The sequence below is a fragment of the Chaetodon auriga genome, chromosome 6 (assembly GCF_051107435.1).
Source record: "Chaetodon auriga isolate fChaAug3 chromosome 6, fChaAug3.hap1, whole genome shotgun sequence".
In the NCBI taxonomy this organism is placed as follows: domain Eukaryota; kingdom Metazoa; phylum Chordata; class Actinopteri; order Chaetodontiformes; family Chaetodontidae; genus Chaetodon; species Chaetodon auriga.
The window spans coordinates 24,668,266-24,956,623 of NC_135079.1; the positions used below are offsets into that span (position 1 = coordinate 24,668,266).

At 41.5% G+C, this 288,358-nt stretch overlaps 3 protein-coding genes and 1 pseudogene across 5 annotated transcripts; 2 read left to right on the forward strand and 2 right to left on the reverse strand.

The window, feature by feature from the left end:
* Positions 1 to 2,365: 2,365 nt before the first annotated feature.
* Positions 2,366 to 166,329, reverse strand: tspan9a (tetraspanin 9a). Of its 3 annotated transcripts, XM_076732896.1 has the most exons (10): positions 166,020 to 166,329; positions 145,031 to 145,087; positions 117,720 to 117,785; positions 69,350 to 69,429; positions 23,680 to 23,871; positions 20,727 to 20,801; positions 13,484 to 13,585; positions 13,034 to 13,165; positions 10,807 to 10,890; positions 2,366 to 8,088 (listed from the first exon to the last, which is right to left on the reverse strand). In XM_076732896.1, the coding sequence occupies exons 4-10, from the start codon at positions 69,410 to 69,412 to the stop codon at positions 8,017 to 8,019; spliced, it is 720 nt and encodes a 239-aa protein (XP_076589011.1). In that variant the 5' UTR covers positions 69,413 to 69,429; positions 117,720 to 117,785; positions 145,031 to 145,087; positions 166,020 to 166,329; the 3' UTR covers positions 2,366 to 8,016. The 3 variants fall into 3 exon arrangements, with proteins under 3 accessions (XP_076589011.1, XP_076589012.1, XP_076589010.1); XM_076732897.1 differs by lacking the exon at positions 145,031 to 145,087 and having other exon boundaries at positions 166,020 to 166,314; XM_076732895.1 differs by lacking the exons at positions 117,720 to 117,785; positions 145,031 to 145,087; positions 166,020 to 166,329 and having other exon boundaries at positions 69,350 to 70,482.
* Positions 166,330 to 197,752: 31,423 nt separating this feature from the next.
* On the forward strand, positions 197,753 to 198,153 carry LOC143322497 (ferritin, middle subunit pseudogene; annotated as a pseudogene).
* A 32,282-nt stretch (positions 198,154 to 230,435) lies between these two features.
* On the forward strand, positions 230,436 to 256,826 carry LOC143322018 (protein arginine N-methyltransferase 8). The gene is made up of 10 exons (XM_076732857.1): positions 230,436 to 231,445; positions 235,236 to 235,481; positions 237,280 to 237,435; positions 243,334 to 243,397; positions 244,363 to 244,505; positions 245,494 to 245,581; positions 246,823 to 246,938; positions 251,227 to 251,377; positions 254,096 to 254,217; positions 254,771 to 256,826. Exons 1-10 carry the CDS (start codon positions 231,377 to 231,379, stop codon positions 254,852 to 254,854), a joined length of 1,239 nt encoding a protein of 412 aa, XP_076588972.1. The 5' UTR covers positions 230,436 to 231,376; the 3' UTR covers positions 254,855 to 256,826.
* Positions 256,824 to 268,470, reverse strand: cracr2aa (calcium release activated channel regulator 2Aa). Its single transcript, XM_076732856.1, has 17 exons — positions 268,181 to 268,470; positions 266,482 to 266,593; positions 266,211 to 266,400; positions 264,895 to 265,041; positions 264,409 to 264,499; positions 264,193 to 264,288; positions 263,030 to 263,217; positions 262,670 to 262,741; positions 261,932 to 261,977; positions 261,756 to 261,835; positions 261,233 to 261,584; positions 260,784 to 260,916; positions 260,093 to 260,174; positions 259,623 to 259,737; positions 259,193 to 259,294; positions 258,741 to 258,817; positions 256,824 to 258,186 (listed from the first exon to the last, which is right to left on the reverse strand). Exons 1-17 carry the CDS (start codon positions 268,388 to 268,390, stop codon positions 258,099 to 258,101), a joined length of 2,181 nt encoding a protein of 726 aa, XP_076588971.1. The 5' UTR covers positions 268,391 to 268,470; the 3' UTR covers positions 256,824 to 258,098.
* Positions 268,471 to 288,358: the final 19,888 nt, after the last annotated feature.

A 288,358-nucleotide genomic window follows, 5' to 3' on the forward strand; every position in this document is an offset into this window, starting at 1 on the left:
GGTGGATTTTTATTACCTTTGGACAGAGCCAGATTAACAGTTCCCTTCATTTCCACTTTCAATACTAAAATAAGGTCGACTGCTAGCTGTAGCTTCATATTTATCATGCGGACATGAAAGTGGTGTCTCAACATCAAACTCCAGGCAAGGGAGCAAATAAGTGCATTTTCCAAACCATTCCTTTAAAAACCCCTCAGCATTTCCCTTAATCCAAAGTAATCTGAATAGATTCTCCTTTGAATTTTTTATATAAGTATTGTAAAACTTAGGTCCAGTGTACTTCAGACAGGACATTCAAACAGGTCTTTTAAAAATACTTCCCATTTTTCATTCAGACACACTAATTTTCCCCTCCACCCACTCGACCCTCAGGCTCCCCAATGCTTAACAAACATCAGTCAGAAAAATAAATAACAAAAATGACAAACAAAATGTCTTAACAAACGAATTTTCGTAGAGTTCAATGTTGAAATCCTGCTCCCATGCCAGTTTTGTTTTATTCCATGAGGGTGGACTGATATCCAGAATCATAGTGTAACTTTTGGAAATACTACCCTTTGTGTAGGGGTCCAGGGCAAATACTAAATGGGGGCGGGTAAATGGGGAAATGGAAGATGTTTATTATTATTATTATTAGTAGTAGTAGTATTACTAGTAGTAGTATTGGTATTTATTATTTATTGCAGTGTTTCAAATGATAGAAATATACCTTAAAGGAATAGAAAATCAGGGCATTCATATACCAAATTTGGAATGCTGTGTGGATTTGGGGTGGCAGGAAATAGTGACTGGTTGTGGAGAGGAGAAAAGATGCCTGCCTAGATGAGGCAAAAATGTTTTCTAAACTGAAACCAGATGCTCAAGAAATGTTTTACAGGGTTTAGGATTTGGGGGTGTGGGCCACACATATGGAGGAGCTCGTTATTTAAATTGGGGAAATTGCTGGGTTGCTGTTCAGTTCCATACTTGCCCAAAGTGGGCCCTGACTTTTTTTCCAAAGTGGAGATCCAATATATTAATTTACTTATGTTTGCTGCCAAGTAGTAAACAGTCAAACTGAGCAAACCCAGACCCCCTGCTATAAAAAAGCTAATTAGGTTATCTAGTTCTTTGAACATAGACTTGGATTGGAAAATAGGAATTATTAGAAGAAAGTACAGGAAACTGAGAAAGACTGCCATCTTATATTTCCTCTCCCTGCCAGTGGAACAAAGAGCAATGACCATCATGGTAAGCCTTCTTTTGTGCATTCTAACAAAGCTTTTAAGTTGTGGCCATAGAGATCTTTATATGAATAAATGGGGGAAATACTATAATCTACAGTTGTTGCCTAATGTTTAATGGGGAAACGTGTACTCTTTGAAACATTCACTTTATAGCCTGCCTCAACAACAAACAGAGATTCTACAGGATTTGATACATATAACAAAAGGTCATCTGCATATAGCAGCACCTTGTGTGTTTTGCCATTCCTGGTCCCTCCAATGACCTTCTCTTCTTCTCTTAAGGCTATAGCTTAAGGTTTTTTTTTAGCCATGTAGTAGAGGAACAGAGGAAGGCAGCAGCCCTGTCTTGTTTCACTACGATGTAGTGAGAACAAACTCTTCAGTAACAGACTCTGTGCACACTGAGGCCACTGGCAATGAATAAATTATACAAAGCCAAGAGTTAAATGCTGAGCCGAAAGCAACTTTTTCAAGGACAGTGAATAGATATTTCTACTGCATCCCATCAGATGCCTTCTCTGCATCTAGGGAGACAATGACCTCGGGTTGTTGGGTAGAGTGGAAGGAATAAATGTTATAAAATGATTGCCTACCTGGTTTAGCCTGGTTGCTCTGGCTCAATTATATCGGGAATCACTGTTTGAGGGTAGAACATTTGTGAGAATTTTATAGTTACAGCAAAGACTTATTGGCTAGTAGGAGCCAGTTGTGGGGATTGCTTTTTGAGCAAAACCATTATGGCGGCTTGAGTCATAGCAGGGAGTAACTAGCTAAAGTTTTAATGAAGAACAAATACTACAAATGCCATAATGCCACAGTAAGCCTGACTCAGTCATGCTGTATTCGCATGTGAAGTGATGTCAAAACAGCATGAAAAGGGCCGAAAAGCCTCCGCAGGTAAAAAGATACAAGTTAACTGAGGCAAACAAGACAGAATGAGAAGAGATTTCAGCAGAGACAACTTGCATTTCAGCTCCACTGCAGATTAACAAGCTGAATAATGGCATGTGTGAATAAACTAAACAGTCTCAACAAAAAGAAATACTTCCCAATTCAGGTTAATGAAATGAGTTCTGCTGAGGATGAGGGCGAAAACATGCAAAATGCTGTAATAACAATTAGGAAAAAAGTATCCGCAGTTGATTCTGTTCATTTTATTTCAGTACATGTTACTCATACAAAATAAGCTGTACAAAGGCTAAAATAGGTCATATTTTTGCATAGAAGGAACAGTGATGTAAAACAAAAAGCCAGGATGGAATGGCACAATAAACTCCACTCACTATCACACATGGGCCTGATAACAATTTGGTTAAAAAGGGATAAAGCTCCATACAAAAATACTCTGCTGCTCACTCCATGCTGTACAAACTTGAGACAAATTGGTGGTGGTTCCCACTTTCATCATCTCCCTTTTATTCTTAAGAAAACCCCCTCTGCTCGACTGGCTGACTACCATTGGCTCATCTCTGTCTTTAGGACAACAGTCCCTCAGGTTTTGTTAGTTTTTAAAAAAGAGGCCATTTTAAGGCAGCAATGCCACTCTCTTTCGTTCAATACACCATGGGATTTGCTGTGACACTGCTTCACTTTGCTCTTCATGCCAAGTCCTGTCTTCCACTCCCCCCCCAAAAATTCAGCATCACACACTCTTTAAATGTTGCATCCATAATTGTCAGTGACATAAAAAGGGAATACATCAGGAGCATCGAGTCATTGAACATGAAAGGCAATGAGCGTACGGTATCATGGGATTTTGTGACACTCTTTCCTTTATTTAAAAAATAGCTGATTTAGAGAATAAAGAGAAGGTAGTGCACCACCTAGTATAGATATTCAGAGTGCTTTCACATGTAGCAGAAACTCCACAGGACAAGGCTGGCAGGTATCAGATAGTGCCACCCAGCAGAACACAACATCAAACACGCCATTTCTAGAGCAAACATTTCCACTGCTCAGATATTCAACTTTAGCACGGGGGAAGGATTAGGAGGAGATTAGAGAACTAGTATGTCAAAGGTGGCAAATAAAAAACAAAGACAACAACAACAACGAATAAACAAACCAAAAAAAAAAAAAAATCTATGTCTCAAAGTTCATCACAGCAGACAAATCTAATTACTGCATGTGCGTCCTTCCTTTACCATCTCTGTGACTTACTGGGAGTGCTTTTGTGGAAATATTTTATTCTCCTTCCAAAAAAAAAAAAAAAAAAGAAAAAAAAAGGGAGAATGTGTCTTCTACAAGATGAAAATGTAGTCAAATAAAATAAGAAAGCCATACGGACAAAAACACAAATTTACATCAAATTTACACTGCTCCTGTAGCAAAGATGAGAAAATGGGTAACATGGAAGATAATATCTGAAGCTGAGCACAACAGAGCATGGGGTTGTTAGGCAAGTCAGAATTAGAAAATGGCAGTTAAACTGTCAATGTAAATGTGATTACAAGTGGCAGAGGTAAAGTATAACAGTGAGTTACACCAGTTGTAAAAATGACCATATTTACATCTGGGGCTGACGGACAGGGCTGATATACTGTGATGGCATGAGCTCTGTGTTGTGCAGTGTCATCTAATAGATCATGCTCTACAAATACATAATGGGCCTTACACTGGCAGTTTTAAAAGACATACTGCAGATTATACCAGCACGTCCTAATTTTAATCAAACTAGGTCCTAATACAGAGAAGCATGATGACAAGCGTGCAGTATGTCTTTGTGGGCTTCACCCGATGCTATATGACAAATTTTCTCCCTATCAATTCTGACTTAATTGCTTTAACTGCCTGTAGCAATGTTAAGACAGAAAGGCATTTTTGCACCTTGTAGAGGAACATTGCAAAGACTAATCCTCTAAGAAACAAATGCTTAACATCATGTTCTCACAATGAGTGACATTGAGCTCAGTAATGAATGGAAAAAAAAAAAAAGCCAGTAAAAACAGCCTACAACAAGAACAGTATATTGTATAAAAACAAACATTAAAACAGTGACAACCAATGTACAAAAATAACATTGTTAAACAGCTTTTGTTAAAATGGCATTCATCCCTGCATTCTAAAAATATGAAGGAACATTTTCTCAGACGAAACCGGGAAAACTAGGTGACAGTGGCAGAGCTGAGAGGGAGTGCACATGGCGCAGAAAATGTCAGAATGTCGGCATCGTCAGATCAGTTGGCGGCAAAGCCTTCGAGTCTGGAGGCTGGGTCTCTGAAATATGACGTCAGATTTGGAGACAGAGACCGGATTTGTTTTATTTCCGCTCTTCTCCGTTCTCACATTTTCTGTGACATCTGCATTTAAACACTTTCCCACCCCACGCAAGATGAAGCAGCACATCAAAATGTTTATCTTGAGTTTCTTCTGAACTTTTTGCCTGGAGTAAGGTTACAATGCAGAGAGCGCTTACAAGCACGTCTCCTATAACTCCTGCCAGGTACAGAATATACCTCACAGCTGCTTTGAGGCGTCCAAAGAGCACAGCTGTATTTCTTCAGTGTCAGTGCTGCCAGCTACTGTATATATAGCGCCGGGTGTCTTCAGAGTGAAGCAGTAAATAAGGGATGTGGGGAGAGTTTGTGCAGGCAGCCAAGCAGAGGAGATGTGACCACTCGTGCCTACGCTGTACATCAGCAGCTGTCATGTTCCCCCCGTGGACACAACAAGAAGAGTTCAAGCATATGGGGGGCAGGCAGTGAATCACAGCCAGCAGGGTCGCTGCACATAACAGCCCAAATCTGTTGCTTCCTGATGCACGAACCCCCCTCGTCTTAAAACTGCCTCTCTCAGATTAAGTCATTATGAAACCAATGATTAAAAAAAAAAAAAAAGTTAAGAATGACTTCAGGTGATGCTGTGAGGCAAACAGGCTGCCGACTGGAAGAATGTCTAATGAGTGAATCTTGGTGCTGGGTCATTTTTGTTTCCCATGCTGTGTCATTTGTTAGCCCACGTAGCAGCAATGCACAGTGTCTGAGTTCCAAGGCTTCATCCATAGCCACAAATTCTCCTGTCAACGTTTACCTTGGATACAATGCAGCCACTTCTGGTCCCAACGATTTCTCTACTCCCAACAGCAGCAAACAAATGACCACCTGTCTTCTGTTGAAGGATAATTACAGTTCATGGTCTTATTTTTGTATTTGGCCATCATCCCCATTAGTAACAGTACTGGAAGTTCTTTGCTGAGATCTGGGAATGTGGTAACATTTCGAAAAAACACATAGCCTGGTTCTAGACCTCTTGAACTGCTGCCCACATCTCAGACTTCTTCACCACTTGTCACAAAAGAAATATGTCTGGTCTTGTACAAAGAAACAAGCCAATCAAAGCAATGGGGGATGTCTTCTTGTGTCAGAACCACAAAAAAAGTGTCTGAAATCTATATTTGCTATATAGTGTGCTATTTTTACTGTCCCACATTTTCAGTATCCAAATGCTGAGCGTGAAATTTCCCACAACATCGCATCGGCATATTTCTTTAACCATTGTGACAGACGGCAAAAGCTCTTCACAGGTGCATTTGTGGTGACTACAAAGGACATTGTCACCTACCACAACCATACAGACAACAGCTAACATGTCGTAATGATTACGAATTGAAATGACTCAACCCAGCAAGTGATTAGCAGCCCAAGGAGCCGTCAAGGTAAAATTACTACTTAAACTGTCTGCTGAAAACATCCATCACAGTCTACAGGCTGACTTTCAGGTTCAACTCTGACCTGTTGTACTTGCTATAGATGTAAAGACAGTTTTCTTGCCTAATGAGGGAATATCACTGACAAAAAGTGAATAATGTGGGAGCTACTGTGGTTCAACAGGTTTACAATCGTTTTGATCGCTTGTTTCTTGCCCCTTTGTAGCCGTGTTCTCAGACCTCAGCATTTGGTGAGTTCAGTGTTATCACACCCATGACAACCAGTCACAACCAAATGATGGCTGAAGCTAAAATGATCATTAAACAATAAGTCCTTTACACCACCGCCTCTCACCGACTCACAGGCATTTTGAAGCCCAGAGCAGACACACTGGAGGGCATTTTCTTTAAGTCACCACAGCAGATGTAAAGTATTTTCAGTCTTAAGGAGGCAGCTTGGTGCTCTGGCCTCCTGCAGTGAATCAGTGGTAAACAACCATGTCCTACAGGGCATGTTGCCATACCTATCTGTCTCAGCTTTGATCTGCCTACTCTCCCACCGCCCCCTCCTCTGTGGCTGCAAGAAAAGGAAGCTTAGCTAAAATGGGTGAAGTTGCAAACCTGAGGTGCCACCTCGTAATGAACAGGAATGTCAGCAGAGGTATTGTATGTACGTATGGAGCACAAAGCTCATTGCTTTCTGACATGGGAGAAGAAAATTGGGGGGTGAAAAAAAAGAAAAATGGAGACAGGGGAGCTGACAGCTAGAGAGAGAAAGAATGAGGAGGGCAGAGCAAATGGATGAGATCTCAAGAAAACAGAAAAGTAAGTCTCTGGCCGTCTCCATCAACACAACTGATGGCAGCAGGGAGGCAACATGTCTGCTCTGATTTTGCCCCTCGTGCCCTCGCTTCTCTGCGTTTCTGTGTGCTGTTTTCTTCCTCTGCAGCTTGGACAAAGGATAAAACCCACCCTCAAAGCTGCACACACAGACACACACACACACACACACAATTCAGTCTGTATTCTCAAAGGGGGAACTTCATCACCCAGATCTCTTCACTTGACAGTCCTTGTGGAGCCCTAATAAACAGCCATTTTACACCATTTGTATTGTCTCACAGGGAATGGAAATACTGCTGCTGTGTGGCAAAGTGTGTGTGTGTGTGTGTGTGTGTGTGTGCCTGTGTGTGTTCACAGGCAGATTTATGCATTACAATTTATTATTCAGAGGATGCTGCAGAATTTGGTAGAAAATAAATCCACTGATGATTCCTCGGTCTCACATGACGTTCCTCCATCATGCTCACTTTACCCAAATCTCATAGCTGAATGAAAAAAATATGAATCATGGATTACATTAAACAGCACCCTAACGTATTTGTGCACCTCTGCAGCGACGTCACATCAAATCCCCCCACCCACCAACCCACACACACACACACACACACACACACACACACACACACACACACACACACACACACAGAGTGCACTGATCTGTTCAACACTTAGTTTCCACAGGAGCATCTGTGACACACTTACAGAAATCCAAGACAAAATGAAGATGTTTGACATTTCAACGACAAAGGTAAATCAGTAAAGTAGAAAACTAGCATGCCATGTTGGAACTTTTTACATTTACAAGTGAAAAGGGGCCTTGACTTGAAACAAACAAACAAACAAACGAAAAAACTCCACATCTGGTGGAGGTACTATGAGTCTCATGTGTTCTCTTTACCTCAGAGTGGGGTGTGTGGGCATTAGTAAAGTCTTCATTGTCTCAAAGTTCATCCTTCCTTTCAGCAAATTGTTAGTCCAAGCAGAAAAATACAGTGAAATAAAATAAAAATGTACTCAAGAGGAGTGACAACCAATGGGATTCTCTTCCTTGCCAAAAGTAGGTGTCCCTTCTCCTCCAGTTGTGTTACTCTTTGGCAAAATGAATGGTGAAAGGAGAGAGCAGAACAGAGTGGGGACACAGCTGGAATCTGTACAGAAGGCATGGGAAGGAGGGGTGGGGGGCTGGGGGCAAAGGATGCTCTAAAAAGGTTGTAGGGGCTGGGGTGGGGGAGCAGGGGCGAATCAGAGAGTCTTATCCCATCAGGCAGTGGGGCTCCTCTCAATGGGTGCCTCCCCCCAAAGCTAAGCATCGTACTTCTTCCCCGTTCTGTGGATGTGGTGGAACAGAGTCATGGAGAACGCCATGCCCAGGAGCTGCGGAGGAAACGAGAACGAGATAGTGAGTTTGTGTCTACATGTATAGAGTATATGTCTGTTTATGTATGATATATGTGCGTCTCTGTGCTGTGCTGTTTTTGATGTTGCTGCCTCAGGCTGCTTTGTGGTTTTTGGATGCACAATAAATCCTGTGCTGAAGCACAAGCACATTTTCATTCACTCTCTCAGAGGGCCTTCAAACGCAAGCTCTGGAATCTTTGTGATGGAAAAAATGTACAGCATGCACAAGCATTAAGTCAATGAAGTAAATTGAGATGCCACTGAATCAAAGTAGCCAGCTATCTCTTTGAAGTTTCCATTACCCCTGATACTTCTACATCAAACACAGTCACAGGGCTGATCCTAAAACCGTTATCTGGCAAAGTTTGGATGGCAGAGAAACTGCAAAGTACTGTACGGTGCATAGTCTTCCCTAAAAAGGCAACATGGACTTCCTACAAACAGCCTTCACTAGGGATTCCTACAGGATGTGATTAGCTTGGGAAAGCTGCTGATTCTCTTCCTTTAGTTTCAAAACCTAATTCGTAGGGCTGCTGTAGAGAAAATGCTACTTTAAGCCGCTGTCAATCAAAATGCAAAGTGCCATTTGAGGTAAACATCCAGCTAAGAGGGAGTTAGGACCAATGATAAACCGCCTTAGTGTTTAAAAAACAGCTAAATTTACGTGTCTCAAATTGTGCCCACATATGTCTGACAATTCGGAAATCATTGTGAGTGAAGTTATACATACAGACTTTTGCCAAAGTCTGCCTTATATGCTGCCGTTCTAAATCATTCATAAGTCAGTTCTCTGTGCCTCTGGCCATTATGTAACATTGCAGAGTTGAGGGGCATCAAGTTTTCATGATTCTCATAGCTGTCATGTCCTCCACCTTGCTGTCGAGCTTGCTAATCTGACAGCTCCAGGCCTGTTTCTTGACTCTTCCACCTCTCACCTGAATCAGAGTGAGGAGAGTGTGTGTATGAAGAAATCATTAAAATCAATGTCAGCCGAGTCGGTGTTGTGGGGTTTCACTTGAAGCGAAGAATTTATCAGTCTCCAAACAGGGCAGATATTTGTCACTGTTCTGCATGTGCATAGTGTGTGTGTGTGTGTGTGTGTGTGTTTGGAGAAGAATGAACACACAGGGAAAAGATAGTGTCAGACAGAGGGAAGAAGTCGGGCGGTTAGTATAAATGCATGGGGCCATATAAGAAGAGTGTGATCTTGTCATGAATACAGAGTGATCTGAAGCTGGCCAATACATAAGGCCGACTTTCCCTCGGTGAGGCTGTGGACTTGCATTAAAGCTCAAGCACCATCTTCCCCTAAGGACATTAGAAATGTGCAGAATCTCAACAGGGAGATTTCATGGTGAGACCACCTTGCTCTGAGTGAACATGGACTCATGGATTAGCGAACTGAAGACGGCAGGGGAAATGAGGCAAAGGAAAAATGTTGAAAGCTTGAAAAGTGAAAAGGAAGAAGAAGCAGAGTGCAGCCGGTGACTCGCTGGAGAGGAGATGTTAAATGTCCACCTGTTTTTTCATGCACATTTTCAAGCTGAGCATTAAAAAAAAACAGTGGCACATTGAGGAAAGGTGGCAAAAATGTTTTTTATGCTTGGCTGAGGTGGAAAAGCTGATTTATCGATAAAAAAAAATGTGACAAAGTGCAATGGAGACAGACAGAGTGAACTGAATCATGACATACACGAAGCATATGACTTCAGCGGCACTCAAGCAGACAAACTGTGTTGGACTGATAAGGAAGCTGTAAGGTTCCTCAAATTAACAAGTGAAACATTGATTTCTATCATGTTTCTTGCTTGGTTTTCACTGCTTGGTTTGACAGTATCTTATTGTGCCTGATTCTTCTTCTGCATTTTCTTTTGCAGATTTTCTAGAAAGTCGGCTGAAATTCGGGTTGGTGGGATGGTTGAAGTTGAGCTGAGTGACATAGGCATGACAACTACAGGCTGCAGGGACAGCAGGTGGAAGGAACACAGCTGTCTCTTAATTTGTACGTGCTAGAGTAGGAGTTGAAGTCCAGTGAAGCTGTCTGGACTAAGTTAACACAAATGGAAAAGCACTCCAGCAGTCAAATTTGTGCAAATGCAAGGCAAAAATACAGTTTGCTTTGTTCAGTCTGAAGACACTATCAGGACACAACCTCCGTGCACGTGGAACAACTGCTGCAAAGACAGTGAGACACTCACTGTGCAAAGAGGGATAGATGCAAGGCAGAGTTTAGGACAAAAAGAGAAGTGATGTCTTAGGAGGAATATCAATCACCTCTCCCTCCAGTGCCTTTAATCTGCAACTCTACACCTGCTCTTCTGAATTCAGTATCTGCACTCTCCTATCTTCTGATGGCTCTTTATACACGACTACAGCCTGCTTGGCATGAAGCCAGGTGGCTGTGATTCTCCCTGACAGGATCAGGGTGCAGAAGACAGTGCCTTCAATATTTCAAGAAATGTGGGTGCCCAGAGCACCCAGTGAGCACAGGCCTCATAACTTTCTCAGTAGAAGATGGTGGCACAGAGGCCCGTGGATGTACATGGTTGGTTTTTTAAACTTGTTGCAAGACAGGCGGACACAAACAAATGCACTGAGATACAAAGCAAAAGATGAAAAGGGAGGGAAAATGAATGGGAGGGAAGCAAAAAAAAAAAGGAGAAGGAAAGAACAATTTATCACTCAGGCTCCTACCTGCACTACCAAGATCACCATGCCTATGGTTCCCAGCAGGGGCTTGTTGTCATCCAGCCATTCCTCCACTTTCTCGAAGCAACCCTAAAATGGAACAAAAGCATGTGAAGATGCCACTAAAGCAGGCCCTGTACAGCATGCGAGAGCATTTGATGCAGCCCATGAGGCAATTCATGAACACAAAAAAAGCAATATTTTTTTTTTCAGCAATAAAAGAAAATAACATATAATAGAAGAGGGATACATTTTTGTAGCAGTCCTTTAAGGCAACACACAAAGAGCGACTGATATCACACCAAAGCATCATGGTTAGCAAAACCTAAGAGGGTGTGGAATGTTGCTTATTCCGAGAGAAATGGACAACATCTTTTTTTTTTTTTTGAAGTAAAAGGCAAGCCCGTGTGTCTAAGTTAGTTTGTGGGTATGCGCTCACAGTAATGAAAAAGGCCGATGTTTGAGTGTCTTTACAGCCACAAACAAATGAAGTGTGGATGTCCAGCAAGCAGCTTTCACAGGATCACACTCTGACAGACACACAGGAGAGCCTTGTTGCTGCTGTGGAGCTGATAGCAGCAGACAAAGTAAAACTGAGTGTCTGTTTGTTTGGAATAATTCATAGAGATGGAGGAAAACCTGTCGTGGAAACGTGGAAAGCAACAACCTGGTACTGAGAGCAGCTCATTCAAAACTGACTCTTGCTCCACTCAAGGCTGACATGTGCATAACAACCTTCTCAGGTGCTCCCCAATCACTAGTGAGTGTGTGCCATCCCTATGAGAAATTTCTGCGGGCACCTCTGAGTATGGCCCTCGAAGGACGTTCTGACAATTGAAATGGCCCTTGATAGGAAAAGGTACTCCACCCCTGCACTAGAGAAATGTCCATTTCTAGCGTGGCAGGGGAATCGTGTCTCCATCCAGTGCACACTGTTCCAGAAAAAAAATGCATCTCTTCCATGAGGTATACCCTTGGATGAATGAACTACCAGGAGAGGTGTTAAAATAAATGAATTATCAATGAGCGATGACTTTTATATGCAGACTTATCGGCCATATGGACAGATGTTTCCACTCAAATGTATTCCAACTTGGGTTCATTTAGAGTTCACTCACAGGCAGAGAGACGGGGTGAAGGACTTAATGGTGGTTTCAGATGCAAAGTGGTGTCCCTTGTTGAGCGCGAGTGCTGAGGCAGCATGTAAGACTTCTGTCACTATACAGTGTGTGGTCATCTCCTCTAGGCAGGATTACACGCAAGTTTTTAGTGCTGTGCTTTCCCAGCGGACCAGCTCAATGTCTGCCTATTCTCATTTTGGCAATTATATTACAGTTTTTAATCCCCTACTTTGGACCTGCTAACAAACCACATGCCAGGCCAATAGCAGATTATACTTGTAATGGGGGGAGATTGGTGAACATTGTGCTGCAAGGTTTTTGAGAAAAGCGCTGTTGTCTCATGCATAATGGAAATAAATCCAGCGTGATCAGAATTCAGCGTTAAGAGTGTGAAAACTGTAACGCAACTTTAAAATACACACACAGAGGAGGGTAAAATCAACTACTGAACAGATGGACCAAAGATACATAACATTTCTGATGTTTATGTCCCCTGTGAATCCTGTACATCAGTCATCCTGAATCCTAATAATTCTCTTTTAAAATCACATATATTCAAACACAACAAGCTGATATGAAATGACAAGACGTGGACGATCCCACTAGTGTTGTATCCATGGGCAGATTTTGAGACAGTGGGCATGAACATGTTGAAAGAAGCAAGAGGAGAATAAAAAAAGCACAAAAAACGACGAGTCTTTGTAGTTGTTTTGCATCGTTTCATATCTCTTTGTGGACATTTTCCTATCACTCTTTAGTGGTTTGAATCTCTTTGTAATCCTTTTATTTGTCTATGCAATACTTTTGTGTCTCTTTGTGGTCACTTTGCATCTCCTTGTATTGGTTTTGCATCTCTTGAGTGGTTTGTTTCTCTTTATCATACTTTTGTGTCTCTTTGTGGTTTTTTACTATTGTGTCTCATTGTGGTTGTTTTGCGTCTTTTTGTGGTCATTTTTCATCCCTTTGTGCTTGTTCTGAGCCTCTTTGTAGCTCTTTAATTGACTTTCCAACAACAAATGTTAATCATCACATCAAACAGAAGCTTTGGCTCAGTAATCCTCCCATGGTTATTTCATATGGTGGATTTACAACAAAAAAACATGTGAACTCACCCTGTTCCAGAACATGTTGGTGGAGTTACGGCCACAGTTCTGGTAGTGCTCCTGGCAGCAGCGGTCAGGAACGACCTTCTCCTTCAGCGCCTCATGCCAATCGGTGTATGCTATCACTCCGCAGCACTTCCACTGTGAACGCCACACACATCAGATACAAGAGTTAGTTCATGCTTGTCACTCCAGAGAGACCTCAAACTAACTTTAATGTAAAAGTATTGTAATTAGTCCCTTTGCTATACAGGACTGCCATAATGGAATAAAGTGTACTTCAACAGCCACTTTTGACTTTTAATGTTGCATTAATGCCACAGCTACAAGCCAGGAAATACATTAGCTGGAATATTTCAGTTAAACTTTGCATTTATGTGGCACTTCTAGTGTTGTGAGTGAATGTTCAAGTTAATGTTTCTGATATTTGATGTAATGCGTGGAGCGAGATCGCCCTACCTCTGCCTGGATGATGTTCCAGGCATTTCGCAGGCCTATGTTGTTTTCTGAGTTGTAGAGAGCCAGCCCATCCTTCAGATCCTGCTTGGCATTCTCACTCACCTGGAGATAAAGAGACAACACCAGCCTTGGTTACAGACCTTGGTTTACAGGGGTTGGTTCAGCAAGAACTGTCAATTGAGTTATAGCATTAGTTATGTGAGTTCTTTAGGCTGCATTCACATTATTGTGCTCTTGATGAAAATAGTGCACAGACATGTGAAGGTGAGTAACAATTAGAATGACAAGCTACAGGTAACCCTTTCTCTTGCCATCTAAAAATAACTCTGCTACAGTGACTTTTGCATGATGACTGCAGATCTTCTGCAGATGACACACATCATGTGTCCCTTTGCTCCTCACACACAGCTTCAACATGCCCTTGAGCAGAGCTAGCAAATCATTTTCCTCTTGACTGAACTCCAACAATGTGCTCAGGGTTGTGCCATGTCTGATGGAGATTAATATCTCAATGGATGGGTTAATGAAATACAAAATCAGAGCTTTAGTTCTCCTGCAGTTTGCTTTGCCTGTGGGGATCTGCTAACTGCCAGGACAGATTGAGAGGCGCTTCAGATAAGGGGTAATTATTACTGGAAAAATGACACGCACTGCCAGGGCCATGCTGTACATCTTCACAGGCAATACAAGTTATATCACAACAGAGGGAAGGAAGGCACTCCCTTTAATAGTTAGAGCTTAAGGCTTCAGACTGTGCCTGAACAAAAAAAAAAAAAAAAAAAAAATCTGCATAGAATAAGAGAAGGGGCATCAGGTCTGTATCTGCCTGACACAACAAGCTCAGGACTGTGTTCAGCTAGATGCTGTTTGGCTCAATAAGTCCCTCACTTCAAGACATAATAGAAGGAAGAAAACTGGAGCAGCCAGGTAAATCATGTCAGCCCGCTTTACAAAAGAGATAAAAATTTAATGTCACTTGACATTGAGCACTGAACTGTATATGAGAGACAGACCAAAGCCTCCTTTGATCATACAGAAAACTAGATTAAGCTTTCAATTAAGTGGTTCAGCAGTTTATTGGTGGGAAGAAAAACCCCCTCAAACCCTTGTTTTCTGAGCTGCGAGGCATGAGAAAACTATTTGCTGAATTAAACATAGAGTGAAACACATTTTTTCCTGATTAATTAAAGTTTCCCTGGCAATAAAATGCTTTAGTAATTATTAATTATGCAAAACCCATTTAAAACATTCTCAAAAAAAAAAACCTTTGAAATAAGATTAGTATCATTTCAAATCACATTCTTCTTTTTCGCTCTGTAACTTCGCTGATGCAGAGGAGCGAATGTGTGTATTGCACCCCGGGCTGCGGGCCCAACCATATTTGTCCTTGTGCAAGAAAATGAGATGAAGAGCAGCATCATCAATCTCTGCCTCGTACTTTGTTTCTATCCTCTATCTTTTCCTCTCCATCCAGGCTATGTGTGATGCTGCTTGCTCATTACTGACTCCTCGCACTAACACAGTCACTAGAGAGTAGAAGGGGGCCCCCTACTACAATAAAATCATCTTCTGAGTCTCCAATAAGTCTCTGCACATCTCCCATTTCATGTGCGGAAGTCTTTGTTACAGCCTGAAATGAAACTTAATGATCCAGATTTAACACTAACGAGAGGCAGACAAATGACTGCAGAACAAACAGGGATTTGATCACACAACACTCTGCCCCATTTTCTCCTCGCAAAGGAGCAGATACCAATACATCTTTGTTGCATTAGCCTATTTTTTTCTGATAAGGAAATCTAACTTCACGACTGAAGCTTATGTTGCTGGTACTGGAAATTGTTCATAAATAAAAGTCCAACGTTATTCTTTGGGGCATCTAACTCCTAGTAAGTCTTCTCTGAATGTTGCCACAGGCCATCACTGCAGTACTTCAAGTGCGGCATATTGACGAAACCCTGAGACGCCGCTCATACTTCTCATTAGATAGATAAGCTTGTGGTTTCCTCTGGGCTGACGGAGTCCATGCTCAGCGATATAGGACAGCACATTTATCTCAGAAATTTTAAGGGTTCAGCTCAGCCAGCCAGGTGAACACACAAGAGTGACAGGAAGGGAGAAAACAGAGGGAGACGTGAAGATTTTCCAGTTGACAGAGTGGAGGAAGGAACAGGCTTTTTATCCAAATCGTCGTGGGTTTTCTGTCACTGTGCACAAAAGCAGAGAAAAGAGTGGCTGTCGGATCAACATCGGGCACTTGAGGCGCTGTAATGATCAGGAATAATGCAATTCATCTGACCAGTGCTGAAACGACCAAATGTCAAAATATTAAAGCCACTCTTTATTTACTTTTCTCTTTTCTGTTTTCAACTTCACCAGTGTCTCACAAGCGTATTTCTTTGGTTTTATCTGATTCCACACAGACACTTTAATTGTTTCAGTGCAAGGACTCCCCACTGTCAAAGTCGGGCCCCAGATTTGGTGACATGTAACACTCTGGGGACCAGGTACACAGGGACTTGTCACTGTGCAGACAGTGAACCACACTGCTAACTCATTACCAGAGTACACAGCCATGACCGAGCTGTCTGCTCCAGTTTTCAAAAATGTGAAAGATCTTTCCGTTGCTGTTTCAATGTTGAATATGAGCCACAAATCCAATTTTCCCATTCAGACAGCAAAGGTCACATCATGTGCCACGCAGATGACAAAGTGTACTGTAGTGTTGATTCCCTTGTATTTCTTTCTCATTAGTTTTACCTCTGAGGACAAGTGCCTAACAACTGCTGTCTCAGAGGCAGTTTAAATTCCTCGCAAAACACAAGAAAGCATTGCTTATTGCTTTATTTACAGTAGGTGGTGTGATGGGTGTATAGAAGAGCAATTAGTGCATTGGTGTTGGAGTTTTATTCACAGCTGCTATTCATCACTTTGAGCGATTATAATCTTCAAACGATGCTACAGCGTTTAATTCCAAATGAATCACAGTCTCTGTAGTACAATTTCACTAAAATCAAACAAATAAATAAATAAAACCCACAGTCTATGCAGGAGGTTTACTAAACATATTACCACTCTGAGAACGAAGCCAACTAAATGAAAAAAACAACCCATCTGTGAAGGAAGACAAATGATACATACAGGATGTAAAAATGTAGCTGCACGCTGGCAGGAGAACAGAGCTCGGAGCGACATGGGAGCCTGCCATGCGTAACAGAAGGAGAACCGAGACACCGGTCAAAGCGAATGTTAACCTCTCACTGAAAGATCGCTTAACTCAAGCCTGTATCATTTCCTTTCTTGGCCACTTTGGGCAGCCGACACAGGCAGTGATCAAAGCACCAACATGCTATCACCATTTAGGTTCAAAAGATAACGTGTTAGCAAGCAGTTGCCTGTTACATCCAGCAGATGAAGAACAACATCATCATTCATGTGGAGTCCTGTTTCTGTCCATGTGGACTCATAAGACCAATATTTCTCTCTGTTTAGGCCCGCTTTGGTCTCCACCAGCTTTGGAGAGAGATATCTGGCTATTTCGCTGCTAAATGCTCCACTGATTCCCATGATGTTTCTTGAGAAATCACACGGAAAGCACATGTTTTGGGAAGAACGTTTCTGGTCTATTTGTACCATGGCTGCAGATTTGCCTTGACAACAACGTGGTTCCATTTAGGTCACGTTATTTTGGTCATGGCTGAGGTCAGTTTTTATGATAAGTGGAAAGCTTAAGGTGCTATACTTTTGAGAATTATAGTTTGCCATTTTCCATTAAAGAACCCTTCAGAATGATGCCAATGGTAAAACTGGAGATGTACACCTATCCTGAGGGTCTTCTCTATAAAGGAGAGAACTCCAAATGGACCAAATCTCCACTTTGCAGGATGATTCTTCAAACTTGTATTCCCTGTTTTACTCAGCTCCTCTCCCGCCTCTCATCTCGTCTTCAGTCTTTAAACAGGACTCGTTCTATATGAGGTCTTAAACGGCTACACAATTCAGAACAGGTTTTCACATATTTTACTCTTCTTCAAGTGAAAGACAGGAAGTCTTGTTCTGTACTGTCAGATCACAGAGTCTCTGTTGGCTTATCTCCAGTTGGCTGTTCAAAAGTATTGAACGAGTGTTACCTCATAACCAAACACTGAAGTGACAGTCACACATATTCCATCATTAGCTGTACACACAAGAACAAATTCATGTCAGCCCAGAGTATCTTCCTTATTACATTCACATGAAAGTACCTGTTTCAACAGCGTTCAGCACTCTTAATTATGTTTCACAATCATTCCTGGCCACATGTATACTGTCAGGGCACTCTGGCTCCTAAGAACAGAAACTAGCAGTATTTTTCGGACAAGTGTGTTAGCTAACTGCCCAGAAAGTGTAATGAATGATGAGGGGAGAAACAGCATTACAGCCAAGGGTCCCCAACAGCACATCATTAAACAGGATACTTAATTCCCTAGTTTATTCTGCGAGCCTGTGCTAGGTAGCCTGAGGCCAGGCCACTCAGCGGAGTGAGGGGAAGACCCCTTCTACCTCTCTGTAATTGGTCTGGAAAAACGAAAGCATGGCCGGGGATTGAACAGAATTATGCCTGCAAACAAATGCAACCCATGACTGGAGGTGTCTGCTGGTAGCTGGGTTGTTAATAATATGAATCAGGGATGTCTTACCTGGCCTTTGAACTAGTCTTTCATGTGACAAACTTTCCTCTTCCACGGCATCAGTGCCTCTCTCCAGACTCTCAACTTTACAGAGACACTCACCTCACTTTTGTCACGTCTGTCCTCTTTTCATCATCACTTTAGACTATTTTTACATACTGCTCCCTCTCTCCTCTAACAACTTCCCTCTCAAAGACATTCACCCTTTCCCTAACATATATTCTCATCTATCATATCTTTCTTAGACTTCTCACCTCCCCTTTTCTCTCACCTGTGTCCACCTGTTTTCCCTCCACTAGCCCCCACCCCCCAACACCACACACACACACATGCTTTGGTGCTTTCCTTCTCTGCTTGTCAGGTTCTGCTTCCTCACTCGGAGCTAATAAACCTTCACTGGTGTTCGGCTCGGCGTGTTGGGTTGACAGAGGCACAATGAGGTCACAGCGTTAAAGACGGATGGCTGTAATCTGGTTTGTGGCCCGGCCATCTGCTGTAGTCAGCTGGTTGCTAACTGCAGGGCCAGCCTTTATTATACTATGGCCTCTACATGGCATTTAATCAGAGAGCTCAGAGATCTTAATGCCATTGGGCTGTGGAGGGAAAAAGGGGGTACCTAACCTCCACATATATAAGCCATACCTGGAGGCAAGTCTGCTGGGGTGAGGAAGAAGAGAGAGAGAGAAACTCTCCATAAGGATGAAAGAGCAGTACCTCTTAAGAAGGATTAAATTGTAGATGCAGAAGTAAGGGGAAGACAGGGTGACTAAATGAAAGTAGTGAGAAGATGTACTCCTCCAGCAAAACCAGATACTATGCGTTCGTTTCTTCCCCACATCTCGTTGAGAGCTTGTCACCCTGAAGGATCACAGTCCGCAGAGCCATCACTCATGACTTAAAGATGGCCTATTTGAAAGACTAAAATATCTGTTTTGCAAGCCTCTGTCAATACACATTTAAAAGCTGCCAACTACTGTATGTCTTCCAGACTTGTTAATAAATGCCTTGTGATTAGAAGATCAAATAGGAGAAGTGAATTAGTGATTCCTCTGATCACAGCCTGTAGCAGAGGATGAGGAGAGCCTGACATAGCATACGAGATTTCACTGAAGAGAAGCAGGCCAAGAGGAGAGGAGGGAGAAAACAGAGCAGCATCTTAAGACCTTCAGTGATGGACACCGACTGTCCTTCATCCAAACCTGACATTATTTAACTTTCATTTATTTAAAATGCCATCTGAGTAATAGCATTACACAATTTCCTCATTCGAAGGCAGTGTGAAAAGGCCATCTCCAATAACATATAATTTGCTGTGATGGCCTTGCTTTCCAATGACATTTGAAGACCAATAAAGGGAAATATATTTGGTAGCAATCAGCATGATCATGGTTTCATATCCCATTAGGTCTAAGGCAGGATAAACACACCGTAATTTGGCAAGATGGGAGAAACATAAAATATGGCTACTATTCACTGGAACTTGTGTGAATGAGACCGTTCTCCCGACTAATGCCCTATCCCTCACTAATGCAGACTCATTTGATTTCACATTTAAGAAATCCTCAGCCCTACTTGGATATATTTTCCTTCCTTCACAGGTGATGGGAAGGCACTGCTGTGTAGTCAAGAGGCTCTCTATTAAAATTCCACGGGAGGGATCAGAGCTTGGAGCTTTTTTTTTTTTTTTTTCCTTTTTTTTCCCCCAAAGTTAAGCCGGTAATATTTTGGAGATAAGGCAGCAGACATATTTACTCCTGACAGGGTGTGCCTCCGAGACCTGATCCAAATCTGTGAATGGATTGGCTGCTAAATGAATTCCTTTATCTGCCTGAGAGACTAAGTTTGAGCAATAACCTCAGAACAAAGAGGGAGAATTAGCTGGCGTCCGGAGGGCCAGGCGACATAGAGACTTTGAATATATAAATAGATGGATCTATCAACAACATGTCCTTGAAAACGGATAAAAGTCTTCATTGCTTGTCCTGCACGAGACATTTATAATCTTCAGCATGAAGCATTTGTGGGTGATTTAATTAAACATGAAGAAAAATCTAGTTTGTTTGTGGATGTCAATAACCTCCATAGAATCATCTGTTGTCATCACATAGACACACCTGACTTGAGGCCATGCAGGGGTCATGGGAAATGTGCTTGGGAGCAACTACAGGAAGCCAACTGGTGGGCACTGGGCTGCATTTCATGGCCTAACCTTTGACTGCTGGGTTGATGGCAGAATGAAGACATTCAACATCCTGCCTGAGACACACCCAAATATAAAAAGAGCCAACAGACACGACTGAAACATAAATGTGTTTATCACACTGACACTTTTTACTGCTTTGTACAGCTGTGCATGGACCTCTGTGTGTGTGTGTGTGTGTGTGTGTGTGTGGCGTACAAGACTTGAGCTTGCCAAGGCTCAAACTGTAATGTATGACTCACAGCCTTGGAACTGTGTGCACACACTACGGATAAGATGTGGCGAAGTGTTGGGAGAAAACACCCCAGACTTAACTGGAGCAACAACAGAAATTTGCTTTAAAATTCAGACATAACAAAGAAAATGAACTTACCTTATCTGAGTACACGAAGAACAGGATGAGTAATATCAGCTCTGCCAGGAGAATAATCAGCAGGACAATGAAGAACTGTCAGAGAGAGGTGGGAGAGCCTTGTCTTAACAATTGCTTTGGCAGTATTGTAAATCTACCCTGTCATACGGGTAAAAACATATTGAATATAAATCTGAGAGAGTAGACCTCTGTTGCAGTCATTTGTGCCTCTGAGGAAAAAGAGCTATTACATGACTGTAGATTACATACATGACAGTTTTTATACTTTTTATAATAAGCTCTGCATCTGTGATTTGCAGTGCTTTTGATTAATACTCTGCCCTCAAATGAAATGTGTGGGTGTGTGGCTCCTTCTGTATCTGTGCATGGCAACATGATCAGTCGCTCTAGGTAAAAGGAATAGTTTGACATTTTGTGAAAATGTGCTAATGTTGCTCTCTTGCTGATAGTTAACGAGAAAAAACTCAGGTAAATATGAAACTACAGCTAGCAGCTGAGCCTAGCATTGAGACTTGAAAAAGGGAAACAGCTAGTCAGATTCTGTCTGAATGAAAAACAACACAATCCACCTACAACACCTCGAAAGCTCACTGATTGAAACATTATATCTTGTTTGTTTAATTGTGGACAAAGGAAATGTTGTGGTTTTAGGGGTGGGTCAACCTCAGTGGCTGCAGGAAGTCACTTCACCCATCCAAGAAATAATCAAACACTAAACTAAACAAGACATGACGTGCTGGCTAATGAGCTTTTGAGGTCCTGATGGGCAGAATTTTTTGCCTTTGGACTGAGGCGGGCTAGCTGTTTCCGCCTGTTTCCAGTTTCTGTGCGAAACTAAGCTAACTGGCTGCCGGCAGTGGCTTCATATTCAGCATCAGACATGAACGGGGTATTGATTTTCTCCCAGCGAGATAGCAAATGAGAATATTTTGCTAAATGTTGAGTTATTCCATTAAGGTTGCAGCACATGATCTCTGTGTGTGAGCAGAGTACACAGCAACCCAGATTTCTCAATAATAAAATAAAAAGCAACACGCACTCAAAAACACGCGAATGGGATAAGGAGAGACAGAAAAGGAAAGATGAAGGAGGAGGTGGGAATGACAAAGGGAGGAAAAAAGGAGAATCCATGGGATGGGGTTGTTGTGAAAAGAGGGGAGGAAGGTTTAATACCTCCCTAGATTAATTTCCAACACAGCCTTGCATCTAATCTACCATTCTCCTTTCTCTATTTGACTCAGCCTAATATTTACCAAGCTTTTGCACAGCATGGGAACAGGCACGCGAACCTAGATTTTAGAAAGCCCCATTAATTCCAAACTCATTTGGGAGGAAGGGGGTAGGCTATTATTTGTGTCAAGGCCCAAATGAAAAAGTTCAGAGCGCTCGTTGTTGCCTGGGCACCTGAGCTGCTGGTTTCGTGTCTCACTGTTGTGCCTTCACAGTCGGTTTGTCACATTTTCCTGGTGCTGGAAGTTAAACGAACACCTTCTGTACACTAAATTGGTGGTGCGCTGATGGCTTTGTGTGAGAATGTGTGTGTACTAACTCACATACATGCACAGCTTTGTGGGCGTATGTTCTCATTTGCTAGCAGTTCACACTTTCAAGGTTTTAAAGCGTTGACATCTCAGATGGATATTTCAGTGTTTTCTCTCCCACTTTGTTTTTATCGTTTTTTTTTATTTATCTCGGTAAACAATTTTTGGAAGCAAAAAAAAGAGAGACTGATTACTGCAAAGGATGTCTAGTCTTTGAATATTTCTAATCCAGAGAGAATTGTCCGCAGAGTAACTTCAGAGATAACATGTCGAGGTAGACGCTCAGATCTGTTTGCTCAGGGAGATCTAAACCCACTCTGATGTTTCCCCCCACCCCTGGGTGCACTGAGCTGGACAGACAGACCAAGAAAAAAACAACAACACCTAGCAGACACCTCTGCACTAACAGAATAATCGTGGCCAAATATGAAGCGCTGCTTCACACGGAAGCGGCGAGAGACTTAATGAGAAACGTCAGAACTTGTAGATTTTTCATCAAGTCGGTCTTTTTTCTCATTCCAGCTGTCTTCCTCACCTCCTTCACCTCCCCCTCCCTGCTCTCCGCTCTCGTCTTCTCTCTGCTTCACAGTTGTTAGGCAGGTGAAGGAAGCCATGTCAAACACTGAGGATTTGGTGGGGCTTTTGACTGATGCAAGAGCTTCAAGGGATTGAGCTGTTTGTGATGTTAAGTACCCAGAGCCCCAACTCCACTTCTCATTTAAAGTTTCTATACATGAAAGTTTTTTTTTTTGCCGCTCTGATCGACGCAAACCTCATTCCACTGGGTGAGCTTTTATAATTAACTTGCGCCTAAGATAAAACACTTGTACAACTTTGGGCAAACAGTCAAGACAGAGGAGTCTTTGTAATGAATAATAGAACATTCTCAACTATCGAGGACAAAAATATCCTTTAGTGTGCCATGTACATACAGTAGCTCAACCATGATGGTGACACAAAAGGTCTCTGACTGACAGCTCTGTCTCTGGATTGTGACCAAAGCCATGGAAATGACATGAACGCGTTGGTGTTAATTTGCAGAAAGGGAGAATCCCACTGCTCAGCTCTTATTTTCCTTTGTGAACCCCTGAGGTCTAATACAATGCAGACTGAGCTCCTCCTGTCAGTCGTCTACCTCCACCGACGTTCCGGCTGGAAGATAAATACAAATATGCTGCTGGGTTGTTGCTGGCCTGTGACTAGTGTGCGTAGGTGTATAAACATATGTTGAGAGGCTGTCTCCACAAGACAGTTCTGTCAATATTTGCATGGGTGATGTGGGGGAATGTTAGGAGGAAAAATGTCCAATGGAGGAGAGAAGGAGTAAGAGAGGAGTTGCTCAGACAGTTGTCTACATACTTGCATGCCCTATTCATAGTGACACATTGTATAGGTATTAAAACTTAACTCACACTCAGAAGCAGGCACTTGTTCTCCTTGATGGCACCCAGGCAACCAAGAAAGCCCGTTACCATGACGATGGCGCCGATGGCGATGACCATGTTGGCGGCTGACAGTGAGGGGAATGAGGGAGAGAAGGTGGCAAAGCTGCCCTGAGACACAGACAGCCAGATGCCCACGCCGAGCAGCCCACAGCCACATAGCTGCAATGTAAAAGGTGAGAGAGATGACAAGGTGAGAAAACAAACAGCAAATAAAGTCACTGCCTGTGAAGGGCTGCTACAGAAATGATCAACAACCAAATGCATTCTCCCCTGGCAGGTATTGCTCATAATGGCAGACCCTCTGAACAAGATATAGTAATCTACGGAGTAAGGTTAGCTCTAAATGAACACAAATCCCAGTGCACGCAGCCCCATGCAACAGGCTCAATTTCCCTCTGGCAGCCCGGGGAATAGCCCGCATACTCATCCATCACCAAACACTGACAAGAGAGTTTACCCCAATTATGACTATAATAAGCCAATAACAGCTCTGCTAGAGATTAGAGCAAAAATTGGACTTGGGCCGCGCTGGTTTTGCACATTTGAGCTGATTACGTTAAATCCAGAACAAACAGAGATGTAATTACTGCCATCTCCTAAAATGAAAACTTCCCAGCTTTCCAAAACTACCTGCAGTAGACCTGAACTTCACCTAGAGGGAGCAATTTCCTAATTCCTCTCTGCTACCCTGCAAGGCCCCCGTGGATGTGTGTGTGAGGTCTGCAATGTGAGTCTGTTAATGCAAGAAACAGTTTATGGGGGGCTGTGATTGGTTAAGTGGAGTCTCCCACCTGCTGATGTGTTGGTCCATCTATCAGAGCCATAAGAGTCATGCAACATGCTCCACACTCGCTGAAATATAGGCTAGGACATAAGTGGTGACATATTCGCCTACACCTAATAGAATGAAATACCCAAGGCAATCTTGCCTGAATAAAAAAAAAAAAATCGCAAATGAGGTAAAAAATGGAGAGGCACCATGGTAAATCATCACACAGGCGCCCTTTCTACCCCTCTATTCACATTACTCCCCTCCTCCTTTCTCATCTTCACACCGTTGCTCTGGAACACTTTAATGCCTGTCAGCAACAAACCCGCTGTGCATGCAAACAAACACACACTGAGCCACACATTCATATAAACAGTATACACACAGTCATCATCAGGTAGGAATAACAGATAAATCAAATGTTTCCTTTTTCTCTCTCAGAATAAAGAAACGCACCACACACAGCGCTAATTGTCTTGATCTGACAAAGTTTAACTGACAAATAGCACAACTGATAATAAACCTTCAAATGTGCTGCAGCACTTGCACAACAAACCAAACACTGTGTGACTTCAGTTTGATTAATGGCACAAGTCTGCTGATCAGCTATGCCGCACCGCAGGCAGACACACATTACAAGTCCACCAAACTCAAAAGTAGCTCTCTGAGATGTTAGGTGATGATGGGTAAGAGAAACTTTGGGGTTTCAAATGCAAGCCTGATGAGGTGGTGAGAGATGCCTCAGGTCTAATGAGTCCTACAGGATCTGTAGATACATAAACTGAGTTCAAGCAACCCTCTCTCTAGTGTCCTTATTAACCTGTGGCCTTTGAGGTTTAACCCTGTGGAGGCTCAAGTCCAACAATAAGAGTACTACAGCGTGGATGAATGATACAAGTGCTCTCCTGACGACCATGAAATGACCGGATGCAATTAAAAATGAGGACACTGAGAGAAAAAAAAGCATGCCTGTATCTCAGTGACAAATAAAATCCATGTTTGAGAGTGTTAAAATGCCAGCACTGCCTCCGGTGTGATTGTGTGAAAGATTGGAGTCACTGGGTGTTGCTTCAAGGTCGAAGGTGTCGGGGAGGAGTCTGCCTGGCAGACTCAGTGGAGGACACTTGTTTAGTGGATGACAGTGAAGTCGCGCCGGATTTCTCAGCCAGAATGAATGCGATGCAGCTGTGCTTGAAAGTCTTTCAATCATCTATCGTCTAAATAATTCAGAGGCGAGGTATTTGCTGGGAGGCACCCGGCAGCCCTCTGTGCTCCCCCGATTAAAGCAGAATCTTAAAGAATGAAACATCAATTGAAAATGCTGCTTAAGGTCATGTCCCTATGCAGAGTGGATAATACACAAAATCACAGCTGACACTCTTCAGAAGGCCAGATTAGATAGAGCGTGAGGAAGGGTTCGAGGCAGCAGGAGGGGAATAGTAAGTGTAAGGCGCAAGAGAGATGGAGTGGATTTACAGCGAGTGAGGGGAGCACCGAGGACATTAAGAGTCCAGGTGGGGAGGGATACAGTGCCTTGACTTAATTGTGTTTAATGCCCAGTGAAGGGAGCTTGTCCAAGTGTGTCGCTCTCTTAAGTGACTGTGAAACCACCCAGCCCCCTGCTCAATCTGTCTGATCTGAGCCTACCAGGAGCATGGTCTAATCTCTGGCCCACTTCTACTACCACTACTACTACTACAATAACAACACGCTGTTGTCAGGCCCCTGTGTCAGTGCCTCAGGAAATACCTCCCGTATAAGCTCTGATCTCTTCGGTTATCTGACCTTAATGTGTGCGTCTAAGCTTGACCTCGAGCCTCTCTGCTGAGCTCCTTATCTACTTTTAATTGTTGGATGGTCATGTTGTGATATCCCATCAGAGGGGGAAGGATTAAGGAATTCCCAATGCTGGAGAGGCTTGTAAACAGTCACGGAGAAGGATCACTATTCAGGCAGTCATTATTATTACATCAATCAAAATGGTAGATGCTGCAGGGTTATGATTAATGTTTGGGTTGGAGGAATAAACTGTCCTATTACCATATGTTCTAGGGACATGGAAATACTAAAAAAACAGTTTATGCAATTATGTTTCAACTCACTTGTGGTCTGAATGATGTGATGTAAATCAATACATCAGCTGATGCAATGACTTTTCTGATCAAAGACCAGCGCTTGTGCTTTATGCAGTATACAGTTTGCTATTCACTTAATACAACTGTGCAACAGTACTACTAACCTCACCACTGTTTACACAAAATTATTTGTTGTTGGGGTCCCTATCTGTGCAAGTTGACCCAATTATCTGTGCAGATAGCCCAGAGCATGCTATTATGCAGCTTTCACAATTCATGTGTGCAACTTTTCAAGGCCTGGACACATCATTAAACAACTGGGGGTGATGTGTGGCAGCTTGCCAGGTCTACTACTATTTCAGTTTTAACAAGCTTCAGTGAGGGACTGAATCTTTTAGCACTCTATGTATTTCTGTTTTAGTTACTGGGAAACACTATCGAAACAAGCTGGCAGTTCTGTTGATGTTCTGTTTTGTCTCACTGACGTTCACATGCTTCCTTCCTGTTTATCACTGTGATGGTTACGTTCATACTTGAGGCTGACAACACAGCTTCCAGTTGTGATAACAAAATAATCTTTGTAGTCTGGAATATAAAACCCACTGCTGTTAAAACTCAATTGAGTTCAGAAAGTTAACAGCGCTTTGGCAGAAGGGAGGGATACTGGGTGGGTGTAATCGTTGTTGACACAGAGTCACTGAAAAAAAAAAAATAGATCAATGAAAAGGAGTGAGAGTGGGCCGAGAGAATATGTGACCTTTCATATGTGGTTGGCAGTATTTTGAGAGCACCTCCATGGCAAGACAGAATTGAGTCCACTGTCTAAATGTCAAGGAAGAAGTGATACAGGGAGCCCGGCAAAGCAGAGAAACATTAACTTTCTGCTGGAGGAAGCTGGAGGACACGAGAAGTGACTGGATGAATGGGGCCCTACTGTTTGTGGCTCTGTAACAAGCTCAGGATAAAAATAATTGCAATAACACTGTGTGAAGCAACTGTGAGGACATTTTCCAAAGGGGAAAGAGAGGTGAAGGAGGTCAACCATTAGATGTGTGAAAGAGCGACAGAAAGCATAAAAGCCAGAAAGACTGGACGCACACATAAGATGTGTGAAAGAGAGAGAGACATTGAGTTTAGAGGAAGAGAAGAAAATGGAGGCTGACCCTTTATCCAAGTGGCTGGCTCAGAGAATTATCAGTCTCTGCAGTAACTGGTGCAGTGACACGGAGCCACCCGACACAGGGCCCCGCTTCAATCTCCCCTCGAGGAAGGTCTGAGAGTGGAGTGGACAGTGTGTGTTTGTGTGTGTGGAAGTTGGAGGAGGTTGACCTTTTCACACTCCGAGCGCTCAGAGAGGTCACACGTTGTCGTAAAGAATGACAGCTTTTGTCAAATTACCGCTGCTCTCATCGCACAGTCTCAATACTCCTGTGAATGAGTTTGTAAAGTCTGAGTGAGTGACGTGTGTGTGTGTGGCTGCGAGCGCACTGAGAGTGTGTGTTGACGCCTCGTACTTCCAGCTGAGAGTAAATAATTGGTCTTTTACACAGAAATAATAATCATCCACATTGAAAACTAACCTTTTGTTAAAGTAATTAGAAAGCACTTCCACCATTAGAGCACAATAAACTTTCGAATTGGGGAAATGCCAACCTGACTGCACCGCTTGAGGATGGGGCCACTTTATCACTTCACGATCCCCTCTGCCCTTTACTGCAACTCCATATTTCTTTTATTGGGGGAAAAAAACTTTCTCTTTTCTTCTGCTTTGGCTGTCATTGATTTTGCACTGAAAAGAAGACAGAGGATATTCACCTCAGATAAAAGACGATTTCTCATTTCTCGCCATGAGATCCCTCAAGCCCGTGATTCATTTTACCATATACGCACTAAATGGCCTGCCAACTTTGAGAGGGAAACAGAATCACAGAACAACACACATTATAAAGCAACTATAAACATCAAACAGGAGTGAAAGAAAAAGCCTTAAAGTAAAGACAGGCTATTTGTATTTTCTACCCGGCAAATGGAAAAGGTCTTCTTTGAGGCATGCTGGGAGAGAAAAAGGAGTCATTTTATGAGTAGACTCTCCAGAGAGAGTGTTTGTGTGTGCCTGTCAGAAAAGGTTATTTTTTGAGCATTTACCCCTGATAAGTAAGTACTTTTACTGTATTTATCCTCCATGGTGGCCACACAGAAGCAAACAAAATAAAAGCTCAGGTGATGCAGACGAACAGTATATTATTTTCCACGTTGATTTATTCTGTGGCTCACCTATGCAAGCCTTAAAACTTTTGTTTTTGCTTCACTTATCATTATTAGGCAAAAGTTTGCTGAAAAAGAAACAAGGTAATTTGACCTTCCTCTCATTAAAGCGCCGTCTCAGAGCGCAGCTGATAAGTTGTATCCGACATTAAAAGTAATTACTCAGTGACATTATACATGTCAGTAGCAGCAACCGCACTTTGACTTGCCATTAAGAGCTCTTTGTTCTTTCTTTTGAAACATTTCTATGGTGGAGAAATACCTTCAAATTTCTACAAACATTTTGGTACTTTTTATTTGATTGAGGCACAACCTACAAACCTCTCAGAAGCACTTTTCAAGCCTACAAGATATTAAAACACAGGTTTGCACTGGAGTATTCCTTTTGACCATTTTCTCAAGTTAAACCAAATTATCCAGATGGATAAGACACCTGGGGCGAGTGGAGCTGCTTCAAAAAATGCATTTAAGAATGAAAACAGACCTGTCAAGTTGGACATCTCAGAGTGAAGCAGAAGCTGTTACACAAAGAAGTGAATCCCTAACCCCTCCATTGTGAGGCCCATGTGTTTCCCTTTACACAATATTTATCCCCAATGATGTTAGACAAGCTAAGCTGTAGGCTGCATACAGCTTTCCAGCAAAACTCACCACCCCTCTCTCCCCAGGCTTCCTAGGAGCATCCTAGTCATTCCCTTGTGAATAGTGCACAGCCGATGTGAGTTGTATAACAAGTAAATTATTCACAGGGTCTGGGACGGCAGCTGAGGGAAACAGTGCTTTCAGGCTCAGAATAAACACTGCATGAATTCAAAGGGGCCGGGACAGATGTGGAGCGTAAGATTAAAAAGCTATATCTGCCTGGTTAAAATTTCATTCACCCAGAGGAGTCCTGGCAGATTCACACAAAGTGAGAGATTAGCCTGAAAATCACACTGACTGACAGACTGACTGATAACACAGCACACCGCTTTCTACGAACACTTTAATTTGGGGACAGTTGTGCTTTTATGGGGTCAAGTACACATTGTCTACACGTCTCATTTGACTTTCAGCACCATGAACACATGACACAGGCAAAAATATTTGTCCTTTCACTTCTGTGCTGATATGTTTCCATAGAGGTGGAGGAGTTCCCAACCATCCATCACATGCTTGGCCAAGCATCTAGAATGGTGCAATTCTGTGGTGGTTCTGGTTGGATGCCTTAGCTGGGCACTTTGAAGAGGGAACCTACATTACCCTGTTCAGGGGTCTTCAGTGCTGCACCTATCAATGATGCAGGGCTTACCATGTCTCCCTTTCTCTCGTTCTCTCGTTCTCTCTCTCCCGAGAAGAGTTGAAAGGCCCATTCACTGCAAAGTGACTCTAAATCAATCGCGCCAGGAAGGATTAAAGACAGACAAGCCTTTCTCTGCCTGTCCGCAGCTATCCCTGCTGTCTTCGCTGACACATCCGCACTCTTTCACACCTGACAACAGCCTCTACCCTTAGAGGACATGACACGAAAAGAAAGAAAGCCAGGACAATGGCAGAGGAAATGCTATTAGACATCCCTGACTAATTCTCCTGTTAGATCTGTACCATCCCAACAAGACTCTTCAATCAGTCTAAGAACCCACCGGCACTTCAATTATGCATTAAGAACAAGTAGGACAGCACCAGGAAAGGGAAAGTCATCCCATGATTGGAGGCAGACAGCAAGGACGCTCCGCTTGCCAGTCAGTTGTAGAGACTGAGAGCGTGGATGGAGACTAGGAGAGATGCAAAGAGAAATGGGGCCTGTAAGCCAAGCGTGGCGCACAAAGCACATAACCAAAGACCAAAGCCCTGGTCCAAATACAGACAAACACTGTCACAGGAGAGCAAAGCTCCTTTACGCTTTCATGCCGGGGATGCAGGGTGGCTGCAGGGATGGCAGCTGCCCTGTCTTACCTCTATCTCTTCCTTGTCAAAACCAGTACTTAGAAACGCAGTGTGCTCAGTCCTTTAAGGAGATGAAGGACCATAAAAATCCCAGTGATGTTCTAATGAGGACAATGAGATATAAATACATAAACGGAGCTGATAACAGAGGGAGACGTTCCTCCACAAGGCACTAATTAAATGTGAATATTGCCGCTTGCTGTTGACATCAAAGGTGCTTATGAAGACATCTTACGAGGCATCTGAGTACAATAAAAAAATCAACGTGTTATGAAAATAAATATCTATTTACGTGAAGGCAGTGTCTTTTTACGAGTGCCTCTTTTCCTCCACATAAACTGCCTGGCCTGTAGAGGCACACAAACATTTGCCTCATATAAATATCCCACACTGGTCTGCCAGTGCAGCCATGCTGAAAATCCTCAGAGGCGGGCAGACGGTTGGACGGTCTCCCATTGAGTTTCACTAGTTGAAGAGCTTAATGAGTATGCTGGCTCAGCAGAGGTAGAGCATGGCCAGAGACTTGTATATCAGGCAGGTTGGACACTCGACCAGTTCCCTGCATAGTACCTGGAGCAGAGTACCAAAGGGCCATGCCAGGGAAATCCCTAATGCACTATATGGAAGCTATAGTGTGCTGTAAGTAAAAGAGAAAGCCAGAGTGCCACCCTCAGCACATTTCTCTGCTTCTGGTCACCCCTCACAGTATCAAAATGAGCCCAAGCTCAATGTCACTGTGGGGGTAACAGCTATAGACTTATATGGGGGCATCTGCTGCGTTGTCCATATGCTTAATACACCCACATCTCTGCACTTGTGTGACCATTTGAGAGGATGACAAACAAAATAATAACCTCCACTAACAACAACACCAGCAACATCGTTTATTTTTCGAGTAGGCATAGGGACTTTGTGGAATGCAGTGAGGTGACCTTGGCTGACGATGTCTGAGTTTGCCAGAGCAGGAAAATATTACAACTCTACAAACGTTACAGCTCTACTGCAAGTGTTTGACAACTGTCATCTTAAAGTCACGTGAAAAGCAGCCTTTTCTCCATGGAAATAAGCGAAGGCATCAGAAGCATTGTTCTGGTTTTATCTTCAGGGTCAGTCTGTCTGACCTTGTGCAAAAACAGACAGGCTGCTGGGTTGACTGTGAGCTGTCAAGGGAGAAAGGTGATACTAAGTGTGCATGTGTTAGTGTGCCTGTGTGAGTGTGTCTGTGTGTGCATGCAGATGTGTGTGTGTAGGATGGTTTATTATCTCATTTTACTTGGAAAAAGCACGGAGTGGGCGCGTGGCCTTGCTGCAAGGCCTTTCCGAGCACTGAACAGCCCACCAAGATCTGACCTGCTGCTGCACTTGGAACACAACATCCATTAGAGACACTGGAACAAGCACACTGCCTAACATTTTACCACAATGTGATGAAGGCTTATCCACACTCCTAATGAACAGGAAGGATTTCATTTGCCAAAGGGTGTGGTGGCTGGAACCCAAAACAAATATGAGGGGGTGAAGTGAAGCCATGCAAAAACACACTGTGTCTATTCACTATTTGCGCTTTCAGATGGTTTGCAGAGGGGTGGAACAAATCTTTAACAAATGCATAAGAGTAAAATTGTGAACATCTAAGCGTATGTTTATTCCTGGAGCAGCGGCACTGTGAATGGAAACACTCCTGTTATGCAATACAAGACATTATGCATCCCTGGAGGGACACAGGAAAGATGAAGACGCAAAATATGCATCACATCAGCTTAAGTGAAAACCAGAGCACCAGGCGGATGCCTAGCGCGAATGGAGGATATTCAGATTGAAAGACATATAATCAATAGTCACTCTGCAGGCCATGCCACAGGGCACATGACCAGTTTCCCACACTTACTGTATAAATTGCTTTTCAGAACACTTTTCTCTTCATATTGTAAATCATTCCCCACATCGTTACGGAAAATAAGAGACGAAACAGTAGAGGTAAAGGTTTGCTAATTATACACCTTCCTATGACATGCTAAAGCAGGCTGATGGTGTGCAAGTGAAGCTTTAATTAATGGCCCTGCTCTTATTTGTCCCTCTGGTGCTTCTTGTCGTGCTGCAAGAAACAAATCATCTCCTTATTTCTGCCCAAGCATGTCGCAACACATCCTATAATTCATGGCACAATTCATGCTGAATTACAACAGAAAAATGCCCTGGCAATATTCGCAGACCTGTTGGAATGTGGGAATTCTACAGAAGACAGCATCTCCCTCATTTTTTCCCCTGTCTTTGAGTCACGAGTTTGCAGCGGCACAAATCCTGGAAAATTGACCCTGTTCTGTGACGATGTGCCACATCTGACTTCATTATGGAGATAATAAACTTAGAGTGTGAGAGAACACGGAGTGAAAACAAGACCTTACATTAACCAATACAGAGAGTCACTCTGTATTCATGGAGGTGCAGTGTGTCTGTGGGCGCCGCTTGAATGTTGATGACGCTCCGTCTGCATCTGCTCCTCATCCGGAGGGGAACGGGGGGAAGTGATTCTATTCCACCTTTGGCATGACAGCCACAGCACCTGAGTCTTGTCTAAAAGCCAAAACGCTCTGCTCATCCGTCATTATGAAAACCTACTCTTGATTTAAACAAGACTGAGAGGTAAAAAGGAAAAAAAGCTATTGATGCAGGATAAAGCTTTCACAGCTATAGCATTAACAAAAAAGCCATTTGTGAAATACTTAAGCTTAAACCACAATAAAATGTAGAAGGGAAAAAAAAATGAAACTTTAAACTCAAATTAGATCCTACTGCCATATGGTGAAGCATCCATCACCATTCCCTGTGGTTGCTGCAGGAGCTATCTCCCTTTACACCTCTCCTCTCTCTCAGAATCCTATTGCTCCTCCTTATAAATTCGAAAACAGCACACGTGGGATGACGCAGTGTGAATTAGGAGGTACTGTGTGCATCTGGGGCTCAGTGATGATATGAAACTTTTCATGATGGGCTCCCTGAAGGAATGACCTTCAGTCAGCGCTGAGAGGAGTAAAGTCTTTCTGACGCTTCCCACTCAGCACACACACCACTTCGTCCACACCCATGCCACAAGTTTAAGACCTGAGCACAACATGACAGCCCCCCACCCCCCAAACACACGCTGCTAATAAATGTCTTTGCTTTTGAGCTGATGTAAAGGTCAGATTTTAGTGACAGTGCGGTGGCACAGAAAAGCTTCCTCGAGTGGCTCTGCACATGTTTCTCTCCTCTCCTCACCTATTCACCCCTAAACGGCTCATCGGAGGTGCCTTTACAGTTGACATGCTAATTAGCGCGGAAAAGAAATGGACTGTGTAACTACTCTTTTCTGGTCAGGCAACCCGTGAATCCCCATCAGCCCCCCATCTCAATGCACTGGACCGCACATAGAGACACATCACTAAATAATAGAAGGGCATCAATCCCTGCATTAATGTTGTGCTAAAATCATAGCTGTAATATTCACTGTAACCCACCTCGGGCTGTAAGAGGAGACGAGGAGGAGAGAGAGAGAGAGAAATCATGGGCAGGGAGATTAAATGAGACTTCATTCAGGCTGTAATGTTGCTTGGAGGATGCTGTAATGTGACTCCATCTGTGACCTCCGCTGGACAGTCTTCAACCCAAATCAACTCCCCTCCCTGCCCTATGCAAACGCTGAGTCAGAACATAAAAGACACTATGTGATGTAAGCATCAATAAAATAAGGCTAAACAGCATAACTGCTCATTAGAAACAACAGAGTGCTCTTGTTTTGGGGGGACAGGGTAACTAGCGTAGATGACAGAGTGAAAAGGAGCATATGGATCAATGTGTGCTCGGAGAACAGTATTAGAATAAATCAATAGTTATTAAATCTGCATTTAGGTCTGTCAGAAGACACGCTGTACTCAATGAACTTCCCTTGAGCTTGTCATAGTAACCCTTCACACATCATATACTGTATAATGTGTCCCCTATGAGCGTGTGAGAGATAAGGAGCCTGTGTCATGCTGGAGCAATCTGAGAACTCTCAGTCAGCTGGTGGAGAGTAGGGTGGGGTTTCAGTTGTTTCAGTTGGTGCTTTAATCTACACCCCCTTCAGTATGTGCAACTACAGTAAAGCCGTGCACTGCACCACAAATGTGCATATTTTCACTCATCTGTGAATGGCTCCAAAACGCCCTGTAGGGACAGGTAATATGTGCATGAAAAGTGCCACAGTCATTCATTTTAATGACAGCTTACATCCTCCTCTTTTATAGTCGGAGTCTTAATTTATTATTTTTTAGCTGTTGTTCTGTACGTTTTTGACATTGCCTTGAATTTTTCCATTTTGTGCTTAGTCTCTAAGATTCTGCAGCTGTCCACGGTCATTACTACCTATGCTGCATAAAAGAAAACTCAAACAAAAAACAAACAAACAAACAAACAAACAAACAAACACATAACAATGCGTGCTCTGCGTTATCACTGTCCTTGAACCACCCTGATAGATTAGACAAAGCCACACAGTGCCTGAGTGAGTTACTGAAGTATATAGTGTGTAGCTGTTCAGAAGAAAAACTGTAAATGACTAGAGAGGGAGACAGTGCCACATACCAAAATGGTGAGGTCAGGGCTTGCCATCAGGCATGGAGCCTTCTTTTGGCTCTTGAAAAATCATGAACTCAAGCACTGCAGTGTGTGCAGAGCATATATTTAAAAACAAGGTGCATAATATACTCGACTGAATAATTCACATTACACAGTTGAATGGCAAAAGGCCACGTGTGTGCCCATGTGCTGATTGCATGTGTGTTTATTTCACTTTCCAGTTGCCACTGCTGACCTCCAGTCATAACTTATAGAATTCTACTAATTGCAGGGGAGGCCAGTCTGTCATCAGACGCAGTTTCAAAGACAACGTTAACAGGGGGATTAGTTTCAACGTAATATTATGTGAGCTTGGCCTCAAGTCACACTTGGGTTAGGGGAGTGACAGATCCACTTTTAAGGAAAACTATTTGAAATCAACGCAGCCAAAAGGGTCAAAGCAGGGACACAGAAGTGGGGCAGAGCCTTTTCAATATCAGCCTCATCAAATCTGGAAGAATTTCAATAATGTCAAACAGCTGGTATCCTCATTTTGTCAGCCAAATTTCCTTTTTTCAGTATTTACTGGGGGGGATATGAGATTAGATATGAGGTAAGATGAGATGATTTTGTTTACTGAGCCTAGGAATGTTGTGATGAAGTATTTTGGAGGGAGGGTGAGCGGCTCTCATGTGGCTAAACTCTTGCTGGCAGGCAGAGGATGTCAAAGAGGAGGACAACCCTCTGCTGCATCCCCAGCAAAAAACAAACAAACAACATGATTACAGAGTAACACGTCCACATACAAATCCTTTACAAATGCTCGTCACTACTGTATCTTCAGCATTTCCCAGTCCCTGCCTGTGTGTGAGGGAGAAACAGTTCAACACCAACGAAACAACAAAGCGAGTATAAATTTGGAAGTTCTATCGGTGAGTCTTTTCTTTGGATTATTGATGCAATCTTTTCACAGGGCTGCTGAACAGAAAAGCTTCATGTACGGTGCCTATAACTACTGCATTTCTCATGCTCTCTCAACCTCCACCCCCTTCACTCTCTGGTGTCAAGCCAGTAGCGTTGGTATGCAGGGGGTGAGGGTTCATGTAGGAGAATCGCAGGAGAGGTCACACTTAACTGTTACCTCACATGCAGGAGCTTGGCAGCTAATCTAAGATCAATTTACTGTTTATTCTCTGCTATTTGTGTATGTGTGTGTGTCTGAATGCGTAAAAATTCCTTCCAGCCCTTCCTGCTTCCTAGAATAGAGAGATGTATGTGACTATCAGAGTGTGTTACATACCTCTCTGGTTACTTTTGTTAACAGTGTCCTCGTGGGAACACGGTGGCCCCCAGCTGATTTAGAGACCTGCCAAGCCTGCCTGAGGTCCAGGTCAGTCAGGGGTCTAAGCTAGGTCAGGTCCCCGGAAGGGAAATGACACCAGTAAGCAAAAACCTTCTGTATTGTTTCCTGTTGAGCCTGTTCTTCTTTTGCAGTGACACCCAGTCATTTAAATGCAAAGTGAGCGAAGAGGAGGAGAAGCTGCAGGCTGTAGGTTTTATGTGGGAGTTGACAGCTGACGGGTTCATCATTTGTTGAGAGTCCCCTCAGAATAGCAGTTATAAATAAATACCTGGAGTACAGCTTGTGAGTTTGGAGGAGTTGAGAAACTGTTATTTTGTCTTCACAACCAAAAACGGGATGCTGACCTAAGTTATTATACCCCAGCAGCCAAAGAGGTTAGGTAGACTTGCGACAGGAACGCAGTGCTCACGAGGGCGTTTCAGGGACAGGTTGACCGGTGAACTACTGGCTTGTCCTCCTTGATTTTCAGTTATTTTCAAACATTTAATCCATCTCAGCCAAGGCAAGGACACAACCATATGGGAATGAAAAGAGACATAAGTAATGATCAAAGGAAGACTGTTTTATTTGCCTTTCAGTTTGGTTACTGGTATTTTGTGGAAACTACATAGTAGAACAAATCAGATGTGGTCATTTTCACAGATGTCAATTAGGCAACCAATCCTGCATTAAAAAGAAATGGCAACCTCAATATTGAATGCATTGAAAATGAGGTTGATAGTGTGAGCAGCAGAGACGTGTCTAGGAGCTGACAGGGTGGGGAGGCTGAGCCCAGACCTTTTTTTTTTTTTTTTTGCGTGCTCCCTCTTCATTTAGTTTTAGAACACTGTAAGACTACTGCAAATATCACATTGCTCTGGACAAAATGGCCACTTGCAGGGCAGCTAAGAAATCTTACACGTACGGCATTAGTGCTTTACTTTTTATATATATAAATATATATTTTTATTTAAATGACATAATGTTTGGCACCAGCAGTCTGGTGACAGTAGATAAAATTTGATGACAACCTAGAAATTATCATATACAACTGTTTTGCAACAGTAAATGTATTTTGAGGGCAAACATAAAGCACCAAAATATGTTTCCTATTAACATAATGAGGAAATGCTGTTCAGTCATTGACACTGAATGTATCAGTAAAATGTCCACTGACAATGTATTTCATTTTTGTTTCCCATCAAAATAGACATTACACTATTCACTCATAGTGATGACAGCATTATTCAACTTTTTATGGTTCTGTTCAGGCATTCGCAGCACTTGGTTAGGCTTAGGGAAAGCTCATGGTCTGTTTTTAATACAAAAAAGTCAGCAGGGATTTTTTTTTTTATTAAACCCTGATCTTTCCCTAACCTTAACCAGCGTGCTTTTGTTGCCTTAACCTGACGACAGACAGGAGTCTGGATGTGAACCCTGGATTCTGCTGTCAGTCTTGCGCTTGTGTGTCCACCATTCATCCCGATCACCGCCGTGCGACTCCAGTGTGGTAAATAAATGCAGTGTTTCATTTAATTAAAGAAACGGTGTCTCTGAATGAAAGCCAGGAAGTGATCACTGTCACCACGGCATAATTGTGAAAACAATTTAGTGATATACAATGGTAATTTCTGGGAGACAGGGTTGTGCTATCTGAGCCCGACACCTTAGCACACTGTGCATCCATAATTAAAGAGGGCTGCAGAGGGACAGACTCAGCTTGTAAACAAGAATACGCCATCCTGCCCCACCCACGGCCTCCATCTCCACACACAGTTCAGCAGCAAGGGTTGGGTTGGTTGGGAAGTTAATAAGTTACAATTCATGGTGATTTTTGTTTTTTTTTTCCTCTGTCAGAAAGATTCTGGGCTAGTCAAAAACATTCCTGGCCAAAGACCCAGAAGTCCGATGGTGATGATGCCGATGCTGAAGAGAGTTGGTGTTCAGTCACAGACCAACACATTTCAAAATTTTCTTAAATTCTTAATAAAACAATACAATAAAAATGTAATATATAAAGTAACTTTTATTGAAGGTGTCCTCAAGTGTGTCCTCAAAAGTTTCGTTGTATGAATACTCGTGAAGGGGAAAATGCTGGATTTTGGAGGGAGGTTAGCTTTCCACAAGTAGCTGTTTTTACATTTGACAACTTTTTGCATTGATTACAGTTACACAGTAATAACGCAAGTGAAAAGAAACCAACGGAAATGGATGAAATCAGGAAATGGTACAGATGATCAAAGTCATCATTTTGGCAGCCATCTTAAATCTGAAGAGCGAGGAAAGGAAATTAACAATCGAGCTAAGCCGTGGTCGTCTGTCCAGTGTAGTTGGCCATTTGCAAGTGTTTCTACGGGAGGACTTGAATTGCCACTCATCACACAAAGCATTAGATCTTCATGACAGGTCAGTAACACCACGAATCCCTTTGGTCCATATAATGCAGTGAGGTCAGGTGAAGTCCAACCAGCCGCTGAGCTGATTGAGGTGGTTATATATAGATAGCACTGGCAAGCTAACTCAAACAGGGGACCGGGCTGGGGCTCTGTCACAAGGCCTGCGGTGATTTAGTGCAAGATCTTTATTCTAAAATCAGCCAATGGTGTAATGGAGCCACCCTTTTCCATGACACAAACCAGAACAATATTTCCCTTGTGGGTTAAGGAGATGAGGTAAATCAATTCAAATAAATGGAGGATGGTGAGAAATTAACTGTGGGTGCACTAGAGGAGGGCAGCACAGAGTTTAAGAAGCAGATCTCAAAGCTGGGCAGTATGGGGCATGGTGAGGGAGGTCAACCATTTACCTCTGTGACTCCATGAAGGAAACATGCCTGTGGGATTGAGGGTACATGATGTAAATAGCCCAGTATTTTGGAAGATGTTAATGTGAGTGGGGCTATGCAGTGTATGTGAGCAGAGGGTTTCAGTGGACAGGGGTTGTGTGACCATCTTTTCAATGTCAGTGAATATCACTCACACTGAAACAGCAAGGTAACATTCTGGATTTGAAAAGATTCTTGTTCTTTTGAGAATTCTTTTAAGTTATGAAATCAAAATTTATTAGCTGAACAGTTGGCAGTGTGGCCATAAATGACAATCACAAGATGATGGTAAATGATATAACGCAGTGTAACAAAACCACCAGTGGAAACAAATTTAGTCAGCAAACTAGCTTAACTATGTCCGTGACAGAGCAACATATCTCTGAAGTTAGCTAGAATTAGCTAAGGGTCAGACAAAACAGAGACCAGCTGTGGCAACAAAATTGAAACAAGGGTATTTTATTTTTAAGAATTCGACTTTTCAGCTCTGTGTTCACACATAACACAGGGCAAATTTTTAAGGCGATTGCATATGATTGAATAACAAAATGCCCGCCTGGAGCGACACAAATTGACGCAAAGACCCGACACGCTTCCCTCGAGCATGTTCCCTAACCTGATGTGCCAGATGGTTTGTTACACAGAACCATCTGTTTGTTACCATTTGTTACACAGAACCATCTGGGAAGTCATCCTTGGAAAAAAGCAGGCACTTTCAAAAAATACTTGGCAGTTGATTGAATGAACCATCTGTCTATCATCGTCTATGACAGACTAACGTCAACCAATCAGATCAATGAACCATATGATGTAGTAGGACTCTTGCCAACTCCAGTCAGGAGAAGAGCAAAACATCTTGTCCATGGAGAAAAGAAATACTGTCTGGTTCTGATATAACCAATGCTATAGCAGCATGTAAGCTAACCTCCTTAGAAGCCGCCATTGTTCAAAACAGTTGTGTCTCTCGCAGTTGTAACACCTAAACAAGTTAGATCCTCGTATGATGCTGAGTGGTTCTATAGAACTGTGGTTTGGCTACAGACGCATAACGTGAAGTCTGCTAAGATGGATTCACTGCTTGCGTGATCTCGTGATCTTGCTAATCCCTTTGGCTTCCGAGGTAACATCTTCCTCCATTTTGGCCCAATCTGTTGTCACTGTACAATACAACCAGCATTATGTTCTTTCGGGTCCAGTCCTAGACTGGGTCTGCTTTTGGGGAGAACTGATCAAATATTTTTCAGATATTTTCCACAAAGATTTAGACTCCAATCCCTTCACAGTTACATTGGAAATATTAAATTAACAGCTCTACAGAGTCACACTTCTATCATGACTACTTATTTTGTCAAATTGGAAGTTGGCCATTCTGCCATATTACTGCCAGCGGGTATGGACTTTAATATAACCTTAAACTAGAAAAAATAAAAATAACCACTAGACATAGGCCTGTACATTAAAAAAAGAGAAAATCTAACCATTTTTAAAAATACTGTCAGAGACAATAATTAATATCTTCTTATGTTGTGTTACATTAGTTCTTTTTTTTTTTTAATTATTTACATTATGTTGCATTGTTTATTTAATCACTTTATGTAATCTTTCCTTCTCTTTCATGTCCTGCTTTATATATGTATGTCACAATGTATGTTTTGTATGTGCTTATATTAAAGTGTCCTGAGACTTAAACTGTGAACTGCTTGGAAAACATGTAAAAAAAAAAAAGTGTTAAAAAATGTTTTCCTCAAGCAAAAATAAGTCATGGTAATCCCAGAGCTTTTCAAATTTGCTTCATAAATGTACAAAATATGAGAGGACAAAGGAGAGAGACTGGAGGGATATAACAGAAAGAACTGGAGTATCTGGCTGAGCAGAAACCTTCACTTTAATTTAAAGCTAGAATTTTTGCTAGCTAGCAAAATTGAGCAGTGGATGTAGAAGAAGTAGGAAAAAGGAATTGACACAAACGAGTGGACACACTTCAGTCTGACAGACTATGGGTCACAGTATGGGTCTCTCTTTTTTTTTTTTTTTTTGACATTTTGATAGAAAATGCATTTTTCAGCATAGACAGAAATAAGTGCTGGGTATATTTTTCCTTGCATTTTAGCTCCATCTCATTCTTTTATGCCAGTTTACATCTGACGAGGATTCTTTGTTTCTTTCTGATTGATGGGCTCCCTTGTAATAAAAATGGAAAGACATTCATTAGGCTTGATCTTCAGACTCTGGACACACACTCTCATCACTTATGAGTAAGTGCGGAAAAGAAATGACATTCATGCACGGCTCATGAAAATGAAAGGAGAAACAGAGGGGAAACAGCAGTGTACAACCTACGAAGACTTTAGACTCTAATTTTCTTTCTGCCCTCCAAATGAAGCAAAAATCAGTGTGGGATGAAATGACAACATTCATCTCTAACTCTAATTATTAAGTCCATTACACACCACACGCTGGACCACAATGGCCACAAACACACATGCCTACACACAATCCTTTAAGTGGGCAAAATGAATAAATGAATAACTAACTATCCAATCAATCATTAAATTAATAATATAATGAAGGTGTTTGAGTGCATCTGTGTAGTGTATACTGTACACAAGGACTGGCAGAGCCACAGAGAAGGTGGAGCAGAGGTGTATCTCTCTAAATGTCAGGGACGATTAATTAACTTACGATACATCTGTCATCCATGCTGCTCATAGTTAGCTTAGTAAACAGACTTTCAGTGGTAATCCCTGTTAGCTGAGCACAAATAGGAGGGATTGAGGAAATGAAGACCTTTATGGCAGCACGCCAAAAGATTAAATGTGACTTGCGAGTTAAGACAGACTGACTGAATGGACTTCTTTAGAGTTTAATGACACTGATAGCCACTAAATAAAAGCAGAAAGTTTACAATAGATGATCATTCTTGTGAGTATAACTGGCCAGGCAACATGCAGAAAAGGCGAAAAGCAAACAAAAAAACCAACCCTGGCCAAAACTTTTGTGTTCCTTTTATCTGAGGTTTGGAGCAGGCTGGTCAGTATGCAGGCTTTATGTCCACATGCTCCTCAGATTCTCCTCGACTGTGACGGCTGGACTGGAGTGCAAATGAGGGCATTACTGTACATGACCAAGCTGTTGAAAACCTTGCCTGAATATCTACTTTTATATGTCAGTCGACTGGGAGGGCAAAGGGAAGCCTTTCATGAGTGAAGGTTTCACATGTGGCGGAAGGCCTCTAGTCTGAATGAATAAAAATGAGAAAGAGAGTGAAGTTTCAGTGAGGAGGAGGAAAGCTCAATGGATTTGTTTTGAAAAGTAAAGCCCGTCTTCCATTTGTTTGAAGGCCAGAGAGCACATTTTTGTAATCCTGGCTTTTCTGTTGGTTTCTCACGATCACAAAATGTGCATTTCCTGAAAAGAGACAGCTAATTTCCTAGTAACGCCTAGATCAAAGCTAAATTTTCCCATGGTCAAAATATCATAAATAAAATGACCTTTTCCCCTGTCCTCTCTGGTCTTTGGTACTTTTCCAAAATTCAAAATGTCACAGATATTGGCAGGCAACCTGGTATGATGAAAGGCCTTCTGTGTTATCTTTTCCACCCAAACACCAAATCAGCTCGGCTCTCTCCATCGAAACATGCACACGTTTAATTTTTGGCGTCACAGAGCAAAAGCATATACCACAAGCCTAGATCTATAGACCAAACAAGCAAAAATGTGTTTGCAGAATCGAGCCTTTAGGGGTAGTCTCTGTCAGTCTGTATGTCTGTCCTTTGATTTTCTCGACCACCATCCACATGACCGACTTCACACTTGGCGGGTGTATTGCTGAGAACCCAAGGAGGTGCAGTGTTGAGTGTGAGCTCTTGAGACCTGCAGGACGTATTTATAAGTCGTGTGTTACTGCTGCTAGAAATGCACACTGTGTATGTATTGAGAGGTGACTCCTGTCAACTCTTACACCTCTGAATAGCACGCTGGGCTCAGCTCGCTCTCCGTCGCTCAGTACAATACATTCAAGAACAGATGAAGAAAGAGAGATTGGACATGTTGTCTCATAGCAAAGCCTTGTAAGTTTGCCATTTTATACTGCTAAACTCAAACACATTTGTTTCTGGAAATAGCCTTGTCACAAATAGATAAATAGCTTGGTCCAAAATAGATAAAAAGTCCGGTGTCACTAATGACTATATCATGGCAGGTGCATTGCGCAGGACCCAAGGTCCCGAGCTGTGTCCATTGTGAAGTAGTTTAGATGAGTGGTTCTCCAGAAAGCTGCAAGCAGCAATACCAGAGGCCAGGCAATCAGCCCGTTCTGAATAGGTGCAGCACTAGTCAAAGCCACAGTGACAATGAGAATTTTCCAAGACTGCAAAGAAAAGTGATTTTCTGCTGCATTTTTCAGAGTAAAAACGTAAAGTGAAAACTGGATCAGAGAGGCTGCAGTGGAAACGGCTGATTTTATCTCTTTGAAAGTATGAAGAAATAATGCTTAATTAAGTTGAGTGGCTCCTCACTACTTTCCCCAGCAGTCTCACCCTTGCCTTCCTTTCTCCCAAGTCACAGAATCACTCCTCCAAAGGCAATAATCACTTCATTTTGCAGTGCTCTCCATTATGATCCTCCTTGAAAGGTTAAGCCGCATCCCCTGTGTCACCTCACGAGAGCAGCTGTAATGATGGAGCAGACCTTACAAATTATCTGACTGTCTCTGTGCTCTTCCTGTGACCAATCCCATGTAATCTAGCATGAACTCAACACGGCCAGGAAGGCTTTTAAATCAGCACCCCGCTGACTGAGAGGGAAAGAGACCGAAAGACAGACAAAACGAAAGAGGTGGAGACGAGAGAGAGAGAGAGAGAGAGAGGTGTTGAAATGAAATTGTAAGAATATCAGATGGTGATTAGTCAAGCATTCCTATCTCTGTGTGTCCCTGATGTTTCGAATGATGTCAGAGAGAATTCTCATTAAATCAGACCAATATGGGATTGTCTGTTTGTTTATTCACCAAGAACACAACAAGATGAAAAATGAAAAGCAAATACTGCCTTCAAAGGTTTTTTACTACCAGCTAATTCCATTGGCTTCACTGAGCGCCTGTGTTTCTGTCAGAAAAACACAGTTTTTATACCTGTGAAAACGCGAGCAGCTACTTAAACATTTGCTAACACAATCAATAACATATTTAAAAGAAACACCAAATGATCAACATCTGTGGCATACCAGATGTTGCTGAATAATTCAAAGCATGCACAGTATACTTTAGCCATTCTGGCGCTGACTTCAGAGCAGTTTAATTTAATTGCTTCAGAGTGAACAAAGAAAAATGAATATTAATTATGGCAGTATTATTACTGGGATTTTAAAAAAAATGAAACCATATTAAATTTAGCACACAGGAATTCAATGGGCCACAAAGCAACAAATGTTACAAAGACATAAAGAGCGGATCTGTGTGCAAAACACACGCATTGGATCTTATTCCCGCTGTGCTGCCAGCTGAATGGACTGTGATGTTTTGTCAGCGTGTGCAGAATTTAACCCCCAGACACATGCTCTTTTCAGCTCTATTAAAACAAAGATTTCCAAAGGCACTATCATTCAGTTAGCCTAGCAAAAGCGTGTTAACCTGACAGCCTGCCTGAGCAGAAACAGTGACACACAGGAGGCAGAATGAAGAGAAGATGATAAATGGCTGTTTTTGCTGCTTTTATGAGATCTTTTTAACTGCAGCCCGTCTCCACTCTATATATAAAATTAAGGGAAACTAATTCCCAAATGTGTGTGTTCCCAATGAAACCGGTTCCATCTGTGAAAGCTATAAAATCTCCATCACAAGAAAGAGGCTTCAAATCTGCTTTTGTGTGGTGCATGTGCTGAGGGCAGAGGACAGAGATTACACAGTGAGAAGTAGTTAACATGTGCAATTACTGTGGAGTCTGAGCACTATCGTGGCGTTTTGTTGTGTGTGTGGACGACGAAGCTTAATGAGGCTTCTTGGGCAAACCAGGCAGGAGGTCACTGCTTGGACTCAACAGAAAGTCCTGCTCAGAGAAGCTAATTTTGTGTGTGTCACAGCATGTTGTCCAGGTGAGGGGAGAGCACGTGGACAACATGTACTTTCATAAGAGCACCATTAGAAACTGTAAACAATATCAAGTTTCTGAAATGAGTTAGAAGCACTAGAAGTTGAAATTTCTTTATGTGAATGTTTAGCAGGTTACTGCCCCCCCCCCCCCCCCAATTAACACTACTGTGTGATGCAGAGTCTTCGTTCTTCGTTTCATTGGACGGATGCTAACAATACGACAGCTGATCTGAATGAAGGAGCAGACTCTCATTACCCTTTGGAAATGGGTTAATTGCCCCGGCCTTTGCTATAGTGTCAAATGCTGCAAGTGGAGCTGTATTCTCTGGCCGATTACCATGCACCAAGAGCCGGTCAGAATCAGGCCTTTGAAAAGCAATTAGCGTGTTAAAATATGCAGATGACCTTAAGGAAATGTAGCTGACAGTCAAAACGCTGATCCTGTGTCAGAGTTGGTTTGTTTTGGAGGTGGGATTCTTGCTCTGAAGTCAGAGAGGCAGCCCCTTTGTACTGCAGGTAAACTGGCTTTTTGCCTAGCGGCGGACGTCAGGCGGCAGCGACAGGCGACAGGTCCTCCCAGTGCGGGGCCGGATCTATCAGAAGAAACGGGAGCCCTCATGATTGACGAGCTGCTCCACTTCATCCATCAGGCCTGGCACACGGAGGCCTGACACTGCCATATCCCTCCCATGTGGCCTGGACTGCTACAACCCTGAGCTATATTTGCTAGCTGACATTAATGCCTTGCTCTTCCCCGACTCCCTAAGCCTCCCCGCCCCCCCCGTCTCTCTCTTCTTCCATGACGCTGCAAATCTATGGCTACCCTATCCAGTGCTGCTTTATTACAGCAGCTTCTACATTACAGCATCAGATCGCTTCCCAAATTCTTGGAAGTAAGAGCAGTTTAATGCATAACGGCTATGGCTCTCCTCACTTCCACTGCCTCCAGATGGTTCACACATCACACATATACAGCACATTTGCAAAGTGACAGGTACACACAAGAATATGTTGACTATATAGGCAAGGAGCTGAGGCTGGTGATGTAATTCTTGAGTCTACACCATCATTTGACTTCCCGTCATAAAATAATTACAAGCACAAAGCTGACATTATGCAAAGAATATAAACAGTCCTTGCTTTTCAAATCTTCTATTACTTGTGATGCTCTTTAATGGAGATCCTGTAATTTTTATCCAAAGGTAATTAACTCTGACACAGAGAAAGCAGCCACTGGGATTTTTGAGGGATATTAATGAAAAACTGAAAATGCTAAAATGAGAGACAGGCAGAGGGGAGAGATGCCCATAATGCTGGAGTCACGGCAGTGTTTTATGGGAGTCGTTATTCGTCTGATAAGAGCGGCCTGGCCTGTTTACTTCCCCGTCCTGTCTTCATCTTCATTAGAGTGTACTTGGCTGTTGATCCATGCTGTAATTTTAATTAAAAACCCTTAAGTAAGCAAGGCAGAGAGCAGCACGGCTGGTGAATGAGTCCCCCCTCCCGCTTTTTTTTCAAGACTGGGGAGTCTAGAGATGCAAAAAGCAGCCTCTTCACAGTCGGGGGTCATGAATAACAGTAAAAAAAAAAAAAAAAGAAAAAAAAGCTGCTCTACATTCAGGTCAGGACTGAAAAAAGCTGCAGTGTGCGCAGCTCACCTTGAACCTGCAATTAACATCACAAGGTCTAAGGCAACTGTGATCAAACAGCTATCTCAGTCAAACATTCACTACCAATTCACACTTTACCACAGCATACTTTAGCATATGTAGATGTGCAGCAGCTACAGCCGGGCTCACAAAAATTACAGAAAATCATACACTATAAATTCAAACATGGCTGCAGAGTACACTGTGTTATGAAGTAGACTGAGCACGGAGCTACGAGGTCTTAAGTGATGTTTTATGGATTGACATTAAGAACCACACAGCTGTAAAAACCAGCTTAGGCATGCTCACACTTCTTAGATTTTGTGAAAGCTCCTGCTAAGTGCAACATGAGGGACATTCAGCCAAGCAACAGGAAAAAGGTCCACTCCGGGGACCCTTGCATAATTCTCGTGCATAATTTCCCTGTTAAAATCCTCCTGCATCATCTTAATGTAGTGTAATTAATGAGGACAACTTTGCCCTGGCTAATTGAAAATCTGCAGAGTCAGTCTCCCAATGGAAGTAGAGAGAGAAAGGGGGGTGGGGGGGTGGCAGAGGAGAGAGAGCTTTTAACGTATCTCTATCCTTAAATGAACTCAGCTAAAAAGCCCCTGCAGTATATACGGAAAGCTCCTTCTGTATTCGTCACCACCTGAACAATACATTCTCTCAGGGTTTTTCCAAATCCAATTTGAGATGGCATCTCCTGCCTCGGGCTGGGTGTAGCTCACACACTGACTGAAAAGGGGGAGCAATTATGATTCCGTGAGGCAAGATGAAGGGCTGGATAAAAATAAAGACTCTTAGTTTAGAGACACCACATGGGATAAATTCAACCTTGTGACTTGTGTCAAGAAAACTCCTCAGATGGCCACGTCGGTTTCTCTGTTCTAATCTTACACAGTCTCCTACACTCGGCTGTGTTCCCTTTCTTTCCATTCATCTTCCCAATGGACAGTTGAGCTGACAATGTGACTGATGAATAATAAATAACTGTCAATACTTCTTGAGAGACAGATGAAACAAGTAGGCCGAGGAAAATCTGTTTGAATAGAGCAAAAATTACCGCTCCTCCATCTCGATGTGCAAACACAAAGTCTGCTTTAGAATTTGGCTAGCAATATCACGAACACACTCTAAAACCAATAATGCATTTCTCTGCTTTATTCATTCTACTTGACGAGGCCAACTTCACTTCTTTGGCATATGTTCAGACTGAAGCATTTTGCTTCAAATATGTTATGAGGAGAAGGTTGATAAATGCATCTTAGGATCAAATAATGGATTCATTTCACAGACAAGCACAAGCTAGAACAAGCACACCCTGAAAATTTTGCAAAATGCTATAAAAGAAAATTCAATTCAGGGTGACAAGAACACTGAAATGCATTGCTACTATCACACTGTCCATTACCCGAATGCCTCATCATTTCCTCCTGACTTATATAGTCATTACAGGAGTGAAACACTCCATTTGGCATTGTTGTGCACACTTAATTTTCTTCTTGATTGAGACTGCCTATTTGTGATTTCAAACCTCAGCACGGCACACCAGGGACAGAGGGAATGCTGAGGAAAATGCATAAAAAAATAAGATTGCAAACCACAGCCAGCCAAGCCTCTAGGGTCGGGCACACACTTCAGCTTGCAGTTAATTAACAGTATGTTGAAATGATTTTGGTTAGTCTTTTCAGTCTCTTTGTGGGAAGAAACTTTCTGGCTATGAATAAAACATGCAGTGTACCTTATAATGATTATATGAGGACTGACTGAGGGCGAGTGGTGTTGGGGGAGGCAGCTCTCTTTTCTCTTCTGCCTCTGTGCTGCAGATGCATGCACATTAGGATTCCACCGGATAACTGCAGCTCCAGTCTGCCTGTGTGCCAAACGCTGAGCAGACAGTGTGGCCTGATGAAGAATCACCTGCTTATACCTAACAGTCCCTACAATGTCCGGATCCACCACATTCAGCTGTTAGGCGCTGGTGAATGATAAGGCACTGAAGGCAATAACTGCTTTCTACTACATCTCCTCTCTCTGCTGCTATTAGACAAGCTGGACTTCAAAACAAGACAAAATTACATCTAAATTGGTATCTTTGGGCTGTTTTCTGGTGCACAGCCTCGCAATGTTTTTGTGCTTCTAATATCTCTTTACCATGGTGGGCTGAGAGGTGTTGTGATTCCGATGCCAGGGAGAAGATTCAGTGTCACACAGTTGATCTGTGAGTCTGCCGACTGGACTGAGGCTAAAGATGATACAGACTGATGTAGTGGTCATGAAAGAAAGACAGAAAGGATGAAAGAAGGTAAGAAATTGTCTCAACACACAAATAATTGGTTAGATATGGAGATGCAGGGCTTGGGAGCTTTCCTCATCATTACTGTGGTGCTTTGGCTTTTGCTGTAATGAGATTCCCTGTAATAAGTATCAAATCAGATCCTCTGGGACACAACAATGTGAATTAGATGGTTGGAATAGCCACAGAGGATGAAAATGGAAATATACAGCTGACGAATCAACAGGTGGCCAGCACCCCGTTGTGCATTTGTTAGACCTGATTAAAATGAAAACACACAAACACCCCCCAAGTCTAGTGCTGCTAATCTGTACATTGGAGCCAGCAACCCTGCTCAGCTCTATTTTCATACTGGGCCATTACTGTCAAGTAGGCATTTATAAGCACATGTACACTCACACACATAGAAGAATCTGTGTCAACATGTCAAGATCCTCTTTCTCTCTATGGCATCCTGATCACAGCTGTATAGTGTAGATAATTGGGTTGTAATTAGATGGGAACACACAATAGGGAGGTCATGAAGAGCTGAAGTTGGCATTTCACAGCTGGAAACACTGTAGCTGTTCTGCATGATTGCCCATCAAGGATAGTCGCACTAAACACACCAAAAATATATACAGATGTATGCATGCATGCATGCACACACATGCAGATAAATAGATCCTTCTGTTGGCGGGCGCTTTGACACATCACTGCGTTTGGTTTCCACATCCTGCCCTGAGGGAGATGGCGCCTTGCCAAGCTGCTAACTTCTGAAATATTAAGGCTAAAACCCATTGTATGTTGCTAATTCAAGAAAGTGCTGAAAAGGGACTGAAAGGGAAGGGGAGAATTTTGCTCCCACATTTTTTCATGCTCAAAGTTCTTCCCTTTTCATCTGTGCACAGAAATGACAACATACATCATTACTGAAATTAAACTAAAGTAAACAAAACGGCTCTATCAGCATCCCAACTCTGATTGTGGTGCCTTGTCAGAAAGGGGAAAAAAAGACGAGTGTGCATCAGTAAACATGACTGCACACACACTTACATCTTCTCAGATGCATGAAGTCATATTGTAAGTGTCAGGGAATGGCTATGGCTGGTAAACAGACTGTAGGCTCGAGTGTAGGCTCCAGATGTCAGGCTCTTTCATTTAAATGATGTGATACAGTGAGGCCCTGCAGGCGGTTAACCCGGCTCCCTGATTGCTGTGTAATCGAAAATGTCTGAAATATAAACATTTCCTTGTTCTGCCAGTCTCATCTTGAAATGAATACATCATCATTAATAACCTTTACTGTTCCTGTAAAAAAAAAAAAGGCCAGTCCATGAAAATGGTAAATGAAACCAAAGGTGTGAGAAATATCCATTTACCAGGACTCTTCTCGCAGATCTCACCTGCACCATCTGTGTCCTCCCTTCTCCACTGTCTGCATGCGTATCAATAATTAATGATCGTGCCTCTGCCCCTGCTTAGTTATATTCCACTGCAGGATAACTACCACTATAGGAAAGTGATGCCTGCCTGGAGTGCTCTGCTTTTGTTTTGAAACTTTGTGTGCATCATAATATTTCATTATACTTATTCTGGCCAGAGCGTTGAAGTTACATCCCTGTTTTGTTTATTCACAAGGGTATATAAAAGGTGATTTATATTCCTGACAATGATAAGGTAAAGCCTCTTAGCAGCCCCTGCTCTCACTGAGATATAACCAGAGGCTGGATGTAGAGAACATCCCTTATAGTGCAAAAATGTTGGCTGCCGAGGAAACTTGGAGATCTGTGAAGCTCCACTCTCGAGAAGAATGATCAATACACTCCCATCTTACTATTTTCTCTCTGAAGCTCAGGGAAATCACTATCCACTACACCGACATAGAGGAGGTGTGAAGCAAAGGCGGATAGCAGTGGGCGGTGAAGGTGGTCAATTCAATTATCCCTCTGTCAGAGCACATTTTCTATTCTAGACAGGCTGCAAACTCCCCCGAAAAAGGAATGCCAAACACTTTGGAATGCTCTAAATAGTTCTCAACTGAATCTCAATTACATATCATCTTTATCAAAACCCATTTCTATGTGAATGTAGTCGAGGATAAAACTATTTTTGATATAGTTTGAATTAAATTGGTGTCAAAATCCAAATTTCAAGGGCTGTAAAATATCAACAATGCTAATTCCTCTGGAAGGTTAACAGGATGCCTGGTTGCAGACACCATCTTTTGAATGTATGCCTCCACTCTTTTTTGTGTGTGCGTCTGAGTCACTGAATGACATGGAGGGCTGTGCTGTGTGATAACAGCAAATGCTGTGAAGCGGGTATGGCATGTTAGCTAAAACCACAAGATGAAAGAAAGAAGTTTGGGTCGCTGACATGAGCCAGACTCTGTGTCTCTGTTAGGAAATGTCAGGGGCACATGAAATCCTAGACACAGGCAGACTTTAGGGGTTGGTTATCATATCAAATACAAATAAATCCACATCCATTTCTAATTGGATCAAGCCCTGCATGAACTTTAAAGTTGAAAATGTCTATTCATTGACTCACTCACCTCCCAAAATCCATCTGAAGTGAAATATTTCTAAATGCTTCTCACAGCAAATATTGATATCTTCTATTAATTTAGGTTAATTAATCAAAAAACACATAATTAATTATCAGCTTTGGAATAACTTGACAATTAAACTCATTTGCAACTGCATTTGTCAACTTTGACCAGCTAAATATTTACTGAATATCAAAAATATGGCAGTAAATGAAACAAGACAAGTGAGGTACGAATAGATGTTTAAAGAGAATTTAAATCATTTAGGACAAGTCTTTAATATTTCTGTCACATGGGAATAACACATCCATGAGGGTGTGTCTGTTATGATGAGAGGTATAAATCAACATGCAAGACGAACACATGTTCTGGCCTATGGCGAAAGTGTAGATGGTGGTATCTCAAATTAATATGTTTTTTTTCCACTGTATGCAATGGCTCAGCTCAAATCTGACTAACGAATGGGGGTGGAAAAAGTCACGCAGAGGTAACGATACTAATAATTATAACCGATATGATGCTGATGTTTGTCGACGTTCAAGCAGACGCTAATCCAGACCAGGTTCTCTGTACTCCATCACTACGAGGTCAGCAGTGTTTAACCAATAATGTGGCGCATATCAGAGAGAAACACAGAGATATACAACGCAGAGGGATGACTGGTGATACATGCGACTGAGAAGAAGGCCACTGTAAACATTATTTCCCATTGGCTGCTCACGGAGCTCTTTTGCGTTCCCTCCACATTTATATTGTAAACACCAGTCTCTTCTCCATTCTACTCCTCCCTCCACTCTCTCCATACAGGGACAGCTCATCATCCAGCGCAGGATTCTTTGCTACAGTAGCTATCAGTTCTGGCTACATCTCATATTCCATTCAGACACAGAGTAAACCCAGGCTTCGTGTGGCCTGCGTAAACAACATCTGACATTTCTGGCTCAGTCTTCAATCAAAAGCAGAAGGATTTCACAAGGCACAAGGAGTTTTTGATGAAGTGTGATTTAAAATCTTAGAAACATTTTGTTTAGATTGTAACTGGTTGTGGTTCTCCATGCATGCAGATGATGATTTTCATAATGGATTCCATGGAACTGCTGTCTTATTTTGCATGTATGTATATTAAGTTTTTCCTTGATTTTTAATTTCATTCTCATTAATAATACTGATTAATATACAAATCATTGCAGCCACGGTTGCAGCTCTGAGGGCTCGTACGCATGGACAGTGGTGCAATGAGCTTTAGCATGCTATCACATTCATAATGACAATGCTGATAAATTGATGTTTAGCAGGTATGATGTTCCCCATTCACCATCTTCGTTTAGTGTGTTAGCATGCTAACATTTGCTAATTAGCAGTACTCAGAAAGTACAGCTGAAGCTGAAGGGAATAAATGTCATAAATGACAGATTCCATTTTGACTTGGTGGTGGCAATAAATGAATTATAATTGATCCTGAGAGGGACAAGAATGTGTGCACCTAATGTCAATCCATTCAGCAGTTGCAGAGATATTTCACACTGGACCATTCAAAAAGTAAACAGGATTTCCAAAAATAGTCCTCATGCTGATTAGAATATGCAGCCTCTCATGGTTTAATGCAATAATCTCCACTGTGATTTTTTTTGCTTGATCAATTATGCAACTCCAATTTACTGATTTTGGAGATGAATGATGAGGAAGTTAAAAAAAATACACAGTTGACACAAAATGCATGGATACAATTTGCATTTAGATAGACGGTCTTAGTTCAAACATCTCTCTTAAACACGTCATGGCTATTTGAATATTACATTTATACAGTATAAGATGAGCTTCAACATCAGAAAAAAAGGGCTCGTTTTTGCCTTCACTCAGTTTGTAGGCTATACAACACTTCAGTGTGTGTTTGTGTGTATATACAGTACATAAGCATGTGAGTTGGTGTTTGTCTCCTTGGTGGAATGTAGCCTGGTCCTGAATTTTTCCATACCTATCTCGAGTCAAGTAGAGCCAGATCTGAAAACAAGGTACAGTCTGATCTCTCACCCACATAACATTGTTAAAAGACATACAACAAAGCAATCGCACTGCAAACAAAGATACGCTGAGGAAGAACTGTGGTGACTTGAGAGGAAGTGTTGATCCAGAGACTGCAGAGCTAACAACAAGAGGAAGGCGGACAAAGGCAGCACAAGCCACAGCACTAACAAATATTTTGTTTTGCTTAGTCTTTGGTCATGGAGCAGCATGTCTACTGAGCAGAGAACGTAAATTTAAAAGTCCAAGAACAAAGCAGAGGTTCCCCGATGGCCAAGAACGTAAAAAGATCCCATCTGCAGCCACAGGCAGCAGTTAATCGAGAGAACAAATCTCTCAGCAAACCATTCTCTTTGCTCTACACAAAACGAAATTCTCCACCTAAAATTGTTTATTTGACTGCCCTGACCTCTCTGGCTCTTCAATTCCAGAGCAGGCTGCGGTGGGGAAAAGTGTGCAGAGACGTGGATAATATCAGAAGATTTGAAACTACTGCTGAGTCTTGTCCTGCTCCAGCACGTGGCCACAGGAGCTGATAACCTATGCTGCTGCACACAGGGCGGCACGGAATATATCAGCTTGCTCTTCATGCTATTAATACTCAACCACCATCCTGCACTCCAGCAGACTATGACAGATTAAGAAATGGTCTACGTTGAGACATGGCAACAAAGCGGCTTTCACAAGCTTTAAAATCTTCAGAAAAGGTTAACATTTACTAGAAACCATAGTGTAACGGTGGTGATTAGTACAAATGTTCTCATTATAAGATGACATTTTAAGAGAGTTTTTGCCTCTAGAGTTCCTTTTTGCTCGATGATCAGAATGAAAAAGGTTTGGGCAAAAATGCAAAACTCTGCCTAATGGCTGGAAAATGGTTGGATGGGACTGGCAGAGTAAAATTACATTAAGATAGTGTGAAATCTTTGGAAAGTGCTCACACGTTGAAGGTGCACAGTTCGTCTTAATTATACTTGGAGTTGTTAGTTGCTGAGACCCAATTTTATCTGTGCTTTGTTGCACTTACTACACTATGCCAATATGAAAGAAAGGAAACAGTAAAAAGTCCTTTGAAAGTCGATAAAAACACTCAACTCTCAGGGGGAGCGTGGAGAGATTGAGCCAGACTGCTCAAAGCACATCACACACATCCGCCAGCCACTGTTGCAACAGGTGTCTCGCTCCTCCCTCCTTGCTCCTCCCTTTCTTCTGCTTTAGCATGCAAATAACCCTCCACAGAGTGGGCTTGTTTACTGAGGAATATCTCTAGATTACACATGCATTTAAACAAGCGCCGTGCAGGGCGTCTCTCAGGTAGGACACCCTCAGATGGATCCAGATACGACAAGCGTTTAGAGAGCACTCCCCGTGCTGAAAGGCAGCAGCAATAAACATTCTGCTCCACTTTAACACACGTCCCCTGCGATTGCCAAAGTGACAGGGACATTTTCAAAGCAAAGACTATCTGTCTGTCCACCTGTCCAACTATGGTAACAACGTCAGAGGTGTCAGCTCAGTTAATTTGCTCCGTGGCTCCCTGCTGTCTTGACATGATTCTAGCATGCCCATCTCCCGTGTGCTTTGTCCTCTAATTGTCCTCAAACCAGAGAGTTTGGGCTGGATAATGGTGGAGTGACAAATCTGCTGTACTCCACGGTTACCACACAGGTGATGCAGTGAAAGAGCCCTGTCGTGTTGTCACTGTGTCACCACAGGATGGCTGCCAGCAGATAGCAGGCCTATCTCGTTTAGACAGGAACAAATGAGGCAGAAGATAGAGCTAAAGCTGATCCCTGCCATCAGGACTTATCGCTGTGTCCAGAGGCCATTTCACACTGAGGTCTGCTGATTATATTAGCTGCTTGTGTGGCAATATTTGTGCCTCATGTGTAGATGATATACATTTCTATCTATCAATCTATATATATAGATATGTATAGATATGTATATAGAAAGAACACAACAGAATGTAATAACAGCTTTACAAAGTGTTCCTGAGCCCATGTAGAATGTATTAATGTCCATTATCCAATCTTGTGTTCACAAAGTGGTGAACCTCCCTCCATCCTTGCTTGTGAATGACTGAGCCTTTCCAGGATGCCCATTTTATAGCCAATCATTAAAAATCATAAAAAAATTTAAATACATTGTCCCTGTGTTGTTTTCAGTTGAGTATATGTCAAAAAGGATTAGCAAATGATTGCATTCTGTTTTAGTTATGTTTGACAGAACATCCCAACTTTTTTGAAATCAGGGTTGTACTATAAAAAAATACATTGCCTGAAAGCTCGCATGCATTTAGGCTCTGGTTTCTTTCCATTTCTATGAGATAATATCAGAGAACATGAGGAGAGGGTATTATTAGTGCAGTTGCTGATGGGGGCCATTTGTTCCTTTTGAGCTGCTTGAGTTACCCCCTGTGTGCACTGCACGACCCGCATGTGATTGGGTATTTGCAGTATAATGAGTTAGTGTTTATGACATGGAAAAAGCTGGCTCAGGGGGAGTGTGATTGATGCCACAACCCAGGTTCTCTATTGTGTTTCAACTGGTCTGGCGGACACAGGGAGACCTCCTGGGTAATCAACCTGACAAGGGGACAGAATAAGATGAGGGCATCCTGATTGATAGAGTTGACAAAGTTCACCATTGATCTCTAATAGACAAATAAAATGATTTTCAAATATCCTGTTTGCATTTGATCTCAAAATTCTTTAATCTCACTATACCTTAATTTACCTCAGGCTACCTTGTTTTTGGTGTTTGCGTGACGCGACTTTTTTAAACAATGTGACATGAATTTGCTTGAAGGGCCCCTATAGTCCCTTTAAGCTTTAACTGCATATTGCTTGAAGCCGTTCCTAAAAGAAAAGCCAGATGCCATTTTAAGATTACTGGAAGATGACAAGAAATGAATTAGTTACTAAGACAAAGAAGAGCAACTTAATAAAGGATGAATTTCCTTAAAGATGGTGGCAAGATGCCACGTTGTTTAAGATGTAAAATCATAACAAGAGGTATACACAGCAGATTAAAACATGGTAACCTGCCTGAACCCCTTTTTTATGACTCAGAACACCCAGTTTATCTGTGCTTACTGGAGCAAACCAAGGTCCATTTCTCTCTGTCTTTGAGCTGTGACTGCTCAAAGACGCTTTTGTTTGGCATGTCGCTCAAACAATCATGCACTAAAGAGAACAATGGGAGAAAAGCGTACCAAGATGTGATGTATTATCAGAATGACTCCAATAAATGGTCAGAGCACAGCCAGTTAGGATAGTAACTGAGATCTGACAGCATGAAAGCAAAACCATTAACCAGGAACTTAATTTCATGTTGCAAATGCAGCATTTAAATGCACATGAATTCAAAGCCACGGGTATGAATATACATGCGCTTCATAGTCCTGACCTTGACTATCTTCTTGGTATACTGGAAGTCAAGTGGATGCATTATGCAGACACACACAGAAACATTGACAGCAAACTGCAGGCAGCTCCTCACTTCTACTCTCCTGCAATGCCTCCACGCTCACCATCCTTGCTGTGAATCTCTACGGACACACCATCCTGCATCTGAGATGGACTCCGACATAATGAAGATCTGGATCCCTGCAGCTGCACTCTCCGTCTCCCTGTAACCAGCACTGACGCAGAGTGAAACTGTGTCAAAGCACATTGATGTTTTGTTTTTCATTCCTACCAAAGCATATCCTCTGCAAATAAATATGTCTTTGAATGAAGTTATTCTTGTCTTACCAATGAAAATGGAAACTGCTGATCACAAAGGAACTTCATGGGCGATAAAGCTGACCGCCCACCACAGTTAATATGAAAAACAGCCAGAATCCTCAGCCAGAGCGCCTTCTAAGGCGATATTGGATCTGCAGCTAAACCAGGCTAATAAAGCCATTCTGATGTAGGCCAGCGTGAAATACGATTGCTTTTGAGGACGATTTCTCACTATAATCACAGCCAGAACCCTCTTGTGACTCATCCACATTAAAACTTTGCTTATTTCAATGTTGAAAATGAAAAAGATGAGCTCTGAGAAATGGTTGAGTTGGCATATTTGTCTGAAATGTCATCATTATTTACTGTAGTTTTCACCTTTGACAGGTGTAATCCATAGAAAAGACTCGTGGACAATGCCAGCCAATTTTGGATAAAAAATGGTTAGACTACAGAGAAACCCCTTCATCTCTCTAATAGACTATGAAAGAATTAAAGACAGAGTGAGAACATGCTGCAGGACAGTATTTTTTCCCCTCACATCTCTTTTGCAAGGTAAGCACTTCAATGAAAAATGAATTGTAGTGTGGGAGTGGGGAGGAGGGCTTTTGAAGATGGGAGAATGCTTTCCAACCAAAGCATAAAGGAACGTGCTTTTATGTGCCAATTACTGGTCTCTCAATAATATTGACAGAGGCCAGCAAACAGACATTTCAGCCTTAACATGTGAGATGAGGGCTGCCACGCAGGAGACTCCTGTCCTGAGCTCCAGCTCTGAAAACACTGCTGGTTTCATTCTGTGGTTCACACACAATGCAGGTTTGCTACATCCTGCACAGCCATACATTATACACAGCTACAGGATGTATATGGACACTGCATATACATGTGTATAGTGAAAAACATTTAGAAGGCCTGCCCGACTGGCTCAACATGAATTATCTATGTACACATGTACACACACAGAGTCTGATACATAATGAATGAATAAATGCTGCTGTAAACATAAACATTGCTGTCATGAAGTCTGGTCATTCCATGGCTAATGACTCACATTATTACAGAATTTTAAAGCATATGTGTGACAGATGAATAATGTAGAAAATGAGTCTAAACTCTGCTGTCTGTTCTTGGCTCAGCTAAACAGGTCGGGGACTTCAGAGCTGTTGAAAGGAAAAAGCAACTTGCTTATTTAGTGAGAGTTTAATTCTACTGTCTGACTGCCTCTCTCTAGGCACACCTGTGCTCACTTTTCATCTGTTCATCAAATGCTTACTGATATCCCTTTTTAGAAAACTGAATAAGAAATATTCCTGTAGCTGTAGAATATAGCCACTGGGTATTTCACAGATGCCAATTACTCCAGAACTAATACACAGGCTGAGCATCCTGTTTGTATCAGCATTTAGCAGCAGCAGCATTCTCTGTCCACGCTGTCTGACGTAGAGCTCAGAGACCTTGTTGTGACAACAGCTAAAACCTTCCAGTCTTCCTCCACAGCTCTCAAAGAACATTGTGATCACCCAGCACAGTTAGAGTTATGTTCTGGATTAAAGCTCTTTGGACAAGTTCAGATTGGGTCAGCTGCCACCTTCATCTGGCTGATATTAGGAAAAGGCCAAGTTGATCTTCTAACTGGTGAGGCAGATAATTTGTTGTTTTGAGACACTGCCATGCGTGTATTGCCACTAAACTATGGCTTTGGCTGGTGGACACTAGATTTGGGTCAAGGTTTTAGGCCCCATGCAGTATGAAGGGCAGATGTAGCTGTGGCCATAAACCAAGAACATCTTGCATATGATGATCTTTTTTCATAAAAGATTTAGTTTCTCTTTAATCAGGCGGTGAGCATTCACCTGATGAATACACATAATTAATTGTGAGCAGCAAATTATGGGCTAATAAGACACAATTCATCAGATACGATGACATGACCGAACTGAAAAAGAAGTCAGGTAAACGCAGCTATAATTCCACACTATCCTCAAGTTTGTTGTTTTGCTAAAATGAAACAGACCAAATGATTTTCACGTCTGTCCCCAAGAGGGAAACAAATGTGACATGATGTGGATGCCGGGGGGGGGGCGGTCTGGGAGTGACAGTGACTCACCTCTCTGGGAGCTGTCATCAAATATCAATGTGTTCACCTCTCTTGCTCTTGGGAAGAGGTACCTCCCCTCCCCGCCTGCCTTCATGCTTCGCTTCTTCCCACCCAGGAAAAGGACAGCATTTTGGGTTTTCCACTCTGCCCTCTCAGAAGGGGACTGGGGAGAAAAATCTGGCCAGCCCCATCTGTTCCAGTTTACTTGTGAACTGTGCTCAAGAAAAAGACCATACAACCACTATGGACTCAAAACGCTGCCATGATGGAGATCTACCATGATAACAAGCCAACCCTGAAATAATAGAAATGTGTGTGAAATGGAAAGGGCATTAATGGGCTGACCCCAGACACCGGGCAAAATACAGGGATAAGGATTAGTCTCACCACACTGCACTGATGAGTGCGTACACAGGCAGAAGGTGTATGTTAATAATTACTCTGGCTCACTATGGATGAATGAGATCATTCACTGAGGGTGGTGATGACCCCCATAATTGACTTCTCAAATTAGACTCCTTTCCCGATCCTTGGTCTGCCCACAACGGGCTCCACTCTGACTCACTCTTTTGTATTCTGCCTCCATCCCAAGTCACCCATTACTGAAGCCTGGGTGGCTTGATAAAAGAAATGGAGACATCTGTGCAGAAAAAAATCAGTACTGACTGCAAATGACATGTGGCGAGAGAGGGCGGTCTTTAATTAAGAACTCCCTACAATAGCATATGGACAGAATTGTGCATACATACAGGTACTTACATACAGAAGTATATGTATATAGAAGAATCTTTGGTATAGGTATAGCATGTCAAAGAAAAGATGCATCAATTTAAAGCTAAAAATATTGCACACTTAAAGCAGATAATACCTTAATTTGTTTCAGGTAACTGAATTGGAAGAGGTAAAGGTTAATGGATGTGAGCTCAAGGCAAATAATTGCTTTTTTTTGTTTGCTGCATTATCTAAATGACTCATATTCTGTGACAGAGGGAATTTACAACGCAGATGTGAACACCCTTAACCTGATCATTCATCATTTCAGGTGAATACCTGCAATTACTGACAACTTCAGCGTTTGGCTCTTGCTTTTCTCCCATTCATTTCACTGTCAAAACCTCTCTAAAAAGTAAGATCTGAGACATCCTTCTGTGCCCCAGATAGGATACCAAAGTGATGGAACAGGGCTGGTTTTACATGCTTTCTTTTTATATAAGACTTTGCATGCTGCAGGCAAGCAGACTGCCTCAGATTTCCGATTTTCAGGACACATAAAATCCTGATATCTTCAGAAACAGAACAGATACACAAAGCAAATGCTCTTTCATGTCTGGCAGTAACACTGGTAATTGCAAATTTGTGTAAAATAAACAAGCAGAACCATCTGCTTTCGTCGTGTGATAAGACTTGGGCAAAGTCAAGGGGACAGTTTAAAACGTGGCTGTGATAAGAAATAGAATGACTCTGCATGCACGACAAATGGCAATAATCCCTATTAGGTTTACACTGTGTGTCTGTCAGCCACTCACTTACTGTATCGTGCTACTGTAGCAGTGAAGGAGCTTGACTAGTTACTGCATCTTCCTCTTCAGGGAGAATATCGGAGTCGGTTGTGAGTGCACCTCATGCACATCAAATAAGAGTTGAGAGCTGAAATTGGATCAGACATAACGAGAGCACTGCAACAACCTGCTCTGATGAAAATCTGGGTTTTGCCCTGGAAACAACAAGGTAGGCATACATTTGAAATCACAACAAACAGTCTAATACATCGGCTGACGGTCTGAATGGTACAGTGGATTGCATATACTATGTGAAATTGCCCCATTAAAAAAATAACAATCAAACATATCAGGCACTCAGATGATCGTGAAGTCGGCGTATGTATTCATGCGTTTCCATCTAGAAAGCTACAATATGTCGCATTTTCTGGCTGAATTATAACACAGCAGTAATCTGTGGCGGTTCAGTGGAATAAATCAATATAAGCTCTACTGTTTAAAGCATAAATCTATGTCTCATTTGTCATGGCTAACAACGTGGACGACTATGTGCCTCATTGCACGTCGGAGCCCTGCTGGAGAGGTGTCCTGGGCTCATTATCATTCAAGCAGTGAATGCCTGAGTCCCTGACCCAAATTCAAGATGACACATGTAAAATACATGGATTCAAATTCAATCTGCTGCTCATATTTTTAATGTATTGTGGTGTGGCTGCCCAGTGCGTCCTGGGTCTCCAAATGATGTTTGGAAAGGGGAAAGAGACAGATGTGGAAACAAGCTCTGGAGGATTCTATGTGGTTTGTTTGAGTGGGTTCATGGTGAGAAAAGAATCAGGCCCAATTCAATCAATTGAGGTAGTTGCCCTGGGGAAATAGGTCTTGGAGTCAGTCATCGATGTATCCTCAGCCTGCAGCTGATAACCTCTGGAGAACTTAGGGAGCTGGACGCAGGATGCTGAAGCTTGTCTTCTGATGGGCTTAATAAGCCTAATAAGACATGGAAACAGCCTTTCCACAGGACTGTTTCACCAGGAAATCAAAACCTGAGCATTGCTAAAACAACTATTTAAAACACAGTGTGTGCACAGCTTAGGGATGTGCAGTTAGTTCATATATACATCTCATATACTGTTAATTAAACATGAGCAAGGTAATCTAATTCAGGAATTTCATCTGCTCTCTGAAGATGAAGAAAATGATATTCTCTAAGCCTCCTCAGCTGAGCTGGAGGTGGAGGCTGAACTGGAAACATTGATTTCACTGTAATTTGCCTTTAGGTGTCAGAAAAAATGCTGAGTAGTTGAACTAGTGAGCTAACATTCCACATTAATTCACAGCTTAGGTGCAGATTAGCATTGATTGGTCTTCCTGAGGTGAAAACAGAATGTGAGGAGAGATAGCAGTTTGCAGCACAGGGACACACATACTGTAGCCCTGATGCATTTTTCACCTGTAATGCTGCAAGCTCTAACATGTTTTGCTGCACCAATATTGAATAAAACATTTTGCGTACCACAAACTGCAATAAGGGAAAAATTTCTGCAGCGCTGGGAAAGGCTAACAAAGCAGTATTAAAGTAATGTACTGTACATCCAGAGGCATTTGTCATAGACAGAGCCTGCAACAGCACTTCAAAAGCTTGAGCTGACCAGATCACAGCTCACTGTGTCTGTTTTATTGACTTGCAGCTACTGAACCCCTACACATCCATAGGTGTTACAAAGTGCCACTACATATGAAGGGAAATGTTCAAACGCAGCTGAAAAGCTATAATAATTTCACTCATTTTCTAACAAGGATTTAGCCAGACTATGTGGAAGGAAATGTAAAATCATGCTCACCTGTGAGGCTGCACAGAAAGAAAAAACCCTGTTTGTAGGTTCTGAACAGATGTCTTTGCTTGGGCTGTTTTTAAATTGACAAAAAATACTAAAGGATCTTTTTTTAATCAATAACCCAAACACATGACCTATGAGGATATTTTTGCTTTCAGTTCAGCAGTATAAACACATTATTGACCACACATCACCGATGCTCTATTGCCTGAGGTGCACAACGTGGCACATAGTCATTACAAAAGATCCTGCTTATGTATGCAGAACTAATGACACTTTTTCTATCTTTCTCCCATTCTCTATACTCTGAACTGGTCTATATTTAGAAACACAAGATCTCTGTATTTTGTATGCCGGAGCAAAGAAAAGATGATAAATCTTAGGGTTGATGTACAGTGTAGTCATTTCTGATGGCACAATAAGCCTTTCAGATGTGACAGTACATACAGGCATCCCTGTGCTCTATCTACACTTTCTGCATCTAAGAGAGGGGCATGGCTGTATAATGTGAATGAATGAATGAATGAATGAATGAATGAATGAATGGCATGCACCAACATTTCCTAACATTTCCTATGATAATTGCTTTAGCTTCTGTGATTTCATCTGTTCTCAGGGTGTTCACCTGTCACTACATCTCACTATTGAACAGCTGACACAGCAGCAATCGGGCTAACTCTGCTGCTTTATGCTAACTTAGTAGCAAAAATCTAACTTTAAATCATAATTTTCCAAAGGGATTTACATGGTAAGTGACAACTTTACACTTGTACTGTTTGTATTGTGAGGAAGGATTATTCAATCTCCACCTTCGTAAGTTATTAACTCACTGAAAGGAAACCTTGCAGTTTTCAGCTTCTCATGCGTGTCATAACCACCATTTCACAAAATCAAACAACTCATCAAGTCTGAGGCCCACTCCATTCAAAGAGGAATGAGTGAGGGGGTGGGAGACTGAACTTCCTTGCAAAAGCATTGTCTACCTGCTGCGCCCAAGCGAAAAATGCACCTTTAATTCTCCCGCTTTATTACCTCGACCCCCTAGAGTGAAACACAGCAGCCCAGTATCCCAGTTGATCTGCAACATGAGCTAATGAGCTCAGCAGCGCTGCAGAACACGCCGAGGAAATCGAAGCAGCCAGAGAGAGAAATGTGTAAATTAGAGTGATGTCCCCAGACGATCTGCCGGACAAAGGCATATGGAGATATTTACCAAGCAGGTTAGCCAGTGGAAATCAAGGCCCAGTGATCTATGGGGAATGCTAATTACAAGGCTTCAGATGAATAAAATACATATGAATATAGTGATCTCCGCTATATAAATGTTGCAGAAGCATTAAAAGACCAATTCTCAGGCTACACAGTTTGGCTCCACTACATGAAATGAAATATGAGCATATTATACAGTATAAATGCTTGATATGGATGATTGTGAAGACGTGTCATCTGTGACTGGTTGTATTGACCGCTGAATAAATCTGCTGCCTATCCTATCATAGTTGGAGGCATAAAATTCAGGCAGACAGACTGGCTGAGAGTTGATGCTCCATTCAAAGCCAATTCAAGAGGCACCCTTCATAGTACATTGATGGAATTAAATGCAGGTGACAGCACAGCACATACAGCTTGTTTCATCATCTCGCAGCGCGTGCTCAACCCTCATCCATTTTCCTTTGCCCCAATCCTTGTTTCACCTGGCACTGACTGATGGAGTTCAGCTGTGCCTCTTGTGAAAAAGAAGAAGGAAAAAAAAGGAAAAGTTTGCTTCAATACAGCCATAAAAGATGACTGGACTTTTCATGCGACACTATGGAGAATGAAAAACAGTCATATTGCTTCGGCACCTTAGATCAAGATCTCAGGGGAAACGGACACCTTGTGTGAAGTGCTTTATGGAATTCCACTCAACCAGCAGCAGACATTCACATACACTTCTTACAAACCTCCTTACGTCTGTCAATAGCCGCAGCCTTTGTAGCATCAGAGCGCGGGTACATTTGAAACCTTAAATGTCAAATTCAGTGATTAAATCGATAGAGAAACCAATCTTCTGTTGCCTTGGACGAAATAGTTCATAAATCCTGTAGCAATCCCCTAAGTAAGCACAGGAATACATGAATGCTAAACACATTGAGTTTTCTCTCTAACAAAGGAGCGGCTTTGATACTACCACCCCTCTTGTACTTGTAGGACAAGACTGCTGAGCTGACACTTTTCTTTTAAATATGAATATCAAATGAGGCTTTAGCTTTTGATTTGGCAGATAATGCTACAGCTGGGGTGCGCCCATTTAGCTACTGCATCTCTGACAAAGGAAATAAGCTTGTGTGTGATGTTGCTTGTGATTTGGCATCCTTGTGTGTTTTCATCAGAGTTTAAATCTTTTTACTTTTCAAAGGTGTTTATTGTCACTGGGCAAGATAAATGAGTTCAACAGTGGACAGTGGATATTGAATCTAGAATGACAGAGATTAACAGGCTGTGAGTACTGAGGACACGCTGAAGGTTCAAATCTTTGCTCCCAGCAAGAGCACCAACACTGATGTGCTGACACCAATTGGACTTAACACCAATCACCCCATCAGGCTGGTCAAACAGCCACCATATCTGTGAGAGACCACAACAAAGCCCCCTCCCTATAAAACCACAGATTGTCACAACACAAAGGCCATTTGCTTGGATGATTGTTGGCTTTAGCATAGAGCTGTCCGAAGGAGCCGTACTCTCAATCCTCACAGCACCACCCAATACTGCTCTAATCTGGCCGAAACTCCCCCTACAGCTCAGACTCCTCTAATCCCTCATAAGAAAGAGGAGCCAGATGGTCATGAACAACTGCTGGGGGGCCTGAGGATGAGCGCATGTATGGAGATGCCTGGAGTGCCTCTCCATGTTTACCTTGTGCTTCACGTTACCACTGTAAGCCCCGTGGAGTGGATGGTGTGTGGGTGGTAAGTGTACCTTCACGGATGGCTGAGTGTTTATGTATGTAGTATGCTTGTGCATGTGAGCACAATCAGAAAGGAGAGACCCCTGCCATACCTGGTGTCGGGTTACTGCAGTGCACCATTCCCCCATCAGCCCTGAGATGAGATGTCAGAGCTTCACAGGAAAACCTCCAGACCAGCTGCAGTAACCTTGTGATTCCTGGAGTGTCAGAGGTAGAGCAGCGCTGTCCCAGGGGTGTCAAGATACAACATGCCTCTCACCCTCCCTGCCTATATTTCAGAGTGCTCAGGCAACCCATTCCGACCCCTCAATGACGAGTGAACCCTTTATTCCCAGCTCCACTAACCTTCAACCGGGCACATTGCTGTCCCAGAATCCAGAGTGCCAGCCATCCAGCCGCCGACGAGCCTCGAGCTGTCACATGCTGATAGACAGACCCACCAGACGCATCCATGCCCCCTCATCACCCTACTCTTTTCCCATGTGACACTGATTAATCTGTCATTAAGATGATCTAGTGCTGGGAAGAAAACAAGAGTATCAACCTGCAGGAATAGATGGGAATATGCATGGTGGGTGTTCATTAAGTGAACACGACATGAGTAAATATTCAATTATTGCACAGCAGGGGATGTGCTGCACTGGGGAAGGTCCATAGCCACTTAAGGTCCATATGCTCTGACACACACCACAAACATACACACACTATGTTCACACACATGACAAAGCTTCTGCACACTCTCTGGATGATTGTAAAGCATTTCCACTGGGGCCAACAAGCTAGGCTCCACATGAATCGGAGGCCACCAGCCTTGAAATCCAAAGCCTCTTTTCCACCTCCCTATTAGCGGTGTGCAGCAGTCGGTTATTAGTGGTGGGTTTTGCCACTGAAAAGGGTTAAGCACAAATTGAGCTGGAAAGAACCGGGGAAGTAAACGACTTCACACAAATCCCCTGAGCCGGCCCTTCAAGTAGATAGCAGATAATAATGCCCTTGTGACCTCTGACAAAAGTTGACCTATAGCATTGCACTGAGGCCGCTTCTGTTCAGCTGATGGGGTCGCTCTGTTAATGTTGAGTCTAATTTGGCCTTGAGCTATGACATTACACTCACAGCGCAAAGAATAAAATGAGCAGTCTTTTTTCAATTGATGACTAAATCACTATTAGAAATTTGATTGATCAATAATATATCAATGTGAAAAACTGAAGCACAATTTCTTGTACAGTTCCAGGAGGTTGATTCTATCTGTTCTATCGATTTGTTTTAGTGGCTGGACTTCAGTGGTAGAACCTGTGGCAGCATAGCACATGTGGTTTTCTAATGGATAGAACCACATGAGAACAGGTGATCCTTGCATCAATGATGTGTTGGAGGTTTGATGATGTGACTTGAAGAGAAGATGATGCCAGGGATGGCTGCAGTCTCTCCAGTTCCTCCTGTCTACACTACAGTTTAATTCATTTCATCACTATTGTACACCAGTCTACCTATGTATAATATTCATATTTTATTACTATATTTTAACTTTATTCTTCATTATTTTCATCTACGAACATTGTTGGAGGGAGCTTGAGAATTTTCTTACCAGTGACTGCATCACTGTAATGGTTATGCATATGACAAATAAAGAAGTTAGTGCGTTGATTAAAATTTCCATCCCCATTTCAAACAAGGCCTGAGGCCACTAAGACATACAGTACTGAGTGAGTTCAAAAGAGGTGCTCACATGAAGTTAAGCAAATGTCTGAATGAGTGAATCTGACATCAGCTGAGCTTTTCTGACCCGTTCATTCCCTTAAACAAACATTTACATCAAGGCCCAGCACTCTGAAGGGCCCCTGAGCCATTTGCATGTTCTTGCCAATCACTCTTGTAATGGTAATGATATGAGAATGATATGGAGATATTGCCCTGAAGCCGCAGAGAGGTCCACATCTTCGAGCCGGAACCTGGCCACTAGCAGCCCTGTTCATTTTAATATATGGAGCAGACAATGGGATAGATCTCGGTTTCTGTGGTGCATGTGTACGTGTGCGTGTTTTCAATGCTGGCCTGTTCACAGCTGGGCTCAAGCTAATGCCCACTCTGTTGCCTCCAATGTGCCCCAGTTAGCAGGGCTCAAAACCCAGTGACATGGTGGGCTGGGGTTGGTAGAGTCCCCAGTGTTGGGATGTTTTTACGCTTCATGCTTCGCTGCATCCATACAAAAGACTTGGCCTCATAACCCATAAGCCCTCTAATCCATTCTGTAAACATTCAAGGGATGCCCACTTTTACAACAAATGCCCATGCATGGGTACACAGCAGAGCCTGCCACACGCTGGCCAGGTTTGTCTGAAATCTATTTGTGAGTAAATTTGGCATGGACAGCACTATTAGATTATGATTCTCTTTTCCTATTATTACTGTAATTACTACAAACATGGGTAATTACAATTGTTTTTAATTACACAGATTGAGCCAAATGTCCTTCTGCAGCAGTTCTGAATTTAACCTATAATTTCCCCCATTATTGATTGCAGCTTTATCCAAGAGCCAAGACAACTCATTAAAACATCAAATAATAAAATGTAGGACATAAATCAGGCCGTCTTCTCCAGAATCACTGGAAACCCTCTAACCATCTCAGCTCACATCCCCTTGATGAGTGTCGTGTTGCTCATCAATCAGCTGCACTGTAGAGGCATACAGTCTTTCACTTGCATGCCAAAAGCAACATTTTAACTTCATGTTCACTGTAAATCATATAACCATCTGAATGAGTCACCCAAATGAATCCATGGCCTCCTTACCACCACAAGGAAGAAGACCTGGTGCAATGCCACTGACTCTGTCATGACATCCAATAATAGCAACATGCACAGAGAGGAACATGCATAAACAGCCTGACGTAATAATTAGAAATGCATTATTGCACTGACAACCACCACTTTGCCCACACTCATGTTTCCTGATTAATATTTTACAAACTTATCACACTGAGCCTTCATATTTGTTACCACAGATATGGATAACGATTAACGCTGAGCTACTGAAGCCAGCTTGATGCTGTCAGCACCATCTTCTCAGCTGTATCTGCACATTTGTGTAATTAACATTAACTAGACCAATGTGAAGTATGATGAGCAAAACAAGAAAGTGCTGAGCCACTTACCCAGAAGATGAGATTGAAGATGAACATCATATACTTCAAGCAGCAGAGGCAGCCTCTTGCCATGTTGCACTTCTTGAATTCTAAAAGGAACACAAAGGATAGATCCAGGTAAAAGACTACGTATTTGCTGCCTTTGGGTGAGCTGTACTTGTTGTTGGTCTTGTCTCCTGCGCTGGTGTCAGCTGCTGCTCCAGCCTGTCCCTGCTGTGCGTTTTTGCGCGGCCCCGTGGAGCCGTAGAATGCACCGGCAGTGAAGCCACGGCCGCCAAATGGGCGGCCAGACGTGGAGGCTTGAGCAAAATCGGAGTCACGGCTATCTACGGAGGGGCTACGGTGAATGGCTGACTCCTCACTGCTGGACTTCTCCATGCTCTAAGGCTGCAGCTGCTGATGAAGGGCTCCCTGACGCACAGTCTACCATAGTCTCAGAGATGATAGGACAGGACAGCTCACCCTCCAAATCTCCACTGCTTCACACTCTGAAGCAAAAAAAAAGATAAAAGCCTCACAGAAGCACAACTACATCCACCTCAAAGCATACAGTTGAGAAATAAAGTCTTCAGCATAGAAGTGAGTAGGACTGCACTGTCCAGGCACTGCCAGCCTCAAGTGTCTTCTGCGTGCTGCTCCTGTCTTGCTGTGGTAGTCATGAAGTAGATGTGCAGGGGGGTCCTGTGAGGAGCATTACCCACGCCTCACTGTCTTTCCAGGAAGAAGTTACACTACTCCCACTATCCCCTCTTGTAATATCACTCTCCACCTGTGCTGCTTATTGCTGTGCCGGGCTGTTCCTGGGGGAGAAGGACCCCAGCGAGTCTCAGCTGCTCCACTTGCACGTTCTCTTGCTGACCTGGTAACTTTTCTCCCTTCCTCACCCTCCTTTCCTCTTTCCACTGCTCTGCTCCTGCTCTGTCCTCTTCTCAACGTGCTCTGATGCTCTTTCTCCTCCCTTACTCTATCTCTCTCTGTCTCTCTCTGAGTGTGCCTGTCTTCTCTAGTGTACCATTCTGTGCTCAGCGGCTCAGCCCTCCACACTGCCTGTGCTCTGCTCTCCCAATAGCAGCGCTCTGGCTGATGTGCTATTATCGGCAGACGCAACTAACGGGCATTCCCTATCTCTCAACAAGAGAACTGCCCTCCTCCCCAACTCTCTCCCTCTCTCTCTCCCTCAGCCCCTCCCCACTGCTGTGCAGACAGCCAATCCAGCAGCTGCAGCCAGAGCCAGGCTCCACCTCTCCACTCGCCGCGTCTTTAATAAGCCCATCACTGTGTGTGCTTTGACTATACATGTTCAGCAATTTCATCTTTGCTGTCAGGGGAACTGAGAGGCCAGAGATGAATTTAAGAATATCGAACAAACAAACCAAAAAAATGAAGTGTCACTGTAATTGCAGATGAGTAAATGGTTGTGTGGGGGTAGAGGGGCTGGGGGTGTGTGTGAGATGGAAATTGCTGGTGGGCTCCTTTGCATGCAAAGAGCTTTCACTGTCAGTCTGCTGATGATACAGACACCTGCAATTTCACAGATGCCAGTATAACTATTTTAATGTGAAATGTGTATTTTTATTAATGAATGCTGTCAAAAATAAAACATAGTTAACTCTGACAGCAGGTTAACAGCAAATTTATCATACATTTCTAAAAATCAGCCTGAAACATCAGACGACAGTCACCAGGGTGATTGCTGCATCTGATTTCGGTGGTGGCGACAGCACTGAGCTGCAGTGTGGTCATGCTGTTGCTCTGTGTTATTCATCACTGCACTGCCCACATCCATGTAAGGGGACCCAATTAACTGGCAGTGTCCAGGCTTTGGAATTATGGCACCATCTGAAGCACGGAAAGGGGATAGTGGCTTTAAGATGCTGAACACTCTCCAATGCAAAGCCAGGGTCAAACACTGAATGGCCCTGCTGATTCACACACCAAGCTGACAAAATATTACAGGGCTTTGAGTTTAAATTTCCTCAGCTCCCCAACATGCATATCATCAGAGAACAAAGGCTGAATGCTAAAGGATTTGGCTACAGCCAAATTTCAATAAAACAGAATTACTGCCATATTCAAGTTGCATCTACCTGTGTGAGCTTGGTGGACATTCATTTTCACTCAGTTGACAAATTTAATAATAATATAACTACCTTTCCTGACTTCCACAATCAACTTTCTCCAGGATTGCCAAGCTAAAACAGGTCTACCGCAAGACTGCACATTGTTCTGCAGCAGTAATGGTCTGTCAGCCAGTGATTCCTCAGCCTCCAGACAGATGGAGAGAGAGTTTCCACTGAATGGTCTTAAAGGTAAATCCAGTAATACCCAATCGACATAGACATGCTAATCCAACCCCCTTTGAGTAAAATACATCCTTGAGGAAGTGCATATATTGTGGTTGTAATGCACGGAATGATGGAAACTCAGGCTGAGGTTGCAATTCAACGGCACAATTCAAAGTATGAAGGTTTAAGAATTTCAAAACATTAAAATCTTTGCATATGAAATAATATTTAAACCTGGCTCCTGCAGATGTGATTTAAAAGAACTGTTGATACCTCTCTCATGTCTGTGCACCAAATGTAAGACGAGAGCCAGCAGTCATTTAGCTTAGCATAGCATCAAGACTGGAAAGAGGGGGAAACAGACCCAGTCCCGAGGTAAAAACATTCAACTCCCAGCACCCTAAAGCTGATCAGACACAGTGATTTCCTTAAGTCTTGTCGCCACCAACCAGCAAAGACTTTGTGCAGTCGTTGCTCCCAACAAAGAAATACTCACATAACTTCTGCAAAACCACAATCTTCTGTTCCTTACACTTTGGTTTTTACAGGGATTAAACAAATCACATACAACAGGCTAATTAGTGAGCTTTAGAGGTGCTAGTAGTTGGATTTTGTTGCCTTTGGGGAGAGGTCTCAATCTTCTCATCTAACTCTCCACAAGAAAGCCAATAAGCCAGCTGTTACTGAACAAGTCCTCACTTCAAGTACAAGTTCTGTCATATTTGTGTAATTAAGAGTGAGGCAATACAAAGTGTTACAGACAGTGCCGTGTTTTGGTTATGAAGATGTAATGCAAATGATTTAAGAGATATTTCATTAACTCTCACAGTAAAGTATTACTGCTGTCAGGAGAAAAATCAATTTTCAGCTTTTCAGGATCTAACAAAAAGTGTGCCCATTTCTCACCTTGACCATGCATTATTGGAGGTTTATGCGTGGCTTTGAAAAGCTTTTATTTACTGAAAGTTTACAGGATGTCCTGCATTTCAAACACTGAAGTTAGGAGATGCTAATCTGATGCCACGTCATTTACACTTTAGGCCTGAAGTGTCTTCAACCACATATTCCAGAGCCTGATCTATTATCTGTAAATGGTAGCAAAACCAAATGGCAGGCAGATTTCATCATCAATGCAGCTGCTAAAGGTAGATGTGTCACATTATGAAAAATAGCTGGGACAAAGTTTCCTATAACCCCCTTTGTGAAATTATGGGAAAAGCCACAAAGACGATCAGAATCCGGGCGCTTTCTGCCCAATGAGCTTTCAGGCCCTTAACTCCAAATTCAATACAATCTATGTCAGTGCTGCTCACTTTCCACACACATTTATCACAGCTCAGTGGGGCTCTTAGTGTGCATGCTACTGATTCCTCACGTAGCCCAAAGGACACATTTGAGCATGTTGCCTCCAGAGTCAAGCACATCCATCCACTGACTCAGAGTAGAGGGACCCTGTGCACCTGCGTTAGGTTGAGGGGGTAAAGAGCGAGAGAAAGACACAAAGTGGGACTCGGGAGAAATGGGCATATGTAGGCTGACACAGAGGAGTTGAGGCTCTGAGAGAAGATGAAATATGTGGAGAACAGACCAGAGCAGGGAGCCTGGACTGAGATGGAGGGGGTGAGTGGGTTGAGACTGTATTCAAACATTCTCTATGATGCTTAGTAAATCTGGCAGCTCCTTCAACATATGTACGAGGCTGAAAACACAGATAGGACCAAAGAGATTAGAGTTCAGAGGGTCCCTTCCAGAGCTCTTCATATAATGCTTCACAAAAAGGTGGTGGAGCACAGACACTTAACCCTGAATCTGTTAGGGCACTGGGACCATGAAGAAATAACGAGACAAATAATGATGAGTGGTGAACAACGTGACCAGTGTTTCCATTACAGAAGTTAAGACTAGTGATAAAAGAAATATTAGTTTTGAGAAATCCATTCCATGGGCTTCATTTGTTGTCTTTACATGATGGGCAGTATTAGTATGCAGGATCAGCATAGTATGTGGTCTAGATAACAAAGATGTTCCAGCCTCTGAACAGTAGGGGGTAAAGTGAAATTTGCTAAAATTATGTTGTCTAATTACACAATGAAACACCTGTGTAATGAAATCCTTCTTACAGCTCAGTGACTCCAATATCATCTTAAAAGTCCCTCTCCTGCATCTTTAAATCGGTTCTTTTACAAATTTCTTCTCTAAAATGTAACTAATTCCATGTAATTGTGCCTACAAGCAATAACTGAACATGAAATGTTTTATGTATTATTGTATTTCTTTGTCATGACGTCATTGGGAGGTACATTCTGTTCAGCAGGACTAGATTAAGAATGCAATTTCACCCGCCCTCAGTGACCCATAACCTGTCTCTGTTATTTGGGTTGCATTATACATCAGAGATATAAAGAGGAGATTTTTTCTTTCTTTCTCAGAGCACTGTGTTCACTTCATCTTATCATTTCATGCCTTGCAGCACTGCTGTACGCTCTGTATCTGGCAGGGTTCAATGACTTTACAGTAATCTATTATTTGTTTCATTATTTTTTTCTATTGCATTTATACCAAATGTCTCTATAAAACTTAAATTTCATGTCTTTCTCATTCTGTATCACAGAGTAACATGCTTTCTGTTGAAGTCACTCAGTGTGTATTTTAGCTTTTATATACTGTGTAACTTTATCAGTGCAATACTAAATGGACTGCTGTAGCTGTACATTTGCAAAACCTCCTGGCCAACTCAGTCTGTGGTCCTGTTCAGAGGTTCTCCAAAAACCGAGATTTGTCTGCCAGTTGGCTTTTACTGGTGGCAGTAACTGGGGTGGTGATGGTTTGACTGGGGGCTATTCCATAATCTAGTCACACTTATATAAAGCTGGGGACTTACAAGAGGCAGGCTGAAGAGAGGAATGGTCAGACTTGAAGCAGCAGTGGTCAAGCTATCTCAACTAATAGTTTGTGGTTGGGTTTAGCTCCAAAATCACACATTTTCCATAAATGCAACTCAATTACAAGCTTTCATTCAACCTTCCCTGACACGTAAACACCCCTATTCTTCCAACTCAATGCAGGCTTTCTGTTAGAAATTCATAGTCCCTAAAACCAAGCTCAGACAACCCTAGTGACATCACTCATACATCATCAGGATTATTTTCTCAGACTTTAGTTACCTGCACAGCCACAGAAGATGTCGTACAACTGTTTTCAGAGGCCGAGCAGCGCTCGATAAAACAAGCATACTGGTCTTCATGTGTAAAATTGGTTGGACTGTCCCTTTAATCAAAGACCCATGTCAAAAATACGGCATCCAATTTGTCTGGAAAGTCCGGCACCAACAGAACATTGTGTCACAAGCTACACACAGATTTTATTGGTCAATAAGTTTACCACTAGAAGCCAAAATTAGAATTCTTCATCTCCATCAAAGTCCAGTTAACAGATACACGGCGTGTTGTTGACAACAGAAAGAAAACACTCCAGAGCAAACCTGAGAATCCTCACACAATCTGCACACCATCAGCTAAAGCCAGAGGAAGGTTCAGGCAGTTTGTACGACTGAAGAAGATAGATGGACAGAATATGAATGGGGAAAGCTAAAAAAAGAAGCCACTCATGTTATATAGTGCTTTGTACTATAAGCTGAAATATGCTTTTGATAAAGTGAGCTCCTGGGGCACTTAATCTGTGAGGCCTGGAAAAAAATGACAGAGTAGTTTGTTTGTATGAAAGCTGTGTTTGCTTGAGAGAATGTTTTTTGATATCATAACACAATATATGAGGGTGTCTGCTAAGACACGTGTGTCTTTTTTTTCAGTTTTTGGTGTTTTCTTCAGAAGTTTGTTTTTGATAGATTTTGCTTTTCTCAGATTTTAGATACTCTGAAGTGTTTTTCTTTTTCTGTTTTTCTTTTCTTTACTTGTAAGAATCTTTTGTCTTTATATGCTGCAATATTAACTTGTCTATTAATCAAAGCGCAGTTGATAGATTTATCTATTGTCAAGTCATTACATGCAGACCTACCAAAATGTCACTGATATAAGACCATGGGTGTCCTCAACACAGCTGAGATAATGAATCATGGGCATATGAGATACAGGAGTGATCTACTTGGGGGAATATGTAAAGTTTGAAGGTGGAGATGATCAAAAGTAAATTACACTGAATTAGATTTACATTTGACTAATATGAGACACAAAGTCCCACAAAAATATTTATCTCTCTGTCGATGGAATCTGGTTCAAATCTTTGCTGTTTTGGTGACTGAGTCAGTGTTCATGACCTCAATTCAATCAAGTTTTATCTTTAATTTGATGTACTGTATAAAAGTTTCTTTCATTCAGTCATTCCAGACTCCAAAACCTTGTGAGATGTCTCTAGGAGGAATTAAAGTTTAGACCCACTATTCTTAGCCGAATTAATGAACAGAATCGTGTCTTTCATGGGAAAATGTTAGTAATTTTCTGATGTCTTTGATATCTTCCCGCTGAAAGTCTCAACAAATGATTTACTGACTGGAATTGAATAATGACAATCACAGCCACAGTCACAAGGTTACCTCACACATGACAGCATCCCAAAAATAAAACAATGGCTCCATTTAAATGTCAACTGATGAAACTTGAAGAAAATGTGATGTCTTTTACAAATGACACTTCGAGAGTGCAACTGTGGAGTAAATTCAACTGATGTCCCCTGCAGTGATTCAAGCATTCTAAAAGGGGGCTGCTTTTCACGAAGATAAAATGAGCGTCTACTGGATAATTACTAGCTAATTTGTCTTGGCTCATATTACACCAGGAATCAGTGCTGCATAGCTTTGACCAATCAATCTGAAACCATATCAGACCTGCAGACATACCGTGTATGACATGTGACAGCACATGATCCTGGTGTGAATGTATGATCAAGGTCTGACCATAAGGAGAGGATTAAAACTACAAAGGATCTCATCCCACTAGATATGTCACTGCCAGGGGTACTTAGACCCTCCGAACATTTGGCCAGGTCTGTATCTGTGGATGCAAACAGACAGCTTGACATGTATGTGGACCAAATGCTTTGCGGAACTTACACAGTAAAGGATGAACTAATCAAACAAACAGATGAGGCCATGTTTGCATTGACTCCTTGTCAAAGAATATGCAGCAGTGCAGAGATGTGCTAACAAGCTATTAATTCTGATGTTGGCCTCATCTTACAAATCAATTTAAAATCAGATGCCAATCTTGTTTGATATTTATGGTTCTATCTTGCCCTTTTATGATGCTCTGAATATTACCCTCTGAGATGAGGCTTGCCAGACAGTACCCCCATTCTTCAGTCACTCTTGGGTGATTTGCAACCAAAAAGTCAATAAAGGTGTCTGGAAAGGTTGTTAATTAGGAATTTATGACATCACGCTCCCCCTGAAGATCCAGTTGTGATAGCATGTGAGGACTCCAGATATCGGCACTAAAGCTGGAAAAGATCAAGTGCTGTTTCATAAATTCAAGGGCTCTAAACACTGACTAAGCTTGGGAGGATCAAGTTGGTGTTGACTGACCATGTACTGTACAAAGCTGGACTCCTCCTCCTCTCAAGGGTGAAAACCTGACAGTCACAGTGTGAAGTGAACCTACTGCTGAGAACTGGAGACACATGTCTGTAGCTCTTGTCAGGATTCGAGAGAAAAAGCTACAGTTATAACATATCCATACACTTACAGACGCAGCGGTGCACACAGGGTGTCCACACTACACAGTCACATACCCTTTAAAACTAAATACACACGAAGCCCCAAAGCTCCAGCAGCCAGTCCTGTAGTCAAGCCCCAATCTAAACTTAATTCCCGCAGGCACATCTATCTGAGATGTGGGAGATTCGGTAGGACGCCAGAGACAGACAGGGTTTTACAAGTAAAGTAAGTATACTACGACTACAGGATCCAACATTAGCATTTAGATCAGAATTTGTCTCTCACCATTGAAATGCAACGTAGTATCACAATGCAGTAAAGTCCAGTTCAATAAAGGCTGTCGCAGAGAGGTCAAATGCCTGTGAGTTCAATATAAGAATGCCAGAAAAGCCTCACAGATAAATCAGGAGCAGCACAGTGTTATTACTGATAATGTTGATCAAAGGAGTGGAATAGCTAAGTCCACCAGTGTCCTAAGCTTCATGTAATATTTAAGAGAGCCATAACTGTGTGGAAAAAAAAAAGATGGAATGTCAGCAATATGAATCTGATCCAGTTGACTGGGATAGTGCGGTGTGGGCCGCAGAACTGAGGGCTCGGTTATCAGTTTACTGGCTCTGAGTTAATTAAACTTGACTGGGGGAATGTCTTCTTCAGAGCTAGATTTCAGATGGCACATTTCTGATTTTTCTAATACGGTAGTTGTTTTAAAACTATAAAAAAATATACACTGAAAGGCTGATTTAACACAGATATAAAGGGATGATTCATCTCAAGCAGGTATGGGGGCAACAATACAGCATTTAATGAAGCTAGTATGTACTCTGATACTTGATTGACTTTTAGCAGAATCATGTTGCCATGATATGAACATATACTGGCCAACTGTGGTCCAAATTAAAAAGCAAGTTGCAATTAATCATATCATATATGAAGAGTTTGGTCTCACGTAATGCATAACAGAGTCCATACATTACAGTTAGGTGATTTTATATGTAAGCATTTGCTTTATCAAGACATATACTGACATGATGAAATATTATTACTGACTTGGAATGCACAAAAAAATCTATGTAATAGAAAAATACTTCACTGAGAGGCAGGAAAGTCAAATAATCAAATCGAAGGTGTGAATCACCTCAACAGTTTTTGCCTTCTGCTGTCGGCAACAACACATCCAATGTGCAAGGGAGTCAGCGCTTTGAGGCTAGGTGATGTCACAAACTTGATATAGGTGAAAAATGTGACGACGTTCCTAAACTTTGCTGCTTTAAAAAAACATGGGCACATATATAACTAAAAACATGAAGAAAATAACTGTTGCACGCACATATTAGCAGATCATATGCTGTAGTATGGGTCAGATTACTGACTAGAGGCACCAAGAGAGAAAAAGGAAGTAGGTGATGAGTCTTTTATGTGCTGTAAGAAGTGAAAGAGAGATGTGATGAAGATGTTGTTATCAAAGAAAAAAAAAAAAAAAAAAGACGAAAGCAGTGCCACTCAGAGCTCAAGTTTCCGTAACCTGTGGATGCTGCCGGCACAACACAAAAACTATTTAAGGCTGTGGAGGAACAAGAACATGTGGTGGTCGGCTTTTTCTTTGCTCTGGAACCCCAAAGCCATGTGGGTGAGCTGTGTTTGTGTGGCGCCTCATAAGCAATCCAACACCTCCTCCTGTGCTTCAAGGAAACAGGTTATGGAGGTCATGTTGGAGGACAAAAATGTCCTCTGGGTACTAAAAGGGTTGGACAGGGTGAGATGAGACATCCAAAAAAGAAGGCGTAGGAGAGAGACAAACATACAGGCCATTAGAGCACGTGGTGTTTTATGAACTTATAGAAGTACCAGTGGCTCATTTATGTGGCAGTAAAAGACAACCTTTCTCTGCATGTGTTCCCTGCATGGCTGCGTGCTGTCTATGGGAAATGAGTCACCAGCTCAAATAGGTGTATGATCTCTGTGTATCCATGTAGTGGGTTTAGAGGGTCAGTCTCTGCAGGGAGTAAGGTCAACGTCACAAATTCATCAGTGGGCGCCACCTACAGCACCATCATGTGCAGCCCGTCCAACATGAGGTCTAGTCAATAAGCAGATGGGTGCAGTGCCTCTCTGAAGGAGCATTAAAGAAGATGCTGACACAGCGATGAGAGGTCAGATGGGGTTCATCAATATTTCAGTTGGCTGCTGCTGAAATGCAAACAAAGGAGTGGTGGGCTCCACTGCTGTGCCGAAGATGGAGAGAGCTGGAGTTTGGACGGGAGGGAGTGCAAGAGAGAACTTGCGAGAGGAAAGACAGAGAGGATGGAGCAGCAGAGTATCCGTCTCTCTGCTATTCGTGCTACTCTGCGCTCCGGCTCCTGGCTGAGGATTCAAAGGCAAGGATGGATTAAAGGCACAACAGAACGCCTGAGGAGCTTTACCATTGTGTGCACAATAAAGACATCTCATCTCCATCTTCCAGACTGTTGTTTGTACCTCAGGGGTATTGATAACTGCATGATCTTAGCTGCCTATGACATATGCCATCTTTCCATTAACATAATCTCATCATAAAACAATATTTGCGCACCCACATATGACAAGAAAGAACGAGAGACAGACAGAGAGAGGTGGGCGGACACAGAAATTGAATCTGAAAAACCCCAGAAAGATCCAACTAAGTATGGTGGAAACCTGCAGAGAGGAGAAGATGGCCCACATGAGTTCAGCTCCAATCCGACCAGCTGGGTAGCACCTCCCCACAATATGGCGAGCCTTGACTAGTCCAAGTGTGAGTGTGTGTGTGTGTACGTGTGTACGTGTGTTTGAACTAGGGACATGGGGTATGGCCTCTGGCGCAGACACCGTCAATATGGCCGTGGTCATTCATGAGCAGCGGCTCTGTCACTGCCATCCAGAAAGAGCCAGGGCAACAGACCAGCGAAGAGTCATGTCACAGAGGAGAGGACAGATAAAGGTAGCAGACTGTGGCAAAGCGCCCTGGATCCCTTCATTTTTACAGGAAATGCCCTGCTGCGGATTAATGCCCTCCTCTAAAGAAGCAGCTGCCGTGTCATTGTGTTTGTGGGGGGAAATCTCCAGATATGAATCAACAACTGCTGATAAAGCAACAGATAAAGCCTCACGCCACATAAAATCAACAGCATTTCTAAGACATTCTAATGTCTGCACGCCCCTTTTTTTTCCCATGAAAACATAAATCCTTGCTTTAATCTAAGAGAAAGAGTATCATTGCAATTGCTTCCGTCCAAACAGACAATAATATGATGGAGTGAGGAGTGGAGAACAAACTGGAGTTGAAGGATGTTTTATTTAAACACCACAAAGCGACGTGTATAGCCTCTTCACCTCCGTGGCTGGTGAAACGAAAACAGCAGATGTCTACAGAGCTGCATAAGTGGTGTGGAACAAGCCAAGGGGAGTCCAGCTAAATACTGAAACACTGCCTGATCATCTTAAAAGCAGAATGTTACTTGCCAACACAAGATCCGTCCGTATGTTTCTGTATGTGTACATTCATTCACACGCACTGTCACACTGGGGATCTCCGGATACATGAGGACATGTTATTACAAAGATAGACACACACACACACACACACACACACACACACACACACACACACACACACACACACACACCAGCCAGCCTATAATATGAACATACTGTAAATACATGAATAGAGCACAGTCCCTGTGAAATCCCACATGGGTTATAGGTTCCCCAAGCAGAAAATGGAATTTGCAGCCCTGCAGCAATAAGATGTAGACAGCATTAATAAAACAATTTAATTCTAATGTTTACCAAGTGAGAAAGAAATCTATTACTCTGAGTATCTGTAACCTACCAAAACATCTGTTATGCAGTTAGAAAGAGAGCATTTGCTTAGCTGCCAAATATTCTTAATTAAAGTCTGCAGACAGTAAGTCTCCTCAGAGTCTGAACTGAAATTGGCTCCGGCTACTTTTCTGATTTCACCTACTTACACATTTCGTGCTGATGGCTCCAAATTCTGCATATTCCCTTTGAGGACTGATGATTATGAATTAACTCAATATCCTCACACCCCATGTCACGCTTTTGGCAGCGTGATACTAGAACAAAATTGCCTGTAGATGATTTAAACGAAAATAATTTTTCTTTCACCGCAAACCCCAAAACATAATGAAGAAGGCAAAAGCAATTTATGTAGAGCATTAATGAGCTGAACATTACTCATTGTGTGCTTAAACATATAAAAATACACTATGTAAATAAGTGGCGTAAATGAATGCATTTTCACCAAGGAAATGATTGAATATGAATTCTAACCAGATTAGTGATGACATGCCCCAAAAACTTCAGAGGCAAAGGGGCCACTGAGAAGAAAATGCGAGCTACTCAGTCATCAATTTTACATCACTCTCCAGGACACAACGTCTCCCTCAAAATGATTTAAGGCCAGAAAATAGATTTCCTCTGACCTATCACCCATGGCAATGGATTATAACATCCGCTTCTCCTCCAGAGTGTTGAAATCATAATCTGCCCACATCAAACAGCAACGTTGCTTTGTGTAATGGGAGGTTTTGCATGGAAAACAGCTTGCTGAGGGCGACTGCTTATGCCATGCAGGAGGGCACAGAGTTCCAGCATTATAGGTTTAATCTCATTTTCTGAAGCAGGAGAAAAGTAGACTCATTTTGTACACTTGCAAAGATGTGTTAAGGTACACACATTTCTTTGCACATCTGCACACACTCGCAACATTAACACTTATTCAGGACACCTTAAATTGTTGCTTGTTAAGCAAGCCTGACTCGCGCTACATCTGTTAATTTTCTCTCGCACACTCAGCCAGGTAAAAAGCAATATTCTGCAGCTGTTGCAGAGAGGTGACACTGGACCTCATATTAAGACTCCACCACTCCCAAAGCAGGGCTCCGCTGCTGCACACACACATGCACACACACACACTGCACAGCAGGAACAGGAGATCTTTAACTCTATGTCCTAAGATAAGAAGCTCAGCCTGTCTGCCTGCAGAGTTACACTGCATTTAATGCAGTGCCTCTCGCTTCTCTCCTTTCAGTATACGGTATTCAGTATTCAGTAACTGTATATTTTATGCAGTCTTCTCTCTTGGTTCCCCTCAAAAATGCATACATTCACACATGCTCTCTCTATTGTCTCTCCCTATTCACACACTGACCTTCAGCTGAGTGAGAAAACAGCTCAAGTAACTTCTTTTCTGCACTCATTCACATTCAAATGCGGAATAAACAAAAGATTTCTACATTGTCCTTACACGGACAAAACGCCGTGCTACTAAAGTAGTGGTAACATAATGATCATGCATACCTGTGAAGCCATGAACACTGCATTTGCAGCTCAATAGGAGATTCTATAATGGTAAGAATAAAGCAAATATCATGGTCAAGCATTCCTGCAGAAAAACAAGACCATGTATCAAAATTCAGCATAATTTAATAATTGCCTTTAGCTGTCTTTGAGTGGCAGTTCAAAAATGATGATTTCTCTTGACACAACACACCATTGTCACACCATGACCTTCAAATTAACCTGTTAAAGTACACTTTGCTTCGCTGTTTGTCTGTGTGTGGCCCTGTGTTTGCACATGGGATTATCTGTCTATATGTCGGCGTAAAACGCAGAATCTGGACGAGCTGGGCCAGCCGCTCAGTTCATCAGGAGTTTTGTTTCCTGTTCAGTGTGCTCGGCTCCCGTCTGTCTCCACTGTGGTATTCCTGCCACATCACAGGTGGAGGCAAAGAGCAACTGCACAGAATGTTAAAGCGGAGGAAAGCATTAGGGGGAAGGGGACAGTCCTTCATTTTCACTCCTTCAACATAACCTGCAGTCATCATCCATTTTAATAAGGCTGCACCTCACATAGTGACAACTTTGTGATGACTGAAGCTGAAGCTGAAGCTGGCATCAGATTAATAAATTTTGCAGGCATTCAGAGATGGAGTCACGGAGCGGAGGACATTTTTGAATTGTCCAGATTTCTCCGATAAGGCACCAAACACACATAAAATATTGGTATTCCTAACACCACGGGCTGCGCACACACATAAGGAAGCAGTCCCAGCATTATGACTCATGCCAGTTTATGAAGAGACAGCAGGACAAATAGGACTGGAATTAAAGGTCTCACTGCCCTTTATCTAAACTACATTTTTTTGGTACCAAGGACAGCAGATACAAGACTTTCAGGTTCAACAATTCCATTCCACTCTCTCAGGCTCTGTGCTGCATCCACATTAATATTCATAATATCTGCTCAAATTTCATACTGCAATTCATTACACCCAAGCGTTTTGTTACTCAAGGTGACTGCGGAGGGAAGGGAGCGTGCTAACATATATTTGGGGGTAATGTCTGAGCAAATATTCGCCACACGACACTTTCAACCTTCTGCTACAGTGTCGGGCTAAGTGAAATTTAATCTGCTGTAAATCGCTCATGCTGGTAAACATAATGCTTCATACTTTATGCATCTCTAAAAATTAAAAGCAAGGAAGTGAAAAATGCAGGGAATGGCCTTAGTCAGAGTATAACTGCCATGTATTCTAATTATGATTTGTCTATCATTAATAGGCTCATTAATTGATGCTATTTTTGCCTTCAATCGCCTTTGTTTTCACTGAGCTTTTTTTTTTTTTTTTCCAGCTGTCTCCAAGAAATCATCAAAAGGCAGCCTCTACGAGCTGTGACTGTCTCCACAAATCACAGTAAAGCTGACACATTCAGACCCGGAGCTTTTATGGATATGTGATACACGCTATTAAACAAACCTCCAGGCTCATATTCACAACGCTACTAGGAATAGAAGGACTGATCTGGGATCAGTGTTTGGGTCACATGGGCATGTTAGTTCCACTGTAAGATATCTAATGCATTCCTGATCTGAGTCTAGATTTAGGTGCTTTCTAAGCTCCAGGCGGGATGGAGTGACATTGAGGGTCTGAATGTCCCCGTTACAATGACAAGCTGAATCTGCAGGGTGTCGACATCTGTGACAGCCTGGAAATCAGGGTCAGAGGTTCTTGTTTTTTCCACAAATGCCTGCAACTTTACATCCCATTCCTCCATTTTGAACTCTGGCAGGACTCTTGCTCAACATCATCCCTCTGACCCTAAATGTTATCACCATAATGTTGACTGAATTTCAGGGGCTGGGGTATAGAGAATGAGGAACATACCAAATAGAGAAAATTAAATTAGCTTTGAACTACGCTGACAAGGAATTGGAACAGAAAGAGGGGCCTTACAGCGTTCTCCATCTGTAGTGGGTTTGACAAACCAGTCACAACAGATAACATGGAGATAAAGCATGAAGAGGGCACAAAGACAGAGCCATGCGATTAGACAGCACTGTTGTGCTGGAGGCATCAGTGATAATGAAATGTCTTCATTTAGTTCTCTTGTGTTATCATTTTTTCCAGAAACGGCTAGTGAAATAATCAAGTGCACTGTGGGAGTCCAGAGTCATCTACTCTATGTAATAGGATGCAGGATGAGTAATTACTAGGTATTCTTCAAAATGTTAGCTTACACATAATTTTTTCCTGCTGCTCATGAATTTCCTCTATACAGTGCATCCAGTGGGGCAAACATAGCTGCAGGGCATAGATATTTTGCTAAGTAAAACAAATGTGGAGGATACTCAATGTGACACAGATTTGATACAGCTCATACTGGGAAATGTAGGAAAGCGATTACACAGCCAGGCATCCCGTTAGGAATTTGAGATCCATTGTCCAAAAAATAAATAGGGTGTAATTAACAACTAACATTCTAAACACATAAAATCACACACACCTACCTATTTAAAAACTATGGCTGTGCTTGCACAGGCACACATAGGAAGGCAACAAGGTGAGAATACAGAGGTGGATCAGACTGTTTGTGCAGAGATGTTGTGGTCTGAAGCTGCTTAACCACAGCACAGATGAGCTAAAGAGCGATTCATTAGTTGGCTTATGATGTCTGATTCTAGTCATTTTCACCTATTATATTCTAATTATGAACAGAAATATGAAAGCTACTGTATATTTTGCACTGCATTACGATGTTGATTAAGTGAATAATGTTGGTCCTCCACGTGCATTACCCATGATAGCAACTAAGCTTTAAGGTGACTCATTACATGCTATTATTTGCTGATACACAGTTGCCCGCCAGCCTTGAAAAATGAATTAAAAATGAATGAGAGAAGTCCTCATTATTTTATATTAAGCAGAACTTTGACATCTCATGTTTATGAGGACACTGTGGCTAAAGGTAAACATGTGAAGCAGGATGAGCCAAAATGATCACAGCAAACTAAGAGGGATCAGAGCATACGCAGTGTCATCTCTGGAGATTGAGTCCTATCCACATGGGAGGATTAATGCATGGGTTTGAGCTGAGTGCCCTCTGGACTATGCCTTTCCCTGATAAGAGAAATCTGAGCTCAGCACACTGCACAAATTGAGCCAGATAGAGTTGTGATTACAGTGTGGACAAGAGCTCTCTGCCAGGACCTTCATTTAGCTGGCCCTCCCCATCCATGCATCAATGCTTAACACAGTCTTGAGTGTAGGCTCGGGTCCAGGCCCAGGGGATACTCATTACAAGGCTGGCACCCAGATCTCAAGCCCCACCAAGACCCAGGTATCGACAAGTTTATCTGGCAAATGCGAGATGACAGAATAATATACATCCACTCTTGTGGAATAACACTGCAATGCAGTTTTCTTTATAGTTCTCTGGTTGCCCCCCCCCCCCACAATATACCTAACCAGTATACTGGTGAATCATAGTGTAAAATAATTAAGACATGGAGTTTGTGTCATGCAGATCAAGTGTTTCACCAAAAAGCATGCCAAGAAAAGAAAGAAGGGACAGTGTCAGTTCACATTTTTTGATCTATCTCATCCTACATATACTATGGCTCAGGAGAAAAATAATCTTCCCATAGTGATAGCCTACAAAGCAGAAAGGATTGTACAGTGTGTTGAGGGGGTATACTGAAGTGGCCTCATTTCTTTCAATTTATCTTTTACATACTCATTTGATGGTTGTATGCTCTACCATACAATACAGTATAGCAGCAGCTGATAAATAATGGGTTAAAGGCACCAGCTGCCAACTTGTCCCTCCTCAGTTTAGCTTGGGCTTCAGCAAACCAATTCTCAGTTCCTATCTACAGTGTTTTAGCTTGCTGTCTACAGACCCCTTTGCGTAACTGGTCACTGTGCTTACAATAGTCTTTGTTTGCCCAGTTAACCATATCATTATCCTCCAGCACTAATCAAACTTTTCCACAGATGACTCCTCCAGCTCTATCCCACAAGTCACTGTGACATCAAAGATGGTTTTAATGTCACCTTGTGCATAATTGATTGCTGTCTTTAGTTCCTGTTGCTGCACCATTCAAGCTTTACATTCTTCTACTGAACATATGAATATCTGATTTACAACTTGTTTACAACTGAAACCATGGGTCCTTGGTTTCAGATCTAGGTAGACAAATACAGGTTTCTCATTCCTGAGCCTGGTCTCATTCCCAGAGTGTCAAATGATGCTTTGTCATGTCCCTCAGACGCACAAGGTTCAGTACACTTTCAGGTGACTGTTGACCCATCTGTTGAAATATTAGAGGCGCAGAGCAAGGTGATGCTGTGTAAAGAGCAAGATAGTCCCCCAGTGGAGGAGGTGGGGTGGATGGGTCAAACAAATACCGTCAGGAGACCTGGGTTTGAGTCCCACGAAAAACCAAAAGTTAACGATCTTTACCTAGAAGATTTTATCAGCTTCAGATAGCTAGCATTAGTTAATGAACATTAACTCTGTGCAGGTTGAAAACCTGTCTCTGGCTGACTACTTTTAAAATGAGACTCTTGTAAAAATGTCCTACTTGATGGCTATATATGATATCATGCCAAAAGACCAAAGCCGACAGGTCCTAGGCAAAAAAGTTAACATCCTCACCAGTTGATGATCCATGCAGACTTAGAAATTAAAAAAAAAAACAAAAAAAACCGGCTAATTAGCTCTCGGATGAAAGGGAAGCTCTGATTCAGCTGTCGTTCTATAAACCTGTTTTGGATGCTTATAGAAAAATATACTTGGATGAGCAACACAGAGGTTAGATTTATGCTCTATTATTTGTACTTTCAAATAGTATGTTTCACTTACTGATCTCTAGTATAACTTGTGTAACCAGGTTGACTGGGGGAACTGGAGCATAAACCTCCCTAAATTCAACAAAGAGCAAGACCAATCTAATAATGTTAACCTAAACCCTTGTACAGTAGCATTCAGGGTCAGCTCCCAGTGGGGGCAAGCCTACTGATGACGCCTACAGTGAAGGTGATTCTTTCTGTTACAAAGATTTCACAAATAATATCATACCAACCCTTGGCTTAAGCCATTAATTGTGATTACTTTTAAGTAATCACAATCACAAAAGTAAACTTACTTACTAAGTATTTTGTTTAAATATCTGTATTACATTTTATACACATTATATTTACATGTAGTCACTAATTCTGTCTAAATCGTGCACCAGTAAGTGTTTACTTCTGGACAGGCCCAAAACAAATGGTGGTGACTGGCTTCTTGGTAGCCACAGTTCCTTCTGCAGCATAGTGGTGAGACTTCTGGACAGGTGAGATAAAATACCTACAAAGACTCTTCCAGCCCAATGCTCTCTGTGAGGTTGAGCTTGATATCTTTCATTGAAATTCACAATATTTTGCCAAGACTTCATCCAGACTGCAACAGGTAGTTTCATTTCCTGTGTATGTTTTATGTAGGCAGTACTTACTATTTTAATCTCCAGAAGTTCCCCATAGAGTCTATATAGAAATGACTTTAAGCCCTGAATCTGTCACAAAGGCATAATAAGAACTTTAAATCACTTGTTTTCAAATGTCTTTTAATTTCATAACATGGAACTGTTTATGTGATAGAGAAATCATTATTTAACCTCTATCGTCTTTTCAATGTCTGAAAATGTCCCCCTACTAAAAAAGGTAAAGTTTGATGAGAGGTTAGTCCATCTCTTAGTGCTTGCATCCAATTCTTTGGGGTAAAGTCAGGGTCATGAGAGCACCATCTTGGAATTCATTTTTCTCTTCAAACAAACCACTCTTAATGATAATATTTAACTATGTTTTCAGACACAAGTTAATCCTGTTAACATCAGTTTCAATATAAAGATTTTATTAGTCTTTTATCCCATAACCGTGACTAAATTGGTATGATGCCAGACATGTTTTCTTCAATTTCTCTCCATCTTTTTTGGTAATCTGAAGTGAAGCTACAAAACAAGACCCTCTGGCAAGGGAGTGGTCTTGGGAATCTTCAATTCAGAACCTGAGATGGACGTAAAAACACCAAGTTAGTGATTTCCAAATTGACCTCTCTGGGTTTGATAAGTAAATTAAAATGTCATCTGCAAATAAGGACATTTGATGTTCTTGACCTACCATTGTTATTATCCTTCCTAATAATTCAATAAACACTGTAAACAGTAATGGATTATTGGACAGCCATGTCTGGTCATTCTTTCCAGGTTGAATGAGTTTGATATGGCTCCATTTATTCTTATTCTTGTCCTTGGGCTATTACAATTTAAACAATTTTAATAAAGGTGTGATGAAATCCAAATTTCTGTCCAATTCTATATAAAAATTACCCATTAACTCAATCAAAAGCCTAAGATCAATAATATTGTCCTTTTTTAATATATATGTTCAGTTACATGTAGTATTTGGCAAGTATTATCTTCTGTCTACCTTTGCTGAACAAACCTGTCTGATCGAGACTTTTTACCTGGGAAGGGATTTTTTCAATTCATTTTGCCAAAATGTGGGTCTTATAGATCTTATAATCTTGGGTCAGGCTCTTATCAGCCGATAACCTCCATATTTAAGTTTATCTTTATCTACCCTCTTTTGGTGTTGAAGAAATTACCACTTCTCCCCAAGAAGGAGGAGTTATGCCTGTCTTATTATCAGGTTTTATATTTGATATTGCCTTTTTTTTATTTCTTATCCCTAATTTCACTATGTAGAAGCTAATTCATTAATCTCCCTCGAGGTAATTTTATCAGGTCACAAAGGCTTCCGTCTTTGTTTCAGTGATTTTGGGCTGCACACATAAACTATTTTCATATTTTCTCATATATTCTATAATTCCATTTTACTTCATAACTTTGTTTTAGAAAGATAAGCTGTTTTCAAATGTTTGACCTGATTTCTTTCAATTTGTTCTTTTTCTTACCCATTTCTATCTTTCTTTTTAAGTAAATTCCATATTTTTTTCAGTCTGTGACATATCCAATTTTTCTTTCCCTGCTTAAATTAGAGTAATAGCCTATAATTCCCCCCAAGAACAGCTTTCCGTGCATCTCAAAGAACTGGTGAGGGCACTTCCCTCTTATCATTTTCATCAAGTTAATCTTTTACATCCATCCTTATTTACTGCCTCATTTGGTTTAGAATCCCTGTGTTTAGCCTCCAGATAGTGTTCTTCTTTTCAGAACCTAAGAATAAATCCATAGAAATTGGGGAGTGACCTAACAAGTCCATGGTCCTAATACTAAAACGTATCACCCTACGTTAATCTGTTTGAAACATTAAAAAGCAATCAAGCCTTGAGTCTATGTCAGATCGGATCCCTCCATAGAGCTGAGAGTCCCAGGTCCCCCATCATTAATCTTACATTTTCTGATGTTTTCTTCTCTCAAGTAGCAAGCTTTGTATTCAGGGTCAGATAAAGTCTAACATTTAAGTGTCCTGCACAAATTTGGATACCCTGAGCCTCTGAGATTAATAATTCAAAGATCTGGTTATAGAATTTCCATTCAGATCCCAGAGGAGCATAAACATTCAGAAAAGTAACTAAAACACCCTGCAGATATCCATGAACCAGTACAAATCTCCCATCAATATCTTTCTTTTCATATGTGCGCTCAAAGTTTCATTTACCAGAGATTAAAGTTGCTACCCCTCTCCTAGAACCCTGACTACAGGAAGATGAATACTAATTAAATCTCCATCTCTGAAGTTTTTCGTGTTCCTGTCCCATTAGATAAGTCTCTTCAAGAAAAACTACTTCCACTCCCTCCCTCTTTAATTATGCCATAACCTTGCTCCGCTTGATTGGATTTCCAAGACCATTTACATTATAAGTAATTACTTTAATTGAATTGATACTTTGCATTGTGTTTTTCTGGGTATATTTTAAGCCCCCACAAACGTGTGAAACATACCCTTCACCCCTGGTGCTACAATGAACACTAGCACCAACATAATCATTAAGCAGTAACATGGCAGCAAAACAATGAACCCAATCACAAATAACAACATTGACTTCCAATGTTAAGGCCTCTTTTATGGCCTTACAACTGCTGGAATCTGACTATCTCTTCAGCTTTTAAGCTGATGTATAGGACCATAATGTCCAGTAAGAGGTGTCCCAAACCCACATTTGCATATGCAAAATGAACATTATCTTCTTGATAAGGAGGATAAGGAAGGCGCCATATTGGGAAATAGCTTTGACAGTAAGATCTGTCTCATTACTTTACTCTCAGCATTGTTTCTAATTCCTAGATTTTATATTGCAACTGTACGTATTTTGGTCACAGCAAAAGTACTTATCAAGCATCCTAGCACCAGACAGCCTGGAACTAGTATTCTCTCGGTTTCCTCGCTTTCCACTGAATCGCCATGTCAGCGGGTTGAACTGATCCGAAAGAGAAGTTGGATTTTTCAGGACTGTCACCGGTATCCCTCTCTCTGCCATGTCTGCCTTTGCCTCCACTGGCGAGCTGTAAATCATCGTACCTTCTTTGTAAAACACTCTTGGAATCTTTTATTTCTTTCCTTGAGTGTAGCTCCTTCCTCAGCAACTGTGGTGTGTAGTCATGGTGCAAGTGTCCTTTTTCCATGAAAATTGAATGCCTTTTTTCTGCCTATCTCTTTAAAACACATTCTCTTTCATTCTGTAACATGAACACTTAACCACAATTGATCTTGGTGGGGCAACAGCCAGAGATTTAGGAGTAAGCACCTGGTGTGCTTTCATTAGCAACTCTTGCATGAAAGTAATCACAGATGTCATGTTTTCTTCGGCTCCCTCTTTTCCCCATATAGTCTGTGAATGTCGCGTAACAAACACCCTACCAACTGCTGTCCTTTCTTGTAACTCTTTCAAGATCAAGCCCTTCCTCTTCTCCGTTGTGTTCTTCACTCGGTACAAGACTTTTCTTGCCTTTTTTTTTTTTTTAGCCATTTTCATTTGCCTGCTGCATCTACACTTATTCATATCTGCCAACTTTCAATGCCTGCCATCAGGAACCTGTCGTCCTATGGTGCCATCATGTTCCCAGCTACACTGGAAACCCAGTTTAATCCAATTCTTACACCTTTGTTCAAACAATTTTAAGGTTAAACAGGACAGCTAGAGACCAAGGAGAGAGGAACCATGGTTCTCTAAACATACCAATCCTTTGTGTGTAATAGACGTAAATAATTACCTCACAAATGCTATTGGCATAAAGCTAAGTTGTGTGTATGTGATTATATAGTAGTCAGATGGAAACATGATATCCTACACAAGGACCTTCATAAATTCAGACAACTTTATGCTACCATCATTCAAGTTATCTTGATGTTCACTTAATGGCAAAGTTTAACCGAGTTGAACACTACTCCTCTGCTTCAAAAATCAACTACTGACAAGGAAAGGGCATCTGTTAAGTGGTCTACTGCTAGCAGCTTTTTAGAGTAACTCAAAAGTTCAAATTCAGCTGCTCTGGTCCGTCACTTAGCCTCTCCATCTCCTTCCTTCTTTCGAAAACCCTCAGCTACCCTCTCAATAAAGCATCATACCGCCGGTTAAAATAGACAACTCACTTCAATATGTGTATTAGATGGATGCCACAATTTCGTGACTTCCCTCTGTGTTACCCATGGGTTTCTGAAGTGCTGCCATTCTCACTTGCCTTGCTATCTCGCAGTAACTTTGGTGATGCGAGCTTCAAAACAAGGGTCATTTGAGGAAGCTCTTTTACTGGAGAATGAATGATATAAATTTATGATATGGGAGACACAAAATGAGGAAAATAATTTGAAATGCCCTGATCATCACTTTACAGAGAAGCTGCAGAGATGCTCTGATGCTGGCATCTATTGCCATTAAAACCCCACAAAAACTGCAGCACTGGAAGCAGTACCTACTTTAAAACTGCAAACTACAAAGGAAAGGCAGTGGCAATCTTTTGTAACCAGCCAGTGAATTCGCAGTTGATAATGAGCTATAAACAGGCAAGAAAATTACTTTCAGCGATGGACCCTTTAAGTGCATAAGAGAAATAGACTGGCTGAAATGTTTGCAGAGACGGCTACACTGGTAAAAAAAAAAAAAAAAAAAAAAAAAAAGTGGATTAAAGACAGCAGTTGAAATGTTGAGGAAAAAAAGCAAACCTAGAAATCATTCTGTTTGACACCTCTCTTGTATCTTGACTCTTGTATGGCACCAGCTACAACTACACCTTCTGCACAATTGCTTTGTTTGCTGTTTAGTACCCTTCCATTTTAACACCTTCATGCCCCCCACTCAGGAAACAGTCAAACAAGGGTAAGACCTTGTGATTACAGTCGGCCACTCTGCACATTTTGGCCAGTTCTGTAAGTGTATTGGATGAGGTACAGTGCTCGTGCTGATGAGCAACTTTTTTTTGGCCGATTAAAGGACTGTGTGGCTGCGATCCTGTGCTGTGATACAGGTCACTGAGTTAAGTGGACGGCTGTCAGACATGCCCAACAAGGCCAGTGCAACAGCCGCCATCGCTGGCACTCAGCTGCAGCAAGCTAAACAAATCATTGCTTCCCAAATCCCATCTACTCTCAACCCCCCCATCTGTGTCTATGCCCTCCTCTCCTAATTCTTTCTCTCATGTCCTTTGAGCTTTTCCATCTTTCTTTGCATCCTTTTTCCCTCTAACTTTTTGTTTATTGCAATTTCTCCAAAATATATCATCCAAGTCCAACCCCTTTCTCATCTCCTGCAAATGCTTTCAGCATCCAAATTTCTCTCCTGACATGCCCCTCTCTCTCTCTCCCTCCAGCCAGCTCTGCTGGTGTCCTCTCTGTTTGGAGATGAAAGATGGTGGTCCTGCTGTCTGACGGCTTGTAAGAGCCTGCTAATGTGAAAAGTGAGCACATAACACTGCAAGATGTAAGTCACGATGGCTTACACTTAATGATTCACTATTCTGTGTTGCCATAACTCCACTCATTTTAATTATTCCTATGTGAATTGCTTGCTAAACAAACAGTATGTCCCACTGTGCGTATGTGAGTGCAAGTAAGAGAGGAGGAGAAAAAGATGCCTGCTTGTAACTCCTTGTGTGTACAGTATATTTTTTACTCCTTTTGTTGAACCACTGTGTATTCATGGATTTTCATGTGCATCCATGTGGATTTTCTTTTTTTGTCTGTCTGTGCCTGGAAGGTCCCACACTGTCACATTTGGAAGGCTCACTTTGCCTGCCTCCTGTGTACTCTGTACGCGAAAACTCTTGCCTTTCCCTGCACCACAGCAAGTCACGCATGCTTTCTGCAATTTCTGCAGCCAGAGAATAACAATCGCAATGAATCTGCAGCCAGAGGAGGAACAAAAAAAAAAAACCCAAAACATTTGGCACATCATGGGACTCTGACACCTCCACATGATTCCCTGGGAACAATGAAGCCCTGAGGGTTAGGGGGTAGGAAGATGAGGGGGAAGCATCCTCTCCCATCCTCCCCCTCATCCCTCCTGTGATTTCCAGCTATTGGCTTTAAGGTGTTGCTGGCACTGCTTGTTTTGCAATAGAGCCAAATATTAGTTTTCACAGGGCTGCAACATCAACATTTCTTGCACAGACATCTTTGGTGGTTTGATTAGTAAAATCTTCTTCCTGACGGTTCTGAGATGGCAGCATGTCAAGTGGAAATGTCTCGCAGGCGAGATTAACAGTGTAATTCTCCAGTTAGTTTTAAATGAGGAAATTATCAGTCATGATTCATTTAAAAGCATTTCATCTTGACATTGCATATTCAAGTATTTAACATATGCTACATTTACTTGGCATCACTCATCTCTCATCTGTGCATTCCTCACCTATAAGAATGTGTAGTGTGGACACGTTTTATTCATCAGAGGAACATTTTACAATTGTTATTTGTCTAAGTGATGAATGAAGTGAGAAAATACACTACTCCTTAGATGTGTGCAGATACGGTGACACACATGACACCAGACCCCTGTCATTTCTGCTAATGTTTGCACTGATTGGTCATGCTTTTGGCCTGGTTCACGTCACTTGAGAGATTGCAGAGCATACAGAGATCTACATGAGCCTCGACAGATGCACACACATTAAAACAGAAGCTGTCTCTCTTTTTTTAGCCAAAATGCCATTTTCTCATATTTGCATATTTATATGCTCATTTAACAATGACCATGTCATGTACATGGTCTGAACACAAATGCATTTTAATATTCGGGTTAAGAACTAAGCTCCCTTGACGAGGGATCGACAAGGCTTGGTAAATTTGATACAGTGAAAGGGTTTATGACTAAATCTCATTTTTCCCCTCTATTGCACACACTACTACCATTTAATGTAGTCTCCCCCTGCTTCCCCAGTGTCTTCATTACAAATTCAGCAATAAAATGCGATCCCAAATAACAAAGATACCGTATGCATGACAGTGTGTGCGTGTGTGTGCATATGATATGGTCAGCTCTTTCATATGAGGCTGCAGTCAGCGGTCACACAGGCTCAAGTCTGACACCGTACTTCCATACACATCACTGCTAAACCACAGAATTACACGGAATCACATTACATAAGTTCAAAATAAAGTTACGTTTCAGCCCCAGTTCTCTCAGCCGTCTGCATGATTCCTGTTCACCGAAGCGGGGTGACGAATAGAAATGCAAAGGCAGCTAGGACGTGTGACACAAGCACTGTTATGCTTTCCACAAACAACAGACACGCATAGTGCCATGCCAGCTGTAAAACTGGCTAAATTAAGTCTTAATGAAAGCTAAAGATACAACACTTCCTTATCACAAAATGTACTTTTGATAGGACATGGGCAACAGCTCAAGGGTGGGTAGTCAATAGAGTAGGAAAAGTCAATGTGAAGGGTAATCATGTTCTTATTTAGGTGGTGACAAATGATATGCGACAGTGGTCTTCAGGGCTGATGTGACAGCAGGACATGGAGTTGAAGAGACAGGACATGCTGCAGCACGTCTTCACTGATGCTTACCAGCTGGAAAGGTTACCTGAGTGCATGTTCATTTACACACATAGGAGACACATACATCCATTTATGCCCATTGCATACATTCAAATGTGCATGTGTCTGAGTTCATGTTAACAGTAGCTTGGCTGGTACTCCAATTTTTTTTTCAAGGTGAAAGTGCAGGAACATCTACTCTCCCTGATGGCAAAATGGTTTTGCATAACATGAAGACTGATAGCTTGTGACATAAGGGGCAGTGGAATTGTGACACTTTGTATCTCGGACTTGGGAAAGCCTTGTGGCACTGGTGCTAAAATGTCCCTCTGTGGTCATCTTTGGGTAGGGGCTGATCCACTTCATCGGGCTGGCACAGTCACAGGGTAAGATGTGGAGTTAAGCAACTTGGGATGGAGCTTTTCAGACACAGAAATGTGCTTTCACTGCTACTACTACCCCTCCCCTCTGCTCTGCTCTCCCCCATCAAATTGCAGCACCTCATGTTCACAGGGGCAGGGCCGGGTGGACGGATAGATTCACTACCATTCTGTTCAAGTGCCAAATCTTATCTACAGGCCCATTACTCTGAATGATGTGAGCTGCAATGTAAAATAAGCCCTGCAATCAGCAAGGGTAACCCAGGCCAGTCCACATGTACTGTAATTCTGTCATATTAGGAGACTGAATCAGCTATTTATGAAATTGCACAACTACAATAAAATAATGAAAGAAAAAAAAGGTTGGATATTCCCCTCAAAGAAACAGACCAGGTCGAAACCTAGTATGTGGCTGGACCTTGTGCGATCAATGTGACATAATTGAGGACCCTTCTCGCCTATTCATTTTAAAAGACCAATGGCCAAAGGGAAAGGTTCATCACTCTCTCAGTAAGTCATTTAGTCATTTATAGAGCTGGCCCTGCGCTGCTGCCATCCAGCCAAAAAGTGATGGCAAGGAGGAGTTCTACCTAGAGTCAAAAAATCTTTAAAAGCTTCAAAGGTAAGACAACCACAGTTGGCTACACTTTACTTTTAGGTGACTCTCTTACTTTAAGGTGAGACACTGTTCAAAGGGCAAACATCTTCCTCGCACTAGCTCTGGTTCAGTCCTTTCAGGAGGCAATACAAATGGACCTTGGGGAGAACTTGGGACATAGATTCTTAAACAAGTTAGACTGCAGAGGGGGAAAAAAATACAGACTGGAATCCTAAAAAACTTGGGGAGTGCCACACAGACAGAGTAATTGCTAGACATCTTTTCAAAGGAGAAGGAAGATAAATTCCCTGTTGGCTCTTGTCTAATCAATCCCCAAGCCTAATTAAATGAGTTGATAAGATGCAGCCAATATCTGATGTGTAGAATTTAAGACTTTATTTGCAAGCCTTTCTCTTTCTGTCTCTCCCTTCCATCCTTGTTTCCATCCTTTAGATTTGTTTACTGCAGCTGATCAAATAATATCCAATTCTTTTGGACTTCTTTTTCATCGACATAATAATGACATTTACTCCGTTATCAACATAAGATCTATCCCCTAAGACTTTACACAGTGCACCATCAGTACACCCCGTAACTAGAGTATATGGAGCATAGTATCCACTCCCAGCTCTCAGTTAAAACATCTCAGTGTGGGGAAGGTGGCAGTACAAACTCCAATTCATTGGTTTGGAGAGATGTATGGCCCAGTTTGTTTCCAGCTTATTCAAACACTTGCAATCAATCAGGAATCAAGCATTTTAAAGACAGATACTGGAAAATTAAGAATAAGTAAAAGTTGAATGCACAATGGGTTCAGCTGAGCAAAAGTTCCACAAAGGTCCCGTTTATATCTACATGGTTATTTTGAAAAACTGAGACATTTCCCTTCGTTTGTGCCCTTCGTTTACATGCAAACGGAGAATTCGCCTCTGAAAACGATGCATTCTAAAAACTCCAGCCAGAGTGGAGATTTTGGAAAACGTCGCATGCACGTTTGCATGTAAACTGAGAAAAATGGAGAAAAACTGAGTTTTAGGTAGCCGATGTCACATTATGGACCAGAACTTGCACCTGCACCAAAAGTACGACCTATGTTTACATTTTCATTTGGCTATGGTGATCATGGATGCATTCAGAGTAGCAGTCGCATTTATGTTGGTGCAAACCCTTTTCGTATGTTTGCATTTTCGAATACAGCTGCTCTATTATATCGAGGAGACGAATGAGCACTCGGTGGTCAGCAATTTTGCAACAACTTCTCCCCCCTCCAACACGAAGAGCCAGTCCGTGTCAGCGCCAGCGTCGAAGGCATACATACACGTGTTAGTGTAAACAAAAAGTTTTCTGAAAACGGACACGCGTGTACAATGTTATTTTGGAAAACGGAGAGGGTGAAATGTCCGTTTATGAAAATAGCCGGCTACGTGTAAACGTAGTGAAAGAAACCGACTGGAGTTCTTCAGGTTTGCTAAATCCAACAATGCAAAAGCCCCCAAACAGCCAAAAAGGAGCTCAAAACGCTGACAACAAACCACCAGCTGCTTGGTGTTTTTCATGGTGACACAGTGTGAACTTACCCTCACTTTCCTAACTAACAAGGTGGAAAATCCTCTTCCTCTCATGCATGCTGACAATACTCTTTTTCATACATAAATGAAGATTCATTGTTTATTGAAACACATATTTAGCAATAATTCATGACTAGAATTCATTAGCAGTTTATGTGGATGTGACCCCATCTGCTTCCACAGTGGGTTAGTCACACTGATTCAGGTTCATTCTGTTGATCCTCTGTTGATGATCATTTGTAACCAGAGGGCTTATGACTTTTTACCATGTAAAATCATGCTTTTGCTGTCCTCATCCATAAGCAAATGTTTCAATCACTTTTCAGTGCTTTTTCCAGGACAGATACTTTGACACAGATAAGCACTGATGTTTTCTAGTGATCCTGCTTGAAACCACTAAGCCCTCTGTTCAGCCCTCCCCAGAACATTAGTGTCACAAGTGTAACACAAGTTTATGGAGGAAAAACAAAGTCTGCACCATTTTGGTCCAGACTGAACTATCTCAACAATTATTGGATGGATTGCTATGAAATTTAGTCATTCCTATATATCAAGAGGAGAGATCCTACTGTCTTTGCAATCCCCTCATTTTTTCCTCTGGTGTTACCATGAGGTTCACATTTTTTGGTTTTTAGTGAAATGCCTCGACAGCTATTAGATGGATTACCATAAATTTTGGCATATGCATTCATCTCCCCCTCAGAATTAATTGTAATAACTTTGGTGATTACTTGACTTTTCATCCGCAGTGCCTGGGTATGGTACATTGTTCCTGTATCAGAGCCCCTGTCTGGTCCTCGCTAAAAGTTATTCTAAGAGTGGTGAACAAATCTTATGTTTGATAAGTAAAACATAATGAGGTAACCAAAAAGTAACATACCATTTACTGTCTGTGCTAAAGGAAGCTATCAGGTGTGTTTACATCTAGCCCCACTGCAGGATATGTGGAAGAATGCCATGAAAAAGTCAGCAGGGTAAGCACTGTGTTTGGCACATAGATGGGTATTGAACCAATCAGAATCTGGCATTCAAAGCTTAGTTAGATTGGCTGTTTGGCTTGACTGCATAATCTTTGGTCAAATATTCAAATTTAACTGTATTATATACAGAAGGCACGAACAGTTTAGCATTTTTTGTTGAGTGGAAAAAAGGATTAAAACATGTTAAAGCTACAGTATCCTAAATGCTATTTTTTAAGTATGTGTACCAAAACTTATTGTATTGGACCCTTCATGATATCCCGTTCGTGGTTGCTTGACACTGTTAAATGGCTCTTGCACCCAGTCCACATCTGCAGAGTACAGAGGATAAACGGACAGTCACTGTGTTTACTTTGATGCATTGTTTCTTCCTTGTGATGCACTGGAGGGGGGCAGTAGTAGAGACAGTTGTAGTCCCTGTGGCACTCACTGGATCTCCCTGCTTGGATGCTGGCTGTGGTGCTGTGTGAGACCTGTCTGCTGCTAATGGGACCTCATCCAGATTGAATACTCTCTCCTGCAGTGTGTGAACAGAGGCTGTGGACCTGCTCTCTGAGCACTTTGGCACCTCGACAATCCTAACATTATGCCTCATTGCAAGAACCTCTCATTCGTCCTACATTGACTCAGATCTACCTTGTGCTCCAACAGTAACGACCATGCAAGAGAACGAGCTCTGCTTCATTGCCTCAAGAGTGCCCATCAAAGTGACCCACTCTGATGTGACTGTATTTAAATACTTCTCCTGGTCAGCTTTGGCCACTCTAAAGGCTGTCATACAATCGTTGCCATTTCACTGTCCAAAATGGCCATGACCTGTTTCTTAAAATATCAACAAAGTCCTTCAGCAGGGAGGAAGGTAATTTGCCCTCATTAACCATGTGTTGAGAACTACGCTCGCAGGGGATGAAGCAGGATTTCTCACTAACTAGGAGCCTGTGGTGAGGCAGGGGATCCAGACCTTGGAGCTGAGGAAGTGGCGTTTCATCACCGAGGACTGATAGGACTCATTTTAAGGTGGAGATGAGGGTCAAGCAATGAAAACAATGCCTCATCATACATGATTTTTTTTAAATTTTTTTTAGAAGGTTTCATGTTACGATTAAACCTTAATAGCATGAGAAATAGGTTTTTACATTCTGTGATGCCAAGTATTCCTTTTTTAGAAGAAAAGTGGATTGAGTGAGGATTTCAGACGTTAAAGTATGGATGTCATTAGAAAGTGCAATCTGATGAAGTCTGGTAATTAATGAGCCAAATCTGTTGTGTTCAAAAGGGACCAATGCCAGTTCAGTCTGAGACTGAAATTTTGCTCCCAGTCTGCATTGCCTGCAGAGTCAACATATTTGGAAACGACACGCTTCCTTCTCAGTAGAGGCCATTTGGCTCAATTAATTTTTGTACAACATGGAAAACAACATAGACAGATGAGCAAATTGCCACTTTGACAATCTATTGCCATAAACATGCATCCTTCATTTGGATTTTGGCTTCATCTCTGGTCCCAGAATGGAACGGTCTCACATCAGTGCCTGCATTACAGTACACTCTGCTTGCTGTCACTCACCTGACACCCACAGGGAGAAAGTGGGGGTCTCTGCCAGGAATTAATCCCTCAGAAAGATGACACCTTACAGTCTCATTGTTCTGCTCATGTCTTCTCAGTTTGACAGTAAAGCCCATATGATGAGTTCAAAAACTAAATGACTGGTAAAACTAATTGTAAATGACCCAGCATTGTCCTTTAAAATGGAAAGGCCCGTCATTACAATTATATTGATAAGAACTGCTGGCTCCCCATAGAAGAGAACTAATCAAATTCCTTTCAATGATCTGTCACTTTACAGGTGCCTGTACCTTATTGGCCAATGTATGATGTGACAACACCACTTAACATCTTTTATGAATCACAAAGAGTTAAAGATCAGGTGTGTGTACATCTGCTGGAATAAGCAGCACAACACTGCGATAAAATATCAACTAAATATATATATATATATATATATATATATATATATTTATCAAAAATATGAATCATTTTCACCCAATAGATGTTCCTGTAAGAGAGGCTCTCGAATTTATGAGAACTTTGTGTTTGATTGGTTGATTGCTATCATGTTTCTGGCAGACAGATGCTTCAAGAAAGTTAGATTCTGATTAAATGCTTTAGGGCACATAAATGCATGTTATTGAATCCCTTTATTAGTGTCCATGCAAACAATTAAGTTGCAATCCGTACTCAGATTGATTTCAATCAGGCTGAAAAAATATTGTCCATGTAACTGCAGGAAATGACCAGCTAATATTCACCACCACAGACATCTGCAGACACTTGGTATTTTCCATGACGATGTTTGATCAGGCCTGCACTGACTTCAACTTCACCTCTTGCTTTTTTCAGGGCCTTCTTGCCTACAGTCTGGTCTTAAGCAAAGGAAACACACGATCAGCTGAACTGAGGTCAGCACTGGGTGCGTATTTTCAATTGAGAAAAATAAAATAAAAAATAAAAAATAAATAAAAAAAAATAACACATATTATTATCATTAGAGGTGTGTTTGTGTTTGAAAAGGTAAATTCGAGCCCTTGACCACAAACTAACATGTTCAATGCATGAAACACATAAAAACACACCAGCTCCCAAAAGAGCAGAGGAAAGCAAGCTTAGTTCATATTACTTATTTATCACTCTCTGCTTTTGCAGACACACTCATGTGAGGTTTATGAACACATAAGAGGGCCAAAAATGAATTACTATGCAAATAGAATGCAATGTTTCCTCCCTTTTTATGTAGTTTACTCGGGTGTTTATGTAACTGTACCATATCCACTTTGAAAGAGAGTCCACTCTCTCATGTGTATCAATTACTCTGGATAATCATCAGCCTGAAAAACAGTTCACCATTCCTGGGACTACAAGAAGCACAGAAGACAATTTAATATCTGGAATGATCAAAGGAAAAAGTAAATACCAGTACTGACCCTTATGAATCTGATACTGTTGTGAAAGTAGTCCTGGCAAAGAAAAAAACACAACATATCATAACTTTAAAAAGTTTTGATATCTCCTCATATCCCTTATAGACACAAACATACGCCTACACACATGAAACATATAAATATATGTGTTTAGAAATCCTCACTGCATCATTTGTCTGTGAGCCAGATGACAAAGACAGAGAGACGAGTGATGAAAGTCTCATAGGAAGGCCCCTGCCTTGGAAATGATAATAAAAGACAAAAAAAAAAAGTGAGCAATATTACAAAATTACCCATGAGGACACCTCACAAATTAGCGTCAGCATGAGCTGAGGGAGGTGTTTCATTTGATCCTGAACTTCATCTAAACTGCAGTGACCTCTTGTTTCCCTCAGAGCCTCTCTCTTTCTGCATCTCTCTCTCTGTGATTGTGATTGTCTGCAGGTGTGTAGAGTCAGGGTGGAGCCATGAGCTGCCTCTTCATATGCTCAGCTGTGACAGTCTTGTATTCTGCTCTCTGATTTGTTTCTGTCCTGTTCTCCATTTTTCTGTCTTCATAGTCTTGTCCCTCCTGACCCCAGCTCCACCTCCAGTCCCTTACCTGTTAAACTCTGCCACAACCCCTGCCACTCTGTTTTGGACCCACATCCAGTTCCCCCGGAGACCTCCCAGGACCTGAATCTCCTCATGCTTCCTCTGCCTCGATCAAGCTCCAATCCTTGGCTCTCCACTACGCCTCCCCTTCCCTTCCTCCAATCATCATCTTCTATACACTTACAATAAATACTTTTAACTGCTTCCCTGACTCCCTGCTCTGCCTGCATTAGGGTTTCACAGCACTTTGACAGTCAGAGGTTCAAGAATACCCATGGGAGCAACATTGAAGAGACAACGAGAGGCTAAAATTAGGTTTAGCTGCTGTGGCTTTTCAGACTGTCAGAAGTTTGATTTTTCTGGTGACAGTATTGATCAATTTCTTAGATTTCTCCTGTACAATGTCCACCCTGCACCTACAGCACCGGCCAAACTCCAGTGGGTGATGCAGAAATTTGTTGAATTCAAGGCCTAACTTTTTCAGGCTGCATTCATGTCACTCCTGAGTCGCCTTTTTAGAAGGAAACACTTTAGAAGATTGAGTTTTCTCCTTGGAGTCAGTCCTCTGAGAAATACTGTGGGCCAATTGTGGATTCATCCCTCGCCATGGCTGCAGCTTTGGATAAGAATGAATGAGAAAACAGAAAAAAGGAAACACACAGACACACAAGTAGTAGTGTACAGAATGCAAAGTGAACAGAGGCAGTAGAAAAAGCAATTTTTGACATATTTGGCATGCACATCTTGTGGAAGAAAGCAAACTTTGAATGAGAAGACGAGAGTGACGGAGAGCGGAAAAAAGCAGTGACAGAGAGTTAGAAAATCTCACGGGACAACGATTCCACTTCCAATATTTGTACAGCAGGAGATCTCCTCATGTGAAAAGGATAGCTGATGATACAGACTGATCTGATTTTGCTGATCTGATTAGAGAACAAATGGTGCATTTAGCTAATGAAACCTGTAACCTGGTGAAGCATTAAACTAATGAAACAGCCATGCCCTGAATCCGGGATGTCTAATTCTGCAACAAAACAATCGAGAGCAGCTCTCCCAAATCACTGCCGCGAGCCTTGCTGTCTGCTTCAGAGTCAGCCAATGGGGGTAGCCCTGACTGATCTAAACTACAGAGCAGTGACTGATTGGCTGACTGCTGAGGAGACTGGCAGTAGGCCTGCTGAGAGCCCTGAGAGGAGAGCAGGTGTGTGCGGCTGGTGTGTAAGCTCAGTGCGTGTGTGCTGCTGGTAGGTGGCAGAGATTTAGAAAACACTGTGTGCAATCATAAGAGCTGGAGCTCTGAACACCAACTCTTTTTTGTGTGGCAGGCAGACAAGTGACTGCTGTAGCAGACACTCATGGCAGAGTAACACACATATCAGGCCTCATGCAAGAACCACTGGTATGAACAGATTTGTTCTTAAGTGGCACATACCAGTGTCTTAAGAGAACACCTAGATTTTCTCTGTAAATTCACGAGTGGTCCAGACCTGTCAGAGAAGTCATTTACAGAAAGTCTGCCTCCCTCCAGAGGACGAGGGGCACTTTGGATGAAGGACTACAATGTCTTAGAATCGCACTCCTCTGATCTTAAATATGACAGTCAGCTGACTCATCATTAAGAGCACTACTAAACCTCTGAAGACAGTTGTATACTGATGTCTGTGGTGCTGGAGGAGCTTTTTAAAGTCTGATGATGCCATCAGGGTTCATTTAAGGCAAGGCAAGTTTATTTGTACATCACCAACAACACAGCAGTTCAGTGTGCTTTGCATAACACATAAAAGTCATTAAGAAAAGAAACGCAAGGCAATACAAAAGCACACTATAAAAAGACAATGAAATAGGATTCCAGAGTCAAATGAAATTAAAGATGAATAAGACAGATGAAATGAGATTTAAAAACTCCAGTGCAACATATGAATAGGGAGTCCCAAATTTCATTTACAGAAAAGTCTTAAGGCCTGAACAATTGTACCAGACCTCAAGTTTTTTGGGGAGTTTGTTCCAGATCTGTGGTGAATAAAAACTTGAATTGACTCAGGGGATAGAAAGCAGAACTTGCCTCAGACCATCTGAGAGGTGTGGACAGTTCATAATGGGCTTGAAATAGGCTTGAGACTTCAAAACCCATGTTACAAACTGAAGGAGTGGAGTTTGAAAGATGAGAGCATTTATTAGGCTGGCAGGGTTTAATGAAAGATGCCACTGAGTTGCAACATGGGAGGTGTAGGATCCAGCATTTTCAAAGCTCGACTAATCAAGATGATCAAATCTCACACACATGCACCTCCTCAGGAACAGATGGTGTTCATCAGGTTGAAACAAGCAATCCATAGTCTCTATGAACACATGCATATCTGCATATGAATGCAGAATCTGGAGAGCACAAGAGGCGGAATGCATTGGCTGAAATGCAAGCTCGGACACCATCGGCTATGGCTTTTCATTGGCTTTTTAAAAATGTATCTGGATTCATATGCAAATCTATTTATAGAGATACATGGAAATGTTGGAAAGCGTTTCAGTTTGCTATCTGAACAATGACCGGCGCATGGAAGAGGAAGTCTTGGCCTGGATATTCCTGGAAGTGCCAAAAGACTGGCCCTTGCCACCAAAGGCCAAATCATCATAAGACGATAGCCAGTGGGTTCTGTGACTGAGCAATGCATTAACAGTTAAGAGAGTTTGGTGAATTGTTCATTTCCTGTGACACATGCAGAAATCCTACAGGAAAGAGATTTAGGATAAGAATATGAAAATATCCTTACATGAGGTCCAAAGCTGCAAACACATCGTTTATTTTTCTTACTTTCTCTGCCTTTGCTGACCTCACCGCTTTCCCCATATTTGCTTTGTATATTTTGATGTTTTTATCCTGCTGCTGATGTCTCGAATGCCACAGTATTCTCTAAAACTCTGTCCAGGGTTTGTTGTGATTCCTGCTACACAAATTGGATAAACACCTTCCAAAAACACTGGAGCCAACAGCACAAGCACTTCAAAGTTGGAATCACTGAAAGCAGTACAAATAAAATATCTACACAACCTTCTTTAAACTGCATCAATATTCCAGCCTTTTAAAGTGAATGAATCTGTCTTCTGTCTAATGGGGGTCTACTGAACTATCACCAAGGATGCAGGCAATGGACCTGTGTTAATGAAAAATTATTAGCGGCATTTTCCATTTAAACAGCACAGGCCAAATCAATTTAGAGCATTTTACTCCATATGCCTAAGGCTTTGTATTTAATCCACTGCCAAAGCAGGTTTTCAGCTGCTTGTACCTCTCTGGGTTATTCAGCTGGCTAACGACAGCCACAGGAATGTTGTGGAGGTTATTCTGTAAACCCAGAGAGAGAGCAATCTCCCATCAAGCATACAAATGACACAAGAGAGCGAGAATAATATTCTTTGTCTAAAGAACTCATGCTCAGTGTGTTTCAAAACGCTCCAAAAAGAAACCCTCGATACTCCATGGGAAGTGAAGGGCTTGCTGTGTTAAAACATCAATTCATAATGCACTGGTTTCAGTCAAGATATCTCAGCGGTACGAGAGACTAGAGGAGACGACAACAAAGACGTGCTGACGTGCCGCAGGCATAGAGTTAGTGCATATGTGGAAACCAGCTGGACACATCTGAGCCTCGCCGCTGATCTCTAGCTGCTAAGTCAATCTTAAAGTCAAACGCACACACACCTCGTTCTTAAATACTAATAAAGCAATGGTCCTCTGTTGAAACTATTTCTCCACACTGCATCCACAATGTGCTTTGCACCGGTCTACGCACGTGTCTTATCTGTTTAGACACACCACAAATCACTCCTTACACAGATGTGGCCGTCACTGCTTGTTACTGCGTGGATGTCTACGAGGGCCTGGTAGAACACTGTAACAGGGCTCATGACTCATGACACGACTCTCATCAAGATGTCTGGCTGTGCAGTGCAGAGACCACACAGAGCCTGGACCAAAGCCACTGAGCAGGTAGAGGCCATAAATCACTGTTCAGTCAGGCCAGGGACAGACGGAGACACAGACAGTCTCCGTCTGCCATCACACTACTTGAGCTCCCCTCACAACCTACATCTTTACACACACACACACACACACACACAGGTGCTGTACATTTGCACACCATGCTGGCTGTGGTCAACAAGGATCTAGCACTGTTCAGGGGCTGAAAAGAAAAAAAAAAGTGGTTTATGGACCTAATGCAGACGTCAAGGGCGTTGTAGTTTTGATTTACAGCAGCCCTGTGGCCGGTCTGTGATGTATTGCAGAGGAGCGGCATTTTACATTGTGATGAATATTGTTGGATGCGAGACCAGATAAATTCCGAAGACACTTTGGGGGGTGCTGTACGCCAGGCACTCGGCCGCGAAGGTTGCTAAGGAAAAGCCAAACCATTATTTATAGAAATACTAGCAGGGCTATTTTTTTTTTATTTTTTTTTTTTTAATTCATTATTTCACAAGCCACAAGCGAAACATTCACACATCTTTTAAGAAGGGTGTGACGGAGGGTAGGAGGACTTTTTACAGTGGTGTAAGACGAAGGAAGAAAATAATAGGTCCACCTGGAAGACAGGAAAACATGATTTGAAAAAGGTTGGAGACTAATGAAAAAATAACAATCACAAAAGATTTCTCATGGCTAGCTGGGGTTTCAATTCCAATGTGTGTGGCAGCTCCTGGAAATGTAGAGTACACACACTCGAAACTAAAAAAGAAAAAATCTGCAACTGCCAATTGCTTTTCCCTCGCCTGCCTCTCTTTCATTTCTCATCGCACTTTTATCCCTGCACTCACCCCTTTCATCTCTCCCCTTTCGCTTTCTCCATCAGCTCTACGGGGAGACGAGCACAAACAAATGTGTTGGCATGCACGATGCTTGACCATGTAAAGGACGCCGTGGAGGAACCTTGATGTGTTGTGCACCGCAGAGATAAAGCAGTGGATGCACTTCATAAATCCAAATAACTCCACAGTCCTATTTGAGAAGGTGTGCATGTCTGAAGGAATGCTAAACACATGACTGACACTGACTGCGCAGCACAGAAAACTGTTTACAGAACATCATAAATCAAACATCACAGGTTAAGTAATGCTGCAGTGAACCAAAAGCACCCACTTCTGCTGATATATGTGCTTGGTAATGCATAGCTGCCTGTAGTCCGCTTATGTGGCGGAGGGCTTGTCATCAGAAGGAGATGATAACTCTGCTTCCAGTTTAATGTCATAACATGTAGTAATCCTCTTAAAGCTGGGATAGTAGATGATCTCCAGACAAAGGGTGCCTTGCAAGGGACGAGAAAAGCCCACTGCACCTTATCCCCCACTCTAGCTCTAATGGGGACAGCTGCTCCCTCAATGCAGAAATAACACAACACACAAAGCATCATCATACTGTAAGCATGTACGCATACTGCAGCAGGTAATGTGCAGCGAGGGGGGACACCAGCCACCCCTGCTTCCCAAGCGTAATCTTGCTATTCATAAACAGACTGTAAATCCCTTGAGGTGCTGAGAGGGCCTGGCAAACACCGATGGGTGCAGCTTTGGACAGAGGCTCACTTACCGACATCCGACGTCAGATAGACAGAGTGAGGGAGCTCACAGTTTTCAAGCACAAATGGGCCGATGGCACACTTCTGCCGACTTTTCAAGTGTCGGGCGTCTCATACAGAATCAGGCGAGGATGCATCTGAACGCACTGGAAGCTCAGATGAGAGAGTGATGTAGTGTGAGTTGGGTGGTGCTTAGCTTGGCTTGTCCATTTTCCAACATGGCCGCTGGGTCACAAACCTTCTCATATTACAGCTAAATAGTGCACTGAAATATGTTTCTCAAAACTTTTTAAGAAATAGGCAATGCAGTGACAGAATCTTGGTTCATATTTTATCATCACAGCCTAGTTTGACAGTTTGATTTGACTTTCACAAGCCTGCTGCGTCGCCCTGGACAGAGTCATTTGCATAAAGCTCGGAATAAGTCGTGATTATGCAAATTCGGATACGGCGACTGGTCCGTCAACTTTGCCGTGCCATGATCTCCTGCTCTCCATTACAAAATGAACGGGATTGAACAACTTGACATCTGTCAACTGATCCAGTGTGTCTGTACGTTTAGACACACGGGATCAGACAGATGTCAAGTCGTTCAAGTGCAGCCATAATATGTTTGACTTTCATGTAGGAGAAATTAATATTAGCCTTTTTATTATCAATAACCACACTCTTTCCTAATCTGGTGCCAGTGTTTTACTACGTAAGCCTTGTAGTGTACAGATGCATGCTGTAAGCTAGCTGCAAACAGCTGTGTGTGTGGGAGTGTACCTGCAGTGCTTGCGTGGTAGCTTTGCCTCTGATTGATTTCAGAACTCGACGGGAACATTTCTAGAAAGCGGATTCACAGTCTCGGGATAAGCGTGGCTTTTTTGAAGTATATACACTTTCAACTCATGCAGATGCGTCTTTGCATATGTTGCACCACCCGAGGTGAATATGCATCTAATGTGTCTCTTTCCACTGAGTTTTTATGCAATCAAGCTGATTCTGTCTGAATACACCTTAACCATGTTTTTTTTTTTTGGCCACAGTGACAATATTTCCAAACCTTAACCATATCATTGTCACGCCTTTATAATATAGAAAACAAGAATCAAAAGTATGTTTGCGCTGAATGAGAAACACAGTGTTACTAAATGCTATCAGGTGTTTTGTTGAATCATATTGATGTTCTTGTCTGGTGAACTTCAAGGGAGAGTTTTAAACACTGATATGGAGATTTCAGGGTGAGTCCCTCTTCCCTTCATCCATGACTGCAAATGAAAAGGCACAGCAACCTCCCACAAACAGCAACCAGGTCATTCCGCTTTTGTCAGAGACTTTGCTTCTGAGGTGAAAGGTTGCCTCTGATCCTATTTGATCCTTGGCATTAATGACAATATTCAACAGCATCACTAAAAACAACCCATCTGTCTGTCTTCGTGGTCTGTACACAGACCTCAGGGATCCAGAGTGTGATCGCTTCAAATCTACCAGCCCCCCACTTCTATCCAAACACACACACACACAAACACTCCAAACCAGTGAGATTAAAGCAGCCACAAACCTATATCATGACATAATCCTTTGTTTAAAAGAATGCCAGCATCTCAAATCAGATCAGTGTCAATATCTCTCCAGGATGGTATTTCATGAGAAAAAAAACCCCAAAGAGATTGCCTTGGTTATTATTCTACACAGAATATTACATTTAGATATACAATGGTGATACAGGCAAGCTTGTGCCAACAATAAGATAAAAATATGAAGATTGCCTCTATTGTCAGCGGATTAGCATGAAGGTGAGTGTACAATCATAGTGACGGTAAACGGAATGCAGAGTAAAACTCAGCTTTAAACATATAACAGCTAGACAATTTAGAGTAAACAGACATGAATCAGACTGTAAAGCTGTTAAGCTGAATGGATGAAAGATGTTTATAATGGTCACATGTTCTGACCAGGAGGCATAGACACACACAAACAAACACACAGACACATGTTTGGAATTCTGTCCTTCTGAGGACACTCACTATGCATGACATAATGCATTTCCTCGCCCCTTACCCTAACCGTAAACGTCTAGACTAGATGCCTAACCCTGATCCTAAATCTAATCTCTCCCTTAAAACCAAGTCTTAGGCCTCAAACAGCCTTTTGAAGGTATGTCCAAAAGTAAGGACTGGCCAAAATGTCCTCACTTTCCAAAAATGTCCTCACTCCAAGGTCTAAAACTCAAATTCTCAAACTCAACCCCCCCCCCCCCCCCCAACACACACACACACACACACACACACACACACACACACACACCAGACTTCATGGTGGCTGCCCTGTCAACTCACCATGGCGACCCTCAGATCTGTTTGGACACCATGCAGAATTACAGCCCCCCACCCCCCACCCCCCACCCCCTTGGAACAAAGGAATGCATGAGCAGATTAGCCCCCACCGTTACAGTTCCTAAACTCTATTTCTGAATGATCTTCACTGGGAATTGAGAGCAAGATCGACACACACGGACAACACAGGGGAAAAAACACTCAGCTAGTGTTGCAAACAGGTTGCAGTCCAACACTGGAGGAATGAGGCGTTTGGAGGAACACGGGGTTTTGTTTCGTTCTGGTTTGGAGTTTAGGTCATTTGATGACGGGGCCTCAAGTTCCAGTGTTCGCTGATGTTTGACACTTACAATCTGTCAGTCCCCTGGCTCTGAAACCACTACACAGATTGAGCCTAGAGATCTTATTTTTTGTAAGAGAAGGTCAATAATTACAATATTACAGTATATTACAATTTGACTTCAATTTGAAATCAGTTGCTTTGAGCTCTTGATCTTTTCCATGTTTTCAATAATAATGGAGTAGTGTGCTTCCCTTGGCATCAATCTTATTCTGCTTCTGAAATTCCTAAAAAGACTGAACCTGCATTTGAGCCTTTTATGAGCAAACATATCCTAAAACTAAACGATGTGGATAAATTGCCTTTTTTAAGTAAGGTACACTGAGGTATTTAAGGATTCTAACAATCTGTCATTCCTCATAATACTATATTGAAGCTCGTGTAAAGTTGCACTCAGTGAGGTTTGAATGTAGCACCTTAAATTGTGCTCTTTAATCAATATTCATGCATTTCTGTGACAAACAAGATTATCTGTGTCATCTTTGTTGATCCCTCAGTGATTATTGAAGCTCTTACAAAAGGATCTTGCTCATCTCAGCCTTGTTTTCGGTCGATAGCTCGCTGCATGAGTTGGTTTTGATTTGGTAACCCGGTGTGTAAAATGTGTCATCTTCCTCCAAAGGAAGTAACCTTTTGTTATCAGTGTTTACTTCACAAAACCACATGCTGTATTATTAGCAGACACAAACAAGACGTTTTTTTTTCCTTTCACTTCAGCTAATTAGATGATTAGCTAAAACAGTGGGGTGCATGGATTGCAGGCTGTCACCACTCACAGAAAGATGCCATGTAAACTGAAGTAGGTGGAATTATAAAGGTATAGAACCTGCATGGAATTATAGGCATGCAGGCTAACGTGCACACAGTGTTAATGACATGAGGTGTTATTAAGAGGGAACATATGCAGTGGGAATTGAGTGAGTTACACTTCACAGCCACATGCATCACTGCTGATGTACTGGATAAATGATTTACATGAGATTGGATTCATAAGATGACTCATAAGAAACAATTCCTTTTTCCAAACCTAACTGAAATTTAATTGAACCTTACTGAGTTTCAATCCAAAATCCATTATTAAAAAAGTCCCACTTTGCAAATGATTGATACCACAACATGAAAAGCCATGGTGGTGCAGCATACTAGGCAACGTGAGTGGTTTTTGCTGCAGTGATCACCGCGGTACAGACTGTGCCTCTGATAATTCAGAGGTATTAAAAGGACTTCAGCTGGGGATTTATCTGAGAACAGAAGAGAGAGAGACTCTCTGAATGTAGTACATGTTACGTCATGGCAACCAATCAGATGGCAACAATACTAGATTCTTAGAATTCATTAAAAATAACATGTTTTTCTGTGCCAATTAAAATATAACTTTTCGCTCCTGTAGAGGTGATTTCTTTTAATGCTGCTCCAGAACAGCTTTTCCACAGTGACACGTGACTCTAAGGCGCAAACATAACAGCATACCTCCTTTACCCAGTCATCTATATTGATCAACAGCTGTGGTTCCCCAAGCTGAGCACAAAAGGCACGTGTCAGTGCACAAACAGGTCATTTATCCATTAGCTGGGATAAAAGGTAACAGACAAACAAATACAAATAGGCCTCTGACTATCCATTATCGGCAGTTCTACTTTAGGAGACTCGCCGGCTCACACGCTCTGAGGCTGGTGTCATGAAACGTTTAAACTGAAGCCACACAGAGACCCAACAGTGTATGAAATGTGTGGTAGGAACGGCTTTAGAAGATTCAGGGTAATGGAATAATCACTGTGAACGAGCAAAGCAAAGCAGAGTCATGCAAGACTAGTTGTGGCGACCTTGGATTTCATCAATACAATCAGCTGTGTCTATCTCTTACAAAACAACGCGGGCTCGTTGCCTTTCAGACGACTTAAAATTAAAAGCAATCTCAGTTATGATTAGAATGGATGGATTTTTTAACCGGAGGCCTGTGAATGAAGACAATAACACAGGGGGAGCCTGGGAAAACATAATTTAGACAAAGATCAAAATAGAAGAGTGACTTAAGTTCTTACGAAGGGAAAAAAAACACTGAAATCAGCTCAATTCACATCCTTATCTTAGAGAGAGATATTGTAACCTTTGAAGTCATTTTACAGACATTATGAGCAGAGCTGCGATATGTTGCACACATGATTAGGATTTATTATTTGTCCCTGGGGCTATGTGCCTGTGTGTAGAGCATATACGTGACCGTTCATGTGCGTGCAATTTAGCTGATGTGCATCAATGTTGTATGCTTTCTGAGTGGTGTGTAATTGTGTTGCCGCTGTGGTGTGGAGAGAGCTGCTGCAGAGACAGAGGCACAGCAAGGAGTGGGGGGCTAAAGTGTGTGGGTGGCCATGGAGGTGAAAAGGTCGGCGCTGAGTGTTGTCTTCACTCACGGGTCCTAAAAGAGTATCTGTTTGTCTCAATCAACAGAGAGCGTGGAGGAGTGAACGGAGGGCGGCTTCACCAGCCCAGAGGCAGAGCACGGCCACAGAGCACGGCCACACGCGTGTTAACACACACAAACACACACACACACTATCTTTCAACTCTTATTTCACACTTTCAGCATCTTTCTCTTTCTTGCTCTCTACCTCTGTGACTCCCTCACCCGCTCCTCTCTTTTCCTCTCTGAGCGGGATTTGTGATCTAAGATCAGTGCTGCCGTAATGCCCTTCTCAGTAGACTGACAGATGATACAGCCTGCCCTTTGGGCTCCAGTCGGAATGGCTACAGATCAATACCCGTGCTGGCTGCCTGTCAGCATTCACACAAACATGAACACATGCTCGCACACAGCACATGGGTGCACATGCACGCACGCAGCCACGCACGCAGCCACGCACGCACGCACGCACGCACGCACGCACGCACGCACACACACACACAAGACATTCATGTGCGAGACTAGCATCAAAGCCCATCTGAGCCAGCTGGCATTTACCGGAACAGGACCTGGATGTGTGCAGCACAGCAGGAGGGGACATTCATGGGATAGTTCCCAGCCTAGAGCAGCAGCATGGCTGGAGGATGACAGAGTTGTGGAATTCTGCTCACAGATTCCTCTGGCTCCACCGGCTGGACAGACTAACGGCTGACTCACCGAACAAAGCAACAGGTTGAATAATTAAGAGGTTGAAGTGTCTGCAAAGTGTATGTGTGTGTGTGTGTGTGTGTGGCCGTTTAACCTTTAACCTGTGGTTTTGGTGTGGCTCCATTAGCTGAGAATGTGCGGCATGAGATGATGGTTTAAGTGAGGATTCAGTCACTATTCTTTATGTATCTAAGTCATAGATCATTTTTATATATGCCAGTTTAACGTGAGCATGATCATTTTGCCAGGCACGTTTTAAAAAACAATCAAATAAGCAAAGCTGAAATCACAAATTACATGTTCCTTGATAACTAGAAAGACTTTTGTCATTTGTACAGAGTAAGATTTGGGGATTTAATGCTGTGACTAATAAAAGGTTAAGATGGATTTTTTTTTTTTCGAATAAGGCTCTGATGAGCTACTCAACATCAGGCTTCACTCACGCATAAATAGGAAGAATAATTGCCCTCCTGGCCTAGAGAAATTAGAAAATTCTCCCCTTTCTCGTGCTTTATTAGACAACTGCTGTTATGAAATGTTTGTCTGGTGCAATCTTAAGAAAACCTTGTTCGTTTATGTTTTGTTTTTGTTTTTTTCATTTATATTCATTGCATTGTTATGAGACAACCAATTCCTACATGCAAACGGCTACACAAACATACAGTAATGTTCCATTACTTCTTTTGTCCATGAAGACTGTTGGGGAGAAACCCTACTGACGTGCTCACCCATTTCAAATATACAATGCTTCTCTTTGCACGCTCACACCATCTTTCCAAACAGAACCAATGTGCAGTGACCTATGCAAATAAACCATGTCCGAGAAGGAGCCTGTATTGCCATCATTCCATTGTGTATTGCGTCACCAATCCTCGCTGCACAAATGAGAATGAGAGATGTATAAATAATGCAAGCACAGATTTGACACAGTGAATAACAGTGACACCCCCATGCTCAACTTGTCTGCTACCTCACTCTCTCAAGCAGGCGGTAATTTATTGTCTCCCGCTGCCATAGCAGAGTCAATCAATAGCCAATTAAAGACAGGCACATAAGGTCTCTAGTGTATGTGGTGCGGTTGGGCTGGGGAAATAAATATGTAAATGGTTCACTGGTGGAATCAGTCAGTATCTTTCAGCAAGCACAACAGGAGGGATATCAATAACACACCCCATACACATTCACACTCCAACGCTCTCCCAGTTGGTTAGCCTCTGTGTACTGTGCTCCAAGGCTGCAGGTGGTCAGAGAGGCCGGAAGGAGCTGAAAGGCACGCATGACGACATGTGTGTCCTTGGCTGTCAGTATAACTGAATGAACTGAGGGGTTTAGTCACAAGCATGTAGAACATATATGGAAGAACTCTGAATGTAAAGCAACTGGCAAACAACCCTACTTCCAGACTGAACTATTGGTGAACGTTAAATCAAACTGAACACTAACCTTTTTTTCTAACAGTTTTTTTTTCCTGCTGCACAGAAACTCTGAAACCTTCCATGTGAGGAAGAGACAGGCAGGATACAGCTGGTTCCAGAGGTGTAGATTCAACCTCTTTGTGAAACAATCCACAATAAAGCCAAAGCAGCGCTGTAAACAACAGACAACTTGAAATACAACAGTGTCCCTGCAGACAACATTATAAACATGCAGGATGTTGACATTTCGCATCATCTTGCGTTGCTTTGTAAATAATATAGATGCTTTGATATGCAAACAAGACTCTGGAAGAGCCTCTTCAATTAAATCTTAAAAATAATCACTTGTTAATTCTTTATTCACAAGAGAAATCTTAGTTAAAGCTTCGAATAATATGGAACTGACTTTACATTACTGTATTTGACCAATTTAGTGGACTAATTCAAATAAGAATGTTGTTTGATCTGCTACAAAAGGGTGTCTGCAATCTGGTGCCAATGCTTCGTTAAAACGAGATGGCACAATTAACAGTGTATTGATCCTTCAAGGAGAAATACACTTGATCATAAAAAAAGGGAGTCCGAAGGCTATTTAAACCCATGAAGGTGTTAGCGGAGATCAGACTCACTGAGCAGCTGGGACCTGGCAGTTAGTCAAATACTGTCCTCAAGCTACTTACACTTTACTTGAATATTTCCATTTTATACTTCTTTGTACTTGTACTCCACTACATTTACCTGAGAGCTACTAGTTACTAGTTACTTTATAGATTAAGATTTTACATACAAACATTTGATCAATAAATAAAGTAATGAATTAGTATTGATTAAGCTATTCAGCAGTACTGCAAATACATATATAAGGTACTTAAGATTAATCCCACCTCATGACGCTACAACTTTGAAATATTGCTAACTCATCAGTGCATCAAGCATTATATCAGGTAGTATTGCAATTCCACTCTGCATTATGAGTACTTTTACTTTGGATACTTTAATTAAATTTCATTTTGGTGAGATACTCTGGCTAAATGTAATGCATAAATTAATGTAATAGATCTGAAAACACAATGGATAAACGGTTGAAATGTCTAGCCTCTGCTACCAATAATACAAATATAGAAATATAGAAACGAAAACAATTGTGTAAAAATATTTTATATTGTATATATATACATTGGGAACAGGGTGGCACTGAAGAAAGAGTGTTTGAGTTCATCATCTGACAAGGCTGTGGGAGAATTTCTGAAACAGAAAAAAATGTTGGGGATCGAGATAAAGCATCTGAGTACTTCTTCCACAACAGGACCTAGACAAACTGGCCAACGACAGTCAGGAAGACCTAACAGATTTCTGTCACTCATGAAGAGCCCTGCTCTTGAGGCCGGTGTGAGTTCAGTTTTGATGAGCTATATACTGATCCTTCTGGTGATGGAAACTCCTCCAGAAACAGTGAAACATGCTTTGAGGGTGCAACACCACACACACAGAAGCATTACACTGGAAAAGAGCTATCCAGCTCTCACATTCATGCACACAAACATACAAAGATCCTGCTGAATGTGAAGCCTATTGAGGGATGCTTAGGCTTCTGAGTAACCCAGATGCACTGTGGGACTGAGAGCGTGATGTGTGACACACAAAACCTTGACCTCCTCAATACAAAACCCCCATGAATAATCTCCTGCAGTGGAACTTTACACCTCGGTACGGGGCCTCTTCAACACTCATCCCCTTGCATGAATAGCATTGCGGCCTCCCTCACTCTCTCTCTCTCACTCTGCCACCACAGGCGCCGTTGAAGAGCCTGACAGTTCAGCCCTGCTTTGATCTTGAGGCACAAGTTATCTGTTTCCCAGCTAATTTTAGTTAGCCCCTCTTTGAAGCGCAGGTACCACGCAGCAGGGAGTTGTGGGTGGTTATCAGTGTGGCCCCTGAACTTTCACACGGATGGACTCACCCTCACATCTATGAAGGTGTATTGGAATGTGGACATGGTTCACCTCCTTGCTACATCTGTATCCTAATCAGGTAAGTGCGTGGAGCGATCCCAGGGGCGGCAGCGTGGGCTGAAACTACAGTATGTAGGCTAAAATGCTTTTCCATCCAAAGGGGGCTTGCTAAATAAACAGAGCAATACACAGGAGATACAGGACGAGTGTCACTGAATCCTCGTGGATAATTACAGGCTCACAGTTTCATTTTGCTGTGATGCTAACAGACTGTCGCAGCAGATGGAGGAGAGGTGTGGCAGGTGAAAGCAGAAATCTTACCTTTCCTCGGAGGATGAGAAGTAAGAAGAGAGACTGTCAGCGCCTCAGGATGGGGAGGTCAAAAGTCTGCAAAAATAAACAGTGAGCACTTCAGTTTCCTGGCTGACTGTCAGCAAAGCCTTGCCGTTGAAATATCATTCTAATGTTTGTTTATTTTTATTTAAATAGCCCTTAATTTACGGTATGAAATCTGTCAACCAGTAAGCATTCTCCCACACGTATTCCTAACCTCCACTACACCCAATCCCATGAATTATAATGTCCCAAGGAGACAAGCTTATTCAAACAAAAAAACAAGAATATAAAGACTTGTACCCAATAGCCTGGAGTTGTTATTAAAATTTGAAGAGCATCCACAACGCGAACCTCAGGCTCAGTGTTTATAGTACACAGCAGTATACTAAAGGTGTCTCCCTGTGATTTTACAGAATGGTGGACCAGCTGGTCTGAGCCTCGCTGCAGACAATGAAACCCAGAGTGTGACCTTGCATGTTGCAGCAGAAAGCCAAGTCACAACACGAGCATGGGGCAACATGTTGAGGTGAACGGGTGAGCCCTTAGAAGCAAACATGTCTGTTCGTTTCTCACCTATGTAGCAGTGCACATATGCAATTCTCTTTCTGCTCTCTTTGTCGAGAACACCACTGAGATCAAACACATGCAGGCATGCAAAAAACACATGTGCGCAAAGAGTTACACAGCCAGGGCAAGGTATACAGAATATCAAAGCGCTGCACTTGCTCTCAGCATGAATGATGGTGCTCCAGGAGCACCTTCAGATGAGAGGAGCAGGAGGTGTCTGCAGGCTGATTTAGCGTCTCAATCCTGTACAAGAGGGGTCACTTTTCTCCCTGTGGGATGACTTACGAGGGCACAGCCGCCGCTTTCATTTCCATTTTATTGTGAGGAATGGTGGCTAAAGTTTCCCTCTATCTGTTGTGGAAGTTGTTGCATAAGCGCACTGAAGGACAATGGCCACTGCCAGTGCCAAAAGGGCTATTTCTGAATGGCAATGTCATGTTCCCTACAAGGATAATGATCATAGTTTGATAGGTCTTCAATTTCCAGCACAATCTTTTGAAGGTTTATTTTTGTGAGATTTGATAAGAACTGAAATGCTCATACCTACTCAGGAAGAGGTATGAGCTGGGGGACACTGCAAAGTCAATGTCCATTCAAGCACAAGCAATGAGCGCACACACTGTATCCTACCAGTCAGCTGTAAGCCTCACCATGCTAGTCAGAATTGTCTTACTCAGATTATTCGCCCACTTTTTCAGAACCCCTTTTCATTAAAAGCACATTCACCACACAAAGCACTTAAAGGCGAGGACGAAACAGAATGAATGAGCTTCAGGGTTTTCAATTTTTTATCAAAAGATACATTAAAACAGTTAAGGTCAAACGCAGAGTGAAAAGCGCTCTGTGGCTGGGTGGGCAGGCACAACAGAAGAGAGGAACAGAGAGAAGGTAAGTAGTGGTGAGGAACAAGCACAATGTTTGTGTGCGAGTGTGACGACTGATGGATAATAAGGAAACAGAGACAGTGACAACGGGAGGAAAAGAGAAAAAAATGGAGTGATCAATAGAGCGAAAACGTGCCAACCGCTGAACGGAGTGGAAGCAGAACAAACCAAAGAGTGACACATCAGGCAAAAACAAGACAGTTTGTTCCTCCCATTAGTAGGCAGAATTAATTAGAGCTCCACTGACGCACTGTGTAACAAGACAAATATAATTACGTTACATCATTACAAGCTTGCCTCCTTCTTTTTCCCTGAGCGACTGCGGACAGCCAACTGGACGGCCAACTCTAAACAGTGGCCATGGAAAAAAAGATGGCTGTCAGCATTCATTTAGCAGCACGCTGGAGCAACGTTTCCACACTGAGTCACGCTCAGGAGATAGATGTTGGTTTCTGGTCATCAGGTGTCGTAGCAGACTTAGTAATGGTCCTATTGCTATAAACAGAGCTGTAATTTGGCTTGAGCTGTGATCACTCACTCTCTATGAGCTATATTTACCATCTGTGGCCTTTTACCATGTTTGTGTCTGTATACAGAATGTGGAGCATGTGTATACGAGTGCATGTGCTCAGATGTGTGCAGCAACGATGATGATAGCTAGATGCATACATGACATTCTGTTTTACACTGTGGACACAGAGAGCCTTCTCACAGCTTTGTGGGTGCTTGCATGTTAGCATTCAAACACAATTCCTCAAGATCCAACAAGAGTGGAAAGCCGACCTTGGTATTCCTGCACACACAGTCCTCTATTCCTGAAGCTGAGACAAATGGACAACCTAAAAAAATGTACTTTGTAACTCAGGGGAACACTTAAGACTCTCAAAATGCCTGTTTTTTATAGACTGGGAGTAGAATATGTGGCCTTGCATTGAGGACCGTGAAAACAAAGAACCTTGTTTTAATAAGAAAGCAAGGAGAGAGGTGCTGAAAAGCTGCTGCTGTGCTGTGTGTGGCAATGGGATATCATTTGTCTCATGGGAGAGAGCAGAGCCCTGCAGCTGTGGCATATACAGAGCTCACACAGCTGTGAATGAGGTGGTGTCGGCCAGCGCTGGCACACATCGGCAAGTCAGCTGAGAACGGCTGGCTTTCCAGCAAGTGTTCACGGAATGCAGACGAGCCAGGAGATAAAACTTATTGCATACAGGGGCTCTGGATAGTAACGTTCAAAATGAAATGTTAGTATGAAAAGCATTTATTACAAGAATGCACATTGTCCTAAAAAACAGGCACTTGACTAACAGTGACACTGAAGGCGATACAGCTGACTGCAGTCATTGTTTAGGAAGGGATGCCAAACGTCCATTTCCTGAAATTAGTGTGAAGCAGGCCATTTTGTAAGCCTTCCTGTGCCTCCACGAAACACGCCATCCCAGGTTTAACACACTGTAAGGATAATGCTTGCAGAAAGCGTTCCATCCATTCCACACTCAATCTGCTTTTCTTGCACAAATGCATAAATTGAGCCACTACTATTCTTAATCTCTGTTGTGTGTGTAGGTTTGGGTAGCGGCGAAATTGAAACGACAGGACGTGGAGCGGAGCACATTCGTGTAAAATGAAGGTATCACTCCTTGGTTTACGGAGCTGACAGGCTATCAATTGTTCCTTGGCTAAGCCTAGAGGTTCAAATGCAAGTCTCACAGGCCTGCATGTGTGTATCTGTGTGTAAAGGTAGGTGTAAGAAATCTACTGTGCACTGCAGTCGCCATACTGCTGACTCTGCAGTGTTAGCACAGTCCTAATGGTAATCCAAAAGACCATCTGTATAAATGTCTCTGCACACCTTTCCCCTCCTTTGCCTTCTTTCTATCTCTGACCCTTCCTTCTCTGCATTCCTCCATAGGACGTTTGCACCCAATAGCTGTCCCTCCAAATCGCTCTGTTTTCGGATCATTCTTTTGCCACCATCACTCCCTCCCTGTATCTTCTCCTTTGCCCATAACATGGTTTCTCAGGCCAAAGCCTCTCCACAGTAAGTGGTGTCCTGGCTCCTGCTCTCCAGCGACAAAGGGGAGAAAACTTCACGTTTCAAATCCTCGACAGCTGCGTCGGTGAGATCGGACTCTCAGTCTCTGGTCTCTTTACATCGTTGTCGTGCCTCGCTCTCACCCAGTTTCTCCTCTCCATGCCATCACTCACAGTAGGATGGGGCATGAAGGGCATGACACCTCCACCCAGGAATGCTGGAGAGGAGCCAAAACAGATTCCCTTCCATGAAGCGTACAAGCAGCGTGGATGCTTGAGCAGACACGCACGCCAACGCAAAACACACACGTGCGCGCACACATACACACACACAGCTCTACTGTCACCTCAGCGAAGTGAAAATGAAAAATGAAAACAATAGGATCTTGAGCTGAAGCAGAAAGCTTGACTTTCGCAATGCTTTTCTTTACTGTACCTTGAGCTCAGTGTAGAAACCACACAACTTCCATCAGTCTGCATGACTAATGTGCAGGTACGTATCAGAGTGAATTGCTGTGTTATTCAAGACAGTGGGTGGGTCGCCCAAGCTCTGATTGCAGGCTGATGTGTGTGGAAGGTAAGTTGTGGGGCTGCGGGGGAGTTAACTGTCGGCCCTGGCAGAGAGCCAAACTGTGTGGCATTGCTGAGTGATGAGATACACGCCTGGAAGTTCCTGCATAAGCTGAATTATAAGAGGCAGGACGGAACTCAATGGACAGCTTTAACCACGCAATTACTTTCCACATGGAGAGTGAAAAAAGCTGTCGGCATAGCTACAGTACAGAGCACATCTTCAATTGGAAATAGAAGAGAGAGGAGATGGAGTTTGGTCTGTCAAGATGATTGCAATAATGGGCTTGTTTCCATTTAGCTTGCTGCTACATCTCCAAATATTCATTTTCTGTCTTCAGTATGAAGGAAGAAATCATCAGCTTTGACAGTTTGTTTTTTTTACCTTGACTCACAATTTATCAGCTTTTCTTTAATAGTCAATTTAGATCCCAAAAACTGCCTCAACACTTTCACTGTGACGTTGCCTACATCACTGCACACACGCGCACACAACACACACAGGCGGTCGCTGTTAGAAAGGGTTCAGAGGTCGACTGTGGGCCAAGGTTCATTGCATGAGGAAGAGTAATGACAGGTCTGCTCCATCTCATCAGCCTGACTGTCAACTCACACAACATCATTTATCTGTTAAACCCTCAACGCCACAGGGGGGCAAATCACCACTACGGCTACGCTGCTTTACCACTCACACTTCAAAGCAATGACTGCAGAATAGGCCACAAATTGAGCTGATATGAATTATGGACCAATGCCAAATGTTCATAATATAGCTGGTCAGAGTAATATTAACATGGTTGGTGTGTATGTGTGTGTGCGTGCGTGCGTACGTATGTGTGGGGCATTTCAGAATTCAGAATTTATGTGGCTCCTTCAAACAGCCGAGTACTGGAGATGTATGGGGCCATGGGAGCTAGATTAAAATTAAAATGAGCCAATTAAAAACTTCCTGTGTAACAAGACACCCACAAAAAAAAGCACAAGGCACAAACAAGGACAGGGAATAAAACTTAATTGAACGAGTTGAGATTTTTATGGTTAACTGGCTTGACAAATTGGTTAAACGCATTTTACAGCTTGAACTGCAACAGATCTCCTCGTGAGACAACAATAACCTTTTGTTTAGAAGAGAACACATGCCCTTCAAACAGTCTTACATTTCCAGCAGAGTATGTAGCGCCCCTGGAACAGATGGCTATCTCTTTGGGAAACATGTGGCACAGAGTGAACAGCGTTAGAATGAGAGGGATATACTGTAAGAAGGCCCTCTGGCAGGCTTGTTGTGATTATCGATGATTAGCCGCTCATTGGGCAAAGAAAGGAAAACAAATCTCCAAACATTAAAAGCGGCCTGTACACCCTGCAGCAAGGCTCTGCTTTGTCATCAAGACAGAAAGAGCTGCTTAAGTGCTAAATGCTCACCATTCTCCCCATCTTTGAGACTTATGGTATGAAGGCAATGCAATTAAATTGCCCTGCAACAATCCTGCTGATGTGTGTTGAGAAAATGTCAGAGAATATTGTGGTTTTGGTATACTGTATGTTTCCACATTAAGGGGAGGAGGAAAAATAATTAGGTACACCTCAAAAGTTCAGCACCTGCATATCTCAGGGTCAGTAACTGAAAACTGTCTGGTAGGAGTGTTTTTCGATAATGACATCTCGTAAGATAAAATATATATATATATATGTGTGTGTGTGTGTATATATATATATATACACACACACACACACACACACACACACACACACACACAGATATATTTCTCATCCTTTTTCTTAATTCTCCACAGTCTCAGTGTGTGAGATGATGTGTGGGAGTAAAATAAACAGATGGACTCTGAGGAGGGATGCAGAATTCAAAAGAAATGCAAAATAAATTCACAATGAAGCATAAAAAAACATACAGAGCTATGACAAGTGTAAAATGTAGTCATGTCCAAATTCCTAAATCACATTCTCTAGAGTCATCTGTATGGAACACATGTATGCTGTACATATGTATGCATGATGCACATACCGGATATGTATGCCATACACTCATTCCACATGCACCAGGAGTCAATTAACAACCCAGCACAAGTGAATGAATCCAACAACTACACAAATGCATTATAATTGCAGACCTGTGCTCCTATGGGGAGCTGGGGTGGGGGCTGAGAAGGGTTCAAGCTTGCAAACTGCTGATGACAAACTGTAACCATTCATGTATGCAAGCTTGCTGCTGCATGTTGTACCAAACCCTCTGTCTTTATTGCCATCTATGGCATATCAGCTTCAAATCCCAATTTAGCCTATATAATGTTTGTTTGGCTGATACTTTGCTTTTTTCTTTTCTTTTTGCATATTTAATGCAAACTGTGAAGCATCAAAAATCCAAACCTATAACAGACCCAGCATCCATCCAGCCTGTGCTCCTATCCAGCAACTACATCACTGCTTGTCCACGTTCCCCTGCAGTGAAGGCAAAAATCTGTGCACATTTTGGACTGAAATTATGAATGGGCTGCATTTTTCACTTTCATAGTCTATCAATTATTCAAAATGCTCTACAACAAATGTCAGCACTCACACATACATTCATACACTGATGCCAGATTCTGCCGCGTAAGGCCGAGCTGCTCAACACGAGAGATACAGCCCGACAATGATTCTACGCTTCCCCATTCACACACACATACAGGAGCAATGTGGTGTTCAATATCCAGCCCAAGGACACTTCATGTAGACTGGAGGGGTCAGGGATCAAACCACCAACCTTCTGATTAGTGGATGACCCACTCAACCTCTTGAGGCTCAGCCGCCCTTCTCGAGGTGTTCGCTAGTGCTAAAGTCTGTTTGTACCGATGAAGTCCAGGTGTAAGTCAAAACACTTGAGCAATTTATAGAAGAAAAAATGCCAAGAAGATTCTTTGGAATGCAGGTCCTATTGATCCTCACACCCAACAGCCTCTAGAGATTGAGGGCTGCAGATCTCCTGAACGCTGGACAAATCCCAAAGTACTCCACCTTCCCCTGAGGCCCTGCTTCAACAACTATTCCCTGTAGCCCTGGCCAACCCTGACTCTAAGGCACAAGAGAAGGTTTAGAGTCTCAGGGGAGTCATGAGAGCAGATTATCACCTCAGTCAGAAGATAAACAGCAGTCACCATGTACACTCATCACCAGAGGTTTTGGATTGGATCCAGGTCTGATGTCCCTGGTGTGTGTGTGCGTGTGTGTGTGCCTATGTGCCTAGGTCGACTGTGTGCATAAGCTGTGTTCCCTACAGAAACCATGCCAAGTTGGCCCAGCAGTCTGATCCTCTGTCCTCGTCCTAGAGGAATTTCCTCTCCTGATCCAGCATGCAATCACAGGCATTTGCAGCGCCCACTTTGCCAGAATTCTTCTGTCTCCCCCAAACGCACACAGACATGCAACAGCATCTGTTAGGATGCACTCATGCCAGGGAAAGGTGCAGCTGTGCATCCATCAAGCCACACACACACGCACATTTTTGGAGACACACTCACCAGAGATCACTGCACACTGGGGGTTGGGAAGTGAGCTAGTGCTCCAGTGCTACTGGGGTGAACTGTCATCACCCATGACCTAACAAAATCCATTTCATTACTGACAAAAGCATATCATCACCAGTCGGCAATGTTGACAGTCTTCTGCTCAGCCCTGCTCAGGACTTCAAAGGCTGCCTGAGATTCTCCCCAAGTTTTAAATGAAGGCAATGGACAAGCTGGTGGTACAGTTTTAGAGAATTAAAGCGGGGGCCAAATGAACAGGGAGGAGGGGAGTATGATAATTGGGGACAGGGAACAGTGAGCAGCAGATGAAATATGTGCTTAGAAAACATAATTAGCAAAAATGGTTGTCATACACTCCTATCCCTCAGCAGTACAGAGAAGAAAAACCATGCTACAGACTGTCAAACACAGACAGAGCAGACGAAGGCAATCCAGCAATTTCTCCTCTTAACGCTTTACATCTTGAGAGGGGATTATGTGCACAGAGTAGCTATAAAAAAGACCTTTCACACAGTTTTGCAGTAGCAGAGAGGAGAAGACAGCTCACATTGATCATTATTTCACCCACATTGCTTTCGTCCACAGAGTGCAGTTATGTCATAGTGCAGATGTAATCCTTGTGGTCTAAATAAACTCCTGCTTTTATTTAACCACTTCCTGTACTAATAGCCTATTTCCACCTGACTTAACGTACCTCTATTTAATGCTGAGTAACTTCTGATGTAAACATCACAGAATTATACATAAATTGAAGAGGACACTTGGGTGCCATTAATTGTGTCCGCATAACTTACTTTTTTACAGTGAGCCTACTAAAATAATGATAACTTTTACATTACCTGGTTCCTCATACCTCTTGTCCACACGTGCACTCAATTTCAGGTTGATACAATATGTAAAAGTATTAAGATTTTACAGGGCAAGCCATGCACTGAGGCATCCTTCTGTGCGCCCAACTTATCCAAAACCTCTCTAGAATGCTTTTCTCAAACCTTTAAACACAAAACCCAATGTTCAAACCTAATTCACAAACTCAGTCGCCTCAAAACCATTTCATCAGTGCTTAAAATCAAACAGTGCTTTCAGATCATTCACACAGCCAGTCAGTATATAAAAAGAGACTGAGCATTGATTACACACTACATAAAAAAATGGAATACGAAAAGGGGTTGTTGTGGCTAAAGTACCAGTGTTAAGTGTGGAAACAACTGAGAAAAACTGTAATATAAAGGAACTAATGGAGAACTTGAAGGTGCTGAATAGTTCAGTTAAAAGTGCTACAAGAATGACGAGTTGAGAAAAAGGGGACTGAAGTTAGAGTTTGAGCTATACTTTGAATTTGTGAAAGACAAATTCAAAGTACACATTGAACCAAAGCGTATGAGGTGTTTTAATTGTTTCATATGGGCACATGGCTAAAGTATACAATGGAAAGAGAAGTGTGACCAGGCAATGAGACCAAAGCGCTGTAACTGTGGAGGTAATCACAGTCTTAAGAGGGCTGGACAGAAAAAAATGATGAAGGGGAGAGAATGTAACAATGAAAAATTTGCAGAAAAAGAGAAGATCAGAGAAAGGTATGGATGAGAAGAAGAAATCTATGGCTATCTAGTTTCATAAGAGCTACTGGTCTAAATGCACTACTTTAAAAAAATGACAGTGAGGAAGACTATTGCCAGACAGAGGTAGTAGTACAACAGTATAGATGCCAACTGCTGTGAAAGAAAAAGAGGGCTACTGTTACACAGCAGCTTTTTTGAGAACTTGCAATGCTGTAAAATGGAGTTTTGCAGGGCTAAAATAGCCAAAGAAGCATTTTGTGAACATGTTTGGCTTTCAAATGAGGGCAGGAGAGCACATTTAACCTGTACTTTAAAGTGTCTTTATTCAAAATCTGAATCAAATTGTGAACTTGTGATGTTCTTCGATGAAAAAAAATCCATTCAAGCCAGCACTGCAGCTGATGTAAACACAGATGACCTCTGCAAACACTGTAAGAGATGTAACCATGGGAAATTCACCTGTATTACATTAACTGACCTCTGCAGGATGGTCACCGAATGGAACTCCTCCTCCTCGTGTTGGCCTTGTCAAGTCCTCCTGAAGATCATAAATAAATCTCTGCAAACATTCATCTTTCCAGATGCCTTCAAAACAGCTTTTATCCTCACTAAAGAAACTTGTGAGTAATGCACTCATTTACAAATGGCTGCTATCCAACCTTCCACTCATGAATAAGATACTGGAAAAGATAGTTTCAGTGCAAATTAACTCCTTGCTTAAAGAAAATAACCTCCTGGAGGAATGTCAGTCAGGCTTTAAAACATACCACAGCACTGAAACTGCTGACTAAAATCAGACTCAAGCCCAAGTGCAGCATTTGATACGATCGACCATGAGACCTTAATCTATTGTCTTGAACAGCTGGTTGGGTGTTTCTGACTGTGTGTTAAACTGGTTTAAAACATTCATCAAGAGGGAGAACGTTTGACGTCTACAGGCTGCCCCTTGGTTTCCATAACTATGCAGATGACACACAACTGTGCATCTCTGCTGAACCAAATCACACTGCAGGTATCCACTCCCTTACTAACTGTCTTTTGACAGTAAACTTGCCAGCAGTTTGACAAAAAACCTGCTGGTTGGTTCTAAAACAAAAAGAGAAATGGTGTTTAATAATCTGGGGAAATTAACTCCCTGGATTGAATCTGAGGTTACATGTTTCAGTGTTATCCTAGACTCAGATGCAAGCTTCAAGTCCCACATCAACAAGGTTTTCCACCTTAGAAACATAGCTAAAGTATGGCTATTTTTAAATCAAAAAGATGCTGAAAAACTTTATTTCAAGCTGAATCAATTATGGTAACTCATTATTTACTGGCCTCCAGGAAAAACACTGCGTGAGACTTGAGCTCATTCAAAACTCTGTAGCTCAGCTATTAACCAGAACCGAGAGGAGAGAGCACATTAGTCCAGTTTTAGCTGCTCTTCACTGGCTTCCTGTAACATTCCGAATGGATTTTAAAGTTCTCCTCCATGTATACAAAGCCCTTAATGGACTAGGACCAAGCTTCATTGCTAAATCCCTTCTTCAATATTTGGCTACACAAACACTGCAGTCATCTGCTGCAGGTTTATTGGAGGTTTCCAGCAACAGCTGAAAGAAAATCAGGGACGCAGCCTTTGTCCACTGGGCCCCAAAACTCTGGAACACACAACCTGCAGATACTGGGAGGCCAGTGCACTAAATATTTTCAAAAGAAAGCTAAAAACGTATCTTTTCTCCTTAGCCTTAACTAGCCGTGATATCCTGATGGAACTTCTGGCTTTGCCTCATATTCATGCACTGCTGCACGTCTTTTAAAATGATTTTTAAGCATTCTATGTACTCAAATTTGACTTTTACTTTGTTTGATTACTACTATTGTTGTATTGTTGCATTCTCTTAATTTTATTTTCATCCTCATTCTATTCTATTATTTTTTATCAGGTGGGTTTTATCCACCTTATTTTACTCTAATTTTCTATTCCTTATTCAATGTTCATTCTGTGTCTTTTCACATGAAGCACTTAATTCATGTGATCACTTTGTTGTAAAGCATTTTGAGCTTCATTCCTGTATGAAAGGTGCATTACAAATCATGGTGGTTCTTCTTCTTCTTCTTCTTCTTCTTCTTCTTATTATTATTATTAACAGGGAAACATTGCTGACACACAAAAATCCCTTCTGGTTATCTCCTTGTGAATGAACAGTAATGTTGAACACTTTATGGGCATATATTTGAGTGTAAAGGATTTTTCTTGTTATGATAGTCAATTATTTTTGGTGGTGAAAGAAAATATTGTTAAGTGTCCTTCAAATGGTGTTTGATTTACATTTGGCACACTTGTACTTATAAATTAATTTGACATATTTGTAGCTTTGAAGTTGCTTATAATTTTGAGACCTGTGTTTGTATGATATGGACTTCTGTTTTCGTTAATGATCAACATGTTTCACATAAACTGTAGACGTCAAACAACAGGGCACACTGCAGAAAGGGTTTAACAACCCTCACAACCTTCCCACTGACAGCAGGTGTTGACAGGCAGAAGAGATACACAGCGCGTGTGTCTTTTTCTCTCATGGATATCCTTTCTGTGTGTGCATTTGTTTGCGTGGGCATGTGCAGGTGTGCAGCCGCAGTGGAATGCCAATGTGTGACAATGTAAGATCGTGCCAGGCCCCCATTTGCAAATGTTTGTGTGTATTTGAGCATTTTGGCTATGTTCTCAAGCCCCCTGCAGGTGTTTAGATCTCCACAAATCCCCACTGCTCCTTACCAGCTGAAGCAGGGGACACGAGGCTCACCCTCGCCTTTGCCTTCCCCTTCCCTCTCCCCTTTCATTCTCCAGCCCATGCTAGGCAGGAAAGAGAACGCTGCCAACCCCAGGTGTCAGGCATCCGCTCGGCACTGTGTCAGCAGACATAGGAGAATGTGAGAGGAAAGATGAAGTGCATGCAGACAAGAGTGAAGGATTTGGGGGGGGGGGGTAAGAGAGAGCGCAAAGTGTGAAAATTGAGATAAAAACAGCACAAACTAGGAGGAAGTAAGGTGAGAAATGGACTCAGAGAGAGAGATTTTAGAAAGAGAGGAAATTGAGGGTGAGTCACAGGGAAGCACAGACAAGAACAGAAGACTGTATTGGCAGCGTACAAAGAGGAAAAATTTATGTGACCTTTGACATGTAATGGGTTGCACTATGCACCAAAGCCAGGCCCTGGAGGCTTTCACTGCTCTGCTTAGACTTAAGATTCCTCGAACAACGAACAAAGACACAGTCACATCCGCTGAACCCTCCACAGGGACCACCACGGGTCTGCAAGACTTTCCCTACAAATGGACGACCGGACTTCATATAAATTCACAGAGCACACGCAGGCTACACTTAACAAGAGAATCTGGAGTCAGACAGCATAGCAAAGACACTTCGGAACAACTCTTTCTGTCGGTGTTATTTGTAGCCGCGTGTTTGTATGTATAAAGGGACAGCTTCGGCATGATGAATTACAGACACACATGCAACATCAGCTTTCTGCCATTTATTTGTTGTCTCTCTCTCTCAAGTCTCTAAAAAGATTCTGGCATTAGTTAGCTTTGCAGTTGATAAGGGTTGAAATGAGATATAGCTCAAGGAAGCGTGTCCTGGCAGGGACATTAATACTGGAGCCACTGTTGGATGGATACATTGGCAGTCTAATGGTATACTTTAAAAAAGGAAATTGAAAAAAAAAATTCTTACATATTACATTACATCATATTGCATATACACACACACACACACACACACAGTGATTCACTGGACAAGATGGTGGGGAAGGAGATACAAGAGAATAAGGGGAAACTCTATGTAGTCAGCTTGGTAGATAACAGCAAATTGGAGAGTCCCACATGGACAAGGTCAGGTGATTGAGTAACATTGTTTGATGATGACTGCTGAGCGGGCTGCCAGAGAGCAAGAAAGGGATTCATCCACTTCTGCAGCTGCCCTGTGACTGAGGGAAATCCAGTTCTCAGGCACATCCACACATCATCTACACTCTGTCTCTCTTTTGCTCTGCCCTCATCCTCTCACTATCCCTTCGCAAAAGAAATAACAGGCTAAGACAATTGCACAGAGACGACACATTTCAAGCCCTCTTTCTTAAAACCCCATATCTCTGCGGTTCTTATTTATCAGCGCACTGACAGACACGCCGAGGAACAGAGATCTCTGGATCCTCTCCCTCTTATGGCTAAATCATGTTGCGGACGGGACAGGTCGTCTCCCGCGGCTTTGATCACCCCTCGTGGACTGACAGAGTGAGTGATGAGCCCAAGTCAGTCCTGCTGCCTATTCATCTCCCTCGAAGAGGCCAGGAAAGACCGAAAGAAAGCAGGCCGAAAACAGATAAGGGATTTCAGCGATGCGATGATAAATCCAGAGCGAGACTGTAAGCACTTTTAGTTTTAACATGTGGGAGTCTGGAGGTGCCTGCAGCAGAGGATTTTTAATGACACGCTTCATGGCTCCGATTTTAATGTGCCCCACTAATAATGATATTGCTATGTTCGCCTTTTCCAAGCGATTCCATGTAATGAGAGAGAGATGGAGAGACAGAGGAAGAGAGAAGGCAGTGGTATGGCACACTACGTGTGTGTCATTCCACTATGTCGTTCAGCAAGGGCTAGTGACGAATTAGGCGCCTCGCTGTCTCCCTGGCACCTGGCCACTGTTTGTCCTTTAGGTGTCTTGGTGACCAAAATGTCTCTCTGAGCTCCACAGGGGCTCTTGAGCGGGGTCTGTACACACTGTCCTGTGCATTACTGTACCGTATGTCTGTGACTGGGGTGTCTATTCTTTCTCCACATGTGCATGTTGGTGTACATGTGTCAAGTCATCTTATGTATTTAGCCCGATATCAGAAAACACAAGCATGCAGCACCCTCTATGCAAACTGTGTGGAGTTTGCATGTTCTCCCCGTGTTCACCTGGGGTATCCTCCATAAAAAATATACCCCCACTAAAAACATGCAAGAAGATCACCACCTGACCAATGGTGACACAAGGAACTGGGTCCCCGGGCGCCAGTTGGATGGCAGCCCACCGCTCCTGGTCTGCCGTGGAGGAAGGACGACCAGGATGGGTTAAAGGCAGAAGTCAAATTTCACCAGTGCATGGCGTGTGTGGGCATGATGCATGTATCTGTGTGACAAATAAAGGGGATTGTCCCTCTGATTCTTCTTCTATCCTTGGTCACCAGGTGTGTGTGTGTGTGTGTAAAAGGAAAAATAAATGAATGTAATGATGTCTTATGGAGATGGAGATTATGGAAATCTCAGATGGTAGATGGTAGATCACTGTTCTGAAAAGTTCACACAGTACAGAACATGTGTGTTTTTAGGGAGGACCTGTCTGTATTTGTTGTGGGTGTTGCTAACCGAGTTATGGCATGCTGTGCGTGACAGAGATGAAAGAAGTGGCGGGTGGATGATGACAGAAGGTGCACACTGAATAAAGGCTGACTCAAACTGTCAGGATCGGTCCTATCCCTCATCACTCACAGCCCACTTTCTCAACGCTGCTCCCCGCAAAATGCCAGGTCTCTTCTTCCACACTTGAGCGCTTAGCATTAATGCATATTAATTCACCGACTTGCACTGACACACAGGCAGAGATTGAGGGCCAAAGTGTTAAAAAATAGGAGGGAGGGTTGCGTGGAAAGCCACATACCTGTGTAAAACCAGCTTACCCTTTAAAATGACAAGAAATTTAAAATGCTGGCTCAGTCGTACATACTGAATTTTTGTGCTGCTGATCAATCGTTCCTGTAATGGAACTAAGTGATCCGTTATAAAAGTGAACAGAGGTTACGCCAAAATGTCAAAATTGTTTCTGAAAGACTGATGCACTCTATCAATATTAAACTAGAAGTTTGAGGCATCGTTGCTCTAAACTTTCATTGTAGCACATTCGTTTGCTTCTCCATTAACCTTTAATTTCTCGGCTTGTAAACTAAGAATGGTTTGTTTTGATCCATTTGTTTGTTGCACGCTGGCTTTGTGAACTTAACTTTCATTGAGGTAATGAACAGCATGGCATTACATTGTAAGGATAGTCCTCAAACTCACATCCTGACCACTAAGTCCTGCAGTCTGTGCGATCATCACCGACCACCCAGGCACTGACCAGTTGGGTTGTGTGGCAACGCGATGGACAGAGCTGCAGATGTCTAAAAAAAAAAAGGAGCCTACCACACCTGTGACTCATGTGCTGCACAGGACAGAATCCACAGTCTGGGTGAGACAGTCTAGACAATGAGTAATTAAAGGAACTGGTCAGTTGTATGTACTGATGCAGGGACAAAAGCAGAAACACGGCAGCTGATGATGAGCTATGCACTCACATCTTCTACAGCAGGCTCGAAGACTGACCCTCAACCAGTTAGTTGGATCACACAGATCTGCAAGGCAGCAACTGGGCCTGCCAGTGGTGAGCGTTAAGGACAAATAACATTGTGATGTTCTTGTATTGTCGTCTAACATTCTGTACCGAGAGCTGATTAGTCCTAACAGACACAGCAGACAGATTGCAGCGTGTTTAAAAAGACATCCCACTGGTCTTGATCAAGTAAATGAGGAACATACTACAAGCTTAAAATCGAGGTTTAGATTTACTGCTGATAGAAAGTCCCTGCAGGAAACAGATGCATTAAACGCAATAACATCAGATAGTGCAGACCAATGTTGATGAGCATAAGGGAAAAAGCTAAAAGCCCTGATTCAACTTAAAATACGAAAGTACTCTGGGCTGCCAAGGCTGAGGTAAAAGAAAATCAATGACATGGAGACATAATGTGTTGCCAGTAATAATAGCTGTTTACTCTATATCTGTGTAATTTGCATGTCTGAGCTTAATAACATTCACAAAAGGTGAAAACATTAGCTTTAAACCTGTTGTTTGATCCTCATTAGCATGACGCACAGTGCAGAGCGTCATAGACTTTGGACACGCCAACAAATGCCCCATGTTCTTGACTAAAGATGGAGACTGACTTTATCTGCTATGCAACTGCCACTAAATGGCATTTACCACAATGCTAATAATAATTTAATATAACAATTTCTATAATCCATTATTTTTTTTGTCAGTGCATTGTTTATGTTTGTCAAAATGTGTCAAACACTGAGATCCATTGCAGAAGTAATATTTATTTCCTGAGGGGAAAAACTTTTTTGGCTGTGGATTATTAAAAAAAGCCAAACAATAGAAAAATATTTTGAAATTATTTCTGTATTACTTTGATCTTTCCTTCTAAAGACAAACAAAATGAAAAAGGAGAATACAGCAGACAACTGGTGAGTGAACATATTGTGGACGAGCAGTAATACAAGCCATCAATTTGTTTTCCTATCAACCATTTGCCAAGAAGTGTTCATAGCCCACCTGGATGCTTAAATCCACATGTAATGAAGCAAAAAATGCTGAGTGTTTGCATCATCTGTTCATCACAAAACAGGATTACAGGACATCACACGGGCAAAACAACCACGGCCGTGTACTACAACAAAATGCAGGTGTAATCTAGGCTTACTGTCTACTTTTTATCTTAATCATTACTTTTTGAAACAAATTCATAATCACTGAGTTCCAGCAGGAATTTGCCAATATTCAAATGAAAACTAGATTGCCAACAGCCAAGCTCAGCTATTGTTCAGGGCTGTCAGAAAGATCTGAAATTAAGATTCAGGCCAAGGAGGCAAATACTCACCCCTGCCAAAGAAGAAATCAAGTCTGTTGACAATGCATTCCCTCACACAACACACACAGTGTGTCATCTAAACCGCCAACCATTCCAACGTCTGTATGCTTTGCTTGGTCAACCAAAGAGAAGTGGGGAACATTTGGTGAACGCTGAATTATTTTTTATGGCTAAAGTGCTATCCGCTTTGAATGGCTAAATTATTTGTGCAGTAGTTTTCAACAAACTGCACAGATGGTCTGCAAAGTCTTTGTTATTCAGGACTGCAGCCCTCGCCGGAGATGATACAGCTATACCATAAACCTGCAATTATACACAACAAGCGTTTCAGCCTGCCAATGGTTAGTGAAAAAGAACACCGCGTGGATGATCAACCACAAACAGTTTCAACTTATTAGAATATGAACACAGACGTAATTGGCTTAAAGGACTCGATAATTCCATGGTCAGATGTTCTATAGGTTGAGGAATCTCTTTTTCTGAAATAAATAGCCAGAAATGATGAATGCTTGATTGCTCAGGTGCCAGCTTTATGTGATAAGAACTATCACAGAGGGAAATATTATTGCGTACTGTGCACTTGATCATCAGAAAAGCTATTAAAGTTTAATCGTGAAGATAAATTATCATAAAAACATACAAACTGGTGAGAAGCAAACCTCTCTGACCCACTTAAGAGTTCTCTTTTTTTCAGTTTACTGCATCAGTGAGGTCCATGCTTTGACAAAAGAGTTGCACAAAAGGTGTATTTAACTTCCCTAGTGGAAAGCGGATGGGATGGATAAAAAAAGAAAAGAATACTACTATAGTCTGATGTGATGTTCATAAGCAGAGCTTTATCTGTTCTCACACTTAAAAAGACAGATAATGACAACAGGGTTCATTTTTCACACTTGAACACGTGAACACATGAACACGTGAGCTACCGCATAAAGAGAATTCCTAAAAATAAAAACAACGGCTTCATTTTGTTTCGTTTTCACATTAGTATCAAACCTATCAAAATTACTTCCTTTATCAATTACATTAGAGAGCGTGAAGCCTTTTTCCAATGACAAACTGTCAAGCCACTGGAGGGTTGTGTAAAGAGGAAAGGGAATCGTTTCAAAGTGCAGAACAACAGATTTGCATGGATTGGATATGAGCCCTTCAAAGTCATGACGCCCTCTTTTGATCTTCACCTGATATTGCTCAAGGAGGTATTAATAACGAGGCAGGATAGGGGGAGGCTGCCGGGCTCAGATAGGGCTTAATGTAGAAGGAGAAATGTGTGATGTATTTAAGGACAAAACCTCACCTCACATTGAGAGACACCATATCCTGCTGCATGTTTGGCTGCGAAAAATGAGCTTTATTGTAGCTTAACTGGCTGGCTGGCTGACATCAGAGAAACATCTGCATATCAATCATGATCATGCAGAATCTATTCTATCATAAAACATCAGTTTATGTCATGCGCTATTGCTTTTGAAATCCAATAGCTGCACAAGCCAACAGATGCTCCCCTAACAGAGACTGGAAAGAAAGTGTGGCTAACTTATCTCCCACCCTGCCCCCACTGGCATCATGTTGCAATGAGATACATCTCACCATTTGGCCATTAAGCCTGCTAAGGTATGGAAAGGAGGTGATTCATATTGTGATTGCAGCAGTGCCCTCCATGACTCTTCCAGAAGGGTAGGTATGACCAGAGAGGGTTAGCCAGAGAAGGCCCGAGAGCTGCAAACTCCCCCCCCCCCCCCCCAGCCCTGTGAAGCTGCCTGCCTGTGGCTGAGGCTAAATTTACTCCCCGCTCCCCAAGCATCCTGACACATCACGTTGGGATTCTATTACTCTCCCTCACCCAAGCATACGCATAGTCATGTGAAAGCCGGCCACAAGCCTCTGCGGCTGGCAGTGCCCTTCCTGCCCCTGCATTCAACTTTCAGTCCAGTTAATGCCATTTGTCTCCACCCAGCTGCCCAATCACTCTCTCGCACTTTCTCCGTCTCTTTATCTCTACTCTTCCTCACTCATTCTTGCCCCTTCTATGGCCCGAGTCCCTCCCCTCTCACCCTCGTTCCCCTCCCATTACGGCTCCTCTCATCCCGAGAGCAGGGGTCAACAGTGGACGAGCTTAGGACGGAGACTGTTGGCGGGTAATGAAGAAGGGAGAATGAACTCTGGCCAAATGGGGATCAATAAGGAGACAGGGCTGAAGGATGACTCCTGTTATGGGTAGAGAGGTGGTGGATGATGGGGGTGAAGAAATGCCACTGCTGCCACATCATGTCAGATCACATGTTTGATACCCCAGCACGTCTCCTCCATCGGTGGAGCGCTGTCAGCACCGAGTCACGAGGCTAGAATATACACTATGGTGATGGTCCACAGGCATGAGGATAAGGTGCCCTGCCTTCCTGAAAATCGCTCTCCTTACTACCTAAGTGGTAGGCTGACGTTGCAGGGCTGATCCAGCATGCAGCTCATCAGTTCTTACTTGGCCATGTATGAGAGCGTTAGTCGTTGAGCCTGAAATAGACTGACATGCGTCAATGAGGGCAATGGAGTCATTAGCTATTCCTTTTGAACAGCCAGCTCACTCTGACTGAGCAATACACAGGGGTAAGCACAGATTTCTGAAGCCAGCTTATGTAAATTGCATAAATAGGTTCAACCCATCCCAGGTTGAAAAGCAAGGCAATGAACAGATAAAGAAACACAGAAAGAGGAGAAAGAAAACAGAGAAGGAGATTTTGTTTGGAGGAGAAAAAGCAGCCTAAGCTTTGCACCATGCAGCTATTCTGCAGACATGACCATAAAGCATGCTGCAAACTCCCCTCCTACCCATCCAAGCAGCCTGTGACATCTTCACTCCGTCATGTGCACACACTTCAGGGTCACACTGACCTCTAGTGGTGTCAACAGGAACACAGGGCTCACCACAGCAGGCCGTGACTGAGACATAATTTGTTATTGAAGCAATTTTTATCAGAAAATTGATATTAAATCAGTGACACCAGTCTAGTTCCTCTTAGGTGATCCGGATAAATGGTTGCTGGGAACATCTTGTTTCAACATCACGTGAACTGCAGTCTCCTGCTTTCCAATTATAAACTAGTGAACAATCCCTCTCTCTTCCTCCCTCGCTCTCTCCCTTGCTCCCTCCCTCCCTGTCTCTCTCCTCTATCTCTCCCTCCCCCACCTCTCGTCTCTCCTCAGACGCAGGAGAGACACAGATAACACCTTTGGAAATTTTCGATTTGAACACTATTGATTTTGCAGATCACACCCACCACAAAACCCTGACAGGACTCATGACCACTCCATTCAGTTGCGGGGAATCAAAGTGTTACCTCTGTTTGTTGTTGGTGGTGTGGTGCTGTGTGCATCACTAGATATTTGTAACGACTTAAGAGCTTCAAGGGCTGAATAACATCATAACATCTTAAATTGAATTTCACCAGAGACATAGTTTGTGAGATAAGAGGCTTTTTTATGTAAGTGTCTGCAAGGTGTTTTACCTTTTCAATTATGCCTGTATCCTAGAACTGTGTTACTGCTTATCTAATCAGAAGTAGGGCTGGATGTTTCAGAAGCTGCAAGCAAACAGTAACCATGTGAAAAAGGTACACTGAAAAGCAGAGGTATAGGCGATTAGTTAGGCTGGGAGAAATCCATTCATGTTATATTGCTCAAAATTCACTAGATGGCGCACACTGCAAGGAAACATATTCATCACGGCTGTTGTTCCTCTGCAAATATGGCTAAATATTAAAATAATCAGTTATGATCTTGTTCATGTCTTGACACCCACTGAATATAGAGCTGAACAACACAATACCCACAATGCAGAGGGTGCAGTATATGCAGCATTTCTCCCGACTACAGATATGTGATGATTAGAAAGGTCTATCTAACATATTTAGATCAGTCATTGTAAATTATCCTTTGACGTGAGCACAATATGTGATACGGCTGTCATGGTAGTCATGGGACTCAGCAGCCCTGTTACTATCAAAGCTAAGAGAAAATGTGGGTGTAATTATGATCTGAGGCGAAGTTATAATGATTTGTCAGACGATTCAGAGCAGTAATGTCCTCCATAAAGGCTGCATGACTATGCATATCCCTGATTAAAGAGACTTCTTCAGCATCCATATGTTATTTGAGTAGGACTTTTATGTATATGTCAGTTTCCTGATTTGTCAGAGTGGAGCCTCACAGCAACATGAAACCGAGGGCCTTTGATTATGAGCTTTCTGCTGTACCCTCTTTGCAGTGTCAGCTTCAGTTAAAATGATGTCACTCGCATACATTCATCAGTTGATTAGGATCCAACACTGGTCGCTACAATGTTACAACAACCCTTTAAAGCTGCAGTAGGTAAGATCGAGAAGAGAGCAGACAGCCTGAAAATTTGAACCCACACAAGTTCCACGTCACTCCCCCTCCCTCTCTGCTGCACTCATGCCCTGCCTCCAAGCTCCTCCTCCCTGTAGCGTCTGCACGGCTGCCGTGACAACCAGTAACGTTAGCCTTAGCATCGGAAACAAGCTAACTCTGCCCAGCCGCTACATCACAGTTGCTAACATACCGTATGCGCTGCGGAGTGCTACTGTAACAATCACCATGTTAGCTTTCTGGTTATTTGTTGTCTTAGCTGTATATGCTGTTGTTGGCAGTGGCGGTATGGGCAGTTTCTCCTTTGCGGGTGGCTGTTGCTCCGCCATAGTTTTCACTAGCCTCCTGACGCCGCTCACAGAGCTGTTGACTGAGTGGCAGCCGCCAGCATGAGCGGAGGGAGGGGGCGGTTCACAGCGTGTGTGAGTACTGATTGACAGATGTCAGACACTCCCTCAGATGCTCCTCTGGCTGTGATTGGTTGTTTTGTGTTGGGCGCGGTGGATTTTTGCAAATTGCAGTAGGAGCAATAGGTGGGACCAATGGAGATGTTTTTTTTTCACAGATTACATGTTTCATGTATTGTCTGGGCATAGGGACAGTTTGAGCAAATATGGCAAAAAATTAGTTTTATACAAATTACGCAGCTTTAATTCATCAAAAATGTATGCCTCCTCTGCTGCTATACCATGTAATGCTATGTGTTTGACAGGTATGTAAGGCAAGGCAAGGCAAGGCAAATTTATTTGTATAGCACAATTCATACACCAGGCAATTCAAAGTGCTAAAATCATAAATTTCAAAGAAAGAAAGAAAGAAAGAAAGAGATTAGAAGAGAATAGAAAAATAAAAATAGAATACAATTAAAGGAAGCCAGTAAAAGACAATAATTTAGTGTTTAAGACAATAATCTAGCATTTAAAATGATTACTTTAAGTAAAAGCTGTAGTGGCTCTAACATGAATGGAAGGTTTAATCACAAGCTGAGACATACGAAGTGCTAGCCAGTGGAACCAATAGTTCAGGGTTAGCAAAACTCACAATAGTATCAGTTGCAGAATCAGCATGAATATCTCCCCCTGTGAAACAGAGAGAGAGAGAGAGAGAGAGAGAGAGAGAGAGAGAGAGAGAGAGAACTGCTCATAGGCATTGTTAAGAGCTCTCCACAAGCAACTGAAACGTCATTCATCTGTGACTCTGTGGGCTTTTATATGCTATTCAGGTCCTCACTGGAGACCAAGCCTTAATGTTGAACAACCACAACTGGCACACAAGCAGTGAGAAAAAGTTTGGAGAGGCAGAGCGGATGAGAATGAATGAAGTCCAGTCGTTACAATGTGGGCAGCGAGGTGCTGCAGTGAGTTCATGCAAGCAATAACAAATTTTAAAAGTTTTGGAAAAGTGTAATGTAATGTAGGTGTAGCACTCATGTACAAGCACACATATCATTGACCATGATGAAGTTGATGAGAACGTTGAATGCATCCCAAACAGTCAAAGCAGCAGAGAGATGTCAAGGGCAAACCATTTTTTGCTGCAGAGGAAGATAAAAATAATCGGTGACTAGATAAGACCAGAATTAGCTGAAGCAGTAGTGGGAGATGAATACCTGTTCATCTGTGTCCATTTTGAGAGCTCATTAGGTGCACTTGAAGATATGGAATTAAAACTTACATTTATTATTATCATCATCTAGAGCTGCTGGTACAGAGCCACGACAAATATTTCAAAGGGAGGAAGGAAGGAAGGAAGGCGTGCAGATGGGACACTGCAAAGTTTTAAGACTAGGAAAAGCAAACAGAGCAAAGGTTATCTAGGACAAATGAGTTTTTAAAGGCAGGTGAAAAACTCAATTTTACTTCTCGATGGATGCAAAGAAGTCTTTATTTTTTAATTTTATTTTTAAGACAGACACGTCAAATGTGCCAATTTTATCAACTAACTAGCTGAAAGAGAACTGAAAATGTAAATGTCCGGGTCAGGTGGGATAAAGATACAATCTTCCATTCAAGGTCAACATGCTCAACATGAATGAGCTTCTCCAGGCAAAATATATTCCTGTAGGTAGGCCAAGGGACCTGAAACAATTACTTTTGACAAGCAGTAACACCTTTGACAATAAACCACCACTGATCCAAATATATGCAACTCCCAAAGACTTTCAAAGATCAAACTGCAACATTATCTCACAAACAGGCTTTGTGGTGCAGTGATGCACCTTTTGTATTATAAAACACACACACACACACACACACACACACACACACACACACAAAAAAAAAAAAAAAAAAAGGTCAGCCATAGTTTGATTAAAGATGAGAATACTCTTTGAACCCATTTGACCCTGCCAAAGCAAGAGTGTTGTGTTGTGGTCTGGTAACACAGCCATCAAACGCAGAGGGTCGGGAGCCATGCTGTGAAGTGCACTGAAGCAAAGCCTTGATGTTTTTACAGAAAGAACATTAGTAGGGCTGTGAAATACAGTGCCCTTTTCCCTCTCCTTCAACCTCCACTTCCTTCATCCTCCCCCTTCTCCCACTCCCCCCTTTGTACTCACAGTTGACTGTGTACTCACTGGTGTTGACTGAAGCCCCTCAGCACTTTCCATTTCAACTGAACCTTAAAGCCAGAAGATGTCCTCACCAATATCACAGACTGAAGACACTACATTCAGCTCATGTTCCAGTAAAAGAAAACTCTTAAATAAAATTAATAATTCAACAAAAAGGTTTGTGTGCTTGTGATCAAAGGGAGTGGAGGCCAGCAGTCATGAACATTCACACCACAATGGGAAGACAGCTCAGGCCGGCAGCCTTTAGCTCTGTTGTGGTCAGTGTTAACTGTTCTTCATCACACCTTCATTCTCACTTCAGCGACGATGTTATAACAAAGAACTGAACAGCTGAAGCTGACAGAGTACAGCTGAACCAGACACAACAGAGGAAAATACCGATGCTGAGCAAGAATGCTGAAAGTGAAGCAGAATGTGACCATGAACAACTGACCCCAACCAGCTGGGCAGCATAAAGAGATGCTCTGATCAATGAGGTACTGATCAGTATCATCATATTCTCCACAAATGATTGAATCGGTCACTGCCAATTGATTTATAGCAAAACCTCCAATATAGGTGAAGTAAGCACGTGACACAAGTCCATTTTTTTTTTTCTTGCCCAATACATGCTGTCAGGGCAAAAAGCTAAACTTTCACAAAATTCATCCTAGTTTTTGATCCTTGTTCAAGTAACATTGTCGGTTCCCAACTCTGGATTAATCTATGTGTTCAAATTCTGACTTGTGAATGATAAAATAACACCTGAGAACCTGCAAGCACACAACACAAAAAGGAATTGCACATGGACACTTTGGCATAAGGGAACACACAATCACACCAGCTAGGGGTGCTAGCACCTGCGCTTCACACGTACACCATCAAAGGTGTCAACATCTGATTCCAACCAAAGCATCTGAAGTAATTACGTAGCACTGAATTGGCAGAATAAGGTACAAAGGATTTCCTTTCTTAGACCAATTGAGAAAGTGAGGCAATTTAAACAGCAGAGAGGAGGGATTCAGCCTGAATGTGAACACCAGACTATTAACTATTGTTGGACCCCTCTACGGGAAAAATGGTGAGCTGAATTTAAAAAGCAAAGTGATTAAGGGTAACAAAAAAGCTTCTCCTGAGGCTGAACATCTACCCTGCCTCACAGGGATTTATAGTGACAGCCTGGCCTATTAATTTCCCCTTTCCCCCTCCAGAAAAGGCCTGTCCAGACCAACCAGTCTCCATGGACAACCTCCTTTATTACCCAGGGCTAACTGAGGGCCCAGATGTTACTGCCACTGAATCAAAATAGAGAGAGCAACATTGCACTGTTACAGCTGTCTATGACGCTTTTCTCTGTGTTGGTAGGTGGTTGATGTGAGCTGTCTTCATGCTTCTAGTAGACACAGCTACAAACTGTGAACATTTCTGAAACTTGCCAAAATTGAAAACGAAAAATAATCTGGCCATTGGCAGATGTCATGCAGAACCCACAGTCCCTGCCAGAGGTCGCTGCTACACTGCACAGTCCACTACATCACTGACCAAGTGGAGACGAAGTGGCTGAGCCTGATCATGATCGAAGTGTTTGACCCAACCTCAGAACATTTAAGGAACACAGAGTTTTTGGAGCAAAGGACCCTCAGAGGCACTGCTGCTTACTGCTGACGGAGTACTTCGTCCTGTACAATGTGACCCAGAACAAAGAGCAGCAACCAGCTTTCACACCCTGTGCTGGCTGTTTTACATGGAGAGTCATGAGCCAGAGTGCTTCCTTATTCATGTCAGTACACCTCATTCAGCCTCAGGATGGCAGCATGAAAAGAGGTTGGCAGCTCAGCTCATTTCCCTCTTTAGCCTTCATATTTTAAGCATGAATGTGTGCTGCGTTACCAGAAAAATGGAATCAACATGTACGATGAAATGCTATGCAATGCACCAGCCCTGCAATAAATTATACTTCATGTAGAAATGTTCAATGTTCATGTCTGTGATGTATTTTGTGGAGTTGTTGTATTGGAATATATGATATTGAGGTGTTTCCAAGTGCCTAACTGATGTTTGCTATGGTGTAGTTGGTATTTTTCCACTGAGACACATTATTAACGGGCTGGGCTCTTTGTGACTTACCATGTTATCAGATAAACGCTACTGTTGCAAGAGATACGTATCTCCCAGCTCGGGAAGTTAATATACAAGCCAGTCAATGGCCACTTTTGATCCTTACCAGTTAATGAGAACACCAAATGCAGTTTTGAACTAGAGAGTCTCAAAAGAAGTGCAGAGGTCAGATCTTTGTAGGAAAAAAAAAAAAAAAACATGAAAAACTGCTTTGCTGAATCAAAACACTTTCTAACAAACACACCAAACACTTTCCTGTCCTGCAGCTTTATATTTGTGCTGCTCATGTGTGCTTCCAACCATACCTAAATATGAATTTTCTCTGCAAGCCTGATAGAGCTTACAGCTTAACTGCATTGATCAAAACCCATTGGCCAAGTTACTGCAGTGTATCTAACAGTGTGCTGTAATTCAAACGGTTGTTCCATTTTGATATAACACCATAAGCTATGTGTAATATTATTTTTGCATTCTTTCCAACAAGTATGAACACTTATTCCACAAACTTTGAAGCGTACGTTAGCATGATGAAATATATGTGCTGCAGAAGCCATTGTTGTTGTGTTACAGTGTGCACAGCATGATCAATATTTCCATGACGAATCATGGGTATATTTGAAAACTCATTTGTCATATGACAGCAAAATGACCCTTTAAGATAAGCATAATTAAAGATGCAGGCCAATGATTGCTGGTACTCATTATTAGTGCTAACACTTAGTGACCACATACTGTAATTCTGGCTGCTTTTCCATGTGTGTCTGCAGCTCTTATGGTCCAAAATAATTCATGCCCACAACCAATTACTGGTTCAGGGAACGCTGGAGGTCACCCAGGTTATGCCTTAAATTTAAGGCAAAGGGCTTGTGTGTGAACATGTGTGTGTGTGTGCGCGCGCATGCATAAGGGGCTATTTCCTGTAGTCACTCACCCCAAGGTTTGGAGGTAGGTGAACAGGAAGCACACCCATACCAGAGCAGCTAGTCAGCCCTGAACAATCTGTAATTTAGTCCCTGGAGTGTGTTTCCTGGAAGGCCTATTGTCTATTCTATTACAACAGCAAGCAAACTGGGAAATACCCACACCCCGTACAGGGGACTAAGTCTGTGCACCTTGGCCCATTTGATCTCATTCCCTAATGCATCTTTATTTCCTAATCCCCTGACTTTAACCTTATTCATGAGCATATCCATTCTTGATTCTCACAAACCTGTGTTTGGGTGAACTGACTCAAAAGAAAAAAGGTCCATCAACATCACTTGAGAGAAATCGTTTGCAAACAAACAATCACTTAGCAGTGATTGCAGTTTGATAGGGTAAAGACAGAATTAGGCCATCTCAAGGCTGGAACTACAAAAACCAAGCGGGTGGAACATGGCGTAATTTCTCACCGGCTCAGATGTGGTCGGAAATAGAGGCAGAGGGCTCTCCAGCTCGCCGGTGATAGCCTGTCAAACACAGAAAGAAAAACAGGGAGTGAGAATGATTAAATCAACTACTAATTGCAAAAATTCACAGAACACTGTACGCACACTGAAAGAGTGGGGTGTTAAAAGGTAGATGTTTGAGAATTAACAGAGCTGCGTGACAGTGAGCTATTAGTCCATTAAGCACAACGCTACAATAACACAAAAATAACACACCGAGCCAGATGACAATGCTCACACCACAAATTTAGCATCTGGACAAATCTTTCGTCATTGATGACAGTCTGCATTGAACAGTCAAGAAAATTATAGTCCATGCACTTGCCATGCATCCCAATGATGCTATTTCTGACCACTATGGATATAACTAACTGTCATAAGATCAAATAGTCCAACTGCCTGATAATCACAGGCACAGACATCTATTTTAGGCATGCTAAGATCACAGTGTTTTTCATACATTAGGTGACCTATAATGAGCCTAGCAGGACGCTGTGCTGATGAATCAGTGTCTACGTGGAAAATGCAGGTTGACAGTGCAGGCGAGAGACTAGAATCTGTCCTATGAGCTCACACTAAACCACAGACCACGGGCCACTGTCGGCTGTGACGGGCCCTGCACCAGACAGCCACTCCGTCAGCTTTCTTGTGGAACGCTCTTCCACACGATGTCGGCTAGCCCTAAACCAGAGCCAGTGGTCTCTGAAGCAGCCGAGCATGTCTACAACCTGCAGGATTTCCACTTAGTGCAGTCACTGAATTTCTGGTCAGGCAGAAATTCCACCACAAAGCAGGAAAGGTGCTCCATTTGACATTTTGCTGTCTATTTTTGCTGCAAGACATATGACTGGAAATAATTATGGGAGGACAAAAAATAAAACAAAGAGGAAGAAGAAGGGAGCAGGAGGGAAAATAACTAAAAATACGAGCAAAGGCAGGGAAAAGGGGAAATAAGGAGTGTTAACTGTTAGCTGGCATTTATGTACTCAGTTTTCCCATCACTCTTTGCCAAATGCAAAACTAACGAGTCATTAGTCAGTAATTTTCTGTTGTAGCTTCAAAACTATAAGCTTGGTGGGTCCAAGACAACTAATGAGTTTCCCTTCTACATCTTCAATCTTCTATGTGTGATAAAAAATATTTTCTTTTTCTGAAAGAGCAAAGACGGAATTACAGTCCACTGTTTGTGGAGTCAGTACTGAGCGGGCCTAAGAGAACATCTAATCTACAATCTGTGAGCTGATTCATGCTCAAGACCGCAAAACCTGACTCTACAACGCACAGCACCAAGCTGATATTTTCTCTTTTAAAAGTCCCCCTTGTTTTGAATTCATGCACTTGGATATCTGACACTGAGGACTGAAGTATCAAAGGGAAGCATCTGAATCAGCCACTTCAAATGATGACAAGAGAAAGGAGAAAAACCTGCCCTCAGGCCATCCACTGTGAGTGTTGTCTTCATGCAAGTTTGGCATACACACCGTGTGATGTGTTAAGAACGACCCTGACAGGTTGTCTGCTGAGCTGCAGCACTTCTCAACTCAAGGTTTACTGCGAGTCATGTCAAAGCTTGCTTTAATTACACCATCTACAAATCACAGCAGAAGCGCCTTAGCCACCTGGATATCAATGCCTGACTTTCAGTTATACCTTTCCTAATGATTGCTGAATTCACAGAACATTTGACATAACAGTCTGACATGGGGGTGCTTGCAAAGTTGGATTGATTTCATAATACTAACAGTGCTCTGCATCAAAGTTGGATCCCCTAGCTCTCAGTGTAAATGGGTACAGTAGGCAGGTTTGCGGGATATCCCCTTGAGGTTTCAGCGGCTTGGATAAAGGCGAGAGCGTGAGAAGCTCTCTCAGTATATTCTTAGTACTGCCTCTCCCTCTTTGCCTCTCTTTTCTCCCTTCTCTAGATCCCAGGGGTCCGCATCTCTTTTTAGGCTTTGCACATCAATCTTTTATTTTTCAATTTCTCTGTGACACTGGAATCTGCCACCAAGATTTCACAACATTTAAGCTGTATGAAGAACTGAAATTGAATATCACTATATTTTTTCTGTGACATCTTCCTTCCAAAACACATTAATATACAGCAGAAAAGGAGCTGTGACTTCAAAATAAAAAAGGGTGGATTTTTAGGTTTGGTACACCAAATTATAGTACCTGAAAAGTTTAGTCAATTAATTAATGGGCAACTATTTTGATAATTATTAATTGTTTAAGTCATTTCTAAGGCACAAACACAACAATTTCTCATTCCAGTCTCTCAAATGTAAGGACTTGCTGCTTTGGTTTGTGTTTATTCAGAGCAAATTGAATATCTCTGGGTTTGGATGGCCGGCTGGACAAAACAATTGGTGATGTCACCATGGGCTTTAGGAAACTGTGATGGCCATTTCCTTTTTATGTAATAAACTAAAAAGGATCAATTACTCAAGAAGATAATCAGCATACTAATCAATAAGGAAAACAGTAGTTACCTGCAGTCCTAACACATACACTGATCGATCGCAATGGTAAAATAGCGTACAGGAAAATGATAAATGACAAAATACAGTGGCATCTCTTTAACCGCTATCTCCTTTCCTCCATTTAGCTGACTATAATATACAATTATAGTAAGTCTGGTCTAGGCCCTTCATTGTGTAATGTGGTCTCGTGGGCAAACAAACCGAGGAGACATCTGCCTGCTTTTCTTTCCCCCTGCATAACTGCTGTTCTGTAGCCACGGTGTTTATTTTTACCCCATTTACCAAACTATATGCATCTGAGCCTGCCTGAATCCCTTATGTGCCCCTTGGCCTGTCTGCCCATCTGAGGTTATTAGGGCTGAAATCTTGCCCTGAGAAAGTGCTGCAGTGCGGCCAAACTGAGCCAGACACCTCTGTAGCCTCAGGAGCAGTCCACGTTCCAAACAGGAAGACTGAATCAGACGAGATAAAACTCTATTTATATTCTTCCAGGCAGGCATCCTGATCAGATCATCAAACATGATCACACAAAGAGCTCCTGTGTGGGGTATGTGATGTCATACACAACAGCCATAAATTTTCAACAACTATAGTCACATCAGTCATCAGTATTCAACAATATCGATATCAGGGTGTGTGTTGTATAAGATAAAGAGCCATAATGCGAGCACCAAACATTGATTTACATTCAGGCAGCAGCTGCAACACAATCATTGGCAGGAGTAGGGGCTTAGACACACACACACACACACACACACACACACACACACACACACACACAACTTTGAACACACACCAATACAAATGTAGTGGTGATCAATCACTGAAAGGATTTGGTAGCTTTAAGCACAAACATGAGTGGCATACAACTTACATCCAATACTGGGAATTTTGTTGCCATAAATAATTGATCTTGACGCCATGAGTGCAACCACAGAAATAAGATTGCTAACTTTAGCAACTGCACTTACAGTGCAGAACATATGGCTTCTTGCATCACATGCTCCAGCGACTCTGCTTACATACTCAGCTTGTCTAATACAGCCACGGAGGGAGAGACAGACACAACAACAACAACAACAAAAAAAACAGAAAATGGGGTCAGGTCAGGCTGTTGGACAGGAAATACCTAATGGATGCCCGAAGCCACTCATGGCCTCTGTAAGAACAACAGTCCTGTCCTGCAGCATCAAGGCAGACTGATATTACAGTGATGGTGATGCTGGTTAGTCCATCTGAACTTCTCACTGTAAAAACACTCTGTCATGCTGGTGCATCACTCAGCACTGGCCTGCTGTGACAACACAATGTTCCTTTGCTCAACAAAGTACAAGCACAGCACGAAGACCATTCACACGCTATTTATTATATTATTGATCAACACACCTCCAAAGTGCTTACTGGCTGGTCTAGCATAGTAACATACACTAACATTCATTTAAAATCTTCCAGTTTGCTGGGGACAAGAATAACAAGTTTAACTGGGGAAACAATATTCTGGCAGTTGCTTGTTGTTTTGACAAGTAAATAGTGTGAAGAAGGTGTATCTTAATATATAATTTGAAGTGGGTAAAGTGGACAAATTAGCCTGGGACAGGGTGAAATTTAAAGGGTTTATTAACGAATCAGCAGCTGTTAAATCATTTGAAAAGAAAACTTGACAGATATTGTGCCATGAAAATGTGAGTGTTGATGAGTGAGCCAGACTAACATGAGCTTTTTATGAGCTGATGCTGCCTTAATGTCATGTGCAAACACAACTCAGTGACTCAAAGATCCCATGACTCAACAGCGTGGAATTCCTTTGAAGCATTCAAAACTCAATAATTCAATATTAATGTGGTTTAGGTTTATTTATAACTGCTTTTCAAACTCACCACACATGAACAAAGTGATTTTTAGTGATATTAAAATATGACAAAACAATGCCATGGAAAGATTCTCTCATTGCAGTCTGTTACAATCTGTCGAAATGCAAAATACAAACTACGATGTGGATAGCTTCAATACTAAGCAATCACATTTCATTGAATGATTGATGATGATATTTTAGTCTTATTAGTCAGTATTATGGTCATCTGCATAATGCTAAATATCTCCCATATCATAAAATAGTAGCTGTTGTATCAGATCAAACACTATTACACAAAAAAAAAATCACTATGAAATCACAGTTTGTAGAAATTCATCTGTGATCAATCTGTTTAGAGTTTATTCTCAGGATTTATTATTTAAAAAAGCCAAATCTGAAACAGAAATGAGCCCTAATGAGAGGAACAAATATGCCAAATTGAGACCTCGCAGCTCCAAACATTCTTGTGGTAGAACAGTTAATAAAGAGCAGCTGCAGTTTGCTGCAAAAACTGTCCAGGCTATACAAATGACTGATATCCAGTGTACATATACACAGCCATATCACACTCACACGGGAGTGACATTGATGTGCATGCCTTGGCATTTTGTTTGTGGGTGACTAGCTCTGTTAAAAATGTACATTTTTATACAGTTTTAATGCACACTTTTACACTGCACTTTCAGCTCCTGGTTGTTTTATCTATACGTTTTAAAATAGTGAAAGATTTTATTTGTGGGATAATTGGAAGAAGTTTCCTTGTCAGGCTGCCATGAAGGGATTTTGCTGCTAGCATAGCCTTGAACATGGGGGCTAGCTGACATCAGCCACCATTAACACCACAAACCAGAAGGAAACCAGCAGGACCTCCTGTGTGTACTCATGCTGCTAGCTGAAGTTGCACCAAAGACAGTAGCATTTTACCTCTATCTCTACTGCTTTCACTGGCCATAGCAGCTTCTCCCCAGCGACCACCACCCTGCAAGTACAAATCATGCCTCCACTCACCTCACCTTCCGCATGAAACAGCTGCCTGACAGCTGCCTGACCCAGAAAATCTTAGAGCTTGAAGGGAGAATAGCCATCCCATATCAGATTAGAGATGAAGAGCAGATGCTTTACACTTTGGTCTCCATGGGCCCCGCTGTCAGAACTAAACTCAAACGCCCCACAGGATTTTTTATGCAGCAGAGTGCCCTCTATTCATGTCGTGGCTTGTCATTAAGAGGTGATGGTGGGTCCCGAAGCCAGATTACTTGAGAACCACTGGTCTAATATATGCTGATTACTGAGTGTCTGGCATTATTTTCTGGTTGCCAATAGTTGAAAAATGTTCAATTGTTGGCATCCAGAGGTTGCACTCATCACTGTATGTTTCTGTCTTTTTACCCAGCCGCCCAATCACAGTGAAGGATGATCAGGAACAATACTACAAAGATGAATCGTCACATCCTACATGTTAAGGAGCAACAACGACAACAATGGAGGAGAAACTAATACTACTGGATTGTATCCCTGGACTACCACAATATCAATACAAAAAGTCTCCCCATGGGTCTACCAAGTAAGCAGTAGTCAGCGAGAGTCAGCCAGGAAAAAGTCCAAAGTAGTGCGACTTACTCACCATCACTGACTACTCTTCCGTTTCATTTTAAATGATACTTTTGTTTCATCTGCTTGTACCTCAACTTACTGAAATTTTGTTATAGAAGTTAAAGTCAAGTTGTTACTGTTTAAAAAGTATGTTAAGTGTTTCTAATATATAACACACTTGGAAACCAGAAAATTCTCCTTGTTTCAAATTGTTTCTCCCCACAGACTACTTCTGACGTATCCAGTTGGCTGCAGAACTTAAAGACAGACATCAAAAATTGAACATAAGTTAACATAATGTTGTGTCCTCACAACTTTCAGTTGGATAATGTCACAAAAATGGAAATACCTAGGGGACACCTACAGGACAGAGAAAAATGAGGTGAAAGTCAGGTTTAGGGCTTCAGGGACTGTCAGAGGTGGAAGTACATGTCCATCCTCAACCTCAACTTCCTGGAGCCATACATCCAGGACAGGGAAACCTCCACTAATTTCAGACAGAATAAGTTGTGTGATGAGGATGTGTGAATGTAGAGGCTTCTCTCTGCTTCTCTGCCCTGGGTCGGGCTGGAGAAGGTGCCTCTTCAGAGGAAAGGCCTCTGCACCCACAAACAGACCTACAAGCGGCACAGGCTGGAGGTGTTCAGCTGCTGTTAAAGGTGCATCCTCTGGCAGGTTTAGGGTCTCCTGGTAGAGGGTCTTGTCAAAGTCACAGGCACAGAGCAGAGGGTCCCACCATCACAACTTCAAACTGTGTCCTGCTCACACAAAAGTTCTCCTTGAAGCTGGCTCCATCGAACATCAGCTCCTGAATTAATCAATGATACTTGCTGAGACGTTTCCTCACTCACAAAATCTCATAGAATGGTGGGTTTGTCCTCTCTTTTTCCCTTTATTCAGAGCAAGTACACTTCTGTGTATCAAAGCAAACAGAGCGTCATATATCACATTAGCACGACATAGCATTTCCGATATACAGGTTACCTGGCAGGCTAAGGCATCTCATTTGATCTGTGTATTTCGTGATTTTAAGAAACCATATGGGTCCACTCCTGCAGCCATCCTGGGCTGCGAAAGCTGCAGCAGTGTATGAACTGAATACCGCAAATGCTATGTCGTGCTAACATGATATGTAATGTGATCTGTTGTCATGGTGACCAGAAACTTTTTTTTTCTGCTTGTTTTCCCTTTTTTTTCTTCTCCTTTCTTTTTTCTTTTTTCTTCTTCATGTCCCTTTAGGGGATCCGTAGTGTCAAGGGTCTTTTGTCTATGTTTTTTTTTTCCTCAGCTATAATGTAAATGAGGACTATCTCAATGTATTTCCGAGCTAAAATAAAGGATGAATGAATGAATGAACTGAATGAACACATTCATTTACCTGAGTATATGGCCAGTATGAAAAAGGTGCATTGTCTAGGGATAAAAGTGCTTAAAATAATCCAGATAAAATATCTATTTCTTTTGTTATTCTTTCTAAAGAGTCATTGAAACAGTGATGTAGGATTTTCTTGGACATGCAGGCACTCTAAAAGATTTTTTAGGCTTAGAATTTGGCAGCAGCCAAATGGCATGACATGCATATTAAACAGTGACACTGGGCAGTAAATGGGAACATGTATGCACAGTCATAACAGCTATTGATTTAGCAGGACATGGACACTTAACCTGAGTCATGAGGAGTAAAGTCTTGAGTCCTCCCTAATAGATTATTATGACACACTAATTATCCAGGAAGGACAGGGATGTTGTTGAAAAGCTCTCACTAACAACCATGTGTCTCAACAATGAGCCTCAACCTCAGCCTACAGCCCGGCCTAACCAGGGCTGTGACGCTCTTACTGCAGCCTCGCTCTACCACAAAACCAAATATCAGAATAAACCTGAGTCCGCAGTGGGAGCTGGAATCTGATCGGCCAGCTGGATATGGGTCAGCATAGTACTGTCTTGAATAACACCGGTTATGTCCTTTGACTGTGAATCAGATTTTAGTGATAACATCTATAAATAATAAACATCCCCTTAAAGGAAAAGTATTTGGCCTTGCCAGAGCTGGATTTGCTTTGTAAGACCAGGAATGAACATTGGGAAGTAGTAATGCACGCTCCATACATAAATAGCATGGAAACACTAAGAGACATGGAGAGAAATATCAAGAGGAGATTGTTGTATGTGACAACCTGTTGAAAAAACTAATTACTGAACACACTCCTATCGCCTCTCAGGCTTCACCGTCTAATGGAAATCAAATATGTCTGATCTACAATTAGACAGGCCTGCCTGCCAGAGAGCCAATTTCATGCTTGAGGGCAATCCCCGAAAACCAGGCTGCAACCTCCGGGGCTGAAAAATGAAGCCATGGCAGAAGTGGCAAAAACTGCAGTTTGTTGAGAGGCCACTTGAGGCTGGCACCAAAAGCAAGTCAATCCCCATAGACCCCCATATTAAAATGCCCAACTTTACAGAAGAAATAAACATGTTTACAGTGTGGTACAGAAAACAGTTTTGGCCTCTATAGCTAACTGCCCCACTAATAACAACTGTATGGGGGTGAATTTTTATGTAACTCACTCATTCAGATTTTATTGTAGTTATGCATTCTTAACATCTTGCCTGGGTTCAAATTGTGAGTTTGTGAACAAACCACAGTGTCTGGACCAATAAGCACGCTGTGAGGAACTACTAGAAGGTATGGGTGTGGTTGGGTGTGATGACAGCACAACTGTTGTTGGGTTGGAAAACAACAATGGTGGCTCATAAAGAGGTGAGTGTAGATGCTGCTTTAGAATCCGTTATATCAGAACTGGAGAGTATTTCTTCGTTGAAACAAGAGCAAAGAACGGCACTGAAGCCTTTTCCTGATGGAAAATATGTTTTTTCTCTTGTCCCGGTGATAATTTTGTCAATGAAAATTCCAACGCTAAGTATTCATTGACGTCATTTTATTGCATGACTGAATTGTAACGACAACGTAAATGAAAAAAATATTGATAACAAAAATTACAGCTAAATCTCTGTTCATCATGCCCTGACGACTAAAGACGAGACAAAAAGTTGTCTGTGTTCGGGCGGACAACCTGGTTGTCATTTTCATTCTTAACCAATCAGTTCTGCAAATGCAAGTCAAATTCTCTCACCGTCCCATCTCATTGGATGTTTTTTCCCCCTGCTTGGTGCATGCCAGGTGCATGTTGGGAGGTCGCTGATAGATAACAACAAGGTAAGCTAATGTTCACATGTTGTCTAAGCTAGCTAGCTCAAAGCCAGAAGAAACAATTTCAGTTGTTGCTGACCACTCAAAGATGAGTGCCTCATCTTCACCAGCATGTCAGCTGGGAAAGAAGAGAGACGACCTATGGAAATATTTATCTTATATTCATTCGAAAAAAAGACTATGTGCATCGTTTCCAATGAGGATGGAGCCGTTTGCAGAGTCAGTGCCACTCATTGCCTCAAGTAGTCTTTGAGCAAACTAAGCACTTTTGCCTGTTTCAGGTTGCTATGAATGTCTTTCTGATGTTAATCTATCCATTTTGCTCAGCCACCTACCAGTTTCACAGACAACAAGCTCTGGAGGGAACTGTTTTTGTTTTGTTATCACTGTGTGTTTTTTAATAATTTGTATTTCAGAGGAGTCTTGTGAAAAAAATTGACCCCTCCAGTCAATAAGTAGGAATATAAGTTGGACCAAATCATTTCACAGTATTTGTATGTCTCCAGGTTGTATACAAATGAAGAGAGCAGTGTGCCATGTCTACAGGGTCTGCTTCACTTTTACTGTACATCCAGTCACAGCGCCATGTATGCAGAGGAAACATAATTGTTTTGTTGCACCTTATCTGGCACACTTCATTTTTCTATGTTTTATAAAAGTATGGTAAGTCAGTAACACATTCTCAGCCTACTGACTAAATTCATATTTCAAAATCCATTACAGTATCATGAAACTGTCTGAGAAAATTAAACAAAAAACTGGATTCCACAGACTAAATCTTGACGAAAAAACAAAATAAAAGACTAAAATGTGACTTAAACCAACTACAATTTTCAGTTAAGCAACTAAGACTAAAACTAAATGTAAAAGTCCTGTTACAACATCATTGTTGATCTGATTGTTTGAAGTTAGCCAGTGATAGACAGTGATCTAATCCATCAAATTCATCTAAGCCAAGTATTTCTTGAAAGTGTCTGCCCTTTTTCCAAACAGTTTTCTAGGAGGACTTCCCAGATGGTTCAGTGTAACAACCCACAATGAGTACATCCACACAGTTCACCTGTCCTCCATTTGTAGCCCCATTTGTGAACCTGAAAAGCCAGTCTATTCAGCATGCATGCTCTGGGTCCATCTTATTTGCATATTAAACGAGATCTCTCAAAATATGTGAACGCAGGTGTCAAACAAGCTCAAAGAATGGGCAGAGAGGTTTCCGTGTTACTGCCCTCAAGTGGTCCTTGGAAAGAAGGTAAAGAGAGAAGAAGGGAAGAGGCTCGTGGGTCAAGCACACTGTCAGTTCAAAAAATGCCAAGCAGTTTGCCAGTGTCCTACAGTCAAGTGGAACTCTGGCCTTTCAAATCACGCAAAGGGATTTTTCACAGATTTATACAATATGTACAAACTCAAATATTCAGATTATCATCACATACAAAGAAATGCAGAAAATCCTCACAATTGAGGTGCAAAACTTGCTGTTTTTTTCCTTGAAAAATGGCTTAAATTATTAAATGATGCTTGTTTTTGTCTCATTTAATAGAACAAAAGACAGTTATGTCATCAGAATTGAAAATTTTAGCCACGTATTATCTGCTATTATACAGATTAGAAAACTGTCATGGCTTACTGGGGCACTTAGAGTGGAACCATTGTTAATTTTATTAAGTACATCTGTGCTTTTCCTACTATGACAAGTCAAAATGTCAGCCATTAAAACGCATATTATTCCCATGTGTTAGCCCCACGACAAAATTAACTGTTAACATTAAAATTTCTCTCTAACCAATGTCTGTGATATAACACCAGTGCTCACTCTTGCTCGGTAGTTGGTACCTAGGTAACATAACCTTGTTTGGGACAATTCTTTTTTTTCCTAGGATGGAAAGGGATAGAATTATTCAACCATAGAGAGCCCTTTAAAGCTCACCCCTGCCCCTTACCTTCTTGGGTTTGATTTCACGAATGTTTGCTTGCTATGACTAGATGAACAAACATAACTATCTGTCACCATCCTACAAAAAAAACATTTGGAACAGTCCCACCAGAGACATCACTACTAGCTACGTGCAGTTAAAATCTTCAAATTAAGCCGTTATCTTAGCATTACGGTAATATTTAGAAACTATAACCTTAGCTAGCTTGAAAATATTAACTGGCTTTGCATTTAAAAAGGCAGGGCTACTGGTCATTGTAGATATTACTTTGATGCCTTCTTGTGGCACAAAGGTAATTGATAGAGTTTGAATAGATACAGATATTGCTAAATATTTTGTCCCAAATCAATAATCAAAAAATTATGCTTTGGTTTGCTCAACTAGCCCAAATTTAAAACTGTCCTCAGAGGGCTTTTGTAGAAAAATGAACCATACATTTTATACAAAGCCATGTGGGCTGCAAATGAGAATAATATCCCACCCCTCTTAAATAAGAGGAGCAAAATTTATATCTGATTTGGTTTATATGATTTCTAAAGAATGTCTGTGGCAGAAAGACTGAAGCAGATTTGAACAGGTTTGCAATTTTGAGTCCACCAATAGTCATTTCCATTTGCTTCAACACAACAACACACAGAGCTTGTCTTGCTTGAGCATTAAGCTATATCTGCTATTTGTGTGTGGTATCCCTGCATGCTTGGCTGAAGAATCTCATTTCGCAACAACAATGAGGGGAAAGTGCAAGTTATATTCAACACATTGCACTGGTTCATTGCCCTCAATCAAAAGGCCTGACTACTTCTCGAAATAGCACTCATTCTGAGGTTTGAATGCATTCCTACAAATAAAAGAAACTGATATCCACTTTTTAATTTTGAACATGCATAAATCAACAGCATAGCTTGGAAGCTGAACAGGCTGCAATGGATTCCCCTGAAACATGCAAGTGTTGAAATGTGGCATTACTATTTAGGTGAGCATGAAACCAGAAAGGACATTTCAGGTGTTTACCAGGTGTCCAGGCCTCAGGGTTTGGACTTATGTCTGGGTGATACAATTTAATACAAAAAGTTGATCTTAGAGTTTTTGAGGGCTGTGGGTACATTCAGGCAAGTGGCAGCTGGAGGATGTAGTCTATTAAATCCTAATTTACAAAAAGATGGTAAGGCTTGTTGGAGGTTTAAAATAATCTGCTTGACATTCAGACACAGTTTCTCTCACTGGGCTCAGACTGTTTCAAGAAGATTTAATGGCCCCATCTTCCACATCCAAAACCCATGTGCACACACATACCAGAGTATTTACAGATGAATCAAAAATCAGTCAGGAGATAGGTAAATATGGGGCTAAAGCACATTTTTGCTTTTTTCTTAGCATTTGGAGGCAAAGCTCTAGAAAATCCCTGAACTGCCTGTTTTGTTTATTATGCAGTTCAAAAATCCTTCACTGTTCTTATATAAACATGAAAAGCATTGCACAGCTTTTGTGTAAATACAAATACCAGCAGGAAATTAGGAAACAATTAGGACTGTCTTGAAATAAGAGGACATAGCTACAGTAAATACAAACTGTTAATCTTGGTGAAATGCATTCATTCACTAATGTTTTTTTTTTTTTTGAAAATGTCAAAACATGTCAAATGTAATGACAGGGTGAAAATATCCCATCTATCAAACATCCACGCCAGGCCCCATTTTCTGACACGGAAAGGTTAAACTGTCACCTCCTCTTTGGAGCATCATACTTGTCAAACTGCGTCTCGTGTCTCTGAGGTGAGATGCTACAGGACGTGTGAGCTCAGGAATAACTTCGCCAAAGGATCTCCTTTAGTAAATAAACACATCACTCATCAAACTCTAAGATTCTTTCTTTCTTGGTCTCAGATTCTCTGTTTCACGTTTGTGTCTCTTCATCACAAACATTACACAGAAACCCACAAATTTTCAGCTGAGTAATTCAAAGAAAGTCATACATCAACAAGCAAGACAGAGTCTACAGCCATGCTAGAGGCTCTGTACTTAGGGAACGCATGCTTTGAGCTAAACGCTAACATCTGCAATGCTTACATGCACACAGTGACTATGCTAACACACTGATGTCAAGAGAGTATGATATTTACCATGTCCAACTTTTGAGTTTAGTGTGTTAGCATGCTAGCATTCTTTAATAAGCACAAAACACAAAGTGCAGCTGAGGCTGATGGGAATGACATTAATTTTGCAGGAATTTGCTCATAAACTTATGTATTGGACAAATTACAATTTGAAACTAATTTCAAACTTTGTAAAAAGTCTGCTGCAGCTGTGAAGAGGGAAAACTGAAAAACAAAATACTGCTTGCTGAGATCTGATTTATTTATTTATTTTTTGTTTCAGCCTGTCAAAAGATTATGTACTTCCTTTTTTACTGGATCTTTCAAACATCAAACACTGAATTTAGATCAAATCTGAGGAGCCTTGGTGAGAGGATGATTGCACTTGAAGCAGTCAACCGGCAACAAGGTGCAGGAGCATGTCTGAGTTCAACACATGAAATCCTATATTCCACTGATGGCGTGGAGAGGCCAGAGAAAATGAAGCCGTCAATGCTGTGTGGCTCCAGATGCTCTGAAATAACTACATCCAATATATTTTTATGTCCATCTGTGATCTTTCAAATGTGTCATTAAAACAGACCATTTGGCAGCAGAGGAAAATGCTTTCCTCAGTGTTCACTGTGTAAGCAGGTTAATATAGAGAAGTACATACAAACGTTTTTACCACAAACTTGAATTTAGAGCAGGCATTTACTGAAGGAATTCCCCCCAGTATGCACAGCATGTAATATCCAATGCTTGTTATGGCTTTCGCCTGCAAAAGCATCATTTAGCAGCCTAGTAAAAGTCTGTGCATGCATAAAGATACATTGCATTATTGGAAATTGTGGTTGCTTCATTTTAATAAACCAAATGTGTCTACTTTAGGGTCTTCTATGTAAATGTCTGGGTAAGATTTAACTTTTAATGGTATTCTTAGATTTAAAGTAACTTTGACTCTGTGGTGAAAAATTTACATCTATCAGGCATGTTCTAGTGTCATTAAGTCTTCTCCACAATAGCTTGCTGAATGGATGATGAATGTGACCACTCCAATCCATCATCCTCCCCAAATTCATCGCATGTGGGACAAAAAGGGGCAGTTTTCCCACAAACAAGCTATATAAATGTAATGCCTTCCAGACGTGTTGAATAACAAGTGGATGTATCAATTATCACTGACCTCTTCCTTAAATTATCATTCAGCGTGGATGAAAGGGAGACCTGGGTTTCAAAACAGTATGCTGCCAGTGAAGTGGCCAATACGCATCTAAAGCAGAGAGGATCGTGTTGAAAGAGTTCAATTGCCAGTCTCTGTAGTGACTCACAAAGGTGGTTTTGATTAGAGCATTGGCATGAGGCTGGAGGAGAGCTGGCTCTGCCTTGCCAATGAGGCTCCCTTGTGTACAATTAATCACAGCAGGTTCAAAGCTAGTAAGGAATTACTCTTACGGGATCTTTTTTATTGTATCAACAAGCATTTAGCAGACCAGACAAGACAGGACAGGAAGGGCCGCCCCCAAAGTTGTGTCAACACGAGGTGGCAGAATAGGAAATGTGCCATTGATTTTTTTTTTTCTTCTCCCTTTTATTTTTCTCAGAGATTTATTAAGTGGTTGGAATTCAGAATACTTCTCCATGTGAAAACCAGAGATAACCCTAACCTTAACATTAATCCTACAGTAGGTTGACAGGATGGTTAACAGGATCATTTATTGAGCAAAGTAAATGTAACATTGGACGTGGCATAAAATACTGCATATTTTCATCCAACCAGCGTTTTCACACTTTTGGCATTGTGGTGACGAACCATGAAAGTGACTGCTGAGTTGGGAGGTACAGGGAAAGGTGTGGCAGTCATTTTTTTGTCAAGGATTACTGGTTTTCGTGTTGGCTCTTGATGGGTGGCCACACAGGTAGGTCTTTCATCTGCAGCCTTTAATTTGATGGGTACAGTTGAAGTTGTTATTTTTTCTTTTAAATTTTACAGTGTTGCCTTTTCTTACACACAAATCTCAAAGGACAGAAAAGTATTTACCCAAAGTCTGTGATTTCATGCAAACCAAAGTGGTGAGCTATTTTACCCAGCATGATGCAAAACAGACAGTCCTTCAGGGTATTTTAAAGCTCTCTCTCCCCTCAGAACTACCCTTCCTGCAGATCCTCATGTCTCTTGAAACAGCCAGGTCTGCCAAACACTGCACCTGAGGCCTTGCATTTTTGTACTGCAACAGAGAGGCCCACCAGTTCACACTGCCAACATGATCAGGTGCAGCTGAAAGAGTGGATTGATGCCGAGCATCATTAGGGACAGATGACATACTGACTAGCTGCACAAACATCACTCAACATAAAAGAGGAAGCCATTCGCCTTTGGTGGCAAACATGGAATGTCATGTATAGTTGCAGCTTCCATCTCTGCTCAGAATAGAGTTCCTCTGGTGCATTTCCATTACAAAACAGTCTGTTACATGGAGTAAAGCATTGCCTTGAAAGAGGATTAAAGGGGTAGATTTGCATGGCTATGATTGATGCAGCCTCTGTCCCACCTAATAATAGTGTCATCCTTCCATAGCAAACCGTTCACAACTGCAGTGCGATTGCTTCTGGTCTCAAAATTACCAACCCCATTCCTGTGCACTGAGTCAAACAAATAGGGATGTCAGTTTAATGGAAAAATCTACAATGACTATAAAAAGTCCTGGAATAAAATGTGCTTTTATGAAGTGTCGACACATGTCAAAAAGTTGTTATGGTTGCATTTTAAGTTGTTGTATTTGAAGACATTATACTGTAAAGTATGTTGTGTCACAGGTTTGATGTTACAGGCTACTGAACTCATTGTTTCCTCAATCTGACTTAAATGAGTTTTAGGTCTAATGCAATGAGTTGGGTGCTGGTGGACATGTATCTCTGTGTTTCAAACACTAAATTGTAACATTAATGTATGTGTGTTCCAACAACATGAAACAAAGCATGCCAGTGATGGCAGACAAATTCCAGCGAAATCTCCAGAAACAATACTGAGTCTCTTGTGCTTTGTCCCTTTTTCCAGAAAATCACTTCTATTGGATTGTCTGTCACATTTTGTCAAAGCAGTTATACAGTTTAAATGCTGACATCTGAGATATCACATGTAAAGTATTTCTCAGATATTCGAAAGTCCTGTTTGTTGTCTCTAGCGCCATCTCTCACACATAATGGTGAAAATGGTCTGGAGCAGGATAATGAGATCCATCCACTGCTGGTTCACAAGGGTCAAATAAATATATATGGCCAGTCAAATTAAACAGAAAACCCCTCCAAAGTTAAAGTAACTAAGGACAAATAAAATCAACACCATCCCATCAGACATAATATACTGTATGGCTACAGTAAAGTGACCCGTTCCATTCAAAAAGAAACTCTACACTCGACAGTCACACTATGACTTACAACACTGGCTTTGCATCGATGGGTGATTCATGGGTATGGACATGTCCCACATCTACAGACTTTATGTGATTCAGTGAGCTAAAAATGTCATTAATTACAACCATGTGCTCTCTTTCTCCTCTTGCTTCAGAAAATCATTCCATCCTGCAAATCCTGAGAGAATCTAAATAACACAAACTGACAGAAAAGAGGGCTGGGGTTACAGTTTGAGCTCCACCATTGCAACATTTGCATAAATAAGCTGAAATGTGTTTTGCCCCCAACCAAATGAACCCGTGCCACATTATCAGGCAGGAAAAGCTCCGCATGAGTGAAGCTCACATTCAGTCATAAAAACACAAGAGCCACACAGAGGTGTCAGTGTTACCTGTGATTATGTAGAGGGTCAACCCACAGCCACCTCCCCGCCTTTTCCTCCCCGATATTCTTTAACTTTCCTTAGTATTGGATGGATTAACATGGAATTCTTTTCCACCTCCTAAGATCTTCCTTCACTTTTCCTCGAGTGCCATCGTCAGTTCAAAATTTCTTTGAACTTTGATACTTTGGTTGATGACCTAAAACTAACAACATGCCCATCAGCCTCAACTTGTGTTTAGTGCTAATAAGCACATTAGCATGCTAACTGAAACAGTGAACAGTACACCTGTTTAATGTGACAATGTTAGCGTCGTCATTGTGTGCAGCTCAAAGCTCTGCTGTGCCTGTTGTAATTACACCTCAGAGTCACTGGAATGACTGTAGGTTAGTCCTGTTATCTTCTCTGTTTTGGACCCATATGATGTGGATCTGCCAATTAGATTAGGCTCTACATCAAGTGCCACACAGCATGGTGCTGATATTTACCTTTACAAAATCTAAAACAAATATAGGACTATCTGGAGAAAGTGAAAATCCCTGCATGACATTTATCTGGGTGGCCAACTCTCACTCAGCAGAATAAGTCTTGCTCCACTCCAGCTGGTAACCCTTTGTTCACAGATGTCAGATGCTATAGTTGGTATAAACAAAATGTTTAGCAATTAGTTCTTGCATGTAGAGTATATATCAAACATTATATTTGTTCTTTCTGAATTCCCTGACAAGCAAGAAAATCTAATCGAAACAAACTATTTAAGCCATAACAAAATGGATGTCATTGTTTTTTATTGCAGGAAACTGGAATATTGTTCATGTTATTGTTCATTTCATCAATGCACTTAAATGACAGCCACTGCAGGGGATGACCAGTTGAGAAATCTAGGTTGAATGAATATAATCTATGTAGGGAAAATAAACAAGACTATTCATTAAAATTCAACTTGGATCTTTTTTTTTAATTAATTACTTTCCCCATCATTGTTAATGATTGTAAAAAATTGTGTGGTGGGGGAGCATGAACTTTTTTGGCCTCTGAAGGGGGATATCATCTTTAAAACATCTGGCATGTGGAGTTCTTAATGAGTTCGCCATTGGTGGCTCCTTACTTACAGATCAGATTTTAAAAAAATTCCCACACATCAGCTTACCAACACAAAGGCGACCAACTATAGCTACACAGGCGGTCAGGAGAGGAAGCCCTCCCAGCTAAAGTCAACAAGTCTGACGTTACAAATCCCCCTCTGCGCTGACACAAAACTGCATGGTACAGAGAGTAAGCAGAGCACACAGCAGCAGTCAATGCCTCACTTCCACGTGTCCGTGCACTGCAAAGATGACATGCATGGATGGCATGTGCTCCAATGTGGTGAGATTCAACAATTACACAAGGTACAGCACGATAAGTTCAAATGAAGCAGAAGGCCTACTGCCCTTTGTCAGTGGCTCTTTTACTGTCTTGATTAAGTTTCGGTAGGAGGAATCTGCTGCACCTTCAGCCCGAGCAGACAGGGTCCTGGCTCGGAAATAGGCTTGACTGTAAACAACTGCCTGCCATTCACATAACGAGGTCAAAATATAGGCACAGAAGGCTGCTCGCAGTGTCTATACGGCTGGGAGTTAGATATCTGATCTGCATCTCATGAAAGCACGGCTTGAATAAGACGCACATAAAAATGAAAAGACTCGCCTGCAAGCTTGGAATAAGAATATACAGGCTTCCTGACACAAGATGCAAAGTCAGAGTGAGTCATGGCACCCACTGGTCAGCAGCACAGAACCAGCGATATCTCACACAGACAAAGACAGCAATGCACAGCCTTGTTCTTCCTGCTGCTGATAGGCTGAGAGGGAAGTGATTAAAGTGGCAAAAAAAAAAAGAGAGGGAGATGAGAGAGAAATAAATGTTGATATAGCAGCACAGCTCATCCATTGTGAGGCCCGGCAGGAATGAGATCTGCCCAGCACGGACTGTCCTGCCCCCCTCGTCCCACAGAATAGGAACTTTCATGAAGGGACAGAACAGAGAGCCGAGCTCTGTGGCAACTGTGTGGGACAGAGAAAGCTGAGGAAGTAAACACAGTCGGAGGCTCACATTGCTGCTTTTGTTTACCACAGCAGAGAATCAGCCAGTGGATCCCAGAGAGCAACCTTGTGCTAAAGGTCATGATAGTTACTGATTCCAAATCGTCATAGAGAAAGTTAGCTGTCGATAGCAGCCTTTGATGTCAGTGATTGTATGTTGGTTTCTTCATGGAAAACGAAGACTAAAGTGCTGAACACAATGAGATACGGCCGACTTTTCAAACCACTCATATTTTCCTCATTTGAGTGTAGCTTGCTGGTGGGTATGGCAAGCAAATATGACTGGGGAATGAATCCAGCACTGAAATATCTAATCCACTGTATAAGCCCTTGCCTGCAATTAAACAGCTCATGGTAGATTTATATGGTTAGAGAGCAGCCAAAGAGACAATTAACTCTGTGAAGTTGGAGAAAATAACTAACCACGAGAGTGAAATGCAATAGGGTACATATTTCTTCCCAACAGTGGCTCGTGGGGGGGGCACTGACCCCATGCCATGACAGAAACAAGAATGTGGGGTCAAGACCCCTCTCTCTCCCCTCCCATACACCAGAATAGACGTGATCCACAGCATACCAGCGTGGCACGTGAGGAAAAAGGAGCTGCTGTTTTGATATGGCCCCACTTGACTTCTGTGGAGGAGGTATATGACTTTCTTAATAGCCCCGCTATGATTTCACTCCTCCCCTGTGGGAGAGAGGGATATTTAATCTTAACTATAGCATGTGATACATTCAACACAGTGTTTTTCCCCGCACTCAAGATTAATCAAATAAGCCAGGAATAAAGAATTTGACATATTTTGTAGATTTGCTTTTTCTTCAATACAACCAGGCCTGGACTTGCAATTTTTTTTTTTCCCCCTTAAAGACAACTACAACCCATGGTGGTCAACATGCAGAGCTTTCTCCACATCTGGAACATTCGGCAAAGAACGGGATGCACCATGAAACATCATTCAGTGTTCATTTTCAATCACTACTCAGCTCTTAAACGCGGACATTGAACACAGGACTAGAAACAATATTCCCGGCAGCACTGAGGTCTGGAGGTGGGAAAAAAACTTTTACTCCTCTGTAATCATTTCCAGCCACGTTAGGAGATGCTAAGTCACAAACAACCATAGTGATTGGGCTCATCAGAGTGTCTGTGCTCACACACACACACACACACACACACACACACACACACACACACACAAGCTGTATAGTGCTGAACAGGGCAGAGAATCAGTGAGGAACTCCTGTGATGAGCATATTGTTGAATGAGGTGTGGTGCTCACATGGATCAGAGCAGCATGTCACTCAGCTGTTGCCTCTGAAATTACTCAGAATTTATGCTTTGATTCTTGACATTCCTTCAGGCTCACCACATCGACTTTTAATGAAACTCACACCTAAAAATGTGTCAGCTCAGACCGCTGATGTTCCATTTGTACCACATCACGGGACCAGTATCTTCATTTTTAGACTCAGGATTCATTTCTTAACACAGCAGAAAAAAACAGAATGAACAAGCACACTGATTGCTTTGAATAAGGCCTCAGTTTTGACACCATTGAAGCTTGCAGTCAAAGCTTCTTGGCATGTGACAAACTCATGATTCCTGCCAAAAATAAGTAGCCTTTAGTCACAGAATAATACTAATGGTATCATTATTCTCATAACAAGAGTTCATAGAGGATATTAAAACCACCAAAGACTCAAAAGTCCCCCCTACAGATACTTCATAACAACTTACAGTACAGTAATATTCCCACAGCAGTTAAAAATACCTCAAAGTCACTACAAACTGGCTCACTCTAACTCGCCTACTCATTCTAAGGACATCATATTGTGGAGGCTTCATCTGAAAGCATTCAGTCATGTAGATGGACACTGTTCCACTGGGACAGTGCACTGTAGAGACTAACACAGAGAGAAACAGGCTCTTACCTGCTCGTCCTCCTCTGGACTTTATTTGCTCTTCAACCTGTCAGACGGCAGAGGCAAACAGAACAAACGCTGGAAGAGACGAATCAGTGCCGCGGTACCTGAACGCAGCAGCGCCAGCCCAAACTTTCCTCTCGGACGTCTGTGTGATTCCGCCTCTGTCCCGGCCAGAGAAGATTCTGGGATTGCGTTCTTTTCGAAAAGAAACGGACTTCTCTTCCTGAAAAGTTTCGGCGGCCGCTGTGTCTCTGTTTGATGGTGGTTTGCACAGAGTTTGCTGGTTGGTGTGGGAGGAAGGAAGTTTGAGGAAGAAGAAGAAGAAGAAGAAGGGGCTCGTACTGACTCCTACAGGCGCGTCAGAGCCCCGGACCTCCGCATGAGAATGAACGAGGAGCCAATAAAAGCTCCAACCACTTTGATTTGTTGAGATCATTCTCAGAGGTCGAGCTTTATTATTTTAATTTGGCAGCTGTTTAAATATAAGCTCTGACAGCTGACCACAGAGACCACGGCAATGTAAATATTATGAGCAATGTCATTTCCTTGTTAATGGCTAATTAAAAAAAGATAATATTTGAATTGTGAGTTATGAGCTGATGATGAGCTTCAAATCCATCACTGAAGCAGCATTTGGACTTGTTTTTTTTTTTTTTTTTTTTTTTTTACCCCTGCTCTGATTTAATTATTTCATGAATGAGTTCAGCAGCAGCCAGGAAACTTTGACAGGATCATTGGTCAAATCACAAACATGCATGTGTTTACCCAGCCTTCAGACTCTGTCTCTGGCATGTGTGTCATCCACAGATTAAAGTGCGTAAAGCATGTGATGAAGTACATTTAAAAGCATTAAAGTAGAGTACCTGAGAAAGCAAAAATGGGGACGTACTGTTTGTTTTCAAGACAGTGGAAGTATTGTAAGAGAACGACGCAATAGACACAGCAAATTTGCCAATGCTCACTTTTTAAATTTCCAGCCATTCAAATCCAGCTTTCTACCTCACAAGTCTACAGGACTGATCACGTAGGCCTGAAAATGTTTGCATGCATCTTCATGCGCCTGTTGGTACTGTAGTCCCTCAGCTGCAAAAGCAGACTAAATATTCAAATCCTTTACTTTAGTAAAAGTGCTAATACCACACTGTGAAAATACTCCCCTACAAGTCCACTGCTCAGCTGTCATTATAATCAGAAGCAGAACAGATAAGTAAAGAGATAGTGTGAGTTCTTCTTTGTTTGAAGCTTGTTTATGCTACTGTGGCAATCTTCAGGTGCTCTTCAAAATATAATCATCCTTTGTTAGTTTTCCATTGAGAACGCAAGGAGAGAGTCAACTGTGTGGGTGGGAAAACCTGAACTCATCAGCCACTGCGAGTGTATGGATTCCCCTGCTGTAATTATGGTTACACTGCTATTAACGGAGTGTTACTGAGACAAATTTAAAAGACATAATCATTAAACTGCACATGCCGGTCCCCTGATGGATGGGACCATTTGAGCAGAAAGCAACCTGATGTATTTAAACTGTATGTAATGATGGTGCACTTTAAAGCTCTTCTCTGTGCTGGTGTTTTTAAGCCCACGAGTAAAACTTCAACATTATGGTAATAGTTCTACATTTTACGCTCCTGTGGTTTCTATAATGAAGAGAAAGATCGTATATGTGCATTAAATATGAAGCTACAGCCAGCAACTGTTTAGCTGATAGGTTAGCATAAACACTGAAAACAGGAAATGAATTGTTATTCATATATTTTTTGTTTGTTTTTTTTGAAGCATCATTTTGTCCTCTGTACCAAAAAATTATTTATGGCCCCATTTTTGCAGGTTCTCCAAGCCAACACTTGGCATACAGTCTTTTAACTGCCAAGGTTTTTATTTGAATAGGTTTTCTCCATTATATAACTGCTACTCTCCTCCTGCATGGGGATTCATCAGCTGACATCGAATGAATTGTGAATCACTGCAGCTTACAAACATTCCCAGCCTGGGTTTGGTCAGGAATCCCTCTGTGTCAGGAATGATAATTCCTGCAGTTGTGCATCATACAATCCCTAGTCATTTCCCACTGGGAGTGAGGGGATATACTCTGAAGGTCACATGGCAGTCTCTCAGATGGCTATCAAAATTAAATAAATAAATCCTTTTCAAGCAGTACATCTTGATATGACCACTAATTTGCATCACAGCAGTGGCCATAAAAGGAGTCTAATTTGGCCTCGCATGGGAGAGCAGCCCAGGTGGAGCATGCTAGGTTAATGACATGATGGCTAGCATGGGATGCACCTGGAAGTGAGCCAGACCTGCACTAATTACAGTACCGGCATGCCGATGATAATCCATGAAGCCTGTCGTGCATTTCGCTCTCACCAAGAACAGATGAACACTGAGCACTGCATGCTGGGAAAAATGATTCAGATTTCTGTGGAAACAGACATGTGGTCTGCTCTGTTCACCTTAAAAGTGGTGATTTCTCTTTAGGCATCATTTTAGAGTCTGGCAAGTGGCATCAGTCATTCATCACTGTAATAATGAAAAAAAAAAAAGTACAATTTTCCAAGTCTAGTCTAGCATTATAGTGTGTTAAATATGAGGTATGTACACATGCTTAAAGTGAGAAAGCACTGTGCATAGCAGAGGCTGCAGTTGTGAGAAATTATTACTATTACTAACATCTCATTGTAGCATGGCTGCATGCAGTCTAATTTTGTGTGGCCTCCGTTTAAACAGACCCTGACCTGAAGGTCTTGTTGTCATTCTCTGGTCTTTAAATGGTCATTTCATATATGTGGTTTGTACTACTAAAACGTGTGTGCTAATATTTTGCACTACAGTATTTAGATTTTCAAATGGGGACTGGACTGTAGTAAAGTTGCCATTTGTATTGTTTTACACTTGCTACACTGGTGCAGAAATGGCAATATATTTCTATATGTATTCACTTTAAATCTACTTACTGTTAAATACTAAAGAATTCAACGAGACAGATTCCAGCTAAAATCTGAGCAAGTAACGCATGCTGCACTAATTTGTGCATCCCTACAAGCTGTGTCTTACAGATATGAGATGTGTTTTTGTCATACAGACTTTTCCACATTAGCTCCTTTGTTTTCATCTCGTCTCTTACTCTAATCACTGATATGTTTGTGTCTTACAGACAACAGTTAATCCCCAGTTGATGAAGGCCACAGTGACTAATTCCACAATTGCGCTTTAATGGTCTTAATCAAACCCAATTAGGTGTAGCTCATTCATTTAAAATCTGTCTTTCTCCAATCAGGGAATGTTTGTTGTTGTAGCTGTCGAGCGCTCTGTGAGGACTGGTCACTGGCACAGGTGGAAGATGCTCCTTCCAGCTTTGTCAGAGCACAGACCGGAGTGGAGACCTCCAAACTGAACTCTGCTTGACTCTGACTTGCTTCTGTTGAAGGGAACAGTAGGTGGCTTTTTAAAAAGCTGAAAAGCTTTTGATTTTTGTTCTGTTATAGCTGTGAAGGTTATGCAGCAGATGAATGCTGAGTGTGCTTGAGGCAAGCACTGAAAAACTGATACCCTTGATTATTTTTTCAAAAGGTCAATAAACAAATGCTTCGTGATTCTAGAACAGCGAGTAGTAAGAACTACAAAAAATGGAAGGACACATACATAATTGCTGGATTCATTTAAATGATGGAGATGCGTTTCACATAATGCATAATCATTAAAGTACAAACTAGCCCGAGCTATTATCCACTTAGATAAGACTTTTCCCCACACCGGGGAAATTCAGTGAAAATTAAATGATTGATTATTGTTTAAACCATGAGATCATTTTTTGGTCACCTTGTGTTCATGTAGAATTTAAGAAGATGGTTTTGCTCTATAAGAATAAGGAAGCCTTCTGTAAGTCCTGGAATGGAATTCTTATTATTCATCTTCTCGTTTACTCAATCATAAGCATTCACTGTCTTAAAGCCAAATGAATAACTATGTCAAATAATTAGGTGTGTGTGTCATAATCTGCTGACCATGACTCCATGTATGTTATTATGTACTGACGAAGTGAACCTTTATGTCCTTCTCCTGCTCTGGGCTCTTTCTTGCCATCTCACACTCAAGACAGCAAGGAGGGAGTTCGTCTGCAGGCATCAGAATAAACTTCCAGAAAAGACAACAAACGACTGCTTTTTAGTACAAAATTGCCAGAACAGTGTACTACATGATTTGGAGTGTCATGGAATTAAACAGAATTAACTTTAAGGGTAATACAGATGCACTGACCTTCTACAACATAGCTGGGCTTGCAATGGGCAGCTTCAAAAAAGTATCAAAATTCATGCAGCAGAACCAGAGATCTTTGTTAGTCCACACATTCTTTTCCTTGCCAAAACCTGATTCCTACATTACCCACAATGCAACATACCCACCAACGGTCCCATCAGAGATTCGCGTGTGTTATATCAGTAGCGGCTAACGTAGCCCTGGGCTGCTAGCCCCAAGCAGAGATGAGTAGCAGGCGGCAGAGGTCTGGTCATTTTTTCACTTTCTAACTTGTAGTCTTCAACTCCAGCTGAAACTGACTCAAGTGACATCACTTGAGGCAATTTCTGAGCATGCGCAGCTCCCTCTGGAAACACTAAAGGCTTTATACAACCTCTTCATATATGCAGTGATACTCTGCAAAATGTGGTGCATAAAACTGGTGTGTTTCCCTTTTGAGTGGCGTAACCATGCAATTCAATAAAAAACACACTATTTCCAAGCAGTTTCACATGACATTGTGAGACTGGAAAAGGTTCAAAGTCATGGTGAAACCTTGTTATTAATTATTCACTGAGCCTTGTGCTACTGTTACCCCTCAGCTGTCTAAACCAATGCCCTTCACACAACACTCCTGTATTTTCAGCTTAGTATCTTGCACCTCACACAACAGAGCTGAACAAGAGAAGAGCTGTCAGCCCTCACCAGTCACTGCAGGGTGGAGTGCAAATCAATGGGTCAATAGTCAATCAGCCCCTTCAGTGCTGAAGATTTCCTGCAGTGACTTCGAGGAGATGGACACAGAATCACATCTGGGCTCAGGACACATTTTGGTCTCCAGCACAGTGTGTGGTAACGAGCATCCCAGCAGTGTCATTGTCTGAGAAATGAACCCTGGGACAAAGAAAACCAGATACATCACTTTCTCAACCCGCAGATTTCACACAGAGGAATACAAAATGTCAATTCATACAGTAGATTTGGCTTTTCTGTCATTCTTTTTTTTCCTGTAAATGCTTGGCTTCCTCTATGTCCATATATTAGTGCTCCCCTCTTTGGGAGTGTCCAGGGGACTAAAGTCTCAAGGCTTTCCCTCAGTAGTTAAACCTTCACACTAACTGTTGATTGCAGGGTGGAAAGGGCTTTGGTTTTATGACTCAAAATCTCAACGGGGACCTCACTTCAGGGACCTCTATGGCAGCTCATATAATATCCTAAATAGCTTTGCTCATATTAGATTACATGCTGCATTTCCATGGCTTTAACATCCAGCAGTTTGTGAACAACGAGTCTCTATATGCTTCAAGTTGACACTCCCTCTGTGGGAAGCTACTTTAAAAGCTATTACAGTAATATGCATCATTCATCCTGGTCGCAAATGAACCCTGAGGTAAGTGAAAATCGAGTCCCTTTATATGTCTTTGGGACTCAGAACATACGTAATTGACATCCACCAAACTTTAATGCAGGCAGTAAAGGCTGACAGCTGACAGTTTAATGGTAAATCAGTAAGTATAACATGAACAAACAGTTTTCCCAATTCCTCCAGAAGACATTCTTCTGTGACTCTATGGCGCTCACAATGAGAGTCTACTTCAGTCCTTTTGCAGCTGTAATGGGCAGCCATGAAGTCCGGCTGAGAGGTCAAGGACTTGGATCCCAATGTGGCAAACTGCTGATACATTCTTCACCAGCCGCATGATTAAGCAAAAAGATTTGCTGCAGCTGCTCCTGGCCTGCCTCTGCCATCGACCCATTCCATCCGCTGTTTGGTTTACATCATCGCGCCAGCCACCTGCTCTGATCCTGCATTACGTTGGCAACTTCGCTGGACAGGCTGAATATGAAAAATGTGATACCGGCAGCAGCAAAAGAATGAGATGTGTTTTTTCAGTCGGCATGCTGATGTCCATTCAGTATATGTGGAAAAGAAAAGTGGGATCTGCCAATCATTTGATTTATTTCCTGTGGCTTTCCCCATTAACTCAACTCCGTCAAGCATTATTTTTATAATGAATATGGCATGACTGTAAGTGTAACTCCTTTTGCAGTAGTCTGCTGCAAAAATTATGTCCATATTAGAGAATTCTGCACGTCTGATTTAAATCCCGTGCCCTTCATGTAGCAAAGTGAACAATACAAGTGTGAAGGTCAGGGTGATGGGTGGGTCTGTAGCACCAGAAATGTCATGTACGAGACCAGTTTGCTTCCAATCAATAAACATTTACCTTGTTATTGTATAATTATAATTTACTCTGTATTCTATAGCCAGGATCTTCCTCTCACCTTAGCTGTGCTGCAGTTGCCATGTGCAGACTTTTAAAAATGTTACCACTGACCACAATCTGAGTTTTACAGAATTGCACAATATCAGTGTTCTGGTCTGGTGATGGGGCTCCCCCTTAAAGTGAAAGGCTTACCTCTTCTATTGATCCCACTTAGAGTCAACACAACACTTCGCAGTGATGTGTAGGTGTAAGCCACTGTCAGGATTATTATTCTGGCTTTGCAGCCTGTCAATGGTTTAGTCACCCCAGCTCTAAATCTACAATGCACACCTTGGTAATATTTCACATCATCATATATGTATATCTGAAAGACAGCAAGTGAGTGAAGAAATACTAACTGTTTGGGTAACAGGGTGGGATCATCTCGAGTTTATTTTGTTACTACTGTTCTTGTGATTGATGACCTGTCTTTGACACAGTATGTCCTTCTCTCTGTGACTTTGTTTTGGAGACATAAATCCCTTTAATGCAGCTTCAGGAATGCAGCAGAAGAAAAACAATTGACCTGTTTTAGGCATTTGCAGATCACCTCCACTTTAAACTGGAATGTTCTTCCTTGAAAACAGCGTGCAGCATCGATTTCAGGTTGAATGAAATGTTTTTTTTCAGAGGCAGAGTTTGATTAGGGATAACAGGCTTTTCCCTAGAGAGACGCTCCCTAGGAGCCATAAGCCACCATTAAACACCTGCAAGTGAGAGGTGAGGAGCTGAGTTTGTTTTGCAATAATCCTCTGCAGGCTATCATAGAGTGGTAAGACACTTCTCTGCACACAGCAATGACAGAGCTGGAACCCCCATGAATTCCTGTTTAGCTATTTCTTTAGCCTTTTTACAGGGACACAGAGCAGCCATGGCTTTTTGTTCTGCTTGTTACTGCGGTGATTCCGCAGCGGCGTCTGTTTCATGGGTTATTGGCACACTGAAACACAGCACAGTGTAACTGACTGTCAGTGAGTTTAGACAGAGGGACAGGCCCCTTCTCAAGATATCCATTTCTCAACAATAGCCCTGCGAATGAGGTGCAAGAATTTGTGAATGGTGTAAGTGACAGACATTGAGTCAGTTTCCAGCCCTCCTGGTGTGATCATCAAAAGCAATTTCATTGGGAATAGAGTCTCAAATTCCAATTTATGACATGTCATTTGTGAAACAAGCTGCAAACCCACAAGCTTCACTTAAATGTACAATATGTTAGCTTTTTGAAACTTATGGTATAAGACACATGGTCTGTTAAAGCTGTAATACTTAACATGAACTCAAACCCCACTTTTGATTCCACATTTTTTTCATTGTCTAACAATGTATTTACCGTCTTTAATTACCTCCATGTATTATTTTCTATTTTCAGTGGGTGAATCCGCCATTATCATGCCGGTTCGGCTGATCCACTGTTACTGTTTTTAATTTTATCAGTCTTAAAGATGCAATGTGTAAGATATGGACAAAATATTAGTTTGAAAAGTTCAAAACATGAACTAACATTATCAAGAGAGAGTGAAGAAGGAATGGTTCTGACATGATGTCAAAGACGTCTACTGAAGTTAGCTTTCTAACCTGCTAACCCCTGCCCATCCTGTCTCATCCAATTAGCTCAGACCTCCTTTGGCCTCTTTGGCCTCCCCAAAGAGTTTCAGCTCAATCTATGTAAGTGGTGAGTTTGCTACATTTCATAAGCTCTCTTAGGTTTTGTTTTGTTTTGTTTTGTTTTTTTTTTTCCAACTTTTTAACAATATAGACACACATAATAGACATAAAACACACAGTATTACTACACAAGATAACAAAGAAAATCAGGGCATTCACATGTAGAACTCCCAAAATAATTCAAGATACCCATCAAACACAAATTAGTACAATAGGAGACTACCCATTCCACCAAGAGGATCAAGAATTAAACAAAAGAAAAAGGAGAGAAAGGAGAAAAAACGAACAAACAAACAAACAAAAACATAGGTGGAGAACTGCCAAAGTTTCAGTCAGTATACTGCATAGGTCATAGTTTGCACAAAATTCAAGATACAATATAGCAGCAGAGTTCACGACTTATACATTTAGGTCTGATCAAGCAGTATCAGAAAAGGTTTCCACACCTTCAAGAGATGAGTTTGTGAGTTTCTTTTGCAAAAACGAATTTGTTCCATCTTAGCAAAAGAAAGCATTTTGTTAAGCCACCTCTTAAAACATGGGGACAATGGAGACTTCCGGTTTAATAACACTAATTTTTTAGCTACAACCCTACCTGCTTTGAGAGCCTGCTTTTGATGAGGAGAAAGTGCCCTCGTCCTATCAGAGCAACCAAATATAGCTAAGTTACACTCTAGCGGAATGTTTATTCCATATTGTTTGGAAAACCAATCGAATATATCACACCAGAAATGACTGAGAATTGGACAGTGCCAGAATAAGTGTGCCAGTGATCCTTCGGCAGTATGACATCTATCACACATGGGAGAAACTGATTCAAATATCTTGCTAAGCTTAATTTTTGAAAAATGCAGTCTATGTAAGACTTTAAATTCAATCAGTCTATATCTGGAATTGATAGAACAGCCCTGTACACTGGACAGGCCTTCCTCCCACAGATCATCGGACAGACGACTGGTGTCTACAGGTATCGTAAAGGCGGTGACAAAGCGAGAAATCAAATGTTTAGAGTTCGGGTGTGAGAGAAGTAAATCATAAAAAATGTTGCTCTTTGGTTTAATAGTGAACTCTGGAATACACTCACACAAAATGTCAGACTTGGAGGTAGCGATAGTATGCCTGAGGAAGGTGGTATTTAGTTTGGAGCTGAAGGAATGAAGCTAATTTATTATCAATGTATAGATCTCCAATGCAGCAGAGTCCTCTCTTCCTACACTCCAAAAACACACTGTCCATCATCGCTGGTTTGAACAAATGATTGTATGCTATAGGTGTGTGTATCGAGACATCTGAAGCTCTAAAGAATTTTTTTATTTGATTCATAATCTTCAGAGAGTTTCTGAGAATAAAATTACAACCAAGTAATTTGTCGGAAGGTTGTACTCCCGAGAAAAGCAGTGCAGGAAGAGAGGTCCCCGAAACTGACATGGATTCGATTTTTAACCAGGATGAGGAGACAGCAGACCAGTCATCACCAGGGGAGCCCCACTGCCAAAAAGTAAGAGCCCTCGCATTAGCAGCCCAGTAATAATGTCTAAATACAGGGAGGCCAAGGCCACCCCTGTTCACATTCTTCTGTAAATGGGCTTTAGCAATGCAAGGGGGTTTATTTGTCCAGAGAAATAACAAGACAACTGAATCTAGTTGCTTAAAGAAGGACAATGGTAAATATATAGGAAGGTTTTGAAAAAGATATAAGATCCTTTCTCTGAGCTTTTTTTTAGTTAATAAATAAATGAAATAAGCTCACAAAATGTAAGGCAATATTCTTCCTCCTATTTCTGTTATTAAACCAAAAAATACAACAAAAGCATCTGAATTCAAGTTCTTCTCTTTCAACCTGCTCTCACTCCCAAATCATCTCATCCGAATGGTTGATCCATCACGATAGACCTCTTGGCATTGTGGTATCTTGGAACCAAGGCCCCAAGCCACATGGACCAAGAATTCTAAGTTTTTAGCTATGCTCAATTGTTCAGGAAAATCTTCTCGTTGGTGTTCAATGAAATCATCAGCAGGAGTCAGAGTTCTGGGTAGCAAAGATTTTTATGTCAACAAAAAAGGAGAGTTGTTCAACATGTAGACAAGATACACATGAAGAGCTCTGATCTAATATGGCTAGTGCATCTGCATCCTCTAAACATTGTCCTTCCTCTAAACATTGTATAACTTATTACACCATTAGATAATTTCCCAACATATTTTAGCAGATGACTTTTCTTGTGTCTTATTACATTTCCCATTCCAGATGTTGCCTAATTACTAGGACATCCTTGAGGTATGTCCTCTTTTTATTTAATAATCTCCTTTAGACAGGTTACACCAGTATTTTCCTTCCTTGGTCCTGTCTTCCAGTTTTGCCTAAGTTATTACTAGTTCCAGACGCCATTATTTCTTGGCTGTTGCTTATGATATATTTTTTAAAAATAATAGTTTTATGCAAGTGCACTTAGGGTTACATCAAGGTCACAGCGAGGTTACATGGACAAAGATCATAACAGCTATTTCCTCCTCATTAACTCATTTCCTTCTATGTCGTACTAATGTAATTCCTTATTATTATACACAACACATGATTATCATAAAGCATGCTACCTGACATTTCTTCAGCACATCACATATCTTTGTTAGAAAAATTATACTACAGCATCAGACTTTAAGGCATTGAGCTTACTTTACTTTTGTATGATTTTTCAATGTGCAGAGTAGTCTGATAGACTTCTATAGACTGTTGTCACTCCCAGTGCGTCAAATGAAGTAGTAGAAAGAGCTCAAGCGCAGTTCTTGTACCCAGGGAAGTGGGGTTTGTGCCCTGAGCGAGTCAATGTTGACTTCTCTTTTGTAATCCAACAAATGCAACTTCACGTGCATAACTAACATACTGTACTTATTTTGAGGCAAACTCAACCTAACCAAGTAGCTTTGGTGCCTAAACTTAAGCAAACTGTGACCATTTCCCAATGTCAACCATGTGTTTATTTGGTTCTCAGGCCAGTGCTTGTTTTTTAGAAGTATGACCAGATGTTGTGAACCAGATATCGCCTTTTTATCATTGCTAACTTGCCTGTTGAGCCAGATTTGTTGAGCAGATTGAAAAACTGACACAAGATGGGTATCCATATGTGACGAATTGGCAGTGAGAACATGCTGCCTTTACTGCAGTAAGATAAGCTCAACTACTTAGTTAACTCATCGTAAAACACACTTCATTCAAACCTGATGGAAAAAAAAATAAAACTTACCAAAACTGTTGTGTCTTTACACTGCTCCACAATTCTGAGTGAAATGTGAAAATATGCTTGATGCTACTTTTCCACGCTGGTGATGACCGACCTTGTGCCTGCTGATCTCCTGGTTCATGGAAACAAGGAGCAACCACAGTAAGCCTTCAGATGAAGGCCTGCAAGCAACAGGCTGCACACCTACAATTCCTCAGCAAAGTAAGAACAGCAAACTGCAAAGAGTTCATTTAACTAAATGGCTCACCAGAGGAGGCAAAAGTGCAGGTCATCAGGGACTTTACAGAACAAGCCCATGTGAAAAGTAACCAATGAAAGTGTCTGTTACTTGAACATGAACTTTAGGATTGCATGTTAAGAGCTTAGTGTGTGATTAACTCGATGTTAATAATTACAGATGTCATTTATTTCCTAAACTAATTCAATCATCAACTGATGACACTGGGTCCTTTAAATCTCTCAAACCAAGGCTTGGTAATGGCACAGGTGCAAATCATGGGCATAAGATACATGACCTGAATAATCTGGTGCTTGCTGAATTCAATCATGAATTAGTGGTATTTGTAATTCATTTAGATTCATTCGTTCATGGTTCAGCATTGTCCCTAAAATGTGACTTTGTCTTACATCTATCTTAATGAAGTTGTTATCTATGTATTAGTTATTGAAGTTATTGTTATTGTTAGTTATTGGTTTATTGTGTCTGAAGAACAAAATTATATGTTTGCTGTCAGTTCTTGCTCACATAAATATAAGTAGCCTGAGGAATAAAGTTCATGAGATGACCGGAATCTAATCTTCAGATATTATTCCTTTTTTGCACAGAAATGCACCTGGATGATACTTTTGATGACTCTGAGCTGCCTGTCGATGGATATAAGCTCTATGGAAGAAACAGAAACAAATATGGTGGTGGATTTGCATTTTATGTTCCAGTCCAGTGTGCTATGGAAAGATATTATGAGCACTGACACTGAAGTAATATGGCTACAGATCCCCCTTCTGTACAGTAAACCTAATCTAGTTGGCTGTTTTTACAGGCCACCCAGTTCTAAAGTGAACTACTGGGATAGAATACGTGAAACTGTAGCTATAATGACAGATGGAGGTAAAGAAATCTTCCGTCTGGGTGACTTGAATATTGACTGGTTTTCTAAAAATTGTCCATTACATAAAAAGGTCTGTGTCTATAACCAGTGTTTGCAGTCTGACCCAGGTTGTGACTCAACCTACTTGAATTTCTGCATACAGAGCTCATGTTAAAACTTCAACCTGTATTGATAACATTTTCTCTAACATAGATGAGTTCATGAGTTCACAGGCAGGATTAGTGGCAGTAGGATGCAGTGGTCACAGTTGATTGGTTTAACATGAAAAACTACAATGCTCAAGTCTGGATTACAGCAGGACGTTTAAAAGATTTACTGCAGACTTATTTTGAATGCTGTTAAAGATTTACAGTGGTTCTTATGATGTCAAGAAAACGTGGCTTCAAAAAGTTTAAGAATAAGGTCTGTAAAAGGCAGAGGTGAACATGAGTGATGCATTTTCAGTATAAAAAACCTGTTTTTTTTTTACGTCCAGGCTCCTTTCCAAACAATATGTCATATTCTTCATTGTTGCTTACTGAGTGGAGGTTCTCTAGTTTTTCAATTGCGATTTTGATGGTTTACCATATGTCATTGACAAAAGCTCATGTCGTTATGTATGCAGATGACTCAACATTGTTTTGTGTGTCACCAACTTTAGTGGAGCTTAGAGAGAATCTTTTTGTTGACTTGTATATCTTTACTAAATGAGCATTGCGTCAGTTAAATATATTGTATTCAGCAGCAGGAATGTTCTTGCTCAATTTATCTATAGATGGAATATCAGTTGAGCAGGTCACTAAAATCAAATTACTGAGTGTTAGATAATAGATAATTTACTGTCTTGGACTGACCAGATCAATTATGTTGTCTCTGAGATGAGAAAAGGCATCGCTATTTCAAAGAAATGATCTTCTGTTATGATGGATGTTGTTGGGTCCTGTTACATCTAGAGTGCTGCCCAGTCATCTCGTCAAGTGCTGCTGAAAAATATCTGAAAAACCCATTAAATCTGTACAGAACAGAGCTGCCAGATTAGCTCTTTGTTGTTCTTATTGGACTAATGTGTGTGAGGTGTAGCAACAACTGTCCTGACTGTGGCAACTGTGGCAGCTAAATAAAAATGTAATCTTTTGTTATTCATGGCAACTGTCCGATGGAATAATACACCACATTTCTGTGAAAAAATAGTATTTACTGGCTTTTGTCATGGTAACTGAACACAAGTGAGGCCACTAGTTAATGCCATTAAAGACACAGTAATGGATGGAGGATAGGAAATGACTGCATTTCTGACACGTGGCACAGATATAAACACATGATTGAAAACAAACACATCACAGTCCATCAACAGCCAGCACTCAAAGAAACAAGCATCCACTCTACCATCTTAGTGCAATTAGGGCAGAGGGTGTGCTCTCAGTGTGTGAAACCATGTGAAGATGGACTGGAAACACAATGACTGTGTTGTAGCGGTATGTGGCCTCTCTGAAGATATTAACCAAGCTTATCAAGCTGAATGTCTAATAGATCACAGAGGCACAAAAACAGCAAATTGTCAAAAGAAAACTAAAATGTTATTTACCCAAATGATTGGCATTTACTTAGTTCTAAACTTATGCACTTTGTCATCTTCCAAAGCAGACAGTGTGAGGCTGACATGGTTTTGTCATGTATTCGCATACATTGAAGCTCCCTGGTTCTAAGCTCAGCATGTTTTCCCCTTTAAATCTCTACTGTAAAACTATTTCCATGTATTTTCTGAAGAACACACCAGGTTTTCCATGAACCTTCAGTGCAGTGAAAGCCAGCATTCTCCATGAAATGAAATGGGTGGGTGACCAAGGAGTGGCTGGAAATCTATATACATTATAGTTACTATGGGAACTGGGATTCTGTGGTCATTCCAATGGAGCAGTCAGTAGTAAGAAACAGTAATGAACACATACAAGAAGCGAGCGGTACAGTGCATATGTGTTCATGTGTTAGAACAATCATGGTTCAAGGTGGGGCTGAAGGGTGAAACTGTCTATCCCACCATGGGGCTAATTAGGAGTCATGACAGAGTGTACCAGTTCACACTCCACTGTTCATTTACAGCATTCCCATGAGCCACCTGATCATCTCAGCTCTGTCTTCTTCTAGACTAATCTAACCACAGGGAGAACTGAGAATAACAGGAGAGCTTATGCACATCTTGTCTCTGAATTCAAGGCAACATCTGTCTATAGCCACATAATGAGGGGAATTCACTTTTCCTCACAAAATGGCTGTAAACATATACTCTGAACTGCTGCAGAGCCAGCAGAGTAACCAAAAATATCAAACAAAAACCTGACCAGGCACTAAAACATCTTGATTTTCAAATTTTCAATTTTCAAGAGAAGCTCACCAGCAGGATTTTAGCACCAGCATTGCTCTATGTTGCACACTGAGGGACAATGCAAATACTATAAATGTATACGCAGCATTAACAAGGGCCCCTCATGGTTGACATGTCTAAGTGCTGCCTGAATGTCTCTCTGTCTGTCTGTCTGTGGGGTCTCTATGACAAGTGCCTGAGTGTGCATGATAACGAGCATCTGAAACCCAGCCATCTGGAACACAGGGGTGTACCTTGGCAGCCATGCTTCACTAATCACCTTCTGTAAACATACAGTAGTGTATACGGTATGTAAGCTGTAATGAGTCTGTTGCTACAGCCTGAGGATGGCAGCATACATTCTCCTTGTCTTTGATACAGATGGCACGGCATGATAATAAGTTGTCAGAACTCCTCCGAGGGCTGCGGCTGTTTAGATTAAGGTCTTGCATAGCCAAGTACTCGGAGGGCCACAGCCATGAAGCTCCTCAGCAGAAAAAACAGTCGTATCCTGAGAGTTTTAGGGAAGAATTATGTAATAAATAACGTGATGATAAAAGGCTAAGGTTTGCATGCTAATTCTGTCATCAGACAGGGTTTGCTGTCCCTTCTCTTTTTTACACTGTGGAAGCCCCAGTGAGTCAAGACTTTTCTGATGATCTAATTAAAGCACAGACAGACTCCAAATAGTATAATAATGGTAGAAATACATTGTATGGTGCCTGCCAATACACTACAGTGGGACCTAAGGAGTGTGGGGTGCTTAACTGAAAACCTTATTAAGTTTAAAGAGAGCAGAACGGAGTAGTAAAAGACTAATTCATTAAGTCATTAAGATATATTACTGTAGGTTATGAAGCTGATTTCAGTCATAAGCTGCAGAGTGAACTCAGCTGCACCGCAGCCTTGCCTGGGTGGCTGGGTGGGTGGATTAACAAGTGACATATTGAACAGGCCATCTCGTCACTAATCATTGCTGGAGTGGATGCTAAAGTCAGCACTGAAGCCACAGACATGCTATTATTGAAGCCCTCTGCAGTTAAAAAAAAAAAAAAGGCTACTCCTGTTTTGGGGTGGTTGCAGAAAGGCATAAACCTTTGAAATGATTTGTCTGAACAACTTGGAATTGAGTGAAATGGAAAACTGCAACTTCCCACTAGGTTCATGTAAAACAGGGCTGCCAGCTTTCTTCCAAACTACTATGGGACAGAAGGTGGATGTGCTGTAGTTAGTTTGACTACAACGCTGCTACGACTGTAGCAGGTGTCCACACAATGAAAAGCTCACTCCTGGCTCATGATGTCTGACAAATGGAAACACAAAACTTACAGTCACAAACAAGTTTAGAAGTTTAATCCATCCTACATTTTTCAGGCAGTGATATGACCAGAAATTAATCTGCATGTGTCTTTGCAAAATACTTGGTTCCAGAAGTTGGGAAGTCATGACTCGTTCAGCCCAAGTTACTTACATGCCTATATAGCAGGTCAAAGTCCAGACCTTGGATTGCATCCAGCCCAAATTAACTGGTCAGTCTGGATCCAAGTTATAAATCAGTGATCATCAACTGGAGCCCTGTGGGCACATTCCACCCACAGAATATGAATGAATTCAGAAAATGCCTGTATCTAACGTTGCTCACTAGTGGAAGAAGATCAATCCTTTCTGAGAGCAATCGTTGATTAGATTGTCAGCCTCTAGCAATGGGCCAAGAAGTTTGTCATTCATAGTTCATCCAATCTACACATTCATATTATTCTCCAACTCCATCCTCTCTACTCCATTGCCCCACAGTCAAATTGCTCGGCTCCCAGGCTGGTCATTCCCTGGAGCTAACAGCAGTGCACTGACCGGACACTGGCCGGTTTATTTTCATTGGCCAATTGTTGCATTGAGTCTCAAACTGAATATTTTTGTTTGCTTCCTGGGATCCTGTAGAGGAGTTTTTTGTTGAGATAGTTTCTCATTCATTGGTTTTGTATTGAGACTGTTTCCTTGGTGGAGGTCTGAGAGCATTTCTTGTTCAGTATGTAGTTACGTTTATGGATTTGGACTTCACAAAATCACATTAATTCAATAACAAAGTGAAAATTTTAGACAATAATAGGCTAATTAGGTCTAAACAAATTCCCATTTTCTTACTTGAAAGTCTGGCCCTCACAGTGTCTGCTTGGACAAATTCTGGTCCTTGGACAAATGTCGTTGGGACCCTGCCATACCTCGTGTTGCGAAAAGGCTACAATAAGTCATGAAGTGCAAAGAGTTCTATTTTGAAATCAGTTTCCTACTAATGAATACATTAGTAGTGACAGTGAACAGTCAGTGTAGCTGCAGATCATTGCCTGTGATCCCATGCCCAGATGATTGTGGTTTTAATGTGGCTTATTTCCCTATCACTGACATTGTTGTCATGACAACTGCTGGAGAGAGTGTGGTGTGTTGTTGCTGCTGAGTTCACACGTTAACGTAACAGTGGAGGATTTGCTATCGGCTCCTTAATCGCAGACACAGGGGACAGTTTCTGCAACGAGTGTAACTGTAGTTGTCAGAATGTGTCTGAGTCAGAAAGAAATACGGACATCCTGTCTGAGCCATGGCTGCCTCAGATTCATGCTGGCCCAATCGCAGCAGATGTGACGTTAATTAGTTGATTATCATTTTGTCACTGCTGATTGTTCCAGACTTCTGACCTTGAATGAAAATCAGATGCAGACCTTCGAATAATAGGTTTGAGAATCGACGGTACATGGTTTTATTTAAACGCACAAATCTGATATCAGAGAGGGTCTATGGGCAGACACACCAACAAGTATAGGAGGTCAGGCTCAGAGTCTCCAATTAGTCTCAGTGTCTCCAATTACCAGACAGAAGAAGATTTTCACACGTGATATAAGGAGCAGAGCACATCTTCCAGGTCCTTCTAATTGTAATTGTCATCAGTGTGAAGGCCATTAAAGCTCCTCCTTTAACTTAGCCACAGCCAGAGAAGAAACCATTCAATTCTTCACATGTGATACATTTTCCCTGTACTGTATCAAATCAATTTGTTGATCATATGAGCTATGAGTTAATATTCTTGTCAGCCGGGTTAGCATCATTAACAGCAGCTTGCTGAGATTCTCTACATATTTTCTTCACTCCACACATGGGCATGTTATTTGTAGGCTGCGCCATGTCAATAAAAACTGAAGAGGGAAAATATAGCTCTTCGAACTAACAAGCTTGTGGCTGGCTAGCAAGGTCGTTGGCTTATTATCTTCACTCAGACACAAATGGGACATTAAGTAGCCACACTTTATTGAAAAGATGAATTTGTACCATTGTCTCCTGCCTCCCATCTGCAAATGTTTTCTGTTTGGTGGAGCAGTTAATAATCCAGCAGAGGAGCTTAAATTCAAGTGGATGTTGCAAAACAGCTAATAAACTGCAATAGCATTCTCCATTCTGGCCTCTCTGACTCTCCGTTCCCTCAGTGGTCAGCAATGTCAAGACTGCTTGCTATTGGTCATTGCAAGGATTTTGCAGGTGAAAGTTGAACTCAACAAATGATTCAAACGGGTTTACTTTGCCCCTGTGAGTAAATCACAGGTTATAGTTTGTCCTTAAGTTCACCAAAGTAACCAAAGAAGGCTATGAGTTACTTGAGCCTGAAACCAATTAAAAAAAAAAATTACTATGACATACAATGTGAGTGTAGTATATCGCTATAGCTTTGACCTCCTGCGTTCTTTATGAGAAGATTTTTGCAGTGTCAAGACAACATAACACACACAACCAACAATCATTTCAGAGTTCCTTCATTCCTCAGGATTTCTCCTCTATAATGCCAAACACATGTGTCTGTTGATCAGTTCTTCTCCACGTTCTCTCTGTCTGAGGCAGAGGTGAAACCACCAACAGAACACTCATCTCATCTCATCTTCAACCGCTTATCCGGGGTCAGGTCGCGGGGGCAACAGCTTCAGCAGGGGACCCCAAACTTCCCTTTCTCGGGCCACATTTACCAGCTCTGACTGGGGGATCCCGAGGCGTTCCCAGGCCAGTGTCGAGATATAATCTCTCCACCTAGTCCTGGGTCTTCCCCATGCAGCGGCTCGAGTCCCTCACGGATGACCGAGCTTCTCACCCTATCTCTAAGGGAGACGCCAGCCACCCTCCTGAGGAAACCCATTTTGGCCGCTTGTACCGCGATCTAGTTCTTTCAGTCATGATCCAGCCCTCATGAACATAGGTGAGAGTCGGAAGGAAGATTGACCGATAGATCGAGAGCTTTGCCTTCTGGCTCAGCTCTCTTTTCATCACAACGGTGCGGTAGAGCGAATGCAATACCGCCCCCGCTGCTCCGATTCTCCGACCAATCTCATGCTCCATTGTCCCCTCACTCGTGAACAAGATCCCGAGGTACTTGAACTCCTTCACTTGGGGTAAGGATTCATTCCCTACTCGGAGTAGGCAATCCATCAGTTTCCTGCTGAGAACCATGGCCTCAGATTGAGGGGTGCTGATCCTCATCCCAGCCGCTTTACACTCGGCTGCGAACCGATCCAGTGAGTGCCAGAGGCCACAGACCGATGATGCCAACAGGACCACATCATTTGCAAAAAGCAGCGATGAGACCCTCAGCACACCGAACTGCAGACCCTCCTCCCGCCGACTACACCTTGATAACCTGTCCATGAATATCACAAACAGGATTGGGGACAAAGCGCAGCCCTGACAGAGGCCAACCCCCACCGGAAACAAGTCCGACTTACTGCCAAGTACCCGAACACAGCTCTTGCTTTGGGCATATAAAGATTGGATGGCCCCCAGAAGTGACCCCCTCACCCCATACGCCCACAGCACCTCCCACAATATCTCCCGAGGGACCTGGTCATATGCCTTCTCCAAGTCCACAAAACACATGAAGACAGGATGGGCATACTCCCAGGCCCCCTCCAGGATCCTTGCAAGAGTAAAGAGCTGGTCCATTGTTCCACGGCCAGGACAGAACCCACACTGTTACTCTTCAACAGAACACACTTTTTTCTAAAGCTTTAAAAAGCACAAACTCAGGTGAAACTGTGCTACTTGTGCTGCATGCCGGAACAATCAGGAAATGGAACTGGAGCAAGATGAATACACTGTTAGAAAGAGCAACACTCTATTAGCAGGTGAAGCTATGGTGGGCTTCAGCAGTTCCTCTCACACCTCTGAAAACAGTCCACCTCCACATGATAACAAACCGACAGTTTTGTAATGATCTGGCAGCTGAGTCCTGAGGCTGGTTTCTCCAACAACAAAGTGTCCTTGTCAGGCATGTAGAGTCCCAGGAAACAAGTATACAGAACCCCAAATGCAAATACACTCAAAAATTTTGGCAAGCGTGGATGATGTCTCTTTTGAAGTTGAATTACTGTTTCAGACGACAGTGAAATCCCTGCCCTTATGTTTTCCATGCAAATGAGTCAAGACAATATTTTTGAGCAGTTAGATTTACAACTAGAGTAACCTGTAGTGCAAGAAATGTGTTTCCATTATTTGCGTCTGTTTAAATTGGTGCCAGAACTGCATTCACTGACAGCTCTCTGTAATACAGTAATCATGTTGACATGACAGCAAATATTTTGATTAATAGCAGAAAAAGTTTTTGCCCTCATCACTGAATTCTGCCCCATCCTGAAAAATACAAACACAGAATTATATTTTCTATTCTATTAAGACGTTATTAATAATAAGATAGCCCAGCCTGACCTGTGTGGACCAGGCCAGCCACTGATGGGTTCAGGCTGGGAGTAAAACACAAAATAAGGGCTCATAAAGGGTTAGTAGATCTTTGATATATTTAGCAGCCTGGTCATGTAAAGCCTCGAAGTCACTATGAAATTTTAGAGTCAATTTAAAAAAACTGATTTGGACTGAAAGGCACGTTGGTGACAGCTTTATTTCTGCATTTATTCCAAGGGCCGGGCTTCTCATCACTCCTCCTTTCCCAACACTCTTGTGGACTCATTCTCCAGCTGTAGTCAGGCAGTTGGTCTTCATGTGATCTGGTTGAATGGCTTTGGAGGGAGGCATGAAGGGAGAGGATGTGATTTTTCCCTTGCATGCTTTGATAATCTGGCTTCCTTCACAATTACGGTAATCCATATTTAACAGTTGTTTCCAGCCAAACCTAAATTCTACATGTATACATAGTGTAATCAGTGAAACCTTGAGTGCAGCTATTCATATCAAATAAATCTTTTAAATAGTCCTGGTTATTTGAAAAGAAGATGTGTAATGCATTCATATTTTCAACCTGATAAGAGACTGGATGTATGAAAAGCACTGAAAGGGTAAAACAGTGCCGTTATTTTCAGTTAGCTTCTGATGATGAAGCCATAAAAACATGGGGTCTTGGGTTTGATTATTTCACTTTGCAGATACATTCAGCTCCAATGAACAGCTGAGATAAGACTCCCTCATAAGATCAAAGCTGCTTAAAACTGTCTTTCCAGTGGAGATGGGGCTCTCTCCCTCTGTCACTGTCACACACAGACATTGTGCCCTGGCTCTCTTTCTGGCTCTCGCTTCTCCACATCTCTTTATTTTCTGTGTGGGTTTGGTCTCATTTCCTCTCTGGTCCTCTCTCATTTCCTCTACAGCCGTCCCTCAGACTCAAGCTCCCAGCTTCACTGCGGCTACATTTAGGTCTTCTTTTGAAATCCTCTGTCCTCTGCCGGTACCTGGATGTCCAGATTCATCTTAATATTAAACATATTTGAAATTAAACTACGTCTTTCTCACTGAGAAGCTTTTTATCTCTTTTTCAGTTGTTATTGGCTAGAAATGTCTAATAATTATTTTATCCTGACTTTTGCATCTATAGTTTAATAATGACCCATCAGTTTATAACTTAGGTCACAGGTGTTGGGTTACACTGTCCAGTTACTAAAAATTAATCCACACCTTCCAACCAATCAGTCCTGAGAATGTAGCCATGATACAACCCAGTTTGGCGTCTGTTGTATTGATGATTGCACAGAGATAGTTCATGTTACATGACCTGGTGAAATCAAAATCTCCGACCTAAAATATTGCACGTTATTTCAATTTGCCTTGAAATTTAGAATGTGCATCAAATTGAAGCATCTTCTATGTGGATTGATATTTGCTTGGCAGTCTATTCTAAATGCTGACACATGGCTTGGCACAAACCTTGCTAGTACAGTCAGTGCTAGTGATTACTGACATTACAGGCGCTAATCATCTCCCAGAATCCTTTGCTCGCAGTCAGCAGCAATGTAGACAGTGAGTGATTGGCTGTTTACACGCATCATTTACAATTACGTACTTACATTTGCCAAACTCTTGTCAGCACATTTTGTGGTCCTTCTATAGTAAACTGGATATTGATTTTGGAGCAGAGCTGCACGCCAGCGTAAGACACTGTAATCACATATAACGAGTCAAATCTGTTGGCCATGCATACATGATACAGTACATGAGCTGACAATTTGATGGGGAGTCGTGTATGTGTGTGTGTGTGTGTGTGTGTGTGTGTGTGTCAGAGTGTAAAGAAATGCATCGATCTCAAACATGATTTGTGTTCTGTATCTGTTAACCTTCATCACTGCTAATTAGTGCAGAAACAGAAAAGTGAACAATAGCAGAACAGGACACTGCCGTTAATTTAGACTGAACAACTGCATCACCTGAGGACACAACAGATGTCAGCTGGCTTCAAATCAAGACACTCCTGGCACACAAACGAGGACCTGTGAGCAGACCTGGATTTATGCTGCTTGGATTCTGATATATACTTTATAAAAGCTGTATCACAACACATTATGTCTCTAGCTGGCGTACTGAGTTGCGGAAAGCTGACATGCGGTTTAAGATCAGTGGACTGTCACAATCATGATGCAGTATGACAAATTCACTAACAAATGCAATTTTATGATAGAAATAAATCAACAAATAAAATGAAATCTGTAATTGCAATCATTGCTGTCCATTTTTTACTGAAGTAGATGGAAGAGTAACAAGAGTGTGATACATGAAAGAGTCTCCTAATGTGTAAACAGGAGTAATAGCGCAGTGGAACAACATGGAAGGCATATGAGTCACTATTCTTCGCTGTCCGACCGAAATCTGTTTATATGTCCTCTCAAGTGACAACGCCATCAGTCACTGGTATGAGTTCCACAAAAAGTGCTAAATGCATGAAAAACTCTCATAAACAAATTGAAAAGCCAAATGTAATATTAGCATGCCAATATTAACCAGTTTGCCAGCAGCCACACGCACACACACACACACACACACACACACACACACACACACACACACACACAAAAAAAAACCCCCACAGTGGATAGCAGTATTAATACCAGTGAGTTAAAACTGGATTCACCTGCGAACCCCTGCTCTCCAGTTTTCTACTTGTTTCCTTTGCTCCTGCTGTTGTTGAAGGTTCTGTGTGTTCCAGTTAATGGTGTTATATGCAAAGAGGCTGTGATATTTTCAGAAAGCAGAATGAGGTCCCTCCAGGTCCCATGCCAATACAGTGGGGGGGCAATAGCTAGCTGACACATAGAGCCCATGGTATATTTTCTCTTGCCTGCAGGGAAGAAAGTTTAATGAGCTTTTGGTGTTTTCTGGTTGGCTATTAACTTTCCTCTTCATTTGATTCTTTGTATCGCTGCCCTGGTGCACACAAGTACAACACCAGAGGTGAACTTCCATTTTTTTTCCTCATTACTATGGAAGATTACAATGCCCTCGATGACAGAAAGGAGAGCCTGGCCAAATTACGGGTCTCTATCAATGAACACTACACCCATGACAACAAGCACTTGAATAAACCCAATTAAATCCTGTTTAGTCACATAAATCACCTTTTGGGAAGTGGTAACTATAATAGTGGAGCATTATATTTTTAACAGCAATAAAATGCATCTCTAAATCAGTTACAATCCTCTTATGCTCCACTGGTAAATGTGGAACTGATTGTTGATGCTGAGTACGTGATGTGCTTCAGTGGGGACAGCATGGGAGACGAAAAGTGGCATTTTACTTATTAAAGTCTTTAAACTCCAATTAAGGTGCCTAATTATCTGATCCTTCCAGGATTAATGAAGCTGCTCAGCTCCCATCTGCTGGTGACAGTGATGCTGTGTGTGTGTGTGTGTGTGTGTGTGTGTGTGTGTGTGTGTGTGTGTGTGTGTGTGTGCGCACAGGTGAGTGTGTTTGTGGGATGAAGGTGCTGTTGGAAAGACAGAGCCAAGCACAGGAGAGGCACAAGTAGCAGCCCTCCCTTCCCCCACAGCTCGAGTCATCATCATGCACATGTGGAAACCATCAAGAGAAAAATACAAACATGCAAACTAAAATGACTGAGACCCATTTTGACATCATCAACAAGGCTTACAAGCAAACCTGCAAAATGTTAAACCGGACTGGGGATACGGCATGATCATGAAAAATCTAAATCTATCGGACTTTCTTGCTGTCATCCTCACAAACTGTTGGCCCCTCTCTGAGAAATTTGATCTGATTGACAAACAGTCCCATATCCACTGAGTCACATCTGTAAAGTTTAAATAGAGCATTAAACTCGACTGAGCAACAGAGCGTCCTTTAAATGGATCCATGTGAGCTGAAGAGTTTTATAACAAACAACAGGAACGCCAGCCAGAACGCACAATATCAACCTGATTAGTCAGTGTGGATGGAGCCATATGGGAATGATTCCCTTCCAAGGATAGTTGTTTATTTATGCACCTTCAGCCAAAAAAGGCCACACTGCTCATCCTTGTGGAACAAAATATGAAGTTCTCCGTGAATGTTAAGAGAGACTATTTAATTATTCAAAGAAAATAAGAATAGTTCAGTGCTTCAAAGCTTACCTTTGTTACAGGAATAGTTTCTGGGGGTTTCATGCTCTGCAGGATGTGTTAAAAGGTTGGTCTGCAATATTAATAATAATTAGAATAGAAACCGCATAACAAATTTGACTGCATATTTCAGCATGTTGAGTGCTGCCCACCCATCAAACCAGGGGATCCAATGTGGAAATGACCATACAGTCACTATAAGACTGTGGTTGATCAGGGTTGCGATGAAGCTTGCCACTACTGCTGCAAACTCACCGATGCTGTCGGAGCTGGAGCCTTATGAGGAAGATGGTGGTGTGATATTACTTGCTGAACGGTGGAAGAGAATTAACTCTGAAACCCTCCTTGAATGCAGAACAGCAGTGGACCAATTAGAAGCAGAGATCAATCCCACACTCATGTTATCTTCCTACCAACACCTCTAAAACTCACTAACTCATTTCTTACTGTCTGTTATCTTGTTTGATTGTTACACAAACAGAAATGGAAAGTTGTGGGTATCTTGAGGATTTGCATGCTGGATCTATTTCTTGGCCACGCAAGTAAATTCCCAGATTCACCATATTAGCTAACAGGATATAAACATGCTATTTATGGAGCCTTAGAGATGCTGGTAGGTGGATTTTTGTTATTTAAGACTTAGCCAGACTTGCCTTTTTTCCTTCCAGTCTGCCAGACTAAGCTAATTCACTGCAGGCTGTCTCCTTATGTTTAGCCTCCAAGCACCACAGTGGTATCATCTTATCTTAGTCTAAAGCAAAGTCTAAGTCCCAAAACATTAAACTGTTCCTTAAAATGGTGATACATGATCGGCTCTTTAACACACACAAATGTGATTCCATAAACAGTAACTGAACACATCCTGAATATCTTGTGTTTGCTGACCTCCAGTGATTTAACTTTTCACCTTGCTACTGTGATGTACAGATAGACACACACACACCTGATCCAGTGACATCAGTGTTGTACACACTTCCGACCTTTTTATTTTTTTTCTATCACAATGGAATTTTTCATTGGGAGCCATAACATACCATAGCTAGCATGGCATGCCACATGATAAGTACAAATTATAATGTGAAAATGTTTTATATCATAAAACCTTACAGACAAATGACCTAAGAATGCTCCTCTCTAAGTTCTCAGCCTTTTGGATGACTTCTTAAATGGAGCCAATCATGTAGACAGCTTGCTCTGGCAGTGTGTCATCGTCACCTCCAAGAATGCTCTTGAAGCCCTTGATTGTTTCCTTCAGAGGCACCAGCTTTCCCAAGTGGCCACTAAAGACTTCTGCTATCAGGGACAGCTGGGACAAGAAACGCTGGATCTTACAAATGTGATCTACGGTCATCTTATCTTCCTTCATCCATACCTCATACCAAGAATCTTCTGCACACTCTAAGCAGCACTGTCATGTTCAGCCCCTGACCTGTTATATAACTTCTAACCACAGATTTCTATCTGCCTGTGGCTGATTGGACCCTCCTGTGTTGTGTTGTGTGGAGCAGAAAAGACATATCGCTGTTTATCAAGAGGCCTAAAACTGTGATGTTTCTTCTTTGCTACAAGTGACCATTAACATCACAAATGCTGTCAGTGGCTCTGCTGTGGCAGCAAATGCGACTGCAGTCCATTTTTCTTAACTTTATTAGCAGTGTCTGTTATGCTTCAGCTGATGTGAATGAAGATGTAACCCCACACCTTGGATAAACTACTGCAATCCATCTTCAGAAGCCTCTCAAACATTTATTTATTCTCAAGGGGCAAACAGACAACAGGCAGGGGTACTGTATCTTCAATCAATGTCAACATATTGATGCACAGAAAAACTGAGTAGTGCACCAAACAAATGGGTGTGGAAGTAGTTATGTGAGTTTGGCTGGAGTCTAAAATCAGTTTCAACAGGTTTGTTCAAACTTGTGAGTGTAATTTGATAGGTTTAACTGGGCAGAGCTTGCAGGTCAATACAGTGAAGTAAACAGCAGGAGTGCTTTGACCTAGCCCTCTGAAACACCTTCAGCAGGCTTGAATGGGGACAGTGGGCAAAACCATTGAAATGGCAGTCAAAGACATAAGTCACTCCTATTAATGCTAGACTATTGAATCAAGTAAACGAGTAATAGACCTCCATAGTAGAAGTTACATCCAAAAATGAAGCAAAATCTTATTCCAATTAAATCTGCATCAGCATGTTTTCATTTTAGGTCTTATATCAGTGACAGAATTATAAAATAACCTTCACATTGTTCAATAATCAGTTGCACTTTGCTCACCAGATCTGTTATGACTAAAAGCTGACAGCAGAAATGCAATGGTTAAAGCAATACGCAAAACAACAACATTTTAACATTATAAAATCAAATGAATTACAGTTAAGGTTGGAGTACATGGTGTCATCTTAGCAGAAGTAAATGAAATGACGAGCCTGGATGCACATTTCCCCCCATAAAAGCGATTTTATGGTTCAGTCTATGTTTTTTCTGTCTGCTGAATGACACATTTAATCATGTCAGTACAGTAGTGGAACTGTAAAAACTACCAGAGAACGAGCATCTGACCACAGCCAGACTTTACGACGCTGAGCACGAGAGCATCTGCATGATTGGACTGAGCCATAAATACTCCTTTTAACAGCTTGAATGAGACTAGTTTGCTTCTACTACACTGTATTACTCTCTTTTTAGGGAATTTAAACACTGACTGATGAAAATGACAGCAGTTACATACTGAAGGCTTTTGGTACATGGAGCTCCACTGATGTGATGAGTGTAGAAGGACAAGATGTATCTCTGTCAGCATCTCTGTGTTGCTTTTGCTAACCAGCCTGTGGTATCCAGTGGTGTAGTGTGATGGCCTATAGGCTACCTGCAGTGTCACAGCTCTCCAGTCATAGCAGGCTGCCCCATGGCTGAGGGCTGAAGTCCAGATGGCTGACAGTTTTGTTTTATTGAAATGTCCTTGACAGATGAAAAATAGAGGTAAGTGAGGAGAAAGTCCAGTATCTTTAGTGTCCCAAAAATAAATACAGATACAAGAACATGAGCAACTGCACAGTGTTTTGCCTTGTATTGGAAGGCTTATATTGTAGCATTGGCTCAGTTATTGTGTCATTCCCATAAGTCCATCCATTCTGATATGAAAAGTCCACATAGGAAATACACTTGTTTGTTTTCTTGCTGAGTGTTAGATGAGAATACCTTTCATGTCTATATTGTAAATATGAAAATACCATTAGCAGCTTAGCTCAGCACAAACAAAGATGGCAGGGACTCACTGCTCCACATAACTCCTGTAAAACTACATTATGATGCTTTAAAACTTAAATTTTTGTACAGAATAAACAAATACAACACAGTATGTTCAGTAGCGCTTTACAGATTCTGGTAGGCAGATTGTGGTACCATTAGACAAAACCAGGCCAGTACACTGGCCTACTGTCAGGAACAGAAGATCAGTCCGAAGGTGAGTGCTGGAAAGTCTTGCATAACCACAGAGAATGAATCTGGCATAGAGTCAGTCAAACAGCAGTGCTTATATACTCACTTAATGAGTGACGAGACACAGGCCTGCAGCTCAGGTGAGGGGAAGAAGGTGTGGCTAGGGAGAACTCAAAAAAATGTACTGACCGAATTAAAGCCATTCCTTTTGTGATGATTTTGTATGGAAAAATCTTGAGGCCAGTAAACATGTGATACTTCAATATTGACTGCAGTCACTGCACCGAAATTGCCTCATAGCCCAGAGCTGCTGCTGTGTTTGGTGTCCAGTCTTTGTGCTAAGCTAAGCTAATGGGTCACTGCCAATAGCTTATACTGTACAGAGGAGGTATCAATTATCTGAGCAAATAAACATATTTCACAAAATTTTCAACTATTCCTTCAAATGACTTGGGATTATAAAGGTACTTACATCAAAAGGCATATATTTATTGATCAGGATCATTAGCCATTCTTTAGTAGTGTATACATTCTATAATATGTATTGACTGCATTGTTATATATTCTTAAAGATTTTGTGTTTGAATTATAAAAAACAAATGTTGTTTGGTTTGTTCTGTTCTGTTTCACATGGGGTAACTCTAAACCTATTAAATCTGACAAATCCAATATGCTAATATGAAAGGTTTGCTAACACAGCAAATACAAATACACAATACACAAATATTCCTGAAAATGAGAGTGAAATAGGTCTCGATTATTGAAGCGTGATGAGCTGTGAAGCACAAAAATGACAATTTTCCTTTCAATCAACTCAAGCTCTCTCTAAATATTAATTGCCTCATACTGATATGTTGAAAAATATTACAGATCAAGCCTTGAAATTCCTCACAGCATGATTGTATTTCGCCATGCAGCCATGAGCTGGAGTAGGAAAAGGGCAGGTGAACTCAGTATTACCTCTCTAATGACTCCTGTGATCAAAGAAATACACAGTTCCATTTAAATATTTAACACATGGCATATAAAGGACAGGAATGTTCCTTTATGAGGAAAACCTATTCTCCCTGCCTGACCCTATAGGTTCGGCTGTGCATGTGTGTGAGTGGCAGTAAAACCCGGCTGTGCTGATGACTACCACCCCGTGTGGGCTGTAACTACTGGTGGGCCAGCAGGTTCGACAGCCTGTGCTGACAGAGCTACAGCTCTATGAGTCTCATATAAAGACTTCTGGACCCAAGGCTGTTTCTCGCATTGTCTGCTGTCTGGTTCCATGTGTGCTTTATTCTCTCATGCTCCGTTGTCTTCCCCACAACCTCTAGCCCTTCATTCCCTGCACTGGTAATCAACCTCTCTCTCTCTCTTTTTGTGTCTCTCTTTTTCTTTCCTGCTACATTTATGCTTCCCTTATGCAGTATTAACCATCATGCTGCAAGCCAGTCTCAGTTTTCTAATTCTCTGACATGAATGCTGATGACTGCTGTGTGCAGAAGCTACCAGGCTGCAGGAAAACAACCCTGAAACAGTGCAACTTACTAGAAATCACATCGCTTTCTATTGTTATTTGGACTTGAAAATCAAGAGTGTTACTGGCAGGCGATGAGACTTTGCCAGGGAGAGAGGGCGAGGTTAAATCTCCCCAATTTCAAGTGGTCTGACTCATATCACCTGGGTAATAACACAGGCTGTGAGGCAAATTGCTGCTTAGTGTGTTTCAGAAATCTCGAGCAGAATCCTTTGGCCTGATACAGGCAGTCTATGTAAGACTGCTGTAACATCAGCCAAGAGGGTGTAAGTTCAAAACTGAGACATGGAAGTCTTGTTTTTCTCTACATATTTCCTTAATCCAGCAGTGTTAAATACATGCATATTTAATATTTCTGTCTGACTCCTGTTGCAAAAATAGGACAAGAAAGGGATTTAACATTCAAGGAGTATTTTATTAATAAAATGAGAAAACAGCTCTTCTGCAGAAACAATCCAGAAGCCATAGTGGAACGTCTGTGTTTTTTCACCAGTATTTATTGTAGACCACTGCTTCACATCAGTTTAATGAAACCGCGCAAGCTACAGTGAGATCAAGGCAGCTCCACAAGCGAAAATATAGCACTTTGAATACAAAAGTAATCATTCCTAGTTTCAGTGAAATTTCACCTGACAAACATAAAACTACTGCAAGTTACAGGTCCTTAAGGGCATAATAAGGACTAAACAGAAGTTCTGTTAGAGAATGAAACAGTGTTATAACCTTAAGCAAAACCTATTTTCAAAAAGGAAAAACAAAACAAAACAGCCTGTCAAGTCTCCTGAGGAGACCTGACAGGCTGTCCTTACTTCATGGGCCACTAGTCACAGCTGCAGTTACCACATATGTGTGTGTGTGTGTGTGTGTGTGTGTGTGTGTGTGTGTGTGTGTGTGTGCATATCAGTCTGCATACATGTGTTGCATAGCATTTACTCCACCATAGTATACCCTCTGTTTAATTTCTGTGTCTGTGCAACCCATATGTTATTGTCAAGAATACACAGAGGGCTTGCAATTTGACTGGATTTCCCACTGTTTCCACTGCTATTACCAGCATTATGGATCACAGTCCAGTTATTGTTATTACATATAGTGAGCCTTTTGGGTGCAGTTACAGTTTTCACTTTCATACACGTGCTAAAATTACAAAATGATAGAACAAGAAGAGTCTACAGCCATGCTGGGAGCCCTTTGACACAGTGCGTCAGCATTAACACCTTGAGCTAATTGCTAATGGAACACTGCTAACATGCTCACAACGGCAATGCTAACACACAAATGTTAAGGGGTTCACCATCTTAACTTAGCATGATGGCATGCCACCATTTGTTAAGCATTAAACAAAAACTACAACTGAGGTTGATAGGGACGTCATCATTTTTGCAAGAATTCAGTCATGAACCAAAATATTTGAGAAACTGAAATTCTGACCTGATGATGGCACTACTGGAAAAACCAGGGAATCACCAAGGTCATCAGGATGCATCCTCTAGGCACCGTGGATGACACATAATTAATCTGTATGCACCAAAGTGGTGGACAGGCAGACTGACATTGCCATCCATACAGCCATGCAGCTTACATAGCTACAAAACAAAAAAGAAAAAAAGAAATTTACATAATTTGATAGATTCCACATGTCGAAACAAACTTCTCTAATCCAATTTTGTGACCTTTAGTGCAAAGGCCAGCGAGGGGACGGTGGTGTCCAAGAAGCAGCTGTTGATCTCCATGTGGCTGTCCTAAAAAAACCCCTCTTGGACTCTGAGAGGAGCTTTAGACCACAGCACATCTCCACACTGAAGCTCACTTTCACAAAGGAACAGCCCACACTGCACCCACATGGTCATGTTATTTCAAGGTAACAAGTCTCAGTATTATGGTCTGCTAAGTTCAGTATAGTTCACTCTACTCTTCTTTTATGCAGTTCCAGGCTTTTTATTTCACTTGCATTTTATTGCACATCATCAGAATTCACGAAAGATGGATACTGAAGGCAGGGTGTATTAAGTTTGATGTGTAAGTTGTATGCAAGTTGTTGAGAGCCTGGAGGCCTGGAGGCCATGCAGTGCACCCTGCAGCTGGAGAAGAACATCAACCAGGCTCTGCTGGACCTGCACAAGCTGGCTTCTGAACATGGAGACCCTCATCTGTGCGACTTCCTGGAGACCCACTACCTGAACGAGCAGGTGGAGGCAATCAAGAAGCTGTGCGACCACATTACCAACCTCACCCGTATGGACGCCCACAACAGCAAGATGGCGGAGTACCTGTTTGACAAGCACTCCCTGGGGGGCAAGAGCTAAACGCAGAGTCCCAGGGCTGAGCCTCAAATGAAAATCTGAACCATACACAGGCTTTAAACTAAACTCAGCCCTCTGCTCCAGCTGTTCATTCAGTGTAATTTGATATCTGATCTGCTTAATCCATGAAGACGATAAGTTCTCACATGTTCTGGTGTTGTTAGTCTGAGTTTGAGGAGTTTGACACGATTAATTGTTCTTGTGGATATTTTATAATGATTTTATTATTTGAAGTGCATTAGCTAGTGAATGTATTATGTGATATAGACATCCATTGCCAGTTCAAGGAAAAAGAAAGTGAAATCAGGGTACACGGACGAGGACATGCAGACTGAGAACCTGTTCACAGTGAATAATGGTGTTTTTATGGATTATGTTTTATCTATTCTACAAAAACGAAATTATTTTCAATTTGTCAGTTACTGAATATGTTGGATACTGCAGTGACTTGAATAAAATATTCATTTTGTCAGGGATTCACTTGTCCAAGTCATTTCTGTGCTCACAATTTCCAGGGTTTTCATTCTACATTCTACAGTTCTATAATACATTTTACAGTAAACTGAAGATTACAGTAGGAATGCTAAAATAACAGTATCATGCAACCAACCATGCTGTAAAGCTACACATTATACAGCACAGTACCATCATTTCTTTACAGTGATAAACTGTTGTTATAGATTATGCTAGGTACAGTTGTATATATAGGTACATATTGTATATATTTTTATCAGTTTTAAGTGTAATTTAACAGGGAAATTTCTTACAGTGTACAAGCTCTTAACACTGCACTCATACACACATTCAGCGTGTGTTTACACATGGGGCCTCCCAGCTTGACTCTGATGAGGCGTAATGTAAATAAATTACAAAGTCATTAACTTCATTGACATCATCTGATCTAATGTATTTGAGCTCACTGCATTGAACAATAATTTAAACATAGTGTATAAATACATATGTATCATTTCAACATGCTTTGAAATGATACATATGGTTTCATAGCCAATATGTGATTGAGGACATAGTTAAGAGAACAATAACATAACACACAATAACACAAATAACAATGTGTTAGTGGTGAAGCAGTGATTCTGGAGCTCATTAGAGAAAAGTGTGAGGGGAACTTAAAAATACACGTGAAACATGCAGAGGCAGGCTTGTCATGGTCAGTGCTCCATAGTAAAGACACTTCATTCTCTCCCCACAGGCTAAATGGGAACATCTGTGGAGAGCGAGTGCTTTAGATAAAGACACAGCTTTGAGCTACAGAGATGTCTACAGCGTATCACTGTGCTGATAAATATTTCATTCAACTCGTTCAGTGAATTTTTGCTTTTGAGGCACATGAATAGTTTCATCATAAAACGTATTCTACAGTTAAAGTAACAGTTTTCATCGTGTTGTTCTGATAGATGAGGTTCTTCCAGGCAAGTTTGTAACAACACAGACACAGAGTTTTATCATGTGCAGCTGTATACAAAATTAAGACCGGTGTGGTTGCTTTCTTTCTTAAATATATACCACTACACATGATTCTCTGGTGCTAGTCTCTGTCACAGTGAGTCTTGAGTTGCAAGTAAAAAAAAAATTTATTAGTGAATAGAACTATAAGTATTAATCATGATAAATTTAGAGTCTCGGTTAAATTATCCACATGATGATATTTGATGATATTTCAAGCTGCAGCGGATTCACTGTAGAAAAAGTAACAGGCATCCGGCCTTTGCTGCCCGTAAAGTGCCAGAGGGATGTGAGGTAAGGCATGGAAACAGGCAGAGTCCAGCGGAGGCATCAATGGACCACAGGAAACAGAAGAAGAAAGGGAGGAAAGAGACAGGTTGACACAGGAATAGAGGAGGATTCAGGGAAGGGCAAGGGGAGGTGGTGGTAGACCAGGGGAGACGGGGAGAGGCAGGGAGAGGCCAGGGGAGATGCTTGGCATTGCAGCTTCTTGTCTGTAGTTGCCCTTGCAGTGACCCATTGTAGTCCCTGCTGCTATATTTATCAAGCAGCTGTATGATGTTGGAGAGCACAGAAAAGCAAGCAGTTCTAAGTGAGCCTCGAGGCAAGTCCAGCGTGTGACAAACTAGAAGCAGAAACACAGCCAAACACAAGCAAAGTGAATGATTTTGGATGCCTTTCTACTGAGCCCAGCACTCCACAGGGGAAGATGGACACCCCAATTTCTACTCATAAAATTCACTGTGGGAGAGCTCAAAGTGATTCTCTGACTAGAATCAGTCTTTTGAGGAAAAGAAAAAGATTGCTGTAAAATGTTTGTAGCTTTTTCAGGGGGAACAAAGGCTGTGGGCAGCCTGTATTTGAGACATGACAGTGTATTTTAAATAATTAACAGTTTTAACACTTTGGTCTTGGCTTGGTGCTGATTTGGATGAGACATTTGTGGTCACCATAGGTTGACTCTTACAGACTCTGGTGATCTGTGCCTCCATGAGGTTGACATCTGTGGTTTTAAGTGAAATTTCACAAAAACTACAAGAAGAATTACGATAAAATTTAGTAGATACATTCATGCCCCCTCAGAATGAACTGTCAGAACTTTGTGCCATCACCAGGTCAGCATTTTAATTTGTCCAATACTATTATGACCAAACAGCTGCAAAACCAACAACATTCCAATCAACCTCCGCTAATCATTATCACTAGTGCTAATAGGAAATAGCATTAAAGCTGGTAGACATGCTGATGTTCTTAGCTCAGTTTCACAGAGCTGTTAGCATGGCTGTGGAGACATAATCCTGTTCTCTGCTGTTCATCTGCATAACTGATACGGCTCCCATATTTACATTACATTTTGCCAGAATATTTCTAAATGCAACGTTCCTGTCTCTATCCCCATGCACAAGTTTGCCATGTTTACAGACAGACATGATGGTGGCACATTTGCCTCTCTCAGCACTATGCCCTTCTTCATACAGCTCTTTGTAATACAGAAAACATTTCATCTATGGATGACGAGTGGCTATAAATAATGCAGCTTTTCCGACAGACTCAGAAGAAGCCATCATAAAATAGTAAAAAGTCAAATCTGGCTGTGCTGCCCAGCTCTAGATTACAGCTCTTATCAATGCTTTGAGTACTTCCACCACTGATATCAAGGGGTACATTAATGCAAGGCGCTATGGATGGAGTTGCATAACAGACTGTAAATGAAGTAGTTTCTAAAATGGCGAGCATGAGTCTATGTGCAGACTGAACCTGCCTTCAGTTCAGAAAACCTTTTCTGGGAGTCAGTCAGTGCATCTAAAATCCAAATTCCACTGCTGGATTCCTCCTCGTTCATTCATACTTTCACCCTTAGAGCCTTAAAAACTTTTGGAAATATCTCTCTTTGTGAAACGCCATGAGGACTGCTGTATGTATGGATTTTACAAATATAATCTCATTTTCCAGTATCTGGTTTTTACACACTTCACAACACCACTTTTGCTTCCTTTGTAGCAATTAGACAACGCTTCAGATGACCTTTGTGCAAACCACACACAGGGAACACACAGGACATGAAAACTGCCTATAAACCAGCAGCCCAACATAATTTTCCACTCCTGCTCATTACAAATGTGGAATGCCACATACACAACTCTGATCTGTAGAAATGAGAACAAAGACATTTTCTATATAAAATATTCAGTGACAGATGTGTGTAAAACAGCTTGTTTGTCAATGAAAAAAAATCTTCCTCCTCCATCTTCTGCACGGCCACCCTAAGTGACACATGGCACTGGCATTAACAAAGTGACTGGGACCAGAGATCCAGACTGCTGGATTAGTGTTTCACCCCACGTGCCAGACAGTGAAAAGTCTGAATAAACAACAAATGGAAAGCATCACCAAGGAGAGAGAAAAAAGAGGGGGAGACAGGAGCGGCAATGAAACACAAAGGATAAGGACAGATTTAATCACAATGTGTTTCCACTTGGCTACCAGGTGGTGCCAAAGGGACCAAGGACGGCTTGATGATGGGTATTGTAGTGAGTGTGAGGGATAGAAGAAGTATATTCTACTGTGGAGGATAATTCTGAGCTTGTTTCTGAGTCAGAAATGTCATCTTGCAACCGTATTTCTCCTTTTCTTGAGTTCATTGCTCCATAAGGATCAGTTTTTGAAAATAATATGTTATTTGATTCCAAATTAATTTCTTTAGGGCAGCGTTTCTGTTTCCTAACGGAGGACTCTGATGCTGAACAATTGCTTTACTCCATGTCTACCACAATGGAAATGTGACTAAGGGTCATTGTTCTAAGGCCAATGATTATAAATATGCTTTTTCATAGGGCTGATTCAGACTGCGGGGACCCACTGTTCAGTTGGCAGCCTGTTAATTGGCCTTGCATCTCGCCAACCCAAGAATCCACTGTTCTTCCGGACCTCCATTCAACCCACGTTTCCAATGCTCGGTTAGTGTGTCCGCCAATCATTTTCTTGGTCCAATTTAAACCCATTTTGACCACGATGCCAGTTCCATCTGCAATGCCCTGAAGGGCTTACTGCTTGACCAACTGTCCACAGCATTATCGCCACTGGTGAGAAATACATAATTACAAGAAATACACTTTTGTGGTCAACTTTTGCTTTTTAGAAAATGGGAAAAAATGGACAGACAAACACAGACGGAGTAATGGATGGAGAGATGGAAAATGAGACTTTTACTTACAAACAGCCTGCAGGAGCACCTACTCATTCCAGATCCTGAATTACTTTTATCTCTTTCTACCCAGCCAGTGTCACAAACACTGGAATTTTCCATCCTTTCTTTTCTGCATTAAACTACTCTTTACACATCCTTTTTTATATGCCCACATTTTAGATGTGGGTTGAGTATGGGGAAGAAAACGAGAGTCCATGGCCACAGAAACAAGGAATAAACAAGATGTTAACAGCCATTGTAATTTGACTAACACACATGTTATCTTAATATCCACAAATGAAATTATTGGAGTCATGAATTGAGATGTTAGCATTTAATCTGACAAACACTCAGTGTTTGTAATAATTGATGAGAGGCTGAAAGAGTTGCCAGTCTCATAGTGGCAGAAACAAAGAGAAGTCACATTTTGAAACATTAACGCAGTAACACTTCACTTTCTTATGAACTTATGACATTACCAGCTGCCTGTGGCTGAAGCAAAGCGCTACATTAGTGCAGTCTTTTAATGTGTTTACAATGGTGTACAACACACCAACAACATATCCCCAACATATACATTAGATTGGTGTCAGGAGCTTTTCCGTGTTTGTAATCAGGGTATCTAACTATAGATTGGTAGTATGTTGCTGTGCATTTAAATGAGGTAGTTGTTGTTACTCTCTGCCTTACAGTGAAGAATCGTGACTGTCCTCTTCTTACGCAATCTTTTTTTCTACATCTGTGGTTCCTGCAGGACTTCTGGAGTTAAACCAAAGTTGGAGCTTGAAAATTATAAGTTAAGTTCAAGTTTAACACTGAGCAACAGGAGTCAATCGAGGAGCTGCAACTTTGATGCAAGCTAGCAAAAAAAAGCGCACAGTTAAATTACCGACAGGCCCTGTACTTCTGTCAAAATCAGTCGGCATAACCCGATCTCGAAAAGGATAAAAGTAATTCATGAACATGTGATAATTATGTTTGTGTGCTCTCTGAGTCATGTGCAGCATATCAGGTAATGTGCTGCTTGTGATGCTGCCGCATGTGGTGCGGCTATATAAAGTCTTGTACAGCTAAGCTTCAAGTAAGTTATGTATTGAGCCCTGCTAGCAGCTGTGCTTTTTAACTGTAAAATGAATGGGTGTATTTAAGGTACATAAGGATGGATTTAATTTTTATGTTAATGCTGAATTCATCCCTTGTGGTATAGTCTAAGTTGCAAACAAGTCAAACCAGTAAATCCTACTTGAATCCTGTAAAGTGACAGACGTAAAGAGGTTACACTGTCAGGGGCCTTTTCAATTTTAGAGTATCCTTCAAGGGCCATACTATGATGATGATGATGATGATGATGATGATGATGATGCTACTCAGCTGTTTTTCCAGGTTTGAATCAGTCAGTCTTGAGCAGAGCTGAGTCTTCAGGGTCAGTTTTGACAAAAGCTGCTCACAGTAACAGTTTTTCCCAAACATGCACGTCTCCTCAGAATGAGAAAATCCTCAAGATGTACATGCAGTTTCCAAAACTCCAGCAGAGGGAGGTTGTTGTACACAGCTTTGAGCTCGCTGATGCTTTGCAGAGCAAATCAATGATTTCATGTTGTAGGTTGTCAGGCACATCAGCTGGTTCAATATTAAACAGCAGAGTAAATATGTTCTCTTCTTTTTGTTTTCTTTTCATGTCCTGAAACCTCTCTCCAGATGTCTGAAGGAGTTCTCACACTCAGCAGCACATTCACATGTCATAGCAGCCTTTGTTCTTGCTGAGCAGGAAAATACAGTGTTTCCTCTTTCTGGTTGCACTTGCCACAACTTTACATTTGCTTCAAATGTTTTCACGTTTAAAAGCAGACAGCTGAGAAGGTGGCTGGTACTTTGGAACAAGTGGCGCAGCCACCGTGTGGTTTGACCTTCATGGTGGACATTACCAAGTACCTTGCAGAGCTCAAGCTCAAGCTCCAGACAGCTTCTCAACTATCTGCTTTCGACTTCCCTCTGCAGACCTTAAGAAAGACTCCATTCGAGACTGACAGACAAAAACCTGGAAAACCAGTTGCGAGTAAAAGCATCATCATCACTGCCATCTTGCATAAGACGCCTCACCAAAGAGAAGCATTTCCATTAGAGGTTAGTACAATATATGTGTCTTGTGACCCGTTGTTAACATTAGAAGATTGATTAATACAGCTTTAAATTTAAATGCAATATGAATTGTTTGGAGTGACGAACCTACACAGATTGATTTCTGCCTTATGGGTTCGCTCTGGCATTTTAGCTCAGTGTTTTGGTTTGCAGCCTGCTCTATTCTCTGTTTGAGTACATTTAAAACTCGTATAACTGCTCACACCCTATTTCAGATGTTTGCACTCTGCCACTCACCACTAACGCACTAATGCACATAACATTACATGCTACCAGTACCAGTATATCACTGGCCATATTGTATATATCTACTGTAGAGCATTTTCTTTTACTCTATCATCTATACAGTTCATATCTGACCTTTATTTTATACAGTGTATTCATATCTAGCTGTTTACTCTGTATAAGTCTTCTACTAGCATTACTCATACTTACACACACACTATACAGTATATGTACACTTACACTTGCAATTGTCTACTGTAATTGCTGCACATCCTGTAAAAACCTATATGTTAGTGTATTCATGGAGGAGGGTGTGACCGGTTCATATAATATTTATCTCAGTATTCATAGTGTTATTCATAGATCCCTATGAATCTAAGAAATTCTAAGCAAGTTAGAATTTTTGTTAAAGCTTATATTGACTAAGTTTTTGTCATTTTATTATTTTATCTCTTAAGATGAACTGCACAAGATTGACCCATGAGGATAGATATCGAGAAAATGTTTAGCATTAGTGCACTGACTACTCTTTTTAAATCTTTTATTTTTTATTATAAAGTTCATTTGTTATTGGCCTGCATACGTACATTACTCTGCACTTAACTGCTTTTTGCACTTCTAAATTGCATTTTGTTGTCTCGGTTGTCTCGGCATTTTGTTGTCTCGCACTCTGTGCGGTGACAGTCAAGTGGAGTCTAATCTAATCTAATCAAATATAATCCAGTCTAATCTAATCTAATCTAATCTTATCTGGTCTAATCTAAATTTGTGCTGTCCTCTGTTTCTTTGAAGTCTTGATCAAATACTTAAACATTTTCAAATCAGTTTTCCTTGAGTTGCTTCGTGCAGGGATGATAGAAACATGGAGAAGCGTGTTTGTCTTTCATCCTCGTTCATTAGAGCATGAAGCTGTGACACGTTGACGGGGTACTTGATTGTGCTTGTGGGCAGCAGACCACATCTTGTGCACCTTAAGCAGGCTTTTCTTCTCCACTTCTTCTCTCTCCCAATGCGCCACCTTTCTGATGCAGTTTAACACACTGCTGTGGTCAAACAACAGAAATTGCAGCAAGTTATCGACACACATAGTAAAGCATCAGATTGTGGTAAAACTGGCACTAAATAACATGTTGTAGAGTCCTGTGTCTTGACCAGCCAAATCAAATTACTGTGAGATGAAGTCTGATTAAGCGTGGCTGAGTGCGACACAGGGCAAAGGCTTCTGTCAGCAGCTTGAAGCTCTCTCTTTTCACCATGATAAGGAAACTTTGTCTGAACTGTATTGTAAATGCCGGTATGATAGATGTTGAGGAAGCATTAAAGTTCACTCAATACCAGCATTAATTTCCCCTGACCTCTCCCTATTTCAATAAGAAACCTTTTTAGAGGATTGTTTTGCCCATGTCACTGACTCCTAGACAAGGAACACTCCAATTTTAAGACCCACTGGAGCTCCAGAATGAAGAACATGTCATTTATTTGCTGCTAATGTGTCTGCAGTGATGTGGTGCCAGGAACTCTAAGTCCATGTAGGCCACACAGAGCCAAAATGGCCGACTGGGGTCTCATTGCTCATTATGATCCCAAAGCAACCTCGGAAAAGTATCGCGCAGATTTTGTTGTGATGTGAACAAGCTTGCATGAGCCAAGGTATACAGAAAACCACACTGTGCTGTCTTATCTAAATACGCATATCCCTTATACACTGTCCTATCTTAGCTAAAGCTGAACAGTGTCTGGTTCCAGAGCCCTGGACATCTGCCATGTAAAGATGTTTGTCTGTGTTCCACTGAAGTGAATCATATATGTATAACACACACACACAGACACACACCAGCTTCCTAGCACCAACTTCCTTCCAGCTGGCTGAAGAGATTTCCTGTTGATGAAAAATATTTTGCAGCCACATCACACACAATACATGAATGAGACCTGGCAGAAAAATACACAAAGCACTTTAAAAGACATTTTAGAAGCTGTCTTCTGTAATTACCTGTCATGGAAGATAACAGACCTTACAAGATTTTTTTGTCAGATCTATTTACCACACATACACATACATCAACAGCAGCACAATGCTGGACAAAATTAGAATTCAGCTTTAACAAGAGAGGAGAAATAACGCTGTGGATGCTCAGATGGAGCAGCAGAGAGGTAATTAGTCTGAGAAATGATTGAAAGCAAACAGTGTTTGCCCTCGTCATGTGCATGTTATCTGTCTCAGCTTTTTTAATAATATGCCTTGTGTTTCCTTTTGCTTTCATTACTCCTTTTATCTCAAATCTTTCTGCATCATGCTTATTTTTCTCCTTTCATGCTGCCCCTCACCTTTTCTGTCCCTTTATCTTTCACTCAATCCTTCTCTCCCACCTGTTCCCTTCCTTAACACCCCTCAGCCCTCTTCTCCCTCTTGTACCCTCTCAAACTAATGGAGCACATTACAGGCTTACTAAAAATAGCCCTGCTGCAAAGTCAATTCATTTTTTCTTTCCATCTTTCTCTCTTTCTGCCATCCTAATGCTCCTATTTTTTCTCTTTTCTGTACCTCCCTCAGGAGGGAAATGAGTAACGGGGAGAAGGCTTGTCAGCTCATTTATCAGCCCATGTGCGTGTGCCGCTCTCTGTGCTATCAGGGCTGAGCGGCTGAGGCTGTGGGACCAAGGGCTTTTTGACTGGACCCCTTTCTGTCTGTCATGGTTCTTGCTATATGGCTATGAAGCTTGGGGGGCAGGGTGAAAATGAGTGAGTAGTCAGTGTTTATGGAAGCTGTAGGAACCATGGACATCACCCACTGGTCAGGCCAGGGGTCTTAAATCTCTGGGCAAGGCTGGTGGCAGACACTGTGCTAAGAGAATATATCACGAGGTGAGAATGGATGAGGCACAGTGGAGGAGAAAAGCCTCAGGCAGATGCATGAGTAAGGAAAGATAACATAGAATTTATCCTATCCTGTGAGGAAGAATTAAAAATAAAACAAGATCCTGTGAAGCAGGTAAAGTATTAAAGGATGATTCTGGTTTATTACAACTTAAATCCAAATTTTGTAGTTTTTGCCATCATTCCTATTGGTGATATTAACAGTGTTCACACGTTACACAATTAGTTGCTGAGATCTGAGGATGTGCCAACATTGCTGAAAAGAAAAGAAGTCAGACTGAGGAAGAAACACCAACAATGAATGACTCAAACTAATTTTGCACGAAACTCAATTTTGACCTACCTGACTTCCAGTAGTGGTGTGCGCACACAGTTTTTCCTGAACAATGAACAATAATTGCTCACATGCCGGCTCCACTCACTTTTGGTTTTTATCCCCAAAGAAAAGCCACTTTACTGTGCTCCCATCCTGGCAATTAGTTAGGCAGTTAGGCAATTAGAGTACAGCGTTATCTCTAATGATCAACCTTCTTTTGTGGTGGCCTTGAGTGTGACAGTGCATGCCAACTTAAGAAAACGAGAGCAAACAGACAAAATGCTAGCAAATTAAAATTAAGAGAACATCTTAATCAATTTGAGAACAAGTGGAGCATTTTGAAAAATGTTGCAAAATCAGAAAAAAACACCCAAATACAGAAACACTGACAAAATGTTTCCAGGGGACACTAAAAAGTGACTGGTGTCCAGGCAGGTTTATGGCTTACAGAAGACGATAACATCCCTGTAACCACTTTCCCTATGGTGGTTCAAGAACATATAACTATAAAATATGCCCAAGTTTTATTAAACTCTGATGATTCTTTATAAAGTAACGGCAAAGATGATTTTCCACATATATTTAATTTTAAACATATCTTCCAAAACAGACAAAAAAAGTGAGGACTGCATTATATTATTAACCTGATGATTTTTTTTTTTTTTAATTGATAAGGCGTTCCAAAATGCAAACCACTTTGAATCATCCATTACTGAGTGAGTAATAAAGGGAGGGTAAAATGGGAAGGAAAGCTCATGTGAAAACAGTTCTTCTTTCCAGTGCAAAAAATTGATAAATAAATGAAAAACGAAATACCACAGAAGCCCAGAGAAGTGACAGCAGCAGTGGAGGTTAATGATGCCAATCGCTGAGTGATGGCTGACTCATTACAACCGACACGCCAGTGTCTCTAATGAGGCTGCGAGTATCTTACACCCTTCACATCTTCACACCGTGTCAACAGAAATGGATGCACACACATACAACACACCAGTACACATAGACGCAAATGTACACACACCCTCCCACCAACCACAAATACTGATGAAAGACTGCCTGGTGGAGCAATGCTCCCGCACAGTCCAGCAACTGTCTTGGGTCAGTGGGAGAAAGAGTTTCTGTTTTACTACATAAACCACTGGCGGCTGTGACCACAGTGCAAGCAAATACCTCATGACAGCAGAGCAGAAACAAGCAAACCCAGTATGGTACAATGGGAACATGTAGCTGTTCGTGGAAGTACAATGACACACATACGCTCACTTTCTATTTTTACACTGCAATGAATTCAGATTAATTTGAGGAGTGCAGGATTGAGATCTCCTGGAAATAGCTTTATGCAAAAGATGGAAATTGGATTCCTTCCTCCTCCTCTCCTCTTGATGGTGAACATTAAAAAGCTGTCGCTCGTAAGATTAGAGCTGATCATTATTATCATTAGTGTTTCGTGACAAATGTTCCATCAGTGGGAAACTGCAGTTGTTAAAGCATTTCTGCCAATGTCATTAAATAAATCCCCTTAAATAATAAACTACTTGTTTCTTCCTTGTGTGCTGTGAAATCATAGTAAACGTTTGCTATTTTCATTTGAGAATCTAACTATAAAACATCTCTGTTTGTCCATGCTGACTTCAGACAGTGTCAGTAAACTGCATCTCTGACTCACTCCTGTTGACTTTACTGTGAAATCGACCTGTGATCTGTCAAACTGACATGACTGTTGCAGCAAATGAGCCACTGTCATTCCTTCACTTACTTCTGATGGATTTGTTCAACTTAGCAAGAGTAATCTGAACAGCAGCCATGAAAGCAGGGGGAAATCTGTGTGTGTGTGTGTGTGTGTGTGTGTGTGAGGCAGTCCTCAGCATTAGAGGAGATGAGAGAGCATCTGTGCGCCCTAACTGTTCCTCTCGGCAGACGCCGGCTGCATCCTGTGAAACGATGCATCAACATGGAGATGACACAACGAACACTAGGTTCACCACCACCGGGCTTTCCGAGCCACCTGCCTCCTTCTCACCCAGTGGCACCTGGTAGATGCTGCAGTGGCTAAAATGCTGCAGCGAAGTGAACATATGTAATGAAAAGCAATGAAAAATACTCATGAACTGAACCTTTCACAGGCTTTTTGAATAGAGGATCGTTAAAGGAAGAGTTTTGCATAGTTTTGGGAAATATGGTCTTGCTGAGGGTTAGATGAGAAAGTTTGTATGCTAATTATGGAGCTACAAGCAGCTAGCTGTTAGCTTAACTCAGCAGAAAGACTCAAAAGGGGACAGCTAGCCTGGCTCTGTCAGAATATAACCAAATCTGACTGGCAGCACCTCTAAATTGTTGTTTATTGTTTATTGTTTAAAAGGAAATTGCCTCCTGGCTGTAGCTTCATTAGGGTCTCTGCAGGTCTTGAAAAGCCCTACAAAGCATGGAATTCAGTTTTCTCAACCGAAAAGGCATGAGGAGGTGTTAAAGGAATACTAGTTATAAGATCTTTTTGTATCAGATAGTGGGCTGTCTGCAGATGTTATACACCTTGTAAAGTAAAAGTGGGATTGTGCTGCAGGAGGCTGTTCAGTCTGTTTCTGTGGGGTTTCAGTCAGCACCATCAGAAGCAAACACTGTCACTACTGCTGACTACAGGAGCTGGGAAGCTCAATGACTCATTATAGGCAGGTGAAGACTTCAGCAGAAGCTAAAATGATTTACATTGCCTTTATTATTATTTTCTTCATTGGTTTAACCATCCATTTTCTGGATGGTTTTCAGGTATCCAGGTCGCTTTTTATTACTTATATTCAGCATTATTGTTACCACTGCTGGAAAATATTGAGCAAATAGGAAAAGATAAATATTTTTAGGCCACATTGTTCCTCCTCATACTTTGATTGTCAGACATTTCTTAAATAACACTGCATGGGGTTTTAAGAAGGTCTTAAAAAGCAATTAATTCAACAAGGAGAACTGTGCAGAAACCCCACTGATATTTAACAGACGGATATGAGAGCGGTGTCAAACTTCTAATTCAGTTCTTGACAAGTAAGAAATATGCACACTTTAAACTATTCCTTTAAATAAGATACATGTGAGGAGTTTTCATCCTAAAAGTGTGCGTCATTTGTGAGAATGTGTGTCTTGCAACATATGAGATGAGATGAAGATAAATAATGATTCCAGTGGGGAAAATGCATGTAGAAACAATTACACCTTAAGCCTGCATCTTCAGGAGTGTACAGAATTAGCTTAACTTTCAACAATGAGCTCAAACAATGTTACCAATTTGTGAAATATTCAAAACCCATTTCCCCAAACACAGAGGTTTGCTCCACACCTGGTGTGAGTTAGGATCAGTTTCCTCAAACCTCAGAACGAATTTTGATGCAGCTTCAAAGCTTTTCCCAGAGCTTTAATCACGTTACAAACAAAGTGCATTATCCTCAGCAGGTAGCGGGGGAAGTGGAAGCACTCAGTCTGAGAGCTTTGACTGAGAAATCACAAGCTCACAGTGCATCATCTCTTTCCCCCCTCACAGTCAGATAGAGAGAGTTAAACCTGATTAGAGAAGATTGGTAAGATTGGTTAGGAGCCACTGATGGAGAAAGAGCCCTCGCAGCTCCTCTCTTCCCGTCAGCACCGCTTTCTAATTAACTCGCAAGAACCTGTGTGTGTGTGCATGTGTGTGGGGGGGTGTATGTGTGCATGTGTGTGCTTCCGTGTGTGTATGTGTGTGTCAGATCAGCAGGGTGGGCTGATTCGAGCCTGATTATTCAGTCTAGACTTTACTTAACCAGCCTTAGTGGCAGGGTGAACTCAAAAAGGGATTTCATCTTCTTCTTGTCATGTTTGCATGTATGTTTCTTCTCCAGTCCAAGACAGACCCGTGCTTGTGTGTCTGACAATAATCCAGACAACAACAGGCTGTGTCCAGATGGCAAATATGCTTTTGGAAAAGAACTGTGGATGTGTTAATGTGCTGTTGGGTGTGCTGAGGGACTACTGGGAGGAACAGGCTGATCAGTCTCATTCGTGGTTTTCACAGAATGAATGTGATCTAATGCCTGCTATACAGCATGAAAGACTTGCATTAAATAAATCAGTAAGAAGTAGGATCATTTAACCTGCCTTTTATATAAAGAAAGAACACAGTATGATTGCTCTTCAAACAAAAAAAGGTACAGTGAGGCACGCAAGGAATGAATCATGCATTCATCAGAGGTAGCCATTTCACAGTTTTGCTATGAATGCCTCTTTTATAATAGAAACATAAGTGTCTGTTTGGTGTTGCAGGTTGCATTTGGAAAAGAAGAACGTAGGTTGTAGAGGTTGCTGGGACATCAAATTGGTGCAAAATGCAGAGAGGATGTTGCCATTAACCGTTCCCTATGGCATACCCCCATTAATTACTGCTGCTAGACTTGACAAACTTTCTGTTGTTGCTAAAGACATTTACCAGATTTACCATTCAGAATCTTAAGTAATGACACCATGGGCTCTTAATCAGAGGTAGGCAAAAGCAGCTTTTCATTTCTAGTTGGCAGAAGTTGCTTTTAATGGCTAGCTGTAGCTATTTTTTTAAATTAACGCGAGTCTTTGAAAAGACTCACTGGTTTTACAACAACAGCCATGTGAAAAAGGTCTTTATGCAATTAATGGCTACATACTGTACATGCTACAGGCATGATATCTTGCTAATGCAAGATATGCTAGATATGCTAATGCTTCCTTCAAATGTGGTCGTGTTTACTGCATTCATGAGAAGAAGACTTCAAAAGACCACCCCCTCTTGTGGAGGCTCAATATCAGTTGATGATTTTATTTAAGACTTTCAGAACTCAAATACTGAATCCCTGACACTGTCCAGTCCCAAGAAAATACCCACCTATGAGTGTAAGATACAGTGATTGATAAAAGGTTACTAATATAATGCAGTCCTCACTTTTTTTGGTCTGCTGTGTTTTAGAAGATATGTTTAAAATTGAGTATATGTGGAAAATCATAATGCACATTTTTAACTTTAACATGAAATAAGAATGTGTTTTTTACAAGGTCAACTGGCAGTGAATAAACAGAGACAGCAAAGTCAGAAATGGCTTGGTCCTCCTGTCTGTCTTGAAGTCACAGAGATTGAATATCCTCAACATCCTTGTCATTTTAACCTCCTCATTCCTAGGTCTCACTGTGAAGGACCAAAACACTCTAAAACTGTCATCAGAGGAGGAAATAGCAACTTATTTTTGGTCAGGTGAGGTCAGGTATCCTTGGAGCTCCCACCACTGATTCAGAGAGTGTACTCGTCATTTATGAGCACACTTATCTGGGAGGACTGTGGCCTTTATCACTGAAGCTCACAATGCCAAGATCAAATTTCAGGGGTATGGAGTGACATCTTGAAAACCTTATAAACCTTTTATATGTCTGAGAGCCTGTGCGGTCCACCAGAAAGAGCAAAAAGAAACATAGATAAAGAATGCTATAAAAAAATCTCCTGATTATGTTAATGTAAACATCTAGACCAAAAAGCCACACAACTCGAAAGAGACAAATCAAACATTCTTAGAACATTTTTTATTTTAACTGAAGAGAGAATTGAAAGTGACATTGTCTGTCTGGGCTTTTATCACGGAAATCTGAATCAGTGGTGAATGAAGCAAAGTCCAGAGCCTTGTTATACAAATGCAGAACTCCAGCAGACAGTCAGGGCCGCAGACGGCCTTCGTCATGCCCTATGTCTGTTCTTCTGATTCCCCTGATCTGAATGTCAAATCCATAATAAGGTTCACTGTCCATCATCCTCTGTCACCTCAAGTCATCAAAGTCAGGAAGATAGCAGCCAGGTAGCTCTTATCTTGCTGAGCACAGCTGCAGCCACCATCTTCACTTTCTCCACAGGCAAACAGAGACCCATCAATACACACATCAGTGCTACTGTCGCTAAATGGGATTTATAATCCCGACTGTCAAAACATGGATTCAAAGTTTGGAGAGTTTCAGTCAAATCATGAATTGTTGCATTAACTCATTAAATCTGGATTTATTTTATTCACAAAACCCAAAGAAGAAACTTTCACTCTTTCAATGTCTTTCTTTAGGAAATGAAGTATAGGTAATGGGATCATCATTCTTCCAGTGTTCAGATGCACATATGCTCATAATAAATCAACATCTTAGCTTTTCCTGTGGACAATGGTGGACTGTAACTTATAACTCTAACTCATGTATTATAGCTTGTGTGCAAAACAGCTATGATAAACTCCTCTGTGCTAGTCTGCACAAAGCCGCACTAGCTAGGGAACATATAAACATATACCAATCTACATGTACGTGAGCTAAATACTGAAATATATCCTTAAGGAGATGATGGAGAGTGTCATAGTCACAATTTTTTTTTTTCTTTTTTTTTCCTTTTTTGACTGGCTGTCAGTCTCAGGAGGGCAGGCCTTACATAATACGAACTGACCTGAGGGTAAACGCCAGAGGGGACAGAAGAGCGAGAATAGATATGGATGGTTGAGAATGGCCTTCTGCAGATGACTGCATTTGTTTGTTGAGACTGGAACAGGCAAAGCTTACCCTCATCCCTCATGTATGTAGGTTCAGTCACCAAAGCAAGAAGAGGAAAGGTGCAGACCTTGGCAGGACTGGCCCGACCACTTAGTGGAGTGGACGACAATGTGGGTGAGTGAAGCTATGGCAGAAAGTGAGGCGAGCTAACCTGTGGCAGGTAAGGCCTGAATCCCAAATGATAATATGTCAGTGTCCTTTTCATTCTGTTCTACTGGCCCTTAATAGATAAAGAAAAAATTCAGCACGCAAAAACTGAACCATATTGGCATCATAAGAATACACTTTACAGCAGGACAGCTGTATTTAGTTGGATCAGTAGGTACGAGTCTGCTTAATAAAATTGCCACTGAGTAAGTAAGTTATTGTATATATACAGTATATGTATAAATCCTCCTCTCACCCACCATGGGGGGTGGTGTATGTCTTTTCCTCATGCTCGGGTCCTCTACCAGAGGCCTGGGAGTTTGAGGGTTTGCGCAGTATGTTAGCTGTTCTCCCAGTTTGTGTGTCACTGCCCCCAGTGCTCTGATCATTGGCACCACTGTTGCCTTTATTCCCCACATCTTCTCTAGCTCCTCTTTCAGCCCGTGGTATTTTTTGAGCTTCTTCTTAGCAGAATTGCTATGTTTATCACTACTGCCTTCTTCTCTTGACTGTTTATCAGCACAATATCTGGTTGATTAGCCACCACTATCTTTTCGGTCTGAATCTGAAAGTCCCACAGGATCTTGGCTAGGTCATTCTCCACCACTTCAGGAGGTGTCTTCCATTTTGACTTTGGGGCTTCCAGCCAATACTCAGTACAGATGTTCCTGTATACTATGTCTGCCTTTTGGTTTTGGCGTTCCATGTACGCTCTTCCTGCCAGCATCTTACACCCTGCTACTATGTGCTGAACTGTCTCAGAAGCACCTTTGCACAGTCTGCACCTGGGGTCCTATCTGGTGTGGTAGGCCCCTCTCTCTATTGATCTTGTACTGAGGGCCTGTTCTTGTGCAGCCATGATTAGTGCTTCTGTGCTGTCTTTCAGTCCAGCCTTTTCCAGCCAGTAGGATTTCTTTATATCAGGCACTTCTTCTGTCTGGAAGTGGTGCATGTTGTGAAGGGGCTTGTCCCTCCATGTGGTGGCTCTGTGGCACAATGGATAGCGCATTGGACTTCTAGGCATGAATGAAGTGTGATATAAGAATGACATTTTTGTTTGGTGGTGTGCCTTGTGATTTTTCTAATGTAAAATATGTACCGTGGCTCAAAAAGGTTGGGAAACACTGCGTTAGGGAACGACTGCTGGAGACAGGGGAGTGGCCTGCACTTTCTCCAGACCTGAATCCCATAGAAAACCTATGGGATCAGGTGAGTCGCTGTGTAGAGGCTCGTAACTCTGTAGTACCCCAGAACATCAATGACCTGAGGGCCGCCCTTCAAGAAGAGTGGGATGCCATGCCTCAGCAGACAGTAAGTCGACTTGTGAACAGCATGAGACGTCGTTGTCAAGCTGTAATTGATGCTCAAGTGTACATGACAAGTTATTGAGACATTGACATTTTTTGTTGTGGTATACCCACCACTGTTGTTGGCTTTTGTTTCAATAAATTGAGATGAGGAAATCACCATTGCATGCTTCTACTTAAATGGCCTACTTTCATGATATAATATCACTGTAGCGTGAACTTTTTACATTTTCCATAAATTTCACCTGAAATATCCCTAACTTTTTGTGAGTAGTATATATATGTGTGTTTGTGTGTTTGTGTGTGTGTGAGTTTGTGTGTGTATAGAGTAATTTAATTAACTACACCTCCGCGAACTATGACATTAAAATGCACAGTGTCATGAGCAATAATAACCCTATTCTTTAATAAATCATTACAGACAGGACCATTCGGCTGCATACTGAGTGCTTTCACAATGCTGTATTGCTAATTTACTTACTTACACAAGCAGTGGATCTCAATACTTTGTTCATCACTGCCTTTGGAGTACATTATCATTTCTTTCTCCTAGGATTTCCATTTCTAGTCTCATATTTGCTACTGTTAACCTATCTGAGAGTGACCTACTCTCCCTGTTGTTCAGCCTTTTCTTTTTCATCCTGCCTTCACCCAGGCCCTCTCCAGTCCAAACTGTGCTCCCAAGGCACCACTGATAATTAATCAAGTCACACAGAAATGCAGTTTTTGGTGATGGAAAGTTGGCTAACGGAGAAACAGTTTGGGTCTGCATTTTCAGGCAATCTCAATCAATCTGTCATGTTCCACAGATGTGAGAGAGTAATGAATATGAATTGGTGCCCTAGAATGAATGAGTTTTCAGCTTTTATACTGGCAAGATGCCCTCAGGAGGATGTCACCTGCAATGAGCCGTTTTATAACCCTCCTTGCTCCTGCATACCAAGCAGGTTCAATTGGCTGTTAGAGCTTGATGGATGTCTGTATACATTGTAGGAGGTTTTACAGCATATTGAAATAGTTGAAATTAAACATGATTAACACATCTCTTTTACACCAGCTAAGGCACCAAATGTTATAACCCAATGGTTGACGTGAAGTTAGCTACACTATAAGCTGGGAAGTTATGACGTACTGACACTGACCCATTTTCCATTTTATCACTTCATGAGCCTTGGGAAAACCAGATTGTTATCTGATCTCAAAAAGGATAAATGCACCCAAGAAGCTTTCAGGATGGATTTAAATCTGACTGAGACACATTCTAGTCAAATGTTGATAAGGTGTAAATACATCCGTCTCTCCAAGACACATACATAACCATTACTTGTCTAATAGTGTAACTACTGTATATTAGCAGCAGTCTGTGATTTGATGATGAATGAATATGATTTCTTTAATAAAATAAGATAATCCTTTATTAATCTCACAGTGGAGACATTTACAGTGTTATAGCCCCAAAGGGGATAGTGCAATAGTAAGAAGCATAATTTAAAAAAGTAAGCAGTATGAGAAGTAAAACAGGGCAGTGGTTGAGTTGCACATTATTGCATGTGGAATATATGATTTTACACAGTTTAGAATACAGTAAAATTGCACACAAGTGAATTGTCAGTTTAGGTGTGTGTGGTCCACTGGCAGCAGTGTTGATTGTAAAGTCTGACAGGAGCAGGAAGGAGCAGTAGTATCTCTCCTTCACACACCACGGGTGAAGCAACGGGTCACTGAAGGAGCTGCCCATTCTCAGAGGGTCCTCCACATGGTGGGACATGTTCTCCATCAGGGATGATAGCTGAGCCATCATCCTCCTTTCTCTCACCACCTCCACATCGTGAAGGAGCATCCCAGGACAGAGCTAGCCTTCTTCACCAGTCTGTTCAGTCTCTTCCTGTCAGCTGTCAAGATGCTACTGCCAAATCTGACCACTCCATAGAAGATGGCTGGTGCCACCACTTGGAGTTAGTGTGGTCATGTCTCTGTAAACAGCATAATGCTGCACTTCTGGCATTCCCTCTGTTGCCAAGTCAGTGCTGCTAGCTCATCCATCTTATTGGAGAGAGAACTCACATTGCCCATGATGATCAAGGGTAGGACTGGTCTGTAACGTCTCCTCCCAGCATGGCACTCACCACCAGCATTACTTCCCCATCTGTTCCTCCTCATCGGAACATTGGGTCTCTCCCTGTTTAGCACTGCTGTATTGTGCGTGCTATCAGCTGATCCCTGGTGTAAACAATGGGGCCATGGCTTGGGATCGCCAGGCACCTTTGTAAACAATGCAAAAAACAGTAGTGAGACCATCACAAACTCAATAAGTTTAATGTCCATAGTGCACAACCAAGCCAAGGTAATTTTTTCATATAAAAGTGCAGAAAAACAAGCTAAGTCAAGGAAACTAGAGGAGAAAGCTCAGCAGTGAGAGAGAGCTCATGGCATCTTGAAATTGTAATGATATCAATGATCTGTCTGCTCTGTCCTTGTTACAATAGCAGCTAAAGTTACACCACAACTACACTGAAATTACCCATTGTTCTCGCTCTCATTAAAGGAAAAATGCCTCCGGCCGAGCATCTTTAGCGTTAATCTGTTCCCTAATTAGTTCAACCACTGATTAATGTGTATTGAGTGAGAGAGCATTGATCTTTATGGGTGAGGGAGTGGTGTGAGGTAGATCCAGTAATGATGAAACTTTTGTTTAACCCCCCAAAATTTGATTCATTCATGTGTTTGTATTAGGTTATGATTATGAATAGTTGTTAGCTAACGTTAGCTAAACTTTTAATGTTGTAACTTAACTGTGCAATTTAATGTGTAGATGTTATTCTTCTTCTGGTGTTGTTGTCAGTTGCCAAACAGTGCTAGATGCATTACGACCTCAGTGATTTACATGTTTATTGTTTGTGCTCAAAGGATGCCCTCTTACTCTCCATCCCTAATGTTTGCACTGAAATGAGCAGAGAGGCCTTGATGTTGTGCCCTTGCAGCCTGGAGCCACTTTCAGACAGATCTGATTCCAATTAGGGCATTTTAAAATGTAATGAAGGGATTGGTGGCGAATTCAGCTGGAACCTGGAATTGCTTCCTTTGCTAGATCCTCCTCCTCCTGTCTATCTTAGGCGTATCATTCTGTGAGTTGATGCTGTATGTTTTGCTTTGTGTCTTTAAGCTTGCATGTATGCTGCTTGAAACACTGTAATGCTACTATCCTGACCAGTCTCCTCCGGAAAAGATTTTTTTTCTTTTGTGATCTCAGTGGGTCAAATAAAGCTATAATCAATAATAGTTTTAAAAAATGTAAATCAGAAAAACAAAGACTTGTAATCTGGCCAGCAGAGATGCATGGTAAGTGTAAATGAAAGTGTCTTGATTCTCATCTGGATTTTAATGAAAGCATAAAATACCTTTCTCTGAATGAAAAATGGTTGTTGTGAATTCTGCCTCTCCAAATGTTTAGGTTGCTGCATTTAATCTTAAAGGGAGCATGTTAGGCCTGGGGACTCAACAGCAAGGTTTAAATCACTGCAGCCTGGTGCTAAATGAGTCATGGAGTCATAACAAACATGGTGAGTGCCCGCAGCTCCGTCAGGCTCTGATGAACACATGAAATGGGTTTCATAGCCTGGCTTTGGGGTTTGCAGGGATTTATGGACAGCTGCACACAGATATACATTAACTTACACACACACATCAAACTGTACCACTTCACAGTACATAAAGTCTAAAAATCCTAAATGTCAATGTTTCCAAGATGGTTCATTAGAGGAACTCAATCAGTTAAAGAAAAAATATTAAACAAGTATGAAAATATATGACAGTGCAAATACAGATCTAGTTGCTTCATCATTCATTAAACTTGCTGCCAAAATGCTCTTTGAATATTTATTAATTTTCATAAGCCTACCCTGTAAACACTGTGTCCATCCATGGTAAGCTTTTGACAAATGTATGTGGCCAAGATCATTGTCAAACAATGCATTCATATTATGATTTGTTATATAAAAGCATGACAGAAATTTTAATTAAAAAGTGCTTTTTTAATTACTCTGAGCTAGCAAGTATTGCTCTGAAGCAAGTCTACCAGACAGCTAAACTTTTACTCTACAGCAGTGCTTCTCAGGCTTTGGTACAGGCTGTCAAATTAGCACCTGCTCACTGTCTAAATGTTTGTTGGGTAGTATTTCAATGATTCATATTCCACCACAGTTTGGCTTTACTAGATGAGCTTACAAGGCACGTTGTACATCATCCTGGGCTCCAGTCTCTTCATAATAAGTCGGAGATCAGTGATGATAGAGCTGACAAAACACAGCTGTGACTGAGCTGCATACACACACACACACAGACATACAGACAGCTCTTATTGAAAACAAGTGAGTGATAAGAGCTTCATTATGAGGGCTCACAATAAATAACAGGTCAGAGTAGAGAGGCAGTTATTCTACCAGAACAGATGAAAAGTGTTGAAGAGGCTTTCTGTTTCTGCAGTATTTCATATAAAGGCTGATATGAAGGCTGATGAGCAGTCATCCAATCAACAAGTTGGAAATAATGAAAATGTTATCTGCATAGCAAAACCATACAGCATGAATGCTAGTTGAATGACAATGTCCTAATAATTACTTGAATGGACAACCGTGAATTTGTAGAACACATTATCACCTCAGCATTTGAAAGATCACAGCTGTCTATGCAACACACAGCATGCACAAATACAACTACTTTATGCATCACTAAGGAATGACTCAAATGAGCACAAATGAGTGAAATAGGTTGTTTGGTTTGGTTTGTTGCAGCCTATGGAGAAAGCTTATATTTGAAAATACCCTGATGGAGGGCTGCATATTGCATGCTCAACACTAGGTAAGTGTTGAGCATGCAAAGAGTGTGTTTCACCACTTCTCTCTGTGGTTGTTGTGAAGTTTCCAGCCATAGCTGAGGACTAGAGTGCAGCTAGGAAGATCAGTGTTTCCATGTAGTTCCTTGTAGGAAAAAGGTGTATTGGTCCCTCCAGGTTGAGGAGTGAACATCTTGGATCACAAGAACAATAGCAGATGATTTCATTAGCACCTTTTATGTATTGCCTTGCTGGCTGGCAACCATTTTCAGTTTTTGGCGGTTGTATCTCCTCAGGCAGGCTTTTGTATGGAGTCAGATCAGTCTCATTATTAATAAATGCAATCACAAATGTATTTCAGGATTTATACATAAAGGACTTTTAGGATACTGTTACATTTATATCCAAACTGCTGAATCTGCTGCTTGTCATTTGTCAACTTTATCACATTCATGTCTGGGTTTTTGAGACTCTCGTGACATGGCTTGATTCACACGTTCATATTTTTTTAACAGGGAATTATCTGTAGCCAACCCGATGGCTTCTTCTGCTTCAGCCAATTACGTAAGTGTAGATTCGAGGGTATCATTTACTGTGTAAAGTTTTTTCCGCACTATGGAGTCCAGTCATATCGTACCAGCGAGTAGGGGAGAGGCCACAGGGCCTCTCTCAGCTGCCTCCTCGATTTGCTGTTTTGCCTGATTCCACGGCTCTATATTAGAAATTGTTAGAGTAGCGCAAATATCTGATTTCAGCTTTATATCATGAAACTACCTTTTTTACAGCTACACTGCTATTTTAGTGTCAGCTTTTCCCTGTAGCTGGTGAGAAAACACTATGGCAGAAGTCATACCTTATGAAACGTTTTCACGTAATCTGGTGGAAAATTGCAGCTGGAAGCAGAAGAATCTTTTAATACAGGCCTACAGTAGAACCACAGGTCCTGTTTAAAGTTGTAGCATGTAAGAACTGGCCACCGGTCGAAGGTTGCTCCAAACAAATAGGGAGCAGTATATCACTGTTATTCTGTTTAAAAAGGAAAAGATGTGAAAGAAAATTTCCTTTCTTGACATTTCATGAGTATTTTTGGTTTGTTTATTACACCCAAAAGTTAAGAGAAATTGTGAAAGGTAGTCAGCTCACATCCATGTCCCAGCTGAACCTACAGGAGGCTATACTATCAGACTACTACCTCTTGAGGTAAAATGTGGTATAACGAGACAGGATGGGCCATGAATAGCTTGTTAGCATGTTAACTTCAGTAGATATCTCTACAATACATCACATACAAGTCGTTGATATGATGTCAAAACTCTTACTTTTTCACATTCTATTGATCATTTTAGTTCATTGTAGTTCACTGAGAACATTTTAGAAGATTCTTAGAGAGTGCACCTTTAATTGATGTGAGGTAAAGTCTGCGTTAAGAATATACTGTCAAAAGGATAATGAGAAAAACCTCCCATCTTGTGCACTCCACAGCTGATTAACATTATCTGTCAATGACCCATTGAAAAGTTTAGCTAGCGACCTGCTATGGTTGTCCCATTGGGAAATAGACATGTTTTCATTAGTTTGCTGTCTTCCTAAAATATCTGTACAGCATTAAAATGAGCCAGTGGGCCTGTTGTTGGGCTCTACATTGGAGAATTTCCATAGAGCTACTGCTGGGTCATTAAATATGGATCCTCTCCCCAGAGAGTGTCACAACTGCAGGAACTTGTGGGAGAGAGGAGAATGGGAGGTAGGAAGAGAGACAGCATGAGCTGAGTGCAAGAAAACTGCAACATGGTAAAAAAACATTTAACCCTCCGTTCCCTGGCAACATTTTGATAGCAACAACAGATTGCAGTCTTCTGATCATCTGTATTTACCATCAATGTTGCTTTGTGGATTTTTATTTGCTTCCCTCACAAGCACACATCCTTAAGGACTGCATAGAAAAGCTTACTTACCTTTGTGTACACTGCTTTGATATATGGTCTCACAGTCAGAGGTTACATCACAAAGTGTTTCATTTTTAGGTCTTTAGGCTCTGGTTTCACTTTCATTTCTTTGGTTGGGTATATTGATATTGACCTACATTGATTGACAACAATAAAGGACAGTTGACTATTTTTATGATTTCAGTCAGGAGTGATTAAAAATAGCGTGAGATACCTCTATCGTCTTCACATGGACAGCCTTGGGGTGCCACATGAAGTTCCTCCCTACCTCAGAATATTTCATACCTTGACACCCTGTTGGATTCTGGGCCAAACGATGTAGTTCATGCCCCTAATGCCCTCCTACATGGCTGTAACATCTTCCTTCATCGCTCAGCATGACCTCAATATCTCACAGACTGTGCTTGTGGGAAAAATCAAAACAATGAGTGCTGCAGTTTTGCGCAGTGACTTTTTAGCATCTATTTCTGGGAGAATTGATCTTTTTTCTGGTTGATTTTATCTAAAAAAAAAAAAAAAAAAAAGTATGATATCAAAAAGTTCTTGCATTTCTTCTGCAGGTACACAGACTACCTCTCATGCTGCAGTTTCAGATCAATGTATTTGAAATGTCTCCCCAACTTTACCACAAACACTACAACTACAATTACTGCAGTTGTTGCACAAGTATGTGAAAGGTTTGCAGTTGTAATTGAAGAAGAAAGTTCTTGTAATTGAATAATCAGTATCATCAGACTATTTACAAGGAATGAGTTGGTTCGCTTCTGTTAGCCACATGTGTGCATTCAGATGATCATCACTATCGAGTCAGTACCATTTACATGTATATATTGTATGATTGTACATATGTGTTTCCAACTGCCTCTGTCTACCTCTGTCAAATGAACATCTGTGCACTAACTATTACATTTCCACCTACTGTCTATCACTTGGCAACAGCAGGTTTGTTTGTTTAATCTTCAGAGGAAAAAGAACCTGTCAATTTGCCATGTATCTTCCAGTCCTATCAAAAAGGCAACAACAAAGAAAATCAAAAAAATACTGGAAAAACAGAATTCATTCGTGTTCTGTGTTTGTATGTGTGTGTGTGTGTGTGTGTGTGTGTGTGTGTGTGTGTGTGTGTGTGTGTGTGTGAGAGAGAGAGAGAGAGAGAGAGAGAGATCTAAGTAATAGCGTTGCAGAGTATTTGCCCACTGGCGTGCGAACATGGACCGTACGTCACTGACTTTCCTGTTGCTCCCATGTGAGTCTACTCAAACTACCACCTTGCCTCATCAAAGTCAAAACACGCGGCACTCTATTAATTCAGCCAGCTCCATTTGATGCATATCCAATGCAGAGACCTATCCCACAGTGTGCTCGGTGGAGCAGCTGATAATGAGTTGGAAATACAAGGTTTTGTCTTTGAAACAACACTTCTAATCTGAGCAAAAGTCTGTGAAAGTATGATACATGTAATTTGCCAAGTTGTCTGTCTCCAGAGCACAAAAATACACTAGCAGGCAGCTTGTACTCACAGTGCCTCCAGCAATGATCAGTGAATTCTGTAAGGATTGATTGATGCGGTTATCACTCTCTAATGGATCCTCACATTGATTTGTGCTGATCCTCATTGGGCAGGTGTGTCAGTGTTAATCTGGTGGGTGGTTGCTTTGTGATGTTATCTAACTTCCATCACGGTACTCAATGTAAAAACTACAGTATACACAACTTCATTTCAAACTTAAGTATCCATACTCTACATCAACATAGACCATTCTTCCAGGACATTGCCTTGTTGTGGCTTCCAACTGCAAAGTCTTCATCAGCCTCTGCAAAACTCAAACCTCAACATGGCTCATATAACATTGTACAAGAAGTTAATCACTCTTACCAATCAATGACTGCAGGATATCTAACAAGCAGCTACAAACACCCTCCTACAATCAGGCAACGTTTAACCACAACACACAGAAAGTGCTTAATAAGGTTCCTCACCAGCCTTTGATCTGTCAGTCATCACATCACACACTGTGTGGCAGTGGGCGTGAATGACAGCTACACTGGTTCTTACCCTCAGCCTCATTTCGCAACGCTAAAGTCTAATCAACATAGAACAAAAAAGAGCTAAACAACACAGCCATCATACTAAAAACAGCAACAGCATTTTACTGCGGTGGGTTTGAGCATTTTCCGTCTTGTATGCTCCCACGGATTATTCTGTGTTTGTTCTAGCACTGCCATAACTGACAGCAAACCCTGCAGATGATCACTGCGCCAGCCTTCAAGGGAAGCAGATCTGAAAGAGAAGCTATCACATCTACTGTTGCTTTGCGTTTTATCCATGTGTTTGAGGGAAAGCGAGGGGGATAAATAAGGATGGTCTGGCAAGTTGTAAGGCAGAGACTGATGAATGTTGGAGAGAAAGCTAGTCAGTCAGTTATGTACCTCATGGTGGAATAACAACACACAGATGACTAGCAGTAATGAGGTCCCAGGCTTACCTACCTCGCTAGTGCCAATGATCCACATGGGTACCTGTACGACTGTGAACCCACTGCCCAAGGTCTGACTTTGACTGGATACAAAGACATGTAGGTACTGTATGACTGTTAAATGTGTCTCTCTTTGTGTGAAATTTAGTTTCATCCCACCTCAAAGCCACCACAAGGTACATAATTGTTAGTTTTGTCCGTCTGCCAACAGCCCAATAGTTATTTAATCTGTGCAAAAACTGAAGAAAAAAAAAACAACAAGTGGCGGTTTTACGGGGGCTTTTGTGCTGGACTATTTCTTGGTGAGGAGCAGTAATTTCCCGAAGTCTCCACTGGTTGCCTGGCAACCCCGCAATGGTGATGACAAGACTTCTGAAAGTTACTGCTACTACTGGTCTTGTAAGCAAGAAACAAATGAAATATTATTTGTTAATTATTTAGATTTAGAGGTGCTGGCATAGAGACTTGTTACCATTGGATAGCACCAGGCTAGCACTTTCCTCTGTTTCCAGTCTTTATGCTAAGCTAACTGTCTCTTGGATGTAGCTTCATATTTATCAGACAAATGGGAGTGGTATTGGCCTTGTCATCCAACACAAATGAGTGCTTTTCCCAAAATGTCAAAATATTTCTTTAAGCTTATGACTCACCACCACCTCTCATCTTCAGCCTAAATACTAAATAATGAACAGTTTTTTTTCACAGCATCAAAACCTCTAAGGTCTTAAAATGGAAAATAGTGGATATGCATATTTCCTCAAATGCTGAATTATTGCTTTAAACATATCAAGTCTGCTTCAAAATGATTTCCTCTATGACGTATTGTGATTTATGATCAAAAAAGCAATTTTACAATCTACTTCACATGCACCCCTGTGGCAGAGCAAATAAAACTGCAGGTTCAAATGCAGACTGTTGAAAGTTTGAAGTGATATGCACAAAATATTATGCTTAGTTGGATGAAGGCTATTGTGGTTTACACTGCAAATGAGGTGCCCTCCTCTTGTGAAGTATACAGTACCAAATCAAATTGGCTGCATAAGGTGGCAAGAAAGCCATAGGATGGTAAACATAATTGGATGACACCCGAGGCACTGCCATATAGTATGACTTTCACTGAGCAGCTGAGAAAGGTTGGAAAAGTTTGCAACAAATGGAGAATTTCTTCATAGAACTTACATATTTGCATCAATATCATACCTAAACAACGAGTAAATGACTCCCAGCACAACATATATGATTGTTCCCATACCACATAAATGAACACTGGAGAGTACCAGCCATAGGCATAATGGAACGTCATTGTCATGTGATTAATGTTATCATAGTTTGCTTACATTTGGCCACCAAAACTACTTTTAGGAAAATCATGGTCTAAAATAAGTGTATATGTGACGGTTACATGTGTTACAAAACTAGTACAATATGTGAGCTCAAATAAGACAATGTTGACTTGACTTATAGCTCCTTTATCGTTGTCCTGTGCCTGCTTGACCCATCCAACCAGCCCACCACATCCAACCACCAACTACATTACCTGACTTCCTGCTTTGGTCCCATCATCATTATCACACTCAAGGCTGCAACCACTAAACGTAAATGTGTCTTAACAATCGACTTAGATGATCCATACAGCAGTTTTTCTGGTGAGAACAGTGAGGTTTTTCTAACATAGTTATGTTGAGGTGAATGAAAAATAAAGAAGGAGAAACTTTTCACATGAGCTGTTTTGACATGCTGTTGGTGGAGATGTTAAACACACTTCACTGCAACTGCTGAAGAATCTGACAGCCCTGTAGACGTGCACAGATACTTCATGCTGCACAGACACTCACGAATGGACAGCGGTCAACATAGGAATACTGGACACTGCTGTATGTCATTGGCAGGTCAACTGACATCAACGTCAAGCATCTCCACCGATGTTTCATCATGAAATGAATTAGCTTTTAATCTCAAACCTCACATTTGTCATGAAGTCATATTAGCAGGCATTGGCTTCATTGTAATTTAAAGCAGCAGTCAGTAATCGTTGTATAGAATGAATATGCCAGCCCATATGGCCCATATTAAATTAACATGTGGGAAGTATAGGGAGCATAGTATCTCCCTCCCTCTGTGGGCTGAAGACAAATTTTGTGAGGGCTTTGGCTGTCATGAGGTTCCCATGTTTGCTTGTTTTCAGGGTCTCTGTATCATCGAGTTGAATATTTCTGAGCTGTCAGGATATATTTGAGTTTCACAATCATAATTACAGCTAGAATGTTAACATGCACACAAGTCAGCAGTATTATGCTGCCACAGGAAGAGTCTATCCCTATTCTGTTCTATTCTATTAAAAAAAGGCAGATAAGCTCCTAAGATGCAACCTTCCATGAAACATAATACAACCATTGCTTCATCTCTGTTTCTTATTATGTTCCTCTATTGATTATACAGCGTATTTATCCTTGCATAGCACCATGATCCCTATCTTTTTAATTTGATAATCAGCAACATTTCAATGTCGACATGTCAGATTGGTGCTTGGTACTTTCTGTTGTGCTTATGCATTGTAAGGACACTAATAGCTGGATAAGCTTGTGCTCCATATATGTGAATCAGAGAGACAAGAATCCAGTTGGGAAAGAGTGGTCAGGATGGAATGTGAAATCCTGAAAACTGAAAACTAAACGAAACCAGTCAGACTTTGCATATTTGGATTTTTCTGCCAAGGCAGGCAAACATTTGCTCTTTTGTTCTCTGTTGAAGCACCTTTGTTATACTGGTAAGCTTGTACAGAATATCTGACTCCACCTTTTATCAGCACTACAATTCATGTATAAAGAAACATATTTACTCTCAGCAAACTGACAAGTAATTCATATGAAGCAGCGGGAGCCGCTCCTTCACCCAGCCACTAAAGATGAACAGTCGACTCTGAGTAAACAGACATGGAGAGAACAAGTGCTGAGCCAACATCACAAGGGGCACAGGAGGGAGGGTGGGTGGGCAAATGAGATAAAGTTTGAATATTTCTTAAATTTAACTTCTTGCGAACTTACTGAATAAGTAAAGCAGCAAATACAACAGTACTAAGCTTTTTACAGCTGCCCAAGCTGCATAATAATCTGTAAGCACATAATTAAACAACATCTGACAGTTGCTCCTGTAGCTCTCACTGTACATTGAAGTTAATGAAGTCCAAGCATTTGCTGCTTGTCTTACTTCGGTGTTTAACTGCAATAGAGAAAGTTCACGTAAGAATGAAATTGGGAGTGTTGCCTAATTAAGCTTCACAGGACTGTAGCATCCTCTCATGATAATGACTAGCTCCTTATACATACACGTATATGCAGAGAGAGAGAGAGTCAAAACACATCCCCTCACTATATCAGAGAGGAGGAAGCAATTATTGTAACTCTGGACAATGGACTATTACCATTGATCTCTGCTTCGCTCTTTTATCAGAAAAAAAAGGTGACAGGGTATATTAGGTGGCAATCAGCCGTGCAATGATAAAAAAGACCACAAGATTACGCATCAGAGGAGGCAAAATGAGGCAGTTGAAGTGATTTCAGAGCATCTCAGATTTTGATCCTCTCACACTGAGACAGAAGAGGAGCGACAGTCGAGGACTGCCACTGCCACCGCCAGTGTCAGAAATGATACCGCACATTATCGGAGAGTAATTAGGCTGAGATCAAAGAACATCTTAATGGTAATCTGCTTGAATGCATGATCAATCGTCTGTGTGGTGAAATATTGATCCTCCTGCTCTGGCAAGACCTGAATTTGTGGGCTTATGTATAGACATGGACCCTGCATTGGCTCTGAGAGCTCAATGCACTACAACTTAAGAATACACATGCAAACAGCAAATCAAGAAAACATCTTCACCAATTTATCAACATGTGCACTATATAGAAAAAATGCTGCAAAGTGAGAAAACACAACCAAATACAGAAAAGACAAACACGCAGATATGCCCCAAGTAGCACAGTTGACGAAGGAAACTGTTTCCAAAAAGTGATGAAGATAGCTGTGCCTGATAACATGCTAAACTAAGATACACTTAGGTGGAAATGATCAACATTTTACCTGCTGAGCATCAACATGTCAGCATTGTCTTTGTGAGCATGTTAACAGTGTCCAGGTCCAGTCATACAGCGCTGCTAACATGGCTGTAGTTTTGTTTGCTTGCATGCAGTGTACATGCTTTCCTGTGCAGCCATGTTTCTTAAACATCTCCTGCTTAAATAAACATCTGTACAGAAAGAACGTATCCATGTTTACATGCATAATGCACTTGTGTAACAGCTGTATTTACGCGTTTGATGCCACCAGGTGTGGTCAACAAAAAGAGCAATTGGGCAGGCTTCCATGCTGGTACCCGCTTGCTGCCTGGTGAGTGTCTGCTGAATAATGTAACAAGTGGTGAGTGGTGTGGGTGGTAGAGAGGGATGGCCTCTACTCAAAATAGACTCCAGTGCAAAAGCAGAAGACTTCAGGGACGAGATACAGTAGATAGCACACACTCAGTTATGAAACAGTTCTGACAGCAGTGGTAGTCTGCAGTCACTTACAAAGCCAAAACCACTGCAGTTTGGGCAGAGCCATAGGTGTTAGAGCTATTATAAGAACATCTCAAGAAGCCATCCTGGGTCAAATAAAAATGAAAGTTTAAAAATAACAGACTGAGAGAAGAAAGAGGCATCAAGGAAAACAGTGTGTAGATAAATGTGTGTGTGCATGTGTGCGTTCACTTCAAAGGGCTGTTTGAGGGTTAAGACCTGCTTTTCAGGGTTAACTCAGCATTAAGCAGGGGTTAGGGTTAGGTAAGGGGCTAGAGGATGTATTATGTGATTGAGGGGTGTGTGTGTGTGTGTGTGTGTGTGTGTGTGTGTGTGTGTGTGTGTGTGTGTGTGTGTGTGCGTGCGTGCGTGCGTGCGTGCGTGCGTGCATGCTGAGGTGTCCTGGTTCATCTCTGGAGTGAGCAGAGCAGGTGAAGCATAACAGGCATGCAAACAGCAGCCAGCTCTGCTAGTGCCCCTCCGGCCATTGAGGTCTCTCTCTCTCTCTCTCTCTCACTCTCTCTCTCACTCTCTCTCTCTCTCTCTCTCTCTCTCTCTCTCTGTGTGTGTGTGTGTGTCTGTCTGTGTGTCTGTGTGTGTGTGTGTGTCTGTGTGTCTGTGTGTGCAACCAGAACAGACAGCGTCCTCGCTATTCAACAGAGAACCAACTCCAACTTTGTCTGTGCGGGCGGCGTTCAGCACTTTGTGAGGATGGAGAGCGAATGATGGAGCACAGAGAAGTGACATTAAAGAGGAGGAGCAGGGGGACATTAATGATGCCATGTGTTCAGAAGACATTCGTGGGCACGTTTTGAGACTCATCAGATTTCTGTGCATGTGCTCAGCGGCAAGTCTTTCCACTCTTTGTGGCGGCGGCGGATGCGGGACTATTTTTAGAAACAATGTTGCGGTAGAATCAATCAAACTGGGACTAAAACAGTGTCTTCATGACAATCTGCTGCTTTTAGTGCTGCAGTCCTCTGAGATCCCCCTCTGCGCTCGCCGGGTCATGGGATAGGACGTTGCATTCAGCCTACATGTGTGCTGCGCTCAGCTGATGCAGAATGATGCCTTTTCCTCTGATGCTCTCCAGGAAAGCTCATCGGTGGACTGCAAACTTTTGCACCATGGAATCCACCACACTTTATGGCAACAGTGGCTGCAATGCTTTTGGGACCTCGTGTAGTTTTGTGTCTTTTCACAGTCTTAGAATTTCTAAAGAACATTGCAGTTTGGGATGTAAATGAGAATTATTGAATGGTAGAAAACTAAGCAGCCTGGAAATCGGGAGGGGGCGCGCACTGTTTGCTCATCCTCTTTACTTCTGTCTAGTGTGAGCACATTTTTGCTGGCTCTTATGGGAATTAAGCACTCGTCCCGCTGCATGCTCCTCAGGAGAAAAATGGCGGAGTCGGAGAGCTGTGAGGTAAGTGTGCGAGACACCTTTTGATTTTCCAAACTAAAATGAGAGTTGTTTTCGGACTCTCTGTCCTGAGTGCTACGTGCATCTCGGAGTTGCATCTCGGACAACATTCAGGATGCTGACTGTCCGGTTAGAAGAGACAGGAGTCTGAGTGATAGGCTCCATTTCTGCAAAGATGTTTACCCTCCGACAAAACAGGCATTTTCTGCAGAGCAGGCAGCAGGCAAGTGAGTATTCCAACATCGAGTAGTCGTGCATCGTCTTACCGCTGTCATTCTTAAAAAACCGTGCAGCTCGTAAGGTTGGTGTGTTCTGCAGGAGCTTCAGTATGATTTCACTTTAATGTTTCTGGAAGACAGGACAGAGACAGGGTGTTACAAGGAGGATGTGCTGTCTCTCTCCCTCTTACACCACGCACAGTTCTCGAACAGGGAATCCTCACACAGGGTCTTAAAATCTGCATGCATTTGAATATGTATCCATAAAAAGAAGCCGTTTGAAAAAGGAATGTAGTGTGGGCTGCTTGAGCTTGGTGTGTTGTGTTCCTTGCGCTGTCCAAGGTACTGCAGCACCTTGCAGACGAAACGGTGTGTGTGGAGCAGTTTTCAGGGAAAGTGGGGTGAGCTGAAGATGTGTCGGCCACGGACGTTAGTGGCTCCCCGCAGGCCCTGGATGGGGATCCCCAGGATTGAACTGCCCTGGCTTGTGTTTGAGCTCTAGATTCAGAGCAGAACGACGTGAGCCTAATGTTTTATTGAGTGCTGTGCCACATCTGTATTCACAATGTCACTGGCTCCTGAACAAGCAGTGCTGATTCACCTACAAGTGATGCTAGAAAGATTCAAACACCCGTGTGGAGCTGGAGACAGCCTCATGTTGCTTTGTTAAATGTTGCTCATCAAATTAAGTTCCCGGAAAAGCCAGAAGCTCCCTCCTCAAAACTCTGAGCATCATAGCAATGCACTCACCTCTGAGGGCAGCAGGCTCCAGACACATTAGAATGAGAGGATGCTGCCTGGATGGATGGAGCTCTGCCTCTGCTGCTCTTCTGGAATATCTGTGTTCTCAAAGGCTCCTAAGTGCAATAATGGCAGAAGACCAAAGTGTGTCTCTTTCCTGATTGTTAGAGGGGTTTTTTTTTCCCATGAAATGCTCAGTTAAGATGCTGATTTCCTCTGATCTCACCACAGTAAAATGCCCTCCTGGCAGCAGGGCATTGTAACCTGTGTGTCATCTCTGTGGCACCTTTCACCAGATGTACAGTGAAACTCTGATTCACCTTCAATAGACACAGAGTTTACCCAGCAAATCCACCCTGTGTTTTCTGGAGGAACAGTAAACAAATGGCTCTTCAACAGTCAAACAGGTACAAAGTGACTGTGTGTCCCCTCGTACACGCTGTGTAACGGTACTTACCAATGGAATGGCCTTCTCAGATAACAGTCCTCACCTCCATGTCGAGGTGAGGATCCAGTCTGAAATAGAACCTCAAATGTGTTTATCTGCCTGGAGGGTCAGAGGCAAGGACATGTGCCACCATCTCTTTCCTGTGTCAAGGCGTCTCAGTAACACTCACTGCAGCTGCTCTCCCCTGACCGTACTGCACCCCCCAGTCCAATCTATCCCTTAATGGCAGCCCAGGGCGATTTTGTTTTTCTGCCTTGCAACTTTTAGAAAGTCCTCATCGATTCTGTATTAAACTTGGCAGCCTTAATCACCTCTTCTGTGGCCCTGTCGATTGTCTCTTGGAGTCTTGGCTTGGGGCCAGCTGTTTATCAAATCCTGAGTTTTGTTCCTTCTTCTGTTGTAATTTTTTCAGAAGATGCCAAGATTTCATATGCAGTGTACTCACAAGTGAGATTAATGTAACATCTGGTCAGTTGCTAAATGGAAACATTTGTTTCTCAATGCTGAAATTCTTGGCATAACAAAAACAACAACAAACAAAAAACACAAGTTTAGGCAGTTACAGGACAGTCTCAGGAAACAGGCTGTGAGAATATGCATGACAGAAACAGTGGTGTAATGCTGCACTGTGCTCAAGTGCTTCCTCTTCAGATCAATATCATGGCTTAAAGGATTAATGGAAGTTCAACAGTTGGTCTCTCTTTTGTAATTACAAGCCCCTCCCAATTCATGTAATCTTTTATACAACAAACAATCCAAAACTTTACCAGACAGAGGCATTAACATCTCTCAGTGTTCTCATGCACCCTGTTTTAATGTTGAATGAATCACTGGTGCATCAATTTTATGTTATTTGGGTTGGATGTACAGATTTACAGATATCATCGATACAATTTGTACCAATCAACTTCAGATCTATTATATATTATATCTACAGTTCAGAATTCACATGCACGTTTAGCTTTAATTTTGCATGATTCAGTGGTTCAGTTATTCAGTTATTCAGATTTGGCTGTTGCAGCTGTAGTTGGGAGACTAGCACCCGGCGTGTGCTGTATAGTAACAGCAGGCTTAGTGGGTAGCTATGAAATGAGCTGTCATTCAGACAACATGAGTCTACACCATTGCTAGCAGCTCTGTAAATAAGCACAGTGGTGCTTTGAGCAAAAAGCTAATGTCAGCATGGCAACATGCGCACAATGATACTAACTAACATGCTGATGATTTGCAGGTATAATGTTTACCGTCCGTCACGTTAGTTTATGAACGTCTCTGAAAATTTCATGACAATCATTCTAATAGTGGAGATATTTCAGTCTAGACCACAGTGATGGACAGGTTGACAGCTAAACATGGCTAAAAACACTTCTACAATCTATCAATATTGAACATCTGGGAATGCACTGAAGTCTCAGTGCGTTCACACTGAAGCTGACCCAGGTCAGTTATTTTCCCACATCCTTTTCTTGGTCACTGTGTCCCAGTCCGTGGCATTTAAAGTCAGCAGGAAAAGAGAGGACAAAGATGAATGGAGTGGCTATTTACAGGTAGGAGAAGAAAGGAGAGGAGGGGATGGGGGAGTGGACACTTTCAAACAAGAGGGAATCAATGCCACAGACAGAAACCCTACCTTAGATCCACCAGGTCGATGTGCCACACAGGCTTCACCACACTGGCACTGTAAGTCACAACAGTATGACTCCATCTATTCGTAATCTTATCCACCTTATTGACTCTGTTATATACCAGATAACAGATAACTGATTGGTTTAAATGATAAATGATTAACTTTAAACTGATAAGTAATTTAAAAAGAGATTTCAATTTGGAAAATTATGCTTTAAATTCCAGCAGCAGCATGTGTGAAGGTGTTTTCTCTTCTTTGTTTGATTCTTCCTCAGATTTGAAATGAAATATACTTTTCTTGTGATACTTGAGCATCACTGTTACTCATCTAAAAACACCAACTATTTTGGCCCACCTTACCAATTACTAATTATTTATTTTTAGAAGCCTGAAAGTTGGAATGTGAATAATCACCAGAATGGCTTATTGGCTCAAAACTGAGATGCTGGGAGTCTTTTTTCTCCATCTCTGCCTCACTCACAGCCCAATACACACACACACACACACACACACACACGCCATGGCTTCCCAGCTGGCTTCAGAGGTGATAATCAGGGCATTATGGGTGTACCTTATGTGCAGAGCAGAGCCTTCTCGCCATCTCTGCCTTCTGCTGAGAGACAGGCAGGCTTCATTTCTGTGATCACAGTATCCTGCAGACCCAGTGGTGTTCTCTGAACTCAGTGAACTCACCAGACTGCTTCATGAAACAGTAGACTGACAAATGAGCTTCTTTATCTCTCCCTCTCTCTCTCTCCAGCAACCACAGGCACAGCCACAGCCAATCCGCATAATTCCCTCTCAGTCGGCACAACCCACCTCGTTGCCCAAGCCGGTGCCTTCCATCCAGCATGCTGCACGGCCTCCTCTGCCACCACACACGCCCCATGCTGCCAGCCTCCCTAGCTGTCCCGGGCGGGGCAAGATGGCCAAGTTCCTTAGCCCCGAGGAGATGACCTCACGAGACTACTACTTTGACTCCTATGCACACTTTGGTATACATGAGGTACGATTGTATGTACTATCACAGTGAGAATCACTGGAAAATGTTTTGGTTTTTCTTGTTACTTATTCCTGTGTCCAAGAAACTTAAAGAAAAGGCTAGATTCTTGCACATGCAAAACTCATATATGACAAAATATACCCATGTATTTTTACTGCAGAGGTGTATCAAAAGTGTTAAAATGCAAACAACTTCTTTTTCACATTGCACCAGATGTTGTTGTTAAGTGTCTAATGTTTATTAGTCAATACAGTTAGCTGTGCCTATGAATCATCCATCACATCGTAAACACAGCCATGTTTGGAGATGTAATAGATCAAAATTGACCCAGGAAATATCCCTGCAAGTTGATGTTTCATATGGACAGTTGTGTTGGCCTTTTCACTTCTCCATTAGTGGTTTAGATAATATTATTAAAGTGCAGACTTCCTGTTTGATCTGTGCTGGGGTTTCTCAGACATTTGTTAGATCTCAGCCATGAAGTCAGTGGATAACATGTCTAACCAATGTATAACCAATAGGAGTAATGGCTTAAATTAGTCCCAAAGTCCCAAAGAAAATGTTTAATTTCCTTTAAAGGGAGGATTTTGGCAAAAGGTTCCATAATTCATTTGCTCTGAAAATGGAACAAACCAGGCAACAGAAATTCAAGTCTGCAGAGCATTCCAACTTGAAAAGGCTGCACTAAAGCCTTCATCATGCTGGAGGATGGACGTGGACACCTGTGGATTTTATACACAGATAAGAGATGGACACATGCTTCTGTACTTCCTAGAATTGGAGGTCTGTGCTCCACACATGCACACTAGAAAACATGATGGTGACCTCCTGACAGCAAGAAGAAGAGCTCCTTTGTTTATTGTATTTGGCCAAACAACATGAAAAAGTCCAAAAAAGAAAACAGTGTGTATGTGACCATGGATGGGGATTCCAGGACATACATGCAGTACATGAAACAAGCACCCATCTTACTTTTCTAGTAAATTTCCATTATGTTGACCCTCGTGTTGGTAAGGTACTTTAATGATGATCATCTGTGACATTTTTCCTGAACTGAGCTGCAGGCAGCTCATGCTCCTGCTCTGGACTGCCCAGTAGTCTGTAGCAACCAAATGCAGTATGTCATAGATGGTTAGAAACATGGTTGGGGTTATGGTCAGCCAATCCCATCAAAGGACATGAGATGTGAACCCAGCCTGCCTGGGATACAGATGCCCAGCTTAAGCTCTACACACAATGTGGACTGAGAGAGAACTGGAGCAATTTTGATTGAATTCAAAAACTTTGAAACTTTTTCAATCTTCCATTTCTAAAATTTCTTTTTTTGTTGTTTTTATGTATCTCATATTTCCACCATTCAAGGTGATATTTTAATCTTTTCTATCAGAGTTCAGCTGCATTGTAAATAGAGTAGACAGAGACTATAAAAAGAGCGTGTTCCTTGTGTGACCTGTGAATTTACATATATATATCTGTATATATTTGGAATATAGGTCAGATATATTTTAGTCATTTCTGAAAATTCCTCACACTCACACATACATGCCCTCTGTTAGAGAGTCAGACAAGAGATGCAGACAGGCTCATGGGGTTTATTCAGAAACCCCAACTGTGGATTTGAATATTGAACCCTAAGACTGGGTGAAGCCTGTATGTAATTTGTCACTACTCCACTCAGATACCACAGCAAATCCAAACCCTCACTGTCAATGTTTTTAATTCAGCAAAACAAATTGTCCGTCTCCACAGGGGTTAGCTGTGTCAACATCTTGCTGATATTATTTGTCATGTGCTAAACCAGGAGATGCTGAAGGACGAAGTGAGGACACTCACCTACAGGAACTCCATGTACCACAACAAGCACGTCTTCAAGGACAAAATAGTGCTGGATGTTGGAAGCGGGACCGGTATCCTGTCCATGTTTGCAGCAAAAGCAGGGGCAAAGCACGTGTATGGGGTAAGAGGTGTTTGCTTTCAGTGCAGCTTATCATGCTGAACCATCAGGGTCTAATCACCGTGGAGCCCAGTCTGACATGCTGCTCACACTGTGTGCCGGGACTGTAGGCTATGTGTACAACTAGTTTTCTGTGGATCTGTACATATATTTTAACCATTTTTATGCCAGACTCTATATAATCCTGGAGGAATATCTTGTCTGAAAGGCAGGTGATAAAAGTGTGGGGCCTCACAGGCAGGTTGACAGGCTGAGCCATAGCGATTTGAGAGCTGCTTTTGTTATTGTTTACTGGTGCGGAAGTAATTGTGAGTCAGGGCATGTCTGAGAATGCATGCTGGAAACTCACACCAGTAGTTTGGGATAACCTCGTGGAACTTATTTTTGTGCGGCGGCTCCAGCAGTGTTTATTTGCTTCAGGGGAGGAATGATTAACTTGGAATTGCAAAGAGACTTGTTCTGAGCTACTGGCTGGCATTATGTGTTTATGTGTGTGTGCCTTTTCCGCATGTCTCATGTTTTATTTTCCTTCCCTCTTCTGCTGTCTTACTCAGATCCTCTATCCCCCTCTTTGTACTTTAAACTGGAATATCACTTCATTTTGTGCTTTACCTCACTTACTGTTACTGTTGTCCATCTGGCAGGGTTTTACCCACATGAATGTGGCTAAGGACTCAGGGATTTAGATCTACTTTGATTTAGATGCTCTTACTTTGAGCTCTGCACCAGAGACCTTTCTCATACCTAAAGCTTAGAAAGATCCATGTGAAAGATGAACTTGTTAGGTGGAGGTGCTGGGCTCTGGGCCAACAAGAACAATACTCTATCATATGGACCTCATTTCAGAAAAAAGAAAGGTGGTAACCTCTATTCTGGATCCCATAAAGACTCTTTGTTGCTGAATTACAAATATATCAGAGCCATATAACTATGATTTAAAATCCCATATTTCTACCTCATCGATAAATAATTCAAAATGAAACTCATATATATCTTAAAAGTAACAGTTAACAGATACTAATTTTTGTGGGTTCAGTTGTTATGCTTGAAAATCTTTCTCCCTGATAACATTACAAAAAATATCAATGTCCAACAGAGTGAAATTAATCCACCAGATGACAATATATCATATGGTAATTCACGCTCAGAAAAAAATGTGCAGCGCAAGCAAAAGATTGCTAAGGCTAATGAACATGTAGCAATAAGGGAAATAAGGGAAGTAAAAACAATCTGTCAGGGGACTAGGGGTAGTATATAGTGGATGAATCAGGGGGAATAGGGAACAGGTGAGCAAGTGTGTGGAGCAGGTCAGGTGATCTGAGGTTAATGAGAGGACAGAAGGGTGTGGCTGGCTTTAAATTCTAATGAAACTACAGAAACTAAACTGAAACCAAGCATTAACACTGAATTGGATGAAGTGAAACTGAAATAACCTCAGTCCATTTATAAGTGTGGCTCTGGTCTACTGGATGACTCACAGGTTAAGCGCAGACACAGGGGAGACGTGCCATGTCACCTGGGCGAAGTTAGAAAATTGTTGTGTCTAGAGACAGGGACTATAGTGGGAGCCCACAGGGATGACTACAGTGACGGTGACTCTTCCTGACACTCGTGAGAGGTGCAGGAGGCACCGTGCGAGGCTGTGTTGACTCTAAACACACCTCGAGGCCTCAGTAACCCCACTAGAGCATGACTCTGATGGACATGTGGCTAATAGCTGTCTCTCCTCACAGAGATTCATAAAGAGATGAGGAATCGTTGCCAATTAGAGAGCTGCCATTGGCTATTATCACACACAGCACAGCAATACACATATGCACACATATGCCTGTAAGTGTGTACGCATACAAACACCAGGTGCAACATTCCTGTTTGTTTATGCAGTTGATGCAGCCCAGTTTTTAATGGACAGGTGCAGTGTGTTTGCAGGCTGCGGGTGCCACCAGCAGCCTCCTGACCGGTCCTCTACTAATAGGTAGCAGAGAATAGGGCTGCTCCGGGGAGGCACTGCTAATGCCCTTAATGTGCTAAAGCCTCTGCATCCTGTCTGCATGCTCAGTGGGGAAACTGAAGACCTCGGCCAGAAAGCAGAAATATCCAAGGTGATATCTCTTCATTTGGCCATCTCACAGTCGGTGTGTTGCTTATAGAGCACGTCTAATAGGTCTCTGCCCCTAAAATAAAAGCCCCTATAGACCTAATTCTTCCATGAGAGTCTGAGGCACAGCTGAGTGCTTCTATTTTTCAGCCTGCTCCGCTCCAATAGGGTCCCAGGCTGGCTTTACCTTTTTTATGATCCAGAGCACCTAGAGTTCATTCAAGAGTCTGCTTGATTATGACCAGATGGGTCTCTGGCAGCATGAATAAGTCCGCACACCTCGAGTCCCAGGGTAGGTGGAACAGACTGCACGCTCTCAGGTGAAAATCTATACTCTCAGACTGCCTGATGCTCTAAGAGGTTGGTATTGACAAATACCCCCGCTGAATTATGGTCTTATTTCGTTTGCTTACAAGAAGTGCCCAGAGGTCATTTTGATGAATGGGGGACCATTATCATGTTGTAACTCTGTTATTGCTGCCACCTCTATAAATCATCCAGCATTGTTTGGCAGAACAGGAAGTACAAAATATGTCAAGCAAGCAGCGTAGGAAGCAGGAAAAAGAGGACAGAAAAGAAAAGATACCAAAGAGAAGCCACAGAATTAAATGTGATTAGACGGAGGAGAGAAATTGGACAAAGGAAAAAGCAGTGGGGTAAGGATAATTTAAAAGAATTTAAAATGTCAAAAGAGTAATCAAAGTAGAAGTTGAAGGTCCCATTAGAGCTAAATGGCTGGTTGCAGTTGAGCAGTGACTAATCTTCACCTTAATTACTTCGAGTAAAATGCTCTGGCAGCATTTCAGGGACTGCCACAGAGGCTGGTCACCTCGTCATTTCAATCCCTTCATATTCACTTATTGTCCTCTATTTTCAGCCTGACTCCTGCACGCTTCTTTAATGCTAAATTAACCTCCATGCACAATGTCACAAACATACGCAAGCGATAAAAACCTACTTATTGCTATCAAATTCTGCAGACAGACAGAATGCCTTTACAGACTCAAAGCTGGTTAGCTATTGTAGCTCACCTCCTCCCCTTTTTTAAAAAACTGGCAAAGATCCAGAGCCCAGTTTTCAATTTTAAAATCTTTTGTATGAAGAAATAAATCAACAAAATGGAGTCATGCTAGAAGTTCCATCAATTGAAATACTCTCTCCGGTTTGCTAACCATGTGCAAGCCTAGAGTGTTTTATTCAGGACCAGAATGGAAACTATCCACAGAGAGATACTAAACAAAGATGACCTTGATTTCTACCCCAGAGAGCGTCTTTTGATGGCTGTTGTATCATACAGTCATTCGGCCGTGAAGCAATAACTCCAAAATTAAGACTGAATTCTGGACTTGTCTTTATTTCAAATCAGACAAGGAATTGGAAAGTAGTGTGAGAAATCCCTGGAGTTCGTGAGGGGCTGTATGAAGATGAGTAAAGGGATTGCTACTGCCTGTAAGGGCCCCACATGGGACATAAATGATCATCACTGCGCCTGCAACCCTCCAGGAAAAAAATTTGCATCCTGATATCGTTTAAAAACAGCAGCATCTGTCTTTAGCAGTGGTACATTCATTCAAGTACTGCCATTCAGTACAATGTTGAGGTTCTTGTACATTTTCATTTCATGCAGGTTTCTACTTCCACCACATTTCATGAGAAAACATTCTGCTTTTTATTCCACTACATTTATTTGACAGCTACATTTAGTTTTCAGTTTGATAAGCTTATTAAACACAGTGAGCTGTTGAAGATGAAGGCAGTTGTTTCCAGCCTTTTCAGCCTTTTTTTGTGACCTCTCACAAATGAAATTGTTACTTTAGAAAAAAATCAAACAATTCCTGACACCAATGGATGTGGCTTGTCTGCCCCTACATCATCATACCACCGTGGTGATCTAGAGGAGGTGATGCAGCAGCTGAGCCCCTCCACTCGTTCCCTTGACCCAGTTCTACAAAATTTTCAAATGTGTACCCACGTGTTTTTCCACATCATGTAATGAATTTTGTAAGCAGTTCTTATCAGTCAGGAGTCTTCCCCTCTTCCTTCAAGCATGGTATTATTACACCACTACTGAAAAAGATCAGCTTAGGGATAGGGAACTACAAACCAGTCTCCAATATCTCTTTAATTAGGAAAGTACTTGAAAAGATTGTATGAAAACAGCTGCATAGTTACCTGTCACTGCACAATCTGTATGATGTGTATGAATCAAGCCCCAGGACTAACCACAACACTGAAACAGCTTCGATAAAAGTAATCAAAGAGCAAAAGCTCATGACTCTTGACAACTTTAAATCGGGAAATTGAAACATTCACTGTGGAGTCCCACAAGGCTCAGTTCTAAACCCTTTACTGTTCAAGTTATATATGTTGTCTGCCACTTGATTCCATCAAGCAGAAGCAGAATATATGTTACCATTCATATGCTGATGATACACAATTGCACATTTCTCTTTCACATGATAAACTCAGACTTAAAATTGATCTTGTCAATTGTATCTGTGACATTAGACTTGGAAGACCCCAAACATTCTGCAGTTAAGCATAGACTAGACTGAGATTCTCGTGGTGTGTCCTGGAGGTCAGAGACACGAGCTCCACTCCAAACTGACACTGCCATCTGTGAAATCCAGTGAGCAGGCTAGAAATGAGCTATCTCGGATTCAGAACTGAACTTCACAAGCCATATTACAAGTATAAGTAGGACTATCTTTTACACCCTAAAAAATATTTCTAAAGTTAAATCCATCTTATCTATCAGACACTGAAACTGGAACTGGTTCATGCATTCATCACTTTCAGGTTAGATTGTATTGCCCTTCAAGCAGGATTTCCCAAAACGGTGGCTCCAGCTCATTTAAAATGACAGATCACTTTCTGGGACAAGAAAAACTGAACATATTACTTCTATACTTAGATCACTTCACTGACATTTGATAAAATACAGAATTGATTTCACAATATTGTTCACTGTCTACAATTCATTGAATGGTTTAGCTTCTAAATACATGTCTGACCTGCTCACTGCTTACAAAGCCTCCAGAAGTCTCCGATCATCAGACTCTGGACTCCTCTCTGCACCCATGATCAGAAGGAAACCTAGTGACGGTGCACCCAGTTACTGTGGGCTCACACTCTGGAATAAATTGCCTGATAATGTAAGATGTACCACAACTGTGTCATCTTTAAAAAGCAAGCTCAAAACCTACCCAACAGTACACACTGAGGCATCGATATTAACAGTTATATAATATCATATATAATAATGAATGAATATTTTTTGACCACTGGTCTTTAGAGATTACCTGTCACAACCACAGCTGGTCTTTTCAAATTGCAAAATATACAGTAACAAAACATGTGGATAGACTTCAAATGCCAGTATTTAAACAGTGTGAATCAGTGTGTGTAATGGAGGGGGCACCAAAGGGTTAAAGCTAATTCATCAAAATGTTGCTTGTCGTCGTTTTTGTCGTGAGGGGATGTTCTTGGATTCCCCTTGGTCAACAAATACTGAGTAAGCCTGATAAAACAAAGTTGATTTTTGCCTCACACAGTGGGACAGATTCAGTAATTTTTTTTTCTGCCTTGTCTTGCACTGCATGTTATTTGTAAAGCAGGTACACCACCAACGGAAGCATAGTTTGTCTTTTATCTGAGCCCTTCCAGTCAGTATTGGTACAGCGATAACATTTGAAGTCTTCTGAATCTGCATTACAGGCAAACTGAGGACATGTTATTCCAAGTGCAGAAGGCACTCTATTAAAGATGTTCTTCCTTTATTCTTTCCTTTTTTCCTCCATCAGATTGAATGTTCCAGTATATCAGAGTACTCTGAGAGGATCATCAAGTCCAACCACCTCGACAGCGGTAAGAGCTGCAGCTGTTCCTCCTCTCTCTATTCTGATGACACTGCGCTTCATCTTCAGAGGGAGCAACAAACCTGGTTAGAGTCGTGACAGACATAGTAAATGAAGAGGAGGCAGGGAAGACTGGCAGATATGCATGAGGGGGAAGAGAAGAGGAAGAAGAGGAGGAGGAGGAGTGGTCATGGGTATCCCACTGTTTAGGATTTTGAATGATTCATCTGTGAGGATGGTCAAATTCTGAACCTGTGTTTATCATTCCATACCGCACTGCTCTGACTCATCTGTATTCATTTCCACAAACATCCCTCCAACTTATATAACTTCAAAGCATATGGTTTTATCATAATACTTCTGTAACTTTGAAAACAAATTTACTGACTGTGCATCTACCACATGGTCGCTCCATAAACCGCCCTGTCAGCCAGTGTCCTATCTATAAACCTATGAATATCAAGTATGCACAAGTAATTGAGAGGAGGGTTAACACTATGTTCTCAGCGGGTTTCAGACGGTGAACGAGCAGGAAGCAGTCACCAGCTGCAGGAACAGGGTTCACATGTCATCCTGACAGACACTTGTATCACCAGGGAAACTCTTCACGAACTTCTTGCCAAGGCAGAACAAACAAAGCTGAAGTCAGCTAATCTCAGGCAGGGCAGAGATCCACTCCTCCATTGTCAACCCCAGCTGGGCTGATTTCCATAAGAACACCATGGCTGCCATGTTGGCACATACTGTCCAGACTGATGTGTCACCACTCAGTTTCTTTCTTTCTTTCTTGATATAATACAGCAGGATACCTTTTTGTTATCAGTGGCTTAAGAGGTGGCATGAAGAGTCTTTATTAATTTTAATTTTTCCTGTGATACTGTGAAGAATTTAAGCATTGTTGTTCCTAAATTATAGTGTTAAGGGTTTTCCAAAGACACTTTATTTTTTGTATGCACTATGTTGTGTGTGTTGCAGTGATCACCATCTTCAAAGGCAAGGTGGAGGAGGTGGAGCTTCCTGTTGAGAAGGTTGACATCATAATATCTGAATGGATGGGCTACTGTCTCTTTTATGAATCCATGCTCACCACTGTCATCTTTGCCAGGGACAAGTGGCTGGTAATGATTTGTGTGTTTGTGTGTGTTGATGTGTGTGTAAATCTGTACACGTTTATCCTTTTTTTGTCTGGTTAGCCCTAACAATGAAGCAATGTCTACTTGCAACCCCTCATCACTGGTTCTATGTTCAGTCGGGATCTCCTTGATTAATATGAATAAGGCATTAAAATGTAAAATGATCCAATCGTTGAGTCTGAAAATAGCTTAATTGTAACATAAATATGTTGTTTTCTGCTTTGGCTCCTTGTATGGAAACCCATTACTGCCAGTTAAAAAAAAACAGCTTTTGATATTATTAAGTGTTAAATTTGCAATATTCTGACATTATTGTGTGCAGGAAAAAAAAAAAAGATACTAACTCATAAGTGCTGCAACTAAGTGCAACATTAGTACAACCCACAGAGTCACAATGGCCCCAATTATGGGAAATTGTCCTTTAACAATGAAAAAAAAGAACTGGATTTTTGTGGATTTGTGGTAGAAATTAGCTTCTATTCCATACATGTCATTGCGCCTCATGTGGGTCCCAACCCCCATGTTGGAACCACAGCTCTCAATTTTGAATAAGGCATCTATTTGTCTATCTTCAAATGAATTGTTTATTAGCCACAGCTAACTACCACAGATAACTTACCTGAACTGTTAATATAATAAACTCGATAATGCAAAAAGCATTTCATTAATAGAAAGAAAGCATGCAAGAACGGGAATGTTTTATTAATAAGAAGTCTATAATGTTATTAAGATTGTAACATTATTACCTACCACCCTGTATTATTGTTAATGATTTCTGTGTTTTGTTATGGGAAACATTCTTATGTTATACATCATGCTATTCCAGTCTGCACGCAGAGGGAACAATAACACATTCATATTTTAAACTTGGATTTGACTTCGGGATGAAATGTCACAACACTGTAATGTAGACCTTTCATAAAGTGGACAGGATTAATTGCCAAATTATTTTCTTTCCTTATTTGTCAAACAGAAACCCGGTGGATTAATGTTTCCTGACCGTGCCTCTCTGTATGTGGTGGCCATAGAGGACAGACAGTACAAAGACTTCAAAATACATTGTAAGTTCAGTGTGAGTGTGTATGTAGGCTGGATGTGTGTATTACCTGAACCTGGACTGTGGAATAGAGTTTACTTGTACTGTTCCTGTGTACTCTGTGTAGCGTTTGGGTGGCTATGAGCAGGATCATGTCTTTAGATTATAAATGAACCATGGCTGTAACACACCTCCACACCTCCTCGTTGAACCCTCACAGCCGTGGACGCACTCAAACACAACCTTTCCAGCTCTGTAAATGATTTTGAACTTTTCCTCAGCCATAACACCCAGGAGATAATTGATATTATAAGTCAACAAGCTTCTCCATCCCTGTATCATCCCACTCTAAACCTGCCAGGAGGACTGTGGGCGATGTTTTTCTGCTGGACACAAAGCATTAGAACAGTGTGAAGCCAGTGCACAACCCAGATGACAAAAGGCACGCAAACAGAACGATAGCCAGCAGGCCTCCTACTCACACTCCCGCGTACATCTGGGAGATTATACAACCACTACGCAGCTGATAATATCCTGACTCATATCACATCAGATCACTGTATTGCAATGCTTTGTCTGGATGCTTCAGTTCAGTCTGCCTTTATTCTGTGAGGAGTGTTGGGACAAGTGCACATACTACCCACAAACTTCTTTCTCTCAAAGAAGATGGCCAAAGATGACCTTTAGACTGAGTCAGAAGTGGTTTTCTGAAGCACTCCAGTATTCTCAGAGCATCCTGTGGTCATTACTCTAAGATGCACACTGCCTTTCTTAAGTGGGCAGCAAGAGATGCAAATACAGGAAATTACAGAGCCCCCGGAGGTTTGTGACCTGTTCATTATCACCAGGTTTCCGACTCACTCAAGTAGCTCTCTCCTTGAGGGTCATGATAGAGATGTTTTCTCACACACTATCTTAAGGAGCTTTATGAATAATGTATGGAATGATTCTGCCACAGCAGTGAGCATATCTAAGGCAAGAGGAGGCTCATGTTTACAAATCATCCCTGAATACAATGTGACTCTCATCTGTCAAAATGAAAATTGTTCCAAAATCACAGGAGGTCTAACTCTGGGGTTGTATATCAGACTATTCTGGGAAGCTCTGTGAGAGAGACTCAGACCAGTGTTGTTTTACAGCTGCAGACCAACTGTTTACCTCACAAAACTGGACAAAAGTTGGAAAGAAGTATGTCATGTGTTTGCAGTTTACAAAGACTAACAGGAAACATGGTGGCTAAGTTATTCAATGATTCTATATTTCCAGGGTGGGAGAACGTGTATGGCTTTGACATGACCTGTATCCGTAATGTGGCCATGAAGGAACCACTGGTGGACGTGGTGGACCCCAAACAGGTGGTGACGAACTCATGCCTCATCAAGGTGAGTAAAATAATGACAATATTCTGGCTGATGGCAGATGATCCATTCGTCACAATGCCTGACTAAATGTCAACTGTAGACCCAGAGCAGTACACTTTTTTGGGGGATGACAACAGTTGTGTTTCCATGAACAGATTTTTATGCACATTTTGGAATATGGCATTTGAAAAGTTTGACGGAAAGTTTGGAAGAACTTCCTCAGTTTTGCAAAAAGAGTTTTTACTCTTGCTTGCTGTGTTTGTTTTTTGCCCTTTTATGAGAGATAATGTGCTTTAGTGGGAGATAGAAACACCTTTTTGAATAAGTTCTGACAAGCAAACAATTAAATTACATAACTGATATGCTGTTGACGCTCTGAGAAGAAGAAGAAGTAGAAGAAGAAGAAGAAGAAGAAGAAGAAGAAGAAGAAGAAGAAGCTTTTTGTGTAGATTAAAACATCTCTCATCGCTCCACACAGGTCTGATGTAACTTTCCTGCCAATAATACATGAAACAAACAGAAATGTCACATTTCCATCATATTTTCTATATTTCTTCTCACCTTCTGAAGTTCGACTGGTGCTCTTTTATTAACATCACTTGTTGTGCCCTCTTTTCCTGCAGGGGTTTTCTGACTGGAGAACTGGCACCTGCTACTGCTTATTTCAGTGATCCAATTCCTAACAATCACATAATGGGTGTGAATGGAAACAAGCATTCATTTGCATTTTCTTTTGCCAATTTTCTTCAAATTTGTTTAAAATGTGCAATGCATTTGAATAGAAATCCAGTTAATGTTAATCAGCGTGTCCACCAATTTGGTCCAGACCAAAGATCTCAGCAGCTGTTAGATTGATTGCCATGGAATTTGATACAGATATCCATGGTGCCCAGAGGAGGAGTCCTGTTAACTTTGATAATCCCAACTTTTTCTCTTTTCGCCATGATGAGTTTGACATTGTGGTTGCGGGTGAAATGTCTTGATAACTACTGGATGGACATAAATACATTCATGTCCCCCTCAGGATGAAAACTGCAATAACTTTGGTGATTCCTAATCTTTTCATCCAATGGCATCTTTTAATCAAGTATTTCAGTTTTCCAGTACTTCAGTTTGTGACCTGATACCTGCAAAACTAATTTCAGTCAGCCTCAGTTGCTGTCATGGCTACCATTAAACCTGTCGAGTGTCAGCATGTTGAGCATGTTAGCAGGCTGACCTTAACATTTAACAGCCTCACAGAGCCAAGAGCACTGCTTCAGACCCTGTTTTTACAATGTCACACAATAGTGGCAGGCTAACCATCACCAGGCTGGTCATCCTATGACACTATATGTGGCATGAGAGCATTACACAGGTTGTGGCACTGTGTGAATAGATTCAGCCTGTATGGTGTTCTGTCAATGCCATTGATGGCCTGTGGTCGATGGAACACTAACGGCCTCTATAGAAATGTAGTCTATTATCAAAACTTATCTTTATTGAGGTTCAAAGCTCATTCTTGACCGTGGAAACTATTGATAATAGAATATTACCACAGCTTCATTTAGCAGATGCTGGGGAGTTTTCAATCATTTGTCATGACCTTCATCACAGATGGAGTTTGCAAGTTGAAGATATGAGTGGAAAATTGCGGCTCGTGTGAGGGGGTGGCTCTGGGGACATTCAGATTTCCATTTTATCTGAGCGCTTGAAAGACTTATCGTCCATAGGGAGCTGCGGTTGAAAGTTCTTTCTTGACAAACGTTGAGAAAACCTCTAACCACAAGGTCCATTTAGTAGCTATTCCGGAGCTTTCAGGCGTGCCCCCAGAGTAAGGCCGAGTCCTTAGAAAACAATGGAAATCTGAACATGTACATTATCATGACAACGGGGAACACTCTGATAAAGATCATCTTTTGTCAGCATTTTCATCAGTGATTATTACGAAGGTAGGAATGTAACTGCACACCATTACCACAATTTTCTAACGTTTGTTCACTTGTCAGCAGAAAAAAAATTCTTCCAAAAGAAATGATGATGAGCTGACCATATAATATGTAATAAGGAGTGATTATACTGTGTGGTGTCCATACATTAGCAGTTGTCCCATAGAGAATGCTAAGTAAGGTGCTTATATGCAAAGATGATTCCATTACTAAAACACACACATACATTAACTCTAACGACTTAGTGACATGAGTGATTGGTAAACATATTGTATGACATGCTGTGGCTGGTCTGAGTACGACCTTGATGTGTGGCTGTGTGCCCTGTCTGTGGCTCTCACCATGTGGATTAGAGGGATCGGGCTGCTGTGCCATGCATGTCAATGGCCGCCCGTCTAGTCCTCCTGATTGCGCTCCTTGTCATAGTGACCTTATGGCTGACGTTGATTAGATGGCTTTGCCCTGTCTCACCTCTGTCCTGCTGGAATATTGCTTTTTGATCATTACCTTGACTTCAGTGTCGCTTTCTTCATGTTGCTGATTGTCAAGCACCCAGATTTTGTTTTCCTTGTTATTAGACAGTCTTGTTTTTTAAATGCAGTGAGATGTAAAAGCAGCAAAGAGATCAGTAATGAGAGTTTAATAAAAAAAATCTCTATGAAGCTAATGGGAATGCTGTTTGTCTCTGTATCTCGTTAAAAAAAAGAAAAATGCTCATAACAATGATGCCCCGCTGACAAGCTTTATTGTCTTTAAATGATTACTGAATGACCTCATTAAAGTTGTATAGCAGAGGAGTAGTACACATAGGACCTGATGTTATTAAACTGCTGCTTGAAACTTGGGTAGCAGTACTCAGTGAGGATCATTACGAAGTATAATCCAGCAGAAAATAATCAATTCAACATTAACAACCTTCATGATAGTGCTCTTAAATTTTTCATTCTTCCTTTAGAGTAATTGCAAGAGGGTAAACACTGCAGCGCATTATATTGCTACCTTAAACTTTGAAATGTGACTTTGAGAAGTTTATACTGCATGACCAGAGTAAATATCTGGAAAATGTGTTTATGGGAATGATTATTTTCTAAAGACAGCAGGGGGAATCCGACATTAATATCGTATAGTTTTTATTGCCAGCACACGAGGCTCATTCCTCCACAGTAAATGTGGCATCTGGCACCAAAGCCAGCAAGCAAGCAGTGAATATTTATTAACACAGATGATACATGAAACAAGATTATCACACCTCTGCCTACATGTTTACTCTGCAGTGCACTGTAGGTTTCAGGTGAGCTGCACTCCTCTCTGTTACGCAGTAATCAGAGCTAACATGATATGTTGGCACAGTGCTATTCAGACGACAGTAAACCAGGATCTGGAACAACATGTTCTTCTTTGAGCATGGCCTCGCAGGATGATGTGGTATCAGATACCCCGTTAAAGTGACTGGAACCAGGGGGCTGTGCATGAATAACACCTGGAGCTTGATAATAGTTAGAGCTCCAAATGACCCCAGGTCGCTGATCCTTGTCAGACCCACACATGGGTTACTGGCCCAGTGTTGATGGTTATAGGATCTTGGCACAGTCCCAGTGCCAAGATCCATCCATTTACAGGTAGAAGCTGTACTCTACTTCTTTATGGTTATGGTTTTTTTTGGTCTCCTTAATGTATTGAATGTGAAAGCAGATACATGTATTTTTTTCTGAATTTGTTTCTGCAGCATTTGTCATTTGTCATCATTGGTTGGTGGTGTGAATAAATAAGGGTCTGGTTGAGGTCTGAATAAAACTAATTACGCCCTAAAGGAACAGTTAGAAATTTTGGGAAATGTGCTTTTACTGCTTTCATGTCTGTACCCTAAAAATCAATCTACCGTCAGCATCCAGTTAGCTTAGTTTAGTGCAAAGACTGAAAACGGGCAAACAGCTAGCCCAGCTCTGTCCAAGAAGCAAGACTGACCTACCAGCACATCTAAAGCTAACTAATTAACACCGCATATCTGGTTTGTTACAACACTTTTGTGTGTTTTTTAAGCCAGTTAGTTGTTTCCTGATCTTTAGTCGTTGTGCTAAACTAGCTGCTGGCGGTAGCTTCATATCGAGCAGACATAGAGTGGTATCTTCTAAACTAATTCTTGGCAAGAAAGCATGTCTATTCTTGGCTGTTAGTCTACTCATGTGTCAGCATAAACAGCAATGAAATATGAGTCAAATTCCTTGTATATGTATACATGCGTGGCAAATAAAGATGATGATTCTGATAATTCTCAAAATGTCAAACTGTAACACATAAAAAGGGAATAAGGGGTAAAGAGGGAGAGCTTCATATGACCAGTGTCTGGTATTTGAGAAGAGTCCATCTCTTTGTTCCTGCAGGAGGTGGACATCTACACAGTGAAGGCTGAGGACCTCTCATTTACCTCAGCATTCTGCCTGCAGATTCAGAGGAATGACTACATCCATGCGCTGGTCACATACTTCCACATTGAGTTCACCAAGTGTCACAAGAAGACTGGTTTCTCCACCGGTAGGTTGCCTCATACTGTCTCCTGCTGTGCATGTAGGGCAGCAGGGTTTGATTTGTGTATGTGGGTGGGTATGTGCAGCTTTAAAGCATTAGAGCTATAGTGTATGTATCATAGTGACAGTAATTGTAATCGAAAAAATCATTAACCTCGTTTTGTATTACCATACAGAGAGATCTGAGTCAAGTTCCAGCAATGAAACAGCACCCCTCAGAGGTCAGACTCAATATCTCCCTCAAGACAACTTCCAGTACAGCAGAGCAGAGCTTTATTGAGGCTGTGGGTGCTTTGGGTTTCTTATTAATATGCCAAATTGCCTTCTAGCTTCAGTGAGCCCTGTAGAGGAGGAAGTGGACCACTCTGGTTCTCAGCAAGGAACAAGGGAAAGGGACGGCCTGAGCTCGAAATCCAACAACCCTTATAACTGACAACAAATTGACCTCAGAAACAACAACAAACTTCTGTTTGTTGGCAGGTTCCCTTGCCAAAGAACACCAAGAGCGTCAGACATTAGGCTGTAGTGAATCGTAGGGAATACCTCATGCTGGTAGCAAGCACTTGATACTCGACTGAAAGGGAGTAGAGATTAGGGAGCGAAGGAGGAGCTCGCTGGAGCTGTTTCCTGTAAACTGGGGCTGAATTTCACTTTATTGGGCAGACAGAAAGCATGCACAAGCAAACATTTTATGTGGAACCGAATGCTCCCAGGGGCCTGAAATCAAGACCCTCGGTTGGAGGACAGCTTCACTGAGCACTTGCAGTATGAATGCAGCTGAAATAAAAATGGGAGTAAGAGGCTCCAAACATCCGAGGCTGTACAGTGGCCCATTTCTAAAGCTTATTGTGTTGTATCCGCTTGGTTGCTGATTCCTTTGTCTAGCAGGATGAGGAGTTTCACTGTGTTTCACATTCTGCTTAGATATGCATCTGCTCACTGATGAAAGACCTTTTCTGTATAATATGGTCTGTGTTGAGACTTTGAAGGCATCCATCACAGGAATAAATGTCATTGTCTCTTTGCTGTAGGGCAGGTCAGATCAGGCTGATTGATGCGATTCAAACAGCGCTGGATTGAAGTGAGAAGGGTGGTGTGTCAAAATCTGTGTGTGACTGACCTCTAGTGGTTGTGGTAAATACTGTACATTGAAATGATATTTAAAGCTGAATTTATCTCTTGGCCCTGATATTTGTGTGTAACCACCGAGAAGCTTTTAAGTATTGCTTCACCACGGCATTGTATCTTTTCCATAGAGGAATGTCCGAACCTCACTTCACTTCTACCGATTTTCTCTAAGTTTGTCTGTCAAACAAGTTTCCCACTGTCCAGCCAAAGCTTGCCACTGATTCCCCACACAGTCCTGAAACAGTCATAGCACACACAGACTGCACAGTTCATGCCGCTCTGTTGAAATGCCATCTCATTTACTGAATTAGCATTTGCAACAGAGCTAACTTATTGAACTATGCCCAAAACAGTGAGAGACAGGTCTGTGCAGCATTCATGCTGATTGGCAGGGCCTTTTATCTATGGACTCACAAAGGGCCTGTCTATAAAGGCAGAGCTACTGAGCTGCACCAGGACAGCTGGCAGAAAATCAATTTAAGCACTACTGACCTTATGAATCTCGCGATCAGCGATGGTCAGGCCACTGGGGAACGCTCACATTTTTGGGGGGGGTATGGGTGTCAGATTCTTTGTGTTTCCGTGCACACACACACACGCACACACACACACACAGATGAATGCATGTAAGGTATCACTATAGATAACCATTGGAATGATGATGAAAGAAGATTGACTTGAACAAGATCTCTGCATTTCCAGCGCTGTCATCTTGAACTCATGTGGAACTACCAGCTCTTATTGCACCAACAAGAAGGACACAGGCTTGGTTTCCTGTCTCTGCTCTTTCCCTGTACAGTTTGTGTTTATTCTCTACATCACCTTCACATCATAGGAGACTGTCTTACTGTCTCTGTTAGCCCCATGATGGACTGACAACCTGTCCAGGGTGTCTCTGTGCCTTCTGCCCAGTGTTTGCTAGCAGATCCTTGGTAATACTGAAGAGGTTTAACTAAACCAATGCATGATTGACAGGGGAACGTCATGTTTGCCGTTGTCTTGTATCTGAGAGGTTTCATTGACGTGCTGCCAAAGTTTAAAACTTTGTCAGTACAAGTTTCTTGTCTGGCATTCTTTATAAAGAACTAAATTGAAACTAATGGCTTTCTCAATGGGTTGTAAATCCGTTTCTTATGCTTTATGCATCAGTTCAGTATCAGTGATTAATAAGAACTTTTTTGTTGCCAGGTTGTAGGAAAATTAATGCTCGTGGGTTTCTCACATTCTAATAAGTCAGCAGCTATAAATGTTGTCATTAATTAAGGATTTCTGGAGTAATCAGTTGTAAATTTTCATCATTTTTAGTAATTATATTTTGGTCCAGCGTCACTGCAGTTGGTGTGGGCTTTCTCACAAGCTGGCAACCAGTCAAGAGTTCTTATAAATGGCTTAAAACTGATCTATAAAGAATCAATAAATGATTTATCAAGCATTGCCAAAGACATTAGGAACAACTTAAAGAATCGTTTATAAGGCTGCTTGATTAGAGAGTGGCATTACATCATTACAAGTGTTCATTTTAAAAGTGTGTGTTTGTGTGTGTGTGTGTGTGTGTGTGTGTGTGTGTGTGTGTGCGTGCGTGCGTGTGTGTGTCTAGCACCAGATGCTCCATACACCCACTGGAAGCAGACAGTGTTTTACCTTGAGGACTACCTGACGGTGCGGAGAGGAGAGGAGATCACTGGCAGCATCGCTATGAAGCCCAATGAGAAAAACATTGTGAGTGTCGTACAGTCTAAAGCTCATGTGGTGACTGTCGTACCAGAACTCCAATGATGATGACATTTGTCTTTAAGTGATATATTACAGGTGGAGTTCTGTTTAGTGGTAATATTTGTTATCCACAGATAATATGAAGTAGAAATACAATATAAACAGAGCTTCACAGTTTGACTGGCGTTCTTATCTTTCCATCCTGGCTATGAAGTGACTCATTTCCTGCGCTGCCTGCCCACAGCAGATTGTTTTCTCCTCAGTGTTGGATAGCGGTCAAGCAGGCAGCCGCACTGCAGTGACTTCCAGACAAACAACAACAGATTCTATTGTTGACCTTGTCAGCGTCCTCTCCTCCCCCTGCGGGATAGAGGAGCGGGGCTCGCCTCCTCCTGTTGTCTAACACAAACACTCTGCTTCTTTAACACCATGTTCTGCTTTTGGGTCAAATTGTGCTCTCTCATCTCAGATTTCTTTGTCAGTTTCTACAGAGTGTTTGCTTTATGCGACCTCCTGTCTCTGAAAACCGTCTGTTTTTTCTTCCCCTCTGGACCTGCAGCGAGACTTGGACTTTACCTTCGAGCTGGATTTCAAAGGACAGCTGTGTGAAGCGGCCATCGCCCACGACTACAAGATGCGATAAGTTTGACTGGGGGACTTTGGTGCCCCACTGAGTACAACCCCTGAGCACCAGAGGGAGACAGAGACACTCCCATGACCCCAGACCATGTGAGAGGGGCATCGAATAAGACAAAAGACCAGGCCAAAGACCAATCAGAGGTGGCCTCATTGACAATACCACTATTGTCTCAACAGTGTATGATGAAGGCAGGAAGTTACTGATGCTGACTGTTAAACAATTCTGAATGTAACACTGACAAGAAGAGGCCAGGAATATTTTCTAGTCTTGATGAATGTTATTGATTATTGGTGTGTATATGTGAGATGGAGTGACGTACGTACCTGTGTGTTTTGTTCAGTGTTTCCACAGTAACCTGGACTGTATGGAGGCATTTTGAAGTGACAGTAGAGCTCATCTAATTAATTACTGTATTGTCCATATTCTGCTGTAGGTAGCCAACCAATTTAAGGTGTAATTCTTATGTCATATTATGTGCTGTAGGGAATGGTTATCATAGAAACACTTTAATTTATAGTTGTATTGATTTAGCAATGTTGGAAAACCAACAGCCAAGGACACATTTGCGTGGGTACATGTTCGTGTATGTGAAAGGTAACGTGTTTGCATAGTCGGTGTACTAGCAGCTTCCTGTGAGTGTGTAATAGAGGGTGTCGAAGCTCACACTGTTGCACAGCTTGGACTCCTGATGTGTTGTCAGTTTGAGCTGTGATGTTGACATGCCAATAACATACCTTCCCCATCCTCAATGCCTTGACCAAGTGCCGAAGTGTACCTAGTTCTTGTCCGCACTGCTGCATATAGCTCTTTTTTATAGTTTCATTAATATTCACTCTTCTTTTATTGGTTTGAGATTACATATTATCTGAAATGCAGACTCAAGCCATGAAGCTTCTTTAGTCTATATCTGGACGTGATCCACATCAAGCAATATAACCACACATATTTGATTAAATCAGAGCAAGCTCTTATCTCAGATGACTAACAACAGAGGGAGCCAATGAAAGAAAGGTAATGCTTGCTGATCTGCAGTATCCCTGCACCCATATCTTTGTTTGAACCTAGAGATTGAGAATCAAGAGTTTCTTGTAGCATGCATACATATCACAAGATGTGATGCTAGAGTTTACAGATAGTATCTCAGTCTAAAAGTGCATTGCACATAGTTACAGTAGGAGTTATTTCAGTGTATCGAAACTGATGAAAATCATCTTTCCACTTCAACTGTGCTCTTACTAAGGTCACTGCCAAGGTACCCACTGAAGGGTTTTCTTCTGTTAAGATGTGGATCTGGGCAAAGATTACTTTCAAAAATATGTAAGACCTCACATTAATGTTCCTAGTATCAGCCTCAAGCATCGGATAGGAAAATAATACAAAGCATTTGGTCATCCATTATCTTTCGCAGATCGGAATTATGTGATACTGTCATGTCCACAGACAGCCAAGAACCAGCCTCAATTCCCCTGTCTTACATATCGTGCAGAGGCCCTAATGAAACTCCAGGGCTGGAACCAAAATGTACAGTATGAGCACTTGGGAGCAATGGAGGAAACTAAACAATTTATAAAGCATGCAGCTAATGCTAGTAACAATCACAGAAAGTGCAGTATTAAACTGAGTGCTGCCTTCTCAGAGCACACAGTGTCTCTGATCCTGTCTGTTACATATAAGCAATACAAGGTTATGAGTCGTTAATGCTTACAATCAAATATACTTGATAAGTCATCTTATTCATTTAGAATAATACTCGTATTGAAAGAGATCTTTGGAAAATATATCCTAATAAAAATTTGGCTGCTCAAATTAAAGACAAACCTAGTTTGCCATCTAGTGTATGAGTCATAAGAATTCTAAAAAATTGGCATGTTAGTTCCATATGTATTACTATCTTATCACAAAATCGATTGAATATGTTGTTTCACATATTGTCATGTCAACTTCCAAACTGAATAAACAGCAATGTCCGAACTCATCCAGGTGTCTTTTAATGTCTTTATACCAGGAAGAATTGACTTGGTCACCAGGTCCTTTACAAATGTTATAAACATTAACAATTCTTTCTTTGTTCTATGCTATTTACATGTTTATATGTATATATTTATGTGACGCACAAGACAGCAGTAGTGAAGCACTAACCATAGTGCAAACAGTAAAATCTGAACTTTTTCCCAAAACCTCTCAAATTTTCATAAAACACTTGGCACAGAGGCAGTTTAAGGAGAAATGAAATAAATATCTTATGCACTAAACTTCATTTGGTCTATTTGGAAAAATAATGATCTGTACTATTTTCCAACTAAAAAGAAAAAGCAAAGCTTGAGCCATAAAAAACAAACAAACAAAAATTGCTCAGGTAGCCGAACAACCTTCAGTTCTGTGACAACAAAATCAACACAGAATTACAAATCATTAATAATGTACAGAGGACAAAAAAAACACAAACACTTGTAGAATAAAATACTATTAAAACTGACAGCCCAGCAACATGTACTGCATTTTAAGTTTAGAATGTTTTTCATGAATTAACCACACGATACTTTGTGTTCATTCAGTGGACAAAACATAGAAGAGCATAACTTCTATACTGTGATGCTTTTACTTGGTCCACCAGGTGGAGCCACTAAGACACCTGTGCAATATCCAGCAATGCCACATATCACCACACTTGAACTTAGTCCTGATAGTCAAACCAACACCTCTGTGACACTCACACCACACTTGTGCAAGGCTGCTTGCTAATGCATTCATTTTACAGCTGTTTATGTCATTGTGTCCTTGTTATGTACACATGCAAAAGATGAAGAAGCAAAATCACAGTAAAAAGCCCACATGTGACAGATAAATAAATATATTTAAGGGCTATAGTCAGACAAAGGAGGAATATCCAACATTTAAAAAATGAAAAAGTCTCAGTTTGACTTCAGTTTGTTCAGTTGTTTATATGTCTAACCCTCAAAGGGTCACATTATTCTTATTGTAACGTAACCCAATAACTTGGGTAAAGATACAGAGTGGCCTGTTTCTAATAGTGCAATAACTTTTGTGAAAAGTGACAACATACATACAGTATTCATTCTGGTGTTGGGTTTAGTCAGAGTCTACAAAGTGGAGGGAAGACTGTGAGAAACAGTTGTGCTGACATTCAGAATCATGTGTCCTCTGTGGCACACGTGGCCACACCATCATACTGTGTACATCAGCTAAGACTAGTGTGACTGTGTGTGTGTTACTGTGAGTGTATCTGCTAGCAGCAGGATCTCTTCTTATCTGAGGGGCTGCTGACCAGCTGGACCGTCTTCTCCTTCTCTCTGTCCTCTTGCTCTTTTAGAATCCTAGTGGACATAATGAGGCATACAGATGAACCAGGACACACTACTTTAATGCTATCTATATTTGCAGCAGTACAGTATTCCACACAGAAATGTCAGTGAGAGCAGACTTCCTGACAGTTCTGGCAGTAGCATAGATTAAATAAAGCACTGGTGCAGCTTTCTAATGTAAAAGAATAAAACACTCTGCAGCACATTTGTATTGTTGTGGATCTCCAGTTGAACTGAAAAAATCATCGGCATCCTCACCCAGAGGAGACAAAAATATGGTTTACACGGAGACATTAACATTTTATTGTGCACTGTGCATTGTTTCCACTTAAGCTTTCTGTTGTGTTTTCCGGGACACACTGATAAGAAAGAGTCCTTTGTGCCTCAAACACAGAACACATGAAACATTTCTCTGATATGCCTTGTTTCAATGCAGAAATAATCCCACTGAGAAAGCTGTTCAAGCAGACAGCTGCTGCATAATTAGTCACAATTATTGTTTCTTTGTTTCCCTGTTGCATAAACTCACACAGCGGCCATTACTTTGCCTCGCTCCTTTGTCTCACCTGGCTAAATGAACCATGGACTCCACCACATTGTGTCCGGAGGATGCACTGCACTCATAGAAAGTCATGTGGCAGTCCTGAAAAAGAGGCAAATGATGATGATGGCTGTTATGACCACAAAACAGAATGGCTCATGTGATTGAAGCAAGCTGTGTGTCTGCACATTGATTACTGGAGGCTTATCGAGAGAATTACATTCTTCAAGGTAACAGCTGCAAGAGCACAAAGAAAATAACAATTATCATGTCACAATATTAGCTCACTTAGTCACCACAGAAAATACAAACACATCAGAGATAAGAGGAATTACATGATGAGAACAATGCCAGCATGCTCCTTACATTTACTAAAATAATGTAAAAAGCACCACTTTGTTGCTGTTTGACAGGTGAGACCCTGACACTGATTAGTCTGCTAAGAACTTTGAGCTTAGCGGACAAAACAGAACAGACCTTGGCTAGTCTTTCACCCACTGCTTTGTGAACTTGTCTCTCCAGCTCCTTGTCTGTCTTGTTTCCCAAGAGCATGATGGGGATGTCCTCACCCGCACTCTCCTGCGAAAGACGAAATCAAATAGTAGAGACTCAAAGAAATTGATATTAAGAAAGTCCTTCGTTGGTAAAGGATGAGGGCGCTTCCCTGTTGTTATTGCTCAGTGGGAAACCAGCCAGCGGTGTATAGAAGCATTAAAACAAATTCAGTAACCGACCCCCTGTGTATTTGTCCTACATGTCATACTTTATAATACTGTGAAAAATATACCCATTCTGTCTCTTCCAAAGTTGCTACTGTAGGGAATCAAAAAAGAGCTTACTGCATACAAAAAGAAAGGCAAAAGCTCTGAGGAACGTGTGCAGCACAGGGTGACCAGTCCCGTCTTACCTTTACACTCGTCAGCCACTGTCTGACAGCTGTGAAGCTCTGCTCCGCTGTGATGTCATACATCACAACCACACCGTCGGCCTTGCGAAAGAATTGTTTGGTGATGCTTCGATATCTGCAGGAGGGGAAAGAAGGAAGTAGACAAAAAGAGCAAGTGTTGTGTCTTCAAAAATCCCTGAAAATGTCTTGCTCAGATGAATTAAGTTAAAAACACTGATCAAAACTCTTCATTTTACTCCAAGTCTGTTAGTGAATGAAGAAAGGAAATGAGATGTTTCAACTCTTACAAGAAACAAGGAAACTATTTGGTTTAATAGGACTTGTAAGAATTCAAATACACTCTTTGGGAAGAAATGAGTGGCACAAACAGTGAGTTTATCAAAGTGCCACAGCAGTGTTACTGTACATTATAGACTCTTCTCAAATGTGATCTCAGGCATGTGAAATGAAATGAAATGTTGATGCCTCACCTCTCCTGTCCCGCTGTATCCCACATCTGCAGTGCCACCTGGCTGTTGTCCACAGTTATTGTCTTTACACTGTAATCTATGCCTGCACATACAGACAAGAAAATGTTAGTCAGCACATTCTGTTTTGTTATTGTTTACTGTATACTGTTCCAACAACACAGAATAAATTACTGTATAAATATGTGCAAATATGCAATATATAACTCTATACATTAACCTGAATTCAAATTATGCAAATACAGCTCAGATCAACTGAAAGAACCTGGAAGGTTAAAAGTGGCTTTTACTGAAACTTTTACTATAGAATCATTTCAAAGGCTACACTGAAGCACCTTGACAGCAGCCTTTCTTGTATTGCTGAACTGCACATCAATGTGCTCAAAGCAAAATATTTTACTATGATGATGTTTCAAGACCCAAACATGGTGCTTTTATGTTATGTTGAATTAATTTTTCACATTGGCCTTGAGAGTGTGTTGCCTCAACATACAATATATGCAAGCTAATCTGAATCTTAAGCACTGATGATCACCCACAACACGAGTGTGTTCACTGCTGACACTGCTACAGTGTTAAAGCCAACTGCTTCATTCAAGTGCTTCGCAAGCAAAGCCTGAGGTCAACCACAGGGCTGGGTGTTTTGTTGCCTTTCCTCACAGGAACTGACATGCACATACTATATAACACGTACCCACAGTAGCAGAGGTGCCAGGGTGGAAGCAGTTGTCGCAAAATCGTCGAAGGAGGGAGGTCTTTCCAACACTAGAGTTCCCCACCAGGACGATCTTGAAGAGGCGGTCAGGTGGCGCGTGACCACCTTCCTCCTGAAGAAACAAGAGTTATGGTGGTGGGGATTAAAGGGAGGGATTTATGGGATCTCAATTAAGACAATCAGCTAAGTGGCTACAATACAATGAAGCCATGTCACTGAAATTCAGAAAACACATCTCCTCCTTTTATGTACTACATGGCTTGGAGTAGTGGAGGTTTTAATTTAATTATTTTTAATCTATTTTCTTATTTAAAAAAAATCCTGTAAACACTTCCAGTCCTTGCATACTTGTAGCATTCAAGGTTTGACAACAGAGTAAAGTTATTCTGTCAGTCTACGATACAGTACATCAGTCCATGTCCACATACATTTATGCTGGTCTCCTTGCCAACAGGCTGACCCCTCAGAGACGTGGGGGTTTGTCTTTTCTCCACAATTCCCTTTGACTTTTGCTGCTGGGCAGAGGTCGCACATGGGTAAATATCACTCATCACCAAGTCTATATTCTCCTCATTGTCTGAGGCTTCCTCTCCTTCACTGCACTCCTGAAGTGGGGTTTGGGCCTGACAGTCAGTCTGGAGCAAGTGTGGGAGGTGGTCCTCCTCAATGGAGATGATCCTCTGGAGGTGCCCCCTTGTCTCTGCTGTGCAAGAGGACTGGCAAGACCAGTTTGCTACGTCCTTCCTTACAGAGCTGGTGGTCAGTTCTTCCTCATCCTCACTGCAGACAGGAAGTAACATTACAGCCTACACTACTGTGCCAATGGAAACAATGCAGATCCAACATGCGTCATGACAGGTAGAGAACACATCCTGCACAAACTGTGGCTTGTCCTCCATTTGACACAATATTGACTACTTGTATTAAATGTGTCACTTGGTGATGGTTTACCTTTTGAAGATATGTGTACTTGTGTGTTTCACATGAGTGATTAAAGGCCTCTGGTTCAAACCTGGTGTCTTCTTTGGTTTCTGCAGGAATAAAACATGAAGCTTTTATTTCTAATGCGATGGCTATTCTGGGCTCTGCTGATCAGTGTTCCACTAACCTTTAGAGAGAGGACATACCTGATAACACATGTCCTTTTCGTCCCGTAAATGTTTGTTCATTTCCCTGGATACAACAATGAAATGAAAATATAAAAGAAGTCTTTAGTAATAATAAGAATAAGAATTGTGTAACTGGCATTTTAAACAATATGCACACCATGATGGTTCAAAAACCTCCAGCTTTCCCCCAGGAATATAAGAGTAAGTCTTTCCTTGGTTAATCCTTGTCATCCTATGCCTTTTGAGTAAACCTAATGAAGCAGGCTGTAGCTTGAATCTCAGGTTCAGTAAAGTAAACTGTGTACAGCCCTCTACTGGACAACAGTAGAGGGTGTAGGAAGAGCGGCTTCCAGGGAGAAATGATTGCAATGAAGCGACTGATAAGTCAAACATTTCTGAAAAGGAGCCTGCAAGCTCAAGTCTTCCATCTGAGATGAGATGTTACTGTAAATTAGTTTTGGCTGAGCAATGTTGCTTTGCTATGTGTGACTGAAGTACACTAAGCCAATGAACAGCAAGTTAACCTTAATTCAAACAAAACAACAACTTGTGTGAAAATTAATTAAAAAAAAAAAAAATACGAACACTTCTTCAGTAAAAGTACAAGAGTGAACTTTGCTCAGTGCTATCAAATCATTTAGCTGAATCACTGTAAGCCTAATTTCAAATCATAAGATAAATATCCATGTCACATTTCTGTATTATGGTTACTCTTTCTCTAGTGGAGCCAGCACAACGGTATCTCTACATCCATACCTCAAAAGGTCCAGCTGTTTGAGGAGGCTCGCTCGCTCTCGATGCAGTCCCTCGGTCAGTCTGTATATTTCCCTGTGTTGAACAACAATTCATCTTCTATTACAAATACTCTGACCATACAGACACACTATGTGCTGTGGTTACACTTAATTAAAAACTATGACCCAGACCCAGAGCAAAGAAAGATAAAGTGAGCTGTATATGATACAGACATGTTGTCTTGTCTCTTCTCTTCAAGACACAATATCACAGCATTTGAAACACGTGACTTGTCTTTATTACGTGGGTATATAGTATAAATTGTATGTAATAGTATGTATGCCTCTATTTGTTTGCAGGATTTTTGCATCCTAAACTCACGTCTCCTTCTCCTCATGAAGCCGTGTGGACTGCTCCTGCAGAACACTCAGCTGCTCCTGTGCCAAGATCAGCTCCTGGCTGATGTGCTCCAGCTCCCGCGCTAACTCATCATTCGTCTGCTTCAGCTTCACGTTCTCCACCTTGGTCACGTGTTGCTCGCTGTGAAGCTCCTGGCACTGATGCTCCAACTGGAGACAGACCGGTGGTGAAAAAAGAAGAAACTTTGGAATTTTGTGGTTCAGATTAAACGTGTGTCATTGTGCTCCACACAAGGATTGGGATCCTTTTTTCTAGCACTGACCTTTCATTAATTTTTTTTTTGGATTTATGTGTATTATTCAATAATCAGATGGCCAGTGTTATTTATATGTAATATATTTTATACGTAATAAATAAAGTGCACTAAAAACGCATGGCTGTTAAATGTCCCATGCCCTGTTTAACCCATGGTCAAAGGATGAACATGAGGGGACAGCATGATGAACAGCTGACTGCCTGTAATCATTTTCAGGCAAACTGCTTTACAAAAATGAGCGTAACCATAGCAAATTCTTCAGAAGCTGTTCCAGCCTGTATACCACTGAATGGACTGTATGCACGGATATTCTCTACACAAACGTAACTGGCTAAACAGCTGACATATCAACTACAGGAGCTAAGGAGCTGCGAAGAGCAGAAATGCCCTTTTTGGCATTAGTTGAATTATTTTCAGGTCTCTCATTAGCCTTAAAAGCCAGAGTGGCAGTCTGTAAATGGAGGTGTGAAAGAACCTATTAACATTGAACAGTATCTATCAACACAAGCTGCTCTTGCTGCTGCAGAAGAAGCATTGATTAGATGGTATTTGATAAAACTGAAAAATTATAGTTCCGAGTGTTAATAGGTTAATGCAGCTGTGAAAATCTGCTCTTGCACAACAGATGGACCGTGGTAATGAATATGTTTTAGCATGCATACGTTTCTGTTTTCACTGCATTGTGTTATCTGTCATTCTGCTTAATGTCTCTCACATGTTGCTGCTCTGACCACTGATCTTCTCTGTGGGATAAGTGACGGTGAAGTGAGAGAGGATGTGTGTGTGTGTGTGTGTGTAAAGTCTTTCTCATAGCCTGTGACTACTGCAGTGAACCTTGGGGGAAATTGTTTGACCACTAGTCACTCACCCTTCTCTGTTTCTGAAAGAGCTGTTCCAGCTCTTTCTCCTTGCGAGACAGCTGCAGCTCCATGTCTTGACTACGAGACAAAAACCGCTCATAGTCCTTTAGTGTAGGCATAAAAGAGGGGGGCACAAGGATGAAGGTAATTAGGAAAAAGGTATGCAGTATTTGATAGAATTAGCAACAAAGAGAAATGCTTGTTTGACGTCACTAAGTTTGTACCTGCAGCACAATCCTGTCTTTTTCATTTTTAATTTGCTGCTCCATTTCCTCATAAAGACGCTGGATCTCGTCATCATGTGTTGCTGCTTTCCTGTATAGAAATTTAGATTAATAAAATAAATTACATAGTATAGTTAACTCATATTGCACAGTACAGTATTTTTTATTTTTATTTTTTTTTTATTTTTTTTGGGGGGGCTTTTTAGCCTTTATTATAGTGACAGCTGAAGACATGACAGGAAATGGGGCAGAGAGAGAGGGGAAAACATGCAGCAAACGAGCAGTATGGTATATTTTTAAGGGACCTCATTGATAAGCCCGAAGAAACAACAAGTCAATATCAAAGAGCACAAAACATAACGGTGACAAAAGACACACACGAATTAGAGAGTCACTTCACAGCTCAGCCAAACGCTCTTTAGTGGACAGCTCAAAATGTAATAAACCCTTCTGGACCTTCTACTTTGTCTGACCCCCCTGACCCACCTTTTGAGAGCGCTCTCCATCTCCTTCTTCTCCTGGTTGGCCTCTATAATCTGGGATGTCACTCTGGCAAGGAAGTCCTCAAAATTGGATAAAAGGTGTGGTTCATCCCGGCGGAGCTGAGCCCATAAACTGCGCACCTCAGCAGGACTGATGTGACAGAATGAAGAAGCAGGTATAAACAAATAAGTTTCTTTAAAGGTACAATGTGTAAGACAGGGGTGGGGGACCTCCGGCCTCCAGGCTGTAAATGGCCCGCGAGATGATTTGTAAGCAAGGTAATCACTTTGTTTCAATGATTAAGAAAATAATGGAGAATGGTAGAATAACAGGTTATTTCAAGTGGTCCCTGAATGCAACGCAAACAAAGTGGTTGATATCAGGGCAATGCAGCATGGCGCCTACCAGCAAAACAGAAGTAGATGAAGAGTGTCACACTTTCCAAGAGGAATGCACAGACATTTGTTTTCGTTGAAGTAAAAGGAAAGCCAGTGTGAAGACAAACAATGATTTAAGTATTGAGATTTGGATGAAAATCAGTTGTGAGACAATCAAAACTGTTTAATGATGGAAAAATAATTATGTAATCTCGTTTCCGTAAGAAACAGTGTAATGTGCCTATAAGCTAAGATAAGGTAGGGAAAGTCAAACAAACCCCTGGAAGACTTTTCAACTGTTAAAAATACTTGCCCTTAAACTCTGGTCAACATCAATATCAGTTAGTGCTGCACAAACTGATCCAAACTGATCCTGAAATACCAATCTCACCAGGTAGACGGAAGCCAATACGATGTGTAAATGTGGCATCCACCTCCACTGCTGTTAGCTTTCATTGACTTGGAGTTGTTTGCTAAAGGAGAGTGTAGTCATGCATTTCATAAGGTCCTGTCATTAGATATCTTTCAGTCAAACAAAGCAATGTGCAAACAGACCTCAACTGGACTTACTCATGGCAAGTGAATGTTGTATGAAATATTAGTGCAGCGAAAGTTGGCTTTTTAAAGTGTGATTCTGGAAGTGAAGCTCCTTCACAAATCCACATTTTTAACGATACATTTCCATGTTTGAAACACAGTCATATTAAACAGAATATCTATGCAATTACGTCGTCCTACAGAGCAGGAGAGCACTAAGAGAAGGAGCACAGGAACGGCTTTGTGTGAAAGTGGAAACTTCCCACTCTTGTTTAGTTATTAGTCTCAGGCTGAGTTACTTAAAATAGCATAGATTTAAAGGAGGGGTTGACGAAGTGTGCAAAGATATGCACAGAACTAAAAATGCATGCTGTGATCAAAAGCACACACACATATAGTACTCACTCTTCAAAGACACTGTTGGCTCCGAGGCTCTCCATAAGCATGCAAAAGTGTTTCTCCTCTTCATCCTCATCTCCTCTTGCCAGGCTCTCCTCCCACTTGGTCTGGTACAAGACCTCTGTCGGGTTTTTACACGGGATTTTGTCACTCATGTCTTCCTCTACAGGAATCTTCTGACTGAATAAAAACTCGCCTACAAAAAAAGAAAAAATCAGATTACACCTACTCGTGACACTAGCGGTAGCGTTTAAGTAGAAACAAACTGCAAACATACTAAAGCCGAAGGAGAACTCGTCGAGGGTAAGGTATCCATTGCCATCAGAATCAAGGGTATCAAATACGTTCTCCAACTCCTCCGCACTGAGAGGCAGCCCGCCATTCAGCCTCTATTTAACAAGAAACAAAACACAGCTGCTATTGCCAAGAACAAAGCCTCAAGGACATTAACTATACTGTAGCTATAACAACTGCTACTTCAGACTAATAAGGACAGTCATTTCTGTAATGGCTCATGTGCGAAGGAACAGTTTCTGCTTTTGTTCCAGATATTTTTACCAGTCATAATTAGACTAAATTGACTCTAATGACACAGGATGCGAGAATCCAAATAACCTCTTTCTCATTCTTATTTTAACCAGAAAATGCCTGATGGACATGCATTATAATCAGCCACACAGTGCTTCCCACACATACAGTTTAACACATGGGATCTTCCCAGTGTGGCTGCATTGATCAGTGATTGACCTTTGGGCAGCTCCACAGGAACACATGTTGGCTCAAGTGAGATTGACAAGAGCAAAATATTCTAAGCTGACTGAGATGCTATTTAAGAAAGGAGGAGTGGGACATGAGAAAGTGTGAACCTCCCAAAAGCTTGTGACCATGACAGTAACTGCTGGACCGTTTCCAAGAAAAGCCATCACAGCCACACCTCTGTAAGCACCTTGGTTTTTATGTGTGTTTACATTGCTTCAAATGTTGACAGAGGCCATCCATACAATGCAGTGTAAGGACAGGGAACGGGTGACATCTGTGGAAGATTATCAGCTTTTCTTGTAAAGTGTGTTATCTGGGCAGAACATATCCCTTATGTCAGCAAAGAGTGGAATTGTAAAGCTACGTGTGCTGGCGGTCATGATGGGAGATGTACACTTAAGCTATGAAAATCCAGTGAGAATGCTGTGACTCAAGAGTGCAAATAAATGTAGGCAGTCCCACTCATTTAGCTTGTTAGATGACTGACAAATTTTGAGAGATGTATGGAAAGTGCAAATTTATATATCAGTATGAATCTGCTTTTAAGTACAGACTGTATTCTTCAGTACAGATGGTAAACAGAAGTGAGAAGAACTGGACCGCCATCCTGACCGCCATCTAATTTCCAACCCATTATCATAAACATGGGATCAAAGCTTCCCCTCTATGTATTTATGCTCCTCGGCGCGAGAGCCTACAAGTGCTTCATCAAAGGATTAGCCACGGCAGGGATGAATATCCGAGCGGCAAGTGAATCTGCACAATAATACGAGTGGAGGAGTTGCATGACAAAACGTCCGCATGGCTCTCTGTGTCTCAGTCTCTTTTGTAACACTTTGAATAAGGTGCACTTCTCCATGTCCATGTCCTGTTCAGCATCATTAATGAGTCGACGGACTGTCTGTGCATTTTATGCTGATTCTGGATGAAGGAGCGGCATCTCTAAAAAATGATGAAAAACATTCATATTATGGATAGATGGATGATGGATGCTAAAAAGTGGTTCAAACAGCTCTGATACTTTGTTGATTAGGTTTCCCCACCAGTAATTAGAGTTTGTAACTATGTGTATTTATTATTTTCTCTGGCCCCAAAATGTAATCTCTGCTAAAATACATAACTCAAGTTCTTTCATTTGAAGTCATGCAACAAAGGTCGGTCTTTACGCTACTTCAGAAGCTCAGCCATGGCAGTCACCCTCGTATCAGCCACCTCACCTGCATATCACGTCGGGTGATGAAGCCCTTGCTCTCGATATCACACATCTGGAAGAATTCGTGGGTTTTCTCCTGGACAGTGTTTTGTCCCATGTCCCCATTCTCACATTTACCCTCTTCTTCGCTGCTTCCTTGCCTCTGCCATGCTGTTCTAGCCACCACAGTGTTCACAGTATTGGTGGCAGCACAAGGGGCAGTAAAAGCTGCCATGGTCTCTGTGAGTCTGTTGATGAGTGTTTCCAGCGTCCTTCACGTGAGCCAGAACAGACAGAGGTGTGGAGGGATGAGATCCTGGAGAAGTGGAGCTTCAGCCTGCTCTACATCAGAGGCTCTCACCAGTGTCACCGTTTGTCATCTCTTAGCAACCACCTCTTTAATAAGTCGATGAAACCTAGGAGGGAGACAGAAGCAGAGTCTTCAGTTTAAAGTACAGTGCCTTGTCTGATGAAAAGAGTTACAAATATTACTCTAAATGTATGCACTGCATTGCAAACATGTTGTACAAAATGTAATGTCTGTAAAAGGGCTGTTTGAATCTAATAAAATAGAGACTTCACAAAAGGATAGATCACCATTGTCTGCAGCGCATTAATAAGTCAATAACACACATGCATTATAACAAACAGACTTAAGAGAATTTGATTAGAATGTGAGACTTTAATTCAGTTTTTCTTTACTTACACTGGTTTTCTTTACTTACACTGGTTATTAGACAGTCAAATTAAAACAGCCCGTGTGTCAGCGTTGTTGTATTTCATTAATCATCGTTCTCTCTTTCTGCTATTCTCACTCAAGTTGTCAGTCTTATATACAGTTGCGTAATGTTAAACATGGCCCACTGTACACCTCAAACAACTGCTGCTCCTCTCCTTTACTTCAGGGATGATAGATGGCCCTTGCTGAGACTAATGTCATCTGACAAGTAAGCCCAGAACTGAAAAAGTTATGATATGACGAGGTTCTTGTGTGTCTGAAAATATTGACTGACATAACTCAGTAGTGGCTTTCACGCAGAATACAGCTCTATGACCACTGGTTTGGAAGACTGCCTTCCAGAGGCTGATGTGAGTGGGTTCAGTCAATTCATGAACAAGAGCATCAGACTGTGTGTGTGTGTTTACTGACGCAAATGTAGCTATGTGAGACTGGTATAAGCACGCATATAGACAGGTAGAAGGACTCTAGTACTGGTAGAATTTAGATTTTGTGTTCATAAAGCTAACTGAAGCAATTGTAATTAATAAATTTAATCTAAAATTAATTTCACTGTCTGTATCCCTCCTTACATAAAGCCATAGTGGGCCTCAAAATAAAATTAACATTTTTAAAAACGTATCTTTAATTAAAATGTAGTTTTCAAAATTAGTAGAAACATTTTATTCCTCTTCTACAAAGTGACATGTTCATCACGAAACATTTTCTATTTATGAATATGTCACGCTGCTTTGAAGTGTGAGCCTAAACATTGTGCAACAAATTGCAAGCATGACACACCTCACAAGGAAAGCAACACACAAAACTGAAGCATGAGAAGGGAAATAAGAAAGGGAACTAGAGTGAAGTGCTGGTAGGAAAGAGTGATGTAGTGTTTATGTCCTCAGGCAAAAGCTAATCTTTACAGACTATCCTATTCGCCAGAAGCCAAAGCAAGGTTTATGGCTCCTTTGTTAAAAGTTGGTGTGCTGAGACAGGTGGCCAGTGACCTAGAGTAGGAGGATATCAGAGAAGAAAAACACTCTGCTGGAAAAGACGTTTCCTCCATCTGACACATGATTTAACCCTAAATTGTCCTGATGTAACTTCACTAAATTGTAATCAGTTAGAAGTTTGTGCTATTTGTACTAACATTGTTTTGTCATTTTCATGCGATCTGACTTTTAAATGCTGGAGCTTACGCTTTGCATACAGTTACCTTATCTTTTTTAGGGTCTGATGTGACAGCTGTTCGAGGCACAGCACTTCCCACCGGCTAAGCAAAATAAATTCAAGCAAAAAAGTAAAGCTGTGTTTAAAGCAACACATTCAACAGGATACGTGCAAATGGCAAAGCGTATTCATGAGTGTCTTCTCTACCTGCACATGGAGGTTGCACAGTGCTCATAAGCTGCATTTTTAGCAGACACTGACGTGGTCAGGCCCACAGAGAGACTAGTTTGTGGTCTGTGGTTGTGCCCACAACAGGCTTCTATAAAAGAAGCTTCTATTGTTTCTTTTGCATCAACTTGAAAAAGGTCACTCTAGCAGTGTCACTACCGACAACAATCGTTTAATTCAAAAAAGCTAAAATCAACCTCAGTTTTCTCTGACATTGTGCAGCCCTGTACACCTCTGCAAGAAGCTCAAATAAGACGACAGTTTCTTCAGTTACTATAATGTGGTTTTTGGCTTTGCTTAGTATCCTTGATAAAATGAAACTACTGAATAAAATCTGCCTGTGATAACTTACTTTGCATGATTTACTTCCAAAAAAATAACCTTTGTGTGTTGACGTGTTCATGAAAGTTGGTTTAAGTGTCTATGATAACAACTGACAGAGCTATTGACAAAGAGACACAGGGCAAGGTTTTACACCACGCCGCATGTTTCTGTCTTTGATTTCTCCTCCAGAAAATAATATTGTAAAAAGTTAAGTTAAATACTGCTGTGGTGCCTGTTTCTTGAACCTACCTTGAGTGAAAAAGTCATGTTTTGCGTTCATGCTGTTGCTCAGTTTTTAATGACATTGTGTGTCAAGTCACCACATCAACATTGACTCCACTTCCTGAAGAGAGTTTACGTCCGTCTCCACATATAACAACAGTCAATCATCTGCCATCAGCAGCAGCCACTGGTGGTTTTCTGTGAAGAATTCTGCAATTTGCCTAACAAATGGCGGTTACACCTGTCAAGTAATTAACTGTCATATTAGAAATGTCATAAGAAAATAAGCCAACAACCGCGTGCAATATGTAAACATACTGCCCATAAAGGGAGGCTTGTGATGAGCAAAACACGTGTAAACAACTCAAAAAGTGACTTTCCTTCCCTGTAGGCAGCACACTTTCTGTTATTGTGAAGCTTCCTGGTACACACAGAGCCTCCTTGACAGTAGTGGTAGTAATGTGGAAATAAACCTTTCACATAAATAAAGTTAACGTTAGCTTAAAAAAAAAAAAAGGACTTCCCTATAACATGCAGGAGACTGGAGCTGTAGTCCACGTTAGGCTAACAGCAACAACAAACTGTCAGGTTAACTTCAGCTGAAGTGCGTAACATTAGGCCGGTCAGCGGACTGTCGGGGAACACAAGTTAGTTTTGAAACTTACCGGTGAAGGAACAGTGAACTTCAGGCCGGGGGAGTTCATTGACTACCTCCACGTTACCCGTTTTTCACCGAGCACTGACGGGGCAAGCTTGGAGGGAGGGACTTGAGCGAAGTCATCGCTGGTAACCACAGCAACACCAACAAGGAAGTCCACGCGCAGAAATGAACAGACACACTCGTTTGTCCTCATCCGCGTCAGGAGTTAACTTTCCTCCATCACACGCCAGAGAGGGAAAAAATTCTTTGTTTTGTTAATAAAAAGCACGCGAGATATTTCTACATTTATTCCTGTGTCTTGAGTCAGACTTGTTGAATGACAGGCCCATTTATCGCAGTCAGTAAGATATGAGGAAATAACCACAACTAATTTCAACACGTCCCACAGCAGAGTGCTGACGTCGATCACGTGTAGCTCATGTGGATGGTGGTGGTCACAGACAGGTTTTGCCTGTGCACAACACTACACTGAACACTACACACTGTGCATTGGCATGTGGACATTTTGGGGGAATATAATTTTGGATAGTCTGAATGCACAAATGAAACCAGCTGAGCAGGATAAACAAGAAAATAAATTGAATTATAAGCCCTCTGAAAGGTAGTGGGGGACAGTTTATGCACTGTTTGCTCAAACACTGAGGGCTGCAAAGAGTGCTGGCGGAAGAAGCATCAGATCTGTTATTTGTGTAACAATGGGCGATTTATCACAGCAGACATTTTGACATGGCATAGCAGAAAAACTAGATGGAACTGATATCATGAATGACGTCTTCCTCTACGCAGTGAGCTCAGCTTGTCCAATACCAGGTCCATGAAACTGACACACCCCACGATGTAGCCATAATCAGACTATTAAACATTATATAGCATTATATTATTGTAACATTATACAACATTGTTACAATTTTCACCACCTTGACCAACTACAATAGTAAAATGTTGAACTTTTGAGTGGAAAAAGAAAATCTTGATACTTCCTTCACCACTGAAAGTAGTAACTAGCTGTCAAATAAACTTAGAGCTGATTGGCAATATTCAAGCAAAGCACAAGTACCACCAAATTATTCTTTAGTACAGTACTGAATTACTGAGTAGTATTAATTCTAGTCCATCACTGCTTTTGGCTCCAGTAACAAATATTCTTGAGGGGTCTCACTTATCAGATAGTCTTTGTTAAAAGTACACATGACAGTTTCTGACAATTGTGACCTCGTAGAATCATTGTGTCACGGAATCACTGCCTCACTTTTTAATAAAGCAAGACCCTCTCCATTGCTATTAATATATTCTTTGGATGCTCCTCTTAGCATAAACAAATAGTGGCACCTTCCTCACAAAACCTTTCAGAAATAAAAATGAATAGGTACAATTCATTTCTCTATCAGTAACAAGAGGCAAAGCATAAATAATTGCCCCAACTTAATCCCCATGTTAATGGATAACAGTAGAATAGTTGTATAACACATTGCCAGATTTTTTTGGGGAAAAAAAGTTGAATGTTTTTTGGTAATGGATTTTATTTATTTATTTATTTTTTCAATAAAGAACAACTAAAGCTAAAAAAAAAGAAAATCTAAATAAACTGTTGTTGCTGTCACTGAATGAATGGAGCATGGATAGCAGCTCTATGGCTGCTGCTGATAGACTGTTCTTCAAATAATCAGTTGACAGAAAGAAAGAATATGGTGCTTAAACGAAGCATGTTGTAGTCCAGTTTGCGGTGTGTGTTAATCATTGTTGGCAGGTAAATATCAAATAATGGAAATAATTCTTCTTCAAATATGATGAGATGTCACATTTTCAATAATTATGGAACATTAAATTGTTAATGTTGTAATACCAATGATCCTCAGATGAGGGCAGTATAGGACCCATTATGGATTCATTGGCATCAAATGACTAGCATTTCCACACCAGTTTTTCCACTATAAACCAGGAAACTCAGTTAAATGATCTGGTTTTTATGTTAATATTATACTTATTGACCTTCCAACATACTGTGGCAGATTTTATGCTGTCCATCTGGACAGATATGGTCTAATAAATGGTACAGATGAGCTTGGAGCCAGCCTTACAACAAGTGGGTCAAATCTGCTGGGGGAACTTCTTAGAATGTACCGTAAAATGTGTCTGCTCTGTTGCACAGCAGCCAAGCAGGTGTAAAAACTCTCCCAGGCCATGGCTCTTACAGTTCCCCACTTTACAGACTGAAAGTACATGGATGTTCCACATGTGTGGTGATGATGAGGACCCCTGAGCTTTGACTGTCTCCTCTTCCAATTGTTTTTGAAAGGCTGATTTGCAGCAGATGCATGTGAAGTGATGCTCCAGTTGAGATTTCAGAGCCAGATGTGTTTACACTTTGAGCTGCTGAGTAATGATCTTTGGAAAAGCACCCATTTCTTACATTAGTTAAGGAACTGTTTTTAATTCTATGTTCAGTGTTTCTAATATTTTTATACACACAGTATGTCTATGCAGTATAGAAAACCACAATAGAAGATCGAGTATTATCTGCTCTACATGACTCTATTGATTTCCTCCTCAAGGTTTCTTATGAGGTTTAAAGTTATTCCAACCCCATCATCCATGAAGCTCACATGAGAAAAGGATACTGCAGCCACGCTTTAAAGTTGAGCAGAGATCCACTACTAGAGGACCTCTGGGAGCCATTTCAACCAGCACAGAGGAGAACTAGAGCAGAGTGGCGAGAAAGAGCAGAAAGGGAGAGACATAGCGAGGGTATGCAGCCAGTGTCACCACACTGCTCTGGTTTAAGACCTTGGAAGGACTGACATCACGCTTGGAGAGGTTCATTCTGCTCTGCATTTCAGAGTATGGGAGGGTGTGTGGTTGGGGGCTTGAAGGCATCTGTGGCACTGCTTTAGTGGTCTTTCAGTGCCTCTGGGATCACGCTATGTGGCTATGATCAGAGATATGCTAGTGGCTGGGAATGTGGCTGTGCATGTGGGCAGCTCTTCCATTCAAAGCCGTTGCCTTTGCTGTATCACTGTATATTGTTGGCTACGGGTTTGGGTTTGGGTTGTCTATGCAGGATCTTTTGTGCTTTCAGACTCAGAGCTTGTGCCAGGGGAAACTGAAGAACTCATTCACATTTTTGTGCCGCAGCAGAAAGACTGTAAAACTTTATGAAGAGGACTTGATCTTTTGTCATTGTGCCTGTGCAGTCTGGGTAAACAATTGAAAACTTTCATGTAGGTCAGACCTACTTTGAAGAGTTGTTGTCACCTAGAAGGCCAAATTTAGACCATTTCTGACAGCTGTGATAGGTGTGTGTGTGCTGTTATTTTCACCTAGAGGTTCCCAAATGGCACCCAGGCTTCATTTACTTCAGTTCTCCTTTTCTTAAGGTTCACTGGCATATTGTTCTTTCTCAGCCTTAACACAGTTTTAGTCTATGAATATGATCAAAACTGACCTAAAGAATTAACCTCTTGCTGTAATCTCTAATTTATAATTTCCTTGAATGGGAGCTTCCACCAGGGTCTCACTTTCTCACTAGAACCTCTAGGTGGCACTCTAAAGGTGGTTAATGCTGTAAGAGTCCAGCTCAGTGCCTGTGAACTTCATTTGCAGCCAAAGCACTCACTCTGATGAGCTCTGGATATGAAGATAGAGTATGTCATAGTTAATTTGTCAGTGCTAAGTAGTAAAAATGATTTTATGAATGAATAATCCAAGTTCTTCCATTCTATTATCTGCACACTTTCTGCAAGAGAGGGAAAATGTGCTGCTCATTTATAACATCTTGCGTGAAAAGGAATTATTTTTAGAAATAAACGCACTTGCTTCCTCCATTGGTTTACTGGGAGAGTAAATATAAAGTGGAAAGTCTGGATTTGTTTTTAAGATGCTGTCTGGGAGCTACGGTTAATTTGCTGTTACAGTAAAATACCACAAGTGGCATACTTCTGTCACAAACAACTCCATCCTCCGTGTTGTCCCACTGTATTCTGCTATATCCAAGTATTTTTACATTACAGCGATGAGAGATCTGACCAATCTCACTTATTTTCCAAGGATGTGGTGATGGTGGGTGCGCACTCATGCGGCAACCTGGCCCCTGACTGTTGCCAAGCTGGAAGCAGGGGGTAGTGTGCATGCTAGGCAAGCGTGCTGCTGCTATCGCTTCTTATCACACAAAGTCTTATTGTGCAAGACAAGCCATTGCACGCTCCATTGACAGGACGGCGGCTGATACAGTGAAGGAAGAATATTTAGCCTGATGTGTGACATGGTGGAAAGCTTCTAAAGCTGCCATTGTTGTGTCACACATCCATCCCATCCAGCCTCTGCGGATGCCATTGTGATGAACGTACTGCACCCAGTTGACAGAGAAGCTGCTATAATCGCCAGTGCTGAATAGCTGCACTCAACCTTACTGTATAACTTATTTGCATCACTGATTTCCATTCCCCCTTGAAACTGAATTTATGCCTTCAGACATGATTGCATGTAAGTACCACTTGCCATAGGCCTCTCCCGAGGGAATATGGAAACATGTGCTTCTCATTGTTCCATGGCTTCCTTCATGTGTTCACTATGACTTTCCAGTTATCTCACGACACTTGTGCACCTTGACAGATTCTCTCATAATCTTTGCAGTTTGCATTGAGATTACATGATCTGAAGGAGCAACACACCAGTAAAGCAAAAAAAGTAAATAAATGATGAATTAACCTTAAAGTTGCAGTAGTATGCTTATATAACCCGTTATTTGACATCTTAGGAAATGCAGTAATTTACTTTATTTCAGAGTTAAACTTGAGAGAGTCATATCTGCATAGCATACAGACTGAAAGCTTGAGAGTTGAGACAGATTAAAGGAACGACATATACAGTAACATGTCAATGCGTTAGATGTAAAGATGACACATAAAGGCATGTTTTAAAGATTTTTGACAGAGAGGCTAGCTGTTTCCCCTGCTCCAGTCCTTGCTAAGCTAAGATAACCACCTGTTAGTATTAGCTTCATGTACAGACATGAGTGGCATTGATCTTCTCATTTAAGTCTTAGCAAGATAGTAAATAAAAGCATTTTCCAAGATATTACTTACACTTTCATGTTCCTGTACTCAAAGTATTCCTTTAACACATTGTTGTTTCGTTTTCTGTCTCTCAGCTGATAATATCATTTCGCTGAACTGATTCCAGCATGATGAGCTGTAATCTGAAGGAGCAAATTTACTTTTTGACCAGCAATAAAATACTTTTTCATTTTTTTTATTTTATAACAGGACACTTGAGCCTTGCAGAATCATTTCCCTATTTTTCCCCAGTTACCAAATGTGGTGTTTGAAACATGTGTCCCAGCTGCTTTATTTTCAGGCACTTCCATAACCTGTGTAAGTGAAAACATTATCTTTTTATCTTTTATTTGGCTCAGGCTTTCACAAGCCCCTTTTTACAACCCACAGGAGTCAAATTCTGTACTCAGAGGAAGAAAAAGGCCAAATTTCTGGCCTACACAGCTTCAAGATAAATGCTGCTTGCAGGAATGAATTGCGGGTGTTATTTCAATCATGCCATAGACCGGCTTTAGGATAAATTGTCTGAAATTGTTGTTTAGGAGGACCAAAAAGATTTTTAACCATAGAAGAGACCAGAATAAAACTGCATCTCCATTCATCACATAGCTAAAGGTCCAATTTTAGGAGCAGACTCTTCCTTGACCATGATGAACTGGAATTTGACATATCTTGCAGAGAAAGAGCTGGATTTGCCATTTATGTGAGTTTTCCTTTTTGCTGAACATGTATTGCTTATTAGATATACAGTATAGTATTTCACTCAGCAAGTTTTCAGAAGAGAATACAAAAAAAAAAAAAATGGTGATACTGTTTGTTACCTCTCTCATGAGCCCAGTCTCGCCTCACAAAATCATTTATCCAGTCTGCCACTGACTCGTTGCTACAATCACTTACATCCAGTACGTTTCCAACCCTCATCTTTTGGCCTGGTTGTAAATGGAAAGGTGATGGTTTTAGGCCAGAGAGCAACTTGACATCTGAGGTGGAAATCTGACACGCACCCCCACAGTTGTCTATTCGTTCTGATGTCTGATAAAATACAACAGCCAGTAGGTGGATAAGTGAAATGAAACATGCTCTGGCAGACATGGCAATTCACCTCTTTTCTTATTTCAAGATTTCTTTTTTCTTCTTTCTTTTCCCCCCATTTTCATCTTTATTGGACAGTAAAGAATGCAGACAGGAATCAGTTAGAGAGAGAGGAGTATGACATGCAGTCGCTGACTGGAATTAAGGTGGCGATGTTGCAGTCATGTGACATGCACTGTAACCGCACAGCTACCGATGCACTCAAACACATCACGTTTTGTAACTTAATCTTAATACAATGTTGTAGGCCATTAAACACCTTATAAGAATACTGACCCTTGAATTTATCTAATGTAATGTCTTTATCTTGCTCCATATCATAGCGATTTAGTTTTTATTGACCAAACCTCCACCTTAAACCTCTAAAAATAGCAGGCCTCCCCAATGTCATGTAAATATTTCAAACCAGCCCATATCAGTGCAATATGCAAGGGGATAAAAACACATTCCAGCTCCATCGTGTTCTTTTCAGGCCTGACCATAGATATATGACTGATTTATGAAACTCATCCATTTCTGTCTCTTAGTTCATACAGTCTTCATGCCTGAGCCTCATTCCTCCGTCGTCTGTTTCAACATGCACTTATTGCACTAAAAAAAAAAAAAACATAAGTTCTTACTTGATTTCAATTTGGCTGGCTTATAATATGAATGATGTTAACTTCGGGGTCTGTCAGTGTCAAATAATCAAAGAATTCGATAGGATCTTGAGGATGATCAGATTGAAATCACACTGGTGCAAAATAAAGTATGTATTAAAAGAAAACACTTGAAAAGGTGAATAAGATTAAGCACATGTCAATATAGCATGCAGTGTACCTCAGACTGCACCGCACATCTTGAAATGGTTGTGAAGTTCCCCTATAGTCAGCAGTGTGTCAGATGTGTCTGTGTGCAGCAGCACATTATTTGGTCAACAAAACCCTGGATGTGGCAGGCCTCTCTTTAAAATAGGGTGTTTGTGAGTACAGTGTTAAAACTCTGTCATTTTTCTGTGTCCAAGAAAAAAAAAAAAAGAAAGTGACAGGCTCCTCAGAAGTTCTGTGTATGTGTTTTCTTGAATAAAGAAAACTTTTAGCCAAAACAAATAGTTTATAAGCTGCTCAAGCACTGAGGAAAGAACAAACTGGGGCAGCAGGGCCCACCTCTCTGTTGCTGTAGGAGCATTGAAGCGTGTGCAGGAATTAGTGACAGACAAGGCAAATTATTTTACCAGACAAAACACAAGAGGAAAAGTATTCGACATGTCATGAATAAGACTGTAGTAATGTGTAAAATGTTAACTTTAATTAGCAACTATTTGATGGCTTATTGTTCTTTGTTGAAAAAAATCTGACATTAAAGCAGCTATAATCAATATTTTTATATTAACAATGGATCACATGACTATCGGTATGTGAAAGAGGTCCCTCATAATGATGAAACCACAGTGAATTGCTTTATAGAGCTTTAGCAACTTTCAGCTAAGCCTAATTGCCTTGTTTTTGTCTGGCCCTCGCCTTTTGGTTTAGCAGCGTTTTTGGCCACAAGAGGAAGCGGTTTCCAGCAAAAAAATCTGTCCTGTACCAAACAGCAGGCAGACAAGATTAGTAACTAACTGGTAAGTTGAGCATTTAGCCACTAAACAGCCAAATACTTTTATCATGAGTTACTGGAGACTAAAAGCACAGCAGAGTGGGGAGTGTACATCTGACATAGATGTGAGGGTTTGTCAGGTTCAGAAAAACTCCATTGATGCCTGCAGGGAAATTGTTTTGTTGCAGTGCAAATTGTTGAACAGACAGTTAGAAAGAAGGATGAAATACTTAGAAAGGTAACAAAAAAAAAAAAAAAAAAACATAACCATAATACTGCTAGTAAGAGTAAAAATGTACAAAAGCAAATGTGCAAATGGTCAGTGAACTAACAATGATTTAAGAGTAATAATAAAAGGAAATAGTAATGGTACTCATTATCTGCTGGAGGTGTATGTAGGCAACTGTTCGCTAACACGTCACTTGTGTGTTCACAGCTTGTTTCCACTGCCCCCAAGTGGCAAAAAACATATTGGAGCTTCAACTTAATGTAAAATAAAGGTTAAAGATAAAATGAAATGCTTTTAAAATTACAAAGAAAAACATGCAAAGCTTTGTATTTTATGTTGAGGGGAAATATTGCTCATACAATATATTGATCCCCATGTTTCATAATACATAGCCCTTGACACCTTTATTATTGTAGAAGTGCATCTTTTCTGTGAAGCCACATTACACACCTTGTACAGAAAACTTCAGAAACCTCTGTTTCTCCTGGTTTACCTTAAATGTAAGTGCTCCATTGGATTGCTCAGGTTCAAATATAATGTCATATCAGAGGTTACTGGAAGTGTCACAGTTTTTTGTAATAGCTGTGGGAAAACATTACATTTACTTTCTTCTGTGAGAAATGTCATAATGTAACCGGTTTCGAAGCTCTCTCAATAAGTTTAATATCACCCCGAAGCTGTGCAGAATAAGAGTGTGGTGAGAACTGTATCCTCCTCCAGGGATCAGGGGGCTTCTCTTTAGAGCTGCAGCTTCTTTTCCACAGCCAGGCTCCTACTGATACTTTCCATCCTGGCCCTCTGTCAGCACTCCTGCCAGAGCCCAATCTTTTTCACATAGCCTGTACACCGGGGAGCACATAGCTCTGCAGCCTCAGACACTTTCAGCTGTCTGCAGGGGGGTAAAACAGCTCTGACTTCTAAAGATGGGGAACTGGTTTTAGGGTGAGTTATTGAGTGCATAGGTTGTGCATTATGGTTACACCTGATCAGAAGAGTGCTAGACTCAATGCCATCATTATTCCATTTTAACATGGCGTCATGAGGAATGTATCTTTAGACACTGTTAGATAAGACATGCAATAAGAGAGACAGAGAAATAGACAGAGAGGCAGACGCTGGACCTCCCACTGATAATCGCTGTGAGGAGTGGGCACTGCCTTCATACTGGGTGGCACGTCTGCTCCAACCAGAAGCCAAATACCACAGAAGTACCAGCCACGTGTTTGGCCAGGCTCTTTGAAGGCCATGGCATCAGTCTGACCGAGGGGCAGGCCAGACGAGAAAGGTTTCAGAGGTTTCACAACCTCACTCAAGGCCGAGCACAGTGGCTGACATACAGCAGGTTGTTATTTTAACTGACCTGGGAGGGTTGAACACTGTGATTTCTGGGCGCAGGATGGCTTTCATTGGTCTGTCATACATGAGTTGACACAAGAATCACCCTAGAATTTAGTAAATGTTGATTTAAAGCTGATGTAATGGTTTCTTCCAAATTCATTGGAAGTCATTGATATGAGTCTAACTAGAGCTGAATTTCGGTGACGTTATCCATTCTATGTCCCATTCCTGCATTAGATTTAATAGATTTCCCAACCCTACATCGCCACATTCTATGAAGTCAGTCTATTTTCCAGGGAGTTCTTTTACACCGTAGCATTCTGTTATTCGTGCGAGTCATGATTTAAAATAGTGTTCTTTGGTCCAACGGAGGACCTAAAAGATAATTTAAAACAATTGGATATATTAACTTTTGGCTCAGGATGATAACTGTAAATGTCAACCAGTGAGCCATAACTCAAAGATGCTTTCTGGATGAGCTTCACTGTAGTGGTATGCACAGTATTTTACAGATGACAAAGCATGCCATTAATCCTGGTTAATGTTTCTGCTTTTTTCATTGACATCGAAAGCCCTGAACAGGTTGACCTGTTACTTATGTAATCAATTACTCATATTACTAATTGAAAAAGTAATTGGGCCTACATGACTTCATTAATGATGCGTTAGGAAAAATAAGTAGTTAAGTAAGGGATATTACCCGACATGTTAATATAGCCTATGATTGTGATGGATGACCACCAAAGCTCCACTTTGTGTCAGGTGGTTTGTTGCCATTACAATCATCCATTTATCCTGGAGGCTGCAGCTTGTCAGGTATTATCCCATAATTCTGTCAAAGGTGTCTTTTAACAACTCCAGACCCACACATCACTTACAGTATTGTGTATTTAACACGAGTAGAAACAAGACATTGTTCAACACACTGGCGCAACAAGCAGCATGCTAGCTGTTTGAACACATTAAATGGCTCTCAACAACTTGTTTTATGTTAGCACTGGTGACTGGAAGGCCTGTCACCTTCCAGCAAAGCCCAGGTGAAATGTAGGCTTAGAAGGCGCTAATGCTAGCAAGCTAGCTAAGTAGACAAAATGTAATGAAATCTACTTTGGGGTTGCTGGAGTGGCATTTCTCATCTTGTGGTAGAGACTAACCTCAGAGTAAATATCTTTTACATCTTTATCATTTACAGCTGGCCGGCCACAGGTTGACATGATGTCAGGGATCCTTCGGGGAGGTGTTGAAAGTTGCTGTTGGCTATGGTGGTTGGCAGTACAAAATATTCTGAGAATAAAAATGTCTACAGTCATGCCATGAAAGAGACTTATCAGCGTACTGCTGCAGTGAGGGATTTGGAACTCCATGAGTCACTTGTTTACTTCAGTTAAAGTCATTTTCAAAACATAACACTTATATGGTTTGACCTTTAAGCCTCAGGAGGTCCAGACTGCCTCAGAGTATTACATTCAAAACGGGATATATTGTGAACGATAAAGTTCTTGGTCAACATTATCCAGCATATTCAGAGTCCAGCTAAAGCTGTTTGATGTGTTTTACGCCTGTCAGAGTGTGAAGTGAAATAGGAGCCGTCACAACTCTGTATCTCAAACCCGAGCCACTTAGCTGCAATTCCAGTCTGCCCTGAAATAAATCTAACTATAGTGCCTTTTTCTAGCCCACATCCTGGAGCAGTTGCAGATGTTCCTATGAATAGACTGTGTGTGAAGTACTCTGGTACTTGTTATGGATTATTTGAATAGATGACCGTGTAGATGTCCGCATGGATTTACAGAGCTGCACGTTTTACACGAGTTGCTGCTCACTTCTTCCAGTTCGCTCATGGGAATGTCAATTTGAAACGGTGTTTGTGAGCCATGAATATGAACTCATTTGTTCTACGGGGAAATACAAGACAAAGAGGTGTTCTGTGCACAGTTACTGAGCCATTCTCAAAACAATAACACCCATGACCATGATGTAATGTCAAGAGAAATGCACCCACTTTCCAAATAATGAGCCTTTCAGACTCTCTCAGTTCAGGAATTATGGAGGTTGTTTTTCCCACACTACAGAGTGCAATGTGAAGAGAGCCTAATGCAATCACGCCTGCAGCCAACAAAAATAAATAAATAAAAAAATAATTAGATGTCTCACACTGCAGATGTAGAGGTTACTAATATTGTATTTGCTATAAGGTTGTAGTGCAGAATTATGTGCAAAGAACCGGTTTTCCATTTAATGTCATTTCTGCTGACGCCACAATTCAGTTTGTAAAATGATCCAAATATATTCTGCACTCAAAATAATGGATGTTCAGCTATTCATTACTAATGCCCCATTTAACCTGAATATATCCATGTGGCATGATAATGTAAGACTGGCTTTCTGTCTGTGTGCCAGTTGGTGCAAATCTGACAACTATGCCCAGAAAGTGCCCGATCACTGACGGAACAGAGATCACCTGTAGCCAATATGACATCCATGATTTTCCATGCAAAGGTTTCACCCTCTGAACACTGCTGCATTCCTTCACTCATACTTTCACACAGGTCCAAAATATCAGATTACATATTGTAAACATACTGTACAACTGACCTTGAACTAAAACAATTCAAATGAATGTAATAAATATCTGCCGGGTCCAGCTATGCAGAGCACATACACACGACACCCTTCCGAGTAATCACCTAAAATGAAGTCATTTTTAATCCATGATGGATGACATGTTCTTGACTTCAGTTTCTGCTCCTTAAGTTTTGTTAATGGCAGCGTTGTGCTGGCCCCTCTCAGCGTATTAATCATTTTTGAGTGTTGCTAGTACAGGGAGCACTTTGGTACTGGCTTTAAACAAGCTTTAGCCCTGGCAGGAGAAGTGCTAACACTGTGAGGAAATAAACTGCATGGAATGATAATCTGATAGTTCTATTTCACCGGAATCTGGCCGAGCTGAAGAAAAATCTACAAACAAAACAAAAAATGAAATAAAATCAAATTGAAGACTTGACCGTGATTCTTCCCCAGCAGGTCCAACTTTCAGATGTCTCTAGTTTCACTGTAAATTGGTGAACTTGTTTGTTGCACGTTTCCATTAGTCCACTGTGCTCTGGACTATGTCATTCTATTACATAATGTGATTATTATTGTCTCACTCAATCATTTTTCCTTTCAGCAGCCATCATAAGGTCCCATAAACACATACAGACAATGGAAAAATAAACTTAGTGTGCCTGCATGTTGAGATGTGATACAGATATTTTTCTCATTCCTCTTTTTTCATGTCCATACACACATTTCCCACAATGCAGCACTGATTATCATCAATCATACTTTTCCTTGAGCTACAAAACATCCAAGAAATACTAGTAGTTTATTATTCAAACAATAGTTTTGAAAACAAGGATCTCCTTATTGAATATTGAATTTTTTTCAAGCGTTTCCTCATTTGAGGGCTGATTTGTTCGTCATCTGCCTCATTTGTTGTAACTTCTCCAAACATGACAAATGTGGAAAAATATGGAATTGATCATTGCTACACCTTTTGCACCAGTGACTATAGAGCTAAATGAGCTGGATAATATTTTTTTTCTTCCCTGTTTTGAATGATAAATACAGTAGAAGCTGTCTCTCACTGACTTTTGGAAGCTAATATTCATTCAGACAGATTGTAGTAGCGGTAGAGGAAGTGGGGGCACTTCTACATTAAATGTGCTGTATACAGATGATCTGAGGGCCTTGGGAACTTGCAAATCAGAATTTGGTTTACTGGCACAACTTAATTTCCCAAGGGGCCAAAGTAAATCTCTAATTAAATGTTTTAACCCTTTGAGCAAATTCCTCTATTAATCCCCTTTTGACCACCTCTTCAGCTTCAGTACTGGGTTGACATAAAGCTGTGAGTCTTTGGCTGGAGATTACCTCATTCTCTCCACCTCAATCACACACTGTACACTGATTCAATAAATAAATTAAGAAGGTATTTGAAAACAAATGCTCTTCTGTGGCTGAGAAATGAGAGCACAGCGGGTCACTTTGGTTTTGTTCCACCCCGCCATATGCTTTCAGTTTTTATTGTTTTGGTTTTGAAAAGCAAAGACTGCTGTCAGAAAAAAGATAAGAGCCATCAAGCTGAGCAAGAAACCATGAATCAAACCTCCTCTTTTCCAGCGTATGATGAAGTATTGTATGAATCTGCGCACCACATGGTCAATAAATTCTCCTGGACTGTACCTGGATGAAAAGGCCGGGCTCCATGCTGCATGCAATCCCAGTTTCTTTTAGGATGAAGAGGGGTCAACTAGATGAGACTGCAGGACAAGATTTGTTACAGTAATTCCTACATTCTTGAATGCTTGCAGAATTGTTTAATAGGCATTTTCTCTTTTGTTCTGCAGCACAAAAATTAGTGTTTGGTGATTTGTTCCAGGCTCCCTGTTGTTTTGTAGTGGTAAGATGTCCTCTGGATAGCTTTTTTCTAAGATGTGATGAGTTGTGCACATGGGGGACTGTTCTCAAAGAACAATAACATACAGCAAAACATGTGAGCTAATTATCCCCCTGAGGATGCTGCATTGTTGAGACAGTCAGTATTCAGTTTGACTCAGCATCACAGTAAATAAAAGTAATATATCTAATACATGCTGTTTATCGCAGAAGCAGATCCTGAAGCCGTGCCAGACTTAAAACATCCATCACTATGGATATGATGGGAGGCTGTACAGTATTTGCTAGACTCTAACTGACCTGGACATGTTTTTTTGTTTTGCATTCTGGGTCTTGTGAAGGTGAAGTTTCATGAAGATTGAGCATCATTACAGAATTGATTTTTGTCCATACCAACCGTCCTTATAGACAGGGGCCTGGACCCTGCACAAAGACATTCTCTAGGGGCCCCTCCATGCATTGACTGCTATTTATTCTAGTATCTTTGTGGACCCTCCTCACACGAGGGGCCTGTATACTCAGTCAAATTTTTCTCCCAGTCCTACACCCCTGCTTACAGACACATAATTAAAGGCCTAACTTTGGTTAGTGGGAGCTTTGAATAAAGGAAAATGTTCAAAAAGACTCTTCACTGCTCTAATAGACGCATTAACTCTTATTTCGGGAACATAGTCTTAAATTTCTTTGTAAATCCTTGCCTACCATAGCAGGATATTGTGTTATCATGCATGGAATGATCATTAAAAAAGAAAGTTTTGGGGCTTTTAAGATGTCAGTCACTGAACGCAAAACCTCTGTCAGCTTGGAGCCAATGAGTTTCAGATGGCAACACTAAGACGATGTGGCTTTTCATGGAGTCCCTGGAGAGGGGAATGTTTTGGTTTGCTGTGAAGCTCGTGTGGGCTCACCATACACATGACAAGCAGTTGTTGTCCTGCTCCGGGCTGTCATTACGTCTTAGTAGGTAATTTTAAGTCTGATGTACTTTGTTTTGACAGACTGTAAATGTGTCAGTGTTTAATGATGCCTGATCCAGACATGGGCTTTACAAAGAGCTTGTTCATTAGAAATTCAAATGCTGTCACATAAATCTATGAGCAGAAAAAGAATATAATACTAACAGCAGTGATATCTGATCAATGTGGAAATAACAATTTCAAATATGTTTTTAGAAAAATGTAATTTTTTTGAATAAATGAGAAAAGATTGCACAAAAATTATTTTGCTGAAAAGCTAATCATTTCAGAGGCGTTTCATTGTCACTGTGATATAGTTTGACCATCATTTGAGCGTTTCGCTCCAATCAGCATGCTGTGTAGTAAACCAGCATCCTTAGAGTGTGTTTAACTTGGAGAAATGTGGCTGCAGGGTGCCTTCACATGGATTTGATTCTTTCTTTGCCTGAGGTTAGATCAAAGAAGAAACACACTTTGGTAATGAAATGTGTGTCTTATTATTCAAAGCAGAAATTAGAGAGAATAATCTCCTTCTTTTTATGCATTGAATTCTTGTTTTTGTGAAAAGAAGGGATTCTACGGTAGATTTGTTGTGATCTGACCGCAAGTTTGAAGCTGTAAGTTGGTTGTACCTTTTTTTTTAAATGCCCTGCTGCAGTGATGAGGGTGGAATGCATCACTATCAAAGCAAAGGGGAAAATATGGCTTCTTTCAAGTTCCCCTTATCTGTCATCTGTTTAATATCTCAAAGCCAAAGTCCAATGTAATAATGGATCACATGTGAACAGTTTCTTTACATTTTATGGCCAAAGTTTACGATAAGAGGACTGTTATGTGTAAACACGAAGATAAATGATGAGAGTGGCTGATGCGTGTTACATCTGGGTGTGTTGTAAAATAAAACTTGGCTCACGAGAGGCTCATCTGCTACATTCTCAGACAGACACGCAGGGTGAGAAGGTAAATCAGGTCTGCATGTCTGCTTTGCTTCAAATAATCTACATGAATGCAGTGTATAGGCCTCACAGTGGAGCGTTACACACAATGCACCCAGCGCAGTCTCAACTACATTTTCTTGGGTTTCGTTTTTTCCGCACATTGGTCAGCTTTCCTCTAAACATACAGTATGGATGATTTTCTGGATTCTGCATAGAAAGTACTCTCACTTGCGTATTCAGGAGATATGTATGGGAAAACATAAAAGAGAAGAAACACACATAGAAATAATATAAACACCCAAGGCTGTTAATTTACAAGGGTTTAGTGTGAAATTATATTCTCCTAAACACAGGAAATTGCACCATTTGAGCTAGATTAAATATATACACAGCTCTACATGTGATGTATTGCATGTACAGCTAATGAACAAAGGGGCTACTGATTGTGAGCCATTGCTTTCTTTCTACATCTACAGTCTCTGATCTGTTAATCAGACGCAGAGCACCCTGCCTCCTCTCAGATTTTTATTATTATATATATATTATGTGACTGGCTGCACAAAGCTTCTTCTACTGTGGGTTTCATAAAAAAAAAATTCTACTGTGAATGTACTACTTAAATTAAATATATGATGAAAGTTCAAACAAGTACTGTTTTGGTATTGCAGTTGTTTTGAAGATTTGGGAAATTATTTCATACATTCATGAACTTGGTGAAGGTGCACTAACTGTGCATAAGGCCTCCCTGAGCTCAAACCACGAGCTTCTTTAAAAAAAACTCAGAAATGTAATTTTGTCAAAGGTTATTGGCAAAGCATTTTGTGATATGAGATATGTTGTGTCATTGCTGTGAAATATAATGTTATATTTTCCCAGTTTTAATCAACATTTAACAGCATTTTATGAAAAAAGCTGAAAAAACAGCTCTCAAAAACAAGAAAAAAAAGCAATAAAATGGATAAAATGGAGTTAATATTACTTAAGATAAGCAAAATTATCTGCCAACAGAACAGAAAATTTTCACTTTTATATTATAATGTTAAAAATATTAGTATATTTGCTTAAGATAATTAAGGATAGAAAAAACCTTGAAATAAGTGAAATGCTCATACATAAAAACTGCCAGGTAAGGCAATACAATATATCTTGGCAGACAACATATACTGGCTTGATTTAAGATATTTCATCTTAGATTTTGCTTTTTTTTTTTTTTTTTTTTCCAGATATGTCCACCATATTCTATGGGCTCTTTCAAGGC

What these genes read in the sequence shown, in the direction of transcription:
- tspan9a (XM_076732895.1), bottom strand. Translation starts at nt 69,718, where the DNA reads ATGGAGAAGTCCAGCAGTGAGGAGTCAGCCATTCACCGTAGCCCCTCC. An exon ending in TCTTCAATCTCATCTTCTGG is followed by an intron (nt 23,872 to 69,349) that starts GTAAGTGGCTCA and finishes TTTACATTGCAG; the next exon opens with CTATGTGGCTGTGGGCTGCT. An exon ending in TCTTCGTGTACTCAGATAAG is followed by an intron (nt 13,586 to 20,726) that starts GTAAGTTCATTT and finishes CTTTATCTCCAG; the next exon opens with GTGAGTGAGAATGCCAAGCA.
- LOC143322018 (XM_076732857.1), top strand. Translation starts at nt 231,377, where the DNA reads ATGGGAATTAAGCACTCGTCCCGCTGCATGCTCCTCAGGAGAAAAATG. An exon ending in CAAAGACTTCAAAATACATT is followed by an intron (nt 245,582 to 246,822) that starts GTAAGTTCAGTG and finishes CTATATTTCCAG; the next exon opens with GGTGGGAGAACGTGTATGGC. An exon ending in GAAGACTGGTTTCTCCACCG is followed by an intron (nt 251,378 to 254,095) that starts GTAGGTTGCCTC and finishes GTGTGTGTCTAG; the next exon opens with CACCAGATGCTCCATACACC.
- cracr2aa (XM_076732856.1), bottom strand. Translation starts at nt 268,390, where the DNA reads ATGGCAGCTTTTACTGCCCCTTGTGCTGCCACCAATACTGTGAACACT. An exon ending in CGAGTTCTCCTTCGGCTTTA is followed by an intron (nt 266,401 to 266,481) that starts GTATGTTTGCAG and finishes CTTTTTTTGTAG; the next exon opens with GCGAGTTTTTATTCAGTCAG. An exon ending in TCTTTCAGAAACAGAGAAGG is followed by an intron (nt 263,218 to 264,192) that starts GTGAGTGACTAG and finishes GTCTGTCTCCAG; the next exon opens with TTGGAGCATCAGTGCCAGGA.